This window comes from Pezoporus occidentalis, unplaced genomic scaffold (assembly GCF_034315485.1).
Source record: "Pezoporus occidentalis ecotype Australia unplaced genomic scaffold, CSIRO_AGI_Poc_V1 ctg60, whole genome shotgun sequence".
Taxonomy (NCBI): Eukaryota; Metazoa; Chordata; class Aves; order Psittaciformes; family Psittacidae; genus Pezoporus; species Pezoporus occidentalis.
In genome coordinates, this window is record NW_026915944.1 from 142,247 (window position 1) to 386,703 (window position 244,457).

A 244,457-nucleotide genomic window follows, 5' to 3' on the forward strand; every position below is an offset into this window, starting at 1 on the left:
AGTCCAGTTCAGTGTATTGTGAATCTTTGATAAGAAAACGTGTTTGATTCTTAGTCCTTACTTTTTAAGGGGAGGAAGAGGAAAAAGTCAACTTTAACTGTTAATTAGAAGAGTAGAACTTGAATTGTACAGTAGCCTAGTACAGATCTTTACACAAAGCTTTTGCCTATCCATTGTCTCAGAATGAGTGCTGTTGGTTTTTAACAAGCAGTTAAGTGTCATACAGTAAGATGAGAGATGGGAAAGGAAAGGGAAATAAGGCAAAGGTGCAGCTGATAAATAATTTAACTGTTAGCTACCAATTCTTGACTTTTTTGTCTAAGTTCTTAATACAGGTCTGGAATAGCATGAGATCTAAGGGAGAACTAGTTGAAAACCGCCTATATTGATTAGCCATTTTCAAAAGTGAAAGTCATGCTAAATAAATACATAAATTTCTAGGGTATGGATATTTATTTCAAATATCCAATTTGGAAATTATCCAATAATTTCCAATATTTATTGGAAAACTTCTTGCATCAGTTAATTAGTGGTGCTATTAGATAACCTGCCTTAGAATTGTAGCAAATAACATAATTTAGCTGAATTGTTTTATTTTTTTGTTTTTTATTACCTTCCATCATTTCATGACTTGTTTTTAACAGCACTTTCAGGCCAAATGACTTGTGATTTCCTAGAAGGTCCCATTTACTGTCTTTCATAAAAACAGAACATTAAGTTTCCCTCCACTTTCCTTATGGAAATAATCTGGAGCTTCCCTAGTTTTCTCATGATTTCAAAATGAATATAAGTTATTCCTGGAACTTTCCAGCATTTCCTATAGATGTTCTGTGGTGCATGTTAACTGGTTTGGCACATTTAAGTCAAGTCCTTAATGACTTAGTATTTGTCATCCTCCCTGTCATGAATGTCAAGTGTGATATTACCATGCTAAAATACGAACTTCTTATATGAAATGTACTTCAAGAAGTAATCAGATCTCATGTGCAAACTTGAATCTACTCTGGAAGTGCTGTGTTAATATGCTGCTTTTTCCACTGCGGTAGCTGCAGACAGCAGTCAGACCTAACTAAATGCACATCAGTAGTTATTACAGTAGATTTGCATTGTAAATTTAAATGCAAAGTGACTCTTTGCATTTAAAGACCAGTTCAATCATGAAGCAAAAATACCCAAACTTACTTCATGCAGGAAATCCCAAACTTGAAGAAGTTACAGCTCAAGTATATGTACAAGGAGGGAAAGAAGTTCAGCAAAACTTAACCCAAATTGTAGCTGTTCATCTTAGTTTACACTTAAATGCACACAGGATAGCACACAGAACATTCACATCATCCCTAAGGATTAGTATTTTCTTGTGAAGTCAGTAACATCATTGTGACCTCTACAATCAGATTAATTGGCCACATTTTCTTGAAGGAAAGGCATTGTACTGGATTCCTGCATCACAACATACTGCAGGCAACTTTCATTCTTTTGTGCTTAGGAAAGAGAAACAAAAATACCTTTTCTGACCTATTCCAGTCAAAGTGCATGCATGTTTGTTTTAAATAGGAGTCAAAATGTTATAGAAGGTAGACTTTGGAGCTGCACTATTGCATAGCCAGAATTAACTGTGCCTTGGAATCAGCACTGGCTGGATCACAATCTTGGAATCCTGGTATAAAAATAACTGAGAGTTCATTGTGTTGGTTTTGTTGATGCTGTGGCTTTGCCTGAACTGCATTGTGCTAAGACTGAATGTCTACAGAGAATACTAATGAAAACTGGTACAAGTACCTCTTGATGCTATCATGTCAACTTAAAAAAATGTTATATTCTGTCTGTAGAATTCTGACCCTTTCATGTTGTATTTGGGCACTTCTAGCCTATGGTATCAAAAGTCATTTTCCTCATCTGTGTACGTACACTTACATCACTTTGCTTACTTCTCCCCAGAGGAAGTCCTGAGAGCTGTTGTTACATCAGTAGTGGCTGCTGGCATGCTCCAAGATATACATGACTCTACAGTTCTGTCATTCTTCTAGGGACCAGCTTCCAAGCTTTTCCATATGTTTTGTTTGTTTTGTCTTCTTGCAGCATCTGTTAGTGTTGTGATAGAAGCAAATGCAAGTATATTTATCTTTGTTTTGCAAGTACCAGTAAACTGTGATAAAGACGCATGCTACTCAGGTGCATAAATTTGAAAATGATTGTACCTTCTCCATCTACATTAGAGAATTATCAGTGAAAGTCTTAAATTATGAAGTCTGGGGGTGTTTGGCCACAGTCAGTTGGAGGCAAGGTATTCTATCTTTATGCAGTAGAGGTGAGAAATAGCCATTGGGATGTGGCTGTATTATGGAGAGCAATTGGCACTGTTCCTCAAATCCAGGGTCTTGTTTAAACATGTCGGGTCATGAGATGTCGGCCGACTGGGAGAGAGCACTAGCTTTTGAGGTCCTTGCAAGTCCTCAGGTTGTTGGACTTACATGGTCACAATAAGAATTTAAGTCTCATGGTCTGTGCCCTAGGTTTAATGGCTACCTTCCTCCGGGAAGCCTAGCGCTACCCCATGTACCCAAGGCTGAAGAACTTCTCATGACCCTTTCATCATCTTGTCAGATTTTCAGATCTTTGATTTATTGCTGTAGCTGTTTCCTTTGGGTCATCTAATCTTTCAGTCATTAACCTGATTCCTCTGGCAATAATATATCATAGCCATTTAAAAATTAGGGGCTTCTGGCTTGTGAAATAGCATTGAATGACATACTTTTCTTTGAAATAAAGGCTTCAACTGAAACCCTTGTGTCTCATTGTTGTGGTTTAAACCCAGCCAGAGAGCTCGTTCACTCACTCCCCTCCTTTTTCCTCCCTCTTTCTTTCCTTCTCCGCCCCCCCCCCTCTTCCCCGCTCCCGGAGGGATGGGGAGGAGAATGGAAAGAATGCAACTCCCACGGGTTGAGACAAGAACAGTCCATCAACCAATGTACAGCACAAATCACCACTGCTACCACCAATGACAACAATGATAAGAGAAAGGATAAGGGAAGGGAATCTGATACCACCCGCCGAAAAACGAGTACGACCCAGAAGACCCCGTGTCCTTCTACGTAACTCCCAGTTACCTCCCTCAGCATGACGTGCTGTGGTATGGAATACCTCTTTGGCTAGCTTGGGTCAGGTGTCCTGTCTCTGCTTCCTCCCGGGTTCCCCTCCTCCCTGGCAGAGCATGAGACTCACCAAGTCCTTGGTCAGGGTAAACATTACTTAACAACAACTAAAAACATCGGTGTTATCAGCACTGTTCCCAGGCTGAAAGTCAAAACACAGCACTGCACCAGCTACCAAGGAGAAAAACTGACTGCTACTGCTAAACCCAGGACACTCATCTAGAAATCACAGTGTAGCTTGTCCTTAATACTGTGAGTTAGACAACAATGAACATCAAGCCTAAGTGTGCATTGAGATTGTCTATGCCATTTCTGTGTATGCATCCAGTCTGACAGAATCCAATTCATTCAAGTCTTTATTTTCTAATCACTTTAAGCTGGTAAATAAGTAGTTATACAACAGTTTAAACTAACTCAGGGCAACACTGCTGCAGTTCCACCTTTCACCTTCCTTCCACATGACACAGTCTCTTTACAGGGCACCTCTATCATCCATGCAGAACAGACTCACAGGATGTGCATTGTGCTTTTTTTTTTTTCCCCAGGTCAGCTTTGTTGGGTCAGTGTAGAGCCAGCATCCATGAGATGGACAGACTGGTAATTCAGGCTGTGGTAAAGCTGACTTACATTATCATAGCTGTTTTGGAAATGCATGAATAGCATGAATAGCTAAGCTGATCGAATAGCTTGCTGCTGCTGGGAGGAAGGAAGGAGGTTCTCCTCCCCTGACCTCCAACTAGACAAAATCTTGCCTGTATTCCCTCCCTGCTTTCACTGTCAGTTCTGGAGTTGGTCTGATGGTGTGGTTTGCTAACAAGACAGAAAAATAACCTGAGTAGGTTGCTCTGTATTAGGAGGGTGACATGGTTTACCATACATTCATATTAGCTCCAGAGGCAGTACAAAAAGGGAGGAAGAAAAGGAGGCAACAGGATTGTACCTCTGAAGGAGAGTGAACTAGTAGATAGAGTGCAGTTAAGAAATATATCTGAGCTGAGTGCCGCTGGTCAGATCAATGACGTTGGCCTGTGGCGTTACAGAACAGTTCAGATCAAGTCTCAAAGCAGGTGAAAAGGTCTGTTAAGCAACGTGAGCAAAACCCATGAGTTACTGTGAAGTCAAATCTCAAGGCAATAGTATCACACATCATTATTAGATGGGACTACTTGCTGCTCCAAAAATTCACTCTGGCCTTTGGAGAACAAATGTGATTTAGGCACCTGCTTTTTCCTCTTTGCCTTATTTGCTTTGAACTTCTGCAATTTGGTAGGTAATTAATTTCTGGCATCTGAAGGCCAGGACTTGCATGATGGAGGAAAGGCTGTGTGGGATTCTAGAACAGGCAACTTGGCGTATTATACTGTGTGTTCAGGTAGGTTCAGAATTGTATTCTACCTGTTTATTACATCTGGGGTGTCCCATTCATCCTGCATGTTTTCCTCTTGACAAGACATTTGTGCCAGAAGTTGCAGGATGTAGGGGTGCCAGTCCATCTTGCCCTGTGTAGGCTTCATCAGCAAATTGGATTCACTTTGTGTGTCTATGATTTGTCTTAAGATAAATGTCAATAAGGATACTGTTGTACTGGTGCAGTTCATGTGTTTCAGCTCTGGGAAAGCAGGGAAGACATTATGGGCATGACTTCTAGGTCTTATGCTGATTTGCATATTATTTTGTACAGTGGAGCAATGCTCTTGATTGATTGCTTTTTGATTTATAGATATTTCCCAATCTCTTCCAAGGACACTAAACAGTACAAGTATTTTAACTGCTTTTTTTGAAAAGTTCTACCTTCAAAAGTTGTGGCGTGTTGAAGTAAAAAGGATGGGATGGTTTTGTCTAAAATGTTGATCAAAGGTAGTACTCAACTCAAAACTTTGACAGACGGATTTATGCCTCTTTTTAAAGATTAAGAAAGTACCATGACTGTCTGATGAAAATTCTTATCTCCCACTAACACCTACATCAAAAAGCTTTGATTTTTTACTAGAAGAATGCCAAGCAAGTTTCACAAGAAAGATATCCTTGAATCAGTTTGGTATGCTTGCCAGGGAAGGGATCAGAGCTGCTGGCTTTTGAGAGTGTATGTCCTTCTTTAGCTGCGAAACTCAAAGGGTCTATGCTGTAATCCTTCCTACAAGAGACTCAGCGTCTCCCAGTCAAGTGCCCGTCAAAGCCACTGGGGGATGTTACTGCTGTGGGCTAAGGCAAGCACTTGTATATGGTGTCTCACATCAAGCTCCTAAGGGAGATACTACGGAACAATCAAGAGAATGGATATGTGGCTGAGATCATATTTGTCTGTCTTCAGTTTCAAGCCACTCTTCTGAGTTGTCAAAGACATGGAAGCACACTGGCTGATGGGCCAAGCAGGAGTCTGGGAACAGAGATCTTAACTTCTGATCACTGAGCTGTTTCTAATGACTCAGGGAGAAAAGCCTTTTTGATTGCCTCAGATAAATTACCACAGCACAGTACGTTTTCATGTTAGTGGTTTCTGTGTTCAGTGATTGACATTTGATCACTCAGAAGAGAAAGAAAATACAAAGGCTAGTATATATGACTGTCATGTTTGTAAAGAAGATTCATGTTCCTGGGAAAACATGCAAAGCTGTAGAGCCTCCTCAGGTATCATTTCAACCCATTCAAACTAGGATGCTATTACATAAGATAGTTGCCAAATTATGTCTGTTGAATTATACAGACTGGAATAGCATTGGAGCTTTCAAAACTGCTAGAAGAATTAAGTTTAAGAAAAGGTGAAATGTGAGTTCTCTCAGTTAATATTTAGCAACATCTTTAATTTCTTGAAATAAAATGTAATATACCTCAGACTTGGAAGTGAGAGAAACTAAGTGAGTTAGCAATTGGTTATTTTAAATGGTGAGAAAAATATTCCACCTGCTGCATCAGTTAGCATGAGTTGGTATTCACAACTAAGAACCAGTGGTGCAGGTTGAGCTCTGGGGTATAATTAAGAGTGCCCCTGAAAAAGGCTGTTTTTAAGAAGAGGCAAAACCAAGTGTATTTCACCTTTGTATTAAGAACTTCATATTCCTATTCAGCATGTGTATTATTAGAGAGGATAGGGTAAGAAGAGATAGATCATGGCTGGAAATGTTTAAGACAGAAAATTCTTGAGTATAGATATAGGCAACGACAGCAATAGACAAAAATACCTAAGTAGAGGAAATTATAAGCGGAAGATAAGAAAAGGCTAACAGATTTTGATAGATGACGATTTAGTAAATTATAGGAAAATAAAGTGTAAAATGGAGCAAGCAAACAGTATCCAGGACAAACTTAAATGTAGATGAGTCAGAACGCCTGGCACAGCAGAACATGCCATAGCTGCAGTATCAAAGGCAAAATGAGATTCCTGTCTTTGCCTTATTTTAGAAGGCAGGCAGTCCTTAAACAGAAACAAATAAATCAGCAAAGAGGAAAACGCAGGTTTTAGAATTGCTGCTTTGACTGTTGCTGTCAGGGCCCTGAGACCACTACCAGGCTTTGAGGGCCCTGACCAGCCTTACCTGGGGCCTGACTCTGGGGACCTGGCTGTCACTGATCCAGATGTGCAGACTGACTTACTGTTTTGAGCTTAGACCTGTGTTGTCATCCTGAATTTGCCTGCTGATGTGTGCTCTTGGCAGAACCTGCCCTGCTCCCTTGCTTCGGTGCTGGCTTTGGCTGGCAAGGCCCTTGCCCTGTGGCTGTGCTTGGCTCCCTCTCCTGAGGGGAGCATCCAGCCGTTGCTGTGTCTTGATGATTCCTTTATTGGCTGGAATATGGTAGTCTCAAGAAAAATCGCCATTTGTTCTTGTGCAGTATTAGGTTGACAGAGGAGACCCTACCCATTTCTAGAAGTTAACTGCTGTACTAGATTTCTATCTTTCCAATAATTCCTTGCATAACAAGATAAAAAATATTAGTATGTGGTGATTTTCCCAAATACTGGTATACATTTAAGATAATCACTCCTAGGTCTATGGTTCTGCTAAAATGAACTAGTTTTTAATGGCAATATATGTGACTCAGTATGTTGTAATAGCTGGAAGAATCTAATGGTGAGCGTGTAGGTACTAGTAGGAAGTAATGGTACTGTGGCCTGTGATCTCAGATCAGAGTTTTCAAATACTGGGCTTTCTGACAGCTTATCTGGTATTTGAAACTGTGTTCTTAATATCCTTAGAGATTTCAGCTGAAACTCTATAACAGATACTAGTTACACGTGAACTCTTTAAGCATAAATTACACTGATTTGGAGTAACTTTAGATCCTGAGACAGTTTATTTAACAGTTATACAGAACTCTTCTTGCTAATGATTCACTTCTATAGTTTGTTCTATTCTAGTAATGAGTAACTTCGCAGCAGGACAGACTTCAGCCTTTGTAAATACCATTAACTTGCAAAAAGCTCATTGTATTCATTTGTTATTTATTCTGTTAGAAGGGCTGGCATTGATATTACATCCAATTTTCTTCCAGTAGATCTACTTTCTAAAGGAAGTGGGCCTGACTTTAATTTAAATGCTTCATGAAATACTACTTCAATTGATGAAGATATTTTCAATGTGGTTTCTGTTGCTTCTAACTATACGATGCAAAACCAGCTCCATTCCCCAGAATAGCTTTTTCTGCTCAGCTTCTTCTGTTCAAATGATACATCAAACTGTCTTGTTAACTAACCTGCATTAAAGTAGAGAACAATGGTTAAGCAATAGCAAAGGCATCAACCCTGAGCCTGGGTATGCAGCCTCTGCCTTGCAAGTCCTTTGTTTAGAAGACTAAGCTAGGGCATGGGATTACAAAGACAATAAATATATGTTCCTAAGGATTTGTTTTATATGTAGGTATTGGTTAAGTTGCTTTCATTCATTGCGACAATTTCTGACATTGCACGTACCAGTACTCCAGAATATCAGTTCTAGACTCCAGTTTGCTTTCTAGCTCAGGAGCTATTGCTTAGATCTAATGGTAGCTTTATCTATAGTCTGACCTTGGCAATTGACCCTGCCCATTCTCATTTTCAGAGGTGCAGTGTATACTTCAGCTATGTGATGAACACACTGCAGAGATGAGCAATTACTTAAATTATTTCTTGGCTTTAACTATGTGCTTACTCATAGTACTAGATGCTTTACTCATCTCCTTGTGAGATATGGGAAGGTGGCTCTAGGAGTTGTATAGAACTTCAAATTTCTGATAGAGAATGTCAGAAAGTGAATTAGCACTAGAAACAACTTGGTCTTTTGCTGGTTTGATAGGCCCTGTAAAAAATATGCTATACAAGGGGGTGTTTCTTTCAGCTGTGTAAATGCAATGAGCATTTCCACTTTCCAAACTTCTTTGCCTTTTTTGTTGTTAGAAAAATAAACTGTACATACTCATATTTACCTATGAGCATTATGAGTATTATGGGGATGGGGGGGGGGGGGGAGGGGAGTGTGTGCGTGAAGGATAGAGTGATAGCAAGGTCATGAGCTGTAGCAGAAGAAAGAGCTTGCCTTCTGCAATTTATGATTAGCTGGAAGTGATAACTAAAGTGCATCATCAAAACCACAGCTCAAAAATTCAAAATTGAAACAAACTACCTGGGAACTGTACTAGTACATGGGGACTTTGGCCTTATGTCTCATGGATTCTACAGGGAGCAATAGGGAGGATAGTCTGGTTAATTGACTTTTGGGCTGCCAACCTGCAAGAAGAAAACTGGAGCCAGAATACTACACTATATTTTGTTGCAAACAGGTCTTAGCGTTCTGGGATTGCTGTCCCAGTGCAGGATCTTGAGCTCAGCCTGGCTTTCCTTATCTGTGCTTTAGGAGATTGAAATAACTTGCAAACTTTTTCTTAGGCTTCCTGTGCTGCTGCCTTTTATTCACAGCCCTCAGTGAAGTACAGCTGTGTCTTAAACTCTTAGATTAATAGCAGAGAGTTGAGTAAGTTTGCAAGCTTGCTCTGTTGTGCTGCTAAGAACAGTGAGCCTTTTTTGTTGCTATACCCTTCTGGATTTTCAAGTAGTACTGGGTCATGGTCTTTTGGGGGGAAGTTACCACCTTAAAGTCTTTTTGCAATATACTACTTTAATTGCAGAAAATAGAAAGTCATATGCAGTTACATTAAATACAATATTTCCAGTTGCTATAGAATAAACAGATTGTAAAGAATATCCATGTGGATTGAAGAATTGAAAATGTTTTCAAAGCAGGGTCTTTTGAGCAGTTGCAGTAGAGACAACCAAACTGAGATTACTGTAAAAAATGTAGTCTGTGTCTCCCCATGCGATGCAGCACAGGAAAGACTGAAAACCAGGTCCCCGTTTTACAGAAATGTAATGACATTGATAATGTAAATTAAAAATGTGGTGTCAATTTATTGTATGTCATCTGCTGATAAATAAAAGCTACTTCAAATGTGATTGCAGGGATGCAGTGACTTGTCACTGAATAGTTGGCTGATTATAACATCTCTAAAATACTTAACTTCTTCATGAATTGTTGAAAGTATATGATAGTGAAACAGATAATAGTCATATTTTCAAGGTTTTCCTCCCCTCATTTAATCATGTAACCTTTTTACTGTGACTGTTCTCCATAGAGCAAGGGAATAATGCAGTTTTGTCATTTTGTTTTAGATCTCAAAGGGTGAAGTATTCCATTATCACAACAGCTGATCTAAAAGCTGATCTAAAAGATGTCCCTGACAAAAGGATGTTCCCCTGCCACCCACCACCTCTTCCAGGTATGCATTTCCTTCTTCAGTGTTGTGCTGTCAGAGGCTTGCTGAGCCAATTCAGCCAACTGAAAAGCAAAGTCAAAAGAAGTTGCTGGGTGTATCAATTGAGGAAAGAGTCTCAGAAGCAGAAATAGGAGGAGCTGGGATCATTTGCTTTTGACTATGATGAGGTTAGTTTCATCCTCAGTCATCAGTCTTACATAATTTGCTGTTGCAAAGACTGTCTGACTGGCTTTTGTTGTCTGTTAAATCTTTCTTAATTTTTTAAAAAGTCTTAATCAAGATTAGTGTTGTGATATTTGGAGTGAGAAACCAAAAGCATGAAGGCTGGAAGCTTCAGAGGCAGGGAGCAAAACTAGATTTTTATCTTCAGGGTAGGGATTTAATTGTTTCTGCTTATTCCTGAAATCGATATGAGCCAAGAGCTGCTGCCTTGGCCAGCTGTGAGATGCTACACTGCTGATCAGCTAGTGGGCAGCATCTTCCTTGTAAGGGATGTTGGGTCCCAATTCCTCTGTATTGTGAAGATCGGAATTCAGAGGGAAAAGGAAGGAAGAAACAGGTGCCCCTTTCAAAAATGTGGGTCTTTCAACTTCTGGCATTGTTACATGGGTATTGTCTTCTAATTCTGTCCTTTCCCCTGAGTTTTAGCAGCCACGTTTTGAGTTTGTGTTTGGGTTGTTTGGTTTTTTTTTTTGTCTATACCTTCCTATGCTTATTAATCATTTGTCAGTACTGTCCTTCCTGCTCTTTTTTTTCCTATTAAGAGTGTTCTCTTATTGCTTTCCTATTTTTTACTTGTCATTCTTGTTCCCAGAGCTTTGGTTGCAGAAGAACATTGTGTATAAGTTGTATTGTTACTAAAAATACAGTTTGCCTCTCCTGCTTAATATGTGTATCTTTGGAGTATGTGCAGTGGGTTCTAGAGGTTCAAGTGGAACTTGGCAGTTACTCTCTTAACTGCAAATTATAATGAAGTTTAGCAGGCTCTTTTGTACTGCATCTTACGTGGTTAGTAGATGAAATGTATTTGCAGATAGTGACAATGATTTTGCCTGTGCTAGTCAGACTTCTTTTATGGTAGTTAAAACAGAAAGGGTTAATAAAATTCTATTAGCATGAATTGTCACAGCCCTCCTTCCCATTAATATAAACCACAGCACAATCTAGTTCTTTATATAAATAATGCAGTTGCCTTGAGCAAAGATTTATGAATCCTTCTGTAATATACAACATTTAAGATTGGCATGACACTTTTTCTGTCAGAATAGCTCAGCCTGTCCTAAAACTGGATTTAATGGCTGTGGGGGATGAAGGCAGAGAACTCCTTCCTTTATCAATACTTTAGGCTGTGTGGCAGCTTCTGTATCATAAGATAAGCACTGTGCAATCCGTCATTGATTTGAGGGCTGTATTTGCACTTGTTTGCTGTGTTTCTCAGCAGGTTAAACTTGAATATTACTCTGGGTCAGGAGAAAATAAAGGTGTCTGCTTTCTCATCCTACTTTTAGAAGCTCTCAGTTACAAGTATTTAACTGTACTACTCAAGAAAATGCTTTCCAATGTAGAAACAGTTACAGAACTATGGGATGTGTCATAATGTTCTTAAGGCTTCAAGTGATATTTTTTCTTTTTTTTTTTTCTAGTAAAATTGTCTTATAACGTTAAGATAGTGAATACTTTTTAAGCATTTGTTCAAATGCTTAATGTATTGACGGTGCTATCTTGTCCACAGTTGCTGTACCCCAGATGTTTATGATCTATGGTGCCATAGCATGATCATAAGAAAATACTTCTGTATTTACTGTACTTAAAAGACTTACTCTTCTGTTTCAGAACCTGTCTCTGGACTCAAGTATCATAAGGGATGGGATTTCCTAAAACATAACTGGACTCAGTACAGTCCATTGCTTGGACAGTGTCCTACCTGTAGGCAGTGGAGTTGTGAACCAGGAACATGGCAGGTAAGGAAAAAAAATCGGTAAACAGAAATAAATGTAAGGATTCACATGTTAGATAAGGAAATATCTTGGACACTGACTAGCAGAATCTCTGCCACTTAAGGTATTCAATAACAGTGATATTTACATTCAAAATGCAATTTGGAGTTGGGAAAAAAACCCACAAAAAACATATTAATACGATATGAACTTTATTTATGCCTTTTCTACCTTCCTCTGTAACCCCCACCCCTTTCTTACCTCCTTGTGATGGTAATATGAGGTTTCTGAGAAGAAAAAATCACAAATCACTGACTTGCAAAACACTTCCATCTTAATCAGAGAGTAGGGAGGTTAAGGGATTAGTACTGTCTCGAATCAGGAATCCTTAATTGCAGAATTCCCTCTGTAGACTGTCTAGCCATATTCAGTTCTGTGGATTGTGGTGTCGGGGAAGGTTCAGATGTCTTTGGATCTTGTGGAATCCAAATATACTCATGAAATCTCTGATCAAAAGGTAATTTGGTGATTTCTCAACTGCAGCTGGGCAGGGAATGTGGTGAGGGAACATATCTTTGTGCTGCATTTCACTACTGCAGATGGTGACAATGAAATTAGGGAAATCTGTTCTTCAGGATTTTATGTTTTCAGCTGTCCCTTCCCCTTTCAGTTCACTGCTAAGAACGTAAGACCAGTAGATGTCAATTAGTAAATCTGACACACATAGTAGAGTGAATTGGTCTGAACTCAACCTTTAATGATGCTGGCAGAGAGCAGGTACAGCAGGATCTCAGTTCTATTGTTACTGACCTGAATGACTTTATGCAGGAAAGAGAACTCAAATTAGAATTACAGAACAATAGCCCATTATTTAGGATCACATATAGGTCTTTTTTAAAATACGATTGCCCTTTTAAAAATACGATTTTGCCCTTTTTTATAAGGGCAAATTCAGTGAGACATTTTTGTATAATTATTTTCTTAATGCTATTTAAACCAGAGTGCTAAATACTAGAGACCTGCTATGGCCATCCAGTTCTTCTAGCTGAATTTTTAAATCAGGGACTATCTTGTCTTAGTTAGCAGCTGCAAGGATTAAATCCTTCTTGTATTTGGTAGCGGTTACTGTTACAGTTGAATCTGTATATTTTTCTTGCCTGTTTTATTCTGTTCTCTTGTGATTCTCTAAAATGAGATTAGAGCTTGTTTTTTTGCACACAAGATGCTCCCTGATGCTTAAGATAAACTGAAGCTTTGACTTTGGGCACACTAGGCATACATAGGAAGCAAAATATTAGGTAAACAGTGATGTAGTAGTGAAACCACTGGAATTGTGCTTTCACCCAAACTGATGACAAACATAGATTTCTGTGTGAAAGTTCCACTCAAAATAAAAAACCCACCTTAATTTCAGAAGTGGTTCTTGAAATTCAGTAAAACTGAATACTTCACAAAAAAAAACATGTATGGTGCTTTCAAGCCACGCCTGCTTTGGTGTGGAGCTGAAGGCCCTGTGCGTTATACTATCCTACTGCCCATATTCTCTGCACATCTTGCAGTATCTTAACCTCTGGCAATCATTTTGAAGCTACATTCGCTGCAATGTTATTTGACCTGAAGGGATGTTTAAGTAGCTGAGCAACTGGATAAATAGAAACTGTGAGATGCTTGAACAAAGCTTGCTTGCGAAGAAAATGGATGTGCCTGTGAAAACAGAAACCCATTAGCTCTGCTACTGGGCAAAACAAAAGTCCACCAACCTGAAAGCTATTTTGACTAATCATTGTGTCATTCATCTGTTTGTTACAGATGTTTGACTAATATAAAGTAAATATAAAATCGTTGCTTATCATTCCTGTATTTTATTTTTGTACTTCGTAGTATAATTGCCCCTGTCAGCACAAACTCATATATATGCTGAACTATTATCTCAAACAGTAGGAGTGCTTCCTAATAGACAGAAGACAGGAAAATTTTGTTAGGTATTTCTGCAATAGCCCCATGTATTATTTCAAGGATAGTGTTTCTAGTCATCATTCACTTCTCAGAAAACAAGTGATGTACTTATATCTGAAAACTTTTTGGGAGGGTAAGAAAATCAAGAATACTGAAGTATATTTCCAAAATGGGTACTTTAGAGACATGGCTAGGGCAATTCAGGTTTCAAATAAATGCCTTAATTTCTTCCCTGCACAACTGGTGTCAGATTTTCTTTTTCTTTTAGAGATAAGTGAGTTTAATTTTGGTGATAATAAGCAATTTCTGTGCTAAGTCTACATGTTAATAAAAAATACACAATACTAAAAATACAGCTTTTTACTAAACGCTTTCACATGCCTCATTCATATGCAGAAAAACCTTGAAGATAAAACATTTGTTATCAGTGATAAAACTGCTTAGAAAGTTATCTTTTTTGTTTTTTAAATGTATGACTACTTAATTTGAATTTTCTGAGCAGGCTTTGAAATAGAAGCTGACACTCAGAATCTCCCCTTTTGAAACTGTTCTTTTTGGTGTACTCTCCCTCTGGCTCTATGAATTATTGCACTGCACCTTGTGCAGCTTGTGGGCTGAAGAGACCCACATATGCAAAGGCAAAGCCAGGAGTTTCTTGTTAGCCTAATGAAAATCTTATTATTAATCTAATAATCTAGTTATTATTAATCTAAGAATTATTTCAGAGAGAGAGTACTGTTGTACAAAGTCTCAGTCATCACACAGTTGCATTTGTTATTCACACCCTAGTATCTACTAAGCCTCTTTTTCTCTGGTGTTACATTAATGCGTTTGCTACCCTCCTGTGCCCTAAGGTCAACAGTCATAGCTTTATCTGCAAAGACTGGGGAGGGAGTTGCAGCCTGGCAACTGTTCCCTGATGTTAATGGTGGTGGTTCAGTTCTTCTAGAGCCCTCTTGGGGCTATTTTTGTTTTCTAATGCATGCTTACACCTTACACTTTCTTCATATGTCTTGAATTCCACAACACAGCTGAATTTTCTAAATGCAAAATACACTTTATCCATATGTATATTGAATGCTTATTCTTTGTTCTGCTATATCTGGTTTTACCCAGCTCCCAAATTTATTTGTGTTTAATGACCAGTAAACACCTATTCATGAGCTGAATATAGCTGAGATATCTCTACCTTTCCTGTTCTTGTACTTTCAAGCACTTTGCTGTCATCCTGTAGTACTTGCCTGAAGTACTTAACACTGCGTTGTTATTCCAGGTTTATAAACAGTTTATTCTACAGTACTCGTTACTATTGCATAAATATCACACAATTACTGAAACAACAGGTCTTACACCACAAAATTATCATAGAATCAACTAGGTTGGAAAAGACCTTTAAGATCATCAAGTCCAACTATTAGCCCAGCACTGCCAAGGTCACCACTAAACCATGTCAGTGAGGGCCTCATCTACATGGTTTGTGAACGCTTCCAGGGCCGGTGATTCCACCACTGCCCTAAGCAGACTGTTCTAATTCCTGACCACCCTCTCTGTGCAGAAATTTTTCCTAATATCCAATCTAAACCTCCCCTAGTGCAGCTTGAGGCCATTACCTCTTGTCCTATCGCTTGCTATTTGGGAGAAGAGACAGGCCCCCACCTCAGTACAACCTCCTTTCAGGTAGTTGTAGAGAGCAATAAGGTCCCCCCTGAGCCTTCTGTTCTCCAGAGTAAACATCCCCAGTTCCCTCAGCCATTCTTCATAAGACTTATTCTCCAGACCCTTCAGCAGCTTCGTTGACCCTTTTATGAAATACCAGGAGTCAGTAAAAGTACCTTTTCCTCAAATTCTGTAGGGAAGAGACAGTCCATAACTAGCTTTTGCATGCTCTTGTTCATGCTTTTGATAACTCTGTTCTGATCTCTGTCCATTTAATCTGGATGTGCTAGGAGCTTTTGAAATCACAGAAGAATCCAATTATTTTTCATTTTCTTTAGAGCCTGTTTAGAGATGCCCTAAAAGGGATCTCAATTTTAGGAAAAATCCTGACTGTTTTTTTTTTTCATCTCTCATTACAAAAATGAACTTCTTTTGAAGATCCTGGCTGAGCTTTTGATACCAAGTTAATTACATGCTTTCTTCATCTGCTGTGAGAGGTGAACAATGCTTTAATGTTTCTGGAAGAAATGCAGATACTGTCTGAAAAATTGGTAGTGAGGCACTCTTCCAGAAATGCTCAATACTACAGCTTGGTGTTTGTAATAGGTTATTATAATAAAAGATAAACTTCTTTATAGGATTTAAAGCTGTAATTAGTAAATGTGCTGTTGAGGATTGGGTCAGCTAAACAAGTAAAGTGGGTGTTAAAATTCCTTATGGGCCAGTGAGGAGCTGTCTGCCTGCCAAGCTCCTTGACTCATCTATGCCTCAGAATTAGCATAAAGCAGTTCATTTATAGATTAACTTTCTGCTCACAGATAGAAGCTAAGGATGAGGTGACTGATGGGAGATTAGACGGGAGTTTTGTAGTGTAGAGAATTGCCGTGTATTGGGAAGAACAAGCTCATGTTTCCATTGTTCTAGAAGGAAGCAGTGGCTTGAGTATACTTCAGGTGTTGCTGGTTACTTACAATGTACTTCAGAGCAACAGGGATGATCTGATTTATCAATGAAATTTCATTAGCAGTTTTCTTCCTTCCATTTTCTTGTCTGAGCAGAGGGGTTTAAAGCATTCAGACATCAATCTCCAGGATTTTATTTACACTTGCAAACTGTTCAAAGCATTGAGGGTTCAGGTTTTGGCCACTTATTTTCTACTACTCTGTCCTTTGCCTGAGTTCTGATTTTGCTATAAAGACATAAATGTTATTGGAAGTGGTTGTGGAGTTTATGATTTTAATAGGTCTGCTTTTGAGATTAAATAAGCATTCAGATTTTACTGTTACACAGCTTGTGATGATTTTGTTGAGGATTGTGTATACCAGATTCCTGAAGTTGCTGCAGCATGTCATGTGCCACTGAGGCTTTCTAATTCAGGCTATGTTGTACAGCATCAGCTCTTGGAAGCTCACTAGAAGCATTATGGGGTTTAGGTTTTTTTCTACTTTTTCAAAAAGAAACCCCACAAAATGCCAGTTTTCCCTATCAAGTAAAGGAGACCTAGTGTGTGGTGCACCTTTTATCCCAGGTGGGAGAGCTGCTTTGGTGGTATTTACACAAGACCCTTTAGTAAAGACAACTAAATTTCATGAAATTCAGCAAAGTGAAGTGCAAGGTCCTGCCCCTGGGTCAGGACAATCCCAGACACAGATACAGATTGGTGCAGAAGAGATTCAGAGCAGCCCTACAGAGAAAGACTTGGGGGTGTTGATTGATGAGCTGCTTCAGTGTGCACTTGAGCCCAGAACCCCCACATGTGCTGGGGTACATTAAAAGAAGCATGACCAGCAGGTTAAAGGAGGTTATCCTGCCCCTCTGTTCTCCTGAGACTCCATTTGGAGTACTCTGTGAAGTTCTGGTGCCCTCAATGTAAGAAGGGCAGGGAGCTGTTGGAGCAAGCCCAGAGGAGACCACGAGGATGATCAGAGGACTGGAGCACCTCCCATATGAAGATAGGCTAAGAAAGTTGGGGCTGTTCAGCCTGGAGAAGAGAAGGCTGCATGGAGACCTCATAGCAGCCTTCCAGTATCTGAAGGGGGCCTACAAGGATGTTGGGGGAGGGACTCTTCATTAGGGACTGTAGTGACAGGACAAGAGGTAATGGGTTGAAACTTAAACAGGGGAAGTTTAGATTGGATAGAAGGAAGAAGTTCTTTACTGTGAGGGTGGTGAGGCACTGGAATGGGTTGCCCAAGGAAATTGTGAATGCTCCATCCCTGGCAGAGTTCAAGGCCAGGTTGGACAGAGCCTTGGGTGACATGGCTTAGTGTGAGGTGTCTCTGCCCATAGCAGGGGGGTTGGAACTGAATGATCTTAAGGTCTCTTCCAACCCAAGCCAGTCTGTGATTCTATGAATTTCAGAACAGTTAATTAAATATTTATTATTAATATTATGTATCCTGAATTATGGCCCTTTTCATATTAATACAAAGCATATGATTAACTCTGGTATACAGAAATCCATTGCTTTTACATCTTGTGTAAAGCTCATCTCATGAATGCTTTAGATGAGGCAGTCATTTCTGACATGCTGCTTAAAGGTCTTGATATAGCACTTGGAAGAATGTCAATTTAAATTATACTTAAATGTTGAAAATAGCTAAGCTGTAACTTGCAACAGAATGAAGTATGTGGAAAAAAGTAATATTCAGTAGAATGAGGCAAATTACTAAATCTAGATCAGCTCCCAAATTGAAGGGCCTAGCCATAAATATGCATTATTATTTAATTTCTTTGGCTTTGCATGGCTATATAATCAGGGTGTGTTGAATATCAGAGTTCTTAAATGGTTTTAAGTTCAAGCTTTGTTAATTCTTGAACATACAGTGGTGGACGTTTCCACTGTTCCCTTTATTGGAATAGCTGAAGGTCAAAACTCCAACCCCAAACCGCATCCAATCCAGGCCAAAAAAAAAAATAATCACAAATCTAATAAGTCCATTCAGGTATGGGCTGAAAATATCTAAAATCTGATCTAGTAAAAATACAAGTTGTGTTTCCTAGAAATGGTGTATAGACATGTCAAGGCGTCACAGTTCAATTGTTAATTCTTCCAGTGAAATTTACTGAATTTGAGAAGGAGGTCTGTTCTGAAATGTTAAGCTCTACTGCCTCAAACTGTACATAGCAAAATTATAAATACTTCAGTGCAGTTCCTAATATATTTTTCTCTGGATGGGAATGGGACTGAGATGCATCCTCGGGTGTCTTCACAGAGTCACAGAATGGTTTGGGTTGGAAGGGACCTTAAGGCTCATCCAGTTCCAACCCCCTACCATGGGCAGGGACACCTTCCACTAGACCAGGTTGCTCCAAACCCTGTCTAATCTGGCCTTGAACACTGCCAGGGATGGGGCAGCCACAGCTTCTCTGGGCAGCCTGTGCCAGTGCCTCATCACCCTCACAGGGAAGAATTTCTGCTGAAGACCTCATCCCAATCTCCCCTCTGGCAGGTTAAAGCTATTCCCCCTTGTCCTGTCCCTACAGGCCCTTCTCAAAAGCCCCTCTCCAGATTTCTTGATAGGCGTTTAGAAGACTCTTACAAGGTCCCCCTGGAGCCTTCTCTTCTCCATTCTGAACAAGCGCAACTCTTGCTTTATAAATTACCACAGAGTGGCTTAACTATGGAAGCTGTAAATTCATTTACCTTTTTCAGTTAGCTTGCTTTATTGGTACATCTCCATATAGGTAACTGTATCCAAGTGAGAGGGAGAGTTAGCTGAGGAGTAAAATCTTTGGGCAATGCAAATGAATTTCCTTTGTGTTATTACTTGTCCTGCAAATAAGAGAATCTGCATGTTTATCAGTGGCAGGTTACTATTTGTCCCTGTAAGCTCAAGGAAGTAATGTAAATTCAGCAGAAACATGATCCATGATGTGCATCATGCACAAATGCAGTACTGAGCATCAACATTCATTGAATGTCATTATCCAGTTTTTCTTTCAAAACACTATTTCAGCTATAACTGTAAGGACAGGATATTGAATGTAGGTTGGGAATGACCTTTTAAATGAATTTAGAAAAGCTAAAGAAACTATTAAAAATTAACTTATACACAGCTGGAAAATAAACACTTTAAAATGCTTAATCTACCTTGTAGTTATACATAAGTGTTAATTAAATAGTTCACTATACCTGTTTCACCATGGGTCTAGTGGTAGATAATGTTTTCTAGTGTTGCTGAATCAGTACCTGATCAGAACGTTTAAAGCAGTCGCCGTGATCTGACCTGATGTATAGCCATGACATTCATCCTCACAGGTCTGAAAATGTGCGCATTTAAATTTTCAGTATAATAATCAACATAGAGAGACAAGATGACTTTTTGTATACCAGAACTCTTTTCCATTTCATTTCTTACATGAAACTGCTGAAGGTAAAATACTTTGATTTTTGCTCAAACAATTAAGCGGAAAAATCAAGCTTATGTTTTGCAGTATAGGGTATTACCATTGATCTCTGACCAAGATTTGGCCAGAATTCCTTACTTGAAGGGCATTAGCCTGTGCATCCAAGTTTATTGGCTTGATGCCATTGTTGGTGTGAATGAATGTATGCTGATTGGTTTTAAACTTAAGTCTTAAGGAGTTTAGTTGCATGTCATTTAATTTTGCATGGGATTGGGCTGACAGCCCAAATGATGACAGTCCTGACTTTGGTTCTAAGTGTGTGACAGATTTGTCTGAGGACAGCTTCTGATGCAGACTGCTAGAGTTGAGAAGCAAACACGGAAATTGTGGTCTGCAGTTTATTTAATATATGATAAGCATTTGTATTTAGTTATATATGTATTCACAGATGTGTGCTGGAAAGTAATTTACTACTTAGGAAAATTCATAAAATACATAAACCAAAATGATACAGTGCATAAAGCAATAGAAGAATGAAGTAGGCAAGAGTGGGATTCTAAGGAGGAATCACGTGAGACATTGGTGAAGACTGAATTCTTCATAGTTGTACTGCCTATGAAGAATGGGGATTTTTCATTATTCCTTCCCCCCATCCTCCTTTTCTCTTTTCTTGTTTGTCGTGGTTTAAGCCCAGCTGGTAACGCAGAACCATGCGGCCGCTTGCTCACTTCCCACCCCCACCACTCACCCCCCAGTCCGCTCCTGGAGGGATGGGGATGAGGATGGAAAGAATGTTACTCCCACGGATTCAGATAAGAGCAGTCCAGTAACTAAGGTATAACACAAACCACTGCTGCTGCCACCAATAATAATAATGATAAGGGGAACAACAAGGGAAGAGAATACAACCACTCACCACACGCCAACCGATACCCAGCCTGACCCAAGCAGTGATCTAGCCCTTCCGGGATCTGCCCCCAGTTTATATACTGGGCATGACGTGCTGTGTTATGGAATCCCTCTTTGGGTAGTTTGGGTCAGGTGTCCTGTCTCTGCTTCCTCCTGGCTTCCCCGCCTCCCTGGCAGACCTTGAGACTGAGAAAGTCTGGTATCTGATGTTGGGCTCCATTTCTTGTAACAGTAACCCAGGAATCACAGTAAACTGTAGTCTAGCAAGACAGAAAGCTTTTCTCATTTTACATTATTTGGTTTCAGACTTTGATACTTCCTTTCTTCCTGTCCTGCGTGGAGATCAATCAGCTTCCGAAGCTCTTAAACTGGGAACCAGCCTCTTCAGCATTGTGTGAATTGAAACTTTGAGTCAGGGGTTTTGTGTTCCAGGTTGGTCTCAGGAAACTTTTCTTTCCTAGGCCAGTTTCTGGTTAGGAGTGGAAATTCAGCAATGGGTTTTTTATTAGAGCTGGTACTCCCTATGGAAACATTTATTTTCTAGAAGAGCAGCCTGTTTAGAAACTTCTGATATGTTCTCTGAGGTAGATAGATACTGAGAATGCCTAGGAGAGGAAAGCAAACTGAAAGGGAAATTAAACTGTGATTGATTAGGTCATAATGAAAATAAAGAAGGAATGTTGTGTTAGGGAGTTTGAAAGAAATGCCTGTAAGGTAAACACAGCAAAAAGATGATGTTCAAGTGGAAGATGAGGTATCTGAAGAAGCTGGACTGATGTATTCTATTCTTGAGAGGGAGGAGTTATTTCATCCAGATCTGTAACGAAGGTGCAAGTGGCTGAAATAAAAAAAAAATTAGAAAAACCACAGAAAGAGCTCCTGGCAGATAGTGCTGGCTATTCTTCTGCATTGGGAAAGAATACTGCCTCTTGGCTTTGGTTTTTGGACAATGCAGCTGTAGGACCCGCATAGCTCAAACAGGCTGCTCTTTAATTGCAGCAACAGAAGTCTCCCTCTCCTCTGACTGCCTGAACTCGGTGGATTTCAGGTGCTGTTTTACTTATTGTCCATGAATTTCACAGAGACATGAGCTAGTTAGTTGGAACTGAATAAATGATGAAATCCTAATGACTCCTGAGAGCAGGTTGCATTACCAGCTTGCTTGTGTCCACAACAGAAGGCCACAGTTGCCTTTGGCAGGTCCACCAGAAATTATCCACCTTCTTACCCTGGAGGATGGCTCCTATGGGTTTTTATTCAGAAGGAATGAATGAATTGGCCAGAGTCACTCTCCAAATCCTTTTTTTCAGCATAAAATTTTCTGATTTTAAAGAGATTTAAAAACCAAAACAAGTAATATTTAGTAGAATAGACATGCATACTTGAAGGATATGTAGCAGTTTAGTAGCGGTTCCCATGAAATTACCAGAAGAAAAATCTGTAAAATAAAATAAAATAGACTCCAACAAACCCCACCATAAATTCCCTCAGAGTACATTTAATCTGGGAGGTGGTGAGTAGTTTTCAGTCAAGTGAATGCATGGCACCTGCTGTTTCCCAGTTGTGCTGAGGCTGCAGTGGCAGAATCTGCGTTGTCTTGGCAAGGGAAAAGTTTCATTGTTTCATTCTGTTCTATCCCTTTTTAATCCTTATCCATAATGAAGAAGATGAAAGAAGAGAATAGAGGCATTTCTACTGCATTGCCAAGAAGCAGGTGTCCTTACTCGGTTATTTATAGACCACAAGAATATTGTGGAAATGGGCTGTGAATGACCAGTTACCCATCTGTTTTACCTGCTGGGTATCGTAACTGGTTGTGTGGAAACAAACATTTTTTAGCTGATGAGTATAGGGGTTCTGAGCAAGCCATTACATGACTGACTTTTTATTTCTGCCATCCTATGAGCCCTGGAAATTAGTCTAATGTAATTTAAATTTTGAAAACAAACGAGGCTCTTACTGTAGACATTTTCTCATTCCTGCTGAGCAGAGAGATTTCTTCTGTCTTGCCTTGAATCATAAATGGGTTTGAGTTGGAAGGGACCTTAAAGCTCATCCAGTTGCAACCCGCTGCCACAGGCAGGGACACCTTCCACTAGACCAGGTTGCTCCAAGCCCCGTCCAAGCTGGCCTTGAACACTGCCAGGGATGGGGCAGTCACATCTCTGGGCACCCTGTGCCAGCACCTCATCACCTTCACAAGGAAGAACTTCTTCCTAAGATTTCATCTCTATCTCCAGTGTCAAATGCAGCATTCTAGGTTGTAGCCATTTAGTACAATTGGTTTACTAGCTGATTTTGCCCAATTCTTTATTATGGGTTTAGAGGTTTCTGTGTTTGCTTGCTGTCCCTTTCAGACACCTTGCTGAAAGAAATGTCAGTACCCACTTCCCCATCCTCCCCCTCTCTGCATTAATCTAAACTTGTGTCCCAGAATTGTGGCTGTTGCTGAGAATATGTAAGCTCTGAATTCTAGCTTGGAAATGTCCTGTTTCTTAAGATCTAGGTCAGAAGCTGATTCAAACGTAATAATTTATAATAATGAAACTAGGGCAAAACAAAAAGTAAATGCAGCTTTTCAAGTATGGAGAGAGGGGAATAATCCATTACAAACAAAATAGCCAGAACCTCATGAGCCGAGAGAACAAACTACCAAATGACGCTGTACAGACTCACTCAAGCAGCTTTCTTTAACCCTTGTGAGTTCCTTATTATTTAGTCTTTCCCTTTCAATTTCTGCAGAATGTGAACATCTACAAATATTGCTGTAGCTTTCAAATAGCAGAAATGAACTTGACAAAGAGAAACTATTTGACCTCTTTTAATGCACAGTGGTTTGCACTATAAACAGAAGTTGAATTTGCATTAAATTCATAAAATCATAAAACTGATTATGCATTAAAACAGTTGAACACTTTTTAATGTTGCTAGTATCCATCATAATGTTACAAATAAACCAATCTTGTACCCCCTCTGTATGCTGAGATTATTACATCTTGGACTTGCTAATAGTATCAGGTCCATATTTAAATAATAGCAATTCTGGGTAAAATAAAATGTTGAATTTCTTTTCACTTTGCATACTTGTTTTAAAATTGGAACTTGTAGTAAAGTATAGCTTGTCCTCTATTGAAATTCTATAGAAACTGTTCCATCCATGGGACATCGGACTTGTCATATTAATTTTAATTGAATTTGGGGTGGAATATTTTTATAATTTAAAGTGTAAGTTTCTTCTACAACTAATACATTTCTATGTGCAGTTTTGCTTATCCTCTCTGATATCAGAGGCAGTATTCATAGACTATGTTATGGGTTAACGTTCCCCAAGGTACCCTGATGAAGATATTAACAGTGCATAAAAAGGTTGCCCTCCCAGGGCTGGAAGGTAGATGCTATGGCGGTTAACAGCAGTTAATCCTCTCTATCTTCTTGAAATACTTCATGAGGAAGCAGAGGAGCCTTCACTAGAGGCATTGGGATCCTACAGGACCAGCAGTTCAGAGGAGTCAGGACATGTAAAGGGGCACACATAGTGGAATGTTTCTTATGTGTTCTACTTAGAACAGGGCCATATTTTTCTGACCACTTATTTATTCAGTAGAAAATACAGATCTGGGTCAGCTAAAGGTATCGTATTAGTATGTAATCCTATTGAATTTGTCCAGTTGTTACAGAAATAACTTTGGCCTAGTGTTTTGGTAACAATGTTGTCTTGCTTAGCTCTCCATTTAACAGCTTAATATCCTGGCATTTGCTTCAAAGGCAAGTTTGGATTTAAAGTGAACAGGGTTGTTTTCCTATCTTGGATTAACCAGTGAACTGAAAATATCCTTCATTTACACAGCAATATTTGCAATGCTTCTGTTGGGGAAAAGCTACAAATAATTCAAAGCTTCAAAATAAATCTTCTTTAATGTGTTTAAAAACCATGTGAGATATTCCTTGATGGGAAACAGAACACTTCTATATTATTATGTAATATTATGTAAAGATAAAGAAGCTGAAAGAAAAAAAGACTAAATGACTCATCACCAAGGAAGCTGGAAAACTGGAAAAATATTGCCCCTTTTCTCCATTGGAGTCCTGTGGAGACCCATGTTGAGAGATTGTAAGATGCTGAAATACAAGTGGAGTCATATCGCTAGTTAGAGGAAATTCCACACATTTTACTCTCTCTTCCATCCTGACTTTTGCCCAGAGATCACTTAGCTTCTTTCAGTCATGAATGTTTAAAGTTTTTGCAAAGGCAACTTAGAATTGGTTCACAGTGATTACTCATAAATACTAGTGTTCTGAGATGCATCTTTACTGTCCTCTTAGTGCCTTTTCTCCTATTTAAAGTGATGGGAATAGTCGGGACTAAGGTTCAGACTCAGACCCATTGAAGTGAATTCATCCTCCCGGGGCTAAAGTAGTGGGAGGAACATTGTATAAAGTGGTTGGTAAAACCCTTCTTCTCTGTCCTGGCATACAAAGACAGTTCACAAGTGCCAGTACTTAGCTCTTCACAAGAAATAGTTGAAGCCAGTGTTTCAATGAGACCCAGCCTGCTTTGGCTATGCCTTTGGTTTCCTTTCAAGTCTTCAGAGATCTTATAGAGGAAAAAATCACCTGAATTTAAAACCCTTGTATACTGGAATAAGAGTATAAACTCATTTATGACTTGGGAATGACAGCCAAAACCTGAATAATGTGATATGAACTTCTTGTGTGTAGAGGAGGGAAAAGGGCTACAAAGAGAGTGTTTATCTTCTTTGTGTCCTTTGTTGGTTTGTTTTTCACAGTGTCACACAGTATCACAGTATGCTAGAGATTGGAAGGGACCTCGAAAGATCATCTAGTCCAACCCCCCTGCCGGAGCAGGAACACCTAGATAATGTTACACAGGAATGTGTCCAGGCGGGTTTTGAATGTCTCCAGGGAAGGAGACTCCACAACCTCCCTGGGCAGCCTGTTCCAGTGTTCCGTCACCCTCACTGAGAAGAAGTTTCTTCTCAAGTTTAAGTGGAACCTCTTGTGTTGGGTCAAATGCTCCTATGAAATGATGACATAAACACTCAAAAGAGTTGTGTTTAAGACATTATAGATGAGAAGCTGCTATGACTTCTGTGTTGCTGGAGGCTACTGCCTGAGCAGTAAAGCTAATGTAAGGTTTTTAGCCTAGATGTTGACTTTGTATTGAAATAACCTGGAATTTACCATATGTTTATCATTCAGTCAGAGAACTGACCCCCACCAGACAGGGCAACAGTTACTTTCTCTTTCAGCTGGAGTGGCTGAAGCCCAGCTGAATGAGTACAGATGACAATTCACAAAACAGGGCATTTCAAGGGACCTTGAGATTTTAGCAGGTTTTGATGAAGCAGCTTTTAAAGAGAAGGAAGTTGGTGTGCCTATACTTAATACAAATGTACTTCCTGTGTTTCCAGTAAAACTGAACCCAAAGATCTAGAAGATTCATAGATACTGGAAAGGTCAGTTCCTAGTTGAAACCCATCAGTAACAGCCTATCGTCTCTCTCTTACTTTCCTCATTGGCCACTCCTGTGTTACATTTCATCTTCCTTAGACTCTGAATCCTGAGCAAGGACTGCATCTTGCTATGCAATTTTATGACATGTAACAGAAGTTGTTCATAATGATCACTAAAACCTCTGGATGCTACTGCAGCAAAAAGAAGAAACACCATGGACCAGAACAGCCAACGAGTATCTCAGTGATACAATTATGATAATATTTCTATCCAAAGGACAACAGACTACTTAATAAGACATACAGTTGTATGAATGTTCCTGTCCATTGTCACAGGATACAAATGCAATTTTACTTTTTGTGCAAGACCTCCTCTAGAAGAACAAAGTACCTCACTAAATGTGTTTTTTTTTTTGGTTTTTTTTTTGTGTTTTTTTTGTTTTTTTTTTCCCTCCAGACATTTCCAGGCTATAGCAGTGATGTAGCTGTAAACTTTTAAAAGGAAAGAAGCTACAGTTCCACTTACAAACTTGGCATGCTCTTAAATAGATGACCAGGATCGGATTATGTGCCCACAGCCTTCCCAAATGCATTAGAAGAGCAACAGGAGAAAAAACAATCCCAGTGCTGCGTTTGACGAAGCAAGCTCCTTCAGATCTCCAGGCAGTGAACTGAATTGTTGGTGTTTATTCAGAAAGGTTTTCAGACTTGTTTTTACCAGTGTCAGGGAAGAGGAAAAGCATCATCTGTAATTTGTTTGTTTGGGTGTATACTCCAGTGCTTCAAGGCAGTTCATGTGCACACATGCTGGAACTGCATGTTTGTTATGTTGTATATATATTCCCATGCCCCAAGCAGATTAGTGAAGGCCTAAATAAGGGGATTTCTTCAATGCTAGTTGTGCTCTGGCTAATTTGCTTGTTTTTGCTATTTGTTGTGGTCATCTCTGAAGAGTTAAATATGCTATTCTTAGCTTTATCTCTTTCTTTGCCTGCTTGTTTTGCCTCTGATGCAATGCAGTGACAGAGCTGCAATGCATTGTCACTTTACATCACAACAGTAACAATGGTTGAATCAGCACCAGGTTACAAGATTTGTTTTCCTTTCATGTGGTTAAATGCCTCCTAAGTAATCAGAGATGCATGCTAATGACTCAAGAGTAGCTCCAGATTGCACCTTGACAAAGTCATTTGATGTGGACGGTATGTGGAGAGCTTCTCAAGCAGTTTTCGTGTAAACAATATAAATATAGCTGTGCACTGGAAATTTTCAACCCAGTTTTGAAGGTAGTTTCCATGCAGAAACAAGCTAAAATAACTTGATTATACTTAGCCCTAACTTTGGCCTGGTTTGTGCAGGATAAACTTTATTTTGTAAAACAATGCAGTTGACTAGAATCAACTGTTTTACTGTAGGTTCTGTCCAACTGATGCTGTGCAAATACTAGTAAAGACTGGGGGAATTCTTTTATACAGTGGCAAGCTTTTTCTGCACTGGTATCATTCTGGACTCGACTTTTTGAAGAAGTGGACAGAACCACAAGGGAATTCAGCTCATGCAACAGGAATTACAATGAAGTGTCCAACCAGAAAGTTTTATGGGCTAAAGTCTTATAGATCCAAGTGAGAAAACTGCAGCATAGTTGCAGGCCTGAATTTTAAACTTGAGAATTTTAAGCATTTGGTTTGAGTACAGTTTAAGCTTTCAGTATCATTTCATTGCTGCCTGCAAAAGTGTAAGAAACGTGAATACTGGTGTTCACACCCCACAGAACAGAGGAGTTCTCACTGAGTGGAATTAGTACCAATGATTCTACAAGCAGCTTGTACAGTACAGTTTTAACAAGCTTAGTCATTCTTCTGCTGCAGTTGGAAGGCATGGTAACTGCTGAAATAGCCGTTTTCATGTTCTAAGTTTACATCTCCTATAGAACAGCATGCAGCATGTAGTTGCTTTATGCTTATGCAAGACTGCTGTACTCTGGTGACATGCAGCATTGGTTGAACTGCCATTCAAGACAAGGTATGGAGTTGCTTTTTATCCCCCTGAGTAGATCTAATGTCCTTTGACTTTTAGGCCATCTTTCCATCCATTTTAGGGAGTGAATTATACCCTGCTGTTCCCTTTCCTTTTCTCAGAGGGAGGTCAAACACTGAGATGATGTTCAGCTTGGGAAGAGTAGTCATAGTGGAATTTGGGGATTTAGCCAGAGCTGTATTCAAAAGTCCTTGTGAATGAAGCAAGTGATTCGGAGCATATAACACTTCAAGAGGAACATTTTATACAGTGATGTACTTAATACTAAAAATAGACATGATTTCATTTGCTTAGATTAACAATTGCATGATCCAAAGGTGATACATATACAATCTGTTTCAGTCTGCATGTGCGGCTTGAAGATGAGATGTGGTGGGTTCTCAGCATTCTCTGTAGTCACTGGAAGGCATCTTGGTGACACGTGTTACTGTGTTTAGCTGCCGCAGGGCATGGTGTGTTAAGCTATGGTTATGTAGGTGAGTCTGCAACTTGGGGTAAATGAACAACAGTCAGGTCAGACCTTATTTTAAATGGTAAACCAGTTAATAGCCCAAAGCCCTCTTCTACAGGAACACACAAAGTAATTGAAATATAAGGGAAACAATTTCTTTCTGCAGCAATCCACTTGGTGCAGTTGATCTGTAAAATACCTACTTAGTTCACAGAGGATTAATCACTTGCTCTTTAGGGAAAAAAATACTGATTAGCTTTTTAGTCCCTCTTTTAGAAACTGAGTTCTTCATGCCATAATATTTATGAGTTCAGTTAGAATTTTGACTGAACGCTCCCTCCTACCTAGTGAATTTTATGGATCTATATATAAAATTAAAGGTTCTGGATCTGTGCTGATTTTTCAGATCAAGTGCATGTTTGTTTTTCATACTTATAAAATTAACTTACTTGGAAAATGGTCTGAATGAGAAAATACTATTCACCCATCCCTAGAAACTGAGCTTCATTTCTGTCTCTTCTCTCTCAGCAGTCCAAGTGCCTTTATTGATCATCTTGATGAGGTTTAACTTGGCAGTTAACTGAACTTCAGGGAGCAAAATACACTTTTGTTTACAGAAGTGCTCTTGCACCTGGGAAGGTACTGGACCTGCCACTGCTTCACTGCACTGAGTTAACAATTCACACATAAAACATAGGATTAAATCAAGGTAAGAAGCATATTATCCCAAAGCTTGTAAGAATAAAGAAATATAAAAGCTTAACATGTTGAAAGTACTAAACCTTCATAGACCTGTTATGATTGGTTGGAGAAAAGATATATTGTCAGTTATTCAACAACTTTGTCTGATGTGATATACAAAATATACATTATGTTGAGTGCTTGAAGGGGTGTATTTGGAAATGAGATTTGTATATGGATCATTTAGGTGATCTCTTAATTAACCAAAAGTCTCTGTCATTAAGAGGACAGCTGAGTGTTTTTTTTTCTTCAGAATATGCCCCACTAAGATTCTTGGAGGACATCTCTTTTTGGTCAAGATCGTACATTGTTCTTGAAGGGAAAAAGATGTTTTCTTGGCTACTTATTAAGTTGTACAGTAATTATTGGTGTTCCATATTTTCATGTACATTGCTCTGGTTTGTGATTTTCAAACTAACCTCAGACTTCAAAAAAAAAGGAGATGTAACAGAAGGCAAATCTATGTCTTACCTTGCTCTGGGAGGGTGACTTCTGCACAAAGATAGTCAGATGGTCTTCAGATTTTCATTGCTTCTTTTTGAGTAATGTATTTGCTAATAAGATGTGTGGAGGAATGAATGGAAGGTTGTAATTCATTAAATTTGATGCTGAATTTGTTATCCTTCTACAGCTATACATGTGACAATGTTCATTTTGTTGTAGAGAAGTTGAGATAAAAGAGCTAAAAACTTAAAAATCAAGAAACCAGACAGAAAGTGCAGGCTTGAGGCACCACTTCAGTGTGGCAAGAAATGACAATGAAGGCTAGAAAATCTGCAGAGTTTAAATACAGTGTCTACTTTTCATCTTGGTTTTGAACCTTGAAGTGTTTGCCTAAGATGAATATCTCTTACATCTGCATTCAAGGATCAATGTTGATAACCAGTGAAGGTGAAAAGTCAATTGGTGGAAAACAAGATGTTTCAAGTTTTTCAGGCTTGCATCAAGGAGAACATGGAACCATGAAATATATCAAGCAGTTACTCTCTCCTATGCAAGCATTAAACTAACATAAACCCAACGTGTTTCAAAATTGCTTAAAATAGCTGGTTTATATTAAGTGTCTTCTATTTGGGGTACTGCAGAACCATGTGCTGTTTCTTGTGCAAATACTCACATTCTGTGGATTTTGGTATGGGACTCTGATCAGTATGCGAAGACAAACACAATACAAGGTAAATACAGATGCTCATTAACCTTTGTCCAGTGACTCTACCTTGGAGGAGTGCATTGTTTCCCACTTAGCAAAGAAGGTCTAAGTAGAAAGTGGTTTTGGCTATCATCTCCCAGCATTTTAGCTTTCTGGCTAAAATCAAGACAGAAAGAAAACTGCCTGATCTTTACAGATGAAAGATCTGGCAGGATCAGACTAGAAAAATATTCTTGCTCCTACATATATCACAGTTATTTTGGAATCTGTGTTATAGAAAAGACTGTTGGGAACAGAAATAGTTGTGTGAGAGCCTGTCTGCCAAGTGAGATTCCAGTTAATTGGCTTATAAAAATTAATCAATTTTATATTAATTCCAGAATGTGGGTCTGGGACCACCTGTTGGTTTTTTTTTTCAATAGGTTGGTGAAATACCTTCAGATGCTCCTCTAGATGATTCTGCCTATGTAATTGTTGCCCCCAAAAAACCCAGGATTGTCAACAGTAACTTTTCTGAGAAAAGGCCTATTTAAACCTGTAACTTTCAACAGTACAGAAACTATCACAAGCAAAAGTCATGTCTTTTCCTAAGGGTTAATTCCATATGAGTTACCTTGCAGGGAGGTAAGAACAAACAATTCCTGTATTTCTAGCAACCTGAAAAAAATTCCTTGATCCTTCCTTCTTCATAGAATCATAGAATAGCTAGGGTTGGAAAGGACCTTAAGATCATCTAGTTCCAAACCCCCTGCCATAGGCAGGGACACCTCACACTAAACAATCTCACCCAAGGCTCTGTCCACCCTGGCCTTGGACACTGCCAGGGATGGAGCATTCACAATTTCCTTGGGCAACCCGTTCCAGTGCCTCACCACCCTTACAGTAAAGAATTTCCTTCTTATATCCAATCTAAACTTCCTCTGTTTAAGTTTTAACCCGTTACCCCTTGTCCTGTCACTACAGTCTCTAATGAAGAGTCCCTCCCCAGCATACCTATAGCCCCCCTTCAGATACTGGAAGGCTGCTATGAGGTGTCCATGCAGCCTTCTCTTCTCCAGGCTGAACAGCCCCAACTTTCTCAGCCTATCTTCATACGGGAGGTGCTCCAGTCCCCTGATCATCCTCATGGCCCTTCTCTGGACTGATTTCAACAGTTTCATGTCCTTTTTATGTTGAGGAGACCAGAACTGCACACAGTACTCCAAGTGAGGTCTCATGAGAGCAGAGTAGAGGGGCAGGATCACCTCCTTCGACTTGCTGGTCACGCTCCTTTTGATGCAACTCAGGATATGGTTGGCTTTCTGGGCTGCAAGCACACACTGAAGCCGGCTCATGTTCACTTTCTCATCAACCCCGAAGTCCTTCTCTGCAGGGCTGCTGTGAATCACTTCACTGCCCAACCTGTAGCTGTGCCTGGGATTGCTCCCACCCAGGTGTAGGACCTTGCACTTCTCATGGTTGAACTTCATGAGGCTGGCATCAGCCCACCTCACAAGTGTGTCAAGGTCCCTCTGGATGGCATTCCTTCCCTCCAGCGTATCAACTGAACCACACAGCTTGGTGTCATCAGCAAACTTGCTGAGGGCGCACTCAATCCCACTGTCCATGTCACCAACAAAGATGTTGAACAAGACTGGTCCCAACACCGATCCCTGAGGGACACCACTCGTTACTGGTCTGCAGCTGGACACTGAGCCATTGACCGCAACTCTTTGTGTGCGGCCATCCAGCCAGTTCTTTATCCACCGAGTGGTCCATCCATCAAATTGATGTCTCTCCAATTTAGAGACAAGGATGTCGTGTGGGACAGTGTCAAACACTTTACACAAGTCCAGGTAGATGACATCAACTGCTCTACCCCTGTCCATCAGTTCTGTAGCCCCATCATAGAAGGCCACCAAATTGGTGAGGCAGGATTTCCCCTTAGTGAAGCCATGCTGGCTGTCACCAAGCACCTTGTTGATTTTCATGTGCCTTAGCATGCCTTCCAGGAGAATCTGCTCCAAGATTTTGCCAGGCACAGAGGTGAGACTGACCGGGCTGTAATTCCCTGGGTCATCCATTTTCTCCTTCTTGAAAATGGGGTTACATTTCCCTTTTTCCAGTCATCAGGAACTTCACCTGACTGCCATGATTCCTCAAATATGATGGCCAGCGGCTTCGCAACTTCATTCACCAGCTCCTTCAATACCCGCAGATGGATTTCATCAGGTCCCATGAACTTGTGCACGTTCAGGTTCTCAAGATGGTCTCGAACCAGATCCTCTTCTACAGTGGGCCTAAGGTCTTCATTCTCACAATCCCTGCTTCTGCCTTCCAGGACTTGGGTGGCCTGGTCAGAGCATTTGCCAGTGAAGACTGAGGCAAAGAAGTCATTAAGAACCTCAGTCTTTTCCAAATCCAGGTAGCCAGTTCTCCTGATAGCTTCTGGAGAGGGCCCATGTTGTCCCTAGTCTGTCTTTTATTTGCAGTGTACCTATAGAATCCCTTCCTGTTATCTTTCACATCCCTAGCCAAGTTTAATTCTAACTGGGCCTTAGCTTTCCTAACCTGGCCCCTAGCTTCCTGGACAACATCCCTGTATTCTTCCCATGCTGCCTGTCCTTGCTTCCACCTTTTATAAGCCTCTTTTTTCATTTGAATTTTCCTCAGTATCTCCTTATCCATCCAAGGAGGTCTCCTGGCCCTCCTGCTGCACTTCCTTCTGGTTGGGATGCAACACTCCTGAGCTTGTAGCAGGAGATCCTTGAATATCAACCAAGAGTCTTGGGCCCCCCCTGCCCTCTAGGACTGTATCCCATGGAACCTTACTGAGCAGGTTCCTGAAGAGGCCAAAGTCTGCTCTCTTTATGTCCAGGGCAGTCAGCTTGCTGCATGCTCTTCTCACTGTCCTGAGGATCTCGAACTCGACCATTTCATGATCACTGCAACCAAGTTTGCCCTGGAGCATCACATTTCCAACCAGCCCTTCCCTGTTGGTGAGCATGAGGTCAAGCATGGCACCTCTCCTTGTCGGCTCCTCTATTACTTACCTCCCCCAACACATCTAGTTTAAAGCTTTCTTGACCAGCCTGGCAAGCATCCTACCAAAACCATGACCAGCTCCACCAGCCTCCAATAGACCTGGCCTCTCAAATTGAGTCCCATGTTCTAAATACCCAAACCCCTGACTACGGCACCACTGTTCTAACCATTTATTAGCCTGGCTAATCCTCCTAGCCTTTTTAAGGTCCTCCCCTTTATCCTGGAGAATTGATGAAAAGAAATCAATCTAACTTGACCTCCACTGACATAAGAAGCAGAAACCTGTTCTTTCAGGTTTAAGAGCTACTGTCAGACAAAAGTTTAGAGGTAGATGAGAGAGCATTTGCTTTTCTTGGGGGAAGATTCCAGAACTGTAGTACTTGATTTGTGTATCAGTTCCTAGAAATTGTCATCTTGGTAAGCTAAGCCTGAATTTTAGGTAGGAGATAAATGTGTATGTTATTTTATTTAAAGCCCATTTGGTTTATTCATTGTTCCCACCAGTGAGATTAAGCCATGCAAGGTTTGAAAAGGCAATAGGATGGAACTAATTAGATCTACTTATAATCACAGTTAGTGGGGAAAACACAGCAGCCTAGAATTCTCCTTGAGCAGGGAAAAGCAAGAGGCTTAGTTTCCATAGGAAGCAAGGAATGGGATTATGTTGACTGAAGCAAGAGCAGACTATGTGCAGAACCAAGAACCACCATGACAACTGTAGCTCAATAGCATTCCTGTATATGAACAAAAGCCATGTAACATGTATGGCAGAAATAAGTAACAGAAGGCTCTGACTCATCCTGTGGAACTGTAATTTAAGTTCAAGAGGGATTTTTCTATCTTGGATCTATTCATACTGGCTCATATGTCTTATAAGCCTTTAGCACTTAAAGCTAGTGCCTACAATTGAGAAATGGTTGGATGCAAGAACAAAATACTACTCAACTTAAAAATATCTTCCAGCTAGAGCTGAGGTAACTTTGAGTTGATCAGAAGCTTCCATTGACCTTTACTAAATTTGATTTTCTGAATTTAGAAGAGTTTCAACTCCCTAAGCAAAATTTTGCTTAGTGGAGCACTGAGAAGCAGATGCAGTGTAGGCATCTTGGTGCTTCCCACTCAGCGCAGCTTTCTTTTAGCAAGCAAGTACCACCAATGAACAATGTGTGAGAGGTCGCTGCTGTCTCTTATCAGTCATAAGTAGTAATTTTCTTTGTGTTGAATCAAATCTTAAGTGAAAACTTCAGGATATTTCATGAAAGGTTATTTTACAGGTAATACTAATATTAGTAAGACTGGTAGCTGTCCTATCTTTAAGATTCCTAAGGTATTTTTCTGATAAGTGTTTTTAAGCCTTACAAGTCTGTCCAGCCCCTTGAATACCTAATGCATGTGTACTTATTCAAGGGGTTAGGCTTTGAAAGATGTATTTTTTCCTCAAAAGATCAGAATGATACTAATCTTTGGCAAAACTCTTGAAAATATACATCAGCTATATACATAGGGGCTTTTTTTTTCAGTATGTAATATCGTTATAAATATAGAGCAGCTCAAATGGGGAGATCAAGAATGTTCCATGTGAGGCCAGAGCAAAACTGCTCCTGTCATTATAGACTTGAATCTGAACATCCTTTAGATAAACTAATGCAGAGTATTAAGTACTTGACTAGGAGGGCCAACATGCTGTCCAGAAATAGATACAGAAAAGACAGATTTATATGGTTTAGGAAGTGAATGAGAAGGCCTAAAACAATATTTAAAAAAACCTGATTCATAAAGGCTTGTCACTTTTACTGAATTCAGCGAGGACTGAGAGATCATACTGCAGTTTTTGACTGCTCCTCCACTGCTCTAGGTATTAATGAGCAAGCTGTACTGGCTATGCTGTGGTCAGCTATTTGGTGTTCCTAAAAGGTTTTATTAGAAATATACTGCTATTTCAGTTTCTGACTGGGGGAGAGCAGGGAAGGAAGAGAAGCAGTCTTAAATGAGGTATTTACACCTGATTTGATTCCCTGAGGACCAGACCTCATGCAGGCAGTTGGATGTTTAATGGGATGATTAAACTGGCACAGTCTTCACAAAACATTGCTGTTACACAGATTTCTTTGTTAATAGAGCAGCTTTAATTAAAAAGTACAAGAGTTCGTGATGAAATTCTGGCTTGACCCTCACATTTGACTAATTTGGTGATTTCCTAGAGAAGGAGAATTCCTCTTGGGAACAGCATAGCAGAGCTTGGAAATGAAGCTAAAGATTAATTTGATATGGGGAATGGATTACAAAAGAAGCAAAAACAATCCTGGTGAATCTCAAATAACTCTTGATAGTCAGAACTGAGATGGGAAGCAGTTACTCTGGCTGAACTGCCCCTGGGGTGTTCCTTCCCTGCTGCTGAGGGTTGTTTGCAGAGGAGCTGAAGTGCTGTAACAGCCTCAAGCTCCATCCAGTGATGTTGCCTCCTTTTTTTCTGTGGCAGCCAGCTCATGTCCTTTGCAAAATCAAGAGTAGCTTGAGGCCATCATTTCATGCATGACTTGATAAATTGTGCAAGAAAGAACACTGCCAAATGAGGAACTAAGCCAGTTTTCAATAAGAGGGCCATCTGTGACCGAATGTTTCGGTGAGTTGGGAAACAATAGAGTTTTTTCCCATTTTTACTTTGAGTTCCTTTAGCATGTATGTAACTTTGCTGCCCCCCAAGAGTAAGTTTATGTTACTGTATCTTAGTTTGCAATGCATTAAGTTTTTATTGAGTCAAGCAGTTTCATTTCAGACTTGATCCTATGTGGCACTGAAAAATGATCATCTATGTTGCTTTGGTTCTTGCTGGAGAGTTTTCTAAGGGTAGAGGAAATTCAGATACTATTGGCAGATAAGAGACATGTAAATACATTGTTACTGGCTGCAGGAATATTCCCTAAATGTAAGAGTTATTGCTGGAACTAGAAACATTTTAAAGTTGGAACTAAGCTTCTCTCCCTTAACCCAGCCAGTTACTGTTCTGTTTCATAGAATGTACAAAGTCTTGTGTAATTATGTTCCCATGTAGCAAGGATTACTGAGTAGAGCTGCTATTAATTTTAGAGATTTCTTGAACTGTGGCTTAAACTTTTTCAACAAAGACTATCTCTATGGAAAATGGAATGCCAGTAAGTTAATAGCCAATGTGTTGAAGTATTTTTCTTGGCTAACTCTGGTGTCATTGCATGAGAACGAATTCGTTTTACAAAGGGTGATCATACTTTCCTTACTTAATACTTCTCTTTCTAAGAGCAAGAGGAAAATGGAGTGAGTCTTTCTGAATCTGGGGGTTAAATCTGGCTTTTAATTGAGCTAATACATCTGAGATAAGCATTGTACAGATTGTAAAATAAAGCAAATGAAGAGAAAGTAACAGACCCAGTTTCAGTAACAGGTCAGGAACAGAGACAGAAACCTGCTCTGCACCTGATGACCAGACTCCTGCCTCTCTTGCCTCCTTGGAAAACATTGCTTGGATCTGGTAATTTGGCTGCTTGTTTCTGTTGAAGTGAACTCTGCAACAGGTAATTTTCAGAAAATAGAAAATAGAAACCTTTTTGTAATGTAATGCTGCTTTGGAAGTGACTGAGGACCTCTAAATATGTGTTTATGTAGCAGGCAGGAGGTACAGAAATCCCAGCTGGGAAGTATCCTCAGAAGTGCAGGATTCCAAATTCCTTGAAGTTGTGTTGTAGGTTCTTCTAGATAAGTACGCAGCTGTTTGTGTGGAGAAGGCAATCACTTATGTATCAATCCATCTGCCTTTCAGAATAAATGTTCTCCATTAAATTACTGAATTGGTAACTTCATCTCCCAAGTGTAAGGATGTTGGTGTTTGTTACATTGCTTTTGAAGTGCATGTTCCTTTTTTACACCCAAATTACAAGGGTAAGTTCAAGACACTTGAATGCAAATTCTGTTTTCTTGTTTCTGCTGAGTGAAGTTGATTTCTTACCATGTTTGCAGCTCTTCTCTTTCATCTTAAATTAAACAGTGTGACTATACCTAGAAATGGACTACGGATGTCTATTAAAATAGCAGTCTAATTCTGCAGCATGCACTTAACTGTGTGGGCAGTAATCTGCTCGAATTTGGTGAAGACTGCACATATACTGCCAAGATCGGTCTCTGTGTTTGGGCAAACTTTTAATAGGTTTTATAATGATTCTAACTTGTAAATTAATTTGGACTAAATTTTAATGTGATATTTCACAAACTTGTGTGAGAGTAAATGATGAAAAATATTTGAGATAATGCTAAAGTATGCTAAATTTAGATTACTGAAAGTTATATAGCTCTGTTGAAGGTAAAAGACTTAGCTCTTGGTCCTTTGAACCATTAAATTTAGTCAGTGTGTTGTACACAACATGTTGTGTACTAAGTGTTTTCTAAAGGCACCATGTCACTTTTAACAGTTTAAATATATGCTAATGTTAGAGCCACATTTTTTTTTGGCCATTGTGTATTTCCCTTCCATTTCAGGATCTTGAATCTCCGGTTTTGCTGCTGTTTCAAGACATCTGCTGAATGATAACACTGAAATAACCCTTACAGCGGGATGGGATGAAGCCCCATCTCCAGTAGTGTGACAAACACCACTAATGCCTACAGGAGAAAAGTGTCCATCGAGGGTGAAATGCAGAGATGCATTAAAATATCAAACTTTAAAACAAAAATGACAGTTGTAGCTGTTTAATTCCTTTGCTTAGAAAGACTAATGCAATGTCTAAGGAAGTAATCTCTAAATAAGTTAGGAGATGAGATCTTTGAAAGGAGGAAAAACAAAGGCATAGACCTATTGGGAAATTTTGAGGAGACTGTCAAGAGCAGTAGAGAACAGAGAATGGTTAGCATTGGAAAGGACCTTAAGATCATCTAGTTCCAACCGCCTGCCATGGGCAGGAACACCTCACCCTACACCAAGACTCTGCCCAACCTGGCCTTGAAAACTGCCAGGGATGGAGCATGTACTATTTCTTTGGGCCACCTGTTCTAGCGCCTCACCACTCTCATAGTAAAGAACTTCTTCCTTATATCTAACCTGAAAGCTAATGTATTGTTAAATGCCTCCGAGAGTGTGTTCTCGGTGTTCTGTATCTTAGTGTAGTGAAGACCAAACTTCATTGAGTGGACACTTGGCATTATCCTATTTGAACCCAAAGGTTTCCTCTGGCCTAAGTGCCTCGTTGAATGACTGTCACAATGTGTCAATTGCCCTTACTCGGAAGTACTCAGCGTAAAAGCATGTGCTGGTAAAGGATGGAGCACAAAGAGAGCATCACCTATGCGGCAGTTAGCTGGTGGATTCATTAGTGCGAAACCAAACGAGTTGTGGCAGCGGGAGCTGGGTGATGGGCAAGGGGAGCGGGGAGGCGGTGGTGTGTGCGGGGCTGATCAGCAGCAACGCGGGGCTGACTCCGGGGCAGCGGGAGATGCAGAGACGGGCCAGGTGCTCTATAATGCAGGTGTAGAGTGGGTGATGGAACGGCCGGGGTGCGCAGGCAGAGCCAACTTCTACAGAGCGTTTTCGTGATGTTTGGCTGGAGTCTGCAGCTTTCTAGGGCTGATTTTAGTGTGGAAGCCGCTGCTCCACATTGATTCTCCTGAGCCCCAGGGCAGGGATTTCTGATTGACAGCCCTTGCATCAAGGGAAAGGAGATTACCCTGGGGTTTCCCGGGCTAGCAGCCTTTCGCTGGGGCTGATAACGTGGGAGGTGTGCTCGAGTTTGCCGCTTCTGCCCCAGCCCTGGCGTGTTCGCTGCTCCCCCAGATCCGCACCCCCTTCCCGGCTGCCGGGCTCTGACTCACCCGCTGGTGCCCGTGGAAGCAGAACATGGGGGGCGGGAGGGGGGAGCGAGACTTCAAAATACCCGCGCCTGGTCTCAGTTTGACGAGGCGCCATTGAGCTTCGCCCCGGCGGGGCCGGGGGCGGTGGAACGGAGCGGTGCCGTGCGGTGCGGTGCGGAGCGGAGCGGAGTGCGGGCAGCTCCCTCCCCTTTCCCCGCGGCAGCCGGCGGGTGGACCCGCCGCTCTTCCAGGACCGGCGCTGCCAGTCCCCGCCGCTTCCCGGCGCTGGGAGAAGCGCGGGGCTCCGAGGCTGCCGTCCTGGAGACCTGAGGCGGCGGCGGAATCGCGGTTGCCCTTTGAAAGGGGAAAAAAAAAAAAAAAAAAAAAGGAAGGGAAAAGCGATGAAGACGCTGCAATGCCTCCTGCCAAAAGTCAAGAGCATATCGCAGTCGCAGTGGCTCTGCTAAAACTTGATCATGCGGGATTTCAAACGATAAAGAGCTGCCGGGCTTGCGTGCACTGCGGTGGGAACAAGTTGCAGGATGAAATCCAGGCGTTAAGGGACCTGTTTTCCACTTCGTTGTTTGCAAAGGAATCTACTGAAATGACTTTGAGGATCTTTAAACTGGAGCTATGTGGAGGGCGAATGCAGTAAGTACCGCCCGGCTCCGCACCGGCTGCTGAGGTGCCGCGCCGCGTTCCACGCCGGGGTCCCGGGCAGGGAACGCTGGTTGCCTTTGAACCGGGGTCGCTTGAAGAAGTATCTTTGTGCATGTTTACTGGATATAGAGACTGAAAAATCAAAAAGCGAGCGTCTTGTGGCGGGAGCTGCTGGAGTAGGGCTCCCCGGGTTTACTGCTGCTAAATTGAGAATTAATCTGGTCCGTTACAGGATCGAAAAGAGCTTTACCCCTCACGGGTCTAGCTGCTCTGTGCTTGGGTTGAACCTGTCGAGAAAACTCCTGCCCTTGATCGTGTGAATTAGCCCGCTTCTAGCTGCCCTTTCCAGGCTGGGTGCCTCTTCCGTTAGAGCTCAGAGCCGTGCGTTTCTCCTGGGAGCAGACGGGCAGTTGGGAGCCCAGGACTTCCAAGGGGAGGGCGGGAGCCGCTTCCAGGACAGCTGCGGGCTCATGGGCGCTGCTGTTGGGAAAGAGCTTGCATTAATTTCCAACCGTGTGTGTGTGTAGGGGGCCAGGACACTTTTGAGTCTAGTCACTTTATTTCCGTTCGCACTCCACATGAGATTGAACTATATTTTCCCCTGTCAAATCACAACCTGACTAACGGTTTTCCACCGTCTCCTCTCTCCCTGTCCCTTCCCGTCCCCTGCCCCAGCCCCCCTTTGCCTGCGTCCCTCTCCTCCTAGCTGCCCTCCCGCGCTATCATGTCGCTCGCAGGCTGCGGCGGAAACTACGCGTGCGGCCAACGGCGTGGAGGCCGCCCCTGAGCCCGGGCACGGAGGGGCGCGACATGCCCGCGGCCGCGGCATGCCCTGCACCAGCACCACTGGCACCACCAGCACCGGCTCCACCGGTACCACCGGCACCCGCCGCCGCTCCGTCTTCTGAGGCGCTGGGTACGTGGAAAGACACCCCCGCGGCCGCCAGGGGGCGCCATAGGGCCGCGGAGGGCTCTCCGGGAGCTCTCTCTCGGCGGGGTGGGAGATGACGGGGGAAGAGCCGTGGCCGGGGCGGGCAAAGGGGGTTTGTGTGTGTGTGCGTTGTTTGTTATTGTAATTACTATTTCTCGGGTTCGGCAGGAAGCTGAAGAGGCTTCGTGCTGCGGCCACTCGGATGTGCTTTTTTTCTTACCGCTTTCCGAGCATCTCTGGTGCTGTGGCGGCGGGAGCCTCGCCCGCAGTGCAATGGCATGGGAAGCACAGCAGCACTGATGTACAGTTAAATGGGCTCTCAAGTGTTCATCTCCTCTTCTGCCCGAAAAGGAGGTGATGTCACAGCGAGCCCTTGTCTTGGTGTGTTTTTCTACAGCAGAGGATCCTGATTGATGGTGGAGAAAGGGCTGGCGGGATGAGAGGGAGAGCTGGGAGCTTCCCCCGACTGGGCATTCCTGCTAGGGTTTGCTGCGTGATGCCTTGCAACAAGCTCGGCTTTCGTGGCACAGGGACTCCCTTCTTGTAGGTAGTAGAGAGCCAGTTGTGGGGGTGGAAATCCCCCAGGGCGCAGACACTGAGGGAGATCTTGCTGCGTCAGACCTGCTCTCTCTCTTCTCCGTCCTTCAGATAGTTCAGATAGCCACATCAGTCCTGTGGCTCATCTCCCTCCCCATCCTACTCTGTCTATATTCACTCCCCTACAGAAATTCCATGAAGATGTGAAGTAAACCAATGCAGTGATGCTCATTTGTGGAACACCCTCTCCTTCAGCACCAGTGAACAACTTTGTGTCTGAGATCAGCAGTTCTGAGATAGATTCTCAAGTGAATACCACGTAAGAAGAGAGAGAATAATTCAGATAGAATATTGTGATTCTGAATCTGTTCCAGAAATGCAGTAGACTCTGCTTCAGCAGCAGCTGTCTAGAAGAGATCTTCAGAAATGAAACCACATGGTTCTGGGATGCTGAGAAATGTGTGGAGTATATGGACTGGGGTTTCCACCAGACCTCTGGCTTGCTTCTCTCATCTTGAGCTAAAACACCTCTTCCTTTTAGACTGTAACTAAATTTTAACTAGACATTCAGGACACAGGAAAACAGATTTCTGTGTGTTACCTGTTTTAGTACGGCAAGGTTAAAGAGAAGGATGATAATGTCTTTTTTTAATGATGTCAGTCATCATAATTCTGTTGACCATCCAGGAAGAATTTTAATGGGCTTTTCCTCTGAATTTGTGCTACAGTTTTTGCATTGCTTGTGGGAGACCACTTATAACACTGCCACTGGCAAGCCAGCTTCTTGTGGGGATGTAAGAGGCTTGATTTGAAACTCAGGTGAAGAATGCGTTATAAAAAGCTGCTGAAGTTTGCATTGTGTCCAGAAGCTTTCTGTCTAAACCCGCCATTGGAGATACACATGTAACTGTGTGTTTTTTTCTCTCTGCTGTTTTTCTCATACAATGTGGTCGCTTTTACAGGGGATCAAGCTGGCAAAGATGAGGAAAATTGGCTGTGCTCTCCTGGTACTCCAAGCTCTTCTGGCGCCTTTGGATCTTGTTCGTGGAGCGGAGAAAAGTTATCCTGTCCTGAACATTGCAGTGATTCTGGGAAGGACCAAGTCTATCACAGAGAGAGATATCAGAGCTCTCTGGACCAGGGAAATGTCAGCAGACCTGACTGTTGATATCAATGTGGTGACCCTTCTGGTGGACCAGACTGACCCTAAGAGCATCATAACACACATTTGCGACTTGATGTCAGGCACCAAGATCCATGGAGTGGTTTTTGGAGATGATACTGATCAGGAGGCAGTAGCTCAGATTTTGGATTTTATTTCTTCTCAGACTTCTATTCCAATTCTTGGAATTCATGGCGGGGCATCCATGATAATGGCAGATAAGGTAGGAAAAATTATTTAATGCTTTTTCTAGTCTAATGTACTTCACTGTATTGGTCTTTATCATGAATATTCACTTCAAGCAGTTCAAAAGGATGCTTCTAATTGTCTTTCTGTGCTTTAAAAAAGAAAATATATTCAGAGCAGTGTCCTCATTAATCATTCCTCAGATATTCTGAAGTATTTTGGTGCTCATGACTGAAAGTCAACTTTCTGTGCACTGTAAAAGCAGTCCTAATGAAATTTACTCTCCAGCACACAGAATGCTGGTCAGTTTAGCAATTTTACCAGCAAATATGACATATATCTGTAAAAACAACCCTAAAATGGTAGGTCCATAAAATGATTTTAAGGATAAGATGTAAAATTTTAAGCAGATATTCTGTGGTACTTCTGAGAAATAGCAAGCAATAGACCTGAATATGTTTGAGGAAAACACCACTAATAGGGCAGTCATATTAAGCTGGACTTTTGTGACCCACTACAGTCTATAAATTAAGCAGTCTTGCAAACTTGAACCAGCTCTAGTATTCCATATATTTATTAAATTAGACTTTTGCTAACCAGATGCTTCTCATTTCCTGCTATAGCTCATGAAATTCCACAGCGGGGTTGTCTGAACTCTGGGGATAACTCCAAATGGTTTTGTTGTAAAACATCTCTATGAAGTCTGTTGTGAGACTCTGGAATGACAAAAGTGACCCGTACCCAGCTCATGTTCCTTAATACTGTAGCAGTTTTTAACCCCCCTTGCTGGCACTGCAGAATGGATCTTGTAAAGTGATCTCTGTCCTTTCAGAAACGGGTGCTTAGCACTGTGCAGAACTAAGCTGCTTGCCATGGGCTGCCGCTTGGCTTGAAAGTCCAAGAGGAGCTCCCACTGTGGCGTGGGAGAGGAGAGCTGAAGAGGGAGTTCATGTGTGGGAAGAAATTTAGTGGCTTTCCAGGACACAAAGCTTTTCTATGTTAATTGTAACTTATTGCCTGATATTTCAGGGTTTCTTGTTCGTTAAATGCTGCTATTCCTTATAAGTGGCTTCTGAATAGTACTTGAATAGTAAAGAGCTCTCTCGCTAAAAGCAAAGTGGTCCAGATATGCTGTTTTGTAACTTGAGGGGGAAAAAGAAGCAGGGAAGATGCAATGATTAGTTACAGTTGAGGAATCTGCTTTGAACTTTTGAAGCTTTTTACCTCTGGGAAGGACTTTTTCCACTGGGATAAAAGATCTGTTTCCCAGTATTTTTAATGGCCTTCCTTTAAAACTTATGTCATACAAGGGGAAGACAAGTGCTGAATTACAGCCAAGATTTTTTAACAATAGCCTTGACATCTTGATTTATATAGAAAGATCATTACAGACAGTGCTACTCTATCAAATGTAATTGCAGTGACAAAGTTAGAGGCAGTTATTTCATGTGCTTTTAAATTACTTTATGAATTTAACCATATTTATAAAGCTGGCTTTATGTATATTTAGGAATTCTATTTCACTCAACTTTCTATGCAGTATTGGAACATCTGAAGGTACCAGCCAGTGCTCAATGCTGAAACACTGGCAGAAATCCTTACAGAATTGACTTCACACTCGGTAGCAGATGCAGGATGTTACTGATATGGATCTATTTTTTACTTTTATGTAGGAGCCTCTAGAAAATGAGATAGATTGTATTTTTGTTGTCTCAGTAAGTTAATGCCATTTTTGTTGTTTGCTAACATTGTCATTAGTATCCCAATGTCTTTGATTTTAGGGGTCATCACAGTCTGCTAATAAAACATTTTTATGCTAAAACTTGGCTTCGAAGATTTCCACTTATGAAATCAAAATTGTTCTGTGTGTTAAGACAATCTAATAGAGCTATCTTCAGTAGCTTAAATTGGCTGAAGGAATTGTTTGGACTAAAATTGACTTAATTTTTACCTTGGATTTTGCAATATGCAGTGTCTTGCAGCTGGGTTTAGAACATTGCAGTAATGAGACTTGTACATGTTACTGAATTAACAATTCATTTAGGAGTGAATTCCTGGGAGTCAAAGGTGGAATTCACAGTGCTGTCATCAAGGCAAGGGAGGAAGGCTGAGGCAGAAGCACTGCAAATACACAGCGTGTCTTCCAAGGAGTGTCAGGATTTTAGCTGAAACACATGGCTGTTGGCTAGATTGTGAAGTTGATCACTGTTTAAAATCTTCTGTCTCAATGTCATACACTGAGATGGGTGGACATGCAAAAAAATACCTGGTCCCAGTCCTGCTTGTGGATGTAGTTCTCTGTCACTCTAATAAGGCCATTTCATTTATGTCCTTATTGTGTGGCTCTAACGGGTGTTTTTCTTCTCTGTGGCATTATGCTGGTACTGTGCTTTAGATGACTTTTACTTCAAAGTGTGTGTATAGTACCTGCTTGTTTGTAGACTACCAAGCATGGCTAACATAAAGGTGGCACAATAGTTCAGGACTTCTGTGCCAAGTGGTTGTTATTTGATGCTCAGCTGTCCTAAACATGAACTAAACTAAAGGCATAGGAATGAGAAGTCATCTGTAATGCTCTCTAAGGCTGAAGACTTCAGTGGAATGACTCAGATTAGATAAAGTTACCATATTCTTTATGGGTAATAACTACTGTGTGAATCTCACATGAAGAGCCATCTCTTTAAACAACAAAAAAATTGTTCTAAGTTTCTAAATAGGAGCTATGCCCTCATTTGGAGGATGCAGTGATTAATGCAGGACATGCAGCTTTTGAAGTAATTCCTGTGAAAACAGCAATGAACAGCCTGTAATTCAGACTGCCTCCCATACCCCAGCTGGCTGCACTCTCCTTCAGTTTGGTTAAGGTTTGCCTGCACCACCTGAGGAGATATGTTGCTTGATACAGCCTGTGAAAATTGATGGGCATGTGAAACCAACCAAACTGGAATGTTTTCTGAACCTAGTTGATCTGCCTTCACCTGACATCTGCTGTCAAAACCCTATCAATGAGCCAATGTGTATGCTACCCACCTCATCCTAATCCCACCTGTGCTGCAGAGATCCCCTCTGGACAAGGCCACTGACTCTGCCTCCAGCTGATCTTATCGCCTGCTGTTGGCAGGATCTCACCTGCCAATGAACAGCTTCTTGACTTTGGTTCCTGGTGCTGCCAGACTTAAAACATATTCAGATGTGGAATAGCCTACTGAAACAAGATGAGAACTTGTCTGGGGCACCTGTGCCAACCTGCTGTGCATCAGTATCCTTGGAAGATGCTGAGAACAGACTAGCTGTTTATTCAGCTTGTATCTGCTGATGTTTGAGTGATCTCAGGCCAAACATTACTTAGGAACTGTTTCCTGACTTGAGCGTTTGGTTTCAAACTTAGTGATGTTTGTTTCGCCACATGCTATCATAATAATGGTAGTATTTGTGACACCTTTCTAAAATAGAACTTCATGATTTAGTTCTGTGACAATAATAGAAGATTTGCTTCCTTCACAAGTGGTGAAGAAGCCTTTGAACCATACTGCTTTTGCATAGTGCAAAATGTATTTTTTCTATTTTTTCATTAGAAGTCTTTCTGAAAGACATAACTTGAAGCCTTAGATTGTCATGGAAGTATGGACAGTTATAATACATAGCCAAGCAGCATTAAGGGTAAGGGTCGTTTTCCAGAAGGGCTATTACAAAGCGGTTCTTCTTGAAACAGCTCTGGAAATGTTATGTAAAACAAATCTTTGCTTTTCAAAAAGATAAGTACTATATATGGTTAAATTATCTTTCTTCATTATTCTTTCTGCTGCTAACATTGAAAATAAACAATTGTTCATTATAAAATCTCCTTGGCATGTACCATTACCTTCAGCTTTCCTTTTTTACCTCCAGCTTTCCTTTTTTACCTCCATCCTCCTCCAAAATTATAAAGATAGAATCACAGAGCAATTGAGGTTTGAAGGACACACTGGAGGTTGTCTAACCCAACCCTAGCTCAATGATGAGCTAACATCAAAATCAGATCAGATTGTCCAGTCAAGTTTTTGACATGCCTATGGCTGTAGAAACCACAGGTTCTTTGGACAATCTGTTCCAGTACTTAACCTTTCCTTACATCTCAATAGAATCTCCCTCTATATTAAAGGAGGGAATGGGTGCTTCTGCTGGTGCAGCATGGTTGGGCTTCACCACCGGGAGGGTGCACTGCTGGCTCATGTTCAGCTCATCCACCAGCCCCCTGTGGCCTGTAGTGCTGCTGGGAGATCTATTAACAACACATCGACCTGTCAATAAGTAGTGCGTGAAACTGTACTTATAAGTCGTGGTAGGTGTTTTTTAGGTGTTTTACTGAGATACTTGCAGATGTCTGCATTATCTGTCATTATCAGCTCGTTATAAACACAGCTGGAATTACACTGTTTAGTCCTTATTCCTGAGACACAAAAACCATACTTGTGAAAAGCAGAGCTCTGAGACCAGCCTTGTAACTGTGCCCAGAGTACCCTCAGACTACACTCCCTTATCCATACGTGGCTTTGTATGCTGCTCTTAAGGCTTCTCTACACATCTTAGAACTTCATTGCCATGGCATTGGCATTGCCATTGCTGTGTCCTCATAATGCAGTAATCTACACTTAACATTCGTACTGTGCATAAGAGGGCTTCTATTTTTCTGCTTTAAAAATTGTTGTGGTGCATGGGGGGGTTGGGTTTGTTGTGGTTTTGTTTTGTTTTTTTTTGTTGTAGATAATACTTAATGGAGTGCACTCATCAATTGCATGTCTTCCATATGCATTCTGTAGGTGTCCATCCAGTTCATCTAGCTGGCTTGTAAAAGCAGTCCTGTGTGTTTACAGAAAAGGTGAAACACAAATTTTGTAACTTTTTATTTCTGCCCTTACTGATAACTGATATCAGTACATGTATGGCGCTGTACTCCTGCCTTCAGCTGGTACTGCAAAAGAGAGGACAATTGAACTGTAGTTTAATAAATGCTTTAGTGCACAAATACCTGTATTCATGGAATTGGAGTTTCAGGTCTCGATATAATAGCTTGCACTATTCCATTAGACACAGTACTTCCAGCTTCTTCCACTTTTAAAGAAGCAGTTGAATATATCTGGCTGTCCCTCTGGCGGTACTAATGCTGCTATGGGAAGCGTAACTTTCAGTTATTCTCATTTGTATTTTGAACTGCAATAAAAATGTAGCATTGACCTTCTCCTACAAATCTGTGTTTACTTGGCCACCCCTATCCATAAAAGTCAATTTCTATGTATTTTAAGAATACAGTTGTCTTGCACATCCATGAAGATTTTTAGAACTAGGCTTGTAACCTGTGTTCGTACCTTTGACGCATATGTGCCGTAATGACTGCTATGAAATGCCTACAAACATACTTGGAATCAGTCTTGCTGAGGCAAATGAAGTGAGCGGGTGCAAGTTCTTGTGCTTTTCTTCCCCATGTGCCCATGCTCTGGGAGCGTGAGGTGCTGAGGATAGAGTGTGATGGTTTACATTAATGCCTGCACTGCTGTCGCTGTGAGAAAGGCAAGCTCCAGCTTTGAGAGCTGTTGTGAGCTGTGTCTCAGAACTTGGAGGAGCACTGTGTTAATGACATGAACCTTGCTCTCTTGCTCCCACTCTTTTCTAAAGGATTTTATTAGCTATTTCAGAGGCGATTGTATTATTCCTCATTCTTTTGTCAACAAGGAAGTTTCCCTCTTAACTTAGCAAAGTAGGCATGAAGGATTTTCTGGAATACTGTGAGAGCAGACTTGAACAGTGGCTCTTGTGGAGTTAAGGGTGGGATGTTTGGTTTAATTTTCCTAAGCAGAAGGAAGATACTTTTGAAGAGGTTGGGAATTTCTGTTACTAATAAGCAAATTATAGGGAATGTAAATCTTCTCCAGTTGACTTGATTGTTGGTGTAACTCAAGTGTAGGTAAGCTCTTATTTATTTTAGCTTGCTTGATTTGACACAGTTGTAGCTGAGTTCAGGTTGGAGGGCTCTTAAGAGAGAGGGGTGTTTACCTTCACTTGGATCTAATAATTTGCAGTAAGAGCAATATATTTTAATCTCAGAAGTTTTGTTTTATTTTCCTTCAAAGTGTCTGTTCTTACAGTTACTGAAAACAGAAATCTAGAAATGTCTTTACTTCAAGACATTTTAAAACTGGTGGTTTGTCTTAGACCGTGTAATCTCTCCAAACTATTGCCTGCATATAGGTAATTATAACACAGCAAACTCCTGAGCTGTAAAAGTAGGACACAAGACCTTCAGCATTATTTTCTGCTTGCAGACATTCCTGGTGATGTCTTTGGAATTTTTTTCCCGAAGAAATTTCCTAAATGTAAAATCCAAAATCACTTCCTTTAAGCTGCAAAGTAATAATATACTATTGTAAAGCACCTAAGACATTTCTGGCAACCAGAATATATCCAGAGACCATACCTGAATGCAGTGAACAGAACAGAAGGGCCTTGATATCATGTCAAACACAGTTTTTGTGTTTCATCTATTAATATTTTTGAGAGGATATTTAGCTTATTTGAATAGACTGTTTAATAGTGTGTTTTATTTGCTACTTATTTGAACTAACAATTTTATTTAATAATAATTTAATTTGAAGAATCTCTTTGTATTTGGGCTTCTTTGAAAGATACGTGGCATAGATCTGCCTACATCAGTGTTGGTACAAAGAGCCTTCTATAGGTGAACAGAGAAAATTTCAGTCTACAGGCTTTGGTATTTGTTAGAAATCCATGGTCATCTGGGCCAGCTTTGCTTGTATTCTTTTCTTCCCCTCCTCCCCCTTCCTCTTCCTCTTCTGCCTCCCCTCTTTTCCTGGAGTTACGAAGTTGTACGGATTTTACTGAAGGAGCCTAGCCTGGACTGTCTTCACACCATCTGTCACCATATTGTTTGTTTAAATCCTTGAGATATTTTCCTCTGTGCTTCACAGAAATAAATAAAACTGTAGCAGCATCATTGGCTATTTATATTAGATTTAGACTTAATGTCCTCAGGAGAAAAACCCTGTGCTTGCAAATGAGGTCCTAGAGGCACTGTTTTTAAAACTGGACATGGTTGAATTCTTAGTGCATTGCTCCAGTTCTACTTCATGTTCACCCTTCAACCAAGAGCCCCTCTGGCTTCTCAAGATGGAGACCTAGGAAAGTGTGTCAGGGCGCTCCTAATCCCATACTGCTTGGTTATCCTTGGGTCTCCCCAGTGTTGCTAGGAGAAGGTTTTGTGCTCTTGTGTAAATGCAGAGCAGCTAGCAAGTGTTTCTTTTTGAGTATTTTCATTCAAAGAAGCTATGCTAGAAGGACCTGGGTGCTGTATATTCCTTTGTCCTGATACTTGATATATTGGGTCAGGGAAAAGTTAAGACTTACAGGCTCTGCGTGAAACCAGAACTCGTTAGAAGGGGGCAATATTTCTGAGAGAAATTAAAACGTGTAGAAGAAATGTAATATAAAAGCTGAACACCAACAGGAAAATCCGCTTGTTTCCTCATAGGCAAATGTGATGTTCCAAGTTGCAGGTGGTGATTAGTTGGTGTCCAGCAGCTGTAAGCTTGTGGTATGCCATTGATGTTGTCTCACCTTTTCCAGCAGCAATTTCTCTTTTACCTTCCATACACACAGACCTTAAGTGATCAAAAAGCCTGAGTGAGTGGAAGGAGAAGTAGGTCCCAGGTGTAAAAGTTCTCTCTTATTTAGGGAAGACTAAGATTCCTCTGGATTAAGGTCTGTGCTTCCTGGGACTTGGGCATGAGGGATACATTGCTGCATGCTGTGGTAGGCTCAGGACTACACAGGATTCCCTGATCAAACTTTGATTTAAACCTCTTGAAAAAGAAACAGTTTCTAGCCCAAATTTGTGGCTAAGGTTTTGCTTGAATACAGACTCTTAAGCTTCAAATGCAGATTAAAGAAATAATTCATAAATGTATATATCTGGACAGTAATTGTGTAATCTGTTCCTACTCCTTCTGTTCTCAACAGCCACAAAGACTGAACTAAAATTGATCTAGGAAATACAGCACCATATCTGAGGTCATAATCTGGTCCTAAACTTCTGGAGCACGGGCAACAGTGAAACAACTCCATCTGATTGTACATGTACGGAACAGAGAATGCTTAGCAAGATTAACCTGTATTTGGGCAGGGCAAATTCAAGCAAAAGTGCAGTCCCTTTTGGCTCTAATATACTAAGAAGCACATTGGAGGGCTGTGGACGAGATTGCATTAAAACACTGTAGTATTCTGCATTCAGCTCCAAAATCACTTCAGTTTCTTTTGGAAGTCTTCTTTTGTTTCCCATTTAGTCATGACCAGGTCTGAGAAAACTAGGCCTGTGTTTCTGGTATACATACAGATTCTTCACTCTGCTTTCTTCCAGATTCCCTGGCTGAAGGTGGAGAGGAAAGGTGAGAGAAAGAAAAATATTAAAAACAGGAAGATAACAACCTTTTATTAATTACATTGATTAACTTACTTTTCAGGAGGGATCCTACAAGTAATAGTGGTTAAGTGTCTTGAATTGGCTGATAAGAGTGTAATTTCCCAGTAGGATCATGTACACCTATTTTTAAGTAGCTTGGATAAAGTAGATATTTTTTTTTTGAGATAGGGGTATTTCAACTTTAAAACTATGTATCCCTTAATGTACACTTTAAGTAAGCTCTCCTGGGGAGATGCTTCGTTACCAGGTGACTCTTCAGTCAGTGGTTCAGGCTTTCAATCTCCATCTTAGGTTTGGGAAAGTAATTTCCTTTTAGGCTTTTAATGAGGGTCAGCTGGGCTGTTTCCTTGTTACAAGTTACCTGCTGTGACATTACGGAACACGGATGCTGGTCTTGCTCCATGGCCTCTCCTTGGTGTGTAGAACTATTTATAGCCTGCCTTTTGTGCATCTCTGAGCAAGAGATTCCTATAAATGTACTTCATTCAAGGGATTGCTGGGTGGGAAGCTGCTTATCTTGTCCTTTTCTTGACAGACAGGGTTTTTTTTTTTGTGTCCTAACTTTTGGTTCAAGATTGCTGACTGTAATTTTGTTGATACAAAGTTTTGTCTATTTGTGCTGACCAGTTTGCCTCTCCATGTGACTACAATTACCAGTAGGGCTGCTTTGTTTTCACTACATTGATTTTGTGTCTAATGGAAACACACTGCATATGAAAGAACAGGGATTTTATAGTCACCTTCCAGATCAACACAATTTACAATACAATTAGGAATGACAGTTGCAATTCAATAAATAGAAAATAGAATTAAAATAGAATTAAGGTAATCTGTTCTAAGTGTGCGACATTCCTGTAATGAATTGCTTTTAGGAGTTACAGAAACATGTAATTAGGAGGCAGATTCCATGTTATTTTTGTGTGTGTGTGGCTAAGTAAGAGTTCTGAGTAAATTGTGTTAACAGAGATATCAGAGCTATCTATTTGGGGTAAGGCTTGTGAATTCATCATAAGAAAACAGATGCAAAATCTCTGGAAAGTGTCTGCATTCTAGTCAAGCATCATTTAAGATGGTCTGGTTTATTTTCAGTAGTCACATTGTAGTAAATGAACATGTTCCCTTTGACCTGTTTGCTATGCCCTTCTCTCTTCTTCCTTCAGGTGCATTTTAACTATTATCATAGAATCATAGAATGGTTTGGGTTAGAAAGGACCTTAAGATCATCCAGTTCCAACACCCCTGCCATGGGCAGAGATGCCTCATCCTAGACCATGTCACCCAGGGCTCTGTCCAGCCTGGCCTTGAACGTTGCCAGAGATGATGCATTGACTACTTCTTTGGCCAATCTGTTCCAGTGCCTCACCACCCTCACAGTAAAGAATTTCTTCCTTATATGTAACCTGAACTTCCCTTGTTTCACTTTAAACCCATTCCCCCTTGTCCTACTGCTACAGTCCCTGATGACCAGTCCCTCTGTGGCATCCTTGTGGGCCCCTTTTAGGTACTGGAAGGTTGCTATGAGGTTGTTCTGGGTTCCGTCTCCGTGCAGCTTCTCCAAGTTGAACAGGTTTTTATCTGCAAAAAGGCTGAAATCGCCTGTTGTGGAATCTGGTTTCCAATGAAATATGCCGTGGATGACTCCAGTGCTTAGCATGCAAAATATTAATCTCTATCACTGAACTATGTAACAGAAATGGGTACAGAACTTGTAAAAAGGAACATTTGCTTCCTTTGCTTGCTCTTAGACTATTTTCTCTTACCCATCCATTCTGTATGCCAGTCTCTTTCCATCAAATGATGTCTTCATCTGCATCCCATCTAATCCTATTCTGCTTTATACTTGGCTGTAAACCTATTGTTAGAGTTAGGGTGGGGGGTTATTTTCCATGCATTGCCTTAGTTAACTTCTAGCAGAAGCAAGGTTGTCTGGGAGAGAATATACCCTCAGCTTAAAACTGTGTTCTTTAATGCCAGGAGTACTGGGACTCTGGCAGTGTACACAAAGCACAGGTGACAATTGTGTTAAATACCTCAGCAAATAAAAATTCTCTGGAATCCCAAGAAAGTAAAAACTGTTATGACTTTAAGCTGAACCTGTTTCTATTCAATAAGCAGAATATAGCGAAAGGATGAGAAACTAAACCACAGCGATGATGATGGAGAGCTGAGGTGGAGATAAATCTGCAATAGAACTATTGATGAAAGTGATGTATTTGTGAAGAAAGAAGTATGAAAAAAAACAAAGTATTCAAATCTCCTCAGGGTTCCTGGCCTTCGGATTTTGGACAATTCTTCTCCTGTCCCAAGTGTTCCTTCTGCACTCATTGACTGGATTTATGTGCTCATATAGGGGGATATTTGCTTTTTCCTGGTGCAATGTACGGTCTCTGGGCTGCAGTTAAGTATCTGGAAGTGGGTGAACTGGAGTCTGCAAATGTCATTTAAGATTTCCCTACTGCTTTTGTTTTTTCCTGTAGTATAATCTGTGGGACAGGGTCAGTCTATACAACCGTCACTTTATTTTGCTTTGAACTTGTCTGGCTAAATGATTGCCTTCTGTGTAAACATCCATTTGCATAGAAGATGGAAAGATATTTCAATAATTCCCTGATTTGTAATAATATATGTACTTTTGTTTATGTGTATGTTCACTCTGTTCTGGTGCTTTGGGGGGTGCCTACACACAACTTGGGTTGTGAGGAAGTGTCATTTGAAAGTATATTTATGATTCCTTTTTATAATTGATTTTCAATTCAGTCTGAATTTCAGGTCTCTCATCAGGGGCTTCAGAATGCTTGGGGACAGGGCAGACTGACAGTTAAAATACATGAAAATAAATTGCTTTCCACAATGTTAGGTGGCTGATTCTACAGCGTCCCCTGTATGTGAATGTGTTTTGCTGTCACTTTAAAATATTATTCTGAGGCTCCTGTTTACTGGCACTTAAATTGTAGTTTTGTGTACAGAACAAAGTTCTGGATTGTGAACTGCAAAAATGCTGATGTTGTCTGAATGACTGGGTGTATCATGAGGTTGAGAACGAGCAATGTCTTCAGAGAATAAGCAGAGTAAGGTGTCAGACAAGGACAGTTTCAGTTCTTTGCAGAGTAAGCTCACTTGTGGAAGGAAAAATACAAGTTTACATGATCCCCCTCCTAGGCTGGATAAAGTTAGCAAATGATCTCCATAGCTGATTCTAGATACCACTATCTGAGCTGAATTAGAAAATCTGTTTTAATAACAGCTTTTAACTGGGTCAGACATGCAGATGAAACCTTGAAGTGACCTGGTAAGACAAAAATCTAATTACCAAAATAAAGTTTAAATAGAATATCAGGTTTAACTTAAGTGAAACCTGGCAGCGTGTCAACAACATATTTCACCAGTAAGCCATTTGAAAGAGAGCACCCCAAATACCATTACAGCCCTTTATGTACCTTATTTTCCTTCTTAACAGGCATTCTAGTGTTGTATTTAGAAAAAAAAACCCAACATATTCACCCTCCCTTAGCTTCTTTATAAATCATGCATTTACAATAAGCCTGGCTCCCTATTGAGCTGGTTTAATCACTTGTTTTTTCATCTGCAGTGAACCAGTTATCAAGGTTTGAAGTTACTTTGCCTGAGCAAAACCTTCCAGCTCTGGAGCAGCAAAGATTATAGAAACATGCTTATGCAGTAGCTTGAAACTTCTGGCTCTTTTGGCATGAATGCTACAGCTCAATATTTGCTTCTAATATTCTATTACTACAGACCTTAAATATTTGTTACTGAAAGTTTTACTGCCACTTTGATTTTGCCTTGCATGGTAACTGGGCACGATGTGATGTGTTATGCAAGTGCACAGACATGGCATTGGTAGGCTCAAGGGGAGCATTGGCTTTCTGCGTCTTGAAGTGATCTCATACAGAACTTCATCAAGCAAACAACCAGAAATTTCAGGCTTGCCATAAATTGTCTGTAGACATGTCTGAAGACTTGAAGCAGCAAACACAGACTATTCGTTAGATTTTTGGACTGAATCCAGCCTGATTTGTGCAGGCTTTAATCAAATGATGAAGGTTCAGGTGAAATGGCTCTTGGGAGTGTGGTATCGTCTTCATTTTTAAAATCTTCTATGTTGACATGTGTACTCTCTCAGCTTGCTAAAAATAAAAACATTCCCTGCCCAATACAGATAAACAGAGATGAGTTAAATGTTTTATATCTAATGGGTATGTCATGTTTTTGAGTACAGTAACAAATACAAAGTAGTTAAAATTTCCACTAGGGTGTTTGTGAGAATCTGCTTCATAAAATTGACATATAAGTAGTTGTCTTTTTGTCTATGGTCTTCCTAACTGGAGTCTGCCTTATTCAGGGCATTCCAGTCCAGTGGCTGTCATTGTTGTTGCGGAGAAAGGTTGATTTTATTTCTTTTTCTTTTCTTAACAAAATTGCTATCTGAAAACCAGTGACTGGAATTTGTTCCAAATGAATTTCCTGTTGAGAGAAGGGCTATGAGTTTAGTCTCCAAACAATGATTCTTCCTTATAATATCTGTCAGTAGAAATGTACTGCTTTGATTTTCTCAGAAGCTATTTCAGATCTTAATTTTGGGCTTAATTGAATCCTCACCACAAGCAAATCTAATTCTGGCATACTATTTCAATTGCACAGATTTTCTTTCTAACTAAGGATTGAAAGGATTAACCCAGATTTTAGCAGTTCCCTCCATGACTGGGTGGATAGGATTAAGGTCTCTGTCCTGCTCATTCTGGCTTTTTAGTCCAGTTTTTGAATATTAGTTATGTCTGTTGACTAGGACTAGATTATTTTTTTGAGAATAAGAATAAAAGACAGTATGTTGAATTCACTGGAGTGCATTTTATTTCAATTTAAAAAACATTTTGCCTGTTTACAGAACTGTAATTTACAGTTTAACATATTCTAGATTAATTTTGTAATTTTCCATAGATTTATCAGCTTTGAGACATTGTAAAAATAAGTATTTTGGAAAAAATTAAAGGAATAAACCAAGAATGGCATTCAGTTTACTAGGACCACATTGTAACCTTGGACCACCTTGCTAAGAACTGGTTGCATGCAGTAAACATTTTTGGGCCTGCCAGCAGAAGCTGTTCCTGTATTTTTTCTCTTAGTATTGCTATTATAAATAGAGACAATTTCACTCCACTATGCAGGAAATGGAGGAACTTCTGGAATATTGTCTGCAATTAAACTCCCACATTCTAAAAAGTCCTGGCTAATCTTGTAAGGGGTTTGTAATCTTGTAAGGTGACTGGGGAATGGAAAGTCTCATGTGCAGGAGATTAGGTGAGTCTGGTTTGTTTCTAGTAAAAATGAGCCTGGGAGCAGGATATGGCACCTGGATACAGAGTGAAGAAAAGCTGATTAAGCAGCATCAAGTGAATGAAGAGGACTGAAACTAAGGTGGGCATTTGGGTGGGAAATTGGAAGTAGTAAATAGTATTTAGAAGGGAATTTAAGAAGCTCAGGAATGGCAGAAGCCAGCTAGTATTACCATGGAAACTGGTCAATAAATGAAGAGATGAGGACCTGCATCATGAAGTTCTTTCTAATCCTACATTCTTCTTTACATTTTAAAAGAACTTGAGATAACCATACAATACCATAGTAAGATTGTCTCCAAATCTAACCAGGCTTCTGTGAACACTGCATTGGTGAATATGACATGGGATGAATTGAAGCCTGATGTACAGCTGACCAGAAAGTCAAAGACTGTCCTTCTCAGCCTTGCAAAGACTGACTGGCCTTCAGGTCCTGGTAAAAACATAGCTTTGTGAGTTCTGTGGTCTAATCTCCCTACAGTCTGTACGTGATGTTGCTTGCATGTCAGGCCTGCTAAGCAGTGGTTTGCGTTACATACATTTGTGGGCAGTCTGGGTTGTAGTTGCAGCTGGACACTCAAAACACTATTTTTTAACGACTGTGCTGGACATTCATTGTTATTCTGTGAATTGAACCAGAAGTGGGACCAGCATGAAAAAAAATCTGATGTTCTGCTGGATGGCAGTGTGTACATAACTGTAAAAATCAGATCCCCATTGTGTTTTCTTCCAGTAACTGAGTGGCCTTGGTTTTCTTTGGAAACCCAAGCCATTAGTACCCTGTTTCCATCAATATGTCCCCCAGGAGACTTTTAATTTTGCCAATCATAAACTATTCTTGTTTTTCATGTTCTTGCAGATTACCAGGTTTAACAAGTTACTCACTCCTATACAATTGCTTCTGCTTATTATCAGTAACTGTGATAATTTCTTTCAAAGATTTTAATTTTATGACCTCCAAATACCAGAAAGGTTTAAAACTTCTTAATGCTCAAATACGTGTTTTCAGGTTGAGATCTGTGGTGGTATTTCTGTCTCTGTAAATAATCAGGAGTTCTAGACAAACCAACTGCCTTTGGCACAGAGAATTGACTTGCTGAATGTGCTGACTCATTTGAATTTCATTCATGGAGCAAAATCCATTAGCTATTTCTTGTGGTCTGGACAAAGGGTTTCTGATGAGAGCCATGACACACAGAGGATGTGCCATGAGCTAATCTCTACATAGCAAATATGGAGAGGTAATGATAATGTGATTATTGTAAGTAACTAAGTCAAAGAAGTAGGAATTGCTGTATAAGTGCAATTTATTTATATTTTTTTTTTAGTGAGGGAGAAAAGCTGATGGAATGGTGTATGTGAAGAGATGCAGAAAAGCATGTCTGAGGAAGGAAATACTTAAAGAAATCCAGATCTTCCTGTATTTTAGGCACTTTGTCATTTCGTTTCAGGGTGCTGGTTCTAGTCCTTTGTCTTGACACACTTTGTTGGTGTTGCTTCCTTCCTGAGACTGTACCTTGAGCAAACTATTTCCGTTCAGGTGGAAAGCCAACCATGAAAGGTAGGATAGGTTGCTCTAGGGTGTGGTCCTTGCAGATGATGCGTGCATAGCAGATCTGCTCCCACAGGCATGAAGGGGAGCACAGCCCAGGACCTGGAAGCCAGCGTCTGCCCTGTGGCTCAGTTGCAGCAGGAATGCAGATGGTGACACTTCCATATGTGGTTGCCTTAAGCTGTGAGAAAGAATGTCAAAGACGCAATGAAACATAGAATGAGATCTGGAGGTATTGATAAATAGCCTTTTAAACTCTGAAAATATCTCCTGGCTGTTTCCCCTGGGCTGCTGTGGTTTTCTCCATAGCTGTCTTGAGGAACTGATGATTTTGGGTGTCTCCTCACAGAGCTTGCACAGTTGGCAGGGCTCCTCAGAGACAACATACTTCATCAGGCCTTGTTGAGCAATTGGAATTGAGTGTTCCTATTACTGAGAATTTTATTTCATCATTGAATAGCTCTTTTAAAAGGCTGCAGAAGGTAATGCATTTCAGAAACTGTAACTTTCATGTAGATTCAAGCTGGATAAGGATGAGAGAGGCTCTGCTGCAAGGGCAGGACATGATATACATATCACAGAATCACAGAATCAGAGAGTCCTAAGGGTTGGAAGGGACCTCAAAAGATCATCTAGTCCAACCCTCCTGCAAGAGCAGGGTAACCTAGAGTACATCACACAGGAACTTGTCCAGGTGGGCCTTGAATATCTCCAAAGTAGGAGACTCCACAACCCCCCTGGGCAACCTGTTCCAGTGCTCTGTCACTCTCACAGTAAAGAAATTTTTCCTGATGTTCACATGGAACCTCCTATGCTCCAGTTTACACCCATTGCCCCTTGTCCTGTCACTGGACATCACTGAAAAAAACCTAGCTCCATCATCCTGACACTCACCCTTTACATATTTGTAAACACTGATGAGGTCACCCCTCAGTCTCCTCTTCTCCAAGCTAAAGAGACCCAGCTCCCTCAGCCTCTCCTCATACCAGAGATGTTCCACTCCCTTAATCATCTTTGTAGCTCTGCGCTGGACTCTTTCAAGCAATTCCCTGTCCTTCTTGAACTGTGGGGCCCAGAACTGGACACAATATTCCAGATGTGGCCTCACCAAGGCAGAGTAGAGGGGGAGGAGGACCTCTCTTGACCTACTAACCACACCCTTTCTAATGCACCCTAGGATGCCATTGGCCTTCTTGGCCACAAGGGCACATTGTTGGCTCATGGTCATCCTCCTATCCACCAGGACCCCCAGGTCCCTTTCCCCTTCACTACTGTCCAGCAGGTCAGCCCCCAACCTGTACTGGTACATGGGGCTGTTCTTCCCCAGATGCAAGACTCTACACTTGCCCTTGTTGAATTTCATCAAGTTCCTCTGCGCCCAACTCTCCAGCCTGTCCAGGTCTCGCTGAATGGCAACACAACCCCCTGGTGTGTCAGCCACTCCTCCCAGTTTAGTATCATCAGCAAACTTGCTGAGGGTACATTCAGTTCCCTCATCCAGGTCGTTGATGAAAATATTAAACAGCACTGGTCCCAGCACCGACCCCTGACGGACTCCACTAGTCACAGACCTCCAGCTAGATTCTGCCCCATTGACCACAACTCCCTGCCTTCTTCCTTCCACCCAGTTCTCGATCCACCTCACTACCTGATCATCAAGCCCACACTTCCTTAGCTTATCTATGAGGATGCTGTGGGAGACAGTATCAAATGCCTTACTGAAATCAAGAAAAAACACATCTACCGCTCTACCATCATCCATCCACCTAGTTACTTGCTCATAGAAGGCTATAAGATTGGTCAAACATGACTTCCTCTTGGTAAAGCAATGTTGGCTGCTCTTAATGACCCCCTCATCCTTGATATGCCTAGAGATGGTGTCAAGAATAAGTTGTTCCATCACCTTTCCAGGGATGGAGGTAAGGCTGACTGGTCTATAATTACCCAGGCCCTCCTTCTTGCCCTTCTTATAGACCGGCGTGACATTTGCCATCCTCCAATCCTCAGGCACCTCACCTGTTTCCCACGACTTACCAAAGATGATGGAGGGTGGCTCAGCAATGACCTCCGCCAGCTCCCTCAGCACCCACGGGTGTATTCCATTCGAACCCATCGATTTATAGATGTCCAGATTACTTAACTGATCCCTAACCCAATCCTCATCTACCAAAACAAACTCCTCCTTTATCCTGACTGCTTCCAGGGCTATAGAAATCTGGGTCCCCCGGGGAGAGTCTTCAGGAGTAAAGACAGAGGCAAAGAAGGCATTCAACACCTCTGCCTTCTTTATATCCTCTGTCTACATACATATGCAGCAGAGCATTAGCAAAGGAAGGCTAAAAACATTAGTTATACTGCATTATGCGCCATTCTGCGTGGCTGCATTTAAAGAACCAAAATGGTGTTCCTGCAGGAATGGAATGTTCTTCCTAAAATACTGTAATGAAATGGCTGAAGTCCTTACTGATAATTTACTGTGGTTGGAGGGGAAGGTTAAAGTGATACGCTAATGAATGCTATATATGGTCAGCAGCACATGGTTAGTACTGTTTACAGGTAATTTTTTGCACCAAAAGATGCTGAACAGCAAATTGAATAAAATTCTGTTTCGAACTGACCAAGCCTATTCCTTCCCTGAAGCAATTCAGACTTCTTCCAGGCTTCATTAATACCGGAATTATCATAATCTGTTTAGCTCTTACAGCTGTTTCATTTTCAGGGACCTGCAGAAGCCAATTACTTTATGGTTAAGTGCTTATTAATGAAAATACCTGGCCATGTGGAAAGAAAAGGACAGGACAGGTGTAATAAAAGTGTTTCAGAATGTTTAAGGCACTTGTAGCTGTGCTTTGCAGAGGAAAGAAGAAAAAAGTCAGAGCGGCATTGTCGTGGTTTAAACCCAGTCAGGTAACTCGTTCGCTCACTTCCCCCCCCTTTCTTGCCCTCCCCCTGCTCTCGGAGGGACGGAGAGGAGAATCAAAAAGAATGCGACTCCCACGGGTTGAGATAAGAACAGTTTAGTAACTAAGGTATAACACAAATCACTACTGCTACCACCAATGATAATAATGATAGAGGAAATAAGGGAAGAGAATACATCATCTCACCACCAGCCGACCGATAACTCGCCCCCCCCAGCCCGACCAAGCTCTGACCGATACCTCCTCCAACCCTGCCGTCTCCCAGCCCTTCCGGCTCACTCCCAGTTACATCCTGGGCATGATGTGCTGTGGTATGGAATACCTCTTTGGTCAGTTTGGGTCAGGTGTCCTGTCTCTGCTTCCTCCTGGCTCCCCCTCCTCCCTGGCAGAGCATGAGGCTCACAAAGTCCTTGGCCAAACCAAAATATCCTTGTTATCAGCTCTGTTCCCGAGCTGAAAGTCAAAACACTGCACTGCACCAGCTACCAAGAAGGGGAAAAATGACTGCTACTGCTGAACCCAGGACAGGCATCCTTAATTTTAGTGGTGTTTTGTTGTTTGTGTGATGAGCCTTGATTTCTTGCAGTGGGGTTGAGGTAAAAAGAAGACATCTCAGTTTGAAAAAGAAAACAGATGTGTGCACTGTTTGTACTCATGTAATTAAATAAGGCAATATGAAGTGCTGGAAAAAGCGTAGCTTTGGGAATTCCTTGTCTAGGCACAAGTTCAGGGGTTTCTTTTGGAAGTACATGCCTTAATCTCTGAGTTGGCAACCCCACTATCACTATCATTTCTGTTTTCACTGACTTACTGAACAGATGAGAGCATGTATGTGGATCCATGAAACAACACTGTGTTACTGGCACAGCCCGGACTCCAGGAATCTACCTTCGTGTGCATCAGCAAAGCCAGTTCCAGGGTTTCATTTCCTGACTCTGCAGGGTGGTTTGTATCTTTCTGTTTGGGGCACTTGTGTTATAATAGGTCTAACCCCCCCAAAAGCATCTGCTGCATGAACTTGAGCCCCCCATGTGGTTTGCCTCATAAATGTAGTCCTAATGGCATGGTAGTAATTATTTGTGTAATGTTATAATTTCCCTGATTCTTATGAACATGCAATTGGGAATGCCTTCACCATTATTTTTTTTTTTTACCTTGTCTCTTTTATCAAGTGAAATTTAGGGTCTTGATTAAGAGGATCACTATATGCTTTCAGCTTTGTTCTTCCTATCAATTGTCTTGATTCCCTTCTTCCTCCCTCATGCCACCACTGTCTTTGGGTCCTAGACACTTCTGCTGCAGATACACAGACAGCTTTGGAAAGGTATTTTGAGTTTAACTTGTCTTTTACATTTCTTTGCTCCTTTGCTGCATCTGATCTACTCTGACTGGCACATGGAAGCCCTCAGGGCCCCAGCTGAGCTGCCTGTCTGCCTCTACTAAAAGTGAGAGCTGACCTCCTGCCTCAGTTTTGTTGGAAATGCCTTGGAATGGCTGTTGTACTTTGTGTGTTGTATTGGACAGAAAATCTGTGGAATTCACCACATGCTTTTTCTGAAGTGAAGATCAACATGCTGCAAAGAGAGCAAATCACTTATCGAGTGAGTCAGCAAAGGAACCGTCTAGTCCCTGTTGTTCAAGTAGCACTTTGGGGAAAACAACCAAGCCATGCATTCCTAGTTTCTGATTTTAGTCAAAGGAAAACATGAACTCAAAATCAGACCTCAATTTCAAACTTGAGTGTTCCTAGACTAAACATTTAAGTTTATAAGTACCAAAGTGCCTGAATAGACATGTAGGAATCATGTACTTTCCCACTTCAGCGCTTACTGTTCTGACTTTTTCTGTTTTCTGTAAGGTACTCCAGTGAGCGCAGTCTCTATTGATCCCACCAGATAGATGAAAATCTGTATTTTCCTCTCACATTTAGAATACCCGCCATGTTGATTAAAATTCTGCTGGTCTGTTTCTCTTTGGTGCCTTGATGAAGTTTTGAGTGATGAACTAAGAACTGTCTGCCTCTGCAAAAAAAGCATAAGGTAAATAAGATGGCAATCCCAACTGACAAGTGTCCTAATAGGATACTGGGCCTGAATATTAATTTTGCATTGCCAAGTATTTCCATTAGACACATAATCTGCTAACTGTTCAAGTAACCTGTTTCTCATATCTGAAAAATCAGTGTGGTAACAAGTACCTATGAAGTATCATAATGAAATATATATCGTGTTTGGGCCTTTTATTGTGGACAATATAGCTTTTGATTCCTGGAAAAGATAAACAAAACGACAAACCAAATCAGTGTTTATTTCTCCTTAGTTTAATGTAATATTTATGTGGTTGCTTGTGCATTAAGAGGAAACCTAGAAAACGTATTTTTACATACCTTGCTGGAATAGATCAATTGAGCTAGAGAGATATGCAGAAACATGTTGAAATATTATACCAGTAGTGATACTGTAAACTGTTAAGCAAGCATCAGCATGCTCTTGTATGAAGATATTCCTGAAATGAGGCTGCATTAATCCACTGTGGGTTAAATTGTGGATATGCATGTCATATAGTAAAACAGACTAGTACTTGGAGTCTTAAATGATGCTTTTCCATTTCAAGTATTTAGTCCTTTTATATATGGAAGAGTACCTCTGTGCCACTGGTCTATGAAAGACTAGAAGTTAATCCCAGCCCTGATTTTACATTATCATTACTCTTGCATAATACCAATAATTTACTGAATTATTTAGGGCAAGTTCCTAACATCACATGTGCCACCATCAGTCAGAAAATGCACAGACTCCAACACATCACCACAACAATCACAGTTTGCATTATATCATCACATCTCTTTCTGTTCTTTATGTTTTGAGAAGGGTAAGCTAAGCATACGAGAACCAGAGGGCAAAACACAGCATGAGGAAAGATCACTGTGCTTTGAAATCTGAAACAAAGCAAACAGCCTTGAAAAATAAACTGAAGCTGCCTGATGCCACAGTGGATGTGTGTAAAATTACAAAGCAAGCAGAGCTGTTGGTGTGGTGGCCATGTATCTCAAAGAGAGATAGTTTGTGTCCCATGTGTGATTAATACCAGAGTGTGTGTGTAGAAAATGATAGATAGATAGACAAAACTGAGGACTTTTGCAATGTGGCAGTGTACAAAAGAAGTCCTGCCAATAGTATGTTATGCAATGAAATGACTTTAGTCCAGAAAGAGGTATCTTGTGGCCTCTTTTTATTCTCTGTGTTATACTTTTACCTTAAATTTGCTAGTCATTATCAGTGATAAATACTGTTAGTTCACCCTATCAAAGCAAAGTTAAAATGGTAGCATTGGTAAGACTAAGGAAGAATACTCGGTTAGGGGTGAAAAAATGGGTATGTGAGGCAGCATTGTAGAGGGATTAAAAGCACTGACATTGTCATATGCATATATGCATATGCATATATTTCTGCTTATCACTTGAATAGGCTTTATAAGTAGCAAGAGAAATGTGTTTTATATAGTTAGAATTAGTTCATGATATGGAATACATTATTTAATGTAGCTGCACAGTGTATGCAAATGCATTATAACATAAGCAGTACTTCCCGTTTTAAAGGGGTTTTCGTCTATGTCGTGTTAAAAGGTGGAAATGGGCTGTACTATGTAAGAGAGCAATCAACAACTACTTACCAAAGAAGTTCCTAAACAGGGATCTCAGCTGAGTACCCTTGAAGTGGTAGTTACAATTAACTGTTCCTCTCTTGCAATATGGAATCATTTATTTTCTTAAGAGGAGCAGTGCTCTGTTTAAAGATAACTGATAGCTTGCCTCCTTCAAATTGTGAGTAATGTCAAGATCCCCTGTTTGGTGTGCACTACTGAGCTATTTTTAGGGAAGCACAAATAAAAGCTATAATTAGCCCTAGTACATCAGGGGTGTAATGGAGGTGTCTGACAGCATTTCAGTAAAACAATTAGCTTAGTGAAAAGGATTCCCTCTTGGCATGACTGTCAGTCAAAATATAAATAGAGGGTGAGAACCTACTGCCCAACCTTGGTAGCTCCTGGACAGCAAGTTCCAGTTCCTTGCCAACTAGCACAGGTGACACGTAACTCTTATCCCAACCCTTTTGGATTTATAGCTCATGTATTGACAAGTAAGACTGAACATGCTGGAAAATTAGACAACATATGCAGTCTCTGAGATGGGGAAGAACCTTGGATATTTCGTTGTTCACTATTTGTAGCAAGGTATGTATCAAGGGGAGGCAGCTGAGATGTGCCTAAATCTTGAGAAAGACTTCCAGAATGATTCATTAAAAATAAGTTTTAGGGAGAGATCTGAAACAAGAAACTTGCTGTGGCTTTGCATGTGCATCATAGCAGGATGACTGAAGAAAGTAGAAGCACTTGACATTTGTCATTTGTACATCCGCAGCTCATTGTAGGAAACCATAGAATCGTAGATTGGTTTGGGTTGGAAGGGACCTTAAAGCTCATCCAGTTCCAACCACCCCTGCCATGGGCAGGGACACCTTCAACTAGACCAGGTTGCTCCAAGCCCTGTCCAACCTGGCCTTGAACACTGCCAGGGATGGGGCAGTCACATCTTCTCTGGGCAGCCTGTGCCAGCGCCTCAGCACCCTCAAAGGAAGAACTTCTGACTAAGATCTATCAAATCTATTAAAATGACACGTAAACAGGTACTTGAATGGTTCTTTGAGTAGTTGTGGCTAGGAACAAGATAACAACTGGCCAGTGGTTATTTTGTTTCAAAGGTTTTATAATAAACTGTTCTTCTGTAAGCATAGTGAAGTTTGCTTTCTTTAACTTTCACTTGTGGCATTTCAAATCGGTGACATGTAAAAAGTGTACATTACAGCGACATAAAGCGTGACAGTTCCCTCAGTGATTGTCGCTTTCTAACTGAGCCCACAGGCAGGGCTGGTCTGTGTGGAACTGGCCTTGGGGGGACAGCTGTGTAAGGCTGCTGCTTTCTGCTTGGGGTGGGTACCTTGAAGTCTGGTAACTTCCATTGCTTAATTATTTAAAATATATGACAAAAAAAAAAAAAGAGTGAGGATTATTGCATTCCTAATTTAACTTGTAAAATATAATATGTGAAACCATCCTCTTACTTTGTGTGTGGGAGAGAGCTTTTCAGACAGGATGTATAGAACAGGGCATGAAAATGTGGGATGACTTCTTTTCATGTTAGAGTGACTTTCCTTAAAATACTTGTTTTGCATTTCTTGCTACAGCATTAGAAGTTTCCATTTCCCTTGCAGTATTGAGAGCCTCAGGGCTCTGCATGTCACTAGATTTCTCTGACAAGGTGCTTCAAAGTGTTGAAAGTTCAGGTATTATTTCCTTGCTGTTAGATTCCACCTTTATCTCTGATTCCAGTATTCTTGTTTGCTGTCAGTGTTGGTTGTGCCCTACCTCCTAGGCTGCAGTTGAGGAGGTCATTTGGGCAAGGGTTTCCACTTTATCTCCTCACAGTCTCCTGCAATTGACTCTCACAACACTGTGTTGGTTTACCCTCTTGCTCCTTCCTCCCAGGAGTCTGCAGTGACACCTCTTTCAGGTGTAGATTTTCCGTAGCATCACCTGCAAGTCTCTCAAATTCAAGGTGATCTTTATGACTATGTAAATAATTGGTCAAATCTGCAGGGTCTCAGATGTAGAATGCAACAAGCTGTTTCATTCTGGCAGTTACCCATGGAGGGTACAATGTTTAGCTAGTGGCTTGAAGCTCTTGCATCCCTTAACTCACTGCTGGAGATCGGAGGTGGCTCCAAGCATACTGTATTCATGCATTTTACATAATGGTGAGGAGAGGGAAGTCACAAGCATCAGGGAAGTAAAACTTTGGTGTAACTTTTCCTGGTTCCTATCTCTTTGGAATTTCAACTTTTTTATTCTAGAAGCCTGTTTTGGAGCAACTTGTCTGTAGTATTTGGGGCAGTTTCTCCAGGATCTCTGTTTTTCTGTTAAGAGATGTAAATTAATTTTGCTTTTCTCATATGCAGGTACCCTGAAGATCAACCAGACTTATTCTGTGGCAGGTGTAGTGTTTCACTTTTAATGTGAATTAAAGAGCTCTGATAGGGTTTTTTCCCTAGCGCATTGTGTGGTAAGAAGCTTACTTTCTCTACAGTCATGTTTCCAAAGTCTGGGTAAGTGCTGCTATGAAGTAGGCACTTTATCATGTGCAGTCAAAGCTCCCTGAACAGAAGGAGGGTTTTTATAAATATGCAAGTTCCTTTACAGGCATGTTTGGGGTTTGGGACAGTGTACTGATATGTACTAAGGTTTGCATTCAAGGGGAGAGAGCAGATGCAAGAAGGTAACTAATGTTTTAGTTCAGAGGAAGTACTTTTGATATAATGAACATCTTTCTTTTGTCACATTTAATGTACATCCTGCACACTTAAACGATTGAAATGGAAATTAAGGCTTCAGAAAACATTATGGATCAATTTCAGGTTTCTTTTAAAATTGGCAATGGATATGACTTTATACTTAATGTCATAATGTCATGCCTTGCCTCATATGAACTATTTTGGTATGAATAAATCCCATTTATCTGATTTTTTTCCTCAAACTTCTGTTTCCTTTGTGCCATTATTATCTATGTTCATGCAACAGTGAGGAAGTAACAAGTGAAACTGAAGGCTGCAGCAGTCATCTGAGAGACGACTTAAGCTGTGCGATAAATGTTAACGGTTGGGTGTATTTGTGAGGACGAGCAGCAGTGATTGGAAGTTACAAAGTAGAAATGAGAACTGCACTTCCTAATGATCCCTCTGAGATGAACAGTTCTGAATATTCAGGAAGATATTACTATATCATTTTACATCTGCTTGATGTATTTAAGGATGGCTTTGTCAGTATGATGCTAACCATAAAAGTCCTTACCAAAATTGAAATCTGAGACTTGGGTTCAATGTTTTTTGCAAAGATGACGAATTTTTCATGCAGAAGAGTTCCCTTTGCACTGCCTGTTTTGCATCTTTCTGTACACTGAAGGTGAACAAAGCGAATCCCCTGGTTTATTACAGTGAGGACCTATCTTGCACATCTTGCAGTTAATTCTTCCACAGATTGATTGACAGCTTGCAGCTGTCTGAACACGATGTCATGGGAGTTCTACATCAGTGGTTTCTGCTTCCTAAAGATGATGACTTAGCAGCATTCATTTCTCTGCTGTAGCTTCATTTGTTGCCTGTATGAGGCTTTCAGCTGCAAACTTTAGGGACTGTCAGAACTGCTGTCTCACGGAAAGTTAAAGTACTACCCTGTAGGAACATCTGGATCAGTCTGTCTGTATGAAGCTGTAGCTGCTCTGTGCACTTAGCCACTATGTACTGTTCTGTGCAGTTGATCTGGCATGTGGGGCTCATGTACATGTGTACAAATGACACCAGAATGGTTCTCTCCAGGTGTGGGACCTGAACTGGTCCTGGGCACAGCCATCAGGCTTCAATGGATTGGTTTCACCACTTAAGTCTTAATGCTAACAGCCTAAGAGTGTGTGTAGGGAAAGGAGCTCTATCCCTGACAGCAGAGTTAGAAAGGAGACTGGTTGATGAGTGTCTATACCAACTGCATGCACCAACGCTTGAGGGTCACCTGGTTGATTCTAAAATTGTGTGACTCATAACTTCATTGAATCCATACCCACAGGATTAGGAATTTGCTTGTGTGGGAGCGTGCAGAATAATCTTGGGAGGTATTGCACAAGTTTTTAATTTCTGTCTGTTATGAGGAATGCAATCAGAGAAAAAGGAGTTGAAATCATGATAGCAATTATGGCTGCTGGTTTTCTTTGCAGTTTATGGCCAGCAAAGTGCCCCTCTGTTATATAGAGCAAGCTATGGGTTGTGAAATTGCAATGCGCTTCCTTTGTAGCGTTGGTTGTTCTAGGTCAGCATTGATGTGCATTGGATTTCAACTTCTCTCTTCAGTCTGTCACATCATTAATGTTTGGGTTTATTTTTAGTTTTTCTAGTTGAGTAAACTTGGAGTCTGTGGAGGTGCTATAGACTTGGAATGCCCAGGAGACAGAATTTCAGCAGTTGCAATCTTGTGCCTTGCTAAGGATGTAAATCTTCCTTGGCAGAATGTTGTGACTGTATCAAATGTTTCAGCTCAGAATTTGTTGCTGATGAATATCCTTTTGTCCTAAGATCAGAAACACAGTTCCTGTAGACAGCATGCTGTTTGGTGCAGAGTGCATGTGGACATCCCAGTGACAGAGTTACTGAATAATGATGTTATTGAATGTTACAGGGGGGTTGTTGAGAGGGGTTCATTAGCTGAGTATGCATCTTTACTTGCTGGGATGCTTGGCAGTTGAGGTCATGGATCTAACATGAAGAAAAGGTCAGCTGCGTCCTTCCCAGTGTAAATCACCAGTATCATGAATCCAAGCTGGATTCTCTTTCTGTGAGCCTACTAAACCTGGAATGTACATGATTCTCCAGTATTGTTTCAGTGTTTCCTACCACATGCTTGGCTGAACAGTCTCTTAGAAGTTCTTTGACAACTATTCAAGAGGCATAACATTTTACTGTGTGAAGGTGGGGGACATGACAACCTGAAGATAGCTTCAGGGATTTGGGGTTTATTCTGTAAGATGGTTTGGTGTGGACTGTCAGCCTGCCTGGAGACAATCTCACATTTCCTGTGCTCTTGGCAGCAGTGAGCACAGGTAGTGAATGACCTGTGTGAGCTGCAGTGAACCTCCAATGCTGGCACTAGGATAGGGAGAAGAAAGGCTCATTGCAAGGCTTTTGGGAAGGATGCAGAGGACTAGGCAATGAAGAGGATGAAGGAGAAATGTTGCTGATAGTTGGGACAGACTTTCTTGGGCTGGGGGAGAGACAGAGCTGCTGTATATGATGAGAGGAGAGCTGTTTGGGACGGGCCACATAGTGGAGATACATGAGGAAGGGAGTGAGATGGGTAAGGAGAAGAGGAATTAAATCGTTTAGAAATATTGTTTAGAAAATCATTTAGAAAGAAAGATGTTTCTGGACAACTGAACAGATGCTTTTTTTTTCCTGTCATGCTCTTTCTTTCTTCATTCAGATCCATTGCAGCTCGTATCTGGAGTCTTTTTTTCCCCGCAGCTCCATCAGTAGCTCTTCTGAGTGCCTCTTTTCCCGTGAGAAGAGGGAGAGCAGCTTGCTACTGCAGGAGGAGAGCATCTGTGAATAACTTCCAGTCATGTTCCATTCTGAAAAATCAATACAGCTGGGAGATTTCTATCTGAGGCAGTATGCTTGTTTTCATCTACAGCTCATGAGAAACCAAAAAATTTATGTGCATATTTCCCACAGAAGCTCCCATCTGTTAGCTTAGAATGAGTTTTCATATGTATAAATAAATGTAATTTGCAGTTGAGAGAACATAAACAATTACCTATAGGGTTTGTAGGTATCTCAAGAGTTGCCTTCTGCATTAATGGGATGAACGGAAGACTGTCCAAGAATTAGTATTAGAGCAACTCTTATGATCAAGGATCAACTTAGATTGAGCATTTCCCTTTAGAGATGTTTTAATTTTCCATGTAAAAATTCGATTTTAACTCAGCCTGTTAAAATGGCTGAAAAAAAAGGTAATAGAAAAGCTAAATTTTTTAAAATTACTTTGTATGCTATATATAACTACCTGAATTTTCCAGAAGGTGAAAAATTGCAGCTTTATAGTCAGCTGTATAAAAGATAGGTTACACCTTGTTTCAAATGTAAATTATTACTGGTGTTTCCCAAGTACCTCATTGAAAGCAATGATGCTGTCATTTCTGCACCAGAAAGCAAACAGAGCAAGTCTGAATCAATTCAAATGAGCTGTTTATGAAATGGAACACTGAGGAGGTTTTATTTTGCATCTTAAATTAAGAATGATACTTTTAAGAACATCTTAGTAACTGTTGCTTTTGCTGAGAGATTGGTACAAAGGCAAACTCATCTTCCTTGTTTAGGACCCTAGTTCTTAACCTTTCTATCTGGGCACGCAAATGTATAGACATCTATTCCATTGCTACAGTTGTGCTTTTCATGCATAATTTAGATTGCAGGTGAAGAGGGTCCATGCCTTTAAAGGGCTGACTATAGAATTTCTCACGAAACTCAAGTTTTACGAACTCCAAATCAGTATTTCATGTTGTGCATGAGAAGTCATCTCCCTTCAGTTATTCCTCTTCTTACAAAGCTTGCCAGTGGTTTCCTAAAATATTCTTACAGTATTCTATAAATATCAGTGACTTGTGAACCAATAACCAGAGGCCTGTGATACTCACCTGGCATGAAGGAAACTGAATTAGGAACTAACTTGTGTTTCAGAAATGGGCATCAACTTCAGGCTGGAGTGGGAGGACTTGTAGAGATCTCTCTAATGCTGTTTGGCTTTGTGTAAGTAGATATTCATTGACTAGAAAGTTGGAGCCTTCCTGGGGAGAAAAAGCCTTGAGTGGTAAATGGAAAGCCTTGATAGGATCAAGTAGAAACTGAATCCTGCTAGGACAGAGAAAGCATGTCTGATTCCAGGAATTCCATCTGAGTTGAAGAAACAGCAAGAGAAAGGTTTCGATAAATCTCCTTTCCTGGTGATTTGTTTCACTGTGTTATTTCCACAATCAGATGCATTTTTTCCTGTCATTGAGGGGTTATGCAGTAATAATCCTCAAAGTGTCTTCTGTTCTGTTTGGTTGGCTCAAAACAGCCTTGTCTATGAAACTCCCCCTGGATTTCTCTATGCAACTGTTAAGACCAGTAAGTAGCATTTTCTCAAGTAATGTCATGGTAAACATGACACTCTGTTTTGCTTACTACTCTCACTTTAGCAGTGCTTGGCAAACCTGCGACTGTAGCAGCTATAATCAGGTAATATCCCAAATGCTATACTGCAAACATCTGCACCCATCTGAACTAGAAACTAGTCCATTTTGAAAGTTTAATGGGATTGGGAAATAATGGCCCATTGTGCATGAGAGGACAAGTAAAATTAATGTGCAGTGAATTTGTTGAAAAGCATTAATAGGGAAAGAGTGTGTGTGTTGGGAAGCAATTAAACCTGAGCTGATGAGGGAAGTTCACTGCGCTGTGAGATTACCTGCCAAATGTGCTTTTGCAAACAAAAATCTATATTGCATAGAAACATTTCATGTCACAGCCGTAACCTTGAGTGACATTTTAAAAGGGTGTTTAAGATAAAACTCATTAGTTTGTGCAAGTTATTCCTGAGTTTTATAAAGATGGTTGGCTTTGCAAGCTTTGGGAGCTAACAGAGAAGCAACACAACCAGGTAGAAAAGTGCCCTTCTAATAATATCACTGAACATGTGGAGTCCTGTTGTATAATGAGTGATCTAGATTAAAGCTGCTGACATTCAAATAAATGCACCCAGTGAGAAAATCCCAACAGTTCTCTTAGTGGTTCTTCTCACACTTCTTTAATGTATTTTACACCTTCTTGAACAGATGAGTTTGAGCTTTCTCATTTTTTCCTTTACTCTATAAAGGAAATGTGAAGCAGCCTTCTGTAGAGAAATAGGCCAGAGTCACCAGAGGTTTTGACATGTTCTCAGAGTCTTCTAAGTTTTCGTGACTCTACAACAAGAACTCCCATCTGATGTCTGTTTTAATAAATACAAGCTTTGCAATTGAATTTTAAATAATGGTTGCTTGTAGAGGAAATACACGAGCAACTTCATAGATATAGAAAAATGTGATTGAAGCATCAAAATTGCTACCTGATCCTGCCCACTTTCTTAATGTAGATAGGAAAAAAATAATAAAATAAATCCCATATGAAGAAAGGATCTCCTCAGGCTTCTCTGAAGCCTTTCTTTTCCTTCTATCTTGCAATGAACGCTTCTATTCCCCTCTAGTCTTTATTTCCAAGACTGGCTTTGTCCTCAGCAATTTACGTATCTGCACAATGAAGCAAATAGATCTTGAAATCAAATAAGCTCTTAGTACTATGAAATGAGGATCAAATTAATATACAGTGTTTGCAATTCCTTTTATTCGTTTGCTTGTGCTTAAGTTAAGAATTTATGTTTCCCAAACAGGTATTGTAGAGTGGTAGGTCTTACGTGGACCTGTTGCACCTTGTGCAGTTTCTATGTAGCTACTTAAACTAGATGTTCAGAATGGCAATGTAAATGCCCTTCTCTCCTGACCCACTTTTCTATGTTTTCCATAGAAAACATGCATATCATTTCTATTTGTATTATGAGTTCAGCTTTTAATTCTATAACTACTCTTAAATGCAAACCATTTCCTTTCAAATTTGAATCCTTAAACGATGTTTTTCCAATTCAAATATCATGGTAAAATAGATTCCCTCAGAGGGCTTGGTACAGTGTTAAAATTTGCAACTAATGGATGCATGTGCATTGTAAATGTTCCTACCAGATGGTCGTGATCAAATTTCCAGTGTTGTGTAATCACTTTAGAAGAGGCTGAACAAATTTGGTTCATTTTAAAACTTCTGTTTCAAATGTTAAAGGATTTTTCCTGCCATGTCTGGTGTTGGTTTTGCCACAGCACTGATCTAGGCCACAGAAACCTAAGCTAAAAGAAAAGTTGATGTTGTATCTGCTACCAGTTGGAGGACAGACAGCTTTTGGTTGTTGAAGAACTAGTTTAGGTATTGATTTTGGCATATCAGTAAAATAAGACTTTTTGCCTATAGAGCAATTCACATGAGTATAAGGAATGATTTTGACTGATTATTATAAGAAAGCTTTGTAAGCTTCTTGTGTTACTTCTCTTACACTGCTGTTAGGACATATATTGAATGTCCAAGCTGTGGCCTTGCATAACAGTAGCTATTGGAATACAGTATTTAGGTACTTGTAGTGCATCTATTTCCTAGTGTGTCAGAAATCACTGTAGGAACTGAGTGATGCTAGTGTTGGCTTAGGATACTAGCTTAATAAAACATATACTCTTTCAAATGTGCTTAACATATTTAGAAAAATTCTTATGTTTCTTAACATTCTGTTAAATGTAAAGAAAACCAACAAAGCTGTCTGGGAATAGATACTTGCAAAAGTGTGCTGGTTGAGTCATTTTGTACAAGCAGATGTCTCCAATGCTTGAAATGAAGATCATTTGTAAAATATGGATTTTTAGAGGTGGGAATTATCAGGCTTTGGCCAAACTTGACTTTGGACAGAATTCTGTATATGACTGACACTCTATTTGCAAGTATATCTCTAAATGATTTGAGCTTAAGGACAGTTTACTTTGGAGGAGGCAAAAGGCAAGCCTGAAAGTCTTAAAGTGCAAATGGTTTGCCTTAATTTTCTCTGTAATTCTGTCTGCTGTTTTCTAGTGGAGTGGAACAGACTAGGATCTTACTTTGTCACCTGTTTCTGTCCAGCTTGTAACTCAGTTTTGGTTTTGACAAGAACTTCCCTAAACGTAGTGAAATACTGTCTTTGGATGGAAGCTCTCTGCCTTTTACTTGTGTTTTGGCTTATTGTGCAAAATTTTCAAATGTTCAGCCTTGTGTTTAGTATGCCTTCCTGTCACTGAGCTTGTAATCCATTTTTAGTTTGCTTTTCTGTAAACTCTAGTCTGAGACTGAGTCAGAACTGAGATGATCTACTTAAAATTCAAGTAGAAAAATCTAATATTTAAATATTAGAGAGCATCCATCTGGTTTGAAATCTAAATATAATAGCCCAGCATGGTGCCAAACTAGCTGTCCTGTAATTCTGCCTGCTGCTCAATGTTCAGAGAAGCTGAGAGCATGGTTTTAGTTTTCCGCCCCACATGAGAAAGAGATGTTTTGGTTGGTCTGGAAAACCTTAGCATTGTGACTTTGTAGTTGTGGTCAACTATGAGCTTGCTCCAAATGGGCTGTGACCTACACTGAAAGAACTCTTTGCAAAGTTAGCTCTTACTAGTTTTTATCAGGGAGTTTCCTCTTCTGTTCAAAAACTCCACTTAGCTTCCACATCAAGATCTGTGTGACAAAATTCCTCTCAAACTGTGCAAATATTACATTAAAGATTGCTTGGTGCACACAGTATTCCTTTAATAAGGATGTTGTGTGATAGCCTCTTTATTTTCATGGTTGGACACCTTTATTTTTGAACCTAAATTTATTCAGGGTTACCTCATATACACTATGACTGGGTAAGCAGCTTGCTTAAATTTCAGCAGGTCTTACACCCTCTCAATGCTCCTCTTTCATCCCATTCACACAGTAGACATGAATGTCTCCATCAGTCTTCACTTTCCCAGGCTAAACCAGCCTCTGTGTGTGATGGGTTCTTGATTTACCTTGTTATTCTCCTGGCCTTTCTCTATACTTGTACAGTTTCAGGTATCTTTTCTGAATGTGGGTAACAAGAATTGTAGAAAATAATATCAGGTGATGCTCACGTGTGGTTTGTCAGCCAGCACTAGGATTTCTGTAGCTGGGCTGCAGACACTGACCAATGCATCCTGAGATGAGCTCTTTCTCAGGACCATGTTACATCATGATCAGTGATTAACAGAATTCATATGCCTGGCTACATATTTTGTGGATAAAATGGCAAGCTACTTCAGTGATATGAATGTAAGGTTTGTTTGTAATGAATGTAGTATTGTTTACCTTGTCTACAAAGACAAACATGTAACATTCCTGCAATCAATGTTATTTACCAAGAGTAGTGCTTTTACCACCTAAAAAGGATGATTTTTCAAGGTTAGATAGTGTTGGACGTACAGGTCTCCTTTTAATTCAAGATATTCTACAGGGAAATGCTCATTGTAAGAGGCTGTTATTTCTTCTATTTGCAGGGAGCAAAGTGTGAGCCTGGTTCTGCTTCAGGTTGCCCTCCTTTGTCTTTATGTTTACAACCCAGTTCCCACCCTTAGTTTGAAAACCCCAACATAGCACTTTTCAGTGCATTTAAAGTGGTAGCCAGAAGACTCAGTGGTTAAGGTAAAGGCAGGCAGTTTTCCCCAGTTAAAATACCGTAAGTTCATGGTACCTTCATGCTTCCAGCTGAATATCTGGAATAAGGTGGCGATTTAAAAGCACCAAATAGCATAAGAGCAATGAAAACTTTCTATCTGTTTCTTATAATTTCTGAGACATTGCTGGGACATACTACTTTCCATAAGATCTGTGGGCTTGCACAGGTCAGAGCTATAAAAGTGGCAGTATTACCAGGATTGTTTCTGTCCTCCCTTTTCTAGATGATAAAGAGGTAAGCGCATATTATTAATAATACTATGTAAGGTATATCAAAAAGAAGAGACTGTTTTGTTCATTAGAGAAATTATAAGCTATTTTTAAAGTGGTTTAAAAATCAGTTAAACTTTATCAGTTTTAGTGTGCTTTATGTTTCTCAAGAGTGTACATTGAATTAAAACATAATTCATTAAAAGAGAATCATGCTGATCATTTTGGTTTGAAAATATGGACACAAAAATTATAACTACCACTGAAAGGGGGCTAAATATGAATTACAGTGAAAGCACAGTGGTGACAGCACTGATTACAAACACCACCTTGCTGCAACTAATTTTATGACTTTTTAATGTAACAACCTCTTCTTTTGCAAGATTTCCTGGAGAAATGTTGAGATTTCAGAGAAAGAAAATTTCTAGAACATTGTAAAGGTTACAAGAAAAAAATATTAAAAAATTGTTATAGCTGCTTTAATAAGCTAGCATTTGTGTTCTTGTACAGACTAGATCTGTGAAATTAAAGAGTCATTAACACCAAATTAACCTTCATGTTAATAAGTATCTCAGAGTCAAACTATCTCATTGGCAGTCAAAATGTTCCCAATGACTGCTTCCCAAGAACACCAAAGTCTATCTTGGAGCAGCTCTGCAAAGTGCCAAGACCAGCTTTCCTCAGCCTTTCCTGCATTCTGCTGGTTGTGTAACAACTGAATTATACCTGTCAGTCAATTTGTCTGTGTTTTGGCAATCACACAGCTTGCTGAACTTTGTTCTGAATCTGTAATTAGCTATTTCTAGCAGAAAAAATGAGTTACTATTCTAGTCTACTCGAGATTTATAGTGGACTAAATTTGAATCTTCCAGGAGTCAGTATGTCTGTCTGTATTTTAGCCTCATTTATAAGTTCATGGAAGACTGATCTTTGCTTTGTACTTCATGGCCCATTGTGCTCCCACAAGGCTAAAGGTAGCCTACTTTGTCTAGCTATTTTATAGATCTAAGAGAATACATTTGTTTTCCTAATGGTTAACTTCTTGAGAAGTTTCAGACGTTCTTGTTCCTTTACTTACACCATATGGGCTTCAGTCTAAAAGGTTCACAGTTAATTATATTGAATATAATAAATCGAGCAATCAAACCATGCAAAGTATAATTGAGGTGCTGGTGATGCAGCCAGACTGTCTAGAATAAAGAGTGATTTAGAGAGAATAGCAGGCCCTTGGGGGGAAAAGTGCTATAATTTTTAAGCTTTCAGATGCAAGATTAATTTTCACTTCTTTTTCTCTTTTCAGGAGAGGGATAAGATCATGGTGTTGTGTTAGTAGAATAAAAGGTTAGAGGTTATATAAAGGATTAGAGGAAATATTTTTCAGCTGCACAAGAGGAGCAGGTTATATGCATTAGTTCTAGTAGTAACAACACCATGCTGGATTTATATATGGCCTTTGATATTTGTGATAATTTACAACTAAGTTTCCTATCTGTAAAACAGATACCAAGAAGGACAGCTGCTTTAATGGATTGTCTCTTGTGACAGTTTATGATACTGTTAATTTTGAGTCTTCCCTGCTCAAGATTTTACGTGATGGACGGTTCTTCTGTGTAGCAGAACCTCCTTTGAGTTTTATCCTTGAGAATATTACAAAATCCCCTTGTTAGCACAGAGCTACTATAGTCTAATCTAGCAGCAATAAAAACTGAAGTCACAAGGAAATAATGTCTTAAGGATGTGACAGTTTTCTGGAGAAATAATGAAGTTGTGCACTGTTTTGATGAACTCTTTTTCACAAGCTGAAGAATGTCTTGAAGCAGTAGAAGAAAGGGCTTGGTGCTGTTTATTCTTTCTTCCAGACAGTCCTGGTGACAATATAGGCTACATCTGTTCATATGGATGTGCAATGCTGACTAGTGATGACTTTTTGAAGTCTGGTGTTATGTCAGAGCAAAGTGGTGAAGTTCTGAACAAGGCCAAACCATTTAAAGACTTTAGTGTAACCTGGCACAGGTCCCGGAATATCTTGCTGATTGGCCTGTGACAGAGGTGTTGCGCAGGTCTGCACCTCAGTCAGCATTACCAACGCATGAGTGCGGCAAGAATAAAAGAGTGAAAACCTGGTCCCTGCAAAACGTTACAGGCAAAGCTATTTTGTTGGAGAAGCAACTAGAAGAGCTGTGCAGAATGGGGCAGTTTGGGGTGGGAGTGCAAGCCATGCTGTGTGCAGCCTGGGCAGCCAAGTGGGTGTCAGGAGCATGTCCTCTTCCTCTGCTGCAGGAAGGTGTGTCTGTTGACTCCAAAATGGCTCCTGGAACTAGGCATGCTGCAGTCCCAGACTTGCGCTAACCCTCTGTGTAGGGAAACTGTGATGAAGGCAGAATGAAGTGCTGCTGTAGAGTGTTTGTGTGAAAACGTATAGATATATATACATACATATTAAAAAAACAACGTGACTTTATAACATGACATCAAGAAATGTGACTGTTTACTTTGGAACCTCCCACTACAACTCTGCCTGCTTTACAGAGGGAATATCCAAGTCAACCTGAGGCAAAAAAATCAAGAGCAGTGAGTTTCCAGCTCAGTGGAGCATATTTCACCTCTTCTCCAAGGGGAATGTGGAACATTTCCTTATAATTCAGGTGTGTAAATGAGAAGCATTCCAGGTGCATTATATTAGTCTTCTTTTATGGCTGCAGCTTACTTACAGAGTAATTTTTTCAATGGTGGTATTTATTCTGTGATCACTGTCATAAAAATGATCTGGTTGTTCTGATGAATTTGGAGCTGACTTAGATATCAAATAAGAAATTTAGGTTATGGCATGTTCATTTGCATAGTATCAGACATTGCTAGAGCATGACCATCCACACATAAAAAATGTTTTTGGAAAAGAATATCCCATCTACGAATGTACTAGCTTTTTCTTTAGACCTCTGCACTGTTCAGTTAAATTAATGAAGATACCTCAATTTATTAGATAACAAAATACTGTTGTTGCTTACATTTATAAAGAAACCTGTAAGGTATATAAAATGTGAGGTTTGATCCAAGTTGAAATGACAGCACTGTCCTACCCTTTTAATCATTAGATACTTTGAGAAAATAGCCTCTGACATATACACCTCAAAACAAATGTATTTTACTATATTATTGACAGAATAAGAGCATGTGTAAATCAGTGCTTTCTGCAGTTCAGCTGTTAGCCTAATTTGCCCTAATAATAAGTTGCCCATGGGCTGAGATTGCTGTACAGAGGATTGATGATTCCTCATTCTGTTCTCTTCACATGGCTTTCATTAGTCATAGTTTCGTTATTTCAGTACTGCTGCCCCTTTAACCACAGAGCATTCCTGAAGATGTGCATGGGCATTTGGAGGATTTGCTGGATCGCTGAAACAAAATCACAGGATGGTTGAGGTTGGCAGGGACCTCTGGAGCTCATCTGGTCTGACCCCCTGCTCCAGCGAGGCCACCCAAAGCAGGTTGCCCAGGACAGATTTTGAATACCCCAAGAATGGAGACTCTACAACCTCCGTGGGCAACCTGTGCCAGTGCTCAGTCACTCTCACAGTATAAAAATGTTTCCTGATGTGCACAGGGAACTTCCTGTGTTTCAGTTTATGCCAGTCTTCCCTGGGCCTGTCACAAGCATCACTGAGAGGACCCTTGATCCATCTATATGCACCTTACCTTCAGGTATTTATATGCATTCATAAGGAATGATTGGAAACAGAAGTGTAAGGACAGAGGAACCTGAATGTTGCTTGCAGCTAATTCAGAATTGGTGTGGGCAGGTTTTCAGCATTTCAAGTGATATAAACATTGCCCGCCTTGAGGTCTTTATCTGGTTTTGTCTTAGTATTTAGTATTTGATACATACAGATGGCAACACCTTCCTTAGATTTTAACATAAGAACTGAGTGTATTTTTATCCTTTCACTGTTCTGTTTATAATGAGATTATTGATATAGGAATGATCAAGTGTTACAGTTGTCCTAGTTTTGTCTGAGCATTTTCAAGGATGATGTGCTTTCAATGCGAGACAGCAAAACAGAGTGAGGATTGAAATACGGTGAGTGCTGCAAATCTATTTGCATAAAAGAAAAATTAGGCTACTGAATGCAAAATTAACCAAGGAATGAATTCCCTGTGCCTGGAATAAGGCATCTGTATTTGCTTGCTACAGTTACCTGAGCCAAATCTTCCCTCCCTTTGTCTTTCAAGCAGAATTTCTCTTTGAAAAAGGTTTTATATAGAGCAGGAATGTAAATACAGTGGCCTGCAGGTGACTTTGAATAAGAAGTATATGAGTCCTGGGGATGCTTTCATATTTATTTACTTCTGTGGGTTCTTATACACTTTTTCCATTTGAATTCTGGAGAACTTAAATTGGCTGGAAATTTTCCTGAAACTCAGCACCCAAGATGGGAAGTCAGATGTGACTGGTTCAGGCAACGGTGCAGACTGGGTCTTATTTGCATGTCTTGTGCCAAGAAGTGCCTGAGAATTGCAGTGCCATATGGAATAAACTTAAAAGTTTAGCCTCTAGAGCATGATGTTAAAAAGGCTGGGGAAAAAGTACAAAACTATCCCCCAATCTGGTATTTTACTAGTAACTTCATCTAAGAATATTTTTTCATGGGACCCTTACAAGTGCTAGAAAATTAAAGTTCTGGATGAAGACAATATAATCTTGGAGGAAAATAGAAATTATAACAGCTTTTTACAAGTAGATTGGATCATCAAATTCCACTCAGGTCAACTCACTATTCCAGCAGGCTCTGAAGGATATTTCAAGCAAAGATAGTTTGCATAAATGTGAGTACTTGTTAACAGAAGCATTAAATAAAATTCTGCTTCCTTTGACTCCATGAAGACCTTAGAAGTCCTTTCTATTATGATAAAATACTGCTCTAATATACCTTCTGAAATTCCCTCCTTTCTTTCTGTCCTCATATGCGAGGTGATGTATGAGTTTCCTCAGCTGTAAAAATCTATGGGTTCTGGATGTATGTAATATGTTTTGAATAATTTGGAATGCATGAGGAGGTAAATATGTAAATAGTCCAAATTTCAAACAGAACTCTCAATCTTTTGAAAGAAGTGCATATTATAATAGAAATTCAGTGACTGAAGAGTGTATGAGTGTACCTGATTACTGAAGGACGAAGAAAACCAAATAATCTACTAGAGTCTAATTTAGTGCTTTAAAGTTTTATCTGCTAGTTTTAATATGATTTTGATTAAATCAGTAATGGGGGATTTATATAATCTTCATTTTTCCGTTTATTATATAAGTACTTCTTGTCATTGGTGAATATACTGCTTGAAAACATTCCTCTCTTGATTGTTTTTCTTGATGGAAGGATGTGGGGTTTTTGCAGCATTGATAATGATCAGAACTTATTTAGAGAAGCTCCATTTGTTTCTGTAATGTAATATATGAAGCACACTGAGATCAGAAAAGCAGTTAATCAAATTTTAGTTCCCCCTTAGCCTTTTTATTAACTACAGATGCATAAATGTGTTTCTTTAATATATTCCTAATAATTCAATTTCTTTAGCTATTTAAGTAGTTTTTTGTTCTTTAAGTGTCCTCCTTTTGTCTGACACTTCTGCCACTGAGTTCTGAAGCAGCATTTTTATAGGTGAAATTTTAGCAGTGCCTCACAGACTGTCTTGATTTGTGCCGTGCCTATAAAAGTGGGACAAAATTATAATGGCTTTCTCCTACTTTTGGTACATTATTTTATAACTGATTGAAAAATAGAAAGATGTCAAAGTGAGAACTTCTCCCTGACTGTCATTAATATTCAGGTAATTCCTTTTTTTACATGTTCAGTGATCATTTTCTGATGGGCCACCATTCAAAATGGCTTAGAGCTGCTTATTATGACAATCCAAGTTCGCTATCTTGTTTTCTGTTACCTGTTGAATTACTCCAAGTTTTATGATTTAATGTCACTGCTATCATTGGTACTTGGCTGGGTTGCTCTCCAGCTGTTGTCTAGCCTCTAACATTCTATTAGACCTGTAGGCCTTTTAGACCTACAAGGTGCCCTGCTTCATGCAAAAGCAAGGCTTGAGACTGTACTGTTGACTCTGGATCTAATGTTAAATGGCTACTGAGATATTCCCATTTTTAGAAAGTTGTTTAGACAGTGCGGAGAAAGCAAGTGGTTCCATGCCCAGCTGTTGGAATAATAATCAATATGAGCATTTGAGTCCTAGACCTTAAACAAAAGGCACATCCATTTTCACTGTGGAACTTTTTTTACCTATCTTGATGTCCATTCTGTGGATTTTTCTCTGTCCTTTGGCCAAAAAATATAACGAAGTCCATAGGAAAATTTCAATGGCATATCCCTGAACAGCCCTTTGCTTAAAAGGAGATGCCTACTGGTGAAACATATTTGGGGGATCAGTTTGGACATAGTGTAGGATTTGCTTTTGTCACCAACTGCAGAAATACTGGCTGATGTAAAACGAAACCTGGCAGAAGCCAGGTCTCTAGATGGTCTTCCAGGACATTGTCTAACATGAGAACTCAGCTTATATAATAATCAGCGCCAAAGAACCCTCCCAGTTCTAGTAATCCAAAAAGTTTGCAATTCATCTTAGAGACTGACTTAAAATCAGTCTCCCAGTGCTGGTATTGCCACCATTCTGCAGCATTCTCATTTAACTTACAAGTTTGCAACCTGAAAAGACTGATTTGTCTGCAACAATGGTAACATCTGCCAATATTTATATTAAGAATTGGCAGAAAACTCTAAATGTAGAGTTGTGATCATTTCTCTGTTACAGAAGGGGCAACTGTCACACACACATGAGCACATGTGCAAGTGCACATGCAGCTAGCTTCACAGAAGTGCAGGCTCCACTTATGAAGATCCATTACCCAAAGCACTTCACGATGCAATTTTGTTTAATCTTTAAGCGTTCACTTGGAATTAAAACATTTAACCTCTTAAAGCTGTTTTCATGTGGCACAATCATGGTATTTACTCAATTTTCACAACATTTGTCATTATGTTTATTAGTGCCCTTTAAAGATCCAGAAAAGGTTCTTATTTATTCTGAGGGAGATGCAGGTTTCTCACCATCACTTTTTCTCATAGATTCTCACTTTTTCATAGTTTTCTCTGGGAGCTTTGTCCTTCCTAAAAAAATTCTCATAGGAAAGATTCCCCTGTTGCAAATGTACTCCTTGATAGTTAATCTTTTAAATATGGAAAGCACATGTGGATGTGCTTTCTATTGGAGAATCCATCTCTTCAGACACATTGGTGTCTCTTAATAACCTGGTTTATAAAGCCTAGGTGATAGGATATATGCTCTGGTAATCCATACAAAACCCCTTGGAGTACAGGGGCTTTTCACAACCCTTGGCTGCTGATGGAGAAAAAGAAACATCAGCAATGAAAGGCTTCTATCTGCTTTGGTTGTATGACAACCGCATGACTTACGCTGGACGGCTGTGAGGCTTGCAAGAGGCCTGGGGGAGATGTTCTATGGCACAGGCTGTTGTAGCTGTATCTGCAGCACCATTTCTCTCTGAAAAACAAATGAAGCCTTTACGGAGTGAAAACGAGGGAGCAGGATGTTTTTTTTCTTTCAAGTCATGTAAGACAGCAGGCAACCATCACTGCATATAGATAAGCTGTCTTTGGAAGACCTTTGCTGCTTTCTGGTTTGGCTTTTCCTTTGTGTTGACTCTGCTACCCCACCCTTGTCTCTCCTGCCTTTGAACATCCAGTATAATTTGCTTTCTAAGTAATCATGAATCAAAGGCTTAGTATTTGACTGGCAGAGAAATAAAGGAGATGTTTAGGACTGAAAGGTTTTGCAGATCTTTAACCTGCTTCAGGAATTCAGTGATGATATTTTCATATTTTAAGACTAAACAGTAGGAACAGACATGTCCTTATATTATCCTGAACCTGTTGCCTGCCGGGCAGTAGAGGTGGATGGTTAAGCCTCACCCACAGAGCTAACTTGTGGCTCTCTGGCAGTGTGTTAATACACAGTGCTTGCTCTCGGATGAAATATGAAAACATTTTGATGGTACTTTGATGGAACAGGACATAGCAATAAAATCTGCTTTCCGCTGTGGTTTACTGCTGTCTCTTGAGCAGCATATGCTAGCGCTTTGCTTATTTGGTTCATCACTGCCTGTGTTGTGAGGCAAACAGGTTGTCACAGGTAAATCTGCAGACGGTTTTCTTAGCTTTGATCCAATTTATCTAATTTGTAGGTTCCCTGTGACTTCCTGCTTCTCCCCTAACTGTGAGACATACCAATATTACAGTCACACGAGAACACCATGCAGGCCATTTTCAACTAAATTACCCTGAGCATGTAGTTACAGCTACTAGTAAAGCTCCCTTTGCCTTTCAGCATTCTCCAAAACACAACCTTCTCATGCAAGTCAGGTAAAAAAGCCTATGGAGATTAGGAGCTAGACAGTTAGACAAGTCCCTCATTGAAGAACTTCGTTGATGTGACCAAGACAAAGTTTGTTGCATGCAGTAAACCAATATTTTGGCTGTGCAAAAGCTGTGTATAATGATACTGTTCATTTGGAATCCACAACTGGAGAAAAAAAAACAACTTTACAGTTGTTCTTTTTTTTTTGCCTTTACAGTTTTTATAGTTAGCTCTTTGCAATGTACTCATCCATTTCAGAAGTGAAGAATTCATATATGCTATTGGAGAACATTCAGGATGTTACAGAAAATATCTTTCCAGAAGAGAGCCTCATTCCAGGGACATGGTTATTTCTCTACTTTATCATTTGGAACCTACAGTTTGGGGGGGTGGGGTGGTGGTGGTGTTGTTTGTGGTTCTGTTTGTTGTTGTTTTAAATTTCAGGTTTAATTTAATTTCATTTAACTGGGAAAGCAGAATACTTAAAGATGTAAATATACAAACCACTGGGGTTTAAATCCTGTAAGGAAATAAGTCTTTTAAAGCAAATCTTGTCTTTATGGAGAACTGGTGACTTTCTGTCATATTTGTATCTCTGCCTTACTTCAAAAGGATTTCAAGCAGAATTTTGTACTGAAGCAGATTTCTTGCCAACTTTCCTTGTGTGTCTTTGCATGAGATGATAAGGAGTGGGCAATTATCTTCTGAGAGATATTTATATAGATACTAGCTCTTGCTGCATGCTAGTATATATTAATTCTTTCTTTTTATAGACTGGCGATCTGAAATAGAAGTGACTGGCAAAGAGAAATGTCTTAAGGGACTTGAGCATCTTTGCAGCATACAAAATATTCCATGATATATATTTACCTACTTGGGCAGCAAACCTACATGATTCCTCTCATAGGCTGAGTTGGAACTGTTAATGATTCACGCTGGTCTTCTCTTTCCTGACTTTACTTTCTTAATTATACTTGCTTATAAGTGTTCTTAAGATGGTCATTGCATAGCACAGTTTCTTGAGTATATCTAGTATTTCAAGAGGTGTTTCTGCAATCTGCCAAGCAGTGTATCAATTTACCTACTTGGCCTGGTATTTGTTTATGAATCTCAAATTTTGAACTCAAGCTTATCATAGCAAATGTGCTCATCTCTGGAGGTGTAGAGGGTCAGTGGTAGCAGAGGGATAGTCATTGTAGTACACTTGCTACTCTGGGATATGGTATGGAATATGAGTGGGGCTTTTCTAGAGGGGGGTCTTTGTGTAGTTAAAAGAACCAGAAAAAAGTATTAAGAAGAAAATAGAAGCAGCTACTCAGGTTAAAAAAATAAATAAATAAAATTGTTTAACATAAAAAAATTGGCCATGCTTTGCCTAGTAAATAACAATTGTGTACAAAGAACTTACTAAACCAAACTTTCTAGTTTATAAAATAGTGAAATTAAGGTTACGTGAGTGTGGGACAATTTTATACACAGCAGCGCACTTCCTCCATAGCTTTTTAGACCTCTTCAGCCTATTCCAGTTGCAGGCCTGAATCTGGGTTTTATGTTTAGTGTGCTGAATTACCAGCCTTCTGACCACCTTATGTATGCATAAATATGGTTTCTGTTCCTCATATTCATTGCATAATTTGATGTACATGGAATATTTTGCTGTACACGGAATCGTTTGCTGTACACAAATCCAGGATAGGACCTTTTTAGTACAACTGTAACTAGACATTACCATAATCTACCCAAAGCCCAAGTCCTGATTACATAAAGAACTGTACAAACACAATCAGGCTCTTTTCCAAAGACTTCATCAAGTTAAAGAAACTATTTTCCTCCTGTCAACGTTTTGGTGACAGAATCTATACAAGCCACTAGTAAGATAGCACTGTGATGTTACTAACAAGTGATATCAAACTAAACCAAGCACCAAGGGCAGGCTTCTCTGGGATGGAAGGGGAGCCAAGAGTGAGAGCAAGGCAGTGTTCTCACCAAGTGTGCCAGGCACAGGAGGAAGGGAAGAGGTTCCAAAGCCCTGATGGTGTATACAGAAACCTGACAGGTGGAGAATAGATTAGTATTAATGATTGAATTTATAATATATTTGGAAACGTTCTGGTTCAGATTCTGCTTCTGACAAATGCAGCTATTTCTATAACAGTAACTTCATCTCCTTCTCTTCTTGGCTCCTTCTCTATGGTTTGCCTTGTTTTCTCTTTGTCTTTCCTCCAAAGACAAAGAAGTCACAGATTTTAATAGTTTTCTCCTGATGTTTCTGTTTCAGCTCTTGACAAACTCCATATTTTGATGTGCTTATCCAAGCATGTCTCTAAACAGCCTTATGCCTTAGAAGAAATATATTGTCTAATGACATCTATGTGCCACAGGCAGTCGAGGGTATTTGTCTGGGTGCATAATTGGCCCAAATATTTCTACAAGCATCCATTATCTCTTGCACTTCACTACAACAAAAGAAAAAATAGAAATGTCATCAATTAAGTCATTAAAACAATAAAATCCCTTATGTTTATGAAATACGTAAGTCAGGTTTCTGCTTTTATAACAAAGCACATCTTGCTGAATACAAGGCACATGCAGTTTTCTTGCCACTAAAATAATAAAGTCTTTTCAAACTCTGTTTTCCCCTGTAATGTTGGTCTCTTAGGTATGTGAATTCAGCACAAGGTTGAAGTACATACGCCAAAGTAATGCTGATATACTAGAATGCAAGGTTATAGCAAATGTTTTGAAGTGTTGAAATAAGGACCATATTTGAGCTGGAGTTAACTAAATAAATCCCATGAATGAATGATGGACGGCAGGAGAGCTCTGAACTACCCCAAACAAACTTTCATAGCATGTAAAATGACAAGCAACATTTATCAGTAACCAGATTGGTTTTCTACCAGGTGTGCTAGTAGGTAAGCTTTCTACCAGGTGTGAAACAAGGAAGACTGTAAATCTATCTTACTTGTTGCAGCAAGTCCGCTTGTGGACCCTGGAGCTGGAAGGGCAGAGTTAAGAGGAAAATATTGCAACTGCTTAAGAGTAATTGCAGCTGATTCTACTAGGATCACAGAATCACAAACTGGTTTGGGCTGGAAAGGACCTTAAAGCTCATCCAGTTCCAACCCCCCGCCATGGGCAGGGCCATCTTCTACTAAACCAGGTTGCTCAAAGCCCTATCCAGTCTACTGATTCTAGTAAAATTAGGTATGATAAATAGATAGAAGAAATAAATAGATAGGAGAAATAAAAGTATGTTTCCATTCAGACCACATAATTCCTTTTTTTTTTTGCATAGAAAATACTGTATTTTTGCATTTCTCAAATGTACTGCTAACCCCACTGAGTGATCAGAGCCATATACACTGACTTCTTTCAGGGATTTTTTTTTTTTTAACACATAAACTTCTGGTACAAAGAAGAGTGACTTGATTCAGTGAAAGAGTGAATGCGAAGTTAATTTTTGAGTCATCACTTTGAGTCTTGCCAAGAAATTCTTAACCTGCCCTTTGCCATTGCAGGGGGGGGTTGAGATTTCCATCACAGTGCCTAGTCACAGGGGAAAGAATATCTTCTTGCAGTTGTGATGCAGCTGGAGTACTGTTTATTTTGTAACTCTAAGAATTGTTTCAACACAAAGATATATGGCAAGAAAGGGCATAAGTCCAGAAATTAAACTTCTGGGTTTTTTTTCTACTGTGTATGCGTGCAAAGTGCAAAACACGGAAGTGCTGTGTTGATCACACTGTGCCAAGTTTAGAATAGAAACGACTATTTTAGTTGTAAAAAAAAAAAAAAAGAGTATTTTAGTACCACCCCTTTGGTAAAGAAAAGCTTCTTAATGTTCAGTCTAAAACACTCCTGGTGCAGCTTTGAACCATTCCCATGCATCATGTCACTGGATACCAGGGAGAAGAGCTCAGCACCTCCCTCTCCACTTCCCCTACTCAGGAAGCTGTGCAGAGCAATGAGGTCACCCCTCAGCCTCCTTTTCTAGACCAGCCCCAAGTCATTACCTGCATTCAAGGACCATCCCATTCTTAAATGATTGGGCCCAGAACTGGTCATGCTGAGGCTGCACCAGCATTGAACACAGCGGGATAATCATCTCTTTTGACCACCTGGTTGTGCTCTTTCATGCACCCCAGGATGGGGTTTGCCCTCTTGGCTGACGACTGGTATTGAGCCCACTATCAACCAGCACCCCTGGATCCCTTTCTGCAGGTTGCTTTTGGTTATCTAACTTCAGTGAAACCGTATGGTTAATATATGACTGATCTGCTAAGAACTGTCTTTTTTCTGGGCATGGCCACTCACCCTGTATGTGAATTGAAGCTTTGTCTGCATCTGGATTGTTTCCCCTGTTTCTTGACCTTGAATGAGTATTGTGCTTCTGCTGTCATCATGAATAGTTTCAAGGGGGTACACACAACCTTTTTATCAGCACACTTGACCACAGGCAGATGCTTCTTTAGTGCAAATCTTAGTGACCTTACCAAATCTCTGTTGTTTTGAATTCCACTTACAGTGGATTGGTTTGATCTGTATTAATGTTCTAGGTACCAAAATAATAGTAAGATTGAATTTTTCAATAGATGCAATATACTTGTCTTATACAAATAGATGAGAAGTGCCCAGAAGGCCATACAAAGGTTGCACAAATAATACAACAGAGGTGGAACAATGACTGAGTCTTCTGGATAGTACTGTAAGTACTTTACTAAAATACTGGTACTTAATTTGCTGGTCAGACACATAGAATCTACTATAAAAGTAATTATCAAGAGATTACTAGTCTGAAGTCACCATAATTATTTTACATGTTACTATCAGGAGTTGAGCTGTATGTATTTTAAAAGTCTTGCACAGAGCTGAGCAGATGGAATCCTTAAAAATGTAGGAATTTAATAACAACATGAGATAGTTTTTAATGTCACCACCTACTGCCAAGTCCTATGGCTTTGTTACATACATATGAGCTGTCACTAAAGATCACTTTCTTCATATACACAGTTATCCCAGGGCTGTTTGTGGTCTGACCAGAATCCACCTATAGCAAAACATAACTAAAATATTTGATTCAATATAGAATTATTGAAGTAGCTGATCACTTAAATTGCTGCTTACCTCTTGGAAAGAGTTTCTGTTCTGAAATGTAGGCTTCCATGCAGGGTTGCAGCAAAGTTTTCTTGTTCAGGGTAATGATATGACATACCATCAGTAGAAATGATACTGTTGGGGGGGTTTAATGTAGTTTGCTGGTGTGAGCTCTGTTGGAAGACAAGAACTAGTCACGCTGTGTTTGATTCACGGCAAATGTAGTGACAGATTTGTAACTGTATGAGTTCTTACCTTACAAAAAATGGGTTGCTATTATATATATAACTATGACTGTGTCTTGTGTTGTAACTCAAATCTTTAACATTATGTCTTCAGAGAAGACATCAAGGTTTGTGCTCATTTCTGTCACCTGACAGAGATCAGAGGTGTGTGTTTGTGTGTCCAGGGGAAACTGAGGGGGATAAGACCAGGAAGGGAGGGAGGGAAGATGGCAGAGCATTTGTTGACCTTAAAACCAGAGCTCAGCTGCCTGCAGTTTTCTTCCTGTGTGAACATGAGCAAGCCATTTAGCGGTAGTGTATAACTGCAGCTGTAGGAGTCCAAGTTGTTCTCAGCTTCTGCAGCAGATCATTATTGCTGGATATGTTGTTCAGTAATCATTTTGAGCCAAGGAGGCTGAAAGAAGTCTGCTTTATCTAGTGTCTGCTTCCCACAGGTCAGTACTGTGCATCATGAGCTTCTGTGCCACGTATCAGCCAGATCCAGCCGGTTCAGGAGAGCTGCTTCCATCAGGGAGAGTTCTTCTGTTGGCTCTAAACATGCCTTATTAAACTGCAAATGCTGGACATAGATTTTTGGATTATTAGCTTAAAATTGGAAATATGATTGGACATATTGATACTACACAAATACTGTTGCCAAAAATCAAAATACATGAGATAATTAAAGTAATAGAACAGTAGTATTAAAGTAATAAGAATAATTTATAGAGCTTCTCCCTCCAAAATCCATGGCATGTTTGTAGAAGAGTCTTGTGAGTTTATAACAGGAATAAATTAATGATTAAACATTTAACATTATAAAAAATTCTGCTTTAATAGAGACTCTTGAAAAAATACCTATAATTAGGTTTTCAATGTCTTTTTTTTAATCCATAAATCTTCTCTTGCTAGAATTGGAGCATCTGGGATGTTTGCCCAGGCCACCTGCAAATCCTTGGTATATCCACTGAATTGTGCAGATGACCTGTTCCTATACAGTATATTAATCATGTTCTGATGTGTTATATTTCCTGTCCAGATGGGTAACCTGTATAACACATGTACAAGTTTGGGAACTTTTAGAAAATAATATGGTCTCTGTGTTGAAAAATACTGTGAAAAGGTCAGTGGATATTATCAACCCTTTTTGCTGATCTGGGAGATGACAGTGGCTCATTTCAAAGCTAGGGTTGTATAGGAGTTGTTTTTCTGCCTGCTCTCAGTTCAGTCTTACATTTTCTGTGATACATTAAAGATCTGTTCAAACAACTGTGCAGATAATGCAGAAAAGCTATTATACAAACTAAATGTTCTATATAACTGTATGGTGTTTTGCCATCATGTAAAGAAAGATACCATTAAATCTTTTATTTTCAATGAATTCATACAAAGGTGAAATGTTGGAAGTTTCTTAAAAGTCAACACAGAAAATGACAGTGAATATTAAGCAAGCAAATATTGGGGAGAATACCCACAGATATTAATTATAAAGCACTTCTAATAACCTTGAAAGTTAGGGGGGTTGTTTTGTTTTTTCTTCTTATGACAGTAAGATAGAGAACATGATTATCTCAGAAAAAAGAGATGATTAGACAGGCACGATCGGAGATGAGGGAGCACCCAAGGGACAGCTTCATAAGCCTTTGCTCAGTCAACCCTGCAATGAAGTGCAACCTTGTGGAAATAAAGACACCCGAGAGGCAGAGGCAAGGCATGGCCCAAACTTGCAAGTCTCCAAGTCTTCTGTAGTTGCAGCTTCATGCTAAAATCCTTAAACGTTACCCTAGATGCAAACTGCGATTGTTGCTGAACTTGCCAATGCTTATAAATTCTGCATGAAATCAAATACATTTTTATTATAGAACACAGATGCAAACATATACAATTAAGATAACTGAGTTTCATTGTTCTGGCAAATAAGACTAGGCAAGGACTGATCACTAAGCTTATGTTAGCTCTAACAGCATGCAGGGATCACTTCATAAATTAAAAAAGTAAAAGGTTGCCTATATAAGATGTCACATATTTGATTTGCCTGTTATTTCCTTTATCTCTTAAAGTTAATTCTCACTAGTATTTAAGGAGTAGCAGACTAGACCAAGTAGTCATTTTACTGTTAATGTTTCACATAAAACCCCTCAAACTCTTTTCTGATCAGAAAATCTATTAATACTGCATTTACTTGAATAAATAAAGGGTTAGTACATTGATACCATCTAACATAAAAAAGATTTGTTGGAACATGACTGGATACTGGCAAGTGTATTTTTATGCTCTTCAGGGAAGTGGGCAACATGGATGTGGCAATGGCTCGGAGAGGTGATGGTTCCATGATTGCTGGTGGGATCAGATCATATGACGCAAGCGTTAGTTTGAGCGATCTCGAGGCTGCAAGAGCTGTTCAGTCACTGCAGTGAAAAAACCCGCCTGCTGTGTGGGCAGTGATCCTAAAGTGAGTCTTTGCCGAGGTGCCTCTGTGTGTGGAGGCCTTGAAGGAGTTTACAAAGAAGTGAGAAGGATTCAGTCTTACTAGGCTGGTGGGCAGTGATCGCAGGGGCAGAAAGAACTGAGATACGTCCAGCTCCAAGGAAAAGTTTGAGTATCAGAAGTCAGAGGGAAAGTGGTTGCACTACTGCAGTGATGTTGTTACAGGTATTTGATTGTGACTGAGCAATTGTGGAGGTTTTACACCCCTTCATCAGGGACTGTAGTGATAGGACAGGGGTAATGCGTTAACACAGGTTAGATACAGAGAAGTTGTTCTTCCCTGTGAGGGTGGTAAGACAGGAACAGGCTGGCCAAGGAAGTTATGAATACTCCATCCCTGGCATGTTCAAGGCCAGGTTGGACGGGGCTTGGGGCAACCTGGTCTAGTGGAAGTTGTCACTATGTTAGCTGCAGTTCTGCAGTTCTGGGTGTAGTTCTGCACCCAGCATCCGCAGTCTGCTGAGGGAATGGATCTCATTGTGCACCGGGGCATTGTGCACCAGGGCATTAGGCGTTCCTGTGTAGATGTTACCTCTGCAGGGAGATGGTAATTCAGTGGTGTCAGAGAATTCCCTCAGTACTTGGTGCCAATACTTAGTTTCTTGAAAAAATGAGCATTTAAATTTGTTTTAAGAAGAATTTCAGGCAGGTTTTGCTGCCCACTTGAGATGCAGTGGGCTCTTGCCTTATCTATATTCCGTGTAGGGATTTTGGCAAGGTTTAATAATACATATTAATTACATTTTATAATGTTCTCTGTCCTGGATCCTGCTTTCACGCAGATTGTCATTGGAAATAAAACTAATGCTTGTAAGGGGATCAGAAGTAACGTTCAGTCCAGACATAGATATCCATAACTACTGGGTAGAAAACTTATGCAAAAAAGATCTGCTTTTGCAGCTTCCTTCACAGTTATAGCCAGCATACAGATAAAGCAAAGTGATTTGATTTAGTGTTGTGATGCTCTTTGTAACTATTTAAATTCCTGTGCTCAAAGCTTTTTAAAGGTTAAGAGAGGTTGCCCATGGACTTGCATGGAGGAGGTGGTGTTCGCTCTGAGGGGTGAACTGCCAAAGGGCATTCTTTGCAGGAAAATTGAACAAACGGATATGATAAGGGCTGGCATGCTGTTAGCAGTTCTCTGTTTAGTTAGATTTATCCTTTTGCTATTTCACTGTAGTTGGAGAATAGTAAAAAAGGGAAAAGTTGCTTCTCATTGGTCTGAATATAGAAAAGAGTGCCTGAATGGCTTTCATTAGGCATTCTCATTTTTAACACTTATGCAGGGAGGCAAGTATGGAACAACACAATGAACAGTTGAATGGAGGCCAGTACAAACAGGTGGAGTGAGGTTTTACCTGGAGGTTGTTTTCTATCAATGTCCAGTTTGTATGTAACCATGTTTGGTTACAGAATTAGCAGCAAGCTTGATTTGTTGCCATGACCTTTCTAAAGCATTTGCCCCTTTCATCCACGTGATGCCTGCATCTCTACTGAAAAGTTTTGGCAGCTTTTCTTCTTACATCGTATTTTTAGGCAGGTACTTGCTGTCTACAAGAACCTGCTGGTGAAAACTTTCTAATTAAAGCAGATCCTCTGTGCTGGTAACCGCAGAGCTTGCCTAGCTAGTTTGGCTTTCAACAGATTTTGTATTTTCAGCCTTAAGATGGGCTGCCTAAATCTTTGGCTTTGAGATAACTGTCGTCTCAAAAATAAAACTGAAATTCACATGAAGTTAGAATAGAAACAGCTTCTTCCCGAACTATGATCTGTACTAAACTTTATATATAAAATCAAAGCAAATGCATGTTGGCTCGTTGGAGCTTACTGACATGTTTTCTGCATGGTGCTCGATACCTGCTAAAGAGAGAACATTTTCGGTGCTCCACTGTTCCTCATGTTGTTCCATCCTTGCATAAGATTGTATATCACGATTGAAGGGGAATGAGCTAGAGATGGAAATCGAAAGGGCATTTAGCATCTTGAATTTCTTCCTTCAAGTGTTCTGTAAGATGACCAAGTTGTTAAAATATGGTCAGAGCCTGTTCAGTGTTGTGGTAAAGTAGAAATACATCTCCGAGGTCAAATGGGGGGTATTAATTTGTACCTGCACCCTGCTCTGCAGAAGCATCTTTTGCACAGCCTCAGGTATGTGATGCTGCAGCCAAATGGTAGAAAACTCACCTGATAGACATTGTAAGGCTTATTTTTTGGTAGAAACAGTGGGACAATGTCAATGTCCTGTGGCTCAGCATGTCTGACAGCAGCATTATATTTTCATGTGTGTGCGCCTGGGTCTCACTGCAGTACAACAGTGACTGGAACATTACTGCCCAGTGGCTGAATTGTGTGAATTACTGAGCAGGAGCTCTGAAAGTATACAGCTGTCAATGCCACCCTTTTGATGGACAAGTTCCACTTTTGGATGTCATTTACTGGAAATGCTGGCTGCTATCAGAGGGCGTATGTGTGGCTGTGAAACCCACTGTGGAGATCATGCACTTGCATGCTGGTTGCGTATTATAGATGCTTTGCCAGTATTTTCATTAAATTTTTAGTTTCTAAGGCTCACTGCAGCACTCTGCTGACTCTCCTGAATGTTTTGGGGCTTTACCACACAGGAAATGAATCTTGTAGGTATGCTTACAAGTGATGATCACTATTAGCTGTCTCATCATCATCTGCTGAAGATACCAATCAGCAGCAGAATAGGAACTTGGTGGAATTAAAAAATACAGCATGGATAAGGAACAGGTATGGTGCCCAGGGTTCAACTTTTTGTAAAATCCTAGAATGGTTTGGGTTGGAAAAGACCTGAAAGCTCATCCAACTCTAACCCCTGCCATGGGCAGGTACACTTTCTGCTAGACCAGGTTGCTCAAAGCCCTGTCCAGCCTGGCTTTATAAAAAAATTTGGCAAATCCTGTATGATCCTTTGAACAGGCACCAGGATAACCACATCATATCTTGAATACAAGTATCCCTTGTTGTGGGAGTGCAGGAGGTGGTTGGTCTGGGTTGAGCTGTGAATTGAGTGGAGGCTTGGTAAAGGCAGGGCCCTTTTACTCGGGGATCCCCTGGGCTGCAGCAGCCCTCAGTGGGAGAGCACAGTCTGTTGCACCACGGAGGGAGAAGCAGCTGTGGAAACAGCTTTGGTAGCACCAGACTGCTGTGGTTGTGCTCTCCCAGCAGCATTCAGAAATGCTTTATGGAAAAGACTTCATTTTCTTCCCTAGTTTTTTTCAACTTGTCCTGGCGGTGTGTGCAGCCTGAATAGCCAAATACACTTTATCAGGAATCTCATGCACAGAAAATGAGTCCTTTCTGCAATCAGTTACCACGTCTGGAAGGGGCTGGCGAGGTGTGGGAGCAGGGCCAGCTCTCTCTGCCAGAACAAACAATGTGGCTGAGGCTGTGGAGCTAACCTGGCACAGAGCTTGTAGTTAAAGGTTTAGCACTGGAAATGTACAAAAAATTATGACTTCATTTCCTAACTGGAGTGCATTTTGTGATTACAGAACAGAAGGAATGGGATTTAGTATATTTGGGGCTGAAACATGGTCTGACACAGTGAAACCTGCTGCTCACAGAAGAGCTGCCTGAAGACAAGAGAAAGCAAAGTTTTCGCCATAATTGTACCTTCTAGTGAGGTTTATCTGTATTAAAGTTGCCTGGGCTTGTACTAAATATAAATACAAACACCCTCTCAAATTATAGAGGTTATTGTCTCTATCATAAAGCAAGATAAAATGTTGCTGTAGAGATAATTTTATCTACTTTCATTTGTACTTACATTTACCACGTTTTCCAGTTAGCTTTTTCTATGTACACTTGGTTGTGCCTTCTGAAAGGTCAAAATTGTGACATGAAGCAGTTGTAATGGTAAAGGAAATAGAAAATACTATGTTTTGAGAAAGAATGCATTGATCAGAATGAATTGCTTAATTTACTTATGCATTTATTTACTTAGTTTTTTTTTTTTGATAGAGAAGGAAAAGAAAGGTGAAAATGTTCCTGGATACACTGAAGACTTTTTTAGTTTTAGTTCTACTATTTATGTGCAAATCTTTCCCTGTTTTTTCTTGATTTGTAACTTTCAGCCTGTAAACTGCTGAAGTGAGTGGTGCATTACTACTGCAGACCACAGCAGTAGAAGTGACTGTCTCAGGCACTGTTTGGAAATCATTGTTATCCCATGGCTTTTGTCCCTTTTTCTCCCCAAGAAAAAAGCATAGACTGTAACTCTGCTTAGAACTGCTGCAGGTAGAAACTGAGGTGGAATGTTTGGTTTCCAAGCAGTTTTTTTTGTCAGGCAATGCAAAACCTGAAGGTCTTAATTTTTAAAAAAGAGTAATCTTTTGCTATGGAGAAGTGCTCTGTAGATGGCAGCATTGATGAGGCCTTACTTGCTTTTGCTCTCAAATGAAAAGCAGCAAAAGAGTAGTTAACTGAAGGTATTTTCTTAGTAACTTTTTTAATACAAAGATAGAACTAGCACTTTGCATTTTGCTTACATAATAAATCAAAGTTGCTTCTTAGTCCAGTGTCCTAAGGTTCATTTCAATGTTATAGCTAGTGTAGGTAGGAAGTGTTTTGATAATTTACAAGTTCCACTTTTAGTGGGACATGTTGTTTTGAACTGCACATGATCATTTTTGTTTGTGAGGCTGGAAGCAGGCATTGACTAGATCAGTTATCAGTCCTCTTATTGAGTTAAATGTAACATGAAAGAGTTCCTGGCTTACTATCCTTAAGCAGCTCTACATACTGTATTATAAGGGGCATCATTATTGTTCTGTGTACTTGTGCTGAATTCTTTTATACCTAGTGTTTCCATGCATTCACACATCCTATATTTTGGTGAGCAATAGTGAAAGTCATTCTAAAAGCTTAGACCTTCAAGATGCTGTTCCACTGCATTTTGTTTGTTTTCCTCAGTCATTTTTTATTTTTAGTGTATGAATTGATACAAACAGCTCTTGATACTCAGAAGCGTGGACAGTATGCAAAGCCTCATCCATAGCTGAAAGATAATTTTTCTGCCAGTTCTCCAAGTCTGCAGTCTGGATTTCAGGCCAGTTTTGAATACAACTGATTTGCTCAGTACATTGCTTTTGCCTCTTGAGGAACAGAGACACTTCTTACTTTGCAAGGTATTGAGAATGGATTTATTTGTATACGTAAATTGCTTTGAAATGCTAGACAGAAGACTCAGAAGACTGTCAAAAACCTGAAAAGTCGTAGTTGTTGTTGCAAGATAAGCTTTGTGACTTTAATCACTGATGAAAATCCTTAGTGCGTGAAATGCCCTGAGAATGAAATAGGAATATTCTTGGCTTGTTAGCATAGTTACATGCTAAACAAGCTGCTTATACCTTCCTTTACAAGTGAGGCAGCCTAGGTATTAGCTTCAAATAAGCATAAACTTGTTTTGATGACTTTTCAATCAATGAGATGAGATATAGATCCGAAGGTAAAATCAACGTAGTAGCAGCTGCTCTGCAACAGCACCACAGAATGGACTGAGAATTGGTGATGTACAGAGATTAAAAATGAAAAGTCTCTTCTTCCAATATGTAGAAATAACTGCTACAAAAGTTTTTTTGAGGAAAAATTAATTTACAGTGACTTTTTTTTTTTTTTCAAATTATTGCTAAGGTAGTTTGGCAAGTCAGAATATCTTCCAGTTCAGAGCAGATAGTGGATGGCTACTCCATTTGCTGTTCCATTTCTATCAACTGCAATGAAGTAATTTTGTAGACTCTGCCTTGCTTCTGCTGTTCGTTTCTGCATTATGCAAACTGCTAAAAAGCCATGTGAATTAGGGAAGAACCTTTTATGTACAGTTGAAGTGACATAAATGCACTATCAAAAAATAAAGACTTCAGTTGCCTATTGTCATGTTAACATTCTAATTTTTACATGCTAAAATATGTGATGTTTTATTCATTATAATAAGCCCTATTTTTTTAGTCTGTGTTCATTTTAGTTGGCATAAGTCTTCCTGACTTGGGAGACCAAAAGGTTTTTGTATGTGATTGTATGTACGTTGGTGGAGAACATTTGCACTTATGGCCTTTTTCGCTGAGACTTCAGGTGACTTCAAGTTAGTTTTGGAGCATAAATTGGGATCTGGCTTTGTCAGCTTAAAAATGAGGTTTCATCATGTACTCTGCCTACTGAAATCCTCTTGGTATTACTGTAGAGATACAGAAGAAGCATTAACAGGCCATATTTTCTCATCCAATCCTGTGTATTCTCATGAAGTCTGATCCACGGGTCCCTTTTCTAAAATTTCTGAGATAATAGTAATTCTAGATGATTCAGTTTTCTACTTTGTATCTCCTAGCAAGAGATGGTCAGCAGAAGCGATTAGGTTTTTGGGAAGTACATTGGGACCTTAAGATTTTTCCAGTGGAAAGTTCTGGTTTAACTTATCATCACCAAAAATGTTCTTGTGTTTTGTTTTTTTTTTCGTTTGCTTGTTTGGGGTTTGTTGTGGTTTTTTTTTTTTTTTTGTGTTTTTTTTTGTTTTTTTTTTGGGGGGGGGGTGTGTTTGTTTTTGTTTTCCAGCAGGCTGGTTATTGCCTTTTTTAAAGACAATTTTTATAGTGTGCCTGAAATCATAGAAGCATAGACTGGCTTGGGTTAACAAGGACCTTAAAGCTCATCCAGATCCAACCCCCTGCCACAGGCAGGGACACCTTCCACTAGACCAGGTTGCTTCAGGCCCCATCCAACCTGGCCTTGAACACTGCCAGGGATGGGGCAGCCACAGCTTCTCTGGGTAACCTGTGCCAGCGCCTCAGCACCCTCACAGGGAAGAGCTGCCTAAGAGCTCATCTCGGTCTCCTCTCTGTCAGGTTAAAGCCATTCCCCCTTGTCCTGTCCCTGCAGGCCCTTGTACAAAGCCCCTCTCCAGGTTTCTTGTTGGTCCCTTTAGGAAATGGAAGCTGCTCTAAGTTCTCTCTGAAGCCTTCTCTTCTCCAGGCTGAACAAGCCCAGCTCTCTCATATTTTAAGTAAGGTCATAGGAGAGAAACAATAAGAAAGAGGAAGAGAATCTTAGACTTATTCTAGAGAGCACCAGTCCTGTTAAAGTACATGATGCTACTGCATACCTTACATGACTTCAAAGCAAAAGAACAACCCTGTAATATTAGTAGAGCTAATTACTGAAATCAGGGTGGAATTTCTTAAAATGGCAAATGATTTCAGTGTGATTAGTATTAAGTTACTTAGGCACTAGTAGCTTTCTGCCATTTTTGATTCAGTGCTATATCAGTAACTCCGTACAAAACCAAAAAGCTGTTGTGAGTGGTGGTGCTTGAGGCTGGAGGAAGGTGCAGCGCAGAGCATCACCTGTGTTCTGTGGGGTAGTCTGCCTGTCACAGCTTCAGTTTGCCTCTCCTGAGATGGACTTACATTATTTCTTTCTTCATATTTCTACTTTACCTATGTTCTAAATCGTATACTTGCTTGTTATGTTAGCTATTTTACCATACCAGTGATTTAATGGGCTGCAGTTGAGACCAGAACCAAGAGGCATTATTCCAAGTGACAGAGGATTAGAATTTACATCTAGATTTTTAGCTCAGTCTTTAGACTGTCTTTTTGAGTCACTGCTTCATTTTGAAATACAGCTTAAAATAGCTATCAAATAGGGAACAAGACAGTTAATGTAGGTATTTAAGGCCCCTGTGGAATGATGGAGAAAAAAGGAGATTGGGGCTCTGTGATGGTGTGTCACTTGGTGTGACACATTTCCCTTGGGTAAGCCTGACAACAAAGGGTTGCAGATGCCCCAGTGGAGGGTGAGGCTGTCACAGGGCATGTGAATCCTGTAACAGATGCAGAGGTTTTGTCCATCTGTTTGTTCCTATTTCTGGAATAAATTGGAAAATTACAGACTTTTACACTTCCTAGGGAAATAGATATAAGAGAAAAGCTAAATTTTCATCTGTGGCTGGTATTACTCCTCTGTCACAGCACAGAGAACTTAAATGCCAGAGAGATAGACACTGCCATTTCTCAGAATACAGAGCTTCTCTCAGTATAAAATGATGCATGAAAATGTTATATCTTGATAATAGACTCTACTTAAATATGAAATCTGTCCTTGGAGCTCATTTTTCTAGTGCTATACTGTTTCTCAAGAAACCTTTTCAAAAATAGCTCAGGCTTCCATTAGTGCTTCTGGACCTTCTCTTCTGGACCCATTTTTTATATACATTAAGTACTACTTCAGCGGGATGAAAGAGGTGTGGGATACCTTCACTTTGAAGTGCATATCTTAACACATTGACTCTTCAGTTTAGAAGCTGGTTTGGGTTTAAGTTGGTTTACATCCTGCTTAATAGTTTTCTTGAGCATTACCTATTGTCATCTGTGGGGAAGAAAAATGCTCAAAGTGATCAACTTAGTCTTCATGTTTCCGTGTTTCTACCACAGCACAGTAAGCTGAAGGATTTTGTATTGGTTTATGTGAAAGTCTCAGTCTTTCATGTGTCCTTGAGAGAAAGAAAGGGATAATAAGTTGATCACTTTGAGCATTTGAAGTTGTTAGTTTTCATAATCCCTTTCTATTTGGCTGGGCAGCAATAACATGTAGAAAATACACTGCTGAAGTTCATTTGGTTTTAAAGGTATCTCATTTTTCTTTCCTTTGCTTGGCCGCATCCTTGATGTCCAGAGAGAAAGACTCTTTAATTAGTTTGACAAATTAATGAGGTTCTCACTACTCACAACAGTACTAAGTAGAAGGTCAGGGTTTGCATGACCTGATAAATGCGAGCATTAATTATATCTTCATTAAAAGAATGAAAATTTGAATGGATATTACTCGGTGACAAATGGACAGTTTTGTTGGTGTGTGTCTTAGACTGCAGATTGCATGAAGTAAGTTGGAAAGTACAGAGGACACCCCAGCCTTGAAGAAGCTGAGGTTCTAAACTTGTTCCTGTTCTGGAACAGAGATGATTTAGCCCATGTAGTTCTGTGTGCTTGCAAGAGCAGGTTTGAATAAAGTAACATCAAGGAAATAGCAACCCAAGTGGCTGGATTTTCTCTTGCTGGGGACTCCAGACCACTCTCCAGTGAACAATTACTATACAGCTTTCCGCTGGGATTTGAGAGATGGTATAACTCTACACTTCTTGGTGTCAGTATTAGCCTTTCACATCAGTGAGTCCTGAAAACACTTTTGCTACAGGGCTGAGACTATTGAATCACTTCCAATTAGAGCTGATCTGATGTTAATTAGCCTGATGCTGCTTGGTAAGCTGTTTAGCACTTTTGTCTCACCTATAATATTGATATGGAACTGCATATTTTTCCTTTGAAAGAGCCAGTGACTTTCTGGAAGTAGTAGAACTGCCTTGAGATTGAGTCTGATTACATGAGGACTGATCTCAGACAGGCAAAATGTCTCCTCATTGGGTATTTTGCTTGTGAAGCTTTATGAGCCACAGCAAAATGGTCCATTGCTCATAATCAAAGTGAAAATTCCCTGTGCAATTGTCACAAAACACGAAGGTGTTTACCAACATGTTTAACATAGAAAATGAATATGGAACTGTGTGTGCAAAACAGCTGAATTCCTGCTGCTTCCATTCCACATTTCCTGTGCTTTTAGCTGTGAGTTCAATACAACTTTAATTGCTCTAGATGCAATTTTTGCATGTAGTCTTTCTTTTATAAAGGTGGTGGATATCTTGGAGTTGGCACTTAAGATATTACCTGCTGAAAAATGTGCTTTATATATTACTAGTACAAAAGAAGAGAAGATTAAACGCTTAAACTGGTTGAAATCTTTACGTGGTGCAGGGTTTAAAGGCAGATAAATTATGAAGTGCTTGGATGGCTGTTCTGTCAACTTCAAACTGCTATTGTTTGGCCTGAGCAACATCATAAGATTACGCCAAACAGAGAGCCCATGGTCATTCACATATGATCACCTAGAATGAAGCTAGGAAAACAGTGTGGTCATCATGGGAACCTTCTGTCTGAAACCAGACTGATACATTCACGCACATTCCCAAACTGAGGAAATTAACTCGAACTCCAGCTGTGTCTATTGAAAAAGGAAAGCTCCCTCATTCTCATCTATAAAATAATAAATATCTATTTTTATATTCTCCATGTATAATGGCCAAAAGCCATTCTATATCTTTAATATGCAAGATGTGGGTTTTAGGCTTTCGTGTAGGTACTATTAAGAAGGCAGCTTCAGTAGTTCACAGTGCTGTCTTCCCAGCTTTCTGAAACGATGCTGCGGTTTTGCTGAGAAGCTCAGCTGAACTTCCACAGACAGCAGAAACTTCGTATGACATGTCAGCCCTGGGATGTCATTTCTACCTGTATTTTTAGAAAGCTGTGTATGTCGGAGGAAATGGGGTTTAAATATCAGAAAGCTTTTTTTGGTTATCAGCTAAATCAGTACTATTGCATTTTTAATAGGTAGATGTACAAAAATCAAGGAGGTCCTGCTGGTTTGTTGTTTCCTATCAGTTTTTATATTCACATGTAATTTGAAAAGGTTCGGTAGCATGTTAGTGGAAAAGGCTCAGCAACTAAATGTGGAAGCAGTATCCTCAGGTGAGCAGTGACTACAGTGACTCTGGTGGTTTCTGTTTAATTAGCTTTAATATGTATTTGCCTTGAGGGAGCTGTGCAAGATCCAATAAAAATACATACTTGATAGATTAATAGAGCTCATGAATTTTGAATGGACATTGGTTCTAGGGTGCCTTTTTTTCTTCAAAAGCTTTATTAAATAGCCAGGAATAGTTCTGTAACATTGACAGAGTCATTTGGTCTATTCATACTCAGTGAGTATTTTTGTTTGGATTGGCATGTCTCTTAGTTCAGGCCTACCACAGAGTCACCTAGTGAAAGTGAGAACTGCCATTTCATTTGATCATACTGATAACTGGGGCTATAATAAAACAAAGATCTCAGCATTGTCTACTTTTGAGAAAAGAAATAATGATAATAAAAAGAACCACTCTCAAAATCTTAGAGGAGTATACCTTACTGTTCAGCAGTCTAAGACTGTAATTTACACAAACATGGATGCTGGGTCAAACCCCTTAGATTGCAAGAATCCTGGAGAAAAAGCAGCTGTAATCATTGCCTGTTAGGGTGCCACTGTTCATTTTGAACCTTTTCCCCTGTGTTTCTGAAAATGCCTGAACAGGGTGTTTGTGTCTGTTTCACATGAGCTAATCGTGCAAGATTCCATGAAATCTCTTTGGTTTTGAGAAAGCAACATGCTCTACTTGAGGATGGCAGTCAAAGCTTTCTCCCTGCGCTCCAGCGGGGAAGGAGGTACCCAGAGTTACCCAAAGGCACCTGGTACATGTTGGCCTGGCACTTGCTACCATTAATGTTGGTTCTCGGTCTTAAGGAATCACTTGTATCTGATGCATTTCTGGGTGGAGATCTCACCAGGAAAGGATCAGCTCAGTAACTTATGTAGAAGCTGATAATATGCGTTTATTAATGTGATGGGATGGAAAAATGGGAGAAGCAGCAGATCTGCTGGGTCCCAGGCCCATGCAGCAGTCACTACAGTGCTTTTCTCTTTTAGTCTTAACTCTCTTTTTCAATTAGCTTATTTTCTTAGCATAATGCTCAATTTGTTTGAAATTCTCTCTCTAAATTATCTTTTTTTAAGGGGCAGGGATATGAGCAGAAAACTCATGAGCTTAGAAAAAGAACCCCAAATTATTACAAATACAGTAAATAGTTCAGAGTGGATGCTTCCTCAATGAGTGAGACTAGTCTGTGGAAGATGAGCAGTACTGGGCCCCTAAATATGCTGGTACTGCTCTAAGTATGAAGTTTTGTTAGGTCATGTTAGTCATTTAAATCCTCTGTTCTTCAGATTAATGCTGACTTTTCCTTCCTGATTCTTATAAGTTGTCTTTATTTCATTTGTGGTTTTATGAACAATGCTGAAAGAAATTCTCTTAAATTCACTGCTTTGCTTCCTTTCATTCTCTGCTGAAAAATGCAATAGTCATTAAATCAGTCTAAAGGGCATTAAAACACTTGAATATTGGGAAGTCTGCAGCTAAACCACAGGTACTATAAATAAACTTAGTGCTGTGGCAACAGCTAAGTGTGCTGTAGGCCTGGTATACCTGGGCTGAAGATGGACTAAACTCCAAACTTAATGGAAGGGAAAATCTGTGTAACAGGGAGATGCTGACTTCCACTGCCAGATCCAATGGGGACTGCTCTGAAGAGCCATCCAGTGTGGAGCACAATGGTCGAGAAATGTGGCTCTTGAGGGAACTACTCTTTTTAAGCAGGCTTTGTTGTTAGGTAGGCAAAGCTCTAACCAGCATGGCAGTTTGTAGTAGCGGACTAGTAAGTGAGATTTGCATGATATTATGTCACATCAGACTCTTCTACTCAGATGAAGTTGGGGAAGACTCCAATGTGACAGGTGTTGCACAGATTTTATCAGGGTCTCAGTGTAAATAAGATGGTATTTTCTGGTAGGGAGAGGCAAGCAATAAATATGGATACTGAATGCCCAGAAATATTCTTATCAAATTTAAATGAACAGTATTTGCTAACTGGAGATGCTGAGTGGCAAGGAAGGAAATCTGATTCAATGGCCTGTTTTCACCCAGGTGTGGTTCTGTATGATTCCTGCTGTTGGGTAACAAACATCTGAAAGGAGCTTGAAGACCCTCAGCTGAATGTGTCCCATCTAGAGCTTGCTCCTGTAGAACTGAAGGCACTCATCTCTCCATCAGCAGCCATCAGAAGATTGCTGGCTGAGAGCAGGGCATGTCTTAAAACAGACAGGGCATAGCAGGAAAATACAAGATGAAATTAAAGGCTCATTCTGATAATTTGCCTCAGATATAGCATCTACTCTTCATCTGTATTTGTAGCCAGAGCAGGTGTCCTTTCAGAGCATTGGCCTGTTGGTTTTTTTTTGTGGGAACTTGTTAATATTTTGCAAGTTTAGTAAAAGGCTTTTTGTTTGTTTGGTTGGGTTTGGTTTTGTTTTTTTTTTCCATTTTATGCTTTATTAGTTGAGATGTAATTTCTCTCTTGGTCCCATTATTCTTTTATATCTTAAGAAGTTTTAAAGTCTGTGGCTGATTGTTGTATACTGGATGCTTGCCACAACACCATCATTTCAGTGTTTCCAAGACTTTTTAATTATAGCAACATTTTCAGATATCTTTTATTAGAGTGCGCAGCTGACTTTTGTGAATAAATTCCTGTTGATCTCTCTGGAGGCAATTAAATGTGTAATTTGCACAACTTGGTTTACAGGCTGCCATGCAAGAATTGTGCAGTACACCAAAATGACTTGTTAAGATTAGGGGTTTTGACATGCTTTCTTGATTAGGAAACAAAAAGTGCTGCTTTTTCTTTGGGGAATTTCAGTTCAGGCAAAGGTGCTGAAAGGATGGGAAGAGGAGAGGCATGGGATTGGTATTCAAGAAATTTTCTGAAGAAGTGGGAAACTTCCTTCTCCAAGTTGTGTACTGGCTCAAAAATGAGTATCTGTTTGGGCAAAATAAGTAAGTTTTTTGTGCTTCAGAGGAAGCTCTCTGTCTTAAAGATGGTAAAGCAGTAGCAAGAGTAGTATGGCAGGTGTACACTACAAAAATTGATGTGAAGAAAAGAAGTGATAGCAGTTTCTCCCCACCTTCTATCCTCCAAGAATTGCGCACAAAATGGCAAAGTCTGTGCAAATGCTGTGGTAATACTGTAAGCTCGGATAGTGGACAGTGTTTTGTTTCCACAGATTTTTTGAGGCAGTTACAAAAGTTTCAGGAATACCCAGATAGACCATGTGTGCACTTTCTACATGTTCACTTTAAAATAACTGTTATGAATATTAGTTATATGTGAATGTGTGACAATTAGGAAGTTGGGGCTGTTCAGCCTGGAGAAGAGAAGGCTGCGTGGAGACCTCATAGCAGCCTTCCAGTATCTGAAGGGGGCCTATAGGGATGCTGGGAGAGGGACTCTTCATTAGGGACTGTAGTGACAGGACAAGGGGTAATGGGTTAAAACTTAAAAAGGGTAAGTTTAGATTGAATATAAGGAGGAAATTCTTTCCTGTTAGGGTGGTGAGGCACTGGAATGGGTTGCCCAGGGAAGTTGTGAATGCTCCATCCCTGGCAGTGTTCAAAGCCAGGCTGGATGAGGCCTGCGTGATATGGTTTAGTGTGAGGTGCCCCTGCCCATGGCAGGGGGGTTGGAACAAGATGATCTTAAGGTCCTTTCCAACCCTAACTATTCTATGATTCTATGATTCTATGAAAAAAAGAGCACTTCTGTTGAAATGTGCTAATTTTTCAGTTGAGTTGCTCTAGAATTTTGAGATTAGTTTTTCCTTCCAGTTTTAAATTGGGATTTTTTTTCTTTGCCGCAAGATTTTTGTGGATTGGGCAGAGGGTTTCCTATTCATCTGCAGGTTTTCAGCATCTATTTTATTAGTCTAGAACCAGGTATTTTCCTGGCCTGTCTGCATAGTGCTATGCCGTACCATGAGGAGACAGCACAAGTAGCTGAGTGTCAGGTGAGTAAAACTACTTCAAAACCTTTCCTGCCCCTCCTTGATTAAGTCTTCCAGGTGGGGACTCTACTGTGTTCATTCCTTCTGCCTTCCATAGCCAATTTTAATTTACTTTTACAATTGCTATAGTAGCAATTGTAATTAAGAAGATATGGAATATTTTTAGTCTTCTATCATTAGCAATCAAACACACAGTTTTCAAGAGATGTTTATTCTCTTAGTGAATACTTATAATTTACATCTATTTTGCAGAAAATAGGTAAGATAAAAACAGAAGTTTCATGGTGTAAAGCTGTACTCAGTACAATCAGGAAGTTATCAATAGAGAATTAAAAGCACTTTGTTTAAATAATGCATTTTATGCTTGAAGATGCAGAATAATTAACTAAGGGCATGAAGCTTGATAGCTGAAAAATGCTTTCACTATCTCAGTCTATCAAAGGTCCAATTATATGTAACTAGCACCTGAAGCAAAGCAAAGCACAGCAATGGAAGTTTCCTGCCATTTGGCAGTCCAAAAATCTTGTGCCATATTCAGCTAAATACAGAACTATTTTTATGACCCTAGTCATGAGGATGTTGTTAGTGTATATGAAGTACATCTGAGTTTTATAAGTGAAAATCCTTCTTAGTTTTTCTTATGACCAGTGCATGTATTGGGTACAATCAGTTCTTCTGGATAAAGGAGATCACTTGGTGGACTGCTTCTGAGAGATTACTTTGTAGTTTGTCTCTCTATTTCAAGTTTGGTCATTTAAGCATTCCAGAAATTAAAATAAAAGTACATTACTTTATATTTTAGATTGAGGAGTGAGTAATTTTGTACTGAACCTTCTGCCTGAGCTGGTGCTTCTGTAGGTCTTTTTACTTATCATTGTAGGCAGGCTGGGTAGGTGGGCTGTGTTTCTTTGTTCAGAATACGTTTTTCTCCTAGTCAGCAATCTGAGTGTCAGTAATAAGCATTTTTGAACCATAGCTTATTAACAGCTATTTACTATTATATGTATCTGCTTCTGAGGGAATGGGCTCTGTCAGCAGGCAAACCATCCCCTGAGGTGCTCCTGCACCCTGTGAACTGTGCTGTGTTACCAGCAAAAAGATAGATGTTTTTCTATAGCTTTTATGCACAGAAACTTGTATTTGAGATGATTACACGTTGTGTTTAGTCGTACATTTTGAGTAATTGCACAGAAGACTGATAAAAATGCTTCTCCTATATAAGTCAATCTCAGTATAATCAAAATAATTAAAGTATGAGTACAATTGTAGTATTTTAGGGGCACTCCTCTCTCTGAAGCTTGGCACATGCAGACTGAATGAGAAATGGCAGAAATATTGAGAAATTCTTGCTCTGCTTTGGAACGATCTTCAGTTTAGCTCATGGATATAATGATAGTGAGTACTTACCAGCAGCTACTTACAAGCTACGTAACGGTTACTAAAAAGACCTTCAAAAAACAGTAGCTCCACATATCTGATGCCCAAGAAGTGGGCAAGGAGTTCTCTGTAGTGCTAAAACTGAGGGATTTTAATTTGTTTTAAGAAATAGTGGAGGACTAAATAAGTACGAGAGGGCAAAGAGAATGACCTGGGGATTTCTTGCCCCAGCCTTACTTTAGTTCCAGGTAAAATAGCGAAACAGCTGATATGTGACTTGCTCAATAGAAAATAAGGAAAGTAACATAACTGGTGTCAATTAAAAGAAAAATAAACTATTTTTACTTATTAATGAGATTAAAAGTAATAGTATTGGTGAAATATATTTGCAAGACATTTAATTTGGTTATGCTTAATGAATTTTTGAGAAAAATTACACATTCTCCAGTGGTTTACTAACATTGATATCCTACAGATGGCCATGACAAAATACAATTCCAAATGCAAATCTCTGTTTACAGATGTAATTCTATCAGGCCTGGGACTAAATCTTAAACTGGACATCTAGGACAAAATTATGGGCACATGTTCAGAAAGGTGATTTGCTAAACTTTAGGAAATGCCAGTGAAACCTGCTATGTACCAGTGGCCTTTCCTGGGCTTTAGATAGACACGTCTTTTGTAAAACTAAGACAGCACATTCTTTGGTCCAGTCTTAGGCTAGAAAGAACCCTGCTTGATATCAGTGTTGTACAACAGAGTTGTATTCAAATCACTAATATGCAGTGTGTTCAATTATTTGGTGTCATGCCTAAGGCAGTGTTTTCCTCTTGCCTGTAATGATGGGATAGCATTTGGAGTCACTTTTTTCTTTATTTTAGTGTTCCTTCTTTTCATTTATTTGGAATCTTCTCAACTGTTACCAGTTTACTATCTTTGAACAATAAAGACTTTATGAAATTGGAAGATATTAGAGAACTTTGAGTTGACTTTTGGAAACTTCAGCTTGGATTTATTTGTGTATTGTCTGTACATGGAAGCTATGGCTTCACAGTACGTTGTATGTGATAGCAATACACCATGAAGCATGTCTGTTTCCTCACCTTTCCCCAGCCATCTGTTGTGCCAACACAATGTTTGTATGGCTTTGCCATGAACCAGATCAAGGAACTGATCTAGCTTTTAAAACAACCTTGTGAAGACTGTATGATATTTGGTCTCTTTCCAAAATGTAAATGAATTTCAACAGGCAATGACTGTGGACAAATGTGCCCATATAGGTATTTCCTGTGACCTTGTTTCATGATCAAAATGAAAGCATGAGTTGTTCTCTTCCAGGAGCATTTTAGACTTCTGCTTTAACTTGCTGGAGAGGCTGGTTGACACTAGATGAGGGTGCAATTGTCAATGAGTTCATTCACTTCTTTTGCAAGAAGAGGCTAAATGATTCTGAGATGAAAACAGTGAGGATGACCCCATCATTTTGAGAAAATTTCTTGGAACATTTTATGCTCACAGAAACAGATGTTCAGAAAACCCTGTAATGCCATAACCCACTGATGTCACAGGGTACTGCCAGTTCCCGAAATGTCTGTGCAGGAAATAGTTCAATTTTAGATCTTTGAGTATATTGGTGGATTTTGACCCTCTCCCCAACTCCTCAACCAATCTCATTTTCATAGCTGAAGGTATTACAGATGGAATAATTGTTGGAGGTTTGAGTACTTTTGTACGGGATATGGCAGAGTCATGGAGTTGGGGTTTGGTTGGTGGGGTATTTTTTTTTACTATGCGGCTAATAAGGGAATTTATCATAGACACAGTGCAATACTCTTGTGACTACAGCTCTTAATTTATCAGCATGTGCTGGAGGCTTTCCCATATTTTCTTATCTATTTGATTAAGCTTTCAGTCCATTTTCCACTATAATGGATATGTTCTTGGTAAGAAACATATTAAAGTCCTTAGTTGTCCTCCCACACACCTAAAAACTCATTTGGCAGACTGAAAACACACTGACAGCTGGTTTTTGGGGTCAACTAAAAATGATGCTACATTGCTAATGGTAATTTTCTCTTTACCAGCAGTCCTGAGGGAGCTGATATCTGGATGCTACTGTTGGGGTTTTGTAGTGTGTTGATAGGTACCATCATAAGTCAAATTTATGGTGTGTTTGAGCCAGTCCATGTTCTACTTTATTTAAAAATACCATTTTCCTACCACTTCTTTCTCTACCACTGATTCTTCTCAATGCTGTTAAAACATTACTCCCTTGTAGCTCTCTACTGGAGACAATCTCTACTCCAAAAAGACCTGCTTAGGTTCGCTTCTTGGTGTCTACAACTGCTCTGCTCCTCCCTGAAGAGTGTAAAAGCACCAGTTCTGTTTCCAGACACTGGTTTAGGGTTGACACCAGTCCAAGGCAGTCCCTTGGCTGTCCAGGGTCACTGAACTAGAAAGGTTTACTCTTCTGAGCTGGAAGGGGTGAGGCAGAGGTTAAGAGCCTGTCACTGAAATGTTCACTCACATGCAGCTTGTGGGTAAAATCCCACTGGACAGGGTCCCAAATGCATCACATTTTTGCTGCTTTGGTCTGCACCTGTGTTTCTGTCCCTCTGCGTCTGTATGAAGATTTTAAGAACAAGTAATGATTTCTGAGTATGATTGTTTGATATTGTTACAATATACTGGACAGTTATGGGCTATCATTGCAGGTCCAAGACCAGTGTTTCGATCCATTCTGAATTCTCAGCTAAGGATTTGTTTCTGTTTGGTCTTATGGCACCCATAGCAGGTACAGTTGTATTTTTCCTTCCAGTGATTTTTGGATTGGTGTTAAACCATTTATATCACATGCTGATGGGTGAAATGCCCTGGGCCCAATACCACTCAATAATTAGGAAAGACCTATGCATTTCATTGCTGTCTTGGGAGTTTGGGAACCATTTTTATTATAATTGATAGACTAAAGTAATTCTGATTGATAATACCTCAAAACTAATTGCGACAAGGCTGGAAGAATTGAGATGCATAGCTGTAAAACTTTATAAGGAAATCTAATATTTTTCAGCTAAATATAATAGCATTAGTCTACAGGGACTAATCAAGTTTGGGGCTTCATTCTGCGCTGGCATTGCGGCTGATTGCTGTATCCCTGTGAAATGAGGCAGGAGCACCAACCTTCGGAGCTGTGGAGCTGTCAAGTGTCACTTCAATGACAGGAACTTTCTGCAGAGAGTTTGCATGCTGCTATAATTGTAATTTCCATTCCCATGCTCTGGAAAGGCTTCCAGAAATTTTAGTTGGCAAAATAGGTCAACTCACAGAAGTTTTAGATGATGCACCAGTTATTGATATATGATCCCTTTGTTAAAATACTTTGAAATTCTGATGTAGTCAGAATAACTGATTTTTCTTGTGCTATCCTCTGAATGGCTCTGTGTGAACACACAACAATTAGCTGCCCCTCTTCAATGATGTGAAGGGAAAACACCTTCAGTGTATTGTAGGATTTTGAAGCAGAGTTCTGTTTTAGCTCAAGATGTTTGGATATAAGCCTCCAAGTTTAACAAAATTCTGTTAATCACAGAGGGTTCCTTAGGTTAGAATATACATCGAAAAATCAAATTAGAACTCTGCTTCAGAAGGGCCTCTGTTTGTCATCTGGTGTGATTGCCTGCTCAGAGCAATGCTGACTGTGGACATCAGGTGCCTTGCAGCCTTATATGACTTTACTGGTCTATCTTCGATCTTCTGTGTCTACATCAATATCCAGGCTCTACTTCCTATTAGAGATCTTATTCCCTGCAATCTATCCCTAGCTCTGGCTGTAGTGACCTCAGTATTGTGATGTTTTTCCTTCTTGCACAAACTAGAACGTCAGGAGCTGAATTCTTCACTGAAGGTTTAGCAGAAAAAAGCAGGACAAACATTTCTGCTCTAAGCAACAAGCTGTTAGAAAGACATTGGGCAAATGAGATTGATTTTGTGAAACCTGTAAAATCAGCCCTTCATACCACTGAAAAATCATCTATTTAAGACTATTTATAATTACAAATGCTCTGTTTACACATGATTTATTTTATTGAGGGTGATTCAATTTAACATTTTGAAATACATATGAAGAATAGAGGAAAAATGTACACCTTGTGCAGTCAGCAAACACTTGTACCCTCTGTGACAGTAAATTAGATGCATCATACTGTTTCTCCTCTCTGGCAAGTTATGAAGAAACGGGTACAGAACTGTTGGCAGGCAGCATAGCCTTTTAGACCTAGGTAGCTGGTAATGTACTACCTGGAACCTTCAGTTCTAGCCAGGGAAAAGAAATAAAATTTAGTGCTGTATTTGGTTTGTGCTGTTTTAAGTTCTTCAGTTTCTGCTGAGAGAGCAGAATCTCCCCTTTGAACACACTGCAGTCCCAAGGACCAAGAGCTTTTAGATTTTAATACTTGGTCCTCCCGTAAGTAGCATGAAATACTAACCTCTCCGTGTACCTGATGGAAGTACAAATTATCTAGATTAATGTAACCATACAACCTCAGAACATATTGAATTTCAGCAGTAATACAAGTTAAGGAGAGATGAGGTGGCTGTAAAGTTTGTCCAAGTCTTGAACCATGCTGCTCTCAAGCACTCCTGCATCTGACTGTTTTCAGGCATAGATTATCCCCTGCTTAGAGCAGGAGTCCTTAAGAGGCAGGTTCACAGTAATTTCCTTCTCAACTATATGCTATCTAATGGTGACAAGTGGGAGTGAAGAAATATGCCTCTGTTGCAGTGTTAGAAAATGCCTTAGATTTGTGTTCTGTGGACTCCTGTTTCATAATGCAATGAGCAAAATGAATCAGAAAATCCAAGAAACAGGGCATATGGACGATACACTCCTTCGTATCTCTTTTCTTTTTAAGGTTCCAGGGAACTGGAATGAGATAATTAAAGCTTCAAGTTGTTCATACCGCTTCCAGAGAAATTGTTTTGGCTGGCTGGAAAGGGTGTAATTTAAGGGTCTACTTTGTGGGCGTGGCTCTGTAGTCAGTAATGTCTATTTTCTTTGTCTTCCAGTGAGTCTTTGAACATGCTCAGGTAAGTGTGTATCCTCTGTCTTAATTCACCTTTAAATTAAAAGGAAACCTTTCTGTGTTAAAATTTAGCTTTTAATTGATGTTTCAAGCATTTCCTTTCTTTGAGCAGGAACACCACCACATTACGCCCCTCTTTTTGCTTTTTATTTTCTTGCAAGAGAAATTACTGTGTCTTATTTGGGAATGATTTTTAATAAGATTCTTAGTGAAAAATCAGTTGTAACATTTTGAAGCCTGTTTTTCCATTGCTTTGTCTTACAAAGTGATGTCTTTCATTCTAAAACCAATTTAGCATACCAGTGAACATATCGCACATTACAGTGTACTTGTTTGTCCCTTTTACTGTTGTAATGCTGAGGCCATAGCACAGTAACAGTGGTGCATTTGGCAGGGGATGAGAAATGCCTGTATCTGTAATTCAGACTTGAGTAACCTCGCAGAAGAGTGTAGAAACCTCTAAGAGAAGGTGTTATAGTTACTGAGTTGGCCATTTCTGAACTTTATTTCAGTTTATTCCAGGTCTTTCCCAGGGTTCATTTGGTACTGAGGGTGGAGGAAGAAGGTTGAGGCTATAAATATGTGTTAAGGACTGATTGATGGGATGGACCCTAAGTGAGAGAATGCTGAAACATTTCTCCATGTGAGTGGCTCTTACGTACTTTGTTCCCCCAGGAGCAAGAAATGCTATTTCCCACTTGTTTTAATAGTGAAGGATTGAACGTGAATTCAGTCTTGACATTGAAAGACCACACTACCATTTCGTTGGTGAAGGTAGCACGTCTCAGTAGCTCACTTGTCTGCTCTTATTTATAGCCATTTCTCTCTGCAAGTAATCCAACTATCACCCAAGCTGTCAATGTTGAATTAAGATGATCTGCTTTTTGGGGGTCTTTGGAGATATCTGCACAATATATGAATGTTATTTGCTTTCTATACACTGTGGTTGACTCAGCTCATGATTTCTGTAATTCTGAAGCTTATGCTACCTTATCTTGTAGCCCCATTATGTCATATTTAAAACTGGTTTGAAAACTCCTTGGGACAGTACAAAACCACCAATAATTACTCATGTCAAGCATTTAGCATGTGTCCAGTGCAAGATGAATGGCAATATGCAGTAGCACTTAACACTCATAGGGATATTGTGATCTGTGAAGCTACACTTGTCAGAGGCTGACAGTAAAGAATACGGGAGATTTCCATAGCAAAGGCTACTGATGGTGTTTTTTTCCTTACACTAGTCCCTCTCCTGAAGTTTCTAAGGACCTTAATGCCCTGCAGCTGCTGTTTGGCAACTTTCAGAAGTGCTACCTCCACTAAAAAAGCAGCCAGCTGTGGGACTCACCTCAGATCTGTGGCCCTTATACACTTAATTCGCAGGATGTTGCTGTGCAACCCATAGCCATTGTATTTTGCTGGCTCTATTGAAATTCCACATGTAGATGGTGTTAGGTAACTGTGGTATTTCTCTCAGAGGAATATTGACAATTATTAAGTATAGAGTACTCTTTAGAAATACCTTATGTGTTAAGAATATACCAAGGCCTGTTTGGCACACACTGCTTTTGGCACCACAAAGCAGTTTGGGCTCACATATCCCTTTGAACTTAACCCTTTAACCAAACTGAGCATCTACCTAAATATCTTCAAGAATTAGAGCCTTGAGCCCATAGGACATTTTAGACCTGCAGTACATATAGCCTCGGGAGCAGCATTTAGCTTTCAGAGGAACTTCTCTTCAGTAAAGAAATTAAACTAAAAAAATGTTTTATTCTTGCAAGACCTCACAGCAGCTTTCCAGTATCTGAAGGTGACCTACAGGGATGCCAGAGAGGGACTATTCATCAGGGACTAGTGATAGGAACTTAAATATTGGAAGTTCATGTTAGATATAAGGAAGAAGTTCTTTACAGTGAGGGTGGTGAGGCACTGGAACAGGCTGCCCAGAGAAATGGTAAATTCTCCATTCCTGGCAATGTTCAAGACCAGGTTGGATGGGGCCTTGGCTTACATGGCCTAGTGTGAGGCATCCTTGCCCATGGCAGAGGATAGGAACTGGATGATCTTAAGGTCCTTTCAAACATAAACAATTCTGTGATTCTATGTCATTTTTTTCTTAAAAGAGAGAGTTTAAAGCCTTTAGCAGTGCAAACCAGAGTTAGAAGTATCAAAAGGATAGATGGTCTCTTTGATTGTTTTGTCTCGCTGCTGAGCCAAGTGACAGCCAATGTCTTATTTTAGGGGCAATCTTCCCATGCTGAAAATGGTGGCACAGAAATTCTTCCACTTGGCCTGACCCAAACCACAGGTCATCGTGGGGATGCCTCATGCTAGTGGCAACTTAAAGTACCGTGGACCCAAAGATAATAGAGTTCATTGAAGGACTGTCATTGCCAAGCAGGGCAAATGTGACATTTTCCTTAACACTTCAAGTAAATAATGCTTTGAGTTATTTATTTCCATCTTTATTATGATGAATGATATTTTGTAAAACAAAAGGTGGATATGATCTCTTTACTGTTAATCTGATTCTGATGGACACTTTGGCTCTAGCATTGTTCTCTAAAACTACAAAGCAGTTTTAAAGACTGCATTTATTCATGAAGAAGTTAGTTTTAGAAGAGCACAGCAAAAAGCACTCCTAATGAAATTAAATCTCTGGTCTCATCTGGCTATGTGTCTGGAAAAACTGCTAAATTCAGCATTTAGGCATAGAAGAGTAAATTATTCTAATTTTATTTATTGATTGGAGCAGTGCTAGGTTAAACTAATATCATATTAAATCCTTGCACTCTTCAGCATTGATGTAGCATTTTGCCAAAGCCCAGATAAATATGTAGGTGTCTTCTGAAATTGATTTTTAGACTGTTTTACATACCTTGCCAAATTAATTGATTCAGTCATAAAAAATGTTTGCAGAGGCACTATTCATTAAGACTGTCACTGACGAGTTTAGGGTTATAAAAGGACCTGACTTAATACCCATTTTAAACTCCATCCGCTGTCATTAGATTTTTTTTCCCCACAAAGAATGCAGTGTATACGGGGAAGGATTATGTATGTGAATACGGAATGTATGCTTGGAAGTGGGCAGTTTTTGCTGGTGGACTATTAGAAGAGTTCATGATTGAAACCCTGAGAAATGGAGAGTATTATGGGATAGCTTTTTCCCACATATGAAGATGTAGCAAATTGATAACCCTCCAGCTGGTGTGACTAAAAGTGCATCTATATATGTTCCTATAATTCAAGTTTGATGCAACCTAATTGGTTTTGTATGCCTGTTTCCACTTGATTTTTCAAGCTGGTATAAAGAATTTTGAATTTAAATGTTCGTTGCAGTTTTGAGGAGAAAGGTACATTTGTAAAAATGTGTTTTCTTAGTTGTATGTCCTTTGCTGAGTGGCAGCACTTGCTTATTTACTTGGATAACCATATATGAATACACAGAAAACTGGGGGAAAAGCCCAAACACAAAACTAACCATCAAACACTTAAACCTTACACTTTTTCTAACTTATATCTTTTCCACTACTGTGGAAAGCAGCAGGGAGCTAAAGAGGACAATGACCAAAGAGTAGGATGGCAGAAGGAGAATAGAATTACAGCTTTTTCTTAGCAAGAGATCCCTTCTATTCGTCCTGCAGACCTGGTGACTTCTTAAATATTGAGTGTATATGTTTGTTTTGTCTTGACTTTTCAGCTAGAATTGTTATATTGAGTTATGGGGCAGCCAAATCAAAGGTGTGAGGATACATCAACGCTGTAGTTAAAACTCAATGCAGGGCAAAGGTAGTATTATTATTACATTTTATTTAGTACTATATAATATCCTACGTAAAATAAATAGCAATAAATAAATAAATTTTAGAACTGCACGTTCATGAGAAGAGGATACATATTCTTTGGTGCACTGGTGGCAAATCTGAGCAGCACTGAAGTTGCTGAGGACTTCTTGAATAGAAGTAGGACCCAGAGTTGAAACCTGGCTACCTCCTATGTAGCTCCTGTGATACCTGAGTCAGGTTTTTCAGATTTAAATGCCAACATATAAATTCTGAGATGAGAGAGTTTTTCATGTATCTGTGACAAATGCTGCATCTCTGGCTGAGCCACTTTATAATCACTGCCATCTAATCAGCACTGCTTTTCTAATCTAAATATGAAGGTGTTCTGTTTACTAAAAAAGTTAGCAATTCCAGTCAGACATTTTGTCTTAACCTACAAGAAACATAACTTTGCTTGTGCCACTTTTCAGACCATTGAGGTGGATGTGCATCACTAGACCTTTAAATTATGCAGTGAGCTTCTCCCCGAGAACTCAGATGGTCAAACGTAAGTCAAGGAGTCCTTGTACTAAATAGAGGTTGCTAAAAATGTATTAAGTAACCAAAATTTGAAACAGCTTTTCAAGAGAGGACAGAAATAGGAAAGGTTTTATACACTGTTTTCCCAGGAATCACTTTTCTAAGATGTGATTACTCTGCTTTGCTTTTCTTCAACAGCATAATTAGACGTGTTGGGATCAACTCCTCTATGTTTAGGAGTAATTCAAACACTATAATGCTGTGTTTATGGAAAGCCTGTAAATTAGCTGTGAGCACTCCAGAAATCATCATTGCAGCTCAGCACATGCGGGGTTCAAAACCCACAAACAGGCTGTTCTTGCTGCAAATGACATTTTTGTTTGTCTCAAATGAGGATCCATGTAGAACGGGTCACTTAGGAGCTGTGTCTCTCTTCCACTTCTAATTAAAACTAGTCATTAAAAAGAGGAGGAATTTAATCTTCATTATTTGTAAAAAGTCAAAAAGTGATTTCTGTCATAGCCTTTCAATGGCAGAAGAAAATGCCTTCCCTAGAACACCAGGGCTCCTCAGCCAGGAAAGCATCATGCCAGGAGATTTATAATAAAAGAGGTCTGTCAAAGATCTGGATATTAACGATTCACCCTTTTTAAGTCTTATGGAAGAGGTTTGCACCTTTTTGTTACAGAGAGACAGACGCTTTCTGTTAGCAAAAGGTATGTCTTCTATTCCTAGGCGTCAAACCAGCTAAGAATTTGGGTATTGTGAGGCTTTACATTTAAATTTGGAATGTCAGATTATCCTGACGTGAGATATGACATGTCTGGAAAACAGGGCATGCCAGATCTGCGTTTCTGCACCGATGAAGTGAGGTTTTATTCTGCAAGTTTTCATATGCCTTTGTAAAATCTGAAAAAAAAAAAACAAACCAACTCCAAACCCAGAGGGCTGCCTATTCATTCAGCAAATGAACTGTAATCTGGCACTTCCTGGTGAGGAAATGTTGGAACATTTGGGTTTTGTTTGGAAGTTATGAACGTATGCCAGTTCTGGGATAATCCTGCCACTGAATTCCAGTATTCTGGTCTTCTAGATCAAGTTTTCCTGAGACAAGTTTGAATAGTTGAACACCTCCAAGATCATTAGTGGTAATGAGTGTGGTATATTCATCATAAGAAGATGAGCTCTGTATTTTGGAGAAACATATTCCTAACATGTTAACTGTGATCCCTCATAGATCTAGAAATTAAAAAATTGTTTACATTGGAAATATTGTGGAAAAGGCTTGCTTCATTTTAGCAGTAAGATGGGCATTTGCTTTCCTTTTATTATAAGAAGTGCAGGTTTTACAGCCATGGATGCTGCCCAGCTGCAGAATTGTTTGAGATATTGAATCAGGCCTTGGCTATTTTAGGATATAGGACTGATTTAGGATTATTCTGGAAATTGATGAAGTCTTTACTTTCTTACCAATGCTAAAGGAAAGAACATTCCCACAGTCTTGTATGTGTATGCTTGGTCTGCATGATGCGTTGTGAAATTTGCTACTCCTTTCTCTAGTATCTCATCAGCCTGCTGATGTGCAAGTGTAATAAAGCTGAGTTGAATGTCAGCACATAGAGTACTCCTGACACAAGAGACAGGGATGAAAGCAGTGTGGAAGAATTGTAGCCTGAGGAACATTTCAGCCAGTCTACCTTGGTCAGCTTTAAATGGCCTTGGCAAGTCTGAGGTGTAATCTGGGAACAAACTTGGAAGGCAGCAGGTGTGTGAAGAAATTGGGATAGGAAGAGGATCTGTGGCCCACACTGGGGAGGGAATACATACAGAGCTCAGAACATGACCTGGGTTCTGCAAGCAAACAAGCAAGCAAGCAACGGAATGTTTTATTACTGCTTACCTTCATCCCAAGTCTTCAAAACACTCATAGTGTTGCTGTTCTGGTGCTTAATTTAGCTGATGGGTAAATTATAGTTAATGTTCTTCTGGTAGTAAGTGAACTAGAAATCACTGTTCTTGCTCTCAACTGCAAAATAACTGAAATAGTTCTGGCATTATAAAACTCACTTGATTAAAATAAAGTCTCATACTTAAGCTTTTAATGACTAAGGTAGTAAATGTCTTTGGTTCTGCAGTGGCTTCGTAGCTTCTTCAAATTATTCATCAACTATTACCGCAGTATGGTGGAGTCGGTATGTTGTTGGTGTGTGTATATAAGCATATGGGCATATTTTGGTGCATATATAGGGATTCTGTCTGTGCAGTCTAGATATTATATATGTTATTGTTCATATTTTGGTATGTTATATTACATAACAGGTTGGAGAGGGCTTGGAGCAACCTGGTCTAGTGGAAGGTGTGTCTGTGGCAGGGGATTGGAACTGGATGAGCTTTAAGGCCCCTTCCAATTCAAACCAGTCTATGAATCAGCCGATTGCACAACAAGGGCACTGTTTCCAATGGGAGGTAACAAATTAAAGGACAATAAAAAGGGGGATGGGAGGTGGGATGTATCGGCTGCATAATCCTAAACACAGCTGCCTTTAATATTGATTATCATTCACTGGCCTGAGAAATGCGAGCCAAGTCTGCTAAACTGTCTGTTCTCATGACCTACAAGATCTCCCACTTTGTAGATACTGGAGTGAAGAACTTGTGCAATGGCAAAGCATGTTAATGATGGGCTTTCTGATTAGAAGCTGAAGTACTTGTTCTAGGCCTAGTGGTTGAATCCTATGCCTTGCCAAGAAAGTAGCAGGAGTACAAACAATACAAAGACTTATGTCATTTGTAGAAAGTTTCATTCAACCAAGCTATAAATTGTTAATGGTGACTGCTATGCCTTCCCTCAGCAGTTATTTAAAGATCATGTCTTACTCGTACTGGTTTAGATTTGTCATCTGTCTGTCCCCATCTCTCCCCAGTTTCGTATAGTACTTCAGTACATAGAAATCAGTCAGCACACTCTTTCTAAAACCATACATTAAGCTTTTGGCGGGTATGGGGCCACATGCTAGTCTCTTTGTAGAGACAGGGTGCTGAAAACCTGCTGATGAGCTCAAGTGGTTGACTGCTCTGATTTGTGTGGTTAAGAGAAAAAATGAAACTGGTTTATGAACATATGGCAAACTGAATCCCATTTTGCTCATCTTAATCATCACATACCTGCATCTGTCTGGAGATCCTGCAGTTTAAGTGCATGGGCCCCATCTTTCTGAATTGGCAGGAATTCGTCCTAAGCTTTACAGTAAATAAAGGTGCTCCTGTTTTCACATAAACACAGTCTTCAGCTGCTGCTTGGTGGGGGTGGGAAGAGGTGTGTGTTAAACATGTTCAAAAAACTGTGAAAATGTTTAAATTATTTTGGAAATTACCTCATATTCCAGGGTAGGAATATGCACCTAGCTGTGGGCTTCAGAACACACCTGAGTGCATGGAACTAATTCTCTGAGATAACTGGAAGAGGTAGCAGAGGGTTCCCAGATAGTGGTGTTTGCAGCCAGATCCCTTTTGTATCTCTTCTGCTTGTTTGCTGAAGAGACTACAATCATTTTTAGCCCTGTCTTCTCAAATTCTTCTGCTCATTGTATACCAATTTAATTGGAGGAGTTGATGAGAATATCCCTTATGCCTCCGTTTAATTTCCAAATGCACCGGGGTATGTACAAATACTATTGCTCGGCTGAGTGCTCATTTTGATTTAGTAGTCTCATTTTCAAGTAATAATTTGAGTTCTTCCTTCTGTGGAGACAGTACTTTTCCATATATGCTTATTTGTAATGCACCAAGCCTCTCTGTATAATTTTAATGATGTTATTTTTATTTATACTTAATTCTGTGCTTGTGTTGAGCTTTGCTCATGAATATTCCATAAAATCTGTTCTTTCCTGGGGGTTTAGGTGAGGTTGTAAGAAAAACAATTTTTCATAGAAAAAAAAACAAATGAAAGAATTTGATTGATCACCACAAGCTGTTTGATATTTTCTTAGTAAGCAAGAAAATGTGTCTTGTTTCTGTGGAGTGACTGTATAATAATAAATTTAACTCCTTTATAAGATTGGTTGGGGGGGGGAGGGAAAACAAAGGAAAATGTCCTTCTTAATCTCATGGAGATAGATGAAGCCCTCAGTGTGAATAAGTCTTCCAGTGTACAGAATTCTAAACATAGCGTATTTTACAGGTTTGAGGTTTTTTATCAGACTACAATAGAAGTTACAATTTTTTCAGCTTTAATTTGTATTTTGCAATCATATTATGTGTTATCATTTAATACACCAAGATAAAATGAGTATAGTTATATCGTGTATTTTAAAGTTATGTCCTTTATTATAGGTATATGTACCAACACATTATCATCCATATGTAGTAGTAAAAGCACCTTTGGATCAGAATTTATGGTCACTTGAAAGAGGAGACTAGAAACTATTTCCATATGGACAGTTCCAAGACATTTCATGAGGTGTGGCATTGTAACATGACTTGTGCCGTGACACTTGATTCCAAGTATCACTGGGGATAAATAAGTCTTCTAGGAGGCAAGATTTATAAGGAAATGCATTATACTTGCTCATTCTAAGGCTGTACATCTTATTACAAATGAAACCTGTTCTATCTTTGAAAATTCCTAGCTGTTGAATTGAGGCTTTTGTGAAGTTGCCTTTTTATGATAATACAGTCTGAAGCAACAGATGATTGCTGGCGAAGATCCGTTGCTAAGAATAATGGATTTAACTTACTGCTGTAACTTAGTCATTTAAACTTTAACTGGCCCTCACTGGTTTCATTTAAAATCATGTTGTTCTTTGTGTTTGTTTAATAATTAGAATGGTTAAGAGAACGGGCTTTTATAAATGGCATTCTTTAACTGTTTGTGGTTTGCGTCCAGTCACCTGTCAGGATGTGTTATTTCTGCTCCGTGCTCTTTTGTATTTTCTAAAAGAGAGTACAAATTCAAGTGACGGAGGATTTCATGTTTGTGTTTTCAAATGAAGGTGTTTCATTTAAAATTAAAAAATTAAATTAAAAATTTAAATTTAAAATTAAAAATGAAATGAATTCAAATGAAGGTGTTTCATAATATTTTTATCAAGAACCAGTGATTGTCCAAACATTTATTAATAATACATTATTATTATTAATAATATTAATCAGCAACAGAGTTTACTCCCATACAAGTCAGGGAGGATCAGAACGATCTTTTCTCTTCATGAGCTTGTTTATTTCTCTGAGACTTGTAATAAACTGGCAGACTGTTGTAGTTGCAGCCACAAATGTCTGTCCACTGAGAAGAATGACAGATTTCACATGGACAGCCAGGTATCCATCTCCTGAAGAGCTTCATGTGGGGGTCAAATTCCACTTCCTTTTCAAGTGATGTGGCATAGTTTTTACATCTCATTTTTCTTTTGTTTCCCAATTTAATATACACAGTGCAGGGAGACTGCCTTATTTAGTAGAGATTTGAAAAATCAGTACTTTTCCCCTTAGAATGAGCTGTATGTGATCCTGTATACAGGACAATCCCTGCTTGCTCCGCAGATCATCTTCCTTGCACAGATGGGGCTGATTTAGTTCAGCTTTGCGTTCATCTTCTTTTAATTATCTGTTAATGTAACATGAAGTATCATCATCTGAGAAACTTAAAGTTGCATTGCTTTTATGTAGAGAATTGTGATTCATGGAAGAAAGTGCCTGAACTGTCTGGTGAGAACTGTGCTGTGAAGTTATGAGGATAACTCTTCCACATTTCACCCATACTCCAGGCATTTTGGTGGAGTATATTGCAAATAATCAGGTCATGGCTTTTTCTTTTCCTGTCTGGTAGTACATCATGTCATAGTAAGTCATGGCAAGTTTGAGGATCAATCCTAAAATACTTATTTTAAGAAGATGTTTGATCACAGTGAAATTTTGCACCTTCTGTGAATAGCAAGCATGAGATGGAAATGGCATGGATACTGCTTTCAAGTGTCACTATTTTTGTGACTGGTTTTTGGACATCAGAAGGTCCATGGGTTGTTGCTAAAGAACCTGCAGCAGAAGAGTGATCCTGTAGTCTGTAAACTGAAAATTGCTGTTCTGAAGTACGGCACTAGGTGACACAAGTGGAGACAGATCAAGATATGCTACTTTAAGGCAAAACACAATTCCCTGTGCCTTTTACACCAAAGTACAAGCAGCAATTACAGCTTCCTTAACAAGCTTTGTTACATAAGGTCCCTCAAATATAATGTGGGAAACTGAAGGCGCTGAACAACTTGTAAGAGCAGGTGCTTTATTTGTTAACCATCCTGCACAAAGGGCTCGTTTTCAAGGAACCCAGAGGATTGGCATCTAAATTGCTTTGATGCACAGTTCCACTAATAAAAATGGGAAAATATCCCACTTTGTATTTGTAGAGAGTCTGTGTCAGTTCACTGAGTTCTTACAGACTTTTCTGAGGACACATGTAGTTACATAAATGAAATGGGCATGGCCAAACTGTCACATATATGCAAATGCTCCTTTCTGCATGGGCATGCCCATCTTTGGAGACTGTTGAGCACCCTGAGCTCCCATTCAATTTAGATGTGAGGGTACTTATGATTTAGTTGCATTATGGATACTAGAAGAATCCTTTAATTGTTGTAATCTATACTGAGATTTATTAAAAATCTTTCATGTTTCCTGCCTAGGTTAGAAAAACTGAAGTTTCTTATTGTATTTTCATAGGGTTCTGCAGAAGTGTGGTGTTGTACTGTCGTGGTTTAAACCCAGCCAGACAGCTCTTTCACTCACTCCCCCCCTTCTTTCCCTCCCCCTACTCCAGGAGGGATGGAGAGGAGAATCAAAAAGAATGCAACTCCCATGGGTTGAGATAAGAACAGTTTAGTAACTAAGGTATAACACAAATCACTGCTGCTGCCACCAATGATAATAATGATAAAGGAAATAACAAGGGAAGAGAATACAACACCTCAGCACCAGCCGACCGATAACTCCTCCCCCCAGCCTAACCAAGCACCAACCAATACCTCCTCCAACCCTGCAGTCCCCCAGCCCTTCCGGGTAACTCTCAGTTACATCCTGGGCATGACGTGCTGTGGTATGGAATACCTCTTTGGTCAGTTTGGGTCAGGTGTCCTGTCTCTGCTTCCTCCCGGCTTCCCCTCCTCCCTAGCAGAGCATGAGGCTCACAAAGTCCTTGGCCAGACCAAAACATCATTGTTATCAGCTCTGTTCCCAGGCCGAAAGTCAAAACACAGCACTGCACCAGCTACCAAGAAGGAGAAAAAAATGACTGCTACTGCTGAACCCAGGACATGTACTTATCCAGGAAATAGTTACATGCATAGTGCTGTCAACTACAACTAAGGAAAATTTCCGGCACTAAAAACATCAACCCAAATAATATGGTTTGTTACTTATTTGTAGTCAGTACAAGGGATATTGTGTCTTTTTAAAGTATAAAGGTATTATGCAGATTAAGGAAGATGGTGTCAATCTTCTTCACACTGTACTGAGCGTTGTACAAACATGGGGTTTTTATAGCTGGTAATGAGATCATAGAATCATAGAATCTTAGAATCATAGAATAGTTTGGTTTGGAAAGGACCTTAAGATCATCAAGTTCCAACTCCCCTGCCGTGGGCAGGGACACCTCACACTAAACCATATCACTCAAGGCCTCATCCAGCCTGGTCTTGAACACTGCCAGGGATGGAGCATTCACAACCTCCCTGGGCAACCCATTCCAGTGCCTCACCACCCTAACAGGACAGAATTTCCTTCTCATATCCAATCTAAACTTCCCCTGTTTAAGTTTTAACCTGTTACCCCTTGTCCTATCACTACAGTCCAAAATGAACTGTACTATATAGATACTACATTTGCTATTCCAAATAGCAAAGATAGATACATTTGCCATTGCAGTGCTGTGTTTACTGTATCTAGTATGACTGTCAGATCTGTAATAATTTCTAGAAATAATTTCTATGCCATGTAAGGGCCTAAACTTCCATTTTGAACATTTCCTTTCCTGAAGTTATGTTTTTTCTTCTGATACTTACTGTAAATCAGAACTATGCTGAAAAGACACTTTGCATCTCTTTAGCTAAGGAAAAAATAACTTGAGCTAAGCTATTTTATAGAAGAAATAGTTTTACTGCCCATATAAAAATCTCAGTAATATGTTGGTAAAGCTTTTCTGCCCGGAATGTGTTCGTGGGAATAACACTTGGCAAATGTCTTGATATATCATATTCTTGCAACTAAAGAAGTCAATGCTTAAACAGAACACTAGAAAGGAAATGCAGATTTAATCAAAGGTGTTGCGCACTGTGTGTAGAGTCAGAAAAAAGCAGGTGCAACAGAGATTTCTGTCTGCAATCTGATTTCTGTGTGTTATATTACCTTACCATGCATCACAGAATGCAATATTAAATGTCTTTATCTGGTTCGCTCATTGATATTGAAAAGTCTATCTGCCTACAGCTGAATTCCGCATTCTTCTCCTATGGATGCAGTAGCTCTGACTACTGGAAACTTTGCAACTACTTTAACATAAATGTGGTTTGTTTTGTGGTTTCAGTTATGTTTACTCACAGTCTCTGCAGTGAGCACCAGTGAAATATCATCCACTGCTGGTTTACTTCGGGCTATGTTTTGATCAGTAGGATTCATTCTAAGATATGCAGTTGTCTTGAGTTGTCCCATATGTAAGCGCCGATATAGATAATATATATCAGGACTTTCCTAACTGAATTTGCTTCTGACCTGCTGCTATTGAATGTACAGTGGAAAAGCATGTTCACTGCTAGACTGATGGGCTGATCACTGACTTTGAGAAACCATGTAATTTCTATTAGCAGAACAGAAGAGCAGCTGTAGCTTTGCCCAGAGGCCAAAGATGATGTCTAAAGAGAGAAATATAAAGGATAAGCATAAATGGTATTTCCCTTGAGTACGCTCTGTTTTTCAGATGTGCTGATTGCATGTAAGAGCAGAGAAGCACACTGAGTATTTTGAAACACTTCCTTCTAGAAGAATTTGAAAGCAGCATGCACACTTTGGGTAAATCATGATGGTTTTGTGACTTTGCCTTCCAAAGGGAGGTGAGTCAGGTTTCACCTCTTGTTTAGCCTCCATACTACCTGGGAAACCAAAATGCATGTGTCTTTTTGAGATCAAGGATCTTGAATCTCATCATCGTTTTCCTCTGCTACTTGAATATATTCCCCAAATCTCTGTTGCTGTGGAAAGCTGCTCTGAATTGCTCCTTGAACTCTGTTCAGCTTTCCTCTTCAAGCATTTCCTTCCCTGTCTCTTCATCCTCCCCAGCTGGCCTCTTGCTGTTGGATTTCTCTCCTTAGTCCAGTGCCACTGGAGTAGACCATGTACACAGAGGTGACTAGTCCATGAGTCCTGGCCCAGAAAGGAAAAGCACATAGGAAAAAAATAAATCAGCTTTATATTTCTTTAATTTGCTTAATATTTTATACTCACCATTTGGTGGAAGGGGGTGGAGGAGGAGGTTGTTTGTTGCCTTCATTTTTGCTTGTTAAGTGTAGATATATGGAAGTTATTTAGTTAATGGTTTTCTGGCTTCTCATCATCAACACAAGTGAAAAGTAGCTTAGCATTCAGTTGAGACCAAATGTTTTCAGATAAGCAGATTATGTCTTAAGGCATGTTTATTGGTATTTAATTATGCATATCTTTCCATATAGCGTATGGCATTTATGCACAGATGCAACACATACTATACTATTTGGCTTGATTTGGCTGCCATTAAATGATGATAACAATGATAAATTCTTTTTTATTCTGGATTTAATGCTAGATTCTTGGCCATAGCATACTTAAATGTCACTTACTTTACTGTAAGTAAAGTTTTGATTCTGTTCACAGGATTCATGAACTTTGGTGCTGCTTTTAAAACTCCTAGTGGCAAAAACTGTATGAAAATACTGTATGAATATACAGCTGGAGATCAGTAACAAGTGGTGTCCCTCAGGGATCGGTGTTGGGACCGGTCTTGTTCAACATCCTTGTCAGTGACATGGACAGTGGTATTGAGTGCACCCTCAGCAAGTTTGCTGATGACACCAAGCTGTGTGGTTCAGTCGATACACTGGAGGGAAGGAATGCCATCCAGAGGGACCTTGACACGCTTGTGAGGTGGGCTGATGCCAACCTCATGAAGTTTAACCATGACAAGTGCAAGGTCCTACACCTGCGTCAGAGCAATCCCAGGCACAGCTACAGGTTGGGCAGCGAAGTGATTCAGAGCAGCCCTGTGGAGAAGGACTTGGGAGTGTTGGTCAATGAGAAAATGAACATGAGCCAGCTTCATTGTGAGCTTACAGCCCAGAAAGCCAACCGTATCCTGGGCTGCATCAAAAGGAGCTTGACCAGCAGGTCGAAGGAGGTGATCCTGCCCCTCTACTCTTGTGAGACCTCACTTGGAGTATTGTGTGCAGTTCTGGTGTCCTCAACATAAAAAGGACATGGAACTGTTGGAACAAGTCCAGAGAAGGGCCACAAGGATGATCAGGGGGCTGGAGCACCTCCTGTATGAAGATAGGCTGAGAAAGTTGGGGCTATTCAGCCTGGAGAAGAGAAGGCTGCATGGACACCTCATAGCAGCCTTCCAGTATCTGAAGGGTGCCTGTAGGGATGCTGGGGATGGACTCTTCATTAGGGACTGTAGTGATAGGACAAGGGGTAATGGGTTAAAACATAAACAGGGGAAGTTTAGATTGGATATAAGGAGGAAATTCTTTACTGTAAGGGTGGTGAGGCACTGGAATGGGTTGCCCAGGGAAGTTGTGAATGCTCCATCCCTGGTGGTGTTCAAGTCCAGGTTGGACAGAGCTGTGGATGGCATGGTTTAGTGTGAGGTGTCCCTGCCCATGGCAGGGGGGTTGGAACTAGATGATCTTAAGGTCCTTTCCAGCCCTTATTATTCTATGATTCTATGAATATGCTTTTGCAAATGTTGATGCATGAGCTGTAAACAGTTTGTTATTGCAGGGTTGTCTTGTGCCATACTTGTATTAGACATGAGAAAAAACTGGAACAGGGAATTGTACTTGCCCTCAAACACTCTAAATCCTTGTTCTAAACATCTTTTCCTCTAGTTTTGGGGTATACAGCATATATCTGAATCACTCTCTTATGCCATCTTATGCTCTTAAGTGAAACGGTTAATGTGATGGATACCAAATAGCTGGAATGAAAATTTGTCCCAGGGATGAATTATTGCATAGCGCTGATTCTTCAAAACTTCCACGAGCTATTCAAACAACTTATATTTTCTTTGATTCCGCAGCAGTAGTAATGTGAAAACATATGACATTTTGCTAAGCTAAAATATTACCATGAAAATGAAAAACAAAACAAATCTACATATTTTTAACTTAATGGGTACCCAAAAAGATGTCAAGTATATTGGATTCTAGCATGTTCTGTGGATGGCTTGCAGTAATTTGTGTGCATGTTTAAACTTATGGCAGGGGTAGAGTAAAATTGATTTGGATAACTTATTTTGATAGGAAATGAAAAAATTTAGCAGGTGCAGTAAAAAGCTGTGAAAATCAGAAAAGTGTGGCCATTGTGCTTTTTAAAGACTAACAATATAATCCTTCAGAGCAGTAACACATGTGAGGCTGAAGCATTAGAATGAAATTTTATTTACAGAAAATTGAAAAAAAAATATTGGGAGGGGAAGATGAAACACTGCTTTTCCATTTCTCTCTCTTTCTGGAGTTCCACGGAAATTTGAGAATCTTCCTTTATGTCAGATCCATCTGCCTGTCCCAAAACCTGGAATCAAGGACTCATTTTGAAATTGGACAGACGAAGCCTGTACACAAGGTTGTTTTCAGTAAGCATGGGCATTAACGGCAGGTTTGTTTCAAGATTTGTAATTAGAACTAGCTGACTGCTCCAAGAAATAATGTATCTCCCTGTAACCTAAATGCTTTGATTTTATATCCATTAAAGTTTCCCAAATTGCCCATGAGTTAAGAGAAGCTTATCTCTGATGGCATTATGGGAGCTGATGTGGTTCAAAGTAAATGAGCAAATTGATTTGAAAGGTAATTCTCTATAGTCCCAGACTGAAACTTGAGAAAGAAATTCCATGTAGCCCAGCATGTTGTTTTGGTAGTAAAGTATCTCAGTACTGATATAGAACAATACGAATATTGGTAAATAATGCCTCAGTGCAAATGTAAGAGTGGGATAGTGGGGATGGATACTCTATATACCAAGATTATAATTTGTTTTCCATAAACTGACTGGCTCAGTAGTTGGTATCCTTCATCCATCTTGTGTCTTTGTGGTATTTTATTTCTAAAGGTAAATTATGTGAGTTACAATGAAAAATGCCAGTATGTGGACAGGGAAGTTACCCAGATTTTTCATTTCCTCCGATGTCTCCATCTACCCCTGATGGATTTCCCGAGTCTTGGCTTTTCACTGGGCTAATTCACAACTCACTGATGCCCTCTTAATGCTTTTTATTTCTGTTACCTGGTGAAAAGCTTTCCGTGATTCTGCAAAATGATTCTTTTTGTTTCTGAAAATAAGTCTAGGCTTTCTTCCTTCCAACAAGTACAGATTGATTGGGTTTGGGATTTCTTTCTACCTCATTTTATAGCATCATTTCATTGTTTATTTTTCTCATCCAGGTAGATAACCTGTAAAGAACAGGTGGTCATCAGTTTGTTCTAAACTTTCTCACATTACTGTGGGGAGAACAGGAGCAGGTCCCCGTTTTCTTACAACAACTTTGTTGTGATGTGTCAAATGGGAATTACTGACAGTTCCTTTCACCAGGATTGTTGCAGTGTCTTCACAGCAATTGCCTTCTCTGTCGTTGAAAAGTTGTTAACTTTCCTGATTGCTCTCCCATCATTGGTAACAACTGTTTGAAGAGGACAGACTCAAGGGCTCTCTGTGTGAACTCGAGGTGAAAGATGTTCTGCATGGCTAATTTAAAGTAATTTTCCCATGGAAAATATGGTCTTTAGGGGCTCTTCAAGAGACCCCTACCAGTTTAGTGCTGACCAAATAGCAAAAGGATGGTGCTTGTACAAACCATGAGAAAATCAGGCACCTGCATTTAAAAAAATGGCAAAACATTTATCTGCAGCCATGACAAGGGGCATGAGAAGTGATACTCAGCTGTAATCTGTGGCATAAAATCTGTCCTCCGTGCTAACGAATATATTAGTTCACACATTTTTCAGTATTTATTTGCATGGTGAAATACTTCTAGGAAATGAGAAACTTTTATACAAATCTCATCTTCTCCATAAAGGAAAAATAGAGTAATGATTTTACAATGATGTTCATCACTGCGTGATCTGGTATGGGTTAGAGAGTGATTGATTTATATTCAAGAAATATATGAACATACAAAGCAAACATAATTAGTCTAAAAATTCTCTTTATTCTCCCTTATCTTCCTTGCAGACATCAGTACTCTACTACTTACACATTGGTATTCTCTTTCACCACAGAAACTACAATAGCAGCTACTCATGGTACAACAAGCTCCACAGGGCCTTTTTGTACGTAGAAGCACAGTTTTGCCTTTCCTCACTAAAGTATTCACAGTGTAAGACATTTCTGTAACAGTGGAAGTTGAAATTTATCTGGAAAGGAGGTGTCTTTGAATAAACCTTTCATCAACTGACCACACACAATTCCTGGCTTGCATGAATCTTCTCAGGACTTTATCAGGTTTGGTCACAGGCTGGTTGGTGTCACTTCAGCCTTTGAAAACATTTTTCACTTGCCTGTCCTGGATGAACAGGAGCTCAGACTGAGACATCACAATTTCCAGTGTCTGATCAACCTGTGAAAGAAAACCTGGATGTACTGAAAATCCAGACAGTGCTCTCCAGCCCGGGGAATGGTTCCTGAGCTCTGTGCAAAACTAGGCTTCTTCTATAATTGTGTTGTTTCACTGTAATGGCATGTTGAGTTACTTTAATTCAATAGCCATGACACCATATTATTCAAAGAATGTAAAGGATCAAAAACCAGTGGACTCTGCAATGATCTGCAGAAACCCTGTTCTCATTCCTTTGTAATTGTTTCTTTGCTATTCTAGTGTAGAAAAAAATAGACAAACTTCAGCTCATATAGCAGGCCCAGACAAGCCAAGCAGATAGTGTAAAATTAAACAGATATCTTCAAGGAAACAAACAAACAAAACCAAGCACAAACCCTCTCTAGCAAAACTCATAGGGTAAAAGCATGACCTGAAAATACAGAAGCCACTGCAAAATGAATCCCTGCAGGCTTCCTGTAGAAATGGGAAGGAACATGCTTGATTAAGCCACTGCTAACCTTTCAAAATCATGTTTCTCTGATATTTATTTCTTGAAATAATAAAAGGGGACATTTCAGATGTTGGAAAGCCATAATGTACTCCCTTGCTTGCTACTGCCCTTTTCTAACTTGAGTGTTCCTCTCCCAGAACAAACTTTTGGAATGAGAAGTAAGGCCTTGGTTTGTCCATTTTGATGACCTTTATACATTTTGTGGCTCTGCATTTGCACCAGTTAAATTACGTAGTAAGAAAAGTTACATCCCTTTTTTAGGTCTGCTTAGGCCTTAGTCTGCTCAGTGACAAATGGTAAAACACATTCACAGGTCTATGTGAGCAGAACCTCAGGTTTATCGCATGCAGGAGTGGTTCTCATCTGCAGACCCGCTGTACTGTTGCTCCCTCCCTCCTGCCTCAGCAAGTCCAGGTTGCTGGACAAGAAAGGGGGATGAGGCAGGCTCCAGGCTGAGTGCAAGGACCAAATTGGTATCCATGTGGGCTGGGCATAAACCTCGCTGCAGCTGAGCTTGTCTTCAGGGTGATGGTGCTGGGTGTGGGATACCTGAAGCCCAGGTAGGAGCTCCCAAAGGCAAGGTTGCTATCAGCAGAGAAAACTGCGAGCAGGAATCATGCATGTTTTTGCCATGTGTAGGGCCAGAGAGGTGACAGGTCCTTGGGAAGCAAGTCTGTTCTGCTGTTTGTAATAATTAGTAAATTATTTCCACCCTCACATGTTGCTCTGCTTTGCCTGAAAGTGCATAATTTTATATAATTTCCCCCAAATTGCTCCCATGGTGCTAATGGGAGTTTTTTCCCAGGGCACCTTAGTGAGATGTTTGTGTTGGGGATTGCATATTCTATACTGTTAATGAATAGAGGCAAGAATTTAATAACTTAGGAGTTTAGAAATGTGCAGAGTATCTTGGGAGGAAAGCCTTTCCTCTGAGCTCCCTCACTTCATTGCTTGCATTTACTGCAGGTTTTGCATGGGTCTGTGTAGTACTACAGAGGAAACCTAGAGGTTCATGGCAGACAAATGTGATTCAGTTCCTGTTTACCAGGGAATCAATACATCATTTCAAATAATCCAAGAAAAATGGTACCAAGTTAACACACTGCAAAATACATTATTCACCTCCATTAGAGATTGGTACAAATAATTTTCTTCTTTATATTTTTGATATGATGCTAAATTATTCAGCTTAAATTCATGACTAATCTCTGGCTTTCTGTTTTTTCCAGTCTTCATAAAAATGCCAAATAACTACTCTAATTCATTAAACAAGAAACAGCTTGCACTTTATTTGTAGACCTGGCACCACATGCCTTAAAACTGTTTAATAAAAATGGAATATCTAAGCTACCGTGGTGTAAAATAGGAGAAGAATGTTTTTTGCTGGATCTCTGTGGAAGATAGTGAGTAGGAATCTTCTGGATTGCTTTTTAAACCGTATTTCATATTGACATTTGCTTTCTGTCATAATAATATTTTACCAGTGAAACAACTGTCCTCAACAAGGCTGCCAAGTGGAAAATAGATTTGGTCTTATGTTGACCCCTCTTTTGCTCTGGTTTAGTGTTCCATTTTGCAACAGGTATACTATTTTAGATAACAAATGTTCCTTTTCTTAGCTAACCATCTATTGCAGCTTTTTTCCTAGTAGGCATAAACTGCTGTCAGGGCTTACCTCAGCTGGTACAGCAGCTGTGAGCATGCCCTGCTGATCTCATGGAAAAACTGGAGCTGGGAAACTAAAATGTCATGAAAATAGCTGAGGATGAGGTTTTGAGAGACATATTCCTGTAAGTTTTTTTAATTAGGGATGTGAAATGTCCAATTCTGACAACAGTGACAGATTTATGGGCTTGGTACATTAATTATTAAGCAATTAAATATATTAAACTATGAATTGACAGCACCAGAGAGCGCTGCTCTGTTTTGTGTAAAACCAGGGGGTAGCTGAAATGCCCTTCTGCTGTCATGGCAGAATTTTATATTGCATTCAACATTCAAGAATAGTGTCAAGGAAGAAGCAATTGAAGGATTACTTCTTTCTGGTGTGAAACATATGGGGAGATGTTTTGCTATAAACTGCATATTCACATGCAAGACAGAAAGAATTTAAAAGTTTTCATTTGTTGTTTGTAGTACAAAAAAATCAAATCATTTCCACAACTACTTCGAACTATGTTTTTGCTCATATCAAGGTAACATCTTGGGATTTTCATGCTTTGAGATTCATCTGTGGGATTCCTTTGTGTTGGATAAGTGGTACATCTTCCTTATATCCTTCACCAATAAGCTCAATAGATGGGGCCAGTGAAGGAAGAAAACGAACATATTTCTCACATGCATTTAAAGCACCTCCAATATTACGTCTGCATTCCTACTTTAGCAAAGACTTAGGTGAATGTCTTGATAGATGACAAGATGGAATGTTAAGTGTTTTCAAGTGAAATGAAAATAACTGGATTTTTGGTTTTTACAAACACAGCTTCAGTTTGCTGTTGAGTATAGAGAAGTAGAACTTAAATTCTAGATATGTAACAAAATACTGCCTGTATAGAGCAGAGGAATAATAATGCTTTTCGGGAAAAAGGTGAAGTTTTAAAAGCCCCAAAATGAACAGTTCTGTAGATACTTGATACAGCAGTTGAATCCCTTGTAGTTTTATTTATTTATTTGCTGTTTCTTCACTAAACTTTCTTTCTTCTCCCCCTCCAAACTTAATGTCCTTGAATATTCTCCTTATAGTCATTCAAATATCTGGTGAAGTTCCTAAGGCTGCAATTTGCTTGTAATCTTCCATCTGTTTCCTGTTCATTGTAAACACATCTAGTCAGATCTTCAGCTCTATAAAAGCATCATATGAAGTCCGAGGAACTACATGGAATTTCTTCAGATGAGAATCTCTCTTGTGATATTTCTACCATTTTTGCTGAACCCAGACTTGTTTTCACCACATAATTACAGGTTTTTCACCATTGTGATAACAAATTGATACTAATTGCCTGATTTTTGGCTGAAGTCCACATTCACAATTTTTTGAAAGGATTTGTGTAATGTGGGTGTGAACTTACAAAAATCTTTACTCAAAACTCCCTTCATAAACTACTTCTCTAATGAAATGTTTATAAAAGGAAGGGTTTTATTTTCAGCACTTTTGTTGTGTTGTCAGACTCATGTCATGGTGACACAGGCCATGCTGTTCACTGCCAGACCAGATGACAAGGACAGCTTCAGGTTAAAAATGTATATTTACTAGTTAGGCTACACTTGGCAATGTCCATGTGCATTGGTTTTTGGCCTCAAATACTTCATCTTCAGTTGCCTTATTGGAAAAGTTCCTTGCGATGCAATGAAGGACCAAGGTGTATGTACTGTTTGAAAAAATTATTCCACTACATTAGTAGCCAGAAACTATATCCATAAATGGGTAGAGTGAAATGATATAATGGAAATAATCTAATTTCCTGTAAATTATTTTACTTGGTTTTACTGTTATTTATCATAATTACAAGTAAAATCCAGGATAAAATAAGAGCTGGAGAAGAAATCTGAAGTGATTGACTTTGCTTGACAGTATGTTTTTATGTTCCATTAGGAAGCTACAGCAAACTTAGATTTGTGGCATTTTGTGCCTAGATACCTAATTTGCTTTATAATAGTAAATCAGTAATTAAACTATGAAATGCTGACTCTGAGCAGGTTTTCTGTGAGCAGTGGTTTGGTTGTTTTTTTTTTAGCTGCAAGTGTCCCCAGATGTAAAGCTTGTTTGTTTGTTTTTAAGCATATAGTGCACGTCACCAGGAAATAGCTCCTAGCAGCTTTCGGTAAACAGACTTCCTAATTAATTCTTCTCCCAAATATGTTTTATAACATCTGTAATTAACCCAAACCAAATTCAGATTTGGCACTGGCATTCAGAATGCCATCTTAGAGGCAGATGATGCCCCATCCGAGTAGTATTCAAGGGCAGGTTGGATGGGGCTTGGAGCAACCTGGTCTAGTGGAAGGCATCCCTGCCTTTGGCAGGGGGTTAGAACTGGATGAGCTTAAAAGTCCCTTCCAGCTCAAACCATTCTATGATTCTATGATTTTATTACCGCCAGTAGTGTGTGTGTTGTACCTTCAGCACCAGTTTTCATGGTCTGACACATGTTGTAAGACATTCTTCTTTTTGATCCTGATGTCAGGATTTCTGGGTACTTGGGAAGTAATAACACTCCTCATCTTCTATTGAAAAATACAGACACTCAGTTTCCTCTGAATAGATTTCTGTCAATAAAACACAGAACTTGTAGAAATGAGTTTCTGTTCTCACTAATAATTGTATGTTTAACACCACATTGCCATGAAACTGAAGTCAATTCATGTTTTTGTTCCCCAGAAGTGTAAAATAGGATAGCAGTTCACAACCACATTCATAAAACTTGGAATTAAAGGCACCATGTGTGTCTTTCTGGTAAAGGCTGCATAAGAAATCTTGAACTGTTGATATTTTAAAATCATAAGCTTTTCTTTCCATGGGAGTTCACACTTTCTGTACCTGAGAAAGATGCAGATAAGTTGCCACTACTGGTCAGGAATAAATACTGAAGCAAAATGAAAATAAAGGATTATATATATTCCTGTGTATAGTTTTCGTACTCTAATAGCTGTGATGTATATAAATCTAGAATGTAGATTTCAAATACAAGTTTAGATTTTACATCAACTTAGCAAAAACAGATCAATGAAAATGTTTGTAAATTTAGTGCCAACAAAATATATTATTGTGTTGCTTATTTCTGATGGACGTTAAAATATGAGGCACCTGCCTTTATGCAGTATAAAACATTGCAAATACTGCAAAAGTCAAAGAGAGATATTAGAAACAAGTTCCTAGCAAGCTGACATCACAGTGGTGTCAGGCAATTCAACAGCCAACGGCAGACGATGAGGCCATTGTTTGAATTTCCTTACATTCCAGTATTTTAATGAGGACACAGCAGCTTACTGGTTGTCCCTGGGGTCCCATCGTGCTAGCTGCCAATGGGCCGAGTGCACGGAGCATGGTCAGTAGTGAGCCCACAAACAGTAGTGAACTGCATACCTGGGGGTGATAAATCTGCTTCTGCAGAGTTTGGCAGCTACCACCATGTTCAATGAACCTGTGGAAATGAAGTTTTCCTCAGACATTAGTCCTGCAAGTACAGAGCATCTTCATATATGTACAGCATGTGAATTGTAGCTTATTTCCATTGTAACTAAAAATTAGTATGAATGTCCTGGGTCATGTTCTTGGTAAGTTTGATGAATATAAAGCTTCCTACTGAAGATGAGTTATGTGACAGTGGGTGGCTGTTTCTAGGGAGCTGCCTCATAAATACTGATTTGAATTGTTGTCTTCAAGTGATCAAGCACTACAACAAAAATATTTTTGTCAGTTTTTGGCAAATATTTTCATTAGCTCAGGTACTTACTTATGATTGGTGTTGCTTATTAATAATTTGAATATGAGAAGGCACAGAAAGTTACTGGAATACAAAAAAAGTTTAGTAGCCATGGTGAATCAAAGAGAGCAGAATTTAAGATTCAATTCCCTTCAGACTTGTACTAAATTAATAATCTTTCATTGTTTGGTATTCTAGGATGTGATGTCCACATTCTTCCAGTTTGGGGCTTCCATCCAGCAGGAAGCCATCATCATGCTGAAAATCATGCAGGATTATGACTGGCATGTGTTCTCTCTGGTGACCACCACCTTTCCTGGGTATCGAGACTTCATCAATGTCATTAAGACCACAGTGGAAAATAGTTTTGTGGGCTGGGACATGCAGAATGTCATCATACTTGATACCGCCTTTGGAGATGCCAAGACCCAAATTCAGCTGAAGAAAATTCATTCATCTGTCATCCTGCTCTATTGTTCCAAGGATGAAGCTGTCTACATACTGGATGAGGCTCGTTCCCTGGGCCTTACTGGCTATGATTTCTTTTGGATAGTTCCCAGCCTGGTTAGTGGTAACACAGAAATCACTCCCAAGGAGTTTCCTTCAGGACTCATTTCAGCATCTTATGATGAATGGGACTACAGTTTAGAAGCTCGTGTACGGGATGGCCTTGGGATTATTGCCACTGCTGCATCAGCCATGCTGGAAAAATACTCCTTCATTCCAGAAGCAAAAACCAGCTGCTATGGACAACTGGAGAAAAATGACCGTCCATCTCACACCTTGCACAAGTAAGGCTTATTGGTCTGGGGTTTTCCCTGCATAATCTCTGTGATTTTCCATTCTGTGGCCGTTGTATATTTCTTGAAGGAGAATAGTGGTTTTTGTTAATCCCATCATGCCCTTTTTAAGCAATGCTTTTCAGATGTTCTAAGGGAACATGGAAGAGGATTTGCTGCACTGGCTCATGGAAATGACGGTATGTGCTGGGGAGCATAAATACAGCTCTGGATCTTTGTAGAAGTTGACAGAATCTGTTCTTAGAGGATATGAGGCTAAATAAAATAAATTGTGCCTTTGTGTACTGTAGTTATGAGATAACATCGCCAAAATGCTCCGGAGGCTGTGCCTGAATCACTTGAATCAGCAGGAACCTGGTTATATTTTAGAAGACAAGCAATGTGCAGTGTTAAAGAGGTGTCCCTGGAAATTATAGCAGTATTAGGTTTGTTGGGTAGCTTTTATCACCTAATAACTGAAATCTGTCACTTTTGCTTCTGAGTATTTTATTTTTGTCACCTGTACTAGAATAACTGTAAAAATTAATTTGCATTAATCCAAGTTGATATGGGTGTTTTCTCAAAACAGTTTGTCATCTGGGAACTGCCAAGGTTTAAGTCAGGATTCTTCACTGCTTGGTACTCATGGTTACTCATATCCAAAATGTGTAATTCATGTTACACAGTAATATTTCTTCATTTGTTGTGTGAGGGGAAGTAAAGGGATCTTGCTTTTTTTTTTTTTTAATAGCTCTTTAGAGTATCTAAGCAGTATTTACGAAATTTGTTCTGACCAAATTTTGCAAATGAAGCACTTTAATGAAGAGGAGGTTGGAATTGGCACAAGAAGAAAAATAAGTGCTGATTTCATAGAGGAGACTGTGGAACATTTTTAATCTTCTGAGATGTAAGTCCAAGTCCATGTTTAGATTAGGAGTTGATTGCCATATGATGTCCTGGAACAGTTGCTGTTTTCCATGCAAATGACATTTTTCAGAAGCACTCTTAAAAGCCAAATACAGGCAAATAAATGGATTTTAACATTTCACGTATGTATCTTATAAACAGTGTGATCAAAGCTCAGAAACTTGCACCCTTCTCCTTGGAGAGGGCTTGCCTTTAGTAGGACACACTTTTTTCTGGCATTGCTTTTCCTCTTTCTTTTAAAACTGTGTAAATTCACTGAAGGCATCGCAGAAAATCTGTGGTTCTTTCCCTGATGCCCCAGTTGCCCCTGGGGAGTGTCAGGAGGCACTACTGGGGTGATTCTTTAGTCCAGCGTGGCTCCAGGAGAGCTGTTGCACTGTCACTCATGTCAGAGTGAGCTGCAAGGCACCACTGGGACGAGTGTCCTGCTTGCACCCAGCATGTGATCCTAATGTCCACTATTAATAGTTAAAGTCCAGTTTCTGTGAAAGTTATGTTGTATTCTGTCATCAGAAGTGTTGATGTTTAATAAACTGTGGTTCTCTTGGAAGGGCCACAAAAGCTTGAATCTGTCTTAAAAAGGACTTCTACCCCATTTTTTAGGTACTACACTAATGTAGACTTGAATTAGGTGCTCAGTATTCAGTTGTCTGCCTTCAGACAATCTTCTTTTTTCTCATTAAATCTGCATGACTACAAGAATTGGGCTTGTGAGTGTTAGAGCAGCAAGGTTAGACTTCACCAGGAGTTTCTGCAGTGTATGATTCTTCCCTGTGAGGGTGCTGAGGCGCTGGCACGGGTTGCCCAGAGAAGCTGTGGCTGCCCCATCCCTGGCAGTGCTCAAGGCCAGGTTGGACAGGGCTGGGAGCAACCTGCTCTAGTGGAAGGTGTCCCTGCCTGTTACAGGGGGCTGGAGCTGGATGAGCTTTAAGGTCCCTTCCAACCCAGACCAGTATGGGATTCTATGATGCACACAGAAATTATTAATAGAAGTTGTAATATAGTGCACTGTGGTTAATAAAGTCATTTCTCAGTGCAAAAAACTGAGTTATGAAGTGAGAATATATTTTCTATACTGAAGATACTTTGAGCTTCTGAAGCACCACAAGAACAAGAAACAGTCTGGTTTTAATTTAGAAATGTCAGAATTACACTGAAATGAATAAACTTTAAATAGTCCTTCTTATGTAATAGCTCCCCAAGACTATTCTTGTCACATATAATCTGCAAGAAAAGCGAGTATATACAAGCAGTTAGCAGTGCTAAGTAATCTCTGGGAGCTGACCAGTCTCTCCATGCCAAGGTGAATTATATAAATTCATTGTAGTTCCTTATCCTCATCACTAAATCCTAGGTTTCTTCCTTATGTGACAAATCAATGCCTAAATTGGGATTTTATTCTGAAATGCAGTCCTCACGGTTTCAGGTCACAGTTAGTGCAACTTTATATTTTAAACTACAAGATAAGTATATATGGTGCTGTATTAGGGAGCTAACATGAAAAAAATATTTTAGGACATTCTCACAATGAAAAGGGCTAAAAGTAATTACAAACAGCTTATGGACATGGGATCTGCCACACTGTCCCTCCCTGCTCATGCTGGAAATCAAAGCTGGAGAAGGAGGATTGCACGCAGGGACACTGCTTGTAAGCTCAGCAGCAGAGAACTCAGTGGAAAGCAGGGAAGAGGCTCTGTAAGGCAATGCTTGGGCAAAACCAAGCTCAAGAATGGAGAAAAACTTCAGGATTTTTAGACTCCATCTATTATTATGACAGTCTAATTCAGTTTTACACCCAGTATAGTATTCTAAGGCTATGTCATAATAGCTAATCTGTTTGTAACTGAGGTTTGGTAATGCTTTATGTGCAACTTCCTGCACCTTGATAACAATTTTCATCTTCATTTATGAAGAAAACCTATGTAAAGAAAGCCATGAAGTGAAAGCTCCTCCTCCCTCTTTCTCAAATCCTTTCAGTATTAAACTGGATGAAAGATATATATGTTTTGAAGCACACAATGAATCTTTTCTCTGTCAGTGCATTTCTAAGATTCTTTCATTTGTTCTCTAGTCTCAGAAAAAAAAAAAATCAGATTTTCTTTAGTTTTCGGAATAATTTTATCAATATTTCTGGTACACATGGGAGAGCTACATTTTCCCTATGGATAAAGGATTTACAGTACAGGGATCATTTTCAATGCATTAAAACCCACACTTATATATCTATATGTATTGAATCAGATCATCTTTTCCCATTGCGTAAGACCCAAGACAGAAAAATACTAATGTTGTGATGTACTGGTGCTAGCACAGCAGGATAAATAGAATTAGCTGCTCATTAATGCAATGTCAGTTGAACAAATGCTTGCTCTCTCTCAAAAAGGGAAAACATGTAAGCAAACAAGCAGCAAAACAAAATAACTCTGCCAGTCGTCATGGAAAATTCTGATGTTTTGTCAAGAGAAATGCTTCTGCTTTGTCTGGAAGGGTACTCATGTTGTATATAAAAGTCATAACCTTGGGAGATATGTTTTGCAACAACATTTCCATCCATGCTGATTGTGAAGGGTTGGATGGGGATGACAGAGCTCTTGTTCTCTTGTCTTTATCCTCAAAAGCAAAAAGATGTGTCTAGCCAGAGGTAGTCAGACACTTACCATGAGGTGTTTACATCTAGGTGTGTTCAGTTTCTGAATTCAACCAAAGCACATGCAGAATGTAGAGATCCATCTTACTTTCAGTAGTGAAGGTGCAGGGCTAGATGGCTATCCACACAACGCTGGACTGTCATGTCATACACTTCCCAAGCACAGTTTCTTTTGTTGGACATCACTAAGCCAGGGAGCAGGAGCAGTGTGAAGCCCAGTGGCCAGGTACAAATGCATTAGTTGATCCTGCCCTCAATCTCCCTGCTTTAAAAATGTGGGGACTCAGTGGGAACAGTGTTTTGGAATATGCTACCCAGGGCTTCTGTCTTTCCGTGGACAGCTGCCCAGTTCATTTTCTTGTCCTTGCTGTTGTGCTGCTGTTAGTTAACTGCATGGCTGTGAGGCTTCTCCAGAGGACAAGGGTATCTTGTCTCTCTAGTTCTGATGGTCACTCATCAAATTTAATTTTTTGATTCCAGCTTTTAATAAAAACAGATGATTTTTCCTCTTTTTCTTTAGAGCAAAATCAGGGATTAAATAGACAAAATGGTTTGATGAGTAATCCAGCAAATCTGTTTAATCTTTTCTTGCATACAGATCAGCAGCCAGTTTACAGAGGATTTGTTCATTTAAGTTCTGTCAAAAGACTTGGGGAGAAAAGTATCATCTGCTTTATTGTATGATTGAAGATGTATCATTATTCAACTGTATGAAGCAAAATCTTTTGTGTTTTTTTTTTCCCTAGTAGCATACTTGCTGTGCAGAAAAACAAATGGTATTTACTTTTACCTAAGACTCTCCAGGATATTTGTTGTCTTTCCTGTTTTGTGATCCTACTGCAGTGTTTCTGGAGCCACTGCATGCTCGCAGGACTGCATCACACGCAGGGTGATGATCTGAGGCTGTAACCCAAGGTCCCATAGTCACAGCTTAGGTGTTGTGGAGGGAAGCATCTCATTTGAGTATATTTTCCATTTAGTACTTGATTTTTGGTAACTAAAGCTTGAAGAAGTTTCAGGGTGCTGCGGAATTTGCTTATTCTTCTCCTTTGCTACAGCAAATGCTGTTCTACAGAAATGAATCCAAATGAGGGCAATGCACTTAAATGTCTGAAGGCATGAACAAAGCTACAAGCCCTTGTGGAGCAGAGGCCACACGGATGCAGGGAGAAGTATATTTGTGCATCTCCAGATGAGGACCAGGCTGTCAGTCCTAGATCTAATGCTAACAACTCATGTCAGATATCCTGAATTACAAGAAATTAGTATTGCCAACATGAAAAAAATGAATGAGAAAAGATACTCAAGAAAAAAATGTAGTCAGTTGCAGAGTCCCACTCATTAATATGTGTGGAGATGCTTTCTGGTCAGGAAACCCAGTAGTAGAATACTGTAGCAATTGGATTGGTACACAGGGATATACAAAGTCTAACTCACTGCTAATGAGCAGATTTTGAACAGTGGCAACTAGATATTTGCACTTTAGTTCATGTGCTGTAATTGCCCTTTTCCACAGCATGAGGGCATTTTCCATACAGTTGCATTAAAAGCAGGAATTGAACTGATGTCATGTTCCTTTCTCTGAAAGTAAAACTCAACTTCGCTGGCAGTAAAAGAAGGGTTGTGGAGGAAGACATTCCACCCAAGAGATCCCGGCATGGTGCTGGTTTACTGACAAAGTGAAAAGAAATTACAGAAAATCTGTAATCAGAATTTTCTCCCAGGAAGCAGAAGGTACCAAACAGTTACCAGACATGGCGGTTTGGAACATCTCCCTCTTTTTGTGATAACTAAAAAAAGAAATTAAGCATGGCCTCTGTTCTGGAGCTGAGCAGCCTTCAGGGCTGAAAGCAGGCTTGGAAATTCAAAATGTAAGTGAAGGTTCTTGAAGACAGAGCTATTGCAGACACCTTACCCTTGCAGGAAGCCAGGCAGGCTTCATGGGAAGAGTTTGGGGTGCTTCTGAGTTGGTGCAGCAAAATATTAGTGCTATTTATGAAACACTTTTGCTAATAATAAAATGAACTCATTAAACTTTTGGTGTTTACACTTATTTGTGGCACTTTTCCAGGGAGCTGGGCCCTTTCTAACCTTGCTCCCTCCCCTTGTGCCCTTTCAGAAGGGCTCCCCAAGAGTTCTGTCGCTTTTCTGGCAGAACTGTGGCAAAATGACTTTTCCAGACCTAGTGGTAACTAATGCTTTACAGAGCAGCTGGCAGAAGGTACAAGTGGTTGGCATGCCATTTCTTTTTCACAGTCACTGAGCATATTGTTCCCAAAATTGTATTCATCCATGCTGGCTCCTGGCCTAGGGAGATACAGCTCCTAAGCAGGCTATCGTTGCAGAGTTATATTCAGGAAAGCGAGGGCTGAGGGAAGTGGAGGAGGAGGAGAATTCAGAGGAAGAAAAGGCTCTTTGCATCACGATGAAGGGTTTGAATTTAGAATAAAAAGTCTTACATAGCCTAAGATATAAAATTGTCCTTAAAAAAGTTCACTGCTTGAAAAATGCATTGCTACCTTGTTTAATAACGATCTACTCTGCCCTGGTGAGACCCCATCTGGAATATTGTGTCCAGTTCTGGGCCCCTCAGTTCAAGAAGGACAGGGAGCTGCTGGAGAGAGTCCAGCGCAGGGCAACCAAGATGATTAAGGGAGTGGAGCATCTCCCTTATGAGGAAAGACTGAGGGAGCTGGGTCTTTATAGTTTAGAGAAGAGGAGACTGAGGGGTGACCTTATAAGTGTCTATAAATATATAAAGGGGGAGTGTCACGAGGATGGAGCCAGGCTCTACTCAGTGGCAAACAATGATAGGACAAGGGGTAATGGGTGCAAACTGGAACACAAGAGGTTCCACTTAAACTTGAGAAGGAACTTCTTCTCAGTGAGGGTGACGGAACACTGGAACAGGCTGCCCAGGGAGGTTGTGGAGTCTCCTTCCCTGGAGACATTCAAAGCCCGCCTGGACACATTCCTGTGTAACGTTATCTAGGTGTTCCTGCTCTGGCAGGGGGATTGGACTAGATGATCTTTTGAGGTCCCTTCCAATCTCCAGCATACTGTGATACTGTGATACTGTGATACTTCGGACCTATTTCTGTATGTACATCAGACCACACTTTATATATTTTACATTCAGGGTTTCTTAATTTAATAGATGTGTTTAGAAAAATTGTTTCTTAATGATAAATCTGTTGTGGGATGTCTATTGATAAGTATCTTTCAAATTTCACAGTAGAATCATAGTAAGGAAGTTCAGCAGTTCAGAGCCTCGACTAGGTAAAGAAGAAAAGACAAAATTTGTATTCACTCCTGCTTCTGTAGGTACGATGCTGAGTGAATGCCAAGTTCAGGCTGGCTGTCTAGATTATTAAAATTGCCGGTTCATGCTGTTTGGAGGAAGGAGAAATCTCACCAGTGACACATTGGTTTTGAGGCATTTCATCCGCTTTAAATCTCAGTTTGGAAATTCCTTCTTTGGGAGAGGAGGGGGAGATTTTTTTTTATGAAACCTGCATTTCCCTAAGTCTCTGCTGTTTGTCTTCATTGCCCGTGGTTGTCACAGGTTTGAAACACCGCCTGACGGTGAAGGCGGCATTAAGTAAAAAATGACCGTCCCCAGTGATGAAGCAGTGATGAGGAATTTATCATTTGATTATGTGATCTGGGCAGCAGGATGAGGGCAGAAAACATGGGTCAGTAACAGTAAGAGTAGCTAAGTTCCCCTTTTTGGGGGTAGCTGAGGACTGATATGTTTTCATTAATGCTTCTGCCTTACTCATTATGTATTTCCCAGCCAGTAATCTGTTTGGGATCTGGATACTAGGTGGATTGCACACTAATTATAAACCAGCCTGTCACCACAGAGCTAACTCTGTTCCTGAGCCTGATGAGTCCTCAATTTCTATGTCTAAAAGTCTGGATCTGTGTAAAATTACCATCATCAAACAAAAAAGGAAGGAACAAATACCCAAGCAAACAAAAGAAAGGGCATCTGAAACGGTCTGTGCTTCCTGTATCTGGACTTGCTTTGAAAACCACAGGACATTCGGTTTCTAAAGATGTAATTCCTTTATGGTGTTCCATATTCATGAATAGATAGAAAATAAACATGAAATAAAAAAAAATGGAATGGAGAAAGCGCAAAAACAAAGAGTTTGGAGGGTTTTTTTTGTATTGCATTAGTTTTGGTGAGACCATGTTTTGTCACATGTATAATAATTATCGCAACTATATTGTATGCATTTATTTTTAAGGGATCAATTAATTGAAAGTTTATTTGTTGCATTGCATCAAGGAGGTCCCTGTTCAGTATATGTACATGCATGCAACTGCTAACTTTTAAAATCCAGGTCCTTTCTGGATGCCCTGAATTTCTGCACATTTGTAAGAGTATTTTCTTATACGTGACTTCTTTTTAATTCTGTGATCTTTGCATCCTTCAGGAAGAGTATCTCAGTGTTTTTTTAAGCATAAGTAGATCTTTCTGGCCTCAGCAAGCGCAGAGTGCTGCTGCTTCAATGCATTGACTTATTTTCATTTTGTGTCTGCAGCAGTGCTTCCTCCTGGCTGTAAAATGATTTTGAGGGATGGTTCCAAGTTGTAGTCCACACTTTTTATTTATTTCTAGCCCCAAGAATCTCAAAACTCTGCATTTCCCTTGCCTCCTGGCCAGGGTTTTTCCTCAGTTTGGCTTTCCCTTGGAGAAGCCAGTTGATTTAAGGGCTGGTTCATATGCTATTGGCTGTGGCAAAAGTTACCCTGAGAATGAGAAACAAGTCTCTTGGCACACTACCTTTGCTGGATGATCAGGATTAAGCTCAGCTTGCTCCAAGGGACAAATGAATTGTAAAATAGTGCTGCAGGGTCTTCTGGGACACCAGTGGGTGAGCATGAGAATGCCTATCCTGAGGACAGGAATATTTGCAACGATGACCTGCTGGTATCCAAGAGATGCAGCACATGGAGGGTACTGCTTGGTGAGCACCATCGCTAGGGAGGCTCCAGAGGTGACACTGCATCTGCTTCGGTTGTGCAGTATTGTTCCCGTGTGCAATATTGCGCTTTCAGTCTGTTGCTGTTCTGTTTCTTCACATCCCCCCACAGGGGTTTATGAAGCTGGGGCTAGGACTGATCCTTATTTGAGACAAAGTGATCTTTCTAATTTACATAGTTTGGGGTCTTTTTCCTTAAAAACCACAGAATCCACTAAACCTTCTCGCTTTTGCTCTCAAATCCTGTATCTATCAGGGGAGCGCTTGTATATCTTGCATATACCTTTATATGGTTAACATCAAAAGAAATCCTCAAACCTGCAAACTTGTTTGCTGTTGTACAACATGGAGCAGAAAGTCTCAAAGATTCTGCTCCAGGAGTGGTTGTGGCTTTGCTGGGGTTTCAGCTGTTTTCCCACAGTATAGGAAATCCTTACCAAGTACCTTATGGACAAAGAATGCCCATGTCTTCTGTAAGGAGACTGGTCAGAAAGGGTTCTGTTTCAGCAGGATTGTTACCTAGTAAATGGTCTTCCAAAATCTAGGGTCTAACCCTTTTGCCAATCTTCCCCCATTTGTTAATGTAAATGAGAGTCAATGAAGTTGTGATACAGTATTTGCAGAGTAGGAAAACCTGCCTTATTCAAACTTGTTCTGTCTTTCTACATAAAGTCAGAGATTTGACATGGATAAATACTGTGCAGTTTTGCCATTAATCTGAAAGCTTATCTGGATTGCTTGATATTTCTGAGTCTGTAGAAATAAAGTTGGAAACCTAGAGAACCGTTTGTAACCTTGGTGCTTCAGAGGCTTGTGGTAAATACAGCAGGCACAGTGTTCTGGTGTGGTGTTTCAATACTTCTCTTTTCAGTTTTGTTGGGGAAGGACAAGCAAAAAAGCCCAGACAATTATATAAAAGTTTAAAAGTGTTTTGAAGTATATAGTGCAGGCTTGGTTCTTCACGTGATAAAAACCTGGTTTGGCTTCAGTGTGTGAATAGTTTAACATCTGCCCTCCAAAATCCCTTTTTTGTACATGTATTACCTAGGGAATCTTACTCACAAACTTCAGTTTCCAAAATTAAGACTTCAGTGTCATAATAGTATCACAAGGCCTCCTGGTATCATGCCTTTGCAAAGGTTATAGCATTAATGAGGTATGAAAGCAGATTAACTACTAATCCAAGGTGTATACTGAATTGCCCCCTTACAGTAATGAGCTCAAATAATCAAGCACCTCATTTAGTTAAGAACAGGAATATGCAATTCCAAAGCTACTTCAGAAATGTATTTTTACCAGTTTAGAAGATAGAGACATGTTGCACAGAGTTAATCTTGGGCAAACTTAAAACTCTGTAAGAGTAATATGTAAGTACTTGCTTTTCCTCACTCTTCTTAACCAGGAACAGAAAAGCATGCATTTGTTTTTCAGAGACAAGTAGTTTAGGATCTTGGCCAGTAAAAGCAAACCAGGACTTCAGTCCTTTGTGGGTGAAAACTGACAATTCAAAGGGAAGGTGTTTCTGAAGAACACAGGCAGCTGATGGATTTTGTACAGAAGTGTATGCTCGGGAAAGCGAGACCCTCCTTGAAGTTCTTTTTCATTGCAGCAATTTGAGAAGCTGGGTAGCTCAGACTGTGTCAATCACAGATACTTTTGTACATGATTTGGACAATACAATTTTAAGAGACTTCTGCAGATTGCAGACTTTTTTTTGAACTTGCAAAACATGTTTCACTACTAAAAGGCTAGTAACTTCACACTGATTAAAAATATACACTGAGTTCAGGTTTTCAACTTAGGTTTGTGGCTCATCTTTATTTCTGGAGCACTTTAGCATTGCTGCACCTACAACACTGCATCTTGTGATGGCCCCTGTCTACCTTCTATGCTAGGGCATTTGCATGCTAATCCCCAAAAATGATGAGTCGTGTTTGAAATCTGGGGAGTGAACCTACCAAACTACATGAAAGAAGGGTTCAACTGAAGTCCAATCACCAATGACTATGTAATAAAATCACAACTGGAAATAAAAGCCTGGATGTACAGGGTGCATGTTTGTGACCCAGCCCTTAGGAGGAGACAAAATGCTCTGCTTTTTGTTTTATTGAATGAGGGGATTTCTGCCTGGCCCTGTAAGATGCAGTGTTCATTGTAGGGGGTGTTATTTCATGTTTATGAATTGGGAAGGGACCTCTGAAGAAGGGTGCAGAGGTACAAATTCAAGCAGTGCATGTTTTCAGTTTGTCTTTGTTTTCCCCTTGTGGTGACTTCCTGGCTTTTTATTCCTTGGGTCACAAAGCATTTGATTTTCAGCAGTGAGCAAGCATTATTCTAGTTTCTTACATGTATGTACAAGGAAATTCTGTTTGGTGAATTGCCACTTCCTCTCAAGGTGGCAAACAAGGGTTTTATTCCCAAGCAAGCTCTTTCAGTGCTGGATGAAAAGTACAATATCTGGGAAATTAGTTCAACTGAAGAGCTGAATTCTGCCAAGGGGAAAATTTTCACACCAACAGTGTCACAAAATCTGAGTTATTACAGGGAGTGAAGTTAAAAATTGCTGTCAAATGGGTTCTGGATGATGTTAATATGACTGTTTAGGGCAATGCACATTTAATTATTAACTGTTATGATACAATGCTGTTGTTGCTTCTGGGTCTTTATACTTTAATTTAGTGTTCTGCTATTGGGATTTTCAGGCAGCTATGTCAATGCAAAACATTCTCCTTTGAATATGGAGCTGAAGAATTTGGTCTGTCAGGAGAATTTGGTCACCAGGAGACCATGTTACTACTACTGTTACCAAAAAACTCAAACAACAAACCTAAACCCAAACAATAATTAAAAAAAAGGGCAAAAAACACCCAAACAACAACCCAAACCCCCAAAGCACCCAAAACAAAACTCCAAAGCAAACAGGTAAGCCAGCAGCAGTTTCTTGTAGGCAAAATGGAATAGAGCAATGTGTGAACAGTTAAAGTAACTTTAATGTCCTTCAAACACATCTGTCTGCAAGATGGAATGGTATTGGTGTTTATTGAATTCCTGAAGGAAAGCAGCTAGGTGAAAGCTTGGACTGAATTTCTTTCAATGAAGTACACTGAGAATTCAGTGTAATTCAGTGTAATTAACTCCAGGCCATGGATATGGGGTGGAGGAGGGCACAGTATCTTCTCGATGTGCCACGAGATCTCCAAGATTCTGAATTGCATCTTTACCCCTCCCCTGCTGATATCCCTGTCAGGCTTACATTGACAGTCTGGGATTGTTTCCAACATTGCCAAAGGACACCAATGTCAATACAAGCTTTTTTATGCTCTTCCCTCTCATGCCTGATTTTCTTTCAGATAATGTATAAAATGATAGATATTTCAATATCACAGTGTGGGGAGTTTAACCTGTGTGTTGTGGTAGTTCAGACTCTTGGCAGTAAATGACTTGTATTTTTGCTTTAAAAAAAAAATGCAGTTTTTCATCACTCTTTCTGACCCTGGAATGGTGGAAACAATCTGTTCTCATTGGGAAACACTGAATCTATGTGGAACACAAATGTAAATAGGGATTTATGTTATAAGTCTGTGGAAATTTTTGAGGACAGTTGACTTTGTTCGATGGACAGGATGACAGTATTTCTGAATCAATGAAAGGACAATGCTTTGGAAAAGAGAGTACATGATTCAATGATAAATGAAAAGCCAGAGTTAGAAATGAAAGCCTATGCATATTAATAAGGAAATGGAGAAACTAGATAGACTGTGTTAGAATTGGTATAAATTCTAGTGATTCAGGATTTGAAGACCTTCAGGGGTAAATCTACAGTTAGAAAAGCTATAAGATTCTGTAAAATTAAAGGATGTCTCTAAGGTAATGAGTGGAGTACTGAGATCCCTACCCCAGGGTAGATCAGGTCTACTGCATTGTGTTGGATTTTTTTTGCTGTCTTCTGGCCCATGGCTGGTGGTTGTGGGGCTAGAGTTCCTAAATGTCCCTGGCACAGTCCAGGGCAGAGCAGTGGCCTGGTAGAGATTATCTGATCACTGCTTATGGCAGGATTGCTTATAAGTAGTTGCTCTCTGTCCTTGGAACATGCAGGTTAGTGTGGCAATAGAGAACAGAGGAGGCAATCAGGAGTACTATGGCACATCTTAGGAGCGGTACCTCTTGTTGTAACAGAGTGTAATTTCCTTCTGTTGACATAAATTCATCCAATATTTTCAGTTGTATGAATGTCCTCCTTTGTAGCTGAACAAAGAGCCTATGGTAAATACATGATTTTATCGATTCAGTGCCCAAACTGGTAAGTGTAAAGGCAGGAACTGTGGGATCAGACCGACATTTTGCTCTGTCCCTGACAGCGTTCAAGAGCAGGCTGGACAGAGCCTTGGGCGACATGGTCTAGTGTGAGGTGTCCCAGCCCATGGTAGGAGGGGGTGGAACTGTATGATCTTAAGGTGCTTTCCAACCCAAACCATTCTATGATTGTCCACAAAATTTTTAAAATTCCTTCTTCTTCCTGTACATTTTATTCTGAGTCCCTCTATTTCCTTTTCTATTCAAAGTGCTAAATAGTTTATATATCTTTTGGAAACTATGGAAAATTAACCTCAATCCAAAAATTATTTAAAATTTTTTTTTTCATTTTTGAAATTGCTGAACTGAAATATTATCAAAGTTTTCATATCTGCTTTTGGCTGAAGTCATTAGTGGAATTTATCCAAGTGTCCAAGCTGTGTATAGCTACAGTGTCAGAAAGGGCAGACAGGACTCGTGGAGTTTTAAACAGGTGAAGCCAGACTAGAAGCATTTCCTTACAAGCACTTACTCGTAGTGAGGCAGTAGTATAATATTACATACAGAGCTGATGTAATGGAAGCTGCTTTAAAAATTATGTCTGCATTAAAAATCATATGTAAACAATATTCTGCTTTATCTTCTGCTGTGGACTGCCTTGAAATGCTCCAGCTCCCCATGTTGCAGATGTAGGCTTTTCACATCATTGCCAGGATTTGGTGCATGTATTTCATCAGTGGTTCTGGTACTTGCTCATTAATGGTTTCACTGCTCATTAATTTTTTAATGAACTTTTTTTCCTTGCCTTCTAGGTTTATGATGAATGTGACTTGGGAAGGTAAAGATTTGTCCTTCACAGAAGATGGTTATCAGGCACACCCCAGGCTGGTGGTGATAGTACTCAACAACGATCGCCAGTGGGAAAAGGTGAGCATTCATTACCTCTGAGTAAAAGATGTGACGGGAGCTAGGAGAGACTTGGTAGAACCCTATTAGTGACAAGTAGACAGATTAACGTCATGGATGTCAATGATGATACTCTGCTGTAGCAGGTTTGTCACAACAGTTCAGAAAAGCTGGTTCTGAGTAGGTATAAGGGGGTTTAACAGGGAAAACAACATATCAGTGAAGATAAACCATGTGGGTTTCAGAAGATTTATGTGAAACACACCTTGCATTTCTTTATACGATTTAGTAAAATAAAACAGGTGACTGAAATATCTCCAGAAACTTGGCCTTACCTACCTAAATTTGGATGGATTTGTGTATCTTGACGGCTCCAGTCAGGGTTGGTTTTTTTTTTGCTTGGTTTTGTTTTCTTCAACGCAATTTAGAGTGAAAATACATTCTTTTTTAACCTGTGAAATTTCCATGAATTAGAGGATAATCTGTCTAATGTGTACCTAAGAAGTTCAGAATCTTGACTTGTGTTCTCCTGGTAGACAAGTAATTTTCATAAGCCTCTATATAGACTACAAGAAAAAGTGTCTTGGTATCAGGGTTAATCATATATGTGATATGTAATAAAAGAAAAAGTTTACAATGAGGTTTTTTTCTATAAAACTCTCACCTCAGCCTGTGATTGTTTTGGCTCCCAGTTTTGGAGGTTACGTGTGGTCCCATGTTGTAAAAACAGGGGAGCTTAGAAACAGTTTGCAATATGAAACTATAGGAAAAAATACATCTGTATCATCCACCAGTTTTAAATTCATAAACCATGATCCTGTATTATCTAAATTGCTGCTGAAATCTATGAACTCTTTTTCTTATAGTTTTTGGATCCCATAAAGTCAACTTAAAACTCCAATTTGTAAGACTGCAAGACTCTTCATGATGTTGAATTATAATGACAAAACAAGAATTACTGAAGGACATCTCAGTAAATATGCTAGTCATGTAAAACCACAGGGAGTAGTCCTAGATTATGCTATGTATTTTTTTATGTTAATCTGATGCAAATTTAATTCTCTGGATAAATTTAATCCTATCCAAACATGCCAATATGAATCTTTGGGGGAATCTTTTGCTCAATAACTGTTACGAAAATGTCTTACCCTATTTTAAAATTCTACAACAGTCTTCATACCATATATAAAGTTGTGGAAAAAGTGTTCCACTACTTGGGGAATATTAGTATGAGGCACAAAAAGGAGAAGACAGTTAGAGAGGCAGCCAACAATGCTTATGTGCATTTTGTATCTTGAAACTTCTCTAAAGAGACCATTCAAAGGGACAGGGGAGATAGGCTTGATGTTTTTGAAAAATGAGCTAACAACAGCGAAGAAATGGTGGATATATGAAGTGACATTATGTCTAAGAAATAACTTGAGCCTTTTTTAACCTTCAGGCGACTCCCCTGTCAGAGAATGGAAGATTTAGTGCAGTTTTTTCTCTGTCTAGCTGTGCATGATGTATGGCAGCAGTGCACGCTCCACCTGCTGCCCTGGGCTACAAGACCTCTGTAGGCTGATGCTTACATTGCCAGTTGCACAGTTTTCTACCTGGGAAATCCCTTCCTGCTCATTGCTGTGCTGGGGGGCTTCTAGGAGAAAGAGAGGAGAGACTGAAGGGAAGCTCCTGCCCAGAAAAAAAGCCATATGCAGTTACTCCTAGCTGCCCCTTTTCTTTAGAGCCTTTTTGTTAGTAGGCCTGCCAAGTTACTTCAGTAGAGACAGCCTGCCCTAGCAGCAGCTTTCATGTCTGCTTCTCTATTGTAGGAGTGCGGGAAGGGGGCCAGGTTTAATTATGTCAGAGGGGAGAAGTGTAAGGCGGCCAAGAACAGGCTGTCACCACCAGAATTATTCTTCTGACCACAAGCTGATCCCTGTCTCTGTGGCTGAAGACTAAACTGACTAATCACTTACCCTGGCAAGCTGGATGTAGCTCCCAGCTATCTCAGAGCACCCCACATTTATATCAGCAGGGCACCACTGTGCACTTCAGAAGTAATAAGGCAGTTCCTCTGACTTACAGGCATGAGAAGGCCCTTGCCCAACCCCTGGTTTATTTGAACATTTTTCCAGCATCATCTCAACATTCTCTCCAAGTTGCATTTCTCACCCCATGTCTCTTGGCCAGTTTCTTTCTCCTTGTTTCTTTCTCCTTTCGCTGTTTTTCTCAATTTTAAAACTGTCAAAGTTACTCATCTGAGATCTAACATTTCCTGCTCTGAATTTCCAAACAGTCACATGGTTTTACTTCCACTGACAGTATTGCAGTATCACAGAACTGTTTTATTGAAGTCATATTAAATATCCTCAATCTTATATGGAAAGCATCAGTTCCTAGAATCTAATTAAATGATTTACTCATGTGAAAAGCTAACAATCCAACAGCCTGCTAATCCTTGTAATATAACTAATGTACATAGAAATTGCAAGTTTTATTATTTGTGTAAGAATGACTAAGTGTGGTTTATGTGAAGATGTTTTTACCCATTATTCTCCTGAAAGTGCAAGATTTAATATTAAAATTCATTCTTCTTTGGGTTTATTATAATAATCTGCTTTTACTTAAATACAGTTTCTCTTGGTGTCAAAATTGATATATTTGACTCGAAGCTTGAGGTTATAGCAAATCCGTTCAACCATAGTTTAACCATACATCTCTAAGAAATGGAGATGCCTTCCCAGAAAAATAAGTTCCTTTTTCTTTACAGATGACTCAGTATCAAAAGTCTGAGGTCATAATTTCACATGTAAATGTCTTGAGTGAGGGATTTGTCCCATATCAGGTTCTAAAAAAAGCTGGTTGAATGATAATAGTTTGAAGACTGAAAAACAATTTTGGGCATGTTCAAGCATGCATCCAGCAAGATATTGTGACAGGTCCTAAAGCAGCTACTCAAACTTCTGACATCAACGTTCATATTCTTGCTGCTAATCTTGACAGGCACAGGGGCCGCTGTTTTCTGGCAAGAGATTTTTAAGAAGATAAGCTTAATGTGCTTGTTTCAGTGAAACTTGAAATTTGTCAGTGTTGCCCAAATATCACCAAAACACTGCAGGAACACTGTGCCTAGTGCTAAAAAGTCCTCAGGGGTCTAGCAGTACCACCTGCAGCTCCCCCATTAAGCTTATCTTAGTGAGGTGTGACCTAGGTCTCATCCTTGGCCCATTAACTTCACTGAATTGCAAACCTTAGTCTGTTAGCGTTTTTTAGTCCTGTTTAATGTGGAAATAAAACCAATCAATCCCATATTAAAATCATATACTAGAATATAGTTAGCAGGGGCAAAATTACATGGTTTAATTAACTGTGCAGATCATATAAGTAAGGAAGGGAGGACTGTATAACTTTTAAAGATGAGTGTATTCTATGTGTGAAGATGAGTTTCAGAGTAAAAACAATTTTTTCTGGTGCTCCCACAGCTAGACACAGATAACATAACTGTGGTGGTCTGTATTCTGAGTGGATTTGTGAAATATAAATGTCTTATATTTTTGTAGCCACTGAGTTTTCACAAGAAGCAACAGTAACGGGAACTACACGGCACAATTGCAAGTTAAAAGCCACTGCAAGAACCATTACTTACTTCTGGGTTTATTCTAAACATAACCAGTCATCCACTTTCTGTTAATGCAGGATTTAATGTGGAACTTGATTTTGCTCTGATTAACTAGCATATGCCAGATTTACAAGCTCTGTGTGAAGTTGTACACATTTGCCTCTGAGTAGGAATGAGTGGGCAGAGGGTGCGCAATTCCTGCCTGGAATAAATGAACCAAGGTCTTCACAGAGAGCTCCATCTGGCTACTAACGTCCACCATCATGTAACTGAGAAAAGACAGGTATTATATCTAATGGTATAGATGAAACTTCACTAGACAAGAACTGAAAAACCTGACGCTCAGATTGCTGATGGATGTTTTTGTCAGTGTTATGTTGTAAGAAAAAGTCACTTAGATGGTACAGGGCAGTTTCTTATGACATCTTAATTGATTTCAGAGAAGGGATTGTGATATTTGAAGGATCCTGATGTCTCATGATAGACATTCCCTAAAAGTTGTAAAAAAAATGCATCTGTTTTAACTAGAACAGATGAAATTGCATTGTCTAATCACCCATTTGCTGGTATATCTTTTGTAAGTGGCTCTGTGGCCTAACACGATATATTATCTTTGCTCATAGCAGAAACAGCATGCTCTAACATCTGCTGGGTTGTCATTTTCTTTTTTCCATCCTTGTTGCTTAGTGCATTTAGTCTTCCTGTAAATGTGCCTAGCCTGACACTTACTGTCGAGTGAAAATTGTATGTTGTTTCTGTATCAGTGAGCTTTTACTTAGCTGAAAGGCCCTTCCTTTGACCTTTCTGTATGGAATTGTTTGAATTGCATCAATTATTATGCAGCATTTCTTAAATTGCATTCCCAAGGAGGATGGTTCCCTCCTCTCTGCTGCTGTAAAGAAGTCACAGCTACTATGGAAAACAGTGTGCTTCACTCCTGTTCATTACAGCTAGTATCAAAGAGGGGATTAAAGAGCAGGAGGACTTTCAGGGCAGCTCTTCCTCTCTGGAAGTCAGGGTATGGCTACCTGGACATCTCTGGAGAGCTGTAAGATCTTGACTGAGTGCAGAGCTGACGGAAAGTCATCCCTCACTGGGAGGAGGAGGAAGGAGGTGTCAATTTGTTTAGCTCTTTGCCTTTACTTCATAAAACGGCTGCTTCACCCTGAGTTTGAGCTCTTGCACTACATAGAGTGAAATGGCACATTTCCCAGTACCAAAACTATACTAACTGCTGAGGATTTGGTGAGTGCCAAATACTCATTTATCAACTAATTCTATGTTGATAAATGAGGCCATGGGAGGTGTTAATTTTTCTTTCGCCTGTTTGTTTATTCTCTCTCTGGGTGCTGTGTTTGTGGCAATGCTGGGCCCTTCCTGTCAGCAGCAGGAGCGGCCATGAGGGAAGGGCCCTGCATTTGCAGAACCTGCATGGGATTTGCAGCAAATCTTGACAGCTTCAGAGTCTTTAAATGTGCATTTCAAACCAGACAGGACTGTAAAACACTCCCTATTAATAAGACATGAAAATGCTCACATCATATTTTGTCATTTAAATTTAGCTGGCATTGTGTAATATGGACCTTCAGACCCACGAAGTGACACAAAGATTTGCAGCAGAAGGTAGGCAGCAGATGCTGCATCTGGAGGAAGGATTTTGCTCTTGTGCTTTGTTCTGCAGCTGCTTTTATTGTTAACCCAACAAACTCAATTTATGCTTTCTAGTTACTGGCTGTAAACCTGCCAGGGTAGCTCTTCCTTGGGAGTGGAAAAGTGTGATGAAGTAAAAGTAGTAAATAGTTTTTATATAAAGCGAGATTAGTTAGATTTTGCATTTGCTCAACATCATTTTCTTCACAAAAGTGGGACAGCTCAGAAAGCATGTTTGCAATATGTATGTGTGTTTAGTGTGGAAAGAACATCCCTGAAGACTTTTCTCTTTTCAAAGGCTTAGTTTGGTCCTGGGAGTGCATTTAGTATCCATGTTGTCATGTAACATTTTTTCTTACAAAAGGATGATGTCTGTATATTGTGTACAGATCCCATCTTCTGGGAAGAGGGTGACAGGACTGAGTTATTTGTTTTCTGTGAGATGTGCTGGTGTGACAGACTTCATTTTCATGCCAGCACTGGCACGTAAGGGAGAACATACTCTGCTCTTCTATCTCTCTGCTCAGGATCTGGCCTTTCGCTTTTTCTCTGTATGATGGTCTCTGTGATGGTGTGTGATTAGGAGTTTGTCAGACATCCATGTGTTATTTAGAGACTGTTTCAGGGTGCAGGGGGAGAGGGGTCTTCATGGGGTACAGCAATGTGCAAGCTTGCAAGCTGTATGTCTTTCTTAGGCTAGCTGTATTTACCTACCTGTTCCACCGAAACACACCAAATGCTTCATTATCACCCTCCTTACCTGCAGTCTTCAAAAGATAAAGATGCTGCATGAGATGGTCAAACAGTGTATGTAATACAGGGAGTTTGTAATGTGCTTTAGGCAACAGTGGATGAGGTGAGGGCCCTATGATTGCTAATTCAGCCTGACATCAAACAAGCTCTTCTGCACTCTCAGCTATTTTCTGCTTTCCTTCCTGTATCCTGTAACAATTAAACCAAACAGAATATTCCAGACTCCGTATGAAGATGGAGAAAATAGGAAAGAATGTGCAAGTTCAAAAGAAAGTGATATATGTACCATTGCAAGTCTGTACTTGAAACTAAGTTTTGCACATACAATAGTGAATTTAGTTTTGCTTATTCCATAGATTTTCTGCGTCTTTTCAACCCTTCACTCTGTAACAAAAGGATATTATCAATTGCACAAGGATGTTGAAAGAACTAAGTAATATATGAAGTATATATATAAATATATATATATATGTAGTGTTTGATTCACTGTTGAAATGGTATTTTTTACAAAAGTTCTAAAGTCTTTTGGCCATAAAAAAGGATTTTTATAATTTGGGCCAGGGTTCTTCCCAAAAATTATTCAGTTGCCCTTTTTTCAAATGAGGGCCATCTTCTGTATTTCTCTGGGATCAAGGTCACATCATTATCAGTTTTAGCTAAGAATGACAGAAACTTACCATAAATCTCTCAATGTTTTGTGGCATTTCTGCATAGTAGAGTAAAAGTATTTGCATGCAGTTTTTGACAGTTCCGTGATGGAGCATGTCTGCATTTTTTGAGCATTATCCTCAGCATGAATTTTCTTATTAAGAAAATGTTTGTTTTACAAATACATACTATGGTGTTTATGACTTTAAAATCTTTCTTAATGCAGTTTACCTTCCCCTTCCGTTTTTTGAATCTAGCAATGCAGATATTCCAGTGTATCTGCTGCAAATAAGCTCATTTTCACTCTTTATTTCTCTAGTAATATTAATTGGATTTCTAGTAATATTAATTGGATTCTTAGGAGGCTCTATTTCTAGATACACTTTTGTGTTCTTTGCACTCTAAGCATGCTATTCTCTTCTTCACTGTATGACTTGCTATAGAGCATAACTAAATTTAGTTAATTCAGTTTAAGTTTGAATGCCTAAATCAAATTTTCAGACCTGTCTTTGAACTATTCAGTAATTTCATCTTTCAGGTTGCATAATCCAGAAGTCCAAATATTCCTTCTGCACTTTATTTAATGCTCTATTAAATGGCTGTCATTCTAAAAATGCCATGTTACCTAAATGAAAAAGAGATTTTACACATTTAACAGAACATGCTTTACAAAAGTAGTTATATTTTTTTCCCACGTTCTACATGTGCCTCAAGTTGCTAAGGAAATTATTCGTCAGCACATAAGATTTTGAAACAGCAGATGGTTGCAGGTGAAGATGACTTTGAGTTACGCCAAAATGGGCATTGATGGGGATTTTAAATAATCTTTCAAGAAAGAGGAAAGGGATGCAGATAAGACTGAGCAAAATGCCCTCATTCATCTAATTTCTTGTCATTAGGGAGTGGCTACACTGAGTATAAATGTTTTATCGTATACTGGCTTCATTTAAATTCTGGATGGCTGGGCCTGCCACACCAGCTCAAATATGTGAGATTATTCTTGGAATGTGTCTCTGGTTGCATAGTGTTACTGAGCTGTGCTTTCAGTTGAGTTCTCTGAGCAGTAGTCTTGCCTTCAGGATGTAGGAAAAAATGGTTATCCTGACTGACACAAAGTTTTGCATTCTTAAAAATGTTTCTATTCTGGTTTTTAGAGGGGAAAAAAATTAAAAAGTTAAAATTTCAAATTCTATGAATCAGTAACCAGAACAAAAAGAGACAAAAGAATGGATTGGGGTAGTTTAAATTCTTTCACCTCAATTTTATTGCTACATATTCTGATAAATTAGCATGTATTTCTAGCATGTAGAAATTAGCATGTTAATAACAAGTGCAGAACTGTGAGTACAATGTCTTTATTAAAACATTTCTATTTCTGTTTACAAGCTATTTCAAATGGTGGGTTTATGCTTTTAACAGTGAACAACACACTTTCTGAGCTGTTTTTTTCTACCCATCTCCCATCCTATCAAAAGGTAATTCTGGCAACTGGCCTGTGCAGTATTTTAACTCCCTTTTGTCCTCGGGCTACCCTTTTCCAAGCAGCTATGGCTTAAAGACTGAAGAGATAAGAAAAAGCTTCAGAGCAGCAAAGAGTTCCCTTAAGACTGATTGAGTAGAAGTAAGAATTTTGACACAGCAGGTGGAAAGAATAAGATAGTAATTCTTCATTGTAGTGGTAACACCTCCACAGCAGAAGCAGTGTGTTTCTATCCTTGTGTAAATTTACCCCTATTTTATTTTTGTGGACCTGTTAGTCTTTGATGGACTGGCCATGAAAATTGTTTTTAGTCTCTGCTAAGAGTGTGCAGATTTATTGTTCACTACTGTTCCGTATTGGAGGTTTGTAGTTTCACCTGCAAATTAATGCTCCAATCATTTGTCATTAAAATTAGAAAATATTGCATGAAGAATCAGGGTACCAATATTAGTAGGTAAGCATGCTAATTTAAACCTCCTACCTCAAACCTAGATGCTTGGATTTTGTTGAAGGATGCCACGTTTAGTGCATTTCATCAGTAGTTATCATGCTCATGAAGTAGCACACTGAAAGTGAGTGCTGCAAAAAACTGGAGGCAATTGAATTTTGAAGCTGTCTGGTTGGTAAACTATTTCACTGTGAAATGTTTTATTCAAATATCACTGTTGTTTCCTACTGAGAACAGCAATTGAACTTTTCATATTCTACTTTTCAGATTTTACGTATGAGCTTTATTTATATTCTAGAGTATTTGTAGTGACCTTCACCAGTGAAACCAGGACTTGGAATGCTGCTTTTACCTCAGATATTTTGCTTTGTTGTCATTGGTAAGCCACTTATCAGTCAGTGTTGAAAAAGGACAAAACAAAGAATCATCAGGGTTGGAAAGGACCTTGAGATCATCTAGTTCCAGCCCTCATGCCATGGGCAGGGACACCACACACTAAACCATGTCACCCAAGACTCTGTCCAGCCTGGCCTTGACCATTTAGGTTTGCACACTAATTCTTAGACTTCACAAGCAGAGCAGACCTTTTTTAATGTTCTAAAATACCATGAGCATGTGTAGTTGTTATAACCTGTTGCTTTTTTCCCTAAGCATTTGAAAGCTTTAAAGGCATCCAAAACAGATATTGACTGGAAGTAATACTAGATCTGACTAACATGACATAAATGCTGATCCTGCAGGACACCTACATAGAGATGCAGTTTCATAAATTCTCTTTTTTTACAATGGGAACATGTTCATGTTTTAGTTTTGTTTATTCTGCAGCTTTTCTGTGTCATTTCAACCCTTCACTCTGTAACAAAGGGATAGTATCAATTGCACAAGGATATTGAAAGAACTAAATAATAGATGAAGATACAAAACATTGTCTCTTCATAAATAAGCAATACCATTCATATGCTTAGTAACAATGCTATAATTAATTCTACACAAGCTAAAAGGCTTCTAATAAAAATATTAAAATCCTACCATGTTTTAATTATGTGCTTTAATTGCATAAAACTAAATTCTTACCCTCCACTTTCTACCATTCTTCATGACATTGACATCTTTCTTTTGTAGTTTTTTTCATTGCCTTTCTGACACTGTGCTGGTGGTAGCAGGGATGACTTGCAATGTACATGCAATTTGTATACCATAAAGTCCAGATAAAGTCACTGTAACACTCCGGGACTGCAGTGCTAGACCTTTTTGGACAGAGAAATAGGGATGCCCCTGAGACCCAAGGCAAGGAGTTAATTTTAAGTTATTTCTTAAAATAAGTTTATAATGAGTGAATATTTGAATAAATATGTGAAAGGCAACAGATGAATTTTGGATCTAACTTGAGACATTGGCTCAACATGTAATACTTCCCTAAAAATACATCAAAAGAAATTAGCATTTCCCCCAAATCAGCTGTTTAATAATATGACTGGTTATATCCTCCACAGAATAATAAAATGTCAGCTACTCCAGTTGAAGGATGAAAGAGTACCATGATTCCTTTCTCAACAGCATCAAAGCAGTCATTACACTTTTGATAGGACCAGGTGAACTCATACTGTGGTGGGCAGCTCACATTCCTGTTGGTCCATGTGATAGTGATGGAGGTGCAGTGTGGCTTGCAGAGGGAAGTAAGTGCTTCAGGATTCAGCAGATCTGCCTTCTCCCAGAATCCTGTACTGAGCAATTTAGGAAGGCAGATGCTGCCACTATACAGTCCTGAGCACACAAATGCAACTGAGCCTCAGTCACATTTTGTTTCTTCTTGCTGCTTGGAATAGGCAGACGATCGGGCATGTTTTCCACTTCTGAAATACATCCTATTACTTGGCACGTTTGCTGTTCAACTGAAGCACTGAGCTGGCTGGAAATCTCCCCATTCCAGATGGCCAACTTCATGGTGTACTTATGGCATAGATACGAACGCCATGTAAGCTAATATAAACCAGTACAGACTCAGCTGTGGATGCAGTTATATACCATAACTTGATAATTCAACTGTTTTTGAAATATAACTGCTTCACACAGAGTTAGATTTGTTTCTCCATGTATGAAATAGTTTTTGTATGAAATCACTTGTATGTAATCACACAGATTTCATCCATTGTGTTTTGGTTAAATTTCATTCTAGAACTGTATGTATAAATCCTGTGCCCAGTTCCCATTGATTTAGGTGGGAATTCCTAATTCTCTTGAGATATTTTGAGTTTCCTCCTTTAAATGTATAGAGATTTGGCATCTCTGCCTCCTGCATTATAGTTCAGCAAAACATCTTGAATTATAAACAGGATGGAAAGGAAACTGCAAAGGGTACGTGCTTGTACGCTTCCCTAGATAGGAATGGAAATAAATCAAGTTCTTTGGAAATGTTTGTGATTTATTTTAATGTCTTTAGAAAACAGAAGGCAGATAATAATTTTTTACAGGTTTTTTTAGGACACAAGTCATTGTACTGTTAATTCCCATCATTTTCCTTGAAAAAGAAATATTTTAGCAGTCTCATGGTTATGTTATGGCTTTTTAGCTTAAGCAACTAATGAATTATTCAAATGAATTAGATTATAAATGTTGTGGATTACTAGATTGTTTATATTATCTGTCATTGCTACTTGCATAGAACATGCAATTTTATGTTGCAATTAGATTTATGGATACAAAGTAGTTCAACAATCTGAAGAAGCAAATGCCAGAGTTTTCAAAATATTTAAATCATATGCCCCTTTCTGATCTTATGGGAGTGGAAAGAAATGTAGCTTAGTTTAGAAGAGATATGGTATAATAGTAAATAAATAGGCAATTTTAATGTAAAGTAGGGAGTGTTTTCTTAAACTCCCTCAGCAGTTGGCATTAATTGAAGCAGAATAAAATATGTTATTTGTAACAAGAATTAAATCATGCACAATTATATTTACTAGAAATGTCATTTGGCCTGCCTCAGGCGCAATGATAAAGGCTTTCACAATGGCTTTCAAACCATAAGAATGGAAGAGTCTTCTTTTTGAGAAGATGCAGAAGTTATAATACTTTGGTTCTCAATCTGATTTATATGTGTGCATGGGGGTAGTTTATTTTTCTGGTTTGCTGCTGGTTTAGTTTGTTGTTTTTTGTTTGTTTTTTTTTTTATTACTATTTTTTCATTACTGCAAAATGGTCCTGACTACAAGTGGAGTATCTGGTTGTTCTTCTGGCTCAAATGGAAATGATGCATGTCAAATTTCAGCACAGCTATGGCCAGGTTATAGATAGTGTTAACTGATGTCAGCCAGCTTTATAAAGCTGTTATCTCTTAAGATTTTACCTTATTTGTCTTTAGAACAGTGCATTTTCTCACTTCATGCAATTACTGAAGAGTTCTAAGTAATTTTGATAACAAAACCCCAAGGCAACCATCTTTGCAATGTAATTTCCTGTACCTGTATCCCAGCACATTTAATACTAGATCTCATTTGTCAAATGAGACATCAGCACATCAGCAGCCTGTTTATCTTGGCATTTCAGGTGGGGAAATGGGAGAACAACTCCCTGAGCCTGAAGTACTCTGTCTGGCCAAGGTACAGCTCTTTCGCAGACAGTGACCCCGACGATAACCATTTGAGTATTGTCACCCTGGAGGAGGCTCCCTTTGTCATTGTTGAGGATGTGGATCCTTTGATGGAAAGTTGCCAGAAAAATACTGTGCCATGTCGTAAATTTGTCAAAATTAAGTAAGTAAATACACAGCATTCCTTTTTTTTTTTTCCTGAGTGAAAACTATATTCCCATATTTGCTTATTTCATTATACAACTGTTTTCTGATACTTTGCTGTTTTCCTCTTGATTCATATCTTTGCTTTTCCTTCTGTATTTCATTTCCAGTTTCTTCTTCTATTTCCCACGCTGTATACTCTTGATTGCATATCTTCTTTATTGTTGATAGAAATAAGTTGAAAAGTTCTGGTTATAGACACAGAATTCACATTGAATTAACAAGATAGTAAGTGTATAGCAAATTCAAAGTCAACTAGAATTTGCCTTTTTCAGTCACATGGAAGAAGAATGCATTCTAAAATAGGATTGCTTTAATGAGTCCGCTTTGAATTCTTTCCAGTTATGTTGAAATATGCCTGTTTTAATTTGTCTTTAACAATTTGAGAGTATCTCCTATTGAAAATGTATGTTTATGCTGAAATTTGGTACAGGATAAACTACTCCAGCATAAAAAAGCACTGTGATGCATCATATAGAGACAAGTCCCCTGTTTTTATTTCTTTGGAGGAGTCATTAGAAATCAGTGGAAAATTTATCTTTGTGAATTTATTGGTGTTGATTCACCATTCTGCGCTTCAGTCTACATATTTATGAACTGATTATAATAACATTTTTACTGAGCAGGTGATAGGGACTATAAGGCATGTTTCTGAAGATTTCCAGAGACTCCTAAATGGTTGTGTACATGCTTCCTGAAGTCCAGAAAAATATTTCTTTTGACATAACTGTAGTTGGTAAAGTTTTAAACTAGTTTTATTTTAGTTTTGAATTCTTTCAAAGGCTTTAAAATACTGCCTTGGCTTCTGAAGACGCTTATACTAGAAATTTCTAGAGTCATCTAGAGTCATGAAATTAACATTTCAAAAAAAAAAAAATAAAGAGAAATCTTCATGTTTGCACTCAAAGGTGGCCTGAAATTCACCTTCTCAAAGTACAGAAAAAGCTGCACCATTCATTTTCGGTACAGGGAACTGCTGTACCTTTATATGACATACATGTTGGGAATTTTTGTAATTATTAAATGACATGTAGTCTTCTGTCTTAAGAATAAAAGTAATAAATGTTTAATCCTGGTATAAGAAAGAGATTAGTGAGAGGAGACTATGTCTTGATGGAGAAGTGCGAGAGGCTAGATGCTGAAGCAGAAAGCATGTCATAAAAGGTCTACTATTATCTTCCATCTATTTCTCATCAAGCAACTGTGCTATGACTAGTGAGAGCTACAGACACCATATAAAGCATCCTGTGGATTGTTTCTCCATCGATTCAGGAAAACACGGTCATTCACAAGTACGACAAAATGTCATTTCAGAGTATGCTGAATTTTGCTATTGTGGTTCTTCTGTTTTTCCCAGTAGAAATGTTTGTCTTTCTTCTCTGTTGGCAGCAACTCAACTAATGAGGGGACTAATGTAAAGAAGTGCTGCAAAGGATTCTGCATTGATATCTTGAAGAAGTTGTCTAAAACTGTCAAGTTCACCTATGACCTGTATTTGGTGACTAATGGGAAACATGGCAAAAAAGTCAATAATGTGTGGAATGGAATGATTGGTGAAGTAAGTTCTGTTAGGTAAAAGATCTCTTAAGAACTTAGCAATGTTTGTTCTTCGTTCTTTTGGAGAAATGAGGTATTCTCTACTGAGTAATATTGGTGGTGTCTTCTCTTTGTGGATCAGGTGGTATACCATCGTGCAGTTATGGCTGTGGGGTCTCTCACTATTAATGAAGAGCGCTCTGAAGTGGTTGACTTTTCAGTGCCATTTGTTGAGACTGGGATTAGTGTCATGGTGTCACGGAGCAATGGCACAGTTTCACCATCTGCTTTTCTAGGTATGATTCTCCAACCCATCCAGATAATTTAATTGCATTTCTATAGAGTTGGGCAGGTTTTATTGTTCATTAAGCTTTATGGTGCATTGACATGTTTCTGTCAACTTTTGAATTCTTCATTAGGAAGTTTGTACTGTGTTGACCTGCTGATTAACATGACTATTAGCACATGAAGATAGTGCTGTTGGTTTCAGATGCAGTGAGTGAAAGCAAATTATTTCAAAGTGAAAAAAGAATTCCCAAAATCATCAGTTGGAAAAATTACTTCCTCAAAAACTGCTTCTCTACAAACTATGTTATGCTTGTTTAGCCCTTTATAAATGGTTTCATATCTTTTTAATATTCACATTCACAAAATAATTTAAAAACAACTTGTAGAACAGCTAACAAAAAGATACTTCCTTATAATCAGAAGAGGTCTGACAGCTAATTCAATAACAGTTCCCTCTGACTTCTGAACACTGTACTACTGCACTGGAGAGCTTCTGAGTGTTTTCTCCGTTGATGCGATTGAGCAGTGGAATTGTGATGATGCAGCTGAACAGTGGAGATATAGCAAAGAAATGAAAGGCTGAGCAGAAAGGACATGGGATATAAAAAAAACGAAGACTTTGGTCTTCTTTCCTTGTTTGCTTCTTGTTTCAATTATTTCTCCTTTCATTATTTTCCTCTCCTTCTCTTCTAGGGTTTAGAGTTTACTTCTCTATTTAGTGCTTAGCCTAAATTTACCTGAATCTGAAAAGAGAAGGAACCATGACATGGATCAAAAGTGCCTGGAATGCTGTTATGTTCCTCATAGTGTACTTGGGGACAGTATTTTTAAAGACGTTTGGCAGTGGAAAATAGTGCTAGTGACACTAAAATCATTTAAGTGAAACTGGAAAAAAAAGACAACACAAACCCAAACAACCCCAAATCCATCCATATTTTCCAGATGTCTTGTGGAAAAGTCTAGTATGTTCAAGTCCAGTGATGCCTTTTTTTACGTCACTGATGGTAGGTTTCTTTTAGATTGCCAAGTGTAAGTTCTTCACTTCTACTGAAATCGCTTGTAGCCATCGAGGAGCAGACGTTGGTATAGTATCAGCTACAAGTGGACAAATGTTTGGGTTTTCTTGCCTGAGAATCATCATTTAGCAACAGAGTTTATTTCTCATACCTGTTTCATAAAGGTACATTACAGAGATGATGCAAATAAGTATAATACAGTGAGTAATCAAATAACTTCCCAAACATAGAGATGCCTAAACAGATTTTGTTGGTGGTTTAATATTTTTGTTTAATGAATTAAAGACTTTTAAATTAAATCATAAGAGTCTATATTTTAATAAAAGTATTCAGATAGTATCTTTTCATTTCTCTAAGTCATTGACTTGTAAAGGTAATTCATTTTTTAAATTGCAGTTGCAGCATGTTGAAATTATCATTTGAACTGTAAGTACTGGAGTGCTTTCTAAATGTACTGCAAATGCAGTTGATTTTTACTATAGAATCTGCTTATCTCTTAAAAACCTGCTTACAGCTACCATCAAAAGAGGCAACTTTTGCATTTTCCACAACATATTTCTTAGATTTCTAAAATGCATTTAATGTTATTTGTTCAGTTGGGTGAACATATAATTCAAATGGCAAATAGCCCCATCTCATAAAGCTCTATAGAATAACATTAATTTTGAAGAAATCTGGTTTTTGTAGCAATAAATCAAGTCTGTGCTCTCAGAAGTATGTTCTGGCTTTTTACACGTAGATAAAACTTCCACTTTACTGGAATTGACTGTATATTTTAAGTAGTAACAGGCTTTGCCATGCAAAATACTATCAGCCAGATAACTGAATTTATTCACAGACTGATTTTATTTCAGTTAAGTGAATGTCTACAAACAGAGTCATTTTACATCATTCTTTTAAAATATTTTTTTAAAATCTGTCAAATACAATATTTTTTTAATAGCCCTTGATGACAGCTAATGAAATATCTGCTTTTGTGATTTGCTACTATGAATGTAGACCGGTACAGGGTTTTGTCTGAATTAGATTTTCCATCCAATTGTTATGTCCAGTAGATCTAAAGAACTGCTGGGCTGACAGCCTTTTCCTCATTTTCTGCTGTGTTCTGACTCTGATATAGGTGTCTTCTTCAAATGAGAATTTTATCCACATTTTATCCACATTTTCTTATTGTACTACAACTAATACGCTTGATCAACAAATGAATTATTTAAAGATTCTGTAGACATCTGATTCAACTTTATTTAAACAAACAAAATAAAGGAAACCTCAGTTCCAAGTATCTATGATTTTAAGAGGGTGAGAATTCGTAAGTGAGGTCAGTTTTCTGTTTTGGAGGCATTGGTGGAATACGAAATCTATGCCCCTATTTATTCTCTGTATTTTTTAAGTACTGTTTTGGTGGGAGGTAAACCTCAAAGTTAGTGATGTGCAGTATGTTTTTCAGTGTTCTCCATTGCCAATCATTTGAAATATACACTGGCAAGTCATACATTAGTATTTTTCTGCCATATCATAGCTTTACTAAAACTTCTTCTAAAACCTGCTGCTTGCCTGAGGGAAGTTCTCTTTGTGCCCTTTGAGAATCAAAGAGCAGTGCTGAATGTGGAATGTGATCTCTAATATGACAGGAAAATCAACTTTGTTATTCCATTGATTTTGTAGTTGTTCAGTCTTGCTGCTTGCTAAATAGCTTTTTATTTTCCTATGGCTTCTTTTCATCCTCCACCTTATTTACCAGGCTGCTGAAATTATTAAAGAGCATTCTGCTTAAACTGTTATTTGTAGCTCACTTATTCACATCTGCTTGTTTTGCCCTTTGCCTTATTTAGATTTTGACAAATCACCATTGCTGTTTCTACACTGATGCTTTTGATAGAGTTTTATCAACTTGCTTTCTTCAGTCAGAATGTGGTCAAAATTGTATAATTTTATGTGAATTCCAATTTAATCCGGTTAATACATCAATTCATAGAATATTTGTTATTAACTATTTGGCTACCTAATACCCTTTACTTGTCTGCATTTGAACAGATCTTTCTCTGCCTTTTAAGAATTCTGTTATTTTGCTAACTTACTATTCTCTTTGAACCAACAATTACACTAGTTGAGAGAAGATATTTCCATGCTTGGGCCCAAATAATTATACTTCATTCTAGTTCTGAGTGAATCATTCATGCTAACTCAGGCAAGGTTCAGATTATGCTATTGGATTTAGCACAACCTCATTTCCTGCAGTGGTGGAAGAATTTTTCAGTGGTTCAAATCTTAATTTAAATCCAAAGAATGAAGAAGTTAGGATGGAGGAACCTCCTCATCTTTCAAACACAAGCAAAGCATCGAAACAACCTGATTTCTTCTTATTTCAAGTGTTTCTGAGTCTGTGCTAATTTGAAATAGCATATTAAGATTGTTTTCCTCCCACTTCAGAATACACTCACACTTCCATTTTCTATCAGAATTAGTGTATAAAGTGCCCCACATAAGCTGATCTGGTAAAGAGGTATGACTGCCATACAAAACATTTCTTACATATATCCTTATACCATGACAGCTACCATGACAGCTTCCACAGGGACTCCTGAAATGACAGAAAATTTGTGAATTGGGCAGTGTGATATTTAAGAACTTCGTGTTATCATATACGAGATCACATATCCTTACCACACCCAGTCCTTTCAAAAAGTTGGTATTTATCCTGGTATTTGAAGCTGGGTTTAGATTTCTGTTCCAACCTATATCGTTTATTTAAATCATGGATTTCTGTCTTTCAATCTGATTTTCAGTTTTCCATAAAAACCTTCTGATTTCAGAAATTTGCTTCCAGATGAGAATGAGATTTTCAAAAGGATATGTTTGCAATTGGTAAAAACAACATCTTCGTTGCAGGTAGATGAAATTAAACACAAAGAGAAAAAAAAACAAACTGAAATTAAAAAAATGAGTTTGAATGCAGGTACTTAGCTTTCTTCTGTGACACCTTTTGTTGGCTAGAAAATGTGAGTCTACTTCACTCAATTACCAGATGTATTAAGCATATGCTTAATTGCTTTTGCTCTGCAGATACAGTTATCATGGTTCAACCATTCTGTTAATAAATGCATGTCACACTGTTTAGAAATGGACTGTAGGCTGAATAAGCAGTGAGTCAAACCAGTTATTTGCCACTCAGAGCCAGTGAAGACTTTGTCAAGAAAAATTGTGCACCCTTTGTTTTTGAATTGTAACTTACATTTAAGATTCTGACTTTATGAATTTTGGGTAATATGCTAACAGCAGTTCTTCATATATTGGTACTTAGCTATTTGCTGGCACTTTTTTTGGTAAAAGCTAATTTAAAGAAAACTGCTGGACTTGCCTAGCCAAAGACATTAGAATTCTTGGACTGGTTTAATGAACTGTTTCTCTTGTCTGTTTTGCTGCAGAGCCTTTTAGTGCTTCTGTCTGGGTGATGATGTTTGTGATGCTTCTCATTGTGTCTGCCATGGCTGTCTTCATATTTGAGTACTTTAGTCCCGTAGGATACAACAGGAACTTGGCACAAGGGAGAGGTAAGCTTTGCATTTTACACAACCCTGGAACTATAAAATAATAATGTATTTTCCATCCCTTGCCCTCCATCTTTTAAAATCCTGAGCAGTGTGCTCTAGGCGGCCCTACTTGTGCAGGAAGATTGGACTAGATGACCTCCATGATCCCTTCCAGACTCAACAATCAACCATTCTGTGATTCTGTGAAAATAAACATAACATAGGAATTAAACAGTGAAAGCAGCTATGAAACTTTGTTCTTTGTAGAAAATATGGTTTCTTAAGGGTTTATATGCTCATGTTTGTATTCTAATTAATAGGGATCATCCTATAGAAGGGTAAGTGATACCAGAGAGTTGGATTCAGGCAGTATATAGTTAGTACACAGTATCGCTCGTACAGTGTACACATTCACAGTTAGTTCAGAGAAAGTGATCTAATCTGGTGTGGAGGATGATCTGGAAAAATAGCAGTTGCTTTGTACATAGATTTATATATTCCCTGCAAATGGTCTGATGAACTCAGCCTTGAAATGAAGCCACTGGTAGAAGAGCATCACTTCTTCCTGTGTAGCATCATTGGTTATAGAACCTCAATTTCAAAATATACCAGCACAACAAATTTAATACACAGCTTGCCTCTCTCAGTGAAAGTTGCAGTTCTTTATTATTAACACTTTGACCTGAGAATGAGGATTCCATGTATTGTGGTGCCCTCATCCTTCCGTTTTTTTACTAAAGAGTGCAGCCTGGTTTTAATTTCTAAATTGCATTTGCTTTATTTTATAACAAGAGATCTTCCAGCTTGGCAAACATAGTTTGGAAACTATTGCAAGCTAATGGTTTCTTCTAGATTATGGTTGGCCTGTTCCCTGAAAAAAGGTATTATTTCAATGTTCAGATAATGTTATCATTTCAATAAGATGGTAAATGTGTAACCTCTGTCCAAAATCAATACTATGTTTAGGAAGAGGATATTAAAGGTGGGTAAAGTCACTGGAGATCTAGGGGTAGGCTGTTCTTTTCTGTGCCACTTCATGTGCCAGAATTATTTGCTGTACTTACAGCTGCAAAGGCATATTATGGTATCCTAATGCAGCTATAGAGACTTGCCACAAATCCAGCTGTTGTTCATTTGAAACATGGAAGCTTAAAATAAATGGGAATCTTTATGTAGTTTACCCCTTTCCCTAAGCATTTTTGGCAGGATGAAGCTCAATGGTAATACAGTCTCCAGTAGCATGAACAGAACTTTAGACTGCTTTATTGATATATATTTTCCTTACCACTGTTGTTCAGAAAATGCCTATTATCCCTGTATCAGCTCAGTCTTAAATGGTTCTAGAAGGTAGTTTCAGGAACCATTCACCAGCTCCATCACATTTATTTTACTGCACTCTTCTTAGTACTGCTGCAAAATAGAAGATAACCTAAGATGTAGTGCTTGATTGCACTGTGAAAGATTTGCACTGTATTACAGTGTTTCTATTGAAATTATAACACTCACTAAGTATGCCCACTTTGGGTTTTATTCTTTTATTAATAATTAGATGATTATTAAAATAAATTATGATTATAATAATAACTCAATCTGAGTTTATAATGTGTATCTCCTTGGCAAAAAGGATGGATCAGGGAAGGAGGTAGGATTACAGGTGTCTGCATCAGAGCTTATTGTCTGCATTGCCATTTAATTGAAAAATAGACACCTATAAAACTGTCAGATGAGTCACAGTCAGGGGAGGCCTGTTCCTTTCTTTTGAGGATAAAGGAGTATAGATGGTGAGCAATATGTGATGTCTGCAGTGTACTTACCCAAGTCTGCCTAAGAACAAACTTGGCATCGTTTAAGCCCAGTTGGTAACTTAGAACCACGCAGCCGCTTGCTCTATTTCCCCATTCTCCCCTCTGCTCCTGGGGGGATGGGGAGGAGAATCGAAAGAATGTTAACTCCCACGGGTTGAGATAAACACAGACCAGTAACTAAGGTATAACATAAACCACTGCTGCTACCACCAATAATAATTGATTGATGGCTTGGCTTCGCGAGCGAAGATTTGGGAAGGGCTTTAACCACGCTTACTACAAGCACGATGACCAAGGGCATGTGGGATATACAAATCTGGTGGAAAACCGTCCTAACTAACTGGGCTCTAGCAGTTAAACCTCAGGTTTAAAGGGTGGGGCCAGTTCTGTGCAAGCTGCGCTTCACCTAAAAAATCCACTGTGCAGGCTGGAAGGGCTTACTCTCACTTGTCTGTATGGTCAGGCGAGGGTCAAAACGGTAGGTGACAAGGTATGTGGGAAGCTGCAGATCCAACATTGCATGTGGGTGGACCAGCACATGGGTAGCTCGAGTTACCACCGACAATAATAATGATAAGGGAAATAACAAGGGAAGAGAATACAACTGCTCACCACCCAGCCTGACCCGAGCAGTGATCTGGGCCTTCCAGGTAACTCCCTCCAGTTTATATACTGGGCATGACGTGCTGTGGTATGGAATACCCCTTTGGCTGGTTTGGGTCAGGTGTCCTGTCTCTGCTTCCTCCCAGCTTCTTGTGCCCCTCCTCACTGGCAGAGCATGAGACTGAAAAGTCCTTGATCGGAGTAAGCATTACCTAGCAGCAACTAAAAACCTTAGTGTGTTATCAGCCGTGTTCTCAGGCTAAAGTCAAAAATACAGCACGGCACCAGCTACTAAGATGGGTAAAAAATCACTGCTACAGCTGAACGCAGGACACCTTTATTCACACAGGGCTCTCACAGGTCTTTTAAGTGGATAATAGCATTGCTAATCCACTTCTGCTGCTGTGTGGGCATGAGGGCATTGTGCTGACAACTTCTGCTTGCTTTGGGATGAATGAAAAGCTGAATGCAAACAGGGGTAACAAAAATTACAGAATGGGTCAGCTGGGACAGGTTTTTACCTGTAACGACAACATGTTTGAAGCCATGGAACTGACTCTGAGCACGTGAGGTTGCCGGAGTCTGGTTTGCTGTAAGTCCCATATCTATACAGGCAGCTTCTCTGTGTTGACTTACTGATTTAGCCTCTGAGTGCAAAGTTGCTTAATGTAGGTGATGTGTAGCATAATTCACATCTTTTAATCTTAAATATGCTTACATAAACTTCAGAAAGCATAATTTTAGAAAACTGAAGTACTAGAATTGAATCATTAAGACTTAAACCCACAGTTTCTCATTTTACATGTCTGCTGAAAGGGGCAGTACTGTGGCCCCTACCTTGCTGAAGAGACGTACCAGTTTGCTTTTCCTCCAAACTTATGCTTTCCATTTGCATTTTAAAACTTTTGAAATAAATGCCACATAGAAAAATGTTGCATTATTTTTTAGAAATGTGGAAATTAATGTCATTATAATAGAGAGTACATATGGTAAATCCCTTCATTCCATTGGGAGTACATTGAGTATGTATTGAAATATTTTTTAACCATGGTAAAACCGTGTGAGCAGTTGTTATTATGTAGGGTATCTTCCCAAGGTTTAATTGAACTGCAACTAAAATAATAGCTCTTTGCATTTACAGATCCCCATGGACCATCCTTTACCATTGGAAAGGCAGTGTGGTTACTCTGGGGCTTGGTATTCAACAACTCTGTGCCTGTGCAAAACCCCAAAGGGACGACAAGTAAAATCATGGTGTCGGTTTGGGCTTTCTTTGCTGTCATTTTCCTGGCTAGTTACACTGCCAACTTAGCTGCCTTTATGATTCAAGAGGAGTTTGTTGACCAAGTGACTGGACTGAGTGATAAAAAGGTAGGTCTTCAGCTCAAAAGAGATCAGTGCCCGTTCTTCATAATCCTCTACAACTTTGTGCTAAAAAAATCCTCCGAGCGAATAATAAGCCGAAACTGGACAATTTCATTCTGAGTGTAAGCCTTTACTAAGAAATCTAAGACCCAAAGCATTAAAATATCAGACTGTTTTCAAATTCTGAGTTGCCTTTTCAAAAGTAACTGCATTAGTTGAAGAGTACCTTAACTTTGTGATGGAAGGCAATTCCTGGTTGAGTAAAAAGAATGCTTCACCAATAGACAAAAGCTTGAAAATTGTAAGTTGGCTTGAAGGCAGAGAAGACCTATTTAAAATTATTTGACCATCTCTATGTGGAATATTAATAATACATTAATTGAAAAAATAGGCATAAAACAAGCAACTGTCCAGTAATCATCAGAAGCTAGTTAATGCTCCTGAAAAAATGTCTTTTTGCTTTCTATGTAGTGTGCAAGGAAGTTATAGAAAGAGCTCAGATTTAAAGTGATGCCAGCACAAATAAGCAAAGAGAAATAGCAAAAAATGATACATATTGTCTTTTTGAATGTTTTTGTTGTATAAAACAGCAGGAGGAAAAAAAAGTAAGAAAATTTGAGGTTTTGTATTATCACATGGAAGTGAGATGTAAGATATATGAGATAAGGTGCAGAATTTTGATGTGTTTGTGGAAGATGTTTTCCTAATTTAAGAACCTTTGTGAGAACTTTACTTTGAAAATTTTATTCATCAACGTAGACTCTGATAGTTCACTTAAACCCTGCTTGGGTTTCACACAAACTGACAAATAATAAATACACTTATTTTTCATTTTGTTCTAGCTTGACTGAACTTGCTTCTCCTGAAAGGATACTCCCCAGAGCTTTGTGAAATTTAATCAATAATGTTATACATCAGAAACCTAGCAATTACTTCTCTTTTATTTCATTTGTTTGACTGCTTTCTAATAGTGCTGTTGCATGGAGGGATTAAAGCCCATTTGCAGAATGATTGTTGTGATGAATATGCTCCAAATACATGGAGGGCATGCTGTTTTCAAGTTTGTGCCCAGCTGTTTTAAATTGAAGCTAAATATTGACTTTAGAAGTAATGTTTAAATACAGTATAGCACAGGGGAGAATTCCACAAGGGATTTCTCTCAAAGGACAGCAAAAAAAGGAAATTGTTATTCTAAAGAAGGCAACAGCTCAGATAGCCTTTAGTCTGGTTTTTGTTTTAACTGCTTTTTATGATCAGCTTTTGATTGATTGCCTGAAGTATCAAAGCATGAATTGCAAGCATGGCTAGAGGAAAGACAGATAAAAAGAAACAAAAAATGATAGTATTTTGTTTTTATTAAGTTTTTGTTATAAAGCTTTTGAAAGAGTACCAAGATTGTTAAATATACCTTTATTTTAAGACAATATTCTTAGTAAGTGACAGATAAAAGGGGCTTTTCTCTTGATGATTAAAAAAAGGGATTTGAGAAATGTCTGTCTCCTATTTGTGAGAAAGTTTTCCTGGGAAGTCTTGGGTTTGGTGGGATTTGGCTTGCACCTGGCACAGCACTAGCATCTGGGTCTGCCAGGGCACCCTTACCTCCCTTTCATTGCTGGCTGTTTGCTATTCCCATCTATGGGCTGGGAAGATGGCAGTATTTGCTCTGTAGCTTTTGGCTAATAACTTCCATATTTTTGTTATTTGTTTATTCTCTCTGCTCAGTAGGATTTTATTTCCACAAATATAAGCAAAATAAAACTAGAAAAATACCTGAATCAGAAAATACCATCTGTTTTCGTGTGGTCTGCTCATTATTTATTTGATCTGCCACCTTTGGTTTTATTTTATGGTTCTTTGGCCTGAAGCATTGAGATGAATCAGGGCTGCCATACCTTTTCTGATTAAACTGAACAAGCCAGAAGCCCAAAAAAGCAATGAGACATTCAAAACAACATTTTTGTTGTGCACAGGTTTTGCCTCTCCACAGTCCTGAGGTTTCTCAGTTAGTAGAAGTTCAAATGCTTAAAGGATAATTTATGGGAATGTAACCCAATTCATGGTAAATTATTTTTCTCCCCTCTTTGCCTTGTTGCTGCGATGTTACTGGTAAGAGAATAGTTCAGGAATTTGCAACCACTTTTACTGTTGTTCAGCAGGGAACTCTGACCCTTGCTGCATGCAAAGCAGCAGGAGGCAGAGGCCAGTGAGAAGGGACGGAAGTATGGGTGAAATTAATTTAAAATAGTAGCATGTAGAAGTTTAATACATTTTTTAAAAAAGTCTGGGCTGGTAAATCAGTTTCCTTTTTTTCCCTCTCCCCCTTTTCTTATTGCACAACTGAAGAGTCAAGCTCTTTTGTCAGTGCTGTATTGTCATTGCATTAAAGTATTCCCAATTAGAGGTACTGGAGATTCTCAGTCCAGCTCTGTGTGGCAGACTGTAGAGAAGAGAAGCCAGGAAAATCCCTTCTATCTCTGTGCAGTCATCTCTGTCCTTCAGCATTCAACATCTTCTCACTGGTTCACCAGGTTTGCTGAACACATGATAATGTGCAGTTTACCCCTCATTGCTTTAAGACAGCTCGATAGTTTCCTCAACCTTCCTAATGTTGCTAATAGATTTCTGAAAGCCATGTTATCTATGTGGCATCAGAAATACATGACACAGCATGTACTGGAGTTACTAGGGGTAGGTGTTCATAAACTCAATTCAGAAAATGAGAAGAAAATTATATTTTGACATTCTTGTGTATGCAAAAGACTTTTTAAAAGCATTGTGTTCATAGAAAGGTACAGAAAATGAGTCCAAAAGTACCCAGCAAAGCTGGTATATGTAGCACTTGTAAATTTTGAGACTATTTAAGCCCTTTTCATGTGATGAAAGAATGATAAGATTGCTAAGGGAACATAGGTAGCAGTGGACAGAATTGTCTTGCAAAGTATTTATCTGCTGTGATTCCTCCAGAGAGTCATGTTTTAAGAAATGCCCCATATATACAGTGATCTAGGGGATTCTCTTCAGCCTTAACAGGAAGCCTTAATGATGCCACTTGCAAGTTCCTTATTTTTGCAAGATTACAGTGTTCCTGTAACCTTGGCTTTATATCTTTGTGCAACAAGATATCACAAGGTCTAGAGTTACTAAGAGATATGTAGCAGGACAGGCAGGCTGAGGTTGAAAGGCCGCATGGATCCCATATCCCAACTTCTTATCCAAATACATCTTGCTAATTCAATATTAGATCTTTACAGTGCTTTCTGAGGGTTGTCAGGCACAGATATCAACTGCATTTCAGTACCTGATGATTATAATAATAGCCTTGGAATTACTAATAGCTATATTTTTCAAAGATCAGAAATCAGATTGTCAGCATTGTCTGGTAAAAGAAGAAAGGAGAGAGCTCAAATATGGGCACTTTTCCATCACTCCAAACCAGCCACAATTCCGGTTAAAATCTATGTTATCAGAGGGAGAATATTTACTATTTTCTGCTATTTTAGTAGTGTTTTCCTCAGAGCAACAAAAAATAACTGCTCTGAATACCAGCCTTTTCAGGCAAGCATGCAAATCTTTGGATTAAGTCAGTATTTAACATTTGTGAAACGTGAAACTGTTGTGAAACAGTAAATACTTTACTGACTTAATGAGATGATTGTCAGTTATATTGGGTTTTGTTAACTGGAGTTGTTAATTATTTTGGAGTTTTGTTTCCATGTGTCACAATTCTAGCAGCTGGCAGAGCATGGGGAAAACAAGAACTAACTGGTCAGTCTAATAACAGTAGATCTCTCTAGAATTACGGTTCAAGCAGGTGGGAGTGCATGCAGTTTAAGGATTTTTTTAATGTTTTTTTTTTAAACTTAGCATTTCAGAAAATGTCTAGGAAGCAATTTTGCTTCCTAGCAGACATGATGCCTCTTATTTTCCATCATGGAGCTTCAGGGAAAATGAAACCATGTAGAGAGTTGATCCTTTTTTCTTTCTTGTTCTGTGCCTGCCACATAGCCCTTCACTGCAGTCACAGAGCCTGTGTGCTTCTCCAGGATGTGTCAGTTCATAGAATATAAGTTTAGAGTTATTGATGAGAACTTTAGACACCTTAGACATAAGCGCAGTGTAAGTAAAATAATTTTAACCCCTTTTTGCCTTCTTTACAAGTAGTCTGTGAGCAGGCAGTAGTAGCAGACAATTGTTTCAAACAAACTCTTTCCCATGACTTCAAATTCATTGCTTGGGGGTCTTGTGCCAAGAAGTTCCAGTCTGTGGATGTTGTTTGGAATTATTTATCTACTTGTTCTCCCTGTGATCATTGAATGAACTGGTCCTTTCATTAATCTCTGCTTCTCTGCAGAACTATTTTTGTTTTCCATGAATGTATAATTTGTGACAGATACCTCAATCCCTTCAACTTTTCCTATGGGAGGAAATGCCTCCCAACATCTTAAACTCATCTGGATGTTCTTGAAAAGTGAGACTATTGAGAACCAAAGTCCGTTTCTAAGTTACTAGGGTACTGCACCCTAATCTCCCTGTTCTCCCAATTCCCCTGCCAAGGAATTGAGCTTGCAGAACGCACACCACAGCTCCATTTCCAAAAAAATGTCAGCTGGATGAGCAGCAGCAGTTTTTACAGGTCTGGAAATCAGTGTTCTTTCTTTAGTTGATTTTTTCCAGTTCTGTTGACTGCTAAATTTGATAAAAATACTAGGAGACTGTGGAAGCCATCTCACTACATTGGGGATTCATTATCTATAGATTTAAATAAAGTTAATAGCAAGCTGCATCTGGACATATATTTAAGAGCAGGGTTTGTTTCAGTGCTGCATAATAAACTCAAAAAAGGAGATAGCAAATATAGACTAAGAACCATGACTAGCATACAGTGTAATTTTAGTGCATAGGTCAATTGGTATGTGTAAAGTAGAGGCAAAGTAGTAATTTAAACAGTAAAGCTGTGAAAGGGGGAAATGAAGAAAGTAAGACATCTGTTAGCTAAACAAACAGAAAAATAGAGTTCATTCCTTTATGCTTTGTCAAAATATGCCTAATTAAAATGCAGCATTTAATTGTAGTTCTGTAACATGAAAATATTGTTGCAGCGATAATTTCACAGTCAAGGTTTGATGGAATTGAAAATACTCCCATTTTTTGTGTAAGCCTATTTGTAGTCTCTTTGCAGATTGGCACTGGATCCTGAGAATTCTTGATGCCCTGGGACCAAACATTAAAAAGAGAAGTTTTACATATGTAGCCCAAAGGAAGCAGCAGTCGTATAAATATTAGCTGTCTCTTGCAGCACAGGGTATTTAGATTTCTCTTCTAACTTCAGCAGTAAAGCCAGAATGTACTTTACCATGGAATTCATGGGTGACTGCTTTTATCAATGCTCAACTGAATTTCCTTATTAGCAAATAGCTCCTCTGATTTGAGTGGCCTTTTTAAATTCTTTCTTAAAGACACATTTCAGTTTAATCCTAAAGTATCACTTGGTATTAAAGGGAGATATCGAAAAGATGCATATAAAATTTTTAGGTCTGTTGGCAAAGGTTTATGTGAGATAATCTGAATGAATTCCAAATCTGAAAGCTGAGTGTGCCCTGAGCTACTGTGATACCTTTGCAGACATTCCTTGGCTTGTTTGTGCTGATGTAATAGTGAGATAGAGGCTAAAATTGTAGGATAAAACTGTATGTCCACAAGCAAATGGTTTGTAGTTTTAAACTGTAGGAATAAATAGAGACTAGGATTATAGGTGTGAGAGCTCCGGAAGCCCTTTTCATGTCAAATGATGTAGCTGCTGAGCCCCTGGGGAAGATGCAGAACTTTCACTTGAATCAGCAGTGGAAGGAAAGGTAGCTCTTAACCTTGTCCCTCCCTGCATACAAGCTTCCTGGGATCCCCTGAACCCCCCCCCCCCAGGAGCAGTGCCTCAGGCTCAAGTAGTGCAAATGCTCCTTTTGTCTTCTTTGTATGGGATGCCCAGTGCCACAACTGAGATAGTGTGAAATGACTATGAACAAAATCCTGTTTTCTTTTGATTGCTGTTTACCAGTGTTTCTGCTTGTAGTTTGTGTTCTCTAGGGAGATGGTGACAGACAAGGAACATCTTGCAACATGTCTCTGCTTCAGTTTCTGCTCTCCTGCCATATTACAATGCATGGGAGAAGTTCACATTAAAGTGGCAAAATTAAGCTAGTTTTACTTTGGATGTAAATGTTTCTGTAAGTTCAGTTGGTGTGAAGACACAGTTTCTGGTATAATAGAGCTGAATTAGTCCACAGCATTTGTGTAGATGAAATTTGAGGTGGACAGTCTGTTTTTTTTGTTGATTTTTTTTTCAACCTGAAGTTGCCTTTCTTCACATTTTGAATGCCTGAAGACCTTTGCTTTTCTCTTTTCTCTCTAGTTTCAAAGGCCACATGATTATTCACCTCCTTTCCGATTTGGAACAGTCCCAAATGGAAGCACAGAGAGGAATATCAGAAACAACTACCCCGATATGCACCTTTACATGACGAAGTATAACCAAAAAGGAGTGGAAGATGCCTTGGTCAGCTTGAAAACTGGGTGAGCTTTTTTCCATGGATTTTAAAGAATACTATTGACTTTGCAGAAACTGAGGAATATTGATCTGTACTTATAGTGGTACTGAACAGACTGATGTCAGACATGCTGTGTAGTACATGGCTCTGTGCATGCACTGTATAGCTACCAGTAAGGACAATGATTGCCTTTGATTTGTATGACTAATTTAAAATTGCATGGAAGCTTCAATGTCCTAGGTCAGATAGATTCAAAGGCCAGAATTCTCAGATTTGAAGAGACATGATACAGATAGGCCTTGACTCGTGTGGGAGCTCAACACAGACTGTGATGTTTTGTACAGTTCCTCATTTTTGCAGAACTCTCTCATAGGAATGTGTTTTCTCAGGGTGAATTTCTGACAAAGCTTGTTTGTCTGGCCTGTGTGCAATTACTTGTTACTTCTTTTCAATCTCCCATCCATTTGGTGTGCTTTTAGGTCCACTCTTACATTTTCTTCTCTCCTCTAATTAGCATGACCCTGTACATTTACTGTGACATCTGAAATATTGACTTTGATCTTTGTAAAAGCTGTTGAGATGAGATAGTCTCAAATGCAGGCTAATGCCTGCTTCTGGCAAATATTCTGGCAAATATTATAGTCTTTCTTCCTTAAGATCTGAGATTTAGACTTGAGTGCCATCCATCCTTTTCTCTAAGTAGCCCATTCTGCCTAGTTAGACAGAGACTGAATTCTCATTCTTAATCCTCATAAGGTATGAGTAACTCTACTTGTATCGGTATTCATCTCTGTGACAGGAATGTGTTAGCTCTGGTAATCTTTCCTCAACATGCAGGGTTGATAATAGCATGTGTATTTTTGTTAATAATACTGCATTACAACAATCATAATTTATCAATATAGATTGTTCAGGTTTGTTTTATTTCAAAGTGAGAATGCCAAGTTACCCACAGTGGATTTCAGTCCATCTACTCTAGTGGCTGTTTCAAGGCACATCTCACTTGCTATTATTTACGGTGAACACAGGACATAGTTCTTCCTATACCAAATTAAGCTGTTAGTTTTGGTCCTTTTGGGGGAATTGCTTGTCCTTTTAATTTTCTTTCCTTCTGCCAAGCATGTAGGGGATTTTAACACATTTGAGTCCCTGAATCTTTCCTTAGAGTGCAGGTTCTCTTCTTTGAAAAGTAATACTTCCTATTGTTTCTTGCTCTGCTGAATCCACATTGTCTGGACTGTCATCACTGCTCAAAGCATCCTCAACTAGCAGTTCTCAAGCACGGTTTGTCCCACCCTGATATAGACATGTAACATAACGTGAGATGAATCACATCCAGGTCTTCCAAACTGGAGGCAGAGCTCTTGTTCTGACCAAGGCTGTGCAAGTCACGTTTCCTGGGTGACAGCTAAATTATGCATTATAGATAGTCAGCTGGATGCTACCATTCCTGCTGCGATTTTTTTTAAGAAGCTGTCCTTAATTTCAACCATTTTTAGGGCTTGTTCAGTTGGATGGATTTATTTAGACAATGTATATTCCTTGTTCTTTTTACCAACCATTTGTGCTACTGGAAGTCCTGAAATATTGCTGTTAGCTTTAAAATTGTGCCACCTGTCAGACACTTAAGCATGAAAAAGGTGGGCGTGGAGGGTGTGCTACCTGAATGTGGGGGAGTTCAGGACATTCACTAAACCTCAGGCTGGCTGCTCTTGTGCCAGCTGCTGCTCTTCCTCAAAAGCTTCAGTACTTTTGACAGCATGGCCTATTCATTTTTTATAGGTTTTCTTTTTTCCGTGCTGGAGCTCCTTTCCTCCTCTAAGTGATTTCTCAGAGTGGACACCCTGGGTGTCTACCTTGCTTCCCTTGACTGACATTTCTGTAGCAGATGGTGCAAATAAGTTGCCATGTGCGGTGCTTTCCAGATCAATATAAGTAACTGCTACATACAGCTGCGCTCCATAGCATTTTGTCTTCTGGCACCTACAGAAGGATTAAACAGCATGCCATCAGCTGCTTTCAGTCTTATATCCTCCAAAACCAGAATTCTTCACTTTTTCTGCTAAATTTACTGTTCTGTTGCACAGTATACATAACTCTTTCCTCAATTTTTTTATGCCTGTACTGTATCTTCTTCCTTTTTCAGGAATAATTTGACAGGATTGTCACTCTCTTCTATGTAAAGTTTGCCCTTTCATACTTACCCAGACTTGATCAAGCTTTCAGCTTTCCTATTTTGCTTGATCCCATGACTTTTAATACATTGCCCCATGGAGCATTTTGAGGATGACTTATCTATCTCTCCTTCCTCAAACTGTTTCTGCTTCTGAGCAAATATATAATTTCTGGTTTTCTCTACAGTATACATGTGTTCTGCTTACCTGCTTAGAGCTATTTTGGCTGTTTTCATCTTTATCTCTGGTCAAAGCTATTCCTGTACATTTTTATTTTTATTTTTTATTTTTTTTCATCTGCATCATCGGTAGCATACAAGTCATTTTTCTTAATGTGGTAAAGCTTGCTGCTTCAGCACAGCTTTTGGAAGATGAACAACCTAGTAATTATAGAGTCATAGACTATAGACCTGGGCAGGACTTGTAAAGATTGTCTGGTTGATAGCTGCTGCTGTGAGTCAAAATAAATAGTACCTGTCTTATTCCTAAAGAATGTTTGTATAACCTGTATGCATTTCTAGTCCCACTTTGAAAACTACTTGTGATTAATGGAAGACATAAAATTTAGTCCATTTTAATTCCTTATATATAGTGTTTGATTCTAATTTTAAGATGGAACAAAAAAATGCCAGCAATCAGGCAATGCTTAATCACTGAATAATGCTGCACAAGTGGCATCTGATCTAAATAGAATCAAACTATCGGGTAGTCTCTTGTCACTGTTCAGTCTGGTTGTGCTGTATCTCAAATTCTTACATCTTTCAGTCAGCTTTAATTAATGTTAGGCTCTTGACATGTATTTGGAATATCTTGAACTTTGAGACCATCATGTTGAACTGGAAGGAGGAAGTGGGAAAGAGACAAACATAAAGCTTCAGATGCACAGATTTTTGTAAGAGCTCTACTGTTCTTAAGACATGCATGTGTCCTTTTTTTCATTCTGAAAACAAGATAAAAAAAAACAAACTGGGTTTTTATCTTGCTTCTCACAAGAAGCAAAAAATCAGCTGCTTCAGTCCAGTTGTGAACATGCCCAGGAAAAACCTCAAGGGCAGAAATACAGATAGTAATGTGTATAAAATAAATTATGTTCCTGCCTTTATTTCCTGGTCTGGTGTAGGGGTTAGATAGGTTTTGTGCTGTACATGTAGAGATGAGTGCGCACAGATCTCGTTGCCTTGAACAAGATACCCAGCCTCCTCCTATTTTTGAGAGGTGAAGCTAATAGTGTTTCAAAAATCAACTTAGAAGGAAAGCATCTGCTTTTGGGTTTGTTTTCTTTTTTTGTTGGCTTTTTTTTAATTAGAACAAATAACTTCACTACCTGAGCAGTAGTATTGGACCTGTCTTGTTTGATTAGCATCAAAAGTGGGTGAGGTCATTCTAGAAAGGAATGAACTGGGTAATGCTGCAAATGAAAATGGAAAAGAGATTTTTGCTTTAGACTGACACTGACATTATACCTACTGCTTCAGGTGAATCCCGATGGTGAGGTTCATTGCAGCTTACTCATGAAAGCTTGTTGCTGTCAGTGGTGAAGGCAGATTTATCAGCTATATTGGCTTTCACCCTTTGATAAGAAATCGATCTTTGTTTCAGAAAATATTAAAAAATAGGTATCTTAAAGTCTCAGTAATATCTACATCATGTCAATAGCATCTTATTTCTTATTTCTGAGATTCATACATACAGTTCTCAAGAGAGCTGCTGAGAGAGCTCCTGAACAACAGGAGAACTTTGAATTTATTGGTTAAAGATGTCAGTTTGCAACCAGGCCTGTTAGAGCAAAATTAGGGTTGTTATTGAAGTGCTACTTCATAATTTTCAAAATGGCAAAATATTGTCACTTCTTCAATGCAATTTAGTACTCTAAGTAAGTACAATCTTACAAGCTTGTCAAACAATGTACTGTTTTTCCCTAAATTTCAGGCATGTAAGGGATCAGCTGAACCCTATGTGCTGTGCTACCTGAGGAGCTTCAGATTGCTCTTTAGGCAGGACTGAGCAGCTCAGGAGTTCTCCAGGCATTTTGTTCCTTTTCCTTAATGAGAACAGAAATGGCAGTTATTTTCCTGAGCATTATTCAGACAAGTCTTTAAGACAGCGGCTATTGCATTCTTGGTGGTTTAAGTCCAGCTGTGTTAGAGCTGTAGTGGCTCCTCTCTGTTCTTTAGTTGTTGGTCAAATAAAGCTCTAAAAATCCATTGAGAGCATTTCTGTCTATGCTGTGTTTAACTAATCTACGTTTCTAGAACCCTCTATTCCAGGGACACAGATCTGTTGATTTTGCTTCTTGTTAAGAGAGTTAAGTCTTTGGATAGGAAGTAGTTAATTTTTACAGTGCCTTTTTGGGTTTGTTTGCTTCTCTTTGCCTTGTTCTATTTTTCCAGAAGGGGTTCTAGATAAAGAATGCTATTTTTCTGCAAGCAAAACACCGTTACCTGTTTTAATTCCTGGGTGTGAGATGTGTCAGCTCGTAGCTGTTGAGCTTGCCTATAGTGTTTCTCTGTGTATGAGTGTTCTGCTGTAAAACTGTCACAGTGAGAAAATGCAGTGGCAGTAAACCTGAAATACATTTCATGTTCCCACTTTTGCCCCAGTTTATGTACCCTGAAGTATTGTCTGGGATTTAACTGCTAATGGCTGAAATTAGAAAATGTAACTGGGAGAGGCTCTTCTTACTATAGAGAAAATGGGAGACTTTCACTTGCCAATTGCCTGTCACTTCCTTTCTAGGAAACCTGAGTAATGATGGATCCCTTGTGTTCTATGGGCAAGCCGCCCCTTGTACAGCTGCAGATCCCCTTGCTGCCATGAGCAGGTTTCAGGTTTTATTTACAGCCACAGCCGTGCCTATATATTCAGGGATTTGCTGCTAAAGTTTACTCAAGGCTCCATCTGCCTTTCTATTAAAGATTGCTGTGCTGGGTGGTTTATACCCATCAAGTTTAATACCTTATTCCCTAGTCATCTGTGCTATAGTGGCAAAAATGCAAAGCCGCTTGGACGGAATGTTGTGGTGACCTCACCGTGCGCTGCCAGAGCCTCACATGCCTGATGAAGTGAAGTATCACATCCAAGCTGTCCCCTGGGAAGATGCAATCGGCCTGCAGGCCTGTCCTGAGCTGCTAGTCACTTTAATAAGAACAGGAGAGTGTTCTGTTCCTCAGCATCTTATAATGACAAATAACAATGCTAGAAGAAACACCTGAAAAGATCTAAAAGAACAGTGTGAATGGCATGAGGACCTGTTTCCTCCCCACAAGCACACTATCCCCTGTGAAAACAGCACTACGATTATTATTTTTTTTAGATTCCAGTGGTACTAAGAACAGAAAGTAGAAAAGATATCCCTAGGAGGCTCTGATCCCCTTTTACCCCTCAGTTTCTCAGTTTGTTGGCCTGAATTGGATTTTTGTTGTGTTTGCAGTGCTTATAAATTGTATCCAAGTCACAGCTTTGAACAGTCTGTTATCTGCTGAACACATATGAACTGGTCAGAGGCTGTGCTGGCATCTTCTGCAGTGGGGCACAGGCATAACCAGGAGGTAGACATCTCCATTTCTCTCTGCTGGCACACACATCACTTGTGCCCAGCAGGTCCTTCTGTTAATTAGGGCTGTCAATTAAAGTGGTGGTGTGCCCAAAGTGAAAACAAACCCAACTTGTCTTCTAGGCAGCCAGCTGACATCTCCACTTGGATGCAAAAGCAATGTCAAGTTTTTGCAGTATTTAAAATTACTTTTTTACAGAAAAAATATGATCAAAATAGTCATCAAAGGACAATCTTCCCAGTTTCTATTCTTTCTGTGGTTCATACCTTTTCACCTAAAAAGAGAAGGGGAAGCTCTAAGAGAAATTACCTCTTTGAGAGAAAAATAATATATTTTAATTTTTCAGAAAAAGTGCAAATTCTTCATCATTCTTGTGGGCAGATGATAACAGCTTGCAACCCCAACTGAAAGAAATGGTCAGCAGACATAAATATTTAAACTTTTCATCTAGTGGCTCAACAGTTTTTGGCTGTTTCTGATTGACAACACGTTACAGTATCTGTAATTGAGAATATTCACTCTTTTCTTAGACATTTGACATTGCAGTACACACAGCAATTCTTTTACCAGATTTTTTAAGGAATTGCCAGAAATGGTTGACTCTGAATTGTGTCTGAGGGAGCAAGTAAAAGGTTGGTGGGCAGCAGGAGACATCTGTATACTGTAGTAACTTATTGTTTGCAACCCTCCTGAATGCCTGGTATGACAGGTAAAGAGAGAAACTGCGCTGTACACAGCTTTAGCATGAGCACTCCTTTGTGCAACCCAATTTTAAAAGAATGTATCAAATCCTTAAATACCCAGCTATCATTCCAAAACATGATGTTTTCTCATGCTTTCTCATGGCCTGCTCATCTAATCTCTCTATTCTGAACCTGCCTGGGATTTGTGTTTTTTGCAGGCTTCAAAAACAGGATTAAAAAATCAAATGCAGCAACTGAAATAACCAGGTTTTAGATGGGAGAGTCTTGCTCCATTCACTTTTTTAAGATGTCATTGGAACAGCATCCTGTGGTTAATGTATGTACTGATCCTAATGAAGAGAGAATGATGGTCTTCTCTTTCAAAGTATGGAAGCCTTAGAGATCTTCTGGGATACTCAAAATTCACCACTTTAAACTACTGAATCAGAAACTTGTGATCACATGTGATTGGAAAACTGCTTTCCTCAGTCTACATCTGTTGTAACTGCAACAAAACTCAAAACTCAGATAGGAATTGGCCCCTTTTTTTCATTTTTCACTACTGAATAACGAACCCAACTTGTATTGCTAAATGTTGTTTCTTTAATGAGAAATATTTAGGAAAATTACTTCATATTTTCACGCTATATATAGGATATTATTTTAAAATATTTTTGACCTTGAAAGGGCAAATTGTTATGCCAGGTGATCATTCCTTTAAGGGGTGATAAATCCAAAACATGAATGTGTGACATTAAATAAGAAATTAATATTTCAGATAATTCACTTTCAATCTTACTTATAAATAATGGTCAGTAGTATAAAATAACTTAAAGGACTGACTTAACTAGCTCCTGGATTGTTCTGCTTCCATACATAACCATCCCCTAGGCCATTTTTCTGGATATAATGTTTGGACATGTTTGGAGGCTGATGCTTCAGAGCATCTGTTTCTGCAGCTGCTCTGAAAGACAATTCAGTAGAGCTGAGAGAAACAACCCTGGAAACTCCTCAGAAAGAAGCTGAACTGAACTTTGTTTTTCTCAGTCACATGAAATCTGAACCTGAGCTAGGCACATCTGAAGCACTGATGAGTTCAGGCAACTTTGGCTGTAAATCATATATGGAGTCTCAGATTTTATGCCTCCATATTTTCTGCTTTGTAGCTGGAGTGGAAATAGAGATGTTAAATACTTTCAGAAGTTGTTGTTCTGTAGTCCTCTTTAATGCTGGTAGGTTGAAATAATCACAGCTTTAGACCACTTAAGGTTGTTTGCTTGTTTAAGTAAAAGGGAGTATCAGTCAATCTTTGCACTCTCCTCCCTGTCTTAGTGTCTTTCTCTGTCTTTTCCCTCTCTGGCATCAGACCTTTGTAAAGTTTGGTAGTGATGGATAGAATATTGCAGTTGTGGCATTGAATTGACATAGTTACTTTCTGGAGCTGTTGTGAATACCAAAACAAGCAAGCTCAGAAAGAAACAGAAGGAATTGGTGAAATGTGAATAATCTGGGAGCTGTTAAACATGATGGGGCTTAATACAGCTCATGAAATACCCATTCATCTGAAGCCAAGGACATGTATTCAGGTATAATACCATCCGTACATGCCTTGTTTCTTTTATTCCTCCTTAAGCATTTATTGTTTGCTAGTGTCATAGACCATCTGGGCCCAGCTGTAAGCCAGTGAGGATCTACTGCTCATGCGTAGGTGCTCCTAACCATGTGTACCTCTGGGGAAACTTGTAAGTCAAGCATCACTGAACAAAGATCCAAAACTACCTAGGAGAGCTGCCTGGTGCTGCAGAATGTCTATTTATCCATGTACATTTTGACACTAAGTACTAAATTATCATACAAATACACTTTCCTAAAAACCATCTGCAGGAGTTAACACTGTGAGTAGCAATTTTCTTCCTGACATTCTGTAAAAAATTCCCAAAATCTCTGCTAAACAGTTTGGCCCATTCAGTACATTCTCTCCTGGTTGACTGGGTTCAGGCAACTTCTGCAATCAATAGCTTAATTTAGTTTGACAGCAGATGGCTGGGGTAACTCAATTTCAATTTAAATTATGAAGCTTTCTTTTGGACTTCAATCTAATATTCATTTCGGTGATCATTCTAATATTCATTTTGATATTGCACTCTGAGGGGAATGATTTTCAGTTGGTGTTACAACTCTAGTCACCCAAGCTAGGAATTGGAAAGCTACTTTGCAACTGGGCAACTGCTATTTGTGCCAAAAGACTGCAGAGATATGAAAACATTTACATTTGCTGTTCTATCTAGGTGCATTTTTTAGAGGATCTGTTCACTAAAGTATCAATTCTGAAGTCTAGTATCTTAAAAGAAATGTGTGCCTGAATCAGCGTGGCTTTCTTGCTTCTCCTGTTTAGAGTTACTGCTACAGCGAACAGAGTGCAGCGGTTGGACTATGAAGTGCCACCAAGCTGGCAGCACAGAGAAAGACTTCCTGTGGCGTTTCCATTGGTGGCAGGATTTTCCGGCATCTTTTTTTTTTTTCTGATGGCTGGTCCCTGTTTCCCTGTCACCTGCCATGCTTTCAGGAAGTGCAGTTATTCTCACATTCTTGACATTCTTAATGGAAATAAGATAAATGTGCTGCATTTTTAGGAAATAAAAAAAAAGCCCCTTTCATGTTCAGCTGATCTAGAGCAACTTGCGTCAGGAAAAAAAAAATGGTTTAAAGTAATTTATTTCTAGTTCCTTTACTCAGTACCTGAGTGTTCTTATATTTTTTGGGGGGGGAAAAAAACCCCAACCCCCCAAAAAACCAACCCAAAATCAACAAATGGTTATCTGCTGTGTCTGTATTACCATTTTTGTAAGTAATGCAGTTATGTATCCTATGTCTTTAAATATGCCAGAGTACCTGGAAATAAAATGAATAAGTGAAAGGAACTATATCCTACTTAACCTCTCTTCTTTTGAGAAGAAGATATTCTAAGTCTTAGTATTCATTTGATTTAGGGGTGAGGTCTGGTGCTTGGTGAACTTGGTGAAGCTGAATTTGTCCTTCATTATGCTATTGTAACTGGGATAAAACCTTTACTCTAAAAAGACCTTCCCCCTACTTGACTTTTCAAATGTTGTGTTTTGATAAACTGAGGCTTTGCATGTGTTTCATTGCTTTGCTTCTGAGATCTGAAGTAGAATGCCATTCTGTTGTATGAATTAATCATAAAAGGCACACTAAATTTTCCATTAGTTTGTTGCTAAGAGAAAGGTTACAGGGGCTGGGAAGGTGGGTGAACAGAGGGGTGGTGGATGAAAGCTCAGGGGGGTGAGGAGGGTGAACATACCGACTCAGGTAACCACAACCAAATGATGCAGGAAGGTGCACAGCAGCTCTTCTGTCAGCCTGAGATTGCCCTGACAGGTGAGGTGAAGCCTCCACAATCTCTAACAATGGTGTGAATGTCTGTCAGGGCTTGCTCTTTCACATTCTGTGTCTACATTTTCTGTGTGAAGATTGAAGAGAGGACAATTTGAGCTGGGAGAAAAGGTGAAAGCACATTCCCGGCTAATGAGTTCATCATTTAAATGAATTCAACTATGCCACCCTGTGTTGTTGCAGGGGGGTGGCTGTTAAATTTTTCCCCTAATGAATTTGCAATGTCAAGATGTCAAGAAATCCACCCAGTGTGTTTGAATGTAAGGTCTGTGTGGAGCTATTTGAACATGTGCTAAAAGATAAAGTCACTGCTGGAGATCAAGTGCCATCAGATAACTGGAAATGCATTTTACTCAAACCCAAGTAAATGAAGTCATCAGTCCTTCATGCTGAAGGTTAAATATCTGCTACTCTTGCTGCAGCAATAGCAAAGTGTCACTTTAGAGCACTTCCAGTGAAGTCTTCTCTTCAGAGCAGCCTTCTTTCCCTTTGATTGCTGCAGCATCCCATAGTGACCTTTTGGCATTAGATCCCCTGGATAGAGTTTGAGATGCACAAATGATATTGTGCCTCACATTGTGCACTCTTGACACACTTTCTTTTATTCCTTCTGTGCAAAAGAAGGGATAAAAGGTAAATTATTACATTTTTAATACATCCATAAATCCGTAGTGTAAATCCATTACATTTTAAAGCCAGTAGCTTTGCACTTGCTGCCTTCCCAACAATGGTATTGATGATCTTAAAACATATGTTTAGGTTTAATCCACCCTTAAGTGGATGTCACTTTTTTTGCCTAATATTAGGCTATAAATGCTATTTTAAGGGTCATATAAGGCATCTATTCTGCAGACTAGGCAATTTATTTTTAAAAGCAAAAAAGCTGAAAAGTAGTGGGTTTTTGCAGAATGCTTTGAAAATGAGCTGTGACTTTCCAAAATTATGCTTAGGGTATAAAGCTTTAATAGGTAAAAGTGTTTTGGATGGAGGGGATGAGGGTAAAGTGGGAGGGTGAAGGTGATGTTTAAAGTATTGTTTGAGGATTAACTTGCAGCCTGGTGTTTGTTAAAAGACAGTCATTTCAGATACTGTGCTTTCAAAAGACACAACAGGTATGACACTTGGTGTGTCATAGTCTTCATAGTCTCTTTTGCTTTTATTTACAACAACTTTGAGGAAGAGCATCTCTTAGGTTTTTAAGTCACCTAGGCAAATTTGAAAAATAGATCAGATTTCATTAACTGTCTTTCTCAGAATAAAATGTATATAGTTTATAATGAATAATTATTCTTACATATGTAACTCAGTTTTAATTTTTCAGAATAAGACCCAGAAGGTACCTATTTGGGTTCAAAGTTTTTCATTAAAGATAATGCTGAAAAATCATTGTGATACAGCTGTTTACAGTAAAATGAAGTGCAAACAAACTGCTGTGATGGTGCAATTCATGTATACATGGATTCTGGTTTTGCGTAAGTCAAATCCATGTTAGTAGTAATAGACGGCTTTTGTCTGGCCATGAAAAGAGCCCCTTGGGGGTGTTAGAAAACAGAAAGAAGTAAGAGTGAGAGAAATTGATTCTGATGTTAATGTCCTGGATCTGACAGATGAACACTGCCCTACATTTTACCCACTTCAGCAAGAAATTACTTCTGTTGTAGCTATTCTATGTTTGGATTTACTGCGGTAGTTGAAAACTAGAAAGTGACTTCAGTCATGCTCCAGTTTCTCTGATCCTCAGTCAAAACACAGCATTATTTGTTCCATAGATTGCAGTGCTTGACAGGAAAGTAGAAGAACGTGAATAAAGAGGACTGCATTAAAGCATCCCTCTCATTTTCTGAATTCTATCGCATATGTCATAGCAGGACACAAAGTAACTGAAAGAGATGAATTTCTGGTGTGCTGCATTACTGTTTTTTTCTCCAGACTACTGAGCAGACTGCCATTTTCCCTGTTGTTCCATCAAGAAAACAAACTTGGTGGAGGGTCATGTAGTTGGTTAAGAAAGCAAAGTAATACTTTCTAAGTGAGCTATACTTCTGCTGTGGAGGAAGAAACAATGACTAATAAAGGACCATTTTCCTAACCCTGCTTTCCTATTTTGATCATAGGAATTTGATGATAAGTACGAGCCAATAAAAAGGCAGGGGAAACTATAGGGAAGTATTTCAGCTTTTCTGAAATTACTTTTCTATACCTTTTCCTCTGACTTTAATTTTCTTTACAAAGGTTTTTACATTTTTGCATGTGTACAGCAACACTTTACATAATGTTTTTTTGCAGTAGCTATTCTGATTTCTCAGCTCTTACACTTCTTGGTTTCTCATAAATGTTTAGGTATGACACTGTCCACATCTTTTTTTCATAGATCTCCCACTTCAAGTTATTACATTCAGTAATGCACTTTTGGTTATTTTTAGAACTATTGCAATTCATAATTCTGTAACACCTGATGTTGTCCTATTTTGTGTGAGCTAAAATTCTCCCTAACCCCTTTCCTTTTTGTGCTTGCTAGGTAATGAAAGACATTTGCCTTTGTACTCTCATATAGATATTCCAAAATGTTTATTTTCCCTCCTACCCAGTATTATTGCAGTAATTCCAAGGAAGTTTACAAACCTGCCAGTTGCTCAGATGACTCATAACACTATAGTTCTGTTCCTCTGCATTCATTACAGATGCCTGATGCATTTGGCTACTTCGTGGCAGTTACAAATCTTGTTTCTTGCTGCATTCCAGTTTCTGTAATTTTCTTTCATCCTTCTAATAATTCTTAGCAGTATATATAAACCTACACAATGTGGCAAAGGTTTTTGCCCCCTGAAGTGGCTGCACTGAAATGACAAATTGATTGATTCCATTTTACATTACTATGGTTTGCAAGAGTCTTTGAGCTTTTCTTGACGTGGGGTGCTGTACTTGGTGCCTGTAAGCCGTTCCACTTCTATAGCTTAAATAGCAGAGTGGTCAGTGCTCAAACCAATGCAGAGCTTCTTAGTTGTCTAGCACAGATGAATTTACTGCCACAAGGACAAAGATGCTGGGGCTTACCAGAAAAAAAGAGAGAAAGAAGGAAGGGGTGAGTGGAGCACGCATCCAGGATTGCCAGACCTGCCTTGAGAATCACAAGACAGAGATGGGCTACTGTGTCCCACAGTCACTGCTGTATGCACAGCCTGGTTCTTCCATCAGTGCGAAGCAAAACAGCAGATGTATCTTTTCCCAGATAGACACAGAAGGAAGGGAATTCCTCTGTGGCCCCAGCAGCCTGCTGCCCTGTGCAAATGCCTGCATTGTCTGCTTCCAGACCTTCTGCTTACTGCCAGCTTTGCAAACATGGAAAGGGTCAAATTTCAGATTTGCCCAGATTTTGTTGTCTCAGTTTTTGGAAAGTCTTATTAAGGAATGTTTAAAGTTATCTGAAAGTTCTTAAAAACTTAGAATGTCAGGAATTCACCTCCTACTGATGGAAGAGTTGGGTCCCCTAACATCCAAGAGCTTCAGTCATGGCTTGTGACTCCCTGCCCACGCTGCAGGGTACATCATGTTCTGAAGCTTGGCTTTGCAAGGAATAGTACTTCTGTAATCAGCACATGATGATTACAGAGAGTAATTATAACATTGAGAGGTTGTAAGATTTATGTTGGAAATATATATTCTGAATATGAGTTTGTAGACAGAAAGACTTTTTGAGGACAATCCACTTTTTTATTTACAATTCATACATTGGGCAGCAACTGATAGCAGAACCTTTCAGCACTCGGCATCTGTCAAGAAAATGCGTCATGTTTTAAATCAATTTAGTAATGAGATTTATTGTGACCTTATAGAAGTAGCATAGAGAAAACCATCAAAAATAAAGCCTTCTTTATCTTCAGAACCTGCTTTCCTTGTAGGTACCCATTGCAGCTGATGAGAGACTCTGGGAAGCTGGGGAGGTGGGTCCACAGTGAGGGAGTGAAACTGATTGTGCCTTGTCTTTCTGTCCCAAGAATTTACCACTCTGCTCAGTAACTAAGGAGGCAAGCTGCACATGAAGAGCATGATTTCTGGGGTAGCATAAGCTTTTTGCCCTGGAGTCTTTAGCAAAGTTATCCTTTCCCTCTGTATTTCTGACTAAGTCTGTTTTTGATAGAAGAATAGCTGAGTCTCTTCATATTTTTTTCTGTTTACCAGCATGTGTTTTATATGCTGACATTGCAAAACTATGAATCCCATAATAAACAGATGACAGATTCTAGAGTGTATTTTAACTTAGGTCAGCTGGTTGCAGCAGTGTCTCTGCCTACATTAAGTTCCAGTCCCTTGCCTGAACCAAAGGCATCCACTGAGATGGGTAGTATCCTACCTTTCTCACAGATAACTGCAGAGGTCTAAAAGCATGAGATTGCATTGTATTGATTATGGCAATTGTCTGCTGTAGAGCAGAACTGTTACACATATCTTGAGGGTATGACAAACAGTTTTCTTTTGCTTTCTTGTGGGCTTACCCATAGAATGTGGATTGCTCTTTCTTTCTACACAAACCAAAGATTGCCTCCCAGGTGCTGAATCAAAGCATGTCATTTAGAAAACTGTCTGGTCTTGTGCTGAAGACTGCAGTTTGGGCAGTACCCATCCTCTTGGCTATTTCCGGTTTAGTTGCCCTCAGTGCTAGCTAGCCATCCATATCTTATTTCTGTATTGAATCTGCAACACATCACCTACCAGATGTTTAGCAATTGTTTTCTCTGTGTTAAATTACCACTTAAAAGAAGGAGGGAGTCAGACTTTTAGCACTGATGGAGCTCTGCTGAGTTTTAAGCTGAGGGAATAGTTTCAGGGAAGAGTGAAAAAACAAAGGAAATGGTGGCTCAGCTATTTCTTTTAATGGCTGTATGAGCCACCTGTACTTTCTCTAAATTAACTACTTCACTAAATTCCAATTTGATGATTTCAATGGTGACCCTTGGGGTAAGTATCCTAGAAGGGAAGAAATAAAGTACGGTAAATAGTCACTTGACCTTCACTCTTCACTTTTTCATGACAGTACACAAAATCCAACAACCTCACTCTCTCCTGGTATTGCTCTTGGTTTAACATGAGATGGATAGGGGTGTGTTTCAGTGCCACATATTTTTTTATCCCATGTAGATTACTGCAAAAGCTGGGTTCTGTATGACTGATTGTTTCAGAACAAACATACAATGATGTTGAGAGTGAAAGTATTTTTTTTCCTGTCAGTAGCCAAACTCTGGTCTGACTAGGTCTTGCTCTGCCTTCTAGATAAAAATGAAAAGCTTTATCAACTTAAACCAATTGAAGCTAGTGGTTTCCAAAACTTCAATAGCAACAGAATTCTCAACTTGTACATACTGATATAATTGAAGTTGATGTTGTAGTTGTTTGTGCCACAATTAATTCATTTTTCTAATTCCCTTTCCATGAGGAGAGGTCCCAATTGCTACGAGCAGTACTTTGCCAGCCTCTGTAGATTTTATCCACTCCTTTATCCAAACTTTAGTGGTGCTCCCCAGTCATGCTTTGTGGCTCCTCAAAGGTATGGCAGTGCCAGGGAGCTGCAGGGCCAGTCAGAGTGGCAGGGGAACAACCTGTGAAGCTGATTGTGTAGCTGTGTCCTTCCCATTCATCTGACTCCTATGGGGTGGGAAAAGATGTTGAAAAAGCAGTGTGTTACTGGGGGATGTGATAACTTTGTTTTAGTGCATGATTTAGGTGGGGTTTCGGCTGAGATGATACTGCTTTCCTATTGCCTCTGTATTCTGCTAGTCTTGTGCAAGAGGTAGAAATCTTAAAGGTTTTGGATGCAGAAGAGGGCAGTAATGCAAAATAAACTTAAGTTTTATCTTTTTTTCCTTTCAAAGATTGCAAATGAATTTCTGTAGGTAGAAGAATATCTTTGTTTTGATCAAGGTCTACAGCTGACAAGTGATTATCCTTGCAAATAGCCTCCTCTTCTTGTACATGCACATTAGTGGCTTCATTTGTGAAATATCCATGCATCTATCTCTTCTAAATCTCACTTTACAGTGCTTCTTAAAAGGACACAACCCACCTCTTTTCCTTTCCTTACTGACTTTGTTTTCCTCTATTCATTGTGTTCTCTACATACCTGAGAGACTGGGATTATCCCATTCTTACATTTATAGATAGATGACCTGAAAGGGTTGAACTTTTCCACATGTTCCTTTATTCCTCGTGTTCTGTAGGTACACAAATGATATGTTTGCAACTGCAAATCATAAAGAAATACTTCCTATAATTTTTTAAGCAAGATTAGATAGCAGATGTGCCCCAATACCTTCCTCTCTATTAGCAAGTGCTTAACCTGCACTTTCATTGTCTATTTTTGGAAAGAGACATAAAGTAAGTGTCTGTGGCAAACTGGTGAAGTCACATTTTCATTCTCATTCACTATTTTAAATAGCTAATTGGTTATTGTTTCAATTCTAAAGTCTCCATTTTCATTTCTGTTGATTTTGGAAATAATTTTGCATCTGAAGGTACTTATCCATTTTGAGAGCAAAGATGCAAAGATAACAGGGCAAGACATTCTGTAGCTTTGTTTCTCAGTATTTTTTAACAGCATCCCCTAAAATAGAAATGCAAAACTATGTGTCCTACTTTTCCCTCACTAAAATAGATGCCTTTTGTTAATTTTAGATACAGCAGAGCAGGATATGTAATTAATGATATCAAAGAATCCATATGATATTTAACAGGGTCCTAACATCAAGGACAAAAGCCTGACAACAGCTTTACCTAATGATTTGGTTTGTAAAATGTTTTCTTTTATTTCAGGAAGTTGGATGCTTTCATCTATGATGCAGCAGTGCTGAACTACAAGGCTGGAAGAGATGAAGGCTGCAAACTTGTCACAATAGGGAGTGGATACATCTTTGCCACTACAGGCTATGGAATTGCACTTCAGAAAGGATCACCTTGGAAGAGACAGATTGATCTAGCCCTCCTTCAGTTTGTTGGAGATGGTAGGGACCAATCTTTTGTCCTTTCTTTTCTTTCTCTATGTATGCACAGTAAATTCAGTTTCAGTAGCTCTGAGACTTCTACTCCTCTTACAGTCTTTAGAAAAACTAAACAAATGCAAAACAAATGAGTAAAATTTTTTTTGATGCAGAGACAGGAATTCTCTTTCACTCTAACTCACCTCATCACCAAGGGCATTTGCATCTATTTTCAGGAAGTGTTTACATATGCATCACAAAGTAACACTGGCCTCAGTGTTAGAGCTTCTCCAAATTTACTTGTTTTCTCTCTTAATTTTGCCTTTGAGCAGTTCCTGAGTTTTTACTTGGTAATTTTTCAATGTAGCAAGGTTGGGGGTCAGTCTCTTTTCAGAAGTAAGAAGTGATAGGATGAGAGGAAATGGCCTTAAATTGCACCAGGGGAAGTTTAGATTGGGTATTAGGGAAAAGTTTCTTCACCGAAGGGGTTGTCGGACATTGGAGCAGGCTGCCCAGGGAAGTGACTGAATTGCCATCCCTGAAGGTATTTAACAGATGTGTGGATGTGGTACTTAGGGACATAGTTTAGTGGTGGGCTTGGCAGTGCTAGGTTAACAGGTGGACTCAGTGATTTCAAGGTTTTTTTCCAGCCAAAATGATTCTGTGACAGTTTTGCTGAGTGTTTAGCTCAGTTCAGCTGGTGTGAGTGATGCCAAATCAAGGATGGATTAATTTAAACTTCTGATGAAAGAATGTTTACAGAATTGAAATAGAGTGACTGGTTTAACTGGATTTCAAACAGCTATTTTTCAGTCTAACACTAAAATAGAAGAATTGTAGGTCCTCTTGGCACTTCTGCCCTGAGCACCTTTGGTGTATTTGTAGACAGGATTAATGACTTGAAGTACATTTTAAATATAGAAATGTTTCTTTGCCACAATGAAACTTCAAGCCTTTAACACGTGCATGCAAATAATATGCTGGTTAAAAGATGTCTGTTTATGACTAACTAAAATCCTTCTTCAGATTGGAATATGGGGTATTTTACATGATCTGTTAGGGTTTTTTTACACAGATGCATGTGTTAACTTTTTGACAGTTCTCTGTCAGTGAAAGGAGGGTTTTACTGAAAAATAAACATGCACTTAGTGTCACCAATGGAATGCCACTGAGACTAAGAACAGCAAATTTTTGTATAATAGAACAGTTTAAATGGCAAAGTGCAGGACCTCAGCATAGCACCCTCCTGTTCCATAAAAACCAATACAGTAATTTTCATACTGGAGACAGTGAGTTTGATAGTCTTCCAGCACATGGATTTTATTCCTATTATAATACTAAATGAGTGTAAGAGATGTAATCATCATGACTGATGTATTTTGTCTGATGTACCTATAGAGATACTAGTGTCATCATTATTGATCTGATGGATTTAGAGAGGCTTATGAAAGAAACATTGCTTCCTCCAGCTAAGGAATGAAGCTATCACCCATAATAGCTAGTTTTCAGGCAATTACATAGTCTTGTAAAGCTAAATCTCTGCTTTATTTTTCTATTTGTGAATATTTTGTGAGTAGGATATTTTTCTATTTGTGTAATACTCGTCAGGTGCTGTTATTCTGACCCAGAGTAGTTGAATTCTTTTCCCAATGCTAAAGAAGAAAATGCTTCTGTAGCCTTAAGGAGGATCTGGGGTGTCTTTCTCAGCTGTGGGCTAACCCCTCTAGATGTTGCCAGAGCATCGCTGAGGTTTTCATTCTTTTCACCTTGCATTTTCTTCATGCTTACTCTTTCATCATTTTTTCTACTTCTCATCCAACAAAAAGAAATTAAATCACAGGGAAGGAAAATAAATTAAATAGAAGGGAAAGTATTTGAACCTATTCAAGAAAAAGCTTGTCAAAATACCAGAGGTACTGCATTTTTATGCATCGTTTTGTCTCTGACTATCAGGGAGAAAACTGAATAGATGGGAGGAAAGAGGAAAAAAATCTTACACTGTGACCTGTGGCTTTGTATAGTATATAAATGCTTATATCTTTAACCCATTTTTACTAGCTGAAAATAATACAAATTAATTTATTTTATACAAATATATTTATATTTTATAATAATTTGTCTTCAAAACTGTATTAAAACTTTCATGTGAATAATTTATAGACTTGTAGCAGACACAGATGGCACCCAGGTGAATGAAACCTTGTCATGAAATGCCTGCTCCTGTGTTCATCTTGCTCAGATATTATTTCAGAAGATAAGCAAAAGTTTTGAATTCACAATAATCCTGGTTTGTTCATGTGTTTATGCCATTTTATTCAGTGTTATTTTTTAGTGCCTTTAGAAGGTACTCTGAGCAGCCCATGAATGCTAAAACGTTCATTTTCTCCTGTAAAGGATTCCTAAATTTGTTCAGAATGTGGTGTGGGCACTATTAAAGAGAACAGCAGTTGGACATATAGGACTTATTGTAGGTATGTTTCCTTTAGTCCCAGAGACGTTTGGTACCATGTCTCACTACATTGTGTCACAGGTTTAGATGATAATTTCCAGAGAAAATACACAAGGGAGAGAATACAAATACAAATACAAAATACAAATAGGGATAGAAAAAAAAAAAGAAATTTTAAAAAAAAACAACCCCCCCCCAAAAGAATGATATTGAGGTTGAAATTTGTTCTACTGATTTACATTGCACTTGAAGTACATTGCAGGTGAACTGGAACAAAGCACCAGGAAATTAAATGTAAAGAATGATTGCCTGGAACTAGCATGACCTGATTTTGCAATATTCATCTAACTTCAGTAGTTTGATGAGTAATCTTTGTAGCTATGGTGTTACGTAACTTTGTTTTTGCAAATTAGAAGGGATGAACCCAGAGTTCAGACCAACATCACTTTGCTGTATCACTGAAAATCTCTTTGAAGTTATCTAGACTAAAAGCAAGCATCATCTTAAGTTGGGGGAAAGCTTCATCTTAAGATGATACCCCTGGGAAAGCTTTAGTGGAGTCTGAATTAGGTTGTTTAAGTAAATAGGCAAACACAGATGAAGGCAGAAATACTTTTTTCACATGTATAGCTTCTGCTGAATTTATTACTCCTTCAGATTCAGCCTGTAAAATAGCAAAGCACCTAGTAGTTACTGAATTATTATTCAATATATGTAATAGAACATTCATCACAGAATGGGTTAATTTCCATGCATGATTATAAATCTAATGAGTTCAATAACTGTCAAAAGAAAAATGCTGATGAGTTGAACAAACACAATTTCTTGATATGAATATTAGGTTAATAAGAGAGAACCTTTAGATGATATTAGATATTTGGCTAAGACCAAGTAATTTGTTTAAAAGTATATCTGATTGCACCTAAAAAGCCCCATGATTTCAGCTCTCTCTTACATTTACACAGTGATGCGATAGCCTTTTGAAATGTGTTTTAGAGCTTTCAATTTCCTCTGCGTATGTCTTTCTCCTGTGATTTTTCTCCTGTGATTTTTCCTTGCTTCTTCTACATCATCTATCAAGCCACTGACACATTGAAATGAAATTTTTTGCACAATGGATAAGAACCTGTTCTCTCTTCTTTGCTGCTGTAAAACATCCAACTGCAGTGTTAATGACTTGGTCATGCAGGAGCATCTATTCATACTTTCCAAAGTTGATGGCTTTGAATCCTCTCTTTACCTTGTTGGCACTGGGAAAAAAAAAAATAAGGTAAATCCAGAGGAATGTAGGTTTGGTTTCGGGATAACTTTAAACTTAGGCTGGGTAGTTTATGTATATATACATGAGTAGTGTTTTGATCCTGAGGATAGTTCTTCTGTGTGGACAAATCACCCTGACAAGTAACAATTACACTGCAAAAGCAGCCGGTGTGTCAGTGAAAGGAAGCACGCTACAGGATGCCAAATGTGCTTCTCTAACAAAGAAGAAAAGAGACAGAGGGAAGGAGGATGGGAAGGAGTTGCTGAAATAGCCCCAAAATGTTTCATCATGTGGTCTGTGGAGGTTCATATACACAGCCCAGTTCATAGGAAATTGAGATGAACATGCATATGCATTTGTCAGTTAGATTAATTGCTTTGGAACACTGAATCCTTTCAATATAAAGAGTTAGGAGTTGCTTTTTCTTGTATAAAGAATACAAGGGAAGTGTATTACTGGTGAATTTCTGGCTTTGTACATCTTACATTCTGTACATCACATCTCATTATCTGCGACAACTTCCAGCTGACAAATAGCATCTGCAGTTTTGTTTAAAATAGTGGCTCATCAGGGTAATTCTCTAAAGCACAGTGGTGGACATGCTTTGGGTTTTTTTAGCTTGCTGTGGTCACAATACGAAACTTTCATTTCATGTTTTTTAACAGAGAAATAAAGATATTTCTACTGAGAGGCAAACACTGTTTCTCAGTCTTCTGTTGAGAAATAGAAGCACCCAGGAGTTCAAAAGCAACTGAAATGATATGGCTGCTAAGAAGCAGCACCATCATTTTGTTTCGATCTTCCGCCCACAGCCACAGGAATGTGTCAGCACAGAAATGTTGTGCACTGAACATTCACGTGAAACGTGCTTTGATTTCTTTTCTAAACCTCTGTAAAGAGCATCTGGGCAGGCTGACGTACCCAGAGCCTAGCATGTTCCCCTGGTAGCTGCCAACCGTGGTTTTGTGCTAGTTTGCTGTTTGGTAAGTCAGTAAAGGCTCAGGCATGCAGCCTGTGGAATGTAGTAAGTCTATAGCTGCTGGACTACCAACATTTGTGAAGGCACCCACATCCTCCAGACTTCAGTAGCAGGAACTTTTGACCAGCTGCCTGAAGGCCCAGGTATTGCAGATACTCCTCTGGCTTTGGCTGCACAGTGCCATTTTAAACAGAGTGGTACTTACCTAAATATGCCTTGCATAGTTCAAAAGACATTGCTTCTGAAACCTATAGCATCATGTCTTTGGGATTTGGAGGAGAATCTCTGGTTCCCAGTAGGTGAGAAGAATTTCTTTCGCTCTCTTTCTCCCCCCCCACCCCCACTTTTTTTTTTTCCCCTGTTCATTTGTGAGCAAATGAGATTATTGAATTGCAAGTGACAAAGCTGCTTTGGGATTAGAAGAGTAAGAGAAGGGCTTCAGAGTGTGCAAGGGATGGAGAGAAGGACAGTGAGGAGCCGTTAGCTATGGGGGATGCAGCAGAAATAGAGGGGAAAAGAGATGTACAATAAACAGAAATGGGGATAGACTCAAGGAACAGGAAAATTCTGGGTAAAGAGAGCAAGTTTAGGGAGCAGTGGCAAAGTACCAGCCATCTGGTACTACTCATCTGAGGTGTTGGTAATGTATTGTGCTACCTGCAGGTTATGAGCTCAGTTCGAATGAGGGCCTAGGAAGAGATCTACCGGAAAAGAGGGGCAGATGGTGTAGTCATATTAAGCCCTTAACCCTTAAAGCTGCAACCTTTAAAACAATTAGTGACACAGAGACGTAAAGAAGAAAACTGGTTTTGGTTTGAGTTTCCATAGAGAGTCTGTTATCCCCTTCTTACTTTCAGTTCTGGTTAATCTTTATTTGCTTTTAGGATGGCTTAGTACACTAAGAATTATTTCTGGGTGGATAATTGCTTCCCACTCCCGACTGGTAATAGGTAGCTGTGGAAATGAGATTTGCCCCCTTACATCTGGAAGAGGAAAGCTCTTTGTTGTTTTTTTTTCATATTTTAGCATAAGCTTTCCAAATCACTGTCTAGATGATAAGGAAGTGTAGCACTGTGACTCACTCGGCTGTTAAAGACCAAGAAGGAAATACATATGTGATTATAAGGACATATTTTCAGTGCGTGCTGCTCAGGCAGAGGACACCCACAATCCCAGTGATTTTCTGTTTATATTTAGTGTCCTCCTCAAGCAGTGGGTGGAACAAATGTGACTGGAGAGTGCGTGTATAAGTGGAGGCTGTTTGTGTAGCTGAACAAGAGTTGGAGGGATTGTAATATTGAAAGTCATGCTTCGCATTTCTGATAATTCATCCTTAGCTAATGGGGACATGCAGAGTGCAGTCATTAGCTCACAAGAAGTTTACTGCTGTCAATCATCTGTGTTCCTCGTGCTATTTTTAGGGGTGAAATAACTCAGAAAATAAGAGAGATTATTTTGGGGGATCCAGTGAATTCCGAAAGTTGCAGTGCTTTATATAATCTCTTCCATGAAACACACTGGATGGATCATAGAACTAGGTCAAATTGAAATTGATGAGCTTATTGAACCAAATGCACATCCACTCTTTTGGCTTCTGATGCTGCTATTTGGTAAAAACCCTCTCATGTTAGGGTCCAAGTGATGGGGTGCTACCTTCCTTGTCCATCACTCAGTGGGAGTTCTCAACAGAGTAAGTGTGAAACAGTGTCCCCAGATCTGAAAACTACCATTTTTCCAGTCTGAGTGAGCGGATGCTTCTGCTAGTGCAGCCGCTGTCTTTGAAGATGATGCCCTACATCTGACCATTGTGAAAGTCTATATTTAACCCTTTTATTCAAGATCTGTAACTAGTGTATCTCAATTTTCTTTATTTGCCTGCTGGCTCCTGAGGCTGAAACTCAGGCTGCACAAGAGTCACCACCCCTTATACTGTCAATACCAGCCTGTTTCTTTTTTGCACCTTCTGTTCTCACATGCACTGTGATCTCCAGCTGGGTTGGCCTCCTCCTGCCCTGCACCTGATACAAGGCCGGGGCATGTGCTGAGGTCTGTCATACTAAACCAACAGAGCAAGAAAGTTCTCAGGCTGCAGCTTGGCTTTCTCCACTTGGACAGAGCATCCTTTCCTTGCTTGACATAGACACACTCTGACAGAACAGGCAGACCACACTTAGCTAGGGGTGGTTGTAGTGTGTGGCCACACAGGGGAGAATTAACATTTCTAGACAACTCCCAGTCATGCAAGGCAGGTGGGGTGACTCTCCATGCATCTGCAGTTGGCTGGTACACTTGATACAGGATGTGACATTGGCACTGACATGTCCAGCACTAGAGGTTTCCACAGCTCAGGGGGTTACAGTGCCTTTGTGAAGTGGATCTCACTGTGTAAACCCCACCTCTCACCAACGCTCACGAGAGCAGTAGCACATTTTAGAAATGCCACTGCCAGAGAAACCTCCTTTAGATTACTTTTCCTCAGTTTGTTTAGGTTTGCTGTTTCTCTCATGTTCTGTTGGCTCCTTGTGCCAGGTTTTGGTTTGCAGTAAGGCAAAAGGAGCAGGCTGGCCCTGAAGTTTTCAATTGCAGACAGCACATGAAGCATTAAAAATCTTTCTTTTGGATTCATAAGGGGCAGATAAAATATATTTCTTCTCCTTCTATGTGTGAGAATAATTTAAATAGGTTAAAATTAAGGTAAGAACGTGGTAAGAATACCCCTCCAGAGTTCCTAAGGAAGTAGCTGAAGCATCATCAGTGATTATCCCCAGGAACCTGCTTTTAACCTACATAGTTAAGGTAGAGCAGAAAAACACCTGTCTGTTAAAGAAGAAAAATAAGAGCTCAGTGAATTATAGACTTCAGTGATTCTAAAAATATTAAAACAATTAATTAGCTATTTAATTTGATCATTGGAGGATAAGAGAATCAAAATTTAAAAGTCAATTTTCCAGTTATTAATCTTGCAAAATTAATGTAATTACTCATCTGGCAGGATAACTGTTCTTGCAGAGTGTAGATAGATACATGAAACACAGGTAAATAGTAAATTCTTCACAAGGATCATTTCTGTTTCTTTTTTCTACTTGGTCAATGTTTTAATTGTAATCTCTGTTTATATTTTTGTAGCTTATTCTTCCCTCACATAACTTTTATTGGTTTCTTGACAGACATTTGTCACATGTAGAGCTAAATCTAAAGTCCTATCTCTGACCATTATGTCTTCAATTTCCCTCCATCAAACACTCTGTCCAGACTTCTGCTGGTGGTGTTTCCCTGGGGCTGGCTGAATGCAGCACACCTTTTGAAACCAGTGTCTAAAACTTCTAACTGCTATTCTGGACTGTCATGAGTCTCTGCTTAATCTAGTTGTATCACACTGAAACCCAGCCCAGGCTTGGCTTACTTCGTATAATCCCAGACTGGTTTGTGTTGAAGGGACCTTAAAGATCATCCACTTCCAACCCCCTGCCATGAGCAGGGACACCTTCCACTAGACCAGGTTGCTCCAAGCCCTGTCCAACCTGGCCTTGAACACTGCCAGGGATAGGGCAGCCACAGCTTCTCTGGGTACCCTGTGCCAGCACCTCACCACCCTCACAGGGAAGAACTTCTTCCTAAGATCTAACCTAAGTCTCCTCTCTGTAAGCTTAAAGCCATTCCCCCTATTGTCACTGCATGCCCTTGTAAAAAGTCCCTCTATTTCCCAAGAGTGAAGATCAAAGGAAGTAAATCAAGGGCTTTGTTTTGATTTTGGGGTGTTTTTCACTTCAGGATGAAGTGCCACCCACATCTGTACTGGCTGACATTGTGCTTTTTGGTGCTTGTGAGCAGCTGTGGGGAGGAGAAGACTAAAAGCTCTGTGAGAAGGGAGTGAAGGCACTGCCAGGCACACAGCACTTCTGATGCTTGTTACTAACCAGCTATCAATTTATGTTCTTGGTTTTGCCATCAGGAGGATACAGGGTTAGATTCTCCGTTTCTGTCACTTTTCCTCATTCTATGACTTTATGTGGGTTTGGGCATTCTCTTTATTGCAAACAACATAACTGTCAGTATTTGTGCATTTTCCTGGATGCATATGTAGATGTAGAGGGGAAAAAAAGCACTGAGAAAACAAAATAACATCAGTGAAATGACCCCTAAGTTAGACATGTCAGTATCCCATGGCCGATCCATCACTTGGTGATGCTCCTTTCAGGAAGGTGGTTTCATGAGCAAAGCTCAGAGCCAAGGGAAGATGCCAGACCCTTACAAGATCCTGGCCTGGGAAATGAAGGGAATCTGGGGATACCAGTAACCCCCCTAAAAGAACCCTGGAGAGCTGAGTATCTCCAGGAGACAATGACAGAGACTGCAAAAGGCCAGCATGTTTTTCAGCTCTGAGAAGATGGTGGCAGGGACTGATGACCCCACAGCCTGCAAAAACTGCTAAGGGCTACATCGAGGAAAAGCATGTAAGTCTATCCTTTGATCTGTGTATTTGCAGTGTCTGGATAATGAGGGTTCTATTGTGAAGAAATTGTCCAGGGGACACACTGGACAGTTTATCACTCCTTCCCAGAACGACAAAGTGTGCAATACACTAGAGGTGTTGCACTGCAATGTAGAAAGAAAGGCACTGCTGGGATATTCAGTCTGAATGTCCAACTAGCATGTTTTGGTGCAAATAGCAGTCAAGAGCCAAGAGCACCACAGCCACAGGAAAACACCCAAAGAAATACAAAGAGATCCAAGTACTGTTTGAGCTGCAACCTAAATCTGTTGTGTAAATAGTATGGGATTACGCTGGAAGCACCAGAATTTTGCAGTTTATTAGAGAAGACCATTCTGGATTTGACTGAATAGTGCAGAGGCTCAGCACTGCTTGAACTACTTGTTTATAGTGATTCTTACACCATGAATGAAGCAATCCAAAAGGACTTGGGTATTCAAGAAAAAAAAAGTCCTGAACTGAAGTTTAATCTTAGCCTCAAAGTTCAGTGCTTTCACTTCCAACTCCAGGCCAAGTTTGGAAGTGGCTGATTTTTACAAGGAATTAATTGACATGACTGTTAAAAAATTCCTCATAACTGAGGATTTGGTAATAAAAATGTTTTGACTTCTATAAATATATTGGGTAAAATGGAATGGGCAGGAAAAGCAATAAATAGATGGAGCATTTTTGTCAGTTTTTTATAGGGTCAGCTGTGCTGAGGTGTTCTTACAGTTAATTTAGTAAACTGTTTTTTCTGTGTTTCTGTGTGTATACACACACACGTATATAAATACAGAGCATAAACTGTAAATGATTTATACAGACCAGAATTAGCAGCCTAATTTTTCCTTTCCCAGATAATATCATTTCATAGATATAATAATACAAGGATTCACAGTGCTTTGTAATCTGTAAAATAATGTATCACTTTTAGGTGTTAATTAACAGTGATTTCTGTCATTGTCAGAAGGGAAGGGATATTGCAACAGCAGGATCTGTGAGACTCTGGGATGAGTTGTTCTTTGCTCTTTGCAGCTTGCCAGGGCACTGTCATTTATCTCGACTCAGAACAAGTTTGGTTGTTTTGTGTAGTGATGTTTTTGGAAAGGTTAGTGGATTATCAATAGTCACTTTAGATATACATGCCAAAGAGAAGAGCAGGCAGAGGAAGCAGTAATAAAAGAGAGGTTTGAATTCCTTCATGAATTTTGTTATGAGTTGTAAAAGGGCACAGCACTCAAATCAAATTGATGTTTGACAATCATAGGAGATGTGAATTTTCCTGTGGGAAGTAATGAGGGCTGATTGTCAGACCATAAGCTACTAATGCACAAAGCAGAAACATTGCTCTCTTGTTGACTCAGGTTCTTTTCTGTAGCCTCTGTGAGTGTTGTTAAACCCACCTATCTATGTAGTGATAGCATGCAATATCTATGCTGTTACAGTTCATAATTTATTATCACTATGTCCTGGATTAAAAGACTTAAAGATTCATTAGGATTGACTTTCTTCTCTGGGGATGCTCTTAGGTATTTTGAAGATTGAGCACTGTAATTTGGGAGAAGATACACTGTCTTTTTCAGATGTAGAGGTTCAATTCATGCTTCAAGCACAAAACTAAACTTAGAATTAACTAGGAACAGAATCATCTCTCTTACAAATTTGTGAAATGCTTTTGCTAAAGTGCCTCAGTACTTATCCTTCCTACTTCAATTTTTCCTTCGCATTCTATGAGAAGCTATTTATCCATCACAGTCTTGTGTTCCACTTTCAACTCACACATCCAAATTATCTGTGGGCTGCAGCTTTCCTAGTGCTCTGGCACTCTATCCTGCAGAAGGGTCTTGCACAGCAGGTCATTGATCTTCTAGTCTAGCTTGAAGGTAGCTGGGGATTGGAACTAGAATATCTTAAGGTCCTTTCCACCCCCAACCATTCTATGATTATATGAAATGCCAGTACAGCTTCTAGCCTTTTTTTTTTTTCTTTCTGATCTTTACTCAAATGATGCATGGATTGAAATACTGGAAATGTATTCTCTAATCACTGGATAAGGATTAGATACCTGTAGCATGGGAATTCTTCCCCTCACCTGAAGCCATGTCCTAAGCTGGGAAACACCAAGGCAGCCAATTCTGTACTTCCTGGTTCTCAGTATTGCCTGCTGTATTTTCTAGAAACAGTGAAGTATGTGTCAGTAAAAATAATAACAGAGTTACTCAGCTAGCTATATCCCTAAGAGGGTAAGAAGGCACGTACGCACATGCCGTGCTTCAGTAAGAACAACACTAAACATCTGAAAATTAATATATCATGCAATATAAGAAACATTCTTGGCAGGGACAGTTACAGTTTCTTGTACACCTCTGACCATGTTGGCAGTAGCAACCACTAAATGACACTGTCCTTCATCTGAGGCTAGATCTCACCAGTGAAATATGGATTCTAAGTCTAAGACGACGCAACAGAGGGAGACAGTGGATCTGCTTCCTTAAAGTAAATGAAGCGTTTGAATGGTAGTAAGGATGTGGCATAGCAGGAAACAGAACCCAGGGATGCTCTGTTTCAGGCACGTGATGCTATTGTTTTGTTTTGTGCTACTGCCCAGCAGCAAAAGGCCAGAGGAGACTGTAAGAAGCAGCCTAGGTGATCAAGAGGGGCAGGCAGGAGCAGAGGGCACCACAAGAGAGGAGGCTGGGAGTATGTGATGTGGGAAGGGTTTGCAGTTACAGCACCATCCAGGTCTCTGGGGGAAAACAGAAAATGAAGAGAAAGCCAGGAGAAGAATTGCGTTGGAAAGATACTGCTAGTTACAACAAAAATTAAAAAAAGAAACTTAAATAGGAAAAGGGGCATACTGTATTTCTGCCAGTATCCAGGCATTAAGTGACAGTTACATTTCTATCATATGAAACACCACAGACTTTGTTAATACTGTATCATATACAACTCTTTTTCCTCACTTGCTGCATGCGCTGCATGCATAAAGCTAGGCAGGCTTTCCATTTCCAGTGTAACAGAACTTCAGACACAGTGCTATGGGTGATTTTACATCCAGTGTCGGTGATTGTCATTGCTTTGCCATAAATAAAAGTATTATGGGGAAGCAAACCAGAAAGTTTTGATAAATGACATCTTCTCTTTCTGAAGTGCTTGTAGATCAGAAAGTGGTTTCAAACTGCATGCCCAAATCAGTTCACCTGGTACTGAAATGCAGCCAGCTATGACAGGAAATGTGACTGATGGTGACTGCAGTGCTGGCCTGGTGCAGAACCCAAGGACAGCCACCCAGGGCCTGGCTGTGCTGCTCAGCCTCAGTTTTTAAGCGTGCCATTCAGTCTTTGATGTTTAGATAGTCTGTCTTTCAACACTCAAAAACATCTTCTTAGGCTGGGAGTCTATAAAGTAAAAACATGGAAGGCATAGGAGGACACAAAGGATATGGAGTAAGGTTGGACTCTGGAGTACACACATGGTCTTACTACTGGCTGGACGTGCAGATGGGAGCAGCTTTGGTGGCACCTATTGGACTGGGATGGGAGGAGCTTCCTGGAACTGAGTGTGCACCAAATGCAGCTCTCATGGGTGGGGAGGAGGAATTCCCTGGGACACGAACCCTCCAGCTCCACTCTCTGTGAGAAGTGATACTAGTTACAGCAAGCAGAAGAAAGTTTTACCCAAACCACAGGTCCTGCTTTGTAGAGCAGCCAGCTTCCCACATAATTTATGAAATCTGAGGACATCTGAAACTATGGTGCTGTGAGTGGAAATCTGCTATATTAGCAAATCCTTAGTAGATAAGACTAAAGCTCTCCACAAATGAGGCACTAAATGGTGATGTATTTTTAAACTTGCAAAGACTTCTGAATACTGTAAGCAGTAATTTTTGCATTCTAACTGGTTTGACTCCTTGCTTTCCCTAGGGGAAATGGAAGAGTTAGAAACCCTGTGGCTGACTGGTATCTGCCACAACGAGAAGAATGAAGTCATGAGCAGCCAGCTGGACATCGACAACATGGCAGGAGTGTTTTACATGCTTGCAGCAGCCATGGCACTCAGTTTAATAACCTTTGTCTGGGAGCACTTATTTTACTGGAAACTTAGATTCTGCTTCACTGGAGTCTGCTCAGATAGGCCGGGATTGTTGTTCTCAATCAGCAGGGTTAGTATTGCTTTAGTTTTCCTCCTTCAGGCAACAGACAGAATAAAAGTACCTCCCTAAAACATTGTCTTTTATTTTATTCCCATTTGGACATTTGAAATACACATTAGAGCATCAACGTGATGCTCTGGAATTGTCAACAGGCTTAGGATATACTTGCACTCCATGGGAAGCCTTTTCTCCATTGGTTTATTCTAGGGTTATGAATTATCATATGCCAGGATAATCAGTAATCATATGCTGAAAACAAATAAATACAGGGGAAGTTCTAATGAAGAAATGGTAGAGCTGCTCAGATGCAGAAAATGGATTAATTCCCCCCCCCAAAATTCAACTGCTAAATTGGTGACAGGCATCTGCTCTCATTTTTGTGCATTTTAAGTGATAAAAATATACTGGGATACTTTTATATGCTCTTCTTCATAGCAAATTTGAATAAACTGTATGAGGTCAAACACAAGTGTCATTTATGTTTGGTTAGGCACAAAGAAAGCGTCTAACCAATAATAAATGATAACTTTACCAAACCTGAAGTGCATTTATATATCCAAATAACTGATACCTGTTGTAAAATAAGGGAAATGTGTGCTTGTTCTTATATGCTTTACAAATTAGTTGGGTTTTGTCTTTATTCAACATAATGGTTTCATTATGTAATTGATTTTGCTGGATTTTTTATATAGCTGAGGAGAATAGAAAAAGGTACTAAAATTGCTAATGGTACTAATTGCTTTAAAATGTGCTGAAATTACCCTGTTAAGTAAATTGGACTGTATTGGAGCTGCATTAAAAATACTCTGCTCTATTCTCTTGGGCATTGTCTAGAAAAGCATATGCGCTTTAACCTCCACATTTTACATTTGAACTTTATACTTTTGGCCTTTTACATATTAAATTCTCCTAATCAATGTGGCGGTGTGGAGGGGTGGGGGAAGTACTTGTTTCAAGGGCAAATGTCTGAGAGTTGCAAGTACACAGGGTTGGAAATGTCAATTGAGCTCACAGGAGTGACCCAAGAGGTTGGAATTAAAAGATGGCTTCAGCCTTTTGCTCAAAATGAACTCAAATTCAGAGCTGGGTTGGGGTTTTTTTCAGATGTACTGGGATAGGAAACAGAAAAGCTAAAATACAATAGCTAGAAACCTTTTTTTTTCAGTGACAGTGAAGAGTGTCTTAACTTCAAAGGAAATAGCCTCACTGCAGGCTTTTCTAGAGGGGTAGCTTAATCACTGGTTTAAAATAGTAGTGTTTCCATTACTGAAAGTTAGTTATATTTTGTGACGAGACCAGGGAACCTTTTGGGGTCCCTTCTAATGCTGTTTTCTGGAATAAGTAAGGGAGGCCAACATTGGCCACTGGTATTGAAATACTGGTAGTTTTTCTCCTTTCAAGTTCCAACAGATATGGCAGGAATTATTCTCTCATACCAGTGTAAGTAAATGCTGAAAGGATAGACATGTACTTTAATCTTTCTAGTCATTAGATAAGCAATGTTTAATTTATTTTTATTGCTAATTAAAAATAGAACGGAAGTATTTAAAATGTACACCTAGTGATTCTATTTGTTTCAAATTACTCATATTACAGGGTATTTACAGCTGCATTCATGGAGTACACATTGAAGAAAAGAAGAAGTCTCCTGACTTTTCTTTGACTAATTCCCAAACCAACATGTTAAAACTACTGCGAACAGCGAAAAATATGACCAATATGAACCCTTCAAGAATTAACTCCCCCAAAAGAACAGCTGATTTTATTCAGAGGGGTTCCTTGATTATGGACATGGTCATGGATAAGGGAAACTTGATATTTTCTGATAACAGATCCTTTCAGACAAAGGACAACTTTTTTGGTGACAACATAAGTGAACTGCAGACACTTCCTGGCAATCGACACAAGGACAATCTTAACAACTATGTTTTCCAAGGTCAGCACCCTCTCACACTGAACGAATCCAATCCAAACACAGTAGAGGTTGCAGTAACAACAGAAGCGAAAGCAAACTCCAGACCTAGGCAGCTTTGGAGGAAATCTGTTGAATCTTTACGCCAAGAATCTGTACGTCAGAGCCAAGGTTCCCAGAGAGAAGATGGGTCAGATGAAAACAGGCAGCTTTCAGTGAAAAGCCAAAGATATCTTCCAGAAGAGATCATCCATTCAGATGTATCAGAGACATCAAGCCGAGCCACTTGCCATATGGAACCTGAAAACAACAACAAGCACCACAAAACCAAGGACAATTTTAAAAAGAGGACAGTAGCATCAAAATACCCAAAAGACTGCAGTGAAGTGGAACTGACATATCTGAAAACCAAACAGAGCTCTCCACGGGATAAAATCTACACGATTGATGCTGACAAGGAGCCAGGATTCCACTTGGACACACCTCAGTATATCGAAAACATTGTCCTTCCAGAAACTATAGAGCTTCCTGATGTTTATCAAGATCACAGTGACAACTACAGGAAAGCCGAACTTGCTAACAGGACTCCCTCGCATAATGAAGACAGTCTTCCAAATAATGACCAGTATAAACTTTATGCAAAGCACTACACTTTAAAAGATAAAAATGCTTCCCTAGTTGACATGAATGATAGATATAGACAGAATTCCACCCACTGCAGGAGCTGTCTTTCCAATTTGCCCACTTATGCAGGACACTATTCGAGCAGATCTCCTTATAAATGTGACGCGTGCTTGCGGATGGGGAACCTCTATGATATTGAAGAAGATCAGATGCTGCAGGATACAACAAACTTATCACTTCCTGAAGAAATATATCAGCATAGTTGGTCACAAAACAATGCCCTGCAATATCATAAAAAAAACAAGTTGAGGATTAGCAGGCAACATTCTTTTGATAATATCGCTGATAAGTCCAGGGAAATTGATTTTGGAAGACGTTCTCGTAGTATAAGCTTGAAAGAAAGAGAGAAATTTCTACAAAGTAGTCCATATGCAAGCATGTTTAGTGTTCCCTCAAGCAAACTGTTGAGCAACAAGGCCTCACTTTTAACTCACGCTCTGGAGGACAGTAAGCGGAGCAAGTCCCTGTATCCTGTTCACTCAGATGATAATCCCTTTCTGCACTCGTATCGTGATGACCAGCACTTATCTCTTAGGCGAAGTCCAGCTGATCTTTATAAACATTCATTACCAACAAGAGGAAGAAATGATAATTATTTAAGGTCATCCATAAAATCTACAGCATCTTACTGTTCCAGGGATGGTCGGATCCATAATGACATGTACATTTCAGAGCATGTTTTGCCTTATGTTGCAAATAGGAATAGCTTGTACTCCACTCCAAGGGTTTTAAATTCCTGTAGCAATAGACATGTGTATAAGAAAAGGCCTAGCCTTGAATCAGATGTTTAAATTTTCCATGAACACTTTATTTACAGGGGAAAAATAGTTGCCACCATCATAGAGGGAGAATTTATCCTTTAACAGTATCCTGACGTGGTAAATGATACATAAACCTCTCCCTTTCCCAATGTACTTCTGTACATGAATAAGTAAACTAGTATGCTCTTACCTGTCCTTTTAAAATACGTCTTGTTGAAAAGGATTAAAAAAATAGCCATTTATGTATGCTTTATATATAAATGGCAAGCTTCACTGAAATGGCCCCAGTATATGTTGGCAACTATGCTGTTTTGTATCTAATTATTTTGCTATTTTGGTTATTATTCTACTTTATGTTGCTAAGTATCATTCAATGTACTTTTGTCCTTAGCAATGTTTAATGATTTTCTAGTACTGAATGAGCAATATGGTATGCATGTAGTATGACACAGACAAAAAGAATTAGGAATGCATTTGCACAGAGTCAAAAATAAGACTCTAAAAGAGAACAGAAAGGTAGACTTTAAAAAATATATTTGAGCTTCATAATAATTTTCAAAGCCAAATATAAATAATATATATTTAAAAAAAAAAACACCAAACTTCAAACCCCAGGACCTTAATAAATGAAGTGCAGGGTTTTAGCACAAGATTAGCATATTTATTCTAGACTGACAGAAAATAAATGGGAAGGTGGCAGGCCCCAACATGTGAACTGCTGTGAACCAAAAGGAAGCCCTATGGATATTGGTTAATGTTAATGTACAAATGCTTTTCTTCTATTGCACATGCACTTACCATTGCAAACTAAGTTCATTGAAAAGTCTGCAGTCATTTTGTCAGAAATTTCACAGCTGCCTAATCCAGAGTATATATTTTTAGATACCAGTACATGGCACTTCCTAAGGGGCTGTGGACTTTATTAGTAACCTTGAGGCCTAATGTGTACCTAAGTTTGCATTTGCCCCTTCCTGGTGATTACTCAGGGCTGTATAGTATTTCTTTTATTCCTTTTCTTCCCAAATCAAATCCCAACCCACTGTAGTTCTTTGTTCATAGTGTATTAGTGACATCTAATTAACTGTATGTTAATAGCTGTTAATACAGTATCAAACACCGACAGCCATACAGTCAGTGTGATCAGTGAGGAGCACAATATCATTTATTTGCACACACAATGAAGGATAAACACGTTCTGAGGGACTTCTTCCTTCCAGAATATTGTGCATATTTGCTGAACATCAGACCATGTTTTTTAACCTCTCTGATCTAGTCTGTTATATAGATTGAATATATGCACACATAAGTAAGGAGAACCATCTTTATTATCACTTACCGGTATGCAGAGATATTCACATAACAGGGGTGCATTGTTATATGACTTCTAGTAAAGATCTGTCAGGTTATTTCACAAAGGAATTGTCATCTACACATCCCTTCTTAACCCTACTGGAAAAAAAAAACACTAGTTTTTAAAGCATAAGGAAATGTGGAAGGGAAGAGAGGAAGCCTTTAATGAGTGGAGTGTACAGCTGTACATTTAATTTAAGCTAAAGAAGGAAATCTAATTACTTAAATACTTGAAAGCATTCAACAGGTGGTGCTGTACCATACTCTGCTACTCTGAGATTTGCTTTAGGTTTTTGTGTAGAGGAGGTTTAGATTGTTCCATACATTTCACTGAAGAACAGTGTGCAGGGAAACCATTACCACTGTGTACTGGAAAATGTGAACATTACCCTAACTTTTCTCTAAACTGACACTCTTTCAATAGCATTTTGCCCATCAGTATCTGCATGCAAGAGGTGCAGGATGCAAGCTGTTTCGTTTGGTAAAGCACACTGCAGAGCAGAGTGGCAAATGGCAGATAACATAAACGATGTAGAGGGACAAACATTCTTGAATTTCGTTTACAATTCTGTTACTAAATAGCTTTAAGCCAATTTTAACTACCAAACAGTGCAGAATGAGTTCTTAGTATTTACAAATGTATTTGTATGTTCACCATGATGGTGAAGGATATCTTCGACAGAATTAAATGTAATGAGATGTGGGCTTCCGAGTCATTTTCTGGCTTCCAAAAGTCCCAGTATACTTTATTATGTTTGGAAAGCATATCTGTGGGTATCTGTGCACTTTCCAGAGCAAATATGTTTTGAGTATTCTTTATTCAGCATCTGGTTGCAATTATTGGCCCTGATTCACAGGGTATGCTTTCTGGTTCCTCACTGGATGTAGTTTTTTATAAACAGAAGATCCTGATCTGCCCTTAGAGAAATTCACCTTTCTTAGGAGAAATTGTACGAGCTAAGCAGGACTAGGGTGTTTATTAGATGAATGCTACTTATCATGACCCAGAACCTTCTCCCAAAGACACAGATACACTATTTGTCTTAGATCCTTCCTATAGGAAGGCAAATGCAGTGAAGGCATAAATATTGTTGTAATGAGTTTAATAAAAATATTTCAGGCAAATTTTAATTTCCAATCCAAATCACAGTATATTAAGTAAAATCTTAAGTATTTTGAACTGTCAGGTGTGTTTCAGCAGGTATGGTATTTGGTATATCATACCAAAACCTGCCATGCAATCCACAGAGTTTCACCAAGTGAATCATGAAACTCAGTGGTAGGTAGCTCTTGTTTCTCACATCATCTTAAAGCTCTCAAAATATTTGCTGATCATTCCAAGTGTTTTGTATCACCATCACTATCTAACTAGACACACACAATTCAATATATATAAAAGTACTGTGTGTAAGTGGTTGGAAAGATAAATTCCCATTAACAACATTTTGTAAGTGAACTGTTCAGATCCAAATGTAAACGTCCTAAACCCAGGTGGATTTATCCTTCTGTGAAATGTACAAGCAAATTAGCTATAAACTCATATATTGCAGTGTTTGCTTTTTCTGATTTGAGCAGATTTCTGGTGATGGTAGAGATTTATTATTAGCTGCAAATACGCCATACAACCACCTCCCCTAAACCAAAAGAAATTAGAGACAGAGGGAAGACTTGATAAGGTTGCAGGGAAGACTTGATAAGGTTGCACAGCAGTAGTTCACATGGAAATAAAGGATGCTGCCTTAAAGGAGGGGTGGGGAGAGAAACAAACAACAAAACGACAAAACCCTCAACAGATACTGAATGTAGAGGGAATAAGGATCTGCATGCATTCGTTGTTTTGATCTTGGTATATAATAAGAGTGAATAAAGGGGGAAGAAAACGCTAAACCGTAGGGTTGTAGGTGAGTAGCTGGTGTGGTTGCAGATGTATAAAAGTAAAGAAGAAGAAGCTGAGAAGTTGAAGGAAAATCTTCAACAGTAGAGCCACAAGCCACAGCTTGTGAGGCTCAGCCGTAGAGCGCGTGGAATTCTGAGTATTGCCTGAGCTTTGTTGATGTATATGCACTGACTTTCAATTAAATTGAGATCAAGATTTTCTGTATTTCCCTCTCTCTCACTCTAGCTGCTGCTATTCTTGAAGAGGAGAAAAGAATCTTCCTGCATAAGTGACCATCCTTTCTGTACCTTTCTGGATGGTGCTGGTGACTTGTTACATTTTCCTGATTACAGCTCTAGCAGTTTGTTGGTCATTCCTATCACCAAGATTTCACGTGACTCCAGCTGGAACTGAATCAGGCTGTAAATGATATGGTCCATTCTTGGTAGCATGTCCTGTAGTGTTACACTGCTCCTGGACGACTTTTGTGGAGGCAGGATATTGAATTGCTGAGGAATGGAGTAGGTACACGGAGGTAAAACCAGATACATAGACATACCTGCCTCTTGCTTTTTTTCTCTTTTAAAGACATTGTAGAACTTATTCATGTTTTTGTCTTTCCCCTTTCACAACAGTAAATTTGCCTTTTTCCTTTCAAATGGGTTTTGTGTTCTGCTTGTGTTTCTTAGAGCAGTGTAGCCATCCATTAACTTAATGCATGGAAATAAGATATTTTAATATATAAGATAAAATTAAGGAAAATTAAGAGTTTTTGTATTTCTGGAAAATTTCATTTAATGTTTTTACAGCTTTTGCTCAGGATTCATTATTCTGTTATTTAAGGAGTTTGGTTAGGAGAAGGAGTGCTGTGGACAAACAGAAACCAAATCACCACCAGCTCACCATGTTCTGGCAGCGTCTCATAAACACCTGTCTCTATCTGTGATCTTTCAGGAACACTTAGGAGGTGAAATAAGGCTCACAAGGGAAATCAGGAATGTTTGTTTTTTCCTGGTGAAAATAAATCTTTTTACATTGTTTTAAAGGAAGAAAAAGCTAGAGCTGTGTGTCTAGCTTTGGGTTTCAGTGCTGGAAGGCTTTCTGTTGCCAGTGGGGAGAGAAAGTTCCCTGTGGGTGGTAGTTTAGAGCAGTGATGGCTCAGGAGCAAGTATGTGTGTGAGGTGTCCTGAAAGGTTTATCCTCTCTCCATTAACTTTGTAGAAAGTATGGGCTTCTAACTTATACATCTCAGTTAGGTGGGCTTAGAAAAGTAATGGTCTATTCATTCTCGGCCTCAAAAATCCACTCATTAGATCTGCAAGTGAGTACGAAGTTAAACCTTGCAGGCGCATACGGGTTTCTGTGCTTCTGCAAGCAGTTACTAAGGTGGCACCTAAAATACAAGTGTCAGGATCTATTCCTTGCAGAATAACTTGCTGCTTTCATATTTCTGCAGTGTAGCATATGCATCTTAGTGATGGGGAAGATTTTGGTAGTATTCCTTCCCTTGCTTGTTTCCTCCATATAGAACAGGAATTGTGGTATGAATCTAAGTGTCTAAGAGTCAGCTTGGATTTAGGAAGAATTCAAGAGGTGAATATTTTTTGTTGTTTTACTCTGCATTTAAGATGTTTGATACATAAAATCTAGCGAAAACAGATCTTTTACAGCAAAATATTCTCCTAGTTAATACAGAAGAGTACCTGTGGCTTGGCTAGATTGTGTTAAGTGTCAGCCATTACATCATGTGCTTCCAGATGGAGTGTCATACATTCCCTTGCTAAACCTTCCCTCTCCTAGCTCTAGTCATGTCTTAGCTCAAAAGTCCTGTCAAAGTAGGTATCTTTCCTGTATAGGACAATCTGGTTTGCAATGTAAAAACTGTTTTCCAGTGATACACTTAAATTGTTTGCTTTACTGATGTTATTTTTTAATCTAAACTTCCTTCCTATTGAGAGATAAGCCTTCAAAGTATAATAGTGCTGAAGGAAAAAGCATAAAGGCCTTTTAAAGTATGACTTAGGATATAAGCCATTTCTCTGCCCAAACTCACCTGTACTGTCTTTTTTTAATGTAGTAGCAACATGTTAGTATTTGCTATCACTAGGAGGGAGCACAATTTAATCACAGCTGTGTATTTATTGGTGGATGTAAGTGCAAGTACAGACAGGTATGTGATATGACAGAGGAATGGCTCAACCTGCTCTGGCTGGAGTCACCTGTGAAGCTGTGGGTAAACCGGAGTCACCTCAAGATCATCACGTCTCTTCCATCGCTCTGGTCATGCAGACTTTTCTGTCTCATGTGCACATGTTGTACAGGGTATGAAATGCTTGTTGATGCTCAGCTTTCATGATGAAAAGAATCCCATGTTCACCCTCATTGCAGTGTCACTGTGCTGTTTGTGAGATGGAGAGGTGGCTGGTCATGCTCTCTGGTGTCTGTTGCCCTGTTAAATGGGAGCAGAAATCCTGCCTTGCTTCTGTCAGCTCTGCTGAGGAGGGTTCCTGTGCTCCCTGTAAATAAGTTCCTCATTTATGTCACTTCAGTCAAGCTTTTGTTTTTTTTTTTTGTGTGCTTCTCTCAACCTGTGTACAGAGTATGCTGTCTAAAACTATGTGCTCTTCCAATGTCCTGCAACTTTGGAAGTCAGGATTACAAGCGTACATCGCCTTGCACTGCAGTGAGAATGCACTTAGTGCTTTTCACAGGTTCATGAGCTTTTTTACATACTGCAGAATAGATCTGCTGTGATTCAAGCTGTTTTGTTTTTAAATGAATGCCAGTCTAACAGCTGTAAGAATCCATTGCTGATTTCATGATAATTTTGTCATATCTATAATTTAAGAACCAGAAATAATGTAAAATTAACTTACCTCACTATTTACCAGGTTTTTGTTGGATTGCACTTAATTGACAGTTTTTACTCCTTTTGTTTAGTTCTTTACCTGTATTGAAAACAATGCTAAATTAGTAGAGAATATAACCACGCTGTAACATTGTCATGCAATACTTTTATTAGTAGATAACCACACTAAATATAGTATTACATATTTAAAAGAGAGATGGGTTTAACTTTCCAACTCTTAAGAAGTAGTGGTGATAAGCAGTTATACTCCTAGATGTTTTGTCCCTTCCCTTTTGTATTAGTATTTGTTTTCACTAATATATTTCAAAAATTATATTTCTATGTGCACGTTAGAAAACTGTGAAAATAAATACCAGTAAATATTGTGATACTTATTCAGTGCACTGTAAAGTTCCAAGTGAGATGATATTTTGCTTGGGAATTGATGAAGGTTTCCTCCCTTCTCATAAATGGTACTAAGCTTTAATGTGGCCAATGATAATATTTACAGTGACATGAAATTTGAATGGAGAATGTCTTGTTTTGCACTTCTAGTACTATTAGAAGAAATTATATGTTTTTCTCAGCAAATGCATTATGAGAACACTTTTTATTTGTGCATTGCGGTACATAAGAATAGCTGTTTTGAGGAGATTTGTGTTATATCATTACTACAGGATTCTTTAGTCTGGTAATTTTTTATTGAGCCCATTTAACAATGGTGTTTAATGGCACAAACCTTTTGGAAATATATTTTGGCTTCTGTTTCACATTACAAATCCTGTATTTGGACTCAGTTAATGCAGTCAAAGGCCCTCTCAAGTCTGCTGGGCCTGCCCGTGCTGCTGTGGAAGGGGACATTTCTTGTTCACTGTTGGGACAAGATAAGAGGAGTTGAGAAGAATGTTGGAGGGTGTGTTATGCAACATTTGAAGTGTCAATGATCTTCAAGAGTGAAACAAAAATGAAACTGGAGGTTCACAGCTCCCCACACCAGCGGGTGGTCTGTGACAGGCTGCGGGGTGTGTGGTTTCTGGAGGAAATGATAATTTATAGCTAAAGCAATTAGAGTTCTACTGAAGTTTCTGAAAGTCACTGAAAAAAACAGGAGCTGTTTTTTGTTTTGTTTTTTTTTTTAAAGCCAAAGTCTTTATGTTTTCATATGAGGTTTCATGGCAAAAATGGGCCAAAGAATACAATTAAATATGCAAAAGATTACTCCTATGGAAAAGGGTGTCCTGTCATCTTGATATGCACAAGCATATTAATGGTAATGGGAATAATGTGTGTAATTTTCCTGTACATTGCTATGTAGGTTGCACTATTTTGAATGACACAAGCCCGATATTTTAATTACCAAATACCATGAGAAGCTGTTTATTAATAAACTTGTTAACTTAAATATATATACAGTATACACACGTGTGCGTGCATACACTTTCCAACCTAGTCATGTGTGAATCATCTCCCAGAGCCGTGGAACACATTTCAGCAGGGCTTTATTTTAATGGATTCCCTTCTCTTTTCCAAACCTCCTACATCTCAAGTTCTCTAGCACCATTTATTGCAAGGTTTGATACCTAGTACAGAAGAGGCTGAAGGATGTGCTGGGATCAGGATTGAATTGTGCTAAGACAGGTAAACACACGGCAGAGGAGAGTTCCTGTCCAAAAAAGCTGGAAATGGCACTCACTATAAATAGCAAAGACATAGGAAAAGGATGTTTTCTTATATTCTTCTGAAAATTCATGTCCAGAGAGGGTCTATTGGCCTGGTGACTGACTTTAACATTCTGTGCCAGCTTACATGATCCTTATCTGGTCATTTAAACTTGTTATACAAGGTAGCTGAGGAAGGATACCTAAAACCCCCAAATTCCCAGGGAAAATCAGCTGATGTGTGCACCAGTGCCTGCCCATGCAGACTGGGCGGTTTCCAAAGCTGATTTTGCACCCAGAGGCAGTATTTAGCTGTGGTGTGGGTCAGAATTACTTTCTCAATGCACAGGCTTCTGAGCTTGCTGTTACTGGTGATGTGGAGATTTTTACCAAGAGATGATTGTGGTATTCAGCTTCTTTTCTAAAGTTACAAAGCTCTAACCAAAAAGTATGACAAAAAAAAAAAAAACAACATCGTTTAGGTATTTGGATTTATTTTTTTTTTTCTTTTTCCAAAGGGAGAGTTAGATAGTTATTAATTTTTCCACCTTAACTGAGAAACTGAAAATTCTGTAGGGTCAGATTTTGTCTGTGATTCATTGCAAGTATGTTTTGGAGAAGAACTTGGAACCAAGTCCTTCATCAGCAAGAAGAAAGGTTTTGCTTAGTTCATTTTTACCTGGCCAAGGTCTGGATTCCAAATTAAGGCAAAACACCTTTTGACTTAAATAGGGATGTGTGAGGGAATGATGGGAGAACAGATCTTTAGTGCAGTTCACTCTGAGAATTAAAAACCCCCAAACCACACCTAATGTTGCAGAAGTATGGAAGGTGCATCATGTAAAACTGTGTGCAGCTGGGATAGGAACAAGTGACCTTTCTAATAAGAACTGTTTTCAGGTTATACTTGATATCAGCTATAATAATTTGAAATAGTCTTACTCATTTCAGAACGTCCACTTTACACTGGTGAAGAACAGCTTGATTTCTCTGTCTTCACACCTCACTCCCACGTGCACATGCACAGTGTATCTTGTGTCTTCCCTGTTGAAACCAGAAGGTACAAACAGAATTCATTAATGTGTTAGGCAAACTCCTACCTGATTCTTAACGAAGTATGCTATTTTTATGCAAAATTTACATCTATCCATTTCAGGTTCTCTCAGGAGCACTTCACCTGTGAGTTAATAATGTTAATTTTAATTCATTGGATTCAGATTTACACTAATCCTGAAGAGCATTTTGTGCTTCCTTTCATCCTGTGTAACTATTTTTGCTGGCTTCGATGAAACCACTGATATTTCTGTGCTGCTAAAAAAAACCCACCAGAAGTATTTTAAAATCTCAAATTACACTTTTAAAAACATTTTAACCTGTTTACTTGAATAATGTGAATTTAATGTGTTGTCCTGATGAGTCTATGTATACATACATGTATATATATAAGCTATATATAAGCTTTATATATATGTATATGTATAAAGTTTTTGGGGAGAATGATGGGCAAGATGAAAATTCATCGTTGTGACCCAGATTCTAACAGATTCAAGTAATACATTGTTATTTTGAGTTTGATTAGACATTATTTGCAGTTGAACTCTCAAAACCAAGATGTAACTGGAAATCAGTACTGGATCTTCAGCCGTCATCCTAAAACCAGGTTAGTTTAATTTTTATCTTCACATTATTAACTTAGGATTTGGCTCAGAAAGAAATTCAGTTATAGTACAGTTGGAAAAGTATTCTTGTTCTGATGGGAGAAAAACCTCCAGGTGTACTAATCTGAGCTGCTTATCAGAGAACTGATATACGTTGCAGTAGAAGAAACTTGCATTCTGTAAATAACGTCTTGCCACAAATCTTGGAACCATTTGATTCCATTCACAGTAAATTAAAAAGCCAAACTTCTGTTATTTACTTGTGCAATTTACCATGACACTCTTAAGAGTATAATATTTAAAACCAAAAGGTAAGTCATAAATTCCTGATTCTTAGCAACGAACAACAGAGGTTTGAAGGCCTCTTAACACTTGGGGAAATAAATTGGGTTGTTAAGAGTAGAAATAAAAGAACATGAAATGGAATCAAGCATAAAATAATTTTTAAGATATTCATAGTCTAATGGATTCTTCAAAAGGAAGGGTTTAGGGAACAATAGAATAATTACAAGCTAGTTTTGACATCCCAATTACTACCTGGTTTATTAGGTAGGATTAGCAAACTGAAATGAATTTTAATACACGTTTCTGTTCACACACGGTGTTAACTGCCGTGTTAGAGATACACATACATCCGGCTACCCCTGCACCCCTCTGTCCCTGCCTCTGGAATCCTGTTGGCATTGGGATCTACCCATAGCACATTGCAGCTTGAAGGAGCTGGGATGTTCATGCTCTTCTCCCCATGGTAGGCATACACCACCTCACAGCAGTTCACCCCAATACAATGCATGACTGAGTGCTAATACTGTATAAATATTTTGAACATATCTAAAACAAATGTTTGCTTCAAACTTTTTATGATAGAGAAATATATAATTATTATGGTTGTCTTAAAAATTGTATTGTGTTAATTTTTTTGTTAAATATGTAGAAAAACATTAAGGGAATGGGGGACTCGAAATGTCTGGCGTACTGAAATGTATATATTTGGGGAAAACACACGTGCCAAGTATAACATGATGTAAAAATTGTAAATATATGAAAAAATCATTTTTCTAATAAAGGTAATTTCTGCCAATTGATATGAAAATGGAAAATGGTATCATTCCTGCCTGTCTTCCTAGTTAAATGGTACAAGATGAAGCGTCATCTATGACTAAGGTTTTTTGTCAGGAGTTGATTTGATTTGAAAGGTGTAAGCAGCCACATGTTCTGAGACATCCTTTGCTGTTAGAAATGATCTAAATGTGAAGATGCCTAAAGCTAAAGCTGACAGTACATGCTTGGTGGTCTCAGTTTAACTTATTTCACAAAAGGGATGGACACAATTAATTTACGAAAAGCTCATTCCATGTGAGAAGTCTACTTTGATTTGAAAGATGCTCCCTCAGCAGAGAGAGTGGTGGGACCTAAGCTGAGGATGCCCCATTAAGTGGGCCATCTGTATCCTGAAATACATCAGATGCACAAAATCCGGTAGGCCTGCTTGAGGAGATCTTGGCTGTGGAAGTGTGGGAGCAATTTGGGCAGTTGTGGAGGCAGCATCCAGCCCGAGGAGGAGGAGGAACTGGTGTCACCAGGAGCAATGCCATCGCTGAGGAGATCTGGAGAGCTGGGCTGTGCAGTGCTCCCAGCATGGCAACTCTCTCGGAGGTTGAGCAGGTGACGAGGGGGAGAAGAAACAAGGGGGGGGGTGGGGGGGTGAGCAAATGGCATCGATGTCTCACAACTTCTATAACTTTGGTATCAGTAAGCTTGCTTAATGTTCTCCTTAATCAGGACTTAAATCAAAATGTAGGTTTTAGTGGAGCAATTAAAATCTTTCCCAATTTCTGTCTGTTTGTCTAGCCAGGGGAGCTAAAGGAGCAAGGTTCCCCACTCCTAAATGGTTCTGAAGGACTCCGTTTTCCAGGATGTCCCATCAGCTGATGAAAGTCTTCCTTGATTTCACAAAATGGGTATAAATAAACCCTTGGCAATTAGAATAATGTTCTTTGGGGCAGTGGGATGAAAGTCATTATATAAATCCAAAGCACCATTTCAATAAATGTGCTTCGTGTTCAATATAAAAATGACAGGAGGTGAAAGGTTGCTTAAAGGTATCTTACAGCAGAATGGTCCCATCTATTTCTTCCAAGATAAACATGACTGCACAGACATGATGAGAGATACAAAACTGGAATTCTCTCCTTAATGAGGTTTCTAATCAGTAATGACTGCTGGGCTTACTGTTCCCTGCTAGAAAGCCATTTTAAAGGGACCCCACATTCTACTTTTATCTAAACAGGATATAAATTGAAGTATGCCCAGGTTATTGAGTCTTTATCTGGTCTTGAGTCTTTATTTTTATGTAATGGACAGGCTGATCAGTTCTGCACAGTAGCACATGGTGATCAAAGAGGATTTGGTTAACCTGCAGTGGTGTCCACCAAAGGCCCAAATCAAGTCCTTCAGTCATATAGAAGAAATCAGAGTCTCTACAGGAAACAGGTAATGCTAGACATAGCCCATGCAACTTGGCCTGGAACCACTGTTGTGCCTCCTGTCCTCTGGCTGAGGAGGGGGCTGGCAGTGGTGCCCAGGCTGCTCCTTCCACCTACTGGTGCAGCTCTGAGTCATCTCAGCTTCAGCTTTCATTCCTTTTGGGATCTGGTTCTAAGAGAGTCACAATCTCCCCAGTCGTTCTTTCAAGTCAAGTCTTTGCTGATGTGTCTATGGCAACCATCAGTCTTCTAAGACTCTGCTTACTAAAAAAAAAAGTCAATTTTAGGTGGTGCCTGGGAAATGGAAGCTTTTTAATTCTGACATAGTGGGCATACAGCAGCGCTCACAGCACACACAGCGATTCACTCGATGTGAACGTAAGCATCTCACTGTAATTTGGAGGCAAACTCATCTGTTTTAAGGCCAGCAGCTGAAGTCTGCTCATCTCTGTGTAGAGGGACACCATCCACCCTACTTGTGGTGTTTGCCCCTGATCACACTAGACACGTCTCCTAACAAACAGCTACACGCAGCATTAGCTTCCTCTTCCAGATATGCTGCAGTACAAAAGCCAAACTGTGGCTTTCAAAACTTCCACTATTGATCTATTGTGTTATCTTTGGCCACTGCTATTCTTCTCCCACTTGGCAGTCTCCTTCAGCGGGCATCTCCCCATGCACAGCACAGCTTGTAACTCAGCCCGCCTGTCTGCTGAAGACAGGAAGTTCCACATGCTGATTTTCTCTGCATTCATTTCATTTTCTGTCTGCAGTTCCCCCAAAATTACCTCCTCTGTGGGGGTAATTTATGGACTATTTGTTTATTTATTTATTTGCCACTAGTTAGCTGGCACATTACCATCATTACAGATGTTGACTGCATTCTGTTCAAATCACATCTGCTTAAATCTTACTTATGAGAAGCAATCTATAATGCAAGTGATGATCTGCAGTTTCTTAGCATCGCAGTAGGCAACAGGGAAGGGTACTATGGAAGATAATCAGGGCCAACATTGCTCACGCAAGGTTACTGCAAGGTCAAATACATTTTCCAGTGGTCTCCATGCAGCTCCAGGTATCATTTGACATCAAGAATCCTTAACATCCCCTCTGTGCTACGAAAGCTCCCGAGTTCTACCGGGCCGGGCACAAGCTGTTTAGCAGCCAAGCCAGTCACAAGCTGCACTAGCGGTACTGCAGACTGGGGTCGAGGCCCGCGGCAGAGCCGGGCACGGCAGAGCCCCTCAGGGCAGGGCAGAGCTGGTCGCAGGGCGCGACCGCTCGCTCCGGGACATCGACCTCGTTGAGAACGGCCGCCCCGGCCTGCTCCCGCCTCCCGCCCCTGCGCTGAGGTGAACCCGACCCCGCCTCCGGCTCCCGCTGGCACCGCGGGCTCTGGAGCTTGATCGCCTTTTCCTCTCAACCGGGAAGGGGATTTGGGCGCACTGATGATCGTTCGTGAGGAATTCCGGTGATGGGTCGGTTTTGAGTCACCAGAGGTTTCTTCCTCATGGGGAACAGCTCCATTATATTAGTATATATTAATGCACATTTATCTACTGCGGATCTTTCCCTGCTTGCCTAGTGGTTTAAAATGCAGTGCAGTGGAGAGAAGACCTTTCCAACATATCTCTTGATCTGTAGCAGAGCTGTAAGTTTCAAACCCAGATGATTCACAGAGGAAATTGCAGACAGGAAAAATGCAAAATCTCTGAGGATCCATCTTCAAAAAAAATACGCTGCTCATGATGGATGTATAGAAACCCACATCTCTTTTTCAGTTGTCTTCTCCAGTGGCTCCAGTATGTGTGAAGGCAGTTGAGGCTCAGTGGCCTGATGCATCTGCCAGCTCTTACCTCAAGTGAAACCTCTCACAAGACCCCACTGAGCTCATGATTTCTAGCGGCCTTGGCAAAAGTTAATCCAGGTCTTCACGGAAGCCAGACATTCCACATGCAGGCAGGCTGCACAGCCATCAGGAGCCCACCACAGGGTGACACTCACCCTGTCACGGAGAGGGACTTGCAGCACAAGTGCCAGGACAAGGTGAATCTCACGTTAGTTTGCAGCGTGGGCTACGCAGGCTTGTTTTTGTCTATTGAGGGCTTCGTGAGCTGAAAGCTTCCCAGTTCTTTACCTCTCCAAAACAGATTTCCAATCTTGAACTTCCCAAGGCACTTGCTGTGTCAGGCTTGTGAGTTGCTGACGAGGTGGTATCTTGAGGCATTTTAGACAGGCTGAGAGATAAGGCTCGGGGGAGACCTTAGAGCAGCTTTCAGTGCCTGAAGGGGCTACAAGAAAGCTGGAAGGCAAAAACTGACAAGGATGTGTAGTGACAGACAAGGGGCAGTGGCTTTAAACTGACAGAGGGGAGACTGAGATGAGATCTTAAGAAGTTCCTAAGAAGGTGAGGCACTGGTACAGGTTGCTCAGAGAAGCTGTGGCTGCCTCATCCCTGGCAGTGTTCAACGCCAGGGTGGACGGGGCTTGGAGCAACCTGGTCTAGTGGAAGGTGTCCCTGCCCATGGCAGGGGTTTGGAACTGGATGAGGTTGAAGGTCCCTTCCAACCCAAACCATCCTGTGATTCTGTGACTATATGCACAGCATACTAGCAGTCAGGACAGTAACATTTCAGTGTCTGTAAAGAGCTATGAAAGCTACAAAGAGCAGAAAATCTGAGCACAGGGCTCTAGAGAGAAAAAATGCAATGTGAACCAGGTTTGAAAGCCTAACACCATTATTGAAGTGTCATTATGGAAGTGCATCATTCCACTAATTACCCTGCTGACTGATGTTGTTTGGCACTTCAGAGACTTGGCTATGAACAGCTCTGTCCCTCTGTCCTGCACAGGTAAAAGCAAATCAAGAGGTAACCGTAACAGGCATTTGTCTATGCTCAGGGGAAAACAAGCATCTTGGACAGGTTTTACTCCCAGTTTCTGGGTCAGTATAATTTCATCAGGTGAGAGGTTTGCCAAATGAAGAAAAAGCCTTTACAGTGGTACCACAATACCATGATGCTGATTTTTACCCTCCTCTTTCCCAGCAACAAAAAATATGACAAACTATATAATTCTCCTGGTGGCTGAAATGCCTGTGAGTTTCTTTACTGCAGTTATAAAAGGAGAACCATTTGTGTACCTTGGAGAGGACAAAAGTTGCAGGAATATGGTTGGCTAGAATAACTCTGATTTTCTTCTAAGAACAAAATTGCTGTTGCATTCATTTGGCCACAGTGAGTGTTTCCTAATATGGGCTTTGAAAATTGCAGTGCATGTTAATTCCTGTTACCCTTTTTGTTTTATATGTGAATGTGTGTGAAAAGCTTATGCTTAAAAATAGGGGTGGGGAGGATGCTGAGGGTTTTTGCTATGGGAGAACCTTCCAGATAGAACTAGACAGCACCAAGAATTCTACAGAAAATGGCACAGATCTCTTTAAACATGCTTCCCACCTGTAAGAGCAGCTTGCAGTAGGTCTTAGCCAACCACGAATTATAATGCAATTATAATGAAAAGTCTAATATCAAATTGTTACTCCATTTTTACCCTACATTTTTGCCATTTCTACCCTAAATAGAAATGCTGGAATGATAATCCGGTCCTGTTTTGCACAGCTTTAAATCCACTGCTGTTCCTTTCCATGGGCGCTCTAGTATCTTGGCAAATGGGAGCACCCAATGTGACTTTAACTATATTTGTACTTTTGCTTGCTTTCACGTCTCTCTGTTGAACTAAAAAGTTCTGACATTATCACCTTCCTTCTTACTTCCCATTCCCTCCATCTACTCCTAACAGTTTTCTTCATTCTTGTCCCTGCTAGAACATCATGGAAGTGTGAGCTGCACCTTGAACCTGCATGGTCAGCACATTTCTGCCTTAGTAAAAAGCATTGTAATCTCCATGTTCTTTTCTATTTCTATCTCTATAAAAACTAACATTTCATTTATTGCTGCACTTCCACTCGGCAATGAGAAGATGATTTCAGTATTCAGAGCATAATGACATCCATAACTTTTTTTTTCCAGATGTTATTTTTGCACTCAAAACATTTGGATAGCTTGAATTATTTCTCCTTGCATGTGTTTATTTTCTAGCATTTCTAAACACTAACATTTTCTTTTTCCTTAATATTTGAGTCTCACAGGTCATTTTAGAGCTTCTTCAAATCAATCTAGCTTGAAATAGAAAAGAAATTACACCTCCTCTACAGACTGGGGCTTGGGCTAGGACTTTTAAGGAACACCGGGTAGATTTCCATACTTCTATGTCCTGAATGCCTACGTGTTGTGGTATTGCATTCCATGTGCTGAGGACTTTCTGAGTTAATGTTCAGCATAAAGAAAAAAAAAGATGGATTACATAATGTGATGCACTGGGTGAGACTACTAAATGCTTTGAAGTCACAGAATGAGAAACCCACAGTTTAGGTTATTGAAAAAGGTATTAAATATTGATGCCTTGAGAAAGTGGCGCATCTTCAATTCTTTCACATGGAAAGCTTAAAGAATCAAGGGTTTACTTCTTCGGGGCCTTGCCTGCAGGTAGCAGAACTGGTCTTATAGGAAGAAATTGAGCCAAAATGGCCCTATTTGATCCTAGCATTTTTACAAATTCCTCAGAGCAGTGGGTGGCTAGATTGGAGTGTATATGAGCCAGAGTTGCCAGCTCATTGCTCACATCAGTGTATTCCCCAGCTGGTTCTGCATACTTCTGTGGAAATGTTTCTTCTTCCTGAGGCTGAAGAAAAGTAGGATGTGAGGTTATCTGCAGTGTGATGCTTGTGCCCTCTTCCTGTCTGGGGGCTACTGCTTCAGACTATAATGCTGTGCCATATTTGCCTTAAAGCTGTAACAGCAAAATCCCATGGTTTTAGATAGGAAGTCAAGATAGAGTTATTTACACACAAGCAACTCCTAATAAATTAAATACAAATTAACTCAGAAGAACTGGTGAGCATGCAGAGTAACTCTGGCTTGGCAGCCGATGCCAGAGCAGCTGTGCTGACGTGCACAAAGACCAGTTACAACTCAGAATGCTTCGATCCTGACTACAAAGTGTTCCCACTGGCTTCGTCACACTGGTGAAACCCAGGGAAAACTTGGTGCTAGATTCTTAGGCTTTATAGAAGTGTGACTGTCATTGAGACTAAATCAGGGCTGCTGATACTTAGTGACTCATTGTGTGCATGTATGCACACTTCTGCATGTGTGGACGTACTCTAAAGAAACAGCTTCTCAAATTCTCTCTTATGTGACTGCAATACTCCCAGTACAGAGCCTTGTTTGCTGATTTTAGCAGCAATTGTATGAATGGATTGGGAATCTCAAAGGCTGGTTTCTAATGCTGGCCTTGGCATTCCATGGCATAGGATCTTCGCCTCTTTGGTTTCCCTCCAGCGTATCTTCAGTTCATAAGTAAGGACTTTGCTGGAGTTAATGTCTCTTGCCATTGTCTCATATGAAACAGACACCAAAGTCTTGGCAGAAGCAAATGGACTTTGCAGCAATAAAATAAACAAAAATACTCTATTAGGAATATTTCTCCTCCCATGAAGGCTGTTGGCATACCTTCACTGTACCTGAGCATTTACCAGGAGAAGCCTAATGTAGAGAGAGTTCTAACGAAGCAGAGCACATCGCTGGAGCCTCCCACATTTACTAATAATAACAATGAAAATAAGCCTCCACATTGGTCTCACTGCACAACCACCTACAAGACAAACTGCAAAGCCTTAACAGGGCTGACACCCTGTTGCTGTTCATACTGAAAAGACATGTTTGCCATGTGGTCACAGGGAGGAAGTACAGGCTTTAAAGCTGCAGACCTGAAATCAACAGCAACATATGTAGACCAGTGGTCTTTTTAAACTTGGAATTTTTGTCCCAGTCTTCCACAGAAACTTAATACTTTTTCAACCTTGTGTAAGTTATGTTGTTAGATCATTTCTGCTTAAGGACTTTTCAACGTGATATTTTCAGAGGTTCACGCTTGTGACTTTTACTGTTCATTAGATCCCTGTGGACTCACTGATGTGGACTCACCGATGAGTCCTCAGGGCCCCATGACTATGGAAGTGTTTCCTTTTTTTACTTCATTTTTCACTGGTTTAGCTGTCTGGTGGGTGTTCTACAGGGCAGAGCAGCTGTCCTCAATATTACCACTGTGTCCTCCGTAAGGGGAGCATAGGAAGAGCACTTTGGAGGAAAGAGCTTTGTTTCCCCTTGAAAGCTTCATCATGAGAAAAATGATAATAAAGAGGACTTAATGAGAGAACTTGAGCTAACTATAACAAGAGAGATCCAAATATTTTTTTAATGAGACAGGTTATAAAAAGAAAAGTCCTGTAATAATGGTTTCAGAGATTTAATCAGAGGACTTGATTCATATTCCAAAATCTATCCTTGCGCCAGAGAGACATCTTCATTAAGGGCCCGCATTTTAATGGTCCACCAATCAAGCTAAAGATTTCTCTGTGGATGTAAGACTGTGACAGTCCTATTTTAATACCGTGATATCTTTCAGTTGCCTACCCTGCACAGCCAAAAATCCCAATGCATCTTTTCATGGCACCCTTTGTTGAACTGGCAGGTGAGAAGGAGGAGCAAAAGGAATGAGTGTCACTGCGTAACTCCAGAGGTTGACACAAGCTACCCATCCACTGCCAGAAAATAGTGTCAACTGGCTATTTCAAACTAAAAAAAAACACAGCTCCCCAGCAGAAACTGACTCGGGGTACTGAAACCATGGGTCAGAAGTTGTATTTGATGCTGAGACTTCTTTCCCAGTGCACAAAGAGGACTGGTCAGAGAGTGACAGTGTTAGGGACAGGATGGAGCAGCTACACAGCAGCTGGTAGTTGTGAAGCATCCAACCTGGCAGCACCCCACTCCAATTTCTCCATTAAATAAGGCAAACAGTGAGTATTCAGCCCATACAGCTATCAGAAGGAAGCTTTCCTTACACTGATAAATGCTTCCAACTGCTGAATGAAAATACTGTATTTTGAAAAAGAGATGCTGCAGAGAATGGTATACAAGAGCAATATTGGTTTAGGGTCTGAATACTGGGAGGTGTGGTGCTGCCCTGCTAGGCCCCATCTAACTCAATATTGTTGCCATTTGATTCAGATGAATCTCCCGAGCGTAAGTGAGCCCATTTTCCATTCCCTGATGTGCCAGTGTGTTTGTTATACCTCCCAAAAGTGATATAGTGCCTCCAAATATTTGGATGATTTATTTAAATTCTTGTGTTTATTTACATTTTGATTGCTACAGATGGAATAAATTCTCTACTTTGAAGTTTTATTACATTAATGAAGCTGGTTTAGCACAGCCTAATTCTTTTTGGAAATCCTCTTCAACCTTTCCAGCTCTGTGAAAGACAATTTCAAGTAAAATATGATGAAGCCTGAGTAAGTAGTTTCAACACATGGCACCCTGCTATCCTCAGATGTACACAGGGAAAGAGAGAGACGTGTGGCAAATTTCTTAGCCAGAAGTTTAGCTCTCAAATGAAGTGGTTTTCTTTTGAAGAACCAATTTTTTTTTATTTATTTTTTTTTTAATTTTCCCCAGTATCCTTCATGCTGTGATACCTTACCTCCTCCTGGGAAGCACAGTGAATGTATTCTGGGAGACAGAGACGGTATCATAAGTTTGTAAGAGCTGTATGAATGCAGTAGACTTTGGCAACATTGTCATCAGACACATCATGGCCCTTTAAATTATTTTAAAATGTTGACACCTGTCTTCAAATACGAATTTCTTCTCTGTTAAATCTCCAACAACCACTAGTGAAATGAGGACTGGTTAAAGCCAGTGGATGCGGGTGGCAGGACCACCTCAGGGTTTGTCCTCAGGTGATGTGACACTGAATTTCAGCCTGTGAGAGGAGACATGTTGCCTTGTTGGCACCAGGTTTGTCCTAGTTGTGGCAGAGTGTCGGAGGGATCCATTTCTATTCAGGCATTTTTGATATTATATCCTTTCATACCTATGAGAGAAACTCTCTGCGCAGGTGCTGGTGCAGAAATACATCAGTTAAGCTGTGAACAATGAGCTACTTTCTTTCTTCTAACACTAAATTCAGATCCTTGAAAAAAAGTTAAATAGGACAGATTGCATAGGGAACAAAACCTTTCAGTTCAGGCAGTGCCAGGGTGGGTTGTAAGTGATGAGTACGAAAGGCTTTGTCAGATTCATGTTCAGCTGGTGTGTGCAGTGTAAGAAAAAAAGCTGAAGTGTGTGTATTGCACAGGCAGGTACCGAGGATGTCATTGACCCCACTGACTTCCGCGTCAGGCTGAAAAACTTTGGAAATCTGCTTTCCCCAATGTGGATGTCTTATCTTTTGAGTGTACTGTGGAGTAGATGATGTAAAATTCTTATATTTTCCTGCATGATTACCTTTGGAATAAAGTGCAGCTGCAAATGGATTTACACTCTCTAATTTCTTCCCCTTGCAATGTGGCAACTTGAAGCTTGGCAAATACAGTTTTTATAACCTATGAAAAATGTGCTCATAACCTTTTATTTTAACATGAGTTGCTTGCTATTCTTGCCTTAATTTCAAAAACCTGATAATAAATAGGCAGGCAGGAAAAACTATTGAAACCTTTGACTGGTTCTTACAATAACTCTGATTCAGTACTTTGAGTGACTAAAATGAAATTGAACCTGATAACATCAGTTTTGCACTGCCTGTATTTTCTATCAGCTTTTAATCATTTTTCATAGCAACTCTTCATTAACACCTTATCCTGGAAATGCATTCCTTCATTGTTCTCTGGCACTACAGACTCCTTTTTTGTTTTTCTAAATCATGTTTCTTCCTCTCATTCGTCTGTGCTCCCTGCATATCACAGACAGATTTGATGGATTTCTTGTATTAAAAACCGTATGCTCAGTTGTTTTAGATAACACAAACCCATCCACCAAAAACCAAGCTGACAGAAATTCCTGCTTAACTGAAGCACTCATCCTGATGCTTCTTTCCAACACTTGCAATACAGCAAGGCCTGCTCAGCTGAAAGCTTCCAGAAAATGCTGGGGCTCAAAATGCTTCTTTGGAGTTGTCCAGTTGGCTGGACAAGAACAGATGGCTCCAGCCTGGGACGCTGTCCTAAGTGCATGGGAAGGGACAGATGAAGTATCTGAAGAGGGAAGGATTCACATACCCCTGTAGTAGGTCATCGCATCCAAAACAGAAGATATGGGAGAAACTGGGATGACAGCATTCAGAGAAAGTGAAGAAACTAGGGAAGACAGTGTATGGTTAGACCTTGAAGAACTGCAGTGTGCATTCAGATCACCCTGATGAGGAGCAGCAGCATGAGAAGAGGCTCCCCTGGGGGGGGGTTCTGGGGGAATATAGTTCCTGCTTTTCTGGCACAAACACTTGTGTAGGCCATCAGAGGACTGGCCATGAAGGTGATGTGTTTCACAAAGGAAAAAAAAAATAAAACGGCTTATTTCTTTTAGGAAATTTCTTTTCCCTTCCCTGGTTTGGCCTGCACTTGCAAGTTGAAGGGCTGTTTGTGCAAAGGACTATGTTTGGCTGTGTGGCCTGTCATCTGCGACACTGGATGGAAAATGCATCTGTCATCGAGACCTCAAGTTGTGGGAAAAGCCTGAGGGACTGCGAGACATTAAATCAAGTTTGTAAGAGCAACATAGAGGCTCTGTCACACTCATGACTGAGCAGTTGTATTTCTGCTGTGTTTTGACTGAGGAGATTTTCTGTTTGACCTGCCCATGTGCAGAAGCACTCTGGCATGAACCAGATAGGCTGTACTCAGGCTAAAAAGGAAGTATTGATTTAGATTAACTTTTTCCTCAGCTATTTCTCTGCCTGGTCAGTTTAGTCACTGAGGTCATTGCTCAGCAGCACATGTGTGCTCAGACCAGCACATGGGCTGCTCTGAGCATGATGCTCAGAGCAGTCCAGGCAGTGGGTTGGTCAAAGGAGGTTTGTGGCCACACTGATGGGTCTCCCTGTCAGGTGACCACAGAGGAGGCACAGCCATAGGCAAAGGGTCCTCATTTTATCTCATTCTCAAAGACACTGCTGGTGACTGCATCCAGCTGCAAGAAAAAGTGTTTCCGGAGTTTGTGGCTTCTGAAATGTGTAAGTTGTGGTACGTGTGATTTTCACCACCTCCCACAATGGGAGAGGTGGGATTTCTCACTCAAGAGGGATGTGTGTTGTACCGACTCTACAGAGTGAATATGAGCCTCCAAGTGGAATTTCACAGCCTGGTCCTCCTCCTCAGAGCTCACGGGGCTGCTGGTTTCCTTTGGCAGGAGGGACGCCATGGAAAAAGTCACTCTTGGAGGGAGCAAGTGTTACCTGGGCTAATTACCTTGCATAGTTAGCAATCTTGGAAGGCTTTAAGTTGATCTGCAGAAAGGGGAAAGTGACTACAACCTCTATTGTAACTTAATACGAAGTAAAGAAAATTTTAATAAAAAGAAGCAAACAAATCCCTAATGAGCTACCTGAGCCATAGTTCCACAAAACTTAATTAATCTTTCTTTGGTATTAAGCATCAGGATGCAAGGAAGAATCTGTGTCAAGGGCAGCAATGACATAATTTCATAGCAAGGAGTGAATTTTTGCGTGTGATTGTATCTCACCACGTGCCTGGAAGAAGATACAGAGGAACAACAATTGAAGGCCTCAGGTACAGAGATGGCAGAAACTGGTGGCTGGATGGGGCAGGTCATGAGCTGACATCATCAGGTAAATATAGCAGGAGGTGTTTGGGGTTTTTTAGTTAAGAAGTAAAGGAAAATATTTTTAGTGCATGTTTGAAACACATCTGCATGCTACTGACGGTTTGTCATTGGTTTAGGCTGTGATCTAAGTCACTGGTAAAACTTGTTTCGACATAGCACTGGACACAAGCTTGCAACCCTTTAAAAATACCTGACCAAATGCCTCAGGAACACCAGGTATATAGAATCAAAGCTTTATATCTCACATTTTACTAAAATAAACCCTTCCAGAGATTTAACACAACAATTTGGAGGGCAAAAATACCTGCTGCATGCTCACAATAGGAAGAAGTTCCTCCCAAAGCAGCTCCTACCCACAGCTGCTGGTTTATATATAACTGCAGCATGAAAGCAATTACTGCAGAGGTAAATATCTGTTTGCTCTGTAGGCTCATGCCCATGTCTGGGAGCTGGCTGAAGGTCTGCATTTCCCTCAGCGTGATCCTATTTACTACCCTGCTTTCAGACTCCTGCCCTAGCATTAGAGATAGCAAGTATGTCTGAGGTTTGCTGAATTGCTGCTTTATGTACCTCTGCCTCTGGAATCCATGTGCCATGCTGGCAGAAGCAATCTTCAAAAGAGGAGGCAGCTCCTCAGTCATGAAGACAGGCTTTGGTCCAAGAGTTGATCTGATGGGGGATGCTGGCAACTGCACAGCTGCTGCTGTGGGTTTTTTCCATTTCCTTCTGAAAGCAATTGATGATCTCTGCATCTTGTCTACAAAACAAAAATCCCCTTCTCATTGGTGAATGGATGGATAACCTGTCCTGAAAAAATAAAGCAGATCTATAACATAACAGTTCTACCTATAGTGCAAGCACTTTGGTGGGGATTTGAAGGGCTGGAAGTGTGAAACCTCAGCCATAGCCCCACCACGGTCAGGTCAGTGCCTCATGCAAGGCAGCCCCAGCAAGCAGGGAGAGAGATCTCCTGACTCCCAGGTTGCCTGGTTTGAAGGGCATCATCTCACACACTTTAACAGCGCTGGGAGACAAGCATTTTACCAAACCCAGACTCTCCCCACTGACTTTCCCTCTGATAACTAATTTAATGTTCCATTTATAACCTTAACCACTTTGGTTATACCAGTAGTGTCTCTCACACTAAACATCTTCTGTGAATCACAAAATATTCAGCTGGTGGTGGAGACCGTGTCCCCAAAACCCAGTGGTCAGCCAGGAGAGCTGGATTTGTGCTGCTTCAGGGAGTCACTATTTATAGAGCTTGAGACACAAAATGAGAATGAAGAAATGATGTAGCATATCTCATAACAAAAATGTTGTCTGAACTTCCCTAACCAGTTTACTTTGCCACACTCTGGTGAGGCACTAACTTGACCAAAGTCAAGTATTTGATTAAGTGTCTTTTGGTGAGCAGAACATGGAAGAAATCATTCATCTCAGGGCTGCAAGGGGTGCAAGAGCCAACTGTCAGCTCTGTGATGCTGCATGGGGGTGATCCCAGGTCACCACGTGGCAGGACACTTGGACAGGGAGAAGGAGCCGTGTTTCATCCTGTGCATGTAACTTGTTGCACTTGCACTGTGAGAAATGAGCAGTTCATTGCTCCTCAAGTCTTTCCCTTGCCTTTGTCCTCAGACATTTGGCTTAATGTACGATGTGTATTCCTGACCACTTGAATGCCAGGAAAGCTCCTGCTATAGTATTTTGATTGGCTTCAGGTTTTTGTGTATGTTTTGTTCAGAATACGATTTCACAAGAATTGCAGTGTTGCTGCCAATCTTTTGCTACCTGTTGATGCATGGGAAGAAGTTAGAATATTTACAGAAAAAACTAACAATATTAATGTAGGAAAATAAATGTATGTGTGAATTAATCCACAGAAAAATACTTGTGTGTTCTTATAAGTGGGGATAAGGAGCAGAACAGCTGTCAATATTATTTTATGCTATCCAGTCAGTGATAAGTGTCAGTCTTTTGTTAACACCCTGTTTCTTCTGTTTGACTGGACCTTGACATATTAAAGCCAAAGACCAGCTTTATTTCATAAATTCAGAGGGCACAAATGCCCTGTAGATGTGCTAATGTGGGAAGCTAATTAGGATGAAGAGGGAAGCTGTGTTCCAGGTGCACGAGCCATTAGTATTCTTCTGCTCTAGTTCCCTAAACCACTGCATTTATTAACCTTTAGCCAGATCAGAGACAATTTCTTCTGTTTCTTACATAATGCTGGAATTATAATTGACGGTACTGAGGAAAGGGAGAAGTCTCTCTGCAACTCAGATTTTTCTTGCTTTCATGTAGAAGGTTTTAGAACAAGAGTCTTATCAGCTGTGAATAATTGCATCTCCTTAACTGCATACTGGAGATACATGTATATGCATATTAGTTGGAGTGGTGTATATATTTGTCTGGAAAATGTTATGGCATGCTTCAAGAAGCATCACTGATGTGAAATTCAGTGTGCGCGGCATGTTTACGTAACTGGAGGGGCACTGCTAAGGAGGAAGAAGAAGATGATGGTTACACATCTGGGTCATGGAGGCTTCAAAAAAAGAGTTTTCATCCTCTTAGTTAACTGGAGAGTTCATCAATGTTTGGTGCTCTGTTAGTGAAAAAAGAGTGTTTATTTAAGGCTTGCACTGTCCCCCTCACGATGTTTGCTGCGGGACTCAGCTTACTGCCTTGTTGCTGAGAATATTTGCAATGGCTTTCTCTGGTATTTCAATAGGTTTTGTTCTTCTACGAAAAGTTAGTTTTGTGCCAGTCATGTAAATTCTAATTCACAGCAGATTTTGAAGTCCCTAATAGACAGAAAAAGCTGCCAAAAAGTAATTTGTATGAGTGGCAAGTTGCCTTAGCCCTTAAATCCCTTTGAGCATTAGGAAAATCAAATAACCTGTTCACAATCTTCAGATCACACCCTTTATTTCTATGTTTTTTTTTTCCATATGGTTAGAAGGATGGTTCTTTTTAATAAAATTAGATGGTTTATTTCCAAGAGGGCAAGTCTCTACTCCTTAAAGTGACCCCAGAGACAACTTTCCTTAGGGCAGAAGCTGCCACATGACTGTGTGATAGGGGCTCCTACCCTCGAGATTAACCTGGCTGCAGTGCATTAATTAATTGCTATCTGGCACAAGAAGTATCTTGCTATTGATTGTACTTGAGACAATTCAACTCACACACGCATATGCTGGCATGAAGAAAATGCCAACTGCTCTTATTTCCAGCAAAATAGTGATTGAATTGTCAAACTGATAAAAAAAAAAAGCTTCCTCCTAATTTATTTGTTATTAAATGAAGAAACAAAAAAATCTGCTGTTTAACTAAGTAACACTTTCCACACTCTGCTGCAAAAACAGCTAACAACACTGGGACAATTCATGATGAAGTTGTTGAAATATCACTTTCAGATGAATTTCCATGCTTTCCTTCCTAATACAAACTGTTGGTTTCTTCTTGCTACTATTGGATTCAACCCATTTAAACTAAGCATAGCTTTTCTGTATGGTTCATTGCATCTTAATTGTTTTGCCAAAATCACAGTCCCTTTCTGTAAAGCATAACATCAAATTATAGGAATATTTCCTACTTTAAGCTACCTTATACTTTCCTTTAAAGGGAAAAAATAAGCTACCACCAGTTTTTTTTTTCTTAAAATGACTTATTTTTGCCAGCTTCATCTTGGATTTGACCTGAGCATTTTAGCACCTGACCAAAAAGTGCTGCAAACTGGGGACCTTGACACTCTCTACAACTACCTGAAAGGAGGATAGAGAGAGGAGATGCCTGGCCTCTTCTCCGAAGTAACAAGCAATAGGACAAGAGAAAATGGCCTCAAGTTGCACCAGGGGAAGTTTAGACTGGATATTAGTAAAGATTTCTTCACAGAGAGGGTGTTCAGGCATTGGAACAGGCTGCCCAGGGCAGTGGTGGAACCACCAACCCAAGAAGGGTTCAAAACCTGTGTAGATGGGGCTGTCAGTGACCTAGTTTAGTGGTGGCCTTGGCAGTGCTGGGGGAACTGCAAATAGTGGAGCCTGCATGATTGTTTCCAGTAACAAGGTGAAAAATGTTCAACAATATGTTAATTACCAGTTAGAAAAGAATATTGGTAGGGTTGCTGTAGTGATTTATTCTTTATCTTATTAAATTATTTTCCTAGCATATGATTTTTTTCACAGAAATAAATTACTTTGAGTATTACAGCTTGTGCTTAAATGGAAAAAAAAGAAAAAAAGAAGGGTATTTTCTAAGCTAGCAGAATTATTTTATCCTGTATTTCTGGAAAAAACAATAGTGAGGATTCATCAACTTGTATGAACTGCATGGAAGAAAACAGATGATCATAGACTTCATTATGCTTTCGAACAGGCATGCAAAATTCTGAACCAGACTTCTGCAATCACAGAAGTGTAGAAACCTGGGGACAGATTTTGTTAGGAGCACAAAATCATTAAACAATATGATCAATCAAACTAAATACAATAAAACCACCCAGGATTATGTTGTCTTTGAGGAGAGACTGAAAGGTCTTAGTAAATTAATTTTCCATCATACTCAGCACTTTATTAAAACAGAGGTGGAAGTCCGTGTATGAAACCCTCCAAAACATCAGTCATGACCAAACTCCAGGCTCGTACCAAGAAGACATATAAAAGTGATGCACAAAGATGAATGAAGATGTGAAACAAAGCTGCATAAAAAACCTGAAGTTAATCCATGACTGGCTTCTAAACAAGGTAAGCCCCTTCTCAACCATTTTGAAAGGCTATTCCTAGCATGAGGCAACCTATCCAAACTGTTCAGTAGTGGCTAGCATTCAGAAATGCAAGTTGATATTCTATTGCTTCCATTTTCTTGTAATGTTTATTAGATGTTTCACTATATATTAAAAACTCATCTTGCCTGTGCAAGCAAATGAGATTAATGCTTTCTTATTAATCAAGACATCAGACTCTCCTCATGAAGCAGGTCCTATTATGAGTATTTAGCTTTTTCATTAAGGAAATTTCACTATAATCTGTCCTTTCAACTTTATAATATAATTTAGCAGGAGGAATATATTAAATCCAACAACTTGTGAGCTCCAAATGTTACCACCTTCAAATTTGAAACTACAGTCCTACCACAGGGGACATACTGCATCTTAGAAAAGTCCAAATAGGACTAATTATTGTTATTTCACTGAGCTAGCTAATGTGGCTCACACTGTTCCCAGGCCATAGTGACTTGGGGATATGCCTGTCCTTGACCCAGGTGCAAGGATGGATCCCAGCAGTGAAAGATGCTGCTTAATCCTCTGTAGCTGTATTTCCCCTTCATTTGCGTTGAAGAAGAGTGAGTCTGTTTTCAAGATGTGCTAAGAAATAGCCATAACTTGGCTGAGAAGAGCTATAAAACATAATGTTTGGGCTTGCTTAGCTGGTCAGCAAGCACCATTACTGCAGCTTCATTTCGCTAGCCCAGGCACCCAAATGGAATCAGAAGGATGAGTCACTGCCCATGCTGCAGGTTAGAGCATTAGAGAGTGCTGCTTAAGCAACCCCTACTGATCTGGAGGACATTTCAGAAGACACAAACTCTGGAAACACTTTTTCCTCCAACTGGGTTGATTCAGTGCTAGACTGAGTACACAACAGCTCTGTGGCAGCAGGACACAGTTTTAATATCCTTTACCTGTTTTATAATCCTGCTGAGGTGCAGTATTGGAAATATTAGTCCATGCTTGCTCTCTTTTCCTGTTGCTGTATTGAAAGCTGGAATATTACCTTCGTGGCCCAATAGGGATAGCAAATTAGACAAACTCTTATGTTGGGATCCTTCCATCTGCTTACCTGACCATGGGTGGAAACGCTATAGGAGCCTGTTTTTCATCCAGTTATACCATGCACTGATTGATGCAAGATACGCCAAACAAAAAACATCTAAAGGAAGTGTATTCACATGGTGGGTGATCTTGGTATAACTATACCAGTTAAGTTGATGGTAGTGTGCCCATGTAAACAACATGGTCCTGTTAGAAGAACAGGCCCTATTCGATGTTGAATTTAGATGACAGCTTAAGTGATTAGATTTATGCCTTTCTTAAATATGTGTCTGAAATAGGTATGCTGTATCTGCTTCAATCCTCTCTAGTGCTGCCTACAATCATGCTCCCATTTAAACGACACTTTTAGGGACTATTTATTTGATAGACTTTCAAGTATTCATTACCTTAATTACCCAATATAAATTACCCAGGATACTGTATCCTTGTTTGGCTCAAAAATAATTACTTGTTATTATTCAGGTGCTAATCACCAAATCTTAATCCTTTTCTACTATTAATGGATTTTCAGAGGAAAAAATAAAGGAGAGTCTTAAATGTGTCTGTTCCCTAATTTGTTTAATAACAACAGTGTGCCCATTTTGTCTCTGGAGGACTTCCACAGATTGTGTCAGGCTGCAGAGAAAGGTGATAGTCTGCACATGGTGCAGGAAGGTGACAGGATGGGTGCCCCACTGCTGTGGGGTGCTCTGTGCTCCACCTCCAAAAGCTGCAGATGAGCATTGCCTGATTTGGTCTGATGGGATTTCTTGTTGGCACTTTGTATACAATTGCTTGGGTTGTTCTCCAGTGGTGCCAAGTGCTTGCCACAGCAAATGAAGTCAGCTCCTGAGCAAGGCCTTGAGGTGGACCATCTGCCAGCTCTTTGCGTTTCCTTGATGCACTGTAACTGGTGTCACTGGTGCTTTTAATATGGGCACGTGAAAGTGGATCTGTAATTGTATTTGCCCATATGCTTTCTGTTGACGTAAGAATTGAAATCTGTGATGTTAAGTTGTTGCACAGGAGTTGTTCACTGCTGTCAGCACCCTGCAGTAACTCCAACTATGGTCCACACAGAGGATGGCTTTGGTCGGTGCCCTCTGAGATGCCAGCTGGCGGTGATATTGACAGGTGTTGCTCATCTGACCCTGTTGCTGGTGTCCCAGACTGCGGACCAATATGGTTGCCTCCAGAAAGAGAGCTTGCAGTAAGGTGACTGCAGCAACTCAGACAGAGACCCCGTCCCAAACCGTGGCTGTTCAGGTCTCTGGGTGCAGGGAGTGCCAGAGCCT

The 244,457-nt window shown here is 39.6% G+C and overlaps 1 protein-coding gene across 4 annotated transcripts; it reads left to right on the top strand.

Moving 5' to 3' along the window:
* The first annotated feature begins 39,049 nt into the window (after positions 1-39,049).
* On the top strand, positions 39,050-223,582 carry GRIN2A (glutamate ionotropic receptor NMDA type subunit 2A). Of its 4 annotated transcripts, XM_062639386.1 has the most exons (14): positions 39,050-40,040; positions 40,725-40,965; positions 42,480-42,902; positions 137,867-138,459; positions 152,121-152,235; positions 164,338-164,543; positions 165,974-166,142; positions 166,263-166,416; positions 170,850-170,975; positions 174,504-174,733; positions 181,134-181,294; positions 197,899-198,086; positions 211,149-211,387; positions 212,975-216,788. In XM_062639386.1, the coding sequence occupies exons 3-14, from the start codon at positions 42,498-42,500 to the stop codon at positions 214,763-214,765; spliced, it is 4,377 nt and encodes a 1,458-aa protein (XP_062495370.1). In that variant the 5' UTR covers positions 39,050-40,040; positions 40,725-40,965; positions 42,480-42,497; the 3' UTR covers positions 214,766-216,788. The 4 variants fall into 4 exon arrangements, with proteins under 4 accessions (XP_062495370.1, XP_062495371.1, XP_062495372.1 ...); XM_062639387.1 differs by lacking the exons at positions 39,050-40,040; positions 40,725-40,965 and adding an exon at positions 218,208-223,582 and having other exon boundaries at positions 41,432-42,902; positions 212,975-214,635; XM_062639388.1 differs by lacking the exons at positions 39,050-40,040; positions 40,725-40,965 and adding an exon at positions 218,208-223,582 and having other exon boundaries at positions 41,432-42,902; positions 212,975-214,575.
* Positions 223,583-244,457: the final 20,875 nt, after the last annotated feature.

Bases quoted from the DNA above. Each gene is read 5' to 3' on its own strand.
- GRIN2A (XM_062639385.1), top strand. From the start codon at position 42,462: ATGTGGTCGCTTTTACAGGGGATCAAGCTGGCAAAGATGAGGAAAATT. The intron at 164,544-165,973 runs GTAAGTAAATAC...CTCTGTTGGCAG, and splicing joins CGTAAATTTGTCAAAATTAA to CAACTCAACTAATGAGGGGA. The intron at 166,143-166,262 runs GTAAGTTCTGTT...TTTGTGGATCAG, and splicing joins GGAATGGAATGATTGGTGAA to GTGGTATACCATCGTGCAGT.